The 288358-nt window shown below is 50.1% G+C and overlaps 1 protein-coding gene and 1 long non-coding RNA gene across 2 annotated transcripts; both read left to right on the forward strand.

Moving 5' to 3' along the window:
- Positions 1-185196: 185196 nt before the first annotated feature.
- On the forward strand, positions 185197-186058 carry LOC144133085 (uncharacterized). The gene is made up of 3 exons (XR_013314982.1): positions 185197-185244; positions 185360-185439; positions 185837-186058. It is a non-coding gene; the product is annotated as an uncharacterized LOC144133085 (long non-coding RNA).
- An 84463-nt stretch (positions 186059-270521) lies between these two features.
- Positions 270522-276148, forward strand: LOC144115760 (uncharacterized). Its single transcript, XM_077650261.1, has 4 exons — positions 270522-270730; positions 272200-272408; positions 272952-273152; positions 275676-276148. Exons 1-4 carry the CDS (start codon positions 270522-270524, stop codon positions 276146-276148), a joined length of 1092 nt encoding a protein of 363 aa, XP_077506387.1.
- The last annotated feature ends 12210 nt before the right edge of the window (positions 276149-288358 follow it).

Genomic DNA, 288358 nt, shown 5'->3' on the forward strand with positions numbered 1-288358 from the left:
TCTAAGGCTAGCAGTGTTCGTTTGCGTACGCAATGCCTCTGATGTAGGATTTATTCTGAGTTTTGAACCATTACATCGTGTGTTGATAGATGGTGTCGGAATCCTAGCATTGTGTGGGGAAAGAGCTCTTTTGTTTGCATGTAATTTTGTAGTCTGTTTAGGATTACGTGCTCAAATAGCTTTCCCAAGCATGAGGTGAGGGAGATTGGCCTGAGGTTTAACAGGTCCAGCGGTTTTCCGGGCTTGGGGATGAAAGTTACCCTCGCGTGTGTCCAGTCGGACGGAAGAGTACCTTCCTTCCAGTGCTTGTTGAAAAGTTTTGTTAGGGCTTGGATGGAATTCTAGTCCAAATTTCGTATCGTTTTGTGCTTATGGTCCTATCTGCTCTTGGCACAGACGTTGTGCGAAGTTTGAAGATTGCTGCTCTAACCTCCCACGTTGTTATGTTCGCGTCGAGCTCGGGGTTTTCTAAGCCCACGTAGGAAGGGAGGGCTAATTTGTGAGTTGTTGTGAGGTACCTGTCTTTGAGATTCTGAATCAGGATATCATCATGCATGCCTATTCTGTGAATGAGGTGCGTTATATTACGCTGTTGCGCGCTGCTCGTGTTGTGGGGTTGTAAGTGGCAGCGCAGAAATTTACATGTGTCCCTTAGGCCCCGGTTTCCCACCATGCGGTTGGAAAGCTCACCCCATTGGTGACGGGTTAGTTGTGCCGCGTCCTCCTCTATTTCCTTGATAAAGGCTGATATCCTTAACTTGAGTTATCTGTTGTGTTTGTTACGAAGCCATCGTTTCTGCAAGCCGGAGTGAGACTCCCACATGTGAAGGAGTCTGCTGTCGACCGCGTCTGATTCACTGTGTGTTCATATTGCCACGACAGAGGGAAAGGGAATCCCCTGGTTAGGGAAAGTTAATCTGACATTGACATCGAGTAGAGTGGGCCAACGAAAAAAATGAGGTGCGGTTTAAATACCGCTGAGTAGTTTGTGTACATTACTTCTCCCCCTATCCTCTCTTTCCTGTTCCCTCCCCTCTTTCATTTCATTTCTCCATTCTGACTACTATCCTTTATTTCCGATGCCCGAGCTCAGGTGCTTCAGTATCTAAGGCAGATGCCGGGGCTAGCAAAAATCTTTTCCTCCCTTTTTATTATTATTTTAATAAAAAACACTTACTACTCATCCTAGTTAGAGTGCGAAAGTTGTGGTGTATCGGGCGTATAAAGGAGGGTGGTGTATAAAGGAAGGAGTGAAAGAAGAAAGGAAGAAAGAGGTGCCGTAGTGGAGAGCTACAGAATAATTTTGACCATCTGGGGATCTATACCGTGCACTGACATCGCACAGCACACGAGCGCCTTTGCGTTTCGCCTCCTTTCTGATTGAGCTTCTATACGGACGCTGCTGAGGAGGCATTCGTGTTTCAGATTTGTCTCGGTGACAAAACAAAGCTGTAGTTTTGCATTTTGACACTGATACATACTTTCATAGAATTCTGGACGACACGCGTGTTTTATGATGCGTTTCACTTATTGCAAATTTCTTTGAATCTGACTCAGGGAACGCAGGTTAACTGTGCCGCTCTACACCGGTCCGAATTAATCATTTTACAACGATAGCTGTCTTTAGCGCCAGGGTCTTGTAATACTTTGTTGCTGATCGTAAAAGTTATGCGCAACGCCATATGATAGAGCTCTGCACTCCACCTACAGTGACCAAGCCGCAGTGCCATCTAATACGGAGGGCCCAGACGATTAAAGTGGAGACCGGCAAACTCAATACCCACCCTGCGTGATCACCGCCTTCTTGTTGTCCTTTAAATGCTGTACGAAGGCACTTTGAATGCGTAGACATTCTGCATAAATTACGCTTGTTCTGATTGACAAAAATAAATGAGCAAGCTGTGTTTCGGTACTGTACACTACTCTGTGATTAATTTTTATTCTGCTTACTTCGTGACACCCCTGACAAAGCGCTTTGAGGGCTCCGGAATAATTTTGACCACCTGGGGATCTTTAACGTGCACTGACATCGCACAGCACACGGGCGCCTTATGGAGGAAAAACGCTAAGGCGCCCGTGTGTTGTGCGATGTCAGTGCACGTTAAAGATCCACAGGTGGTCAAAATTATTCCGGAGCCCTCCACTACGGCACCTCTTCTTCCTTTCTTCTTTCACTCCCTCCTTTATTCCTTCCCTTACGCCGCGGTTCAGGTGTCCAAGGATATATGAAACAGATACTGCACCATTTCCTTTCCCCCAAAAAACAATTAATTTTATTCCATTTCGCGAATTCTTTCAAGGCTGCCGATCCCCAGTCGACTCTGACGCGCTGCGGCGGCTGAGCCCAAGGGCGCGCGAGTGGATCGCGGCCGCGGTGGTCGTCCATGTGCTGCGCGATGTCCAGAGCACGTTAAAGAACCCGCAGGGAATACAAATTAATCCGGAGCCCTCCTCCACAACGGCGTCCGTCATAGCTTAAATGCAGCTTCGTGACTCTAAAACCTCACGACTACCAAACTGACGCCCCTGGCGCTGGCTGATTCTGTGCCTGAATGAAACTTAATAATAATAATTGGTTTTGGAGGGAAAGGAAATGGCGCAGTATCTGTCTCATATATCGTAGGACACCTGAACCGCGCCGTAAGGGAAGGGTAAAGGAGGGAGTGAAAGAAGAAAGGAAACTTCGATTTAAGTTTCATGACTAACAAAAAATTCGCCTTTAAGGCTGCTTACGTGTGAGAATGCGAAAGCATTGCTGTCCCTGGATGAACTGACACCAACCCACCCACCCACCCACCCAGCCACCCAAACGCGCGCGCGCGTGCGCGTATGGCTGTCACAAAAATCGGCGCATGTTCGAAAAAAACCGACGCTGCGGCTAAGCAATCGCGCCCGCGCGGTAAAGAAAAAAAAAACAGCGGGGAAGAACCCTGGAGCGCACGGTGGTTTTCACTCAGCTCGCCGTCGGGACGCCGAAGTAAACATAGACACGCGCGGCGTCAATTCTTCTCGAATATTGGAGAAGTTTTTGCTTGTTGTCGACGGAAAGGGGTAACCTGGTGCACGCCGAAGTGATACCCTCCCCCCTTCGCTCCTGCGCCGATGACTGGGCGTGCCGCGAATGACTTAGATTGTTCTAGAAAGTGGTTTCCGCGCTCGACAAATGGGGTCGCGCGCCCGGCGCAAGAAGGAGAAGGAGTTTGTGCAGATAATGCTGCGTGTATGTGCGCGCCTGCCCTGGCGCGAAGAACAAACACACGCGGACTGCGCCTATAAATGAGGGGCTGCAACCGCTGTCTGTTAGCCCGAGCCGCCGTTCAAGCTTCCGAGAAGCGCGCCCGCTTGACTCCCGGGAGAACACCACTCGACCAGCCAAGGACGGACCAGCGAGGCAACGTGCGCCAGTCTGCGGATCGGCCCCGTCGTGCTCCTCAGGTCGTCGGACTGTCGCAGTGCCCGGTGAACAAATTGTGTTTTGTTTGTCTCTCTCTGTATTTGTGCACTTTAGGTGCAAAGATTTTGTTGAATTGTTATCTCTCTCAAGGCTTACTTTGCACGCGTTGCATTCTATTTGTGAATCTCTCTGTGTGTGTTCGTACGAGTGATCGTAAATTCCTTTGTATCGTCTCTTAGCTGTATAAACTGTTTTGTTTTGTGAACCTTGGGCTCCGACCCATTCTCTGGCTTGCTACCGGCGAAAGCTGGGCACCAAACGACCAACCAACCCCCTCGTCACTCCGTAGCTGGTCTCCGGCTGAGCCTGCCACGCTGAGTCGAGGGCATCTCCTCTGTGACTGAGACCGCTACCCCCACACGCTCTAAGGGTGTCTGGAAACGCACGCAGAAGTTCGCGAAGTGGTGACAATGGCACCATTTGGAACGCCGTACTACGAACGGGGCCAGCAGCCGAGCTCCATAACCACTCAGCCACCGCGGCGGCTTGGCTAGAGATAAGTCGCGAATAAGAGCTCGTCGAGTTGACCAAACCGATGAAGAACGGACAGGGTAAAGCCGGCCAAATCGTTAGCTGGCGTGCGTGACTGACGAGTTTTCCCTGTTCCTGGAGCTTATGGCGCTTATGACACAGCCGTTGCTGCCTCATAGAGTCACTGGATATGTTTTAAAACTTACCCAGTGACTCTACTTCCTCCTTGGCATAGTGCGAACGCAGCGCCACTCGGCGCCAATTGCCGTGGAGGCGCCATGGACGCAGACCCGCGCCAGTCTGGCAACCGAAGCAAGTTTCAATGATGTTGATATGAAGACAGCAAAGCTAATGCGGGGGCCAGTTGGTTGATCATTAAGCAAACATACGCGCTATAAGCGACACAAGAAGAAAACACACACACGACGCAAGCGCAAACAACTGCATGTTAGTTTTCCCTCGTGCCGTATGTGTCTTGTCTTTTTGTGTCGCTTATAGCGCGTACGTTCGCACATTGAGACAGATGACAAAAAATTTAAAACGACATGTCGCATTGCGACCTGTTGGGCTCATTACTGGATGCTACTACAAGTACTGGATGCTACACGTGAGTGATTAAAGACTCTAACGCCCTCGGTGTGAGTAAATATTTTCACGTCATTGCGGACATGGATGAGGGCGCGCAAGGAGACGTTAGTTGCTGCGTGGCTCTGAGATTGCTGTCGAAAGGGCAGCGTACAAATAGCAAAATGCCATCGCTACGTCGCCAATGCATTCGTCTCCGAGGTGCTCCAGCACTTCGTTGCGTATTCTGTCCTCGGCGACACCCGCTCCGGATGAGGCTGGGCCAGCTTCACCGAAATGCGGCCGGTATTCTACCCCGCGACCAGCTTCTCAGGAACGGAATACCATGACACGAGAAGTACTTCTATGCAATATGAACCAACTAGCCCAGCAGTTTGCACTCCTGTACTTAAGAAGTACTTTGGTTTGGGCTAGTTGGTGCATAGTTTTTGAAGATGTCAGGACACGGCCGGACTTGGCAATCGTAAAACATGCAAATGCAGAGTAGTGGCGGCAACTCCCGCCTTTTCCCTCTGCCCGCAGAGGGACCGATGGCAGTGCCTCCAGGCTTGTTCAAGAGGAACAGTCTGTGAGCGGGACCTGCAGATGGGTTGGTGGTACAACACAGCTGGGGGTTTAACAGGCGGCAGGTGGAGGAGAAAAAGGAAGCACTTTATTCAGCATGCGTCGCTCAGCGCATACGAGCACCCAGACTTGGGAAGGCAAGCAGCGTTTCGTCGGACCGGCACCTCATCCTTCGGCATCACCGAAGGCTGACCACCGACGGCAGGAACGAAGCCACGCGTCTGCTGCGTTGCTGTTGCTGTGGCCGGTGTTTATTGTCGTTCCTGCAGCGATAGATGCCATTCTTATTGTCATCGACATTAAACATCTGAAGCGTTTGCAGGCAGCGAAGCGAAGTTTTGAGAAAAGTGGAAGGCAGTGCACACCAGACAATAAACAGCAGACGAATGCAGGAAGCTGTGCATTATAAGCCACTCGATTTAGCTCGCTGGACGGCAGATCGTTCTTGCTGGCAAGTTCGTTCATTTCGAGGGAAGTTAAGACTGCACGATTAGGATGAGGACAAGAGGCAAATAAGCAAATGCCCGTGGTGTCGTACTCTCGTCCTAATCGCGTGATCTCAACTTCCACATCTAGTTCGCGCTCGGGACCTGTTTTCATCCCCTAAGCATCCTTAGGGAGCGCTGGGTTGGCGTAAACAACAGAACACGGCACGTGTCCCGTCTGCTTCTCTTGTATTCTCGTCGTGTGTGCTTTACCTTTAGCCATGCATGTTTGCATAAGTGGGCACGTTGTCACGCAGCCCGCACTCCCTTTGATGTAGCGCACAGCTCTGCCTATAGCTGAGTGGCGTAATCGAAGAGCCGTGCTGCACTGAACCACGCGGCTTCTGTTGCCCAGTTATGGCAGGCAGCCTAGCTCCGCTCGTCGCCGACTGTCTGCCGTCGTTAAATAGCACTGTTACCGGTTTTTTCGGCACACACACTATCAGCGGCAGATACACTGTCGCGTTTGGCTGACCGCCGCAAAATCTCGCCACTGAGTCGATTGGCGCGACTTCGTGACAGCATGCAGCGCACGCACCGCAGGCAGGGCGCAAAGGAATAGGCGTCCGTCTAACGCGAGACTGAAGCCAGAATTCCAGCTTTCGAGCCGACGATGAAGGCGTTAGAGTTTAGGAGCCTTTTTTGCTTCGTGGCGCACTCTGCGACAACGCTTAGACTCCTCTAAGCTTACCGGAGTTGATAAATGCGATCCGAGGCATCCGCTACTTAATGCCAAATAGCGCAAAATTGTTTCTTCCTCTTTTTTTCTTTTTTTCTTGACTCATTAGCATCTACTTTAAGCGATTTTTTGGGATTTATGCTTTGGCCATTTATAAAGACTTATTCTAGCGCACTATCTTTGCGTGCAATCTCACCTCACCATCTTACCATGGAACTTGCCTATCTTATGCCCTTGACGCACATCAGTAGAGGTTTTCAGCCACAAAATTATGGGCGCATGCTGCGTGCAATTCGTACTGGCAGAAAGAATACAGTAGTGCTGAAAATGCAATACGTTTGTCAGGCAGTTGCGTTACAGACGAACTGAAATTTAGTTTCTTTAGACAGTTGTTATGCATGCCTGCTAATGCAGTGATTATTCTATAAGCCATAGCAAATATTGGACAAAAGCAGTTGAGCTGACAAGCACATAACCTACAGTGGAACATGTGCACCTTTGCTAAAATTGTGAAGCATCTTTAAGTGCAGATTTTTGGGGCGAGCTCAACTTCCCGCATGTGCCAATTTTAGTGGAACTAAAACGCGGCCTACCTTGCTTGCAGGCAACGCAGCTCCGGTGCTACCGCGTGGCACGAGACCCTTGCAGCTCCGATGCAGTGTACATGAAAATTTGCAGACTACAAAATGACAAACTATTGCAAATTGTATGGTGCCACGTCTAGAAGCGATACATGGGCAATGAGGGACGCCGTAGTGAAGGGCTCCGGATTAGTTTAGAAGGGTTCTATGGAATGGCACTCGGGCGCCTTTCGCGCTTCAACGCCATCGAAACGCGGCCGCTGCGCCCCGGATTGAACCCGGGTCCTCCGACTCGGTAGCCGAGTGGCCTAACCACTAGGCCACCGCGGCTGGTGTAGAAAAGGGCCTCAACTCCTGCGAGGATTTGCATGATGCAAGCTCTTCGTCGTCGCAGCCACTCTGCAAGAAAGTGCGCAGCAGGGCGCTTGTATACGTAATGCTAGGCTACGGCTGCTGATAGTCCATATATTCTGCGCCTGGTAGCGCGAAACTTCTCGGAAATGTGTACCCTAACACACATTAGAGATCAATGTAGCAGCGAGTGAATTAAGCCTCCTAAACTTCTGCGCGAACAGACGACGCATTCCGAAACGTTTGTGCTTGCAACGCTCTTTCACCATTAATTCAAATACGGAATGTTGAGCGCGGACATAATAGTGGATGTAAAGTTTGCTCACCTTTTTTACGAGTTTATTCGCGCGTATTAACACGTGAAGAGCCGAATGCAATCAAAGCACTGTACACGCATCTCGCCGAACGATCTGCAAGTCGGAGTACCCAGCATGTCTTGCGGCTGGTTCACATTGGACACCACCGCCGCTTGACGTCAGGGTTGCTATGACAACGAGTGAGACAAACGCGTGCCCGTTAATCCCGACCGTCTACGGCTCGAGACACCGTGCTGGCTACCTTGATTGTTTGTGTGTGTGTGTGTGTGTGTGTGTGTGTGTGTGTGTGTGTGTGTGTGTGTGTGTGTGTGTGTGTGTGTGTGTGTGTGTGTGTGTGTGTGTGTGTGTGTGTGTGTGTGTGTGTGTGTGTGTGTGTGTGTGTGTGTGTGTGTGTGTGTGTGTGTGTGTGTGTGTGTGTGTGTGTGTAGAGATTCGGCAGCGAGAAAACATTTTCTCGACACTTTACCGGGCATTTCTAGTACACTTCGCCGTGCTTGCAGGCTCTTGCATTAAAGAAACGTGATGTTTGATGGGATCAGTGACGACATGCATTAGATGAAAAATTTTGGACGAATTATCTTACGAAACATTCAGTAAAGCCTCTGAATATCTTGTTTACTTTGGCAGACTTCTCTGCTACACTTCGCAGGCAATGCGATAAATTGCGGGTTCATTGGGCCGTAGCTTGAGGTTTCTGTGTATGTATTGAGGATTCCATACTGTTGTTAAGCTATGCGTACAAGGGAAAGTCTACCGCGTTGGCAGACGTAATAGCCTTTAAACGCTGATGCTCTGCTTAATCCCCAGTGCCACCACGCATTCGGTTGGCGTCGGGGTAATATTTCTAATTAGAGCTTTTCTGCGATACCATGCAGTAACGATAACAAATGACGGGTTTGGCCGCGTTTTAGCCGTAAACTGTGTTTTAAACTTTTATGTTGCGCGTCTCGTGTGTTCATGCGCCGGCTAACGCAAGCCACTGTAATGATTTTTATGAAGACTTAGATGCGTTTTTTATCGATGGGCGCCACCTAATAGCAGTTGGAGACTTAATGCGTCCTTGACGCCTGTGCTGATGCGCGAGGCCCTGGGTGGAGCCGGTCGAGCTGGAACGCTTGGGAGCTTCGGCGCCTTGTACAGCAGTTTTCGCTGGTGGATGCGGACGAGCCACTGAACGGCCGCCAATATTGTTACACATGGCGCCGCAGTGTATCTGCCAGCGGGCTGGACTGCGCTGACGTGCCTGAAGCGCTGTGTGCATACCTGTCGCAGACGAACGTTGTCGCTTTGGTGTCGACGCCTGTGTACATTTCAGATCATCGACCAGTACTGCTTGTGCTGTCTCTCCCTGGAGCTGGGACCAGTCGGCCGCGACGTCTAGATGAATGGATGGACGGACGTAAACAACATATATGAGGCGAAAAAAAAATTAATGTGGATTAGCCCAGCTAATCCAGGATATAGAAAGCGAAAGCGAGATCGAGGTCTCCACCGACCCACGGAGCCGGTTGTGTGCCTTTCCTTTCGTGAAAATGAACGGTTTTGCAAAGTTGTCAACGCCAATGAACTCAATGAATGCCGTCGGCTCACCTGATATTTTTGGCTTTTGATTGTTTTTTGAGGAAAGGAAAGGACACATTAACCGTCTCACAAATCTCGGTGGAAACCCGACCCGCGCCGTAAAGGAAGGAATAAAGGCGGGAGGGAAAAAGATGAAAGAGAACTGAAAATTGAAAGTTGGATTTTGTGCAAAGGCGCGGCGCTGCGCAGCGGTGGAACATCTGTGGCTCGGTGCGACTAGTGGCGCATGCGTAGTGTCGACTAGAAAGCGAGAAAAAGGAATGCTCCGTGTGTGGTCACTGCTCCTCGCGCATGCGCAGCACGGCTCTCCTGGGATCACGCGAAACTGCTCAACCGGCGGCCAGTAAAGCTTTCGCTTTAAAAAAATCTTCCAGGGTTGTCCCGTACTGGTTCAGGAGTCCACAGGCTTGTGCTTGAGATAAAGTCCGATCCACCAGCCTTTTCTCGCCGGCTGGCTGAGCGGTCCGTAACACAGCTTCCCAGGAAGAATGAGCGGGATTGCGTATGGGGGGTACTGCTCAAAGGTAGTAGAAAAGTGTTGATCTGAGAGCGCCACAGGTGTTACAATGAGCAAGAAATGTGGTGTGGAAGCTTGAGAGACGGTAGGGTTTACTAAAGCAGCCCGTCTGTTATTGTCACCATGTGGCGCTGGGTAAGGGCGACAAAGTAGATTTTAAGCGGGTAGAAGTAACCAAGCGGAGGTTATCTGATTGGTGGCTAAATTCAAGAGAAGAGTAAAATTTCATAAGTCATGGCTAGGTGGCTTGAGCCACCGCCCGATTTAAAGGGTTCAGCCGCATCCATCCATCCATCCATCCATCCATCCATCCATCCATCCATCCATCCATCCATCCATCCATCCATCCATCCATCCATCCATCCATCCATCCATCCATCCATCCATCCATCCATCCATCCATCCATCCATCCATCCATCCATCCATCCATCCATCCATCCATCCATCCATCCATCCATCCATCCATCCATCCATCCATCCATCCATCCATCCATCCATCCATCCATCCATCCATCCATCCATCCATCCATCCATCCATCCATCCATCCATCCATCCATCCATCCATCCATCCATCCATCCATCCATCCATCCATCCATCCATCCATCCATCCATCCATCCATCCATCCATCCATCCATCCATCCATCCATCCATCCATCCATCCATCCATCCATCCATCCATCCATCCATCCATCCATCCATCCATCCATCCATCCATCCATCCATCCATCCATCCATCCATCCATCCATCCATCCATCCATCCATCCATCCATCCATCCATCCATCCATCCATCCATCCATCCATCCATCCATCCATCCATCCATCCATCCATCCATCCATCCATCCATCCATCCATCCATCCATCCATCCATCCAAGGTACTGTTGGGTGGTGGTGATGTCATACGGCTGAGTTTGTAGAATGCGGTGATTTGATGATATGTATAAAGGACCGATGGGGCCTCTTGCGCAGGGTTGGGTGCCTGAACGTCCGGGGTCTGTGAGGTGAGTTCTCGGGCCAGAGCATGAACGCGCTCATTACCGGGGATCGAGGCATGCCCAGGGATCCAGGAAAAAATTACCGTTCGGTCGAGAGAGGTAGCTGTGGCAAGAATACGGTGTGTGCCGGCGTTGGCACGCCCGTTGGGTAGCGCCGGCATGCGGCCTGGGAATTTGGAAATTTCGGTTATGTTTTTGTCAATGGTGGAGTGGGCAAGCGCAAGTGCGATGGCGGCTCCTTCCGCCTCTGCAGGTGATTTAGTTCAGACCGCTGATGCCCACTAGGATGCTGGATGCCGCATCGGGCGCATCGAAAGTGAAGCCACCGGAAGTTGAGCGGCATGTTCCGCAAGTCAGCCTTTGGCAGTGCACGAAATCGGATCTCAGCACGGTTTTTCAGTTTTAGTTTTCGTTTTCCACTTAGCATTTTGTCTTTTCGATGTTCTCGTCTTTTTTCATGACAATGCCTACCTGTTGCGCAGTCAACGGCATGAGGAGAGCAGCAAAGTCTTCAGGAAAGACGTTTCAAAAATAAGGGTCCATTGCGTCGCTATGGGACGACACTAGAAGACGACAGAACGTCGCTACACACACTACGTACGGAGCCTCGTCTGCTCAGCTCTGTGTCGTCCCGCTGCGCTAGCGTCGCAAGCTCTGCTCTTTGTTGTGATACACGTTGCCGCGCTCTAATTCCAAGTTATACCATCAGCGGGGGATAAATTTAAGAAAGAATAGGTGGAAACCTCCACCACGCAGCCGAGTTTTCAGTCACCATTTTAGCGAATTATGTTTAGACCGAATAACTGGAGCGAGGACGAGGCCACTATCTTCTGAGGTGCCGATGATGTTCTGCTCTTTCACATTAGGGCGTCCAAAATGTATATAGTACTGCTTTTTTGACGGTGTGTATCAAGTACTGTTTCGTACTGTAGCAAGGTATGCCGTAATTGGCTTTTATTCGTTATGCTTGGTGCAGTTGACTTGTCACATGCTTGTCACATGCGCTTGTCACATGCGTTGCTGCATTCGCGTTTCTCGACAGTCATTTCTCTCGCGCTGTGTAGATGAAACATGGCTGTGCTACGTAGTTAGCTTAAAAGCACGCCTGGACGGGAAATGACTCCCTGAAGCGATAAACATCAACCGCCATCGACGAGAAGAGACATCGTCCGCCACCAACCCGAAACTGAAACTACAGCAGCTGTATAACGAATGGCTCTTCGAGTGTCAGGTCTTCCGCGCCATTTTCCGACGGGCAGAAAATGGCGAAATCTGGACTCACGGATGTAAAGCGGGTATCCACGGATTCCGCTTGATCAGTAGAAAGCGATGGAGTACTCCATTTTCTACTGCGTTGATGTTTGCTGGGTGTAAGGAGGCGTCGAGGCAGGAGCACTTGCGAAGGGCGTTCTCTTCGTCTGGCCCCCTAGCGCGGCAATGAATGCTGTCAGCCAAACGCGGATATCTAATCACGCAGTGTGTGTTCTCGCGTTTGCGGTGGCCCAAGCGGCTGACAAAAGCAGTTTTGAGTCTCCGAATGAAACAATTGCAGTGCCACCTTGGCAGCGCAGGTTCTCCATATGCGGAATAAGTCGTTTTCAATCTCTCGCCACCAATCATTAATTGAACTGCCAACTACCACGGTGGCTAGTTGCGATAACGTCGCAAGGTCAAGTGATATAAGTGGTCCACCTGCCTCCTAGATTCCTCCTGAGGATTTTTCGTGGGTTGTTCGCTCACGGACGACGATGACCCCGGTTTTCTGCAACAAAGGAACCGTAACGCCGTCACGTTAAAAGAATTATAATGAAATAGAATTCGCATAACATCATTACATCACCTCTACCCTTCTTTACGCAAACAAAAATATAATATCAAAATACCTAATAACCCTGCCATTGCAGAAACAGTCGCGCACAAGACTGTTCGCGCTGGAAATTAACCCCATAGCCGCGTATGTTCAGTTTAGTTTAGTTTATGGGGTTTAACGTCCCAAAGGGACTCAGGCTATGAGAGACGCCGTAGTGAAGGGCTCCCGAGATTTCGACCACCTGGGGTTCTTTGACGTGCACTGACATCGCACAGTACACGGGCCTCTAGAATTTCACCTCCATCGAAATTCGACCGTCGCGGCAAGTATCGAACCCGCGTCTTTCGGGACGGCAGCCGAGCGCCCTAACCGCTCAGCCTCCGCGGCAGCTCCGCGTATGTTCAGGAATGGTTGTCGGCCAATAATGCCTCGTATTAAGTAGATAAATACATTAAGTAAAATTATCGTTCTGAAACCAGTTTCCAGCGGCCGCGGCGGCTTGAGTGGCCAGACCGACGAGGTTCCAAGTTGGAAATTTTTTGCCGCACCTACTTACGTTTAGCCGTGTTAAACATTGGCTTAATTTTTTTCTCTCGATCGGGAGACCACCTTGTCCGGGCGCAGCTTAGCAAAGGCAGCTAAAGGTTAAAAACAGTACTATACACTGCATTAAGGTGGGATAGTTGGTTCGGAAACATCATTAAATACACAACTTGATCCTAGACACACAGTTTAAAGAAAAGGAATGAAACATGACACATGGCACAGAGCAACAAGTTCTATTTCAGTGGCAGCATGTGTAACAGTTTATATGAGAAAAAACAAGAACACAACAAAGCATACTCTTCGAAGTGTACGCTAGATTTGGTTTTCTTTCCTTCTGTAAATTGGCAGAAGGTGTGTATATACATATACAGTTTGTCTGAACAAAAACTTTGCCCCTTCACTTCATCTAGTGAGGTTAACATTCTAGCCCTGCGATTAACACGAGACTACGATGAACCCGATGTAAGTGTAACAGCATATTTTTGCCGAGTGTGGCCTGCAAGCATCCCAGGGGCGCATACATCCGCCGTCGCACAACGAAGCAGACAAAAGCGACTAAAGACACTACGTACAATGGTGGGCTACCACAACGAATGAAAGTTCCTTCCCGCGCTCAAAGCTGGTGCGATAAGCCCCTTCGCCGAATGCTACTTGATTATAACGAAGGCCGGACCCGGGAACTCCGAACACGACCGCGGCGGCTGCATTTCGATGAGTGCGAAACGCTAAGGCGCCCGTGCGCTGTGCGTTGTCAGAGCACGTTGAAGATCCCCAGGTGGTCGCAATTAATCCGGAGCCGTCCACTACGGCACCTCTTTTTTTTTTCCTCTCTTCCCTTCTTTATATCTTCGCTTACGGCCCGATTCAGGTGTCCGCCGATATGTGGCACAGATACTGCGCCATTTCCTTTGCTCAAAATTTCAATTTTCAGTTGGACACCAACGCCACGCACATGAAAGCGAGAATGAGGTCTCCACTGACCCACGGAGCCGGTTGTGCGCCTTTCATTTCGTGAAAATGAATGGCCTTTGCAAAGTTGTCAATGCCAAAAAACTCCATGAACGACGTCGGCTCACTTGTTCAATTTGGTATTAGAGGAAAGGAAATGGCACAGTAACAGTCTCACATATCTCGGTGAACACCCCAACCGCGCCGTAAAGGAAGGGATAAAGGAGGGAGGGAAAGAAGAAAGAGAAAACTTAAAATTGAAAGTTCGATTTTGAGGAAAGGTGCAGCGAGGGAACACCTGTCGCTCGGTGCTACTAGTGGCGCATGCGCAGTAGTCACTAGGGAGCGATAGAGTGAGAAATATCTGCGGCGAGGCGAGTTGTGACGTCATGTGTCTCCTCGGAGCACCGCCGCGGCGAAATCGCAAGTTCGCGGCCAGTAAAGCTTTCGCTTTAAAAATAGCAACTGCAAAAGCCTGCTTTGATTGCGTTCCGCACTCTGGCGCGCCCTCCCTGCGACCCTGGGAGGTGTCATGCAGTTATTACTTGATCGCGAGAGATTGATCACCAAATGAACGCTGCGGCCTAGCTATTGCTGCAGTGCCGCATGTCAGCCACAACGCTGTCAGCGCTAATGCATTCAGGCCTTATCTCTCTCTCACCACCGCCACATGTATCAAAGCACGAATGAGGCGTCAGCATATCCAGGGAGCCAGTCATACGCCCTTTGCTCGAAGCCGTTACCGCCTAGAACATTGCCAACGCCGACGCCAATGAACACAGTGAACGCCCACATCTTTCGCTTTGTATATCCTGTATTAGCTGAGCAAATCCACATTAACTTTTTTAACCTACACTTCGTGCAAGCTCGTGCAGGCCAGTGGAGGTGGGGCTACAGCGATGACGTGAGTCGCTGCACTCGTCTGCACGAGCGTCAGCCAATAGCGTGAGACGGAGCACCGTTTTCCTCGGGAACAGACGACAACCTCTGAATTTTTGTGTCGTCATAGTTTATTATGAGATGAAATGAAGAAATATATACTGCAATACGTTTTCACTTTGTGTTCATTACGGTACAGAAATAATAATAATAATAATAATAATAATAATAATAATAATAATAATAATAATAATAATAATAATAATAATAATAATAATAATAATAATAATAATAATAATAGGTTTTTGAGGAAAGGAAATGGCGCAGTATCTGTCTCATATATCGTTGGACACCTGAACTGCGCGGTAAGGGAAGAGGGAGTGAAAGAAGAAAGGAAGAGAGAGGTGCCGTAGTGGGGTGCTGAGGAATAATTTCCACCACCTGGGGATCTTTAGCGTGCACTAACATCGCACAGCACATGGGCGCCTTAGCGTTTTTCCTCCATAAAAACGCAGCCGCCGCGGTCGGGTTCGAACCCGGGAACTCTGGACCAGTAGTCGAGCGCCTTAACGCCGCGGCGAGTCGGTAGAGAAATGCAAAGGTCATTTTTGTTTCTCCTCAAATGGACCGCAACACACAAACTTGTATCGTCTGCTCTGCAGCTGTCGTTACTTGCACAGTAAGTTCATCGTCGGATGAAGGGCCGACGACGAGTTCTTCGCGCGCAATACAAAGCATCCATGCATATTTCGTGACTAGGGAAACAGCGTTCTTCGCCGCGTTGAAACCGGCGTTCCGCCACATATGGGGTGCGACTTTCGATGGCTGTCCCTCCGCTCTCAGATAGCGGCCTGACCGACCACTTAAGGCGCCGACGTATTAATACACAGGCGTGAAAAACGGTATTGTAAGCTTAGGGTCCTTCGCACTAACATACATGGATACGTATACACGACCATGTACGCAAAATATATTTTTCACGTGGGTCGCTGAGCGCCGATACCAACCGACCGAACGCGTCTTACCTAAGCGCGAAGTAGCGTTCAGCGCACTTAAATTCGCACTTTCAGTCCTGTAAGCAGTTTTTATCTTCGTAGAAGGTGAGGTTGCTACTGTCTTCGTATCGTGGGTGCACCGCCATAAAGCTGCCGTCGTCCAGGCGGACGATCATCCCAGACTTGCGAGGCTGCGCAGCAACCGCTTGCGGCATTTAGTCAGAAAATGGCGTTGCATATTAAAGATCCCCACGTGATCGAAATTATTCCGGAGCCATTCACTACGGCACCTATTGCTTCCTTTCTTCTCTCACTCCCTCCTTTAACCCCACTCTTACTGCGCGGTTCAGGTGTCCGTTGATATGTGAGACACATATTGCGCCATTTCATTTTACCAAAAACCAATTTTCCAATTTTTCGTTCCCCGCCGCGGTGGCTCAGTGGTTAGGGCGCTCGACTACTGATCCGGAGTTCCCGGGTTCGAACCCAACCGCGGCGGCTGCGTTTTTATGGAGGAAAAACGCTAAGGCGCCCGTGTGCTGTGCGATGTCAGTGCACGTTAAAGATCCCCAGGTGGTCGAATTTATTCCGGAGCCCTCCACTACGGCACCTATTCTTCCTTTCTTTCACTCCCTCCTTTATCCCTTCCCTTACGGCGCGGTTCAGGTGTCCAAAGATATATGAGACAGATACTGCGCCATTTCCTTTCCCCAAAAACCAATTATTATTATTAATTTTTCGTTTGAAACGCGCTCCTTCTTTTTTCGTCTGCTAGCCTACACCTCCAAAAAAAAACGGTGTAGAAAGTGTAGTCCTCGTGCTACACTACGCATAAAACAAATGCGTCCATGGAGATGGGCGGAGCTACCCTTTTTCTACACTGGCAAAAAAAAAGTGAAACAATGCTACACTAGCTACACTAGTGTAGCCAGTGTAGGTAAAGAAAATTGCCCTATTATCTCACACGACACCGCGGCGTGCAGTGTTACTCTTGGTTGCCTCGCCGTCGGCAGAAGACTCCCAGTAGTCCTTGCGAAAACGCGTGACAAACTTTTTGGCGTGCAGCTCGGATAGCGAGGGCCTCTCCTGAGCTTTCCTTCCTGCATGCATGACGGCTTCTGCTCTAAATTTTCCTGATTGATTGATTGATTGATTGATTGATTGATTGAAACAACCTTTATTTCCATAAAAAAACGGCGCTTTCCTCCCCGCCCCCGGCTCTATGGTTTGACGTCACCATGCGGTTTCTTCGACTCTTTTCGTTGCATACGAACCACCACATCCGCTTCCGACGTTTTGACCAATCAGGTGTAGCCACCGCACGTGTCACGCGGCGTACCTGCCATCGAATCACGCTCAGCGCTAGTCACGCGTCGAACATCTTGCGTTTAACGCAGTCCGTTTTCGAGCCCCAAGAGCCACGTCACTGCTGCTGCACTGCAAGAAGACACCGGCGAACGTAGGCCTCGCTGTCCTCATCTCGGTGCAACTCGACGATGTTCCAGCGCTCTGCTGAACTATTACTGGAGCCACCGGCTACGCTAGGAGACAACGCCGGCCCTTGCTACAGCCGCGGAGTCGTTCTTGAAACGTGGTGCGAAGCACGACCCACGGTGGTACCCGAGCGCGGAGCGCCAGCGTTCTTCTGGGAGCTGCTACTGCCTGCCCTTCCCCGATGAAGCCGCATCGCGCCTACAGCTTCGAGTTGCAACAGCCACAGTGGAACCACTCCTTCATGCTTCAAGCCTGGCAGCCAAGGAGTGAGCGGCCAGATGTTAAGGTACGTTCTACGTGCACTCTTCGCGAGGTTGTGGCTTGCGTTCATCTCATCGACATAATCGAATACGTTGTGCTCTCCGCCCAGTCGTCTAAACGCCGTTTCTGTCTTGCGCAGACCAACCTTCTCGCCATTCTCCATCGGTGCGAGGTGACTGCACCTGAGAATGGCCGCGCTGGTCAACGCGGCAAGCGGGTCGGTCATAGCCCCAGTCGCCGCCTGGCACGCCGTAGTCGTCGCCTGCGTCCGCGCCGTCCGCACAGCCAACGCGGCGAAGGTAGCCGCCTCGTGCTTCTGGCTGCCGTACACGCTGCTGATCGAGCCCGCCGTCTTGCAAGGGACCCCGCTGTCGATGAATTTGGTGCCCGTGGCGTTCCAGGTCTCCGAAGAAGCGGAACACCTCGTCGACCTCCGCCTGGTTCTCTTCCATGCTGGCTCTCGAGGACCCCACCTCGCCACAGATCTTGCTGCTTTTAGGTCTGCGGCGCTGGTACCTCCTGTGCTGGGTTTCGTCGTGCCGCGTGTCCTGTGGTATATGGCCGGCGTATTCGACGGCTAGCATGGCGTCGGAGGCGCTTGCGGGTTGGCTGCAGGAAGCCGCACAGGCGAAGGAGCTCGAACGCCAGTGATGGGCCGCACTTCATCGTCTTCAGAAGATGAGGCAAGCGCTGGCGTTCGAGCTCAAGGCGGCTTCTGCGCCCAGCCGACCCACTGGTGGTATTATGTACTTGAAGCTGAAGATGACCGGCCACCTGCTGCTCAATGACATATATGCGGATGCGTGAAGACCAGCACCCATGGTGGGCCTCGTGGACGTGGCGTCGTGCGCAATCATTGGACGTTGCATGTGCTTCCGGATGATAGACTATTTCATATTTACTGTCTAGTCATGTAAGCGTTATCAGAATTTCTCCAATTTTCGCTTGATTTCGTTACGTAATTTTACTGATGCGGATTTTTTCTTCGATTTGTTGCTGATAATTACTGGAGCACTGTTTTTCGAAGAAATACAGGATTTGTCCAGAAACAAGTGTCTCTGAATGTCATGGGCAAGCCGCCGCCGTTGCACAGTGGTTTATTCCGCTCGGCTGCAGACCCGAAAGAGGCGGGTTCGATACCGCCCGTGGCGGTCGAATTCTAGAGGCCCGTGTACTGTCCGATGTGAGTGCACGTTAAAGAACCCGAGGTGGTCGAAATTTCCTGAAGCCTTTAATATGGCATCCCTCATAGCCTGAGTCGCTTCGGGACGTTAAAGCCCCATAAATTTAACTCATAAGCTAAACAGAATATCAAGGGGATGTCTTTAATGCGCTCGTGTGCTGTCGTGTCCCAGCTTTTGCGCTATGGAACCTCATGTGAATCACCCACTACCCTTAAGAATCTCCTTTCTAATGCAGGAAGTCTGCAACTATTAACAAAGGTTGCTTGGCGGGATTGCTGGGGTTGCATGAGATCGATAAGGCACAAGAAGGCATTGAACACACATAAGAATACACATGAGAGAATACACATGCGAACTACGAAACGCCTTGTATGCGTGCGCTGCTAGGCTCTAATGTTTCCGACGTCCTTCTGCGCTTCGTGCTCTGCACTACCAACAATCGTGCTCCCTAAACCGGAAGACGCTAACGCTAAGCGTTTTAAATAATCGAGGGTTGTTAGCGCTATGGTGGCGATAATTTTGCGCGGCAACAATTAAAGAATACAAACAAAAAGGAGAATTGCCATCTAGACTTCTAACATGACCTGGGGCCGAATTACGGAGCGCTCTCAATTACGGAGCGCTCTCAATAAACTAAGTTTTGAGAGCTTGACGTCAAAAATTTGGAGGACACTTAAAGCTTCGTCTTTAAGAGTGAGACGCGACAGCGTGTTGCAGCGTTCCCAAGGAGTGCACAGATAGCCTTAGGCCGTTCGGCGCGACGCGTTGCCCGTTGGGCAATTTAAGGAAACGACGCCTGTCTCACATATTTCGGTGGACGCCCGAACGGGGCCGTAAGGGAAGGAAAATGAAATGAAAAGTGGTTTTAAGGAAAGGAAATGACGCCTGTCTCACAATTCTCGCTGGCACCTGTACCGCGCGGTTCAGGTGTCCACTGAGGTGAGTCATTTTTCGCTCACGGCCAACGCCGCCGACGACACCTGCTTTTCTGCGACACGAGCTCCTTGACACTGTCGCGGTAAAAGGACAACACGAGATTCTGACAGTGGAATCAGCCAATTAGCATTAGCAGCAACTCCGCGGTGGCTGCGCGCCGGTAGCATTTATTTGCACGACAAGGGACCTTAGGCTAACGTTTTGCAGTAAAGACGCAGTGAATAAAATGAGTGACGCTATAATTTGCTTAGAAGCTGTATTTAAAACTCAACAACACCAAGAAAAACAAGCAGTACCCTCGGTTTTGCATTTAAGTTTGCTGTTCAGTCGCTGCTGCTCCTGTGTGGGTATGCGCTGACAGCGGAAAAGCGTCGGCTAGGTGGCGTGAGCTGCTGCCCAACTTGAAGGATTCAGCCTTATCAATTCATCCTCAAAGTCATTCATCGTGAACATCACATCAGAAAAAGAAAAACAGCTGGGGCCATATTCGGAGTACACGGGTTCGAAGGCGACCGCGGCGGCCGCGTTTCAATGAAGGCGAAACGCAAATCCGCCCGTGTGCTATGCGCTGTCAGTGCATGTCAATGATCCCCAGGAGGTCGAAATTATTCCTGAGCCCTCCACTACGGCACCGCTTTCTTCCTTCCTTCTCTTAGTACCTCCTTTATCTCATCCCTTACGGCGCGGTTCAGGCGTCCGCCGATGTATGAGACATATACTGCGCCATTTCCTTTCCCCCAAAACCAATTTCCAGTTTTCTGGGGCCATATTACGTACCGCAAGTTTGTAAGCGTGACGTCAAAATCACTAAAAAGTGTTTGACAGCCCTTCTAACGGATCAGGTAATCAGTCAGACACCAGCAAGGCTCCACCACGGAAGCATTTATTTGTACAAGGGGCCATATGCTAACGTTTTGTTGTGAAGCTGTCGCGAATAAAATTAGCAATCTTTTATTTTGTCAAAAACTGTTTCGAACTCAAAAATAATAATGAAAACAATAAGCGTTCTCAGTTATGAAATTAAATTCGCTCTAGCCAGAAATTATGTTGCGGCGAAGGTGCGCTGACAACGGCGTGAACAAAAAAAGAAAAAACAGCAGCGCAATGAATTAAAACAATAACGTTCTATTTTGCTAAAAAAAAGCGCGTTGCAAACTTAAAAACAGGAAGGAAAATGAGAGGCGCTCTCAGTTTTTCAATTGAATTTGCTGTAGGGTACATTTTCTTGCCATGAGGGCGCGCTGGTAGTGGTAAAGCAAGAGTATGGCGACAATCAAGTAAACAGCTGATTCCACGACAAGTTTCTCCTTTTTTAGGGAAGGCCGCTAGGGGGCCAGACGAAGAGAACGCCCTTCGCAAGTGCTCCTGCCTCGACGCCTCCTTACACCCGGCAAACATCAACGCAGTAGAAAATGGAGTACTCCATCGCTTTCTACTGATCAAGCGGAATCCGTGGATACCCGCTTTACATCCGTGAGTCCAGATTTCGCCATTTTCTGCCCGTCGGAAAATCCAAGGCAGAGAACGCCGCGCTAAGCCTAGGCGGCGTCGGGCCGTCGGCCCGAAGGAACGCTGCTACAGCTCACGCCGCACCCGTGAGGATGGCGGACGCTGATGCGGCGGCGTCGGCTGGAGCCACGACACCGCTCGAAGAGAATCTTCACAGCGACGACAACGCTACCAACAACGCTACCGACAACGCTACCGACCACGCTACCGACAACGCTACGGACCTCTCGCAGAAGAGAACAATCGACAACGGGGGATGGTTCACTGCCAAATACCAGAACTCGAGACTGATTGCCGTTCCAGAGGCCGGGACAGACGCGGCCGACAATTCAGCGCTGAGCCAACCCAAACTCAAGTGGAATCCCGTTCGGCGAGAGAAGCTACCTCCTTTGCCAAAAAACGACTTCAAAGTCATCCTTAGACCGAAGAATGGACTCAACATCAGCGAACTGAGCACGCATCAGATGGCCCGGGCTATAACCAAAGCATGCGGAAAACCAGACATCTGCAACGAAGCCAGCTTCCTTATACGGCTGCACAACGGATCCAACATCGCTATACTCAGCACGCCAAGCATGGAGACTGCCAGTGCTGTGCAGTGTGATTCAAGTCTACGCTTTGCTGCAAAGAACTATGCAGTGACAGCTTACGTGGCCGCGCCGGACAATTCGTGCAAAGGTGTCATTCATGGAGTGGACGCCGGGACCACGCCAACTGAACTACTATCGCATCTCCGGGTACGTAACCAAGGAGTCAAAATACTTTATGCAAGAATGCTTGGCAAATCCCAAAGCGCGGTCATTACCTTCGAGGGAAAGATCGTTCCGCGCTACGTCTATTACTACGGCGGCGAGATACGTTGCTACCTCTATCGATCATCGCGGCAAGTGTGTTATACATGCTTAAAGGCCGGACATAGGGCGCACGTATGCCCGACACCTGACGTTGTCGTCTGCTCTAAATACACCGAGCCAGTGATCGAGGACGGACACTCCTGCGAGCCCAGGTGTGTGCTATGCACGGAAGCGCATCCTACGGGGGCAAAGGAGTGCAAGGAACGCCTCAGGAAACCGAGACCACGGACGAGAAAAAAAGAGGAACCAGGCGGCGGAGACAACGGCGGACGCGGCCGGGCCCGGAAACGCTGGTTCAGCGAGGACTCCAGTTCGAGATCCAAGTCCAGATCGGCATCGAGATCAGGATCAAAGTCGAGATCGGCGTCCAGGACCCGGGAGGATCCAGAAACCAAAAAGAAGCAGGAGCAGAAGAAGACCGCACCAAAAAAGGAGGAAGCAACCAGGGTGAGCTGGAAAGAGCATCTTTTCCCCACCTCTCCCACTGCTCCAAAAAACACAAACACACAGAAAACAGTGATAGGTAACAACGCTAATGGGGAAGCTAACGAGGACGTTCAAGAGCTAAGACAAATAATTCAGACGCTCAGGGCAGAAAACGCCGAGCTGAGACAGAAACTAAACGATCTGATAGACGAACTAAAGGCCCAAAGAACAAGGCAGAACAGCACTAACCCGCAAACAGACGAAGCTCAGGCGACAACTATAGGGCGCCAGGAATTTACAACTGCCAAGGTTGCTGTTAACAATGCACTGGCAAATCTTAGCAACCTCATCTCCAACATCCAAGACGAGACGCGCAAGGATAGAGAGCGTCTAGTACAATTCACTGCCATGAAATCCAGAGGAAAACCCTATAACAGGCCATCCCAGTATGGCGAGCAACCGTAAACGCTCGGTCAAGTTGGAAACCCTTGAAATATGGCAGTGGAACTGCCGTGGGATCCGCCGAAAGCAGGGTCTTCTTAAACAACACATCACAAATTGCACCTCTCCGCCAGACATAATCGCCCTACAGGAAGCCGGCTGCTCACTCACTCTTGCGGGGTACTCCGTCTACGAGGGGCAGGGGCAAAGCAAGGTCGCCACGCTGGTTGCAAAAGCAGTCACCGCAATCAGACACGACATCGACGGAACGGACATTGACCACGTCCTTATAGAAATCATTACCCAAAAGAGAAGCCAAGAAAGCACCTTCCTACTTAACGTGTACAGCCCGCCAAGCCAGAGGAAAGCCAATTTCAGCTACTTGCTAGGCAAAGCAGAAGAAGCAGCAGGCAAGAACGGTATCGTTATTCTGGGGGACTTTAATGCCTGGCATAAAAGTTGGGGCTACGTTCGGGAAACCCCGAAAGGCAGGGATCTAGCCAGGGAAGCTGATCGTAGAAGGCTCACCCTCATCACTGACCACACCCAACCCACGCGAGTGGGGAACAGCATCAACCGAGATTCGTGCCCAGACTTATCACTTGTCAAAGGGGTAAGGCACGCAAGATGGGAAAACGACGGCGAAACTCTAGGCAGTGACCACTGTATCCTGCGCATCCATATAGAAACCCTCCCGATCAGGCGACAACATGGCCAGGCTAGACTGACAAACTGGGAAGCCTATAGGAAATCCAGGGCACAGCATGAAGACGCTGAGATCACCGACATAGAAGGCTGGGTCGCAAGAATCAAGACAGACTGGCGAAAACTAACCCGAAAGGTCGCCCTCACTACCAACACACCCGAGGTGGACAAACATCTCTTACACCTTTGGGACGCCAGACGGGGCCTACTAAAAAGGTGGAAAAGGCAAAAGCATAATAGGCGGCTCAAGCGTAAGATCGCTGAGGTCACCAGACAAGCTGAAGAATATGCGACGGAGCTCTCGAGGCGCGACTGGAACCAAAAGTGCAACGAACTTCAGGGGACTCTAGGTTGGGCCAAGACATGGGCCTTGCTAAGGGCTCTCATAGACTCAACCACCACAAAATCCGAAACCCGTAAGACGACCCAAAGGATCGCGCACCAGTTCCAAGGCACTGACGAGGAAATGCTACAGAACATCAAGCAGCGTTACATCGGCAATGCAACATACGCCGACAGCAGCTTGGCATACACGGGCGAAACGAATCCAGCTCTGGACGAACCCCTTACCATAGAAGAAGTCAGACACGCTGTGATGTCCGCCACAAAGAAGACAAAACCAGGGAGGGATGGCATCACCAATGCCATGATAAGGAATCTGGATGACAATTCAGTCAAAAGATTCACGGAGTTCATCAATAAACACTGGGAACAGGGGACCCTCCCGGACGACTGGAGACATGCGGAAATAGTAATGATTCCGAAGTCCGGAGAGACTCCAAACCTGGACAATCTTAGACCCATTTCCTTAACATCATGCTTGGGAAAAGTGTACGAGAGAGTTGTGCATCACAGGTTGCAGACCCACCTTGAGGACAACGAACTCATGACGCACACTATGTTTGGATTTCGAAAATACCTATCGACACAGGACGTTCTCCTGCAGATCAAGGAGGAGGTGATTACTTCCGTTCCAAAATATGGAGAAAACATCTTGCTCGCTCTCGATCTTCAAGCGGCCTTCGACAACGTCAGTCACAGGGCTGTGCTGGAGGGGCTCAGCAAACTGGGTTGTGGGCAGAGAATATTCAACTATGTGAAAGCCTTTCTGACTAACCGAACCGCTACCATTGGAATAGGAGGCATCAGGACTGACACCTTCAACACCCCAGAAAAAGGAACACCACAAGACTCTGTGCTATCACCTATGCTTTTTAATATTGCAATGATTGGTTTAGCAAGGGCGCTCGAAGAAATTGAAGGAATCAGGCATGCCATCTACGCAGATGATATCACAATCTGGGTGACAAGGGGATCCTTAGGCGAAAAACAAGAGCTTCTTCAGCGAGCGGCAGACACGGTCAACGCATACGCCCGACACTGGGGACTTGCATGCTCCCCTGAAAAATCCGAGGTGCTCAGAGTCTACAGACAAGGGTATGATCTGCAAAACTCCATAGATATCTACATAGGGGAAACGAAGGTTCCAGAAGTATCGAAAGTTAGGATCCTCGGCATGTGGGTCCAAAGCAACCGTCGTATTGATCACACGATCAGACAGCTAGCAAATACCACAGCACAGATCACCAGGATGATTGCAAGAATTTCCAACAGAAGAAGAGGTATGAAGGAGGAAGACACATGTAGGCTAGTACAGGCCCTCGTGGTCAGTAGGATCTTATACGGCGTCCCCTACCAAACACCGCTCGAGCAAGAAAAGGAGCAGTTGGAGGCAATTCTTAGAAAAGCATACAAATGCGCTCTCGGACTGCCGGTCAGCACTTCGACGGAGAAATTCCTTAAACTGGGCATAAACAACACAGTACAAGAACATATCGAGGCCCACCTTATCGCGCAGAAAACAAGACTGATGCTGCCCGCAACAGGCAGAAACACGCTGCGGTTGCTGGGCATGAGGGACGCTTTGAAAGAAATCAATAGCACAGCGAGCGTTCCAAATGAAATCAGGAGTATCATTGAGATCAGTCCGATTCCAAAAAACATGCATCCAGATATACATAAGGCGAGAAGAAAGGCAAGATCTGAATTCCATGAAAGAAGCTTCGCCGGGGCAAAAGACGTTTTATATGTTGACGCAACAACATACAGACACCGATATGGCTCGGTAGCCAGCGTGGCGGATCACCAGCTCAGGGAAATCAACTGCGCTTCGATAAAAACCAACAACAACATACTCGAGGCTGAGGAAGCAGCAATTGCACTCGCCATCACCCAGCAGAGTGACGAGCCCCATGCACACATCATTACAGACTCGCAAGAGGCGTGCAGAAGATACAGCAGTGGACGCATATCCACTGCTGCCATTCACATACTCAAGGCGAGGACAATCACTTTTACGAGATGCTTCATCACGTGGACACCAGGCCATGAGGCTGTCAAAGGGAACCAATGTGCGGACGCCAATGCCCGAGCATACGCCAACCGGGAGGCGCGCACCGAAGGGGAACTGGACGCAGTCACTAGACGGTATGGAGCCATCTTAGAACACAAACGAGCCCTCCGGAGGACCTACCCGCCTCCCCACAAAGAGCTTAGTAAACAGCAGTCGGTTGCCTGGCGACAACTACAGACTAATACATACCCCAATCTGAGTTTACTCAGCAAAATCTATCCATCCACTTATGAAAACAAATGCCCGCTATGCGGTGAACACGCAACGCTTTACCACGTTACATAGGCCTGTCAGAAAATGCAGGCAGCGCCGATAAACAACACACCTACACCGGAGCAGTGGGAGGCTGCGCTTTCCAGCTCGGAAGCCTGAAGAGCAGCTCAAGCTGATCGACAGGGCTCGCAAGACTGCAAAGGCCGCTGGGGCCCTGGACTGAGGGCTCCACCTACGATGCGAGAAATAACCCTTATACAATAAAGTTTTTCATTCATTCATTCATTCATTCCGCGCCATCGTTCGCCTGTTCTTTGCTACGCGAAAATTTGTTTTTAAGATGACCTAGGCTCATCGTCATTCCACTACTTGTCCCAATTACGCTCGAAAGACAAAAAACAGATAAGGACACGGCGTTTAATACATATACCCCTTTGCCACGGCAGCGTGAGACCTGCATGCCTGTTTTCTTCGGTTTCTCTAAAATTACAGGATTCCCAAAACAATGCTCACTCTTTTCGCGTTGAGCTTTTTTATTCCTTTGATATTACAGTAGACTTTACACGAAAACAACGCGAAAGACTGAGGACGGAAGGTCGGAAAACGCGACTTTTTGCATTGAAATACACAGCAGACACCGAACTTCTGGCACATGCCACTGAACTTCCGTTAGCTTCACTTGCGCGCACTTCGGAAAGCGGGAAGGCGGCATCCAGCCACCTTGTGGAGATCAGTGGTTCATATTGTGGCGGCGGCCCCCACCGTGCCGTCTTCATAGGCTGCGACTGCCGTGAAAAAATCATACTTTAGAATTCTCTGCCGCGTCGACATAAAGGATATCGGAGCGGTTGCTGTATGTTTTGGCGTAATAGCTCGCTCGAGCCTGCCGCCTACCCTGATGGAGGCTGGCGCTCATGTTGCGCGGTAGGGGCTTCTGATATATGTGATCCTGCGTGCGCAGAGAAATGTAAGTTGCAAGGTGTTGGGGTGGGAATGGGTGGATTTAGACTGAGCTGTCGCAGTAGGCGTTGTCCTGTTTCCGTGCGTTTCAGGCGGACTAATTGGTTGGTGCCTTGAGCCTCTATTATTTCGATCACGGTGTTGTGGATAGCAGTGGCCAGGAGACGTTTCGTGCTAACCTGCGTGGAAGACGTAGGTCAGAGGTGACAGCCGTGCGTATTAGGATGTCTGCCTGTTGTGTTTGGCGGTGAGTGAGCATGTGGTATGTGAGGTGGTTTGTAATGCGGCTAATGATTAATGCATTTGTCATATTGAGGGTCTCGTGTATCAAGACAGCCCACGATTGCGTGCTGCGACGCACCTGATTAGTGCAGCGACCTGCTTTGTCTGTCTTTGCAAGAGCTGAAGGGTGGAGGTTGCATCGAGTGTGTTATTATGTAAAACACCGAGAATCTTGACCTGGATTCCCGTTTATGTGCAGTTCAATGGGGGGGGGGGGGGAGGTCAAAGGGGGTGGGGGGGGAGTTCAACTTCAAGAGTTCTGATTTATTTGGATAGCAACGGGGGCCTGTGTTGTCTAAATGAGTGGTGCTGATGTCTATGGCAGATTGCAGGATACTCGGGACTGTTCCAAGGGATCCTCCCGTATTCCAGAGAGTTATATCATCTGCGTATACGGCTGTGTGAAGCGCTGGGATAGCAGCAAGGGCCTTTGCCAGTGGCGGTAGGGCAGTGTTAAAAAGCAAAGCTGATAGGACCGACCTTTGCGCGGTTCCTCGGTTAGGTAAGGAGAAAGGCTGGGTGGCGACTTTCCCTAGTTTGATCGCTCCCGTGCGTCCCTGAAGTAAGGCCCGAACATATTGCCATATGCGCGTGCCGCAGCCCGTGGTGGATAATGTCGTCAGGACATGGTCATGGCTTATTGTGTCGAAAGCCTTATGAATATCCAGGGCCAGCATGGCTCGCGTAGCGGCTGTACTGCGCTTAGTGTAACAGAGAGACTTTTTAAGGGCGAGAAGTAGGTCTTGCGCCGAGATGTTTGGACGGAAGCCAAATTGAACGTTGGAGAGATAGCCTGTTGTTTCTAGGAACGGTTACAGGGGATTGAGAATGACGTGCTCGAAGAGCTTGCCGACACAGCTTGTTAAAGGGCCACCGAAAGGGATGTTTGAGCTCGGCTTTAAAATGCTTGCACTACGTAGGTTGCAGGCCACCGGGCGTCCATGCCGCGTACGAGAGCTGAGAAGTGAGCAGGAAATTTACAATACATTTTTAAATTCTCCCGCTTTCGCACCTCGTGGCGACGCGCGGCGCGGGGCTTTCGCACGAAAACCTGGCAGACGACGTCACGTCTTGCAAATGACGTCAGCAGCGGGGGTTATCATTGGTTCACAGCGCCAAATTCAGTCAGACGTCACGCGCTGCCGCGGCAGCGGCCACTCCGCGCGCGCCCAAACCGGCGGAGGTAGGGAAGGGGCCGAGTTAGTGGGGCCTAGTGTTCCTGTATATGCTCCCGCAGGGAGATCATATAACTCCCGCGGAAGTTCATATAACTCAGCTTCCACAAAACGCATTAAAATAATTCGTGCTGGAGAATAATTATGAACCGTCTTCTTTTAACATGCATCACATATAGCACCTTTATTGGAACCCCCTTTCTGGGTCCCTTTAAGGAGATGGGGCGCAAATTTTGAAGGGTGAGGGATGTGGCCGGTTCTGGTATAAATGCCATACTGGCATGGGTCCAGGCTGATGGGAGCGTCCCAGCGTGCCAGTGGTTATTAATGAGCTCCGTGACTTCATGGAGGGAGACTTCGTCCAGATTGAGTAAAGCCTTGTACGTTATGCCACCCGGTTCCGGCGCCGTAGAGCGGTGAATACTAAAGAGTGCTATGCGGACGTCGCTTAAGGTGATGTCGGCATCAAGTTCCGGGTTAGGTGGGGGTAGATTGGGTGGATCTGCTGACTGAAGGAATGTGGGGCATAGTTGGCCAATTTCGTCTGTGCCTTTTTGGAGCTCTAGTTGTATCAGACGTTGTGTGTTTACTTGTGTCTGAGATTTAGTGCCTTTTGGATCTAAGGGAGCGCGTAGGAGGGACCACGTGCTTTGGCGTCTAGATGTGCGCGTGCTGCAAGAGTCGCGTTCACATGCGCGTCTGGGCGTGCTTTAAGTGCTTCGCTTTTCGACAGTGGCCGCAACACGTGGGACACACTGAAGACGCTATGGCGCTTGTATTGCTCCGTGGAGGGTCACGCGTTGCGCCGCCGCGTGTCAGATGACCTGGTGGACACAGCATCGAAACTTAAGTGTCGTCCGGAGTGCTGGCCACCAGACGCCTCTTTGCGCGCATGGCATGATGAGCTGCAGTAGACGTGTCAACGCCGTGTTGCTGCTTCGTCCCTCTATGCAGCAGCTTGGCGGTGTAGGCGTGGTCCTTGTGCACATCCTTAAGTGTTGCGCTTTGCAATATCCAGTTATATATATGTACACAGCTCAAGACGAGGTGGTCAGTCGCCCATTGTGTTGTCGCAAGTTTGGGTGTACTCCGAGATATGTGAGGCAGGGGCCATTTCCTTTCCTTAAAACCAATTTTCATTTTGTTTTCTTTCCCTTACCGCGCGGTTAGGCTGTCCACCGAGATATGTGCTAAAATTGTCCAATGGGCAAGGAATCGTACCGAACGGGCGATGGCATTCCGTGGACCACTTGGGAACGCTGCAACACGCTTTCGCGTCCCGCTCTTTAAGAAGAAGCTTAAACGTTGTGAGTCTTAAACCTTTTTTTTTTCATTTTTTGTGCACTCAGTTTTTATTTTTTATTTTTTATGTGTATTTTAATGTTTTCTTTTTCTTACTATTTTTTTTTACTTTTCACCTCCGGATGCTATATCGACACAAGTGGCTATAGCACCGTAGAAGTGTAATTAATTAATTGCAATACGTCAACCAAATATTTCCCACATCATCTCATCACGCACTATCTAACACAACCAAACTTTTTACATTTATCTTCACGGAACGACGTGATCGTGCGGAGAAAGTTTTCTGACACAATACACTGGACCTAAACACTGGCTATTGTGATGTCAAAGTGTAATTTTCCCGTTTAAATTATAAGAAAAATAAAATTATTCAGTCAAATTTTTTTCAGAGCAAGATCAGACCACGCACTATGTAACAACATGGTCTTTTGTACATATATCTTTATAAAACGACACAATCGTGGGGAGAAGCTATGTCGACGTCTGTGGGAATTGTGAAATTAAAATTGGTTTCTGGGGGAAGGAAGTCGTGTAGTATCTGTCTCGCATATCAGCGGACACGTGAACCGCGCCGTAAGGGAAGGGGTAAAGGAAGGAGTGAAAGAAGAAAGGAAGAAAGAGGTGCCGTAGTGGAGGACTCCGGAATAATTTCAACCACCTGGGGATCTTTAACGTGCCCTGACATCGCACAGCATACGGGCGCCTTAGCGTTTCACCTCCATCAGAACGCAGCCGCAGCGGTCGGGTTCGAACCCGGGAACTCCAGATCAGTAGCCGAGCGTCCTAACCACTGAGCCACCGCGGCAGGTGCAGCACACGGGCGCCTTTTGCATTTCGCCTCCATCGAACCGCTGCCGCCGTGGTCGGGTGTGAACCCGGTTACTCCAGCTCAGTGTTGAAATTTTTTGCACTCGCGAAACGACCAAGCTGGGCGAGTTTGCACGCCTGGCAAGCAATGCAGTGAGACTAAAAATATCATTGGGCTGCAAATGAAAAAAAGAAAAATGTACGCAGGATTGCGTAGCCAGCGCTTTCCCAATGCCTGCTTTTCCTCTGCACGTAAGCACAATGGCTGTAAAGATGGCAGAAAAACACCTCCGCCGGTTTAGTCAATGCTCATATTGACATGCGCTCACGTGTTTTCGGTGAAACCCAGATAGTGTGCCAAAGCTGGTCGTGTTAAGGCGAAAGAGCGTTTGTGAAGTCTGGCCGCCCGGGAAATAATCCGCGTTCGCGCCGGCTAGGTGATTGAATCTGCGCGTTAAGCTATAGGCGGGCGCTAAGCGTTTTGCAACCTGAGGCCAGATTACGTAACTGTCAATCAGGAAAATTAAATAAAACTTGTCACAAAAGTGTCAATAGGTCCGTTCGATTCGCCTGCACTATACGTGAACTTGTTCTCGCGGTGCTGCACTTCGCCATTCGTTTCAGCGGTGCAAGATGGCGCCGTCTGCACGACGCCATTCGTTTCAAAAAAGTGCAGACGTTGTGCAGGTCTAGTTCAGGAAAGTGCAGGAAAACTCTGCACCTCCTCAATGGTCGGTGCCGAAATGGTGCAGCTGCAGCCGCCATGGAAGCAGACGACCGCTTGCGCGACGATGGCTTGCGCTTTGCGATAAACGGCGGATACACTCAAATTATTCAACTCGTCGATGATAACAGTGCCTCACACGGGCCCGCTGACTCTCATGGAACGTGAGTGGCAACCCGAGAAGGCGGCGACGGAAGTGGGAACGGCGGCCCTCGCCGGCACCTTGCGTCTCTCGACCATCGTGCTCTCGACGGACCCGTAACCGGCGTCTTTCCTTTCTACTAATAAAGTTATGTTAGTACTCGAAGCCGGTTATGTTAACTAAAAAGTAAACACGTGCATACAGCGCATGATGCACGTTGTTGCAACAACCGCTTAACGTGCAAGTCGGCGCGCGCGCACCTTGATCAGTCGTGTTCAGTAAAAGTACACACGTGCGTTTCGCTTAGCTGCCGCGAGGTTGCATCGAGGCTGATTCATGGCAACACTTCGCTGCGATGTGCTGTTTGAAAATTCTTCACGCGGTTCGGGATGTTGGAGGCCGTTGATTTGGGCGCCACGCTGCTGCCTGCAATTTGTTGGCGACGCCAAGGCTAGCAGACGACCAGGCCTGCACTCGACCATTCGTTTTGGAAGTAGGCAGCACTTGAACTGCTGGAACTGGCGCTGCACGGTCGCGGCACCGCCACGGCACCGCTGCGGAACTTTACAGAACTGGTGCAGAGAGTGCAGGCGAATCGAACGGACCTTATAAGCCTCGCTCCTATTGGTCGGTGGAGGCCGGCGGCCATATTGCTTTTTTGCGTCATGGGTGGCTGCAAATGACGTCACGGATGTGGCAGAAGTGATGACGTTGCACACCTAGTTACGCAGCCGCTATTTGACAGTTTTTTGTCACAGTTTTGAAGCGGTCAATTTGACCGTTGCCTTTGTGACAGAAAATGGCGGCGGTGTAGGCGGCGATACGAGTGTGGCGGCTGCGCCGGCGCGAGCAACGGCGAAGGAGAGCGCACGAAGACACGTTTGATTATGTTTGACTTGCCGGACGAGCTGTTTCGAAGCCTTTTTCGACTGGAGAAGCAGACGGTGGAGTGGCTTGATGACGAAGTCGCCGACGAACTGGGAGGCTTGCGTGCAAGTGCGCTGTCGGTGCGGCGGCAGGTGGTGTGTGCACTGCGGTTCTTTGCCACGGGCGGCTTTCAGGCTGCCGTTGGTAGCGAGGCGCACGTCGGCATCGCACAACCGGCAGTGAGCAAATGCGTACAGCGGGTGTTTGAGGCAATTTTAAAGATAGTGCGCAGAAGGGGTGGGTTCCGTCGTCACCTCTGTCACACACAGCTACATATAAATAGAGACGCTTATGCTGGCAAAGTACTTTATTTTTCCCAGCAAATGGCACTTCGTGGTCGTCTTCTGTTTCCCAAGATGTGTTCCGAAGGGGAAAGAAACAAACAACCACTCGTCACATACTGCAACACCTCACCTTTCGGCATTTTGTCATCGATCGAAAGAGCCGAACAACACATACTTCAACATGTTGTGTTCGTAGATTTCGTTCCATGCGCTCCTTGCAAGTTCACTTGGCAGGCACGCAGCCTTCACTGCATTCGCTGAAATTTTTCTGCGCACTTAGGTCAACCGCACAGTAGCTCGATTCCAGACGCCGCGCAAAAAAAAAAAAAAACACGGCGTGAAACAGTTGCTTTCGTGCAAAGCGGCCTTTTTACTGCCGTCAGCACACCTGCGCGGCACCGAAAGTTACCCACCAGCCAATTTAATAGCACAACTTCGAACGCTTTTTGTTGTGCTTAATATTTTCAAAACTTCAAACGCAATGTTTTGGCGAAATAAAATATTAGTTATTTTCATTGTTGCTCATGTCTCATTTCTTTTTACAAAAAATTAAGCAGACGCTCCCTCGAAAGCTCTCGGGGCGCCGCCCTGCAGTAATTGGCTGATTCCTCGTTGCGTCACGTGGTGACGTCTCATCGTGTCGTCATTTTGACGTCACTGTCAATAACTTGTGACAGAATTTGTCACGGTTGCGCAATCTGGCCCCTGGAATCGCTGTGCAGAACGCCGATAGAGGCATGGGCGAAGGAAGGCGAGGAGGTTGCACCGGTCAGAGCTAGAGCTGATTATAATTACAACAGTTCTGCGTGCAATTAATGAGTCTCTCTCTCTCTCTCTCTGACACACATTGGTTAGAATAAGCGCACACAACCTCGCTTCTAAGCACGTTCTTTCTTTCTTTCTTTCTCTCTCTCTTTCTTTCTTTTTTTGCCCTCTTCTCTTTCCCAAAACGTTCTGCCTTCCGCGCTTGCCCGCAGGTCAGAAGCCACGCACACGGCCGCCTCACTGGAGGAAGTGTCGAAAGGCGCGGAGGCTGCGCAGGGAATGCCGATCACGCAGCGACGCATTGTGCGCCTTTTCTCGCGTAGCTGCCCGCAATCGACTACGGGCGCCTTCGCGGCTTTTCGGCCGGGCAAACATGTGAACAGCGTCCCGCTTCCCTCCCCGACGGCCGGATCTCCGTAAAAGCGCAGCGCACGAAGCAGTCCGCCGGGAAAGGTGGAGAAAGCTCCGCCCGCTGCACGCTGTATTGCACGCAGCTCGACGACGGAGCTTTCGCCGAGCGGCGCGCACAAAATTGCAGTACACACCCGATAGCGGGCGCGCGTCCAGGCGCAGGTTTTGGGCGGAGGATGTGGGAAAAGTTTTCTCTTCGAATTCGACGATGGCCACGCGTGCACTGCCGGCAGCCTGGGGAAGGTCGACGTCCTTGCTCTCGGGAAAGCGGCCGAGGCACCCAGCACGGTATGTACATTCCCCTTTAATTTGCCGCCTCCACCGCGGAAGTGTCGCGCAGCAGAATTGCACTCGTGATTCATCAGTGAACGACACGTGGCTGATAAAACGCGTCCTGCCCGCACCGACTCACTCAACAGCGCAGCGAATATTTTCGCCAGCAACTTTTTCCGAACGATAGCCAAGCAGCCGGCGTACATATACAGGCACTTGATCAAAATACATGAAGATGTAAATAAAGCGGGAACTGGGCTATACCACTGCGTGGACAACAAAGTGTCCGGAAATCAGTAAACGCTTTCAGTGTGAACAAATGCGGCGGCCATTGGCATGCGTCGGATATGCAATGAGCGGCAGTCCTAGATGAGTGCGTGCTGAACAGACTTTTTTTCCTCCATTATCCACAAGCGTACGATGAATGACAGAATAAGGAACTCAGTCGTGTCACTAGCTTTTACTTGCATGCTATGGCCTCCGGCGTGCTTCGATGCACCACGTATGGTTAAAAGCTAGTTCGTACTGTTCGCTTTGTCTTCGTAATAACCCGACTACTTGCACATAGTGTCACGGCAATTCAACGGCCGCATGGGATATTAACATCAGCCTTTGGGAGTTCTGTCTACAACGTTGGAAAAGCCGCGAAAAGCTTCGAAATGGTTCTCGCACACTGAGCCGGCAAACATGCGGCGGTTTGGTTTCTAGTTTTTGAGGAAAGGAAAAGGTGCACTATTTGTCTCACATCTCGGTGGACATCTGAACCGCACCCTAAGGGAAGGGATGAATGAGGGAGTGAAACAAGAAATGAACAAAGGTGCCATAGTGGAGGGCTCCGGAATAACTTCGGCCAGGTAGGCGGGTGAAAACTTTATTGATGAGCCTTATGGATGAGTCACTGATTAAGATTGGTCTAGCTCTTGATCCCGGGTGATGGCCAACAGTCCATGACGTGCTGCGACCTCTCCAGAACTCTCTGCGAGCCGCCTTTTTGAGGCCGGTTCGGAGCTGGAGACCGCGGTCTCCCAACTCTCTTTGTCCGTGGTGTTCTCGCGAGATGGTGGTTGGAATTCTCGGTAGATATATAAAATGGGGTCAAAGTTGGCTCTCAGATCCCCACAAAGTGAGATTGTTTAGGTATACACAGAGTACCAGTATTGTTTTCGGAACTATTTCGATGTAACTTCTGTCATGACGCCTATTGTGAGATTAATTTGCCTTGTTTCGATGTGGTTACGATACAGTTCGTTGTACTGTTATTCTGCGTTGTTGTATTTTTGGTTGTATTTCCATAGTTAATTCCAGTGCCTTTGCTTTACCCTTACTATTAGTTGTTTATTTTACGATCTTCACCAAAATGATGTATTTTTGAACTGTTATTACTAACCCTATTTTGCCCTCCTGCAACAATCCCAAATGGGATTAGCAGTTTGTGTAAATAAATAAATAAATAAATAAATAAATAAATAAATAAATAAATAAATAAATAAATTCGGGGCTGTATTGGCCTGGGTGGATAAGGGCTAACAAAGCCGGAGAAGGGAATGTGCGAGCCTGGAGCTGTCTTTAGGTAGTTTGTTGTTCTTTCGAGAGGGAGATGTGTGGCGGGGGATAGACGAGTCTGCTCCCTGTAATGAAGGGTTATTTCATGATAGGTGACGAGCCGGTCCCTAGCGCTACCCCCGTCTACGGTGTGCCCTGTTCGGTTGACGTACGCTCGAGCAAGAGAGTGGGCCACTTCGTTGCCGGGGTTGCCTGCGTGGGCTGGCACCCAAACAATTTGAACTGGTCCGGGTTCTGTGCAGCGAGAATTGAGAATTTTTCGGGTGGTAGAATGAATCTGTCCCCATGAAAAATTCGTGATTGCTATTTTAGGGTCACTCAGAATGAGTGTGGCAGCGAAGGAGGAAATGGCAAACGCTGTGGCTGCTTCTTCGGCTTCAAGAGAGGTTGTTGCCTTAATCGAGCAAAAGGCTGTTTGAGGTCATGCGATGCTACAGTGATGGCGTAGGCCGAATTGTGGGTGTTCTCTGCTGCGTCCACGTAGACAGCGTCTTTGTTGTTTGCACGAGCTTTGTGGAAAGCCTTGGCACGAGCTTCGCGTCGGGCCTGGTTGAGAACTGGGTGTACGTTTTTGGGCAGAAGGTGAGCTATGAGTCTGTCCCTAATGTGTGTTGGGGTGGCGTGGGTGTTGTGGAGGGGGGGGGGGGTAAACCTGTTGGCTGAATCTTTAGATAGGGGAGAATGTGCCTACCTGTATTTATGGAGGAGAGTCTGTCAATATGAGCCATGCGATGAGCTTCAGTTAGCTCTTGTAGTGTATTGTGCACTCCCATACATAGGGGATGGGTGGTGGGAGCACGTTGTGGGATATTTAGGACTGACTTGTATGCCTGTCTTATTAGTGCATATACCCTCTACTATTCCGCCTTTGTGAGGTAGAGGAGGGAAGGGAGTAAGCCATCCGACTAATCACGAATGCCTGCACCAGCCGCCTCAGGTGCTTGTTGGCTTTTCTTCTAATCAGTCGGATCGTTTGATATGTCGTGATTGTTAGTTTGGAGATAGTCTCCGTGTTGCGTCCATTGTTTTGTAAGAACATGCCTAGGATACGTATCATTTCAACCTCAGGCACTGGTAGACATTGACCTCGACGTATATGGAGGGGTTTTCTTTCCTGTTGCGGATCGGGGTCGGGTGGAGTAGCAAGAGTTCAGACTGCAGAGGAGCATGCGAGGCCTATAGAGTCTGCGCACTGCACTACCGTCTCCGCACCTGCTTGAAGGATTTCTTCCATGGTCCCAACATTGCTCATGGTGGTCCATAAGGCAATGTCATCTGCATAGAAGGAGTGGGAGAGGTTTGGGATGCGCTCTAGCTTGCGAGCCATGGGAATGAGAGTGATGTTGAAAAATAGGGAAGATAAGACTGACCCCGGGGGTGTCCCCCTTCTGCCCAGAGAAAAGGAGGGACACTCTATAGAAATTAGTTGGATTTCCGCTGTGCGGTCTCGTAGGAAAGCTGCTATGTAGGTATGTGTTCGAGTCCCGACTCCTAGATTGGATAAGGCGTCCAGTATGGCTGTGTGTTGGACATTATGAAACACCTTAACGAGGTCTAAGGCTAGCAGTGTTCGTGTGGGTATGCAATGTCTCTGATGTAGGATTTATTCTGAGATTTGAACCATTACATCGTGTGTTGATAGATGGTTTCGGAATCCTAGCATTGTGTGGGGAAAGAGCTCTTTTGTTTGCATGTAATTTTGTAGTCTGTTTAGGATTACTTGCTCAAATAGCTTTCCCAAGCATGAGGTGAGGGAGATTGGCCAGCGGTTTAACAGGTCCAGCGGCTTTCCGGGCTTGGGGATGAAAGTTACCCTCGCGTGTGTCAAGTCGGACGGAAGAGTACCTTCCTTCCAGTGCTTGTTGAGAAGATTTGTTAGGGCTTGGATGGAATTCTCGTCCAAATTTCGTATCGTTTTGCTTATGGTCCTGTCTGCTCTTGGCACAGACGTTGTGCGAAGTTTGAAGATTGCTGCTCTAACCTCCCACGTTGTTATGTTCGCGTCAAGCTCGGGGTTATCTAAGCCCACGTAGGAAGGGAGGGCTAATTTGTGAGTTGTTGTGAGGTACCTGTCTTTGAGATTCTGGATCAGGACATCATCATGCATGCCTATTCTCTGAATGAGGTGCGTTACATTACGCTGTTGCGCGCTGCTCGTGTTGTGAGGTTGCAAGTGGCAGCGCAGAAATTTACATGTGTCCCTTAGGCCCCGGTTGCCACCATGCGGTTGCAGAGCTCACCCCATTGGTGACGGGTTAGTTGTGCCGCGTGCTCCTCTATTTCCTTGAGTTATCTGTTGTGTTTGTTACGAAGCCATCGTTTCTGCAAGCCGGAGTGAGACTCCCACATGTGAAGGAGTCTGCTGTCGACCGCGTCTGATTCGCGATTGCTCGGGATCTCAGATGTCGCTGTAGCGACGTCCTTTCAGGATTCTGCCACTCACCTCACAAGGTGTTTGATTTGGGTGGGGTCGTCGTTCCGGAGGTAACGAAACTTGTCCCAGTATGTGATCTGCAGCTTCGTTTTCATGTAGGGAGTGAGTTTAGCGAGAGTGAGGCTTCAATTATGTAGTGTTCGCTGCCTAGGGATGTCTGCGTGTGCGACCACTAACATTTTGTGATATTCTGTGTTAGTGTGAGATCGGGAGTGGTGTTGTGTTGCACGCTGTTACCTATGCGCGTATGTTGCGCATTATTGACCAGGGTGAGTCCCTCGTTCTGAATTAGTGTCCAGAGCTGTGCTCCTTTCCTGCAGTTGAATTTGTACCCCCAGCTGACGTGTCTTGCATTAAAGCCACCAAGCCCTATAAGCAGGTGTTTAGCGCTGATATGGAGCGCTTTTCGTATGGCTGCGAGGAGAGGGGCTGCTTTGCCTTTCGGGCTGCTGTAGGTGTTGAGGATGTTATCGACTAGTGCTATTTCTAGTTTTGGGAAGGAGCTCTATTAGGTGACAATCTGTCTTCAACCTCTATGGAGTGATCTGCAGCGGAGTATGCTCTGTGAACTAGGGTTTCTACCCTTTGAATGAGTTTGTTCATTGGCGGGTGTGAAGTGTAGTTGACTAATATGACAGAAGCTGGAGTTTCCTGTTGTGCGATGACTGTGGGGACTTCTGTATCAGACAGAGATTGAATGTGGAGTTGCAGATTGCTTCGCTTGGAACGATATCCTCTGCAATTCCACTGCCGCATTCCTTGTGGTTCCTTGTGGTTTGCTGCCATCATACACTGGTATGAAAGCAAATGGGTTCAATTTGATTTATGTGGAGGGAAACAGTTGGTCTGTTTTGCTCTGCACCGGAGCAGTTATGACGTCATGGACACTAGATCTCTGCTCGAACGTCGTCATTCTGTTGTTGAGATTGCTCGTCCTTGTGTGTCTTTGTTCAAGGCTTCGAATTTCTTTGCCATTTTGTGTTCTAGAATAGTGGTCGCGTTGATCTGGGTTCCTAATGTTGTGATGTCCTCAGTGGTACTGCTTTCTTTTGCTCTGCGCTTGGCAGGTGTGCTTTCAGTGGGTGAGTTCGGTAGGCTAGCTACCGGGGTGAGAGAGGGGTTATCTTGAGGGTTCTTCATTTTCTCTGTTGGCGGGATTCTTTGTAGTAGCAATTGAAGTTGCTTGCTATGAGTATCGATTTTTGGACTCTGATGTTGGATTTGCTTCCTCTGCTGTTCGACCTGTGCTTTAAGTTGATTATTCTCACGTACAAGGGAAGGAGACGCGAACCCCAGCTCACCTGTTTGTCAGATACTGACTGGACGGTCCTTCCTTGTTTCTCAGACGTGGGATGTTTGGTCAGGGGTGGGAAGGACTTGGACTGGGACCGCAACCTGTGACAGGAATTGGCACGGCTTCTCGATCTTGATCGCTGCCTGCGACGGGATTTCCGGAGAGTTGAGTTCTTTGTCGTATCATCCTTGGGTGTCGGCCTTTTGTTGCCCGGTCGGTTGAAACGCTGCTTACAATCCTTGGAGCCCGTGAAGTGGGATCCATTGCAGATGATGCATTTGGCTACGCACGTGGGTGGCTCGACTGCGGAATGATGCTCTCCAGAGCTCTGGCAGAGATTTTGCTTGGATTGTATACAGACGTCGCTTCTTTGACCGGCTTTCAGGCAGTTGAAGCATGCCTCGGCTTTCGCCAGGAAGACATAGCAGTTATATACGGCTTCATAAAAACGTAGTTGCTTAGGAACCGACTTTGTGTTGACGAAAGTGACTAGTATGGAATTAGTCTTGCCCAAACGTCTGGCGTCCATAATGTCATACCAACTGTTTTTTTTTGAAAGTCTGATGTTCCTGAACTATCTCTTCAGACGTCTGGTCGTAGATAGCGTTGTAGAGAATGCCCCTGATGGCGTTGTCTGGTTGGACGATGTAGGCCTTTAATGGGTAGGTCATGTTGGAGATTTGAAGAGACTGTAGTCTAACGTAGCATTCCGCTCTGTTCTCGGATGGGGTACTGATGGAGGAGTTGTTTCTAGGATTTATGCGTATGACGTCTTGTTGACGTGCTGCCTCTACGGGGAGTTGCAGGGTGGAGCATACGAGGGATATGATGTAGCCCCCATTCTGTTTGAGGAGATCTAGGCCCCCACTCGGGCGGTAGATGATTTTCAGGTCTGAGGCGTATAGCTTGGGCAGCGGAGCCTGACGCTTTAGAGTTGGTGGAGGAGACGCCTTGCTCGGGCTAGGCCGGTGTGGTGGGTTCGTCCGGTGGCTTGAGAGGAGAGCTCGAGGTGGCGGGCTCGTGGAGCGATGCCGAGTGCGTCAGTTTACGGGCTGTGAGGGCCCTGGTCCATCTAGCATCTGTTGCGAATTCTTCAGGCGAGATTGCTTCTCCGCCGAATTGGCTTACCGTGCTGCTGCAGGCAGGCTCGGCGTTGGTGAAGCCATGCGCGCACTGTGACGCTAGGTCTAGCCTAGCCCAGGCGCGGCAGGTTCGAGCTAGGCCTACTGCGAGGCCCGGCGAAGCGTCTGCCGCTCCTTGTCAAGCACAGATTTCGGACTCGGAAGTCCCTAAAAGTGGATGAAAATGGTGCACAACACCTTCATGAACCGTTTTCTGCACTTTCAGTCCATGAACAGTCGAAAAACCGCACAAAACAGTAGAAAACTGCGAAGCTGACGTTAGACGCGTTCTTGTGCTCCGGCAGCCACCTGGCGGTCCCCAGTATGTCAACTTCGACCACCTGGGAATCTTTAAAGTGCACTGAAATCGCATAGCTTACGGGCGTCTTTAGCAGTTCGCTTGCATCGAAACGCTGCCGTCGTGGCTGGTATCGATCCCCCGTCTTCGTGTTCAGCAACCGAAAGCCGTCACCACAGAGCCACCGCAGCGGGTTTCGCAACGCTGAGCGCCCAAGTGTTGTCTTGCGGCCGAGTGCTACGGTGTCTTTCTGTCCCGTGAACGCCGCACGACGTGCCTTTCCTCTCAGAGGGCCACGTATTCTTTTCCACTCCAAGTTAAGCCGCTCAACTGGCTGGGCGTGTAAAAAAATCAATGGCCAAATAAATGTCGCGAAAACTTGGTCGCCGGAGATGTTACCGAAATTAGTTTACTGATAAGTGGACGTTGTTTCCGAGGCATGTTAAATGCGATCCAGCCTAAGTTTTTTCCCCCTGTTTAGTTTTCTACAGTAGGCAGTGTACTTCAGCGGCTTGCTTTCATTTCAGCTGAGGGATATTCAGACCAGAAGACGTCAAGTGCGTTTATGAGCCTAAATCAACCTTTAGCTTCCTCCGGAAAGGGGTAACCTGGTGCGCGCCGAAGTGATTCCCTCCCCCCTTCGCTCCGGCGCCGATGACTGAGCGTGCCGCGAATGACTTAGATTGTTCTAGAAGGTGGTTTCCGCGCTCGACCAATGGGGTCGCGCGCCCGGCGCAAGAAGGAGAAGGAATTTGTGCAGATGAAGCTGCGTGTATGTGCGCGGCTGCCCTGGCGCGAAGAACAAACAGACGCGGATCGCGCCTATAAATGAGGAGCTGCAACCGCTGTCTGTTAGCCCGAGCCGCCTTTCAAGCTTCCGAGAAGCGCGCCCGCTCGACTCCCGGGAGAACACCACACGACCAGCCAAGGACGGACCAGCGAGGCAACGTGCGCCAGTCTGCGGATCGGCCCCGTCGTGCTCCTCAGGTCGTCGGACTGTCGCAGTGCCCGGTGAACAAATTGTGTTTTGTTTGTTTGTTTCTCTCTGTATTTGTGCACTTTAGGTGCAAAGATTTTGTTGAATTGTTATCTCTCTGAAGGGTTACTTTGCACGCGTAGCATTGTATTTGTGAAAATCTCTGTGTGTGTTCATACGAGTGGTCGTAAATTCCTTTGTATCGTCTCTTAGCTGTATAAACTGTTTTGTTTCGTGAACCTTTGGCTCCGACCCATTTTCTGCTTGCGACCGGTGAAAGCTGGGCACCAAACGACCAACCAACCCCCTTGTCACTTGGTAGCTGGTCTCCGGCTGAGCCTGCCACGCTGAGTCGAGGGCATCTCTGTGACCGAGATCGCTACCCCCACACGCTCTAAGGGTGTCTGGGAACGCACGCAGAAGTGCGCGAAGTGGTGACAATGGCACCATTTGGAACGGCGTACTACGAACGGGGCATCACCTTTTTTAGTAAAATTGATTTTGGAGCAAAGCTTCACTTCCCGCATGCAAAGCTGAAAGTCATATGACGCTTGGATTTGACCTCTAACTGGAGGCTCGCCGCAGGTGTGGCTGTGACGTCATACCACTTGACTTGCCGCATCTGTTACCGCTCGTTCCGCCGCTGCGTCGCGCTTGCCACTTGTGTCACGTGACTAACCACGTGATTCGCACTTGCTGAACAAATGCCAGCGCTCGCCGCCTAGACGCCACAGAGACAAATAGCCAGAAGCGTTCACCGGGGCGACTTCTTCGAGTGAGCATTGGAGGCGCCGGGTAGCTTCTAGCGATCCCTACGACAGAGTGTCTGGAAGCTGCGTTGGCTAGAGATAAATGGTTTATACTTTATGAGGTTTAACGTCTCAAAACGACTCAGGCTATGAGAGACGCCGTAGTGAAGGGCTCCAGAAATTTCGACCACCTGGGGTTCTTTAACGTGCACTGACATCGCACAGTACACAGGCCTCTAGAATGTCGCCTCCATCGAAATTCCACCGCCGCGGCCGGGATCGAGCCCGCGTCTTTCGGGCAGCAAGCGAGCGCCATAACCACTCAGACACCGTGGCGGCTTGGCTAGAGATAAGTCGCGAATAAAAGCTCGTCGAGTTGACCAAACCGGTGAAGAACGGACAGGGGAAAGCCGACCAAATATTTAGCTGGCGTGCGTGACAGACGAGTTTTCCCTGTTCCTGGAACTTATGGCGCTTATGACACAGCCGTTGCTGCCTCATAGAGTCACTGGATATGTTTTAAAACTTATCCAGTGACTCTACTGCCTCCTTGGCATAGTGCGACCGCAGCGCCACTCGGCGCCAATCCGCCTTTTTCATGTTCCTGTGCTGCCACCTAGCGTACAACACTGAAAGCTCATTGGAAGGGTACTGTCAACGATGGCGTGTCCTGGGCAGCAGCTGGTACCTGGAGGATTTCTAAGATTGACTGATGGCTGTGTGCGAAGTCTGAGGCAGGCTGCTGAGTCCACTGAAGAGCAAATTCTTCAGTAACTCTGATCGTGCGGCATGCGATGCAATCGCCAGCTGAGCAAGGGCCGCCGATTCAGAGATGAAGGCTACATTCGGAACATAATGTTCAATGAAATATCCCCGATCAGTGAGGTTGGCGTTTTGCGCTGTATATGTGTGCCATCCATGAAAGGTGGATTCTACATCGTGCACGTCGTAGCACAGAAAACGACTGGGGACAACAGTTTTCTCAATCCCGCCGCGGTGGCTCAGTATATAGTTACGGCGCTCGGCTGCTGGCCCGAAAGACGCGGGTTCGATCCCGGCCGTGGCGGCAGAATTTCGATGCAGGCGAAATTCTATAGGCCCGTGTACTGTGCGATGTCAGTGCACGTCCAAGAACCCCAGGTGGTCGAAACATCCGGAGCCCTTCACTACGGTGTTCCTCATAGCCTGAGTCGCTTTGGGACGTTAAACCCCGCTAAACCAAACCAAACCAAGTTTTCACAAGCAATCGTTGTGCTCAAGCGCTTCCGAATAGCTACACGAGCTATAAAAGCACAAGCGTACTCGCAAAATGGCAGCTCTGCTAGCATTTCACTTTATTTTCCCACAGCACACCACTCCGACGATACCAGCCATTCCGACGATACCACGCAGAGCTTTTCTTCATGGATATGATGCGAACACACGCTTAACGCATCTTCTGCTTCTTCTGCCTCTTAATACATGGCACATACCCACATGGGGGTATTAGCCAGGGTGTAGTGGCATAAACAATGAAATTTCCATAGGAGATTACGGCAAAATTTTCGCACCGTGCGTGAATGCTCCCCCGTAGGTTCTTTTTCGTTGTCCGCTCATCGCGCGTTGAAAGCGACTCACAGCACTTGCCCATTTGGCCTTCTTGCTTGAGGAAGCAAAAAGCGTCGGAACGAAGTCTGGGTGCCGCGGTGAATTCCCAGGCCTTCCTGCCCATGAATAAAACATTTCGTGGTAGACTGCACACGCATTTAACCACAGTACCTCGTCCGTACCTGTCACAAAGTGATTCCCGCACACTCTGGACAGTGCCCAATGGCTGCCACGATCGCCGAGCCGGCGAACGGCTTTTATCCACGCTTAGCATCGAAGGCGGTCCCGGGAAGCGTTCGGAAAGCGAAAAAATCCGAGTTTGCTTCCCTTTACATATTGGGCAGTGCAGCCGTATGCAACACACGCCAAATGCGTCGCACTGAACGCCCGACGGCTGCAGCAACGCACCCCGCGTAGGAAACCGGTTTGTTTACACTTCCACGGCCGGTCTATAGTGGCGCGCGACACTTCCAATTTGTTTCGCGACACCGCCGCCAGGGGATGAGCGCATGCGTAGCCGCGTCGTGAAAAAGGCGGATTGCCGTGGAGGCGCCATGGACGCAGACCCGCGCTAGTCTGGCAACCGAAGCAAGTTTCAATGATGTTGATATTAAGACAGCAAAGCTAATGCCGGGGCCAGTTGGTTGATCATTATGCGAACGTACGCGCTATAAGCGACACAAGAAGAAAACACACACAAGACGCAAGCGCAAACAACTGCATGTTAGTTTGCCCTTGTGCCGTATGTGTGTTGTCTTCTTGTGTCGCTTATAGCGCGTACGTTCGCATATTGAGACAGTTGACAAAAAATTAAAAACGACATGTCGCATTGCGACCTGTTGGGCTCATTACTGGATGCTACTACAAGTACTGGATGCTACACGTGAGTGAATAAAGGCTCCAACGCCCTCGGTGTGATTAAATATTTTCACGTCATTGCGGACATGGATGAGGGCGCGCAAGGAGAGGTTAGTTGCTGCGTGTCTTGGAGATTGCTGTCGATTGGGCAGCGTGCGAATTGCAAAATGCCATCCCTACGTCGTTAATGCATTCGTCTCCGAGGTGTTCCAACACTTCGTTACGTGTTCTGTCGGAGGCGACACCCGCTCCGGATGAGGCTGGGCCAGCTTCTCCGAAATGCGGCCGTCATTCCACCCCGCGACCTCCTGCTCAGGAACGGAATGCCATGACACGGCCGTACTTGGCCATCCCAAAACATGCAAATGCAGAGTAGTGGCGGCAACTCCCGCCTTTTCACTCTGCCCGCAGAGGGACCGATGGCAGTGCCTCCAGGCTTTTTCCAGAGGAACAGTCTGTGACCTGGACCTGCAGATGGGTTTGCGGTACAACACGAGTGCGGGGGTTTAACAGGCGGGAGGTGGAGAAGAAACAGGAGGCCCTTTATTCAGCATGCGTCGCTCAGCGCATACGAGCACCCAGACTTCGGAAGGCAAGCAGCGTTTCGTCGGACCGGAACCTCATCCTTCGGCATTACCGAAGGCTGACCACCGACGGCAGGAACGAAGCCACGCGTCTGCTGCGTTGCTGTGCTGTGGCCGGTGTTTATTGTTGTTCCTGCAGCGATAGATGCCATTCTTATTGTCATCGGCGTTAAACATCTGAAGCGTTTGCAGGCAGCGAAGCGAAGTTCTGACAAAAGTGGAAAGCAGTGCACACCAGACAATAAACAGCAGACTAATGCAGGAAAGCGTGCATTATAAGCCACTCGATTTAGCTATCTGGACGGCAGATCGTTCTTGCTGACAGGTTCGTTCATTTCGAGGGAAGTTAAGACTGCACGATTAGGATGACGACAAGAGGCAAATAAGCACATGCCCGTGGTGTCGTACTCTCGTCCTAATCGCGCGGTCTCAACTTCCACATCAGGTTCGCGCTCGGGACCTGTTTTCATCCCCTCCGCATCCTGAGGGAGCGCTGGGTTGGCGTAAACGACAGAACACGGCACGTGTCCCGTCTGCTTCTCTTGTCTTTTCGTCGTTTGTGCTTTACCTTTAGCCATGCATGTTCGCATAAGTGGGCACGTTGTCACGCAGCCCGCACTCCCTTTAATGAGACGCACAGCTCTACCTATAGCTGAGTGACACACACTATCAGCGGCAGATACACTGTCGCGTTTGCCTGACCGCCGCAAAATCTCGCCAGTGAGTCGATCGGCGCGGCTTCGTCACAGCATGCAGCGCACGCACCGCAGGCAGGGCGCAAAGGAATAGGCGTCCGTCTAACGCGAGACTGAAGTCAGAATTCCAGCTTTAGGGCCGACGATGAAGCCGTTAGAGTTTAGGAGGCTTTTTTGCTTCGTGGCACACTATGCGACAACGCTCAGACTCCTCTAAGCTTACCGGAGTTGATAAATGCGATAGGAGGCATCCGCTATACTTAATGCCAAATCACGCAAAAATGTTTCTTCCTCTTTTTGTTTTTTTCTTGACACATTAGCATCTACTTTCAGCGATTTTTTGGGATTTATGCTTTGGTCACTTATAAAATCTTATTCTAGCGCACTATCGTTGCGTGCCGTCTGATCTCACCATTTCACCACTGGAATAGCTGTATATCACTTGCCAATCTCATGCCCTTGACGCACAGCAGTAGAGGATTTCAGCCACAAAGTATGGGCGCATGCTCGGTGCAATTCGTACTGGCAGAAACAGTACAGTTGTGCTGAAAATGACACACATTTGTCATGCAGTTGCGTCACCGACGATACAGTTTCTTTAGACAGTTGTTATGCATGCCAACTAATGCAGTGATTATTCCATAAGCCATAGCAAGTATTGGACAAAAGCAGTTGAGCTGACAAGGAAATAACCGACAGCGAAACATGTGCGCCTTTGCTAGGATTGTCAAGCATCTTTAAGTGCAGATTTTTGGGGCGAGCTCAACGTGCCGCATGTGCCAATTTAAGTGCAACTAAAACGCGGTCTACCTTGCTTGTAGGCAACGCAGCTCCGGTGCTGCCGCGTGACAAGAGACCCTTGCAGCTCCGATGCAGTGTACATGAAAGCTTTGCAGACCACAAAATGACAAACTATTGCAAATTGTATGGTGCCTCATCTAGAAGCGATACATGGGCAATGAGGGACGCCGTAGGGAAGGGCTCCGGATTAGTTTAGAAGGGTTCTATGGCATAGCACTCGGTCGCCTTTCGCGCTCCAACGCCATCGAAACACGGCCGCCGCGTCCTGCTTGAACCCGGGTCCTCCGACTCGGTAGCCGAGTGCCCTAACCACTAGGCCACCGCGGCTGTTTAGAAAAAGTACCTCAAGTCCTCCGAGGACTTGCATGATGCAAGCTCTTCGCCGTCGCAGCCACTCTGCTAGAATGTGCGCAGCAGTGCGCTCGTACACGTAATGCTAGGCTACGGCTGCTGGTAGTCCATATATTCAGCGCCTGGTAGCGCGAATGCTCTCGGAAATATGTACCCTAACATATGTTAGAGATCAATGTAGCAGCCGAGCAACAAGATAACATTTTAGCGCGTAAATTACGCGTCCTAAACTTCTGCGCGAACAGACGACGCTCTCCGCAACGTTCGCACAAGATACGCTCTTTCGTCAATAATTCAAATACGGAACGTCGAGCGCGGGCATAATAACGGACGTACAGCATGCTCACTTTTTTTACGACTTTATTCCCGCGTATTAACATGTGAAGAGCGGAATTCAAGCAAAGCACTGTACACGCATCTCGCCGAACGATCCGGAAGTCGGAGTACCCAACATGCCTTGCGGCTCGTTCACACTGGAGAGAGAGAAAGAGAAAGAATAAACTTTATTTTCCTCTAGTTTTGTTCGTCTGCGGTGTCAGATGACTTGGGTCATCTTCTCTTGCACAGGATCGTCTGCCCCTATTCCAGGGTTCCGCTGGATGCCGCCGCCAGATTGGCCCGCCGGATTAGACCAATTTGGTCGCACCGGCGGTCGCTGGAGAGCAATCCCTCCCACTGCCCCGCACTCGGGTTTGGTATTGCTGGGACCACGGGTATTCTCGGGCATTCCCACGAAATATGATATAGCGTGGGCGTTTCGTTACACCATGGACATGTATCTTTATATTGCGTGGGGTGAATTTTGCTTTGTATATGCAGGTTACGGTAGGTACCCGTTTGCAGCTGTCTCCAAGCTACAGCCTCTTCCCTGCTAAGTGATTTGTGTGGTGGGGTGTAGCGTCTTCTGAACCCCTTAAAATAATCTAAAATCGCCGTATGTCCCTGAGGGATAGGTACGAAAACCTCGGGGCCGCCTACGCGGGAAGCTCGGCTTTTCGTATGCTCTCGAGCTACCATTTCGGCCTCTTGGTTGCCTACCACTCCTTCGTGACCTGGCGTCCATACTATCGTATGCAAAAGTGGTCTTCCTTGCTTATCCTTTTGGAGTGCGCCGCAAGAGCGGAGTATGCGGACACCACCTCCGCTTGACGTCAGAGTTGCTATGGCAGCGAGTGATACAAACGCGTTCCCGTTAAGTCTGACCGTCTACGGCTCGAGACACCGTGCTGGCTACCTTGATTGTTTGTGTGTGTGTGTGTGGAGATTCGGCAGCGAGAAAACATTTTCTCGGCACTTTACCGGGGATTTCTTGTACACTTCGCAGGGCTTGCGGGCTCTTGCATTAAAGGAACGTGATGTTTGATGGGATCAGTGACGACATGCATTAGATGAAAAATTTCGGACGAATTATGTTACGAAACATTCAGTAAAGCCTCTGAAGATCTTGTTTACTTTGGCAGACTTCTCTGTTACACTTCGCAGGCAATGCGATAAATTGCGGGTTCATTGGGCCGTAACTTGAGGTTTCTGTGTATGTATTAAGGATTCCATACTGTTAAGCGATGCGTACAAGGGAAAATCTACCGCGTTGGCAGATGTAATAGCCTTTGAACGCTGTTGCTCTGCTTCTTCCCCAGTGCCACCACGCATTCAGTTGGCTTTGGAGTAATAGTTTTAATTAGAGCTTTTCTGCGAGACCATCACGTAACGATAACATATGACGGGTTTGACAGCGTTTTAAACTTTTAGGTTGCGCGTGTTGTGTGTTTACGCGCACGCTAACGGAAGTCACAGTAATGAATTTTCTGAAATTTAGATGTGTTCATTATCCATTGGCTCTACGTAATCGCAGTGGGAGACTTAATGAGTCCTTGACACCTGTACTGATAAGCGAGGCCCTGGGTGGAGCCGGTCGAGCTGGAACGCTCGTGAGCTTCGGCACCTTGTATAGCAGTTTTAGCTGTTGGATGCGGAAGAGGCTGAACGGTCCCCAATTTTATTAGACATGGCGCCCCGGTATATCTGCCAGCGGGCTGGACCGCGCTTATGTGCCTGAAGGAGCTCTGTGCATACGTGTCGCAGACGAGCGTTGTCTCTTTGCTGTCGACGCCAGTGTACATTTCAGATCATCGACCAGTACTGCTTGTGCTGTCTCTCCCAGCCGCGGTGGCTCAGTGGTTAGGGCGCTCGACTACTGATCCGGAGTTCCCGGGTCTGAACCCGACCGCGGCGGCTGCGTTTTTATGGAGGAAAAACGCTAAGGCGCCCGTTGTGCTGTGCGATGTCAGTGCACGTTAAAGATCCCCAGGTGGTCGAAATTATTCCGGAGCCCTCCTCAACGGCACCTCTTCTTCCTTTCTTCTTTCACTCCCTCCTTTATCCCTTCCCTTACGGCGCGGTTCAGGTGTCAAACGATATATGAGACAGATACTGCGCCATTTCCTTTCCCCAAAAAACCAAATATTATTATTATTGGGCTGTCTCTCCCTGGAGCTGGGACCAGTCGGCCGCGACGTCTAGATGGATGGATGGACGGACGGAAACAACTTTTATAAGGCGAAAAAAATTAATGTGGATCGGCCCAGCTATTTAAGGATATACAAAGCGAAAGCGAGATCGAGGTCTCCACTGACCAACGGAGCCGGTTGTGCGCCTTTCGTTTCGTGAAAATTAACGGTCTTGGCAGTGTTGTCAACGCGAACGAACTCCGAGAACGCCGTCAGTTCACCTGTTTTGTTTGGTTTATGATTGGTTTTTGAGAAAAGGAAATGGCACAGTAACTTTCTCACATATCTCGGTGGACACTCGACCCGCACCGTAAAGGAAGGGATAAAGGCGGGAGGGAAAAGTTGAAAGAGAAAACTGAAAATTGAAAATTAGATTTTGTGGAAAGGCTCAGTGGTTAGAGCGCTCGACTACTGATCCGGAGTTCCCGGGTTCGAACCCGACCGCGGTGGCTGCGTTTTTATCCCCGGCAATGAGCGCATTCTTGCGATGGCCCGATAACTCTCCTCCCAAACCCCGGATGATCAGGCACCCAACCCTTGCGCAAGAGGTCCCATCGGTCCTTTATACATATCATCAAATCACTGCATTCTACAAACTCAGCCGCATGACATTACCACCACTGCAGAGTACCTTGTCGCCCTTATCCAGCGCCACATTGTGACAGTTACAGACGGGCTTCTTTAGTAAACCCTACCGTCTCTCATGCTTCCACCGCACATTTCCTCCTCATTGTAACACCGGTGGCGTTCCCAGATCAACACTTTTCTATTACCTTTGGGAATGTCCTTCCCCACAGGCAGTACCCCCCTCCCCATCCCCAATCCCGCTCATTCTTCCTAGGATGCTGTTTTACGGACCGCTCAGCCAGCCGGCCAGAAAAGGCTTGTGGATCGGACTTCATGTCAAGCACAAGCCTGTGGACTCCTGGATTACTACGGGACAACCCTGGAAGATTTTTTTAAAGCGAAAGCTTTACTGGCCGTAGGTTGAGCAGTTTCGTGCGATTCCTGGAAAGCCGTGCTGCGCATGCGCGAGGAGCACTGATGACACACGGAGTATTCCTATCTCTCGCACTGTAGTCCCAACTGCGCATGCGCCCCTAGCAGCACCGAGCCAGGGGTGTTCCGAACCTTCGCAGCGCCGCGCCTTAATTAATAATAAATAATTGATTTTGGGGGAAAGGAAATGGGGCAGTATCTGTCTCGAATATCGTTGGACACCTGAACCGCGCCGTAAGGGAAGGGATAAAGGAGGGAGTGAAAGAAGAAAGGAAGAAAGGGGTGCCGTAGTGGAGGGCTCCGGAATTATTTCGACCACCTGGGGATCTTTAACGTGCACTGACATCGCACAGCACACGGGCGTCTTAGCGTTTTTCCTTCATAAAAACGCAGCCGCCGCGGTCGGGTTCGAACCCGGGAACTCCGGATCAGTAGTCGAGCGCCCTAACCACTGAGCCTTTCCACAAAATCTAATTTTCAATTTTCAGTTTTCTCTTTCAACTTTTTCCCTCCCGCCTTTATGCCTTCCTTTACGGTGTGGGTCAGGTGTCCACCGAGATATGTGAGAAAGTTATTGTGACATTTCCTTTCCTCAAAAACCAATCAAAAACCAAACAAAACAGGTGAGCCGGCGGCATTCTCGGAGTTCATTCGCGTTGAGAACACTGCAAAGACCGTTAATTTTCACCAAACGAAAGGCGGACAACCGGCTCCGTTGGTCAGTGGAGACCTCGATCTCGCTTTCGCTTTGTATATCCTGGATTAGCTGGGCAGATCCACATTAATTTTTTTCGCCTTATAAAAGTTGTTTCCGTCCGTCCATCCATCCATCTAGACGTCGCGGCCGACTGGTCCCAGCTCCAGGGAGAGACAGCACAAGCAGTACTGGTCGATGATCTGAAATGTACACTGGCGTCGACAGCAAAGAGACAACGCTCGTCTGCGACACGTATGCACAGAGCTCCTTCAGGCACATAAACGCGGTCCAGCCCGCTGGCAGATATACCGGGGCGCCATGTCTAATAAAATTGGGGACCCTTCAGCGCCTCGTCCGCATCCCCCAGCGAAAACTGCTATACAAGGCGCCGAAGCTCACGAGCGTGCCAGCTCGACCGGCTCCACCCAGGGCCTCGCATATCAGTACAGGTGTCAAGGACTCATTAAGTCTCCCACTGCGATTACGTAGCGCCAATGGATAATGAACACATCTAAATTTTCAGAAAATTCATTACTGTGACTTCCGTTAGCGTGCGCGTAAACACACAACACGCGCAACCTAAAAGTTTAAAACGCGGCCAAACCCGTCATATGTTATCGTTATGTGATGGTCTCGCAGAAAAGCTCTAATTAGAACTATTACTTCAACGCCAACTGAATTCGTGGTGGCACTGGGGAAGAAGCAGAGACACAGCGTAGACTTTCCCTTGTACGCATCACTTAACAGTATGGAATCCTCTACACATACACAGAAACCTCAAGTTACGGCCCAATGAACCCGCAATTTATCGCATTGCCTGCGAAGTGTAGCAGAGAAGTCTGCCAAAGTAAACAAGATATTCAGAGGCTTTACTGAATGTTTCGTAACATAATTCGTCCGAAATTTTTCATCTAATGCCAGCAAGCCCGGCGAAGTGTACAAGAAATGCCCGGTAAAGTGCCGATAAAATGTTTTCTCGCTGCCGAATCTCTCCACACACACACACACACACACACACACACACACACACACACACACACACACACACACACACACACACACACACACACACACACACACACACACACACACACACACACACACACACACACACACACACACACACACACACACACACACACACACACACACACACACACACACACACACACACACACACACACACACACACACACACACACACACACACACACACACACACACACACACACACACACACACACACACACACACACACACACACACACACACACACACACACACACACACACACACACACACACACACACACACACACACACACACACACACACACACACACACACACACACACACACACACACACACACACACACACACACACACACACACACACACACACACACACACACACACACACACACACACACACACACACACACACACACACACACACACACACACGCACGCACGCACGCACGCACGCACGCACGCACGCACGCACGCACGCACGCTCGCACGCAAACAATCAAGGTAGCCAGCACGGTGTCTCGAGCCGTAGACGGTCGGACTTAACGGGAACGCGTTTGTATCACTCGTTGCCATAGCAACTCTGACGTCAAGCGGAGGTGGTGTCCGCATACTCCGCTCTTGCGGCGCACCCCAAAAGGATAAGCAAGGAAGACCACTTTTGCATACGATAGTATGGACGCCAGGTCACGAAGGAGTGGTAGGCAACCAAGAGACCGACAGGGTAGCTCGAGAGCATACGAAAAGCCGAGCTTCCCGCGTAGGCGGCCCCGAGGTTTTTGTACCTATCCCTCAGGGATATACGGCTATTTTAGATTATTTTAAGGGGTTCAGAAGACGCTACCCCTAACCACACAAATCACTTAGCAGGGAAGAGGCTGTAGCTTGGAGACAGCTGCAAACGGGTACCTACCGTAACCTGCATCGAACCCGACCGCGGCGGCTGCGTTTATATGGAGGAAAAACGCTAAGGCGACCGTGTGCTGTGCGATGTCACTGCACGTTAAAGATCCCCAGGTGGTCGAAATTATTCCGGAGCCCTCCTCTACGGCATCTCATCCTTCCTTTCTTCTTTCACTCCCTCCCTTATCCCTTGCCTTATGGCGCCGCGGTTCAGGTGTCCAACGATATATGAGACAGATACTGCGCCATTTCCTTTCCCAAAAAACCAATTATTATTATTATTATTTAACCTGCATATACTAAGCAAAATTCACCCCACGCAATATAAAGATACATGGCCATGGTGTAACGAAACGCCCACGCTATATCATATTTCGTGGGAATGCCCGAGAATACCCGTGGTCCCAGCAATACCAAACCCGAGTGCGGAGCAGTGGGAGGGATTGCTCTCCAGCGACCGCCGGTGCGACCAAATCGTCTAATCCGGCGGGCCAAGCTGGCGGCGGCATCCAGCGGAGCCCTGGAATAGGGGCAGACGATCCTGTGCAAGAGAAGATGACCCAAGTCATCTGACACCGCAGACGAACAAAACTAGAGCAAAATAAAGTTTATTCTTTCTCTTTCTCTCTCTCCAGTGTGAACGAGCCGCAAGGCATGCTGGGTACTCCGACTTCCGGATCGTTCGGCGAGATGCGTGTACAGTGCTTTGCTTGAATTCCGCTCTTCACGTCTTTATACACGCGAATAAACTCGTAAAAATAGTGAGCATGCTATACGTCCACTATTATGTCCGCGCTCAACGTTCCGTATTTGAATTAATGACGAAAGAGCGTTGCAAGTGCGAACGTTGCGGAGAGCGTCGTCTGTTCGCGCAGAAGTTTAGGACGCTTAATTTACGCGCTAAAAAGTTATCTTGTTGCTCGGCTGCTACATTGATCTCTAACATATGTTAGGGTACATATTTCCGAGAGCTTTCGCGCTACCAGGCACTGAATAAATGGAATACCAGCAGCCGTAGCCTAGCATTACGTGTACGAGCGCACTGCTGCGCACATTCTCGCAGAGTGGCTGCGACGGCGAAGAGCTTGCATCATGCAAGTCCTCGGAGGGCTTGAGGTACTTTTTCTAAAAAGCCGCGGTGGCCTAGTGGTTAGGGCACTCGGCTACCGAGTCGGAGGACCCGGGTTCAATGCAGGACGCGGCGGCCGTGTTTCGATGGCGTTGGAGCGCGAAAGGCGCCCGAGTGCTATGCCATAGAACCCTTCTAAACTAATCCGGAGCCCTTCACTACGGCGTCCCTCATTGCCCATGTATCGCTTCTAGATGTGGCACCATACAATTTGCAATAGTTTGTCATTTTGTAGTCTGCAAAGCTTTCATGTACATTGCATCGGAGCTGCAAGGGTCTTTTGCCACGCGGCAGCACCGGAGCTGCGTTGCCTGCAAGCAAGGTAGACCGCGTTTTAGTTGCACTAAAATTGGCACATGCGGCATGTTGAGCTCGCCCCAAAAATCTGCACTTAAAGATGCTTCACAATCTTAGCAAAGGTGCACATGTTTCACTGTCGGTTATTTCCTTGTCAGCTCAACTGCTTTTGTCCAATATTTGCTATGGCTTATGGAATAATCACTGCAATAGTTGGCATGCATAACAACTGTCTAAAGAAACTGTATCGTCGTTGACGCAACTGCGTGACAAATGTGTGTCATTTTCAGCACAACTGTACTGTTTCTGCCAGTACGAATTGCACCGAGAATGCGCCCATACTTTGTGGCTGAAAACCTCTACTGATGTGAGTCAAGGGCATGAGATAGTCAAGTGATATAGCAGCTATTCCAGTGGTGAAATGGTGAGGTCAGACGGCACGCAACAATAGTGCGCTAGAATAAGCCTTTATGAAAGACCAAAGCATAAATCCCAAAAAATCGCTGAAAGTAGATGCTAATGAGTCAAGAAAAAAAAAGAGGAAGAAACATTTTTGCGTGATTTGGCATTAAGTATAGCCGACGCCTCGGATCGCATTTATCACCTCCGGTAAGCTTAGAGGAGTCTGAGCGTTGTCGCAGAGTGCGCCACGAGGCAAAAAAGGCTCCTAAATTCTAACGGCTTCATCGTCGGCCCGAAAGCTGGAATTCTGGCTTCAGTCTCGCTTTAGACGGACGCCTATTCCTTTGCGCCCTGCCTGCGGTGCGCGCGCTGCATGCTGTGACGAAGTCGCGCCGATCGACTCAGTGGCGAGATTTTGCGGCGGTCGGGAAAACGCGACAGTGTATCTGCCGCTGATAGTGTGTGTGCCGAAAAAAAACCGGCTGAGAGTCTACAGTGCTATTTAACGACGGCAGGCAGTCGGCGACGAACGGAGCTAGGCTGCCTGCCATAACTGGGCAGCAAAAGCCCCGTGTTTCAGTGCAGCACGGCTCTGCGAGTACGTCACTCAGCTATAGGCAGAGCTGTGCGCCACATTAAAGGGAGTGCGGGCTGCGTGACAACGTGCCCACTTATGCAAACATGCATGGCTAAAGGTAAAGCACAAACGACGAGAAGACAAGAGAAGCAGACGGGACACGTGCCGTGTTCTGTCGTTTACGCCAACCCAGCGCTCCCTAAGGATGCTTAGGAGATGAAAACAGGTCCCGAGCGCGAACCATATGTGGAAGTTGAGACCGCGCGATTAGGACGAGAGTACGACACCACGGGCATTTGCTTATTTGCCTCTTGTCGTCATCCTAATCGTGCAGTGTTAACTTCCTTCGAGATGAACGAACCTGTCAGCAAGAACGATCTGCCGTCCAGATAGCTAAATCGAGTGGCTTATAATGCACAGTTTCCTGCATTCGTCTGCTGTTTATTGTCTGGTGTGCACTGCTTTCCACTTTTGTCAGAACTTCGCTTCGCTGCCTGCAAACGCTTCAGATGTTTAACGCCGATGACAATAAGAATGGCATCTATCGCTGCAGCAACAACAATAAACACCGGCCACAGCAACAGCAACGCAGCAGACGCGTGGCTTCGTTGCTGCCGTCGGTGGTCAGCCTTCGGTAATGCCGAAGGATGAAGTGCCGGTCCGACGGAACGCTGCTTGCCTTCCGAAGTCTGGGTGCTCGTATGCGCTGAGCGACGCATGCTGAATAAATTGCCTCCTGTTTCTCCTTCACCTCCCGCCTGTTAAACCACCGCACTCGTGTTGTACCACCAACCCATCTGCAGGTCCAGGTCACAGACTGTTCCTCTGGAAAAAGCCTGGAGGCACTGCCATCGGTCCCTCTGCGGGCAGAGTGAAAAGGCGGGAGTTGCCGCCATTACTCAGCATTTGCACATTTTAGGATGGCCAAGTACGGCCGTGTCATGGCATTCAGCTCCTGAGCAGGAGGTCGCGGGTGTGGAATAACGGCCGCATTTCGGAGAAGCTGGCCCAGCATCATCTGGAGCGGCTGTCGCCGCCGACAGAACACGTAACGAAGTGTTGGAACACCTCGGAGACGAATGCATTAACGACGTAGGGATGGCATTTTGCAATTCGCACGCTGCCCAATCGACAGCAATCTCCAAGCCACGCAGCAACTAACGTCTCTTTGCGCGCCCTCATCCATGTCCGCAATGACGTGAAAATATTTACTCACACCGAGGGCGTTGGAGCCTTTATTCACTCACGTGTAGCATCCAGTACTTGTAGTAGCATCCAGTAATGAGCCCAACAGGTCGCAATGCGACATGTCGTTTTTAATTTTTTGTCAACTGTCTCATTGTGCGAACGTACGCGCTATAAGCGACACAAGAATACAACACACATGCGGCACAAGGGCAAACTAACATGCAGTTGTTTGCGCTTGCGTCTTGTGTGTGTTTTCTTCTTGTGTCGCTTATAGCGCGTACGTTCGCATAATGATCAGCCAACTGGCCCCGGCATTAGCTTTGCTGTCTTAATATTAACATCATTGAAACTTGCTTCGGTTGATAGACTGGCGCGGGTCTGCGTCCATGGCGCCTCCACGGCAATCCGCGTTTTTCACGACGCGACTGCGCATGCGCCCATCCCGTGGCGACGGTGTCGCGAAACAAATTGGAAGTGTCGCGCGCCACTCTAGACCGGCCGTGGAAGTGTAAACGAACCGGTTTCCTACGCGGGGTGCGTTGCTTAAGCCGTCGGGCGTTCAGTGCGACGCATTTGGCGTGTGTTGCATACGGCTGCACTGCCCAATATGTAAAGGGAAGCAAACTCAGATTTTTTCGCTTTCCGAACGCTTCCCGGGACCGCCTTCGACGCGAAGCGTGGATAAAAGCCGTTCCCCGGCTCGGCGATCGTGGCAGCCATTGGGCACCGTGAAGAGTGTGCGGGAATCACTTTGTGACAGGTACGGACGAGGTACTGTGGTTAAATGCGGGTGCAGTCAACCACGAAATGTTTTATTCATAGGCAGGAAGGCCTGGGATGTCACCGCGGCACCCAGACTTCGTTCCGACGCTTTTTGCTTCCTCAAGCAAGAAGGCCAAATGGGCAAGTGCTGTGAGCCGCTTTCAACGCGCGATGAGCGGACAACGAAAAAGAACCTACGGGGGAGCATTCACGCATGGTGCGAAAATTTTGCCGTAATCTCCTATGGAAATTTCATTGTTTATGCCACTACACCCTGGCTAATACCCCCATGTGGGTATGTGCCATGTATTAAGAGGCAGAAGAAGCAGAAGGTGCGTTAAGCGTGTGTTCGCATCATATCCATGATGAAAAGCTCTGCGTGGTATCGTCGGAATGGCTCAATGTGCACTTCTCGCGCACGTCTTTATGGACACGCATGCTTGTTTAACCTATGCAGTGGTGTGCTGTGGGAAAATAAAGTGAAATGCTAGCAGAGCTGCCATGTTGCGAGTACGCTTGTGCTTTTATAGCTCGTGTAGCTATTCGGAAGCGCTTGAGCACAACGATTGCTTGTGAAAACTTGGTTTGGTTTGGTTTAGGGGGGTTTAACGTCCCAAAGCGACTCAGGCTATGAGGAACGCCGTAGTGAAGGGCTCCGGATGTTTCGACCACCTGGGGTTCTTGGACGTGCACTGACATCGCACAGTACACGGGCCTATAGAATTTCGCCTCCAATGAAATTCTGCCGCCACGGCCGGGATCGAACCCGCGTCTTTCGGGCCAGCAGCCGAGCGCCGTAACTATATACTGAGCCACCGCGGCGGGATTGTGAAAACTGTTGTCCCCAGTCGTTTTCTGTGCTACGACGTGCACGATGTAGTATCCACCTTTCATGGATGGCAGACATATACACCGCAAAACGCCAATCTCACTGATCGGGGATATTTCATTGAACATTATGTTCCGAATGTAGCCTTCATCTCTGAATCGGCGGCCCTTGCTCAGCTGGCGATTGCATCGCATGCCGCACGATCGGAGTTACTGAAGAATTTGCTCTTCAGTGGACTCAGCAGCCTGCCTCGGACTTCGCACACAGCCATCAGTCAATCTTAGAAATCCTCCAGGTACCAGCTGCTGCCCAGGACACGCCATCGTTGACAGATTCCAACAAAACGTGCTCCGCAGCGGCACTCATTGCGGCCGGGTTGGGCGCACAGTACCCTTCCAATGAGCTTTCAGCGTTGTACGCCAGGTGGCAGCACATGAACATGAAAAAGGCGGATTAACGCCGAGGGGCGCTGCGGTCGCACTATGCCAAGGAGGCAGTACAGTCACTGGATAAGTTTTAAAACATATCCAGTGACTCTATGAGGCAGCAACGGCTGTGTCATAAGCGCCATAAGCTGCAGGAACAGGGAAAACTCGTCAGCCACGCACGCCAGCTAAATATTTGGTCGGTTTTACCCTGTCCGTTCTTCATCGGTTTGGTCAACTCGAAGAGCTTTTATTCGCGACTTATCTCTAGCCAAGCCGCCACGGTGGCTGAGTGGTTATGGCGCTCTCTTGCGGCCCGAAAGACGCTGGTTCGATCCCGGCCGCGGCGGTTGAATTTCGATGCAGGCGACATTCTAGAGGCCTGTGTACTGTGCGACGTCAGTGCACGTTAAAGAACCCCAGGTGGTCGAAATTTCCGGAGCCCTTTACTACGGCGTCTCTCATAGCCTGAGTCGCTTTGAGACGTTAAACCCCATAAAGTAAAAACCATTTATCTCTAGCCAACGCAGCTTCCTGACACTCTCTGTCGTAGAGATCGCTAGAAGCTACCCGGCGCCTCCAATGCTCACTCGAAGAAGTCGCCCCGGTGACGGTTCTGGCTATTTGTCTCTGTGGCGTCTAGGCGGCGAGCGCTGGCCTTTGTTCAGCAAGTGCGAATCACGTGGTTAGACAACTGACACAAGTGGCAAGTGCGGCGCAGCGGCGGAACGAGCGGTAACAGATGCGGCAAGACAAGTGGTATGACGTCACAGCCACACCTGCGGCGAGCCTCCAGTTAGAGGTCAAATCCAAGCGTCATATGACTTTCAGCTTTGCATGCGGGAAGTGAAGCTTTGCTCCAAAATCAATTTTACTAAAAAATGTGATGCCCCGTTCGTAGTACGGCGTTCCAAATGGTGCCATTGTCACCACTTCGCGCACTTCTGCGTGCGTTCCCAGATACCCTTAGAGCGTGTGGGGGTAGCGGTCTCGGTCACAGAGATGCCCTCGACTCAGCGTGGCAGGCTCAGCCGGAGACCAGCTACCAAGTGACAAGGGGGTTGGTTGGTCGTTTGGTGCCCAGCTTTCGCCGGTCGCAAGCCAGAAAATGGGTCGGAGACAAAGGTTCACAAAAGAAAACAGTTTATACAGCTAAGAGACGATACAAAGGAATTTACGATCACTCGTATGAACACACAGAGAGATTCACAAATACAATGCAACGCGTGCAAAGTAACCCTTGAGAGAGATAACAAGTCAACAAAATCTTTGCACCTAAAGTGCACAAATACAGAGAGAGACAAACAAACAAAACACAATTTGTTCACCGGGAACTGCGACAGTCCAACGACCTGAGGAGCACGACGGGGCCGATCCGCAGACTGGCGCACGTTGCCTCGCTGGTCCGGGCTGGCAGAGTGGTGTTTTCCGGGGAGTCGAGCGGGCGCGCTTCTCGGAAGCTTGAAAGGCGGCTCGGGCTCACAGACAGCGGTTGCAGCCCCTCATTTATAGGCGCGGTCCGCGTCTGTTTGTTCTTCGCGCCAGGGCAGACGCGCACATACACGCAGCTTCATCTGCACAAACTCCTTCTCCTTCTTGCGCCCGGCGCGCGACCCCATTGGTCGAGCGCGGAAACCACCTTCTAGAACAATCTAAGTCATTCGCGGCACGCTCAGTCATCGGCGTCGGAGCGAAGGGGGGAGGGCATCACTTCGGCGCGCACCAGGTATCCCCTTTCCGTCGACAACAAGCAAAAACTTCTCCAACACTCGAGAAGAATTGACGCCGCGCGTGTCTATGTTTACTTTGGCGCCCCGACGGCGAGCTGAGTGAAAACTACCGTGCGCTCCGGGTTTCTTACCCGCTGTTTTTTTTTCTTTACCGCGCGGGCGCGATTGCTTAGGCGCAGCGTCGGTTTTTTTCGAACATGCGCCGAATTTTGTGACAGCCATACGCGCACGCGCGCGCGCGTTTGGGTGGGTGGGTTGGTGTCAGTTCATCCAGGGACAGCAATGCTTTCGCATTCTCACACGTAAGCACCCTTAATGCCGAATTTTTTGTTAGTCATGAAACTTATACCGAAGTTTCATTAAGGCACAGAATCAGGCAGCGCCAGGGGCGTCAGTTTGGTAGTGGTGACGTTTTAGAGTCCCGAAGCTGCACGTTAGCTATGACGAACGCCGTTGTCGAGGAGGGCTCCGGATTAATTTGTATTCTTTGCGGGTTCTTTAACGTGCTCTGGACATCGCGCAGCACATGGACGACCACCGCGGCCGCGATCCACTCGCGCGGCCTTGGACTCAGCCGCCCCAGCGCGTCAGAGTCGACTGGGGATCGGCAGCCTTGAAAGAATTCGCGCACATGGAAGCAAAGTGCATAGTTAGGTGTGTCACGAAGTAAGCAGAATAAACATTAATCACAGAGTAGTGTACAGTACCGAAACACAGCTTACTCATTTATTTTTGTCAATCAGAACAAGCGTAATTTATGCAGAATGTCTACGCATTCAAAGTGCCTTCGTACATCATTTAAAGGACATCAAGAAGGCGGTGATCTCGCAGGCTGGGTATTGAGTTTGCCGGTCTCCCTTTTAATCGTCTGGGCCCTCCGTATTAGATGGCACTGCGGCCTGGTCACTCTAGGTGGAGTGCAGAGCTCTCTCATACGGCGTTGCGCATAACTTTTACGATCAGCAACAAAGTATTACAAGACCCTGGCGCTAAAGACAGCTATCGTTGTAAAATGATTAATTCGGACCGGTGTAGAGCGGCACAGTTAACCTGCGTTCCCTGAGTCAGATTCAAAGAAATTTGCAATAAGTGGAACGCATCATAACACGCGCGTGTCGTCCAGTATTCTATGAAAATATGTATCAGTGTCTAAATGCAAAACTACAGCTTTGTTTTCTCACCGAGAGAAATCTGAAACACGACTGCCTCCTCAGCAGCGTCCGTATAGAAGCTCAATCAGAAAGGAGGCGAAACGCAAAGGCGCTCGTGTGCTGTGCGATGTGAGGGCACGGTAAAGATCCCCAGATGGTCGAAATTATTCTGTAGCCCTCCACTACGGCACCTCTTTCTTCCTTTCTTCTTTCACTCCTTCCTTTATACACCACCCTCCTTTATACGCCCGATACACCACAGCTTTCGCTCTCTAACTAGGATGAGTAGTAAGTGTTTTTTTTATTAAAATAATAATAAAAAGAGAGGAAAAGATTTTTGCTAGCCCCGGCATCTACATCGATGCTGAAGCACCTGAGCTGGGGCAGCGTAAATACAGGATAGCAGGCAGAATGGAGAAATGAAATGAAAGAGGTGAGGGAAGAGGAAGAGAGGATAGGGGGTGAAGTAATATACACAATCTTCTCAGCAGTATTTAAACCGCTCCTCATTTTTTTCGTTGGCCCACCCTACTCGATGTCAATGTCAGATTAACTTTCCCTAACCAGGGGATTCCCTTTCCCTCTGTCGTGGCAATATGAACACACAGTCCTGCGCGCTGGAAGCACTCGCTGAAGGAAAGCTGCTTCTCACGACCTGTGTTCTTGCTAGTCAATTCACTTCCGGATGCTGCCCCCGAACGACGGCGGCGAGTGTTTCACTGTTCATACGCTCGTGACCTTAGCTTTCGGGATACTCTTCGGCTGTGGGAAAGGCCTCGTCTTCTCAGACGTAGATTTCGGCTTTCTGCGTTCCGCGGCCTCGGTGCCCTGCTCCGTCATAACATGTACGCTGCCTCTCCTCCCCCCGCATTAACGGCACGCCGTTAGTATGTACGCGCTTGGGCGCTGGAGGAAGCTAAAGGTTGATTTAGGCTCATAAACGCACTTGACGTCTTCTGGTCTGAATATCCCTCAGCTGAAATGAAAGCAAGCCGCTGAAGTACACTGCCTACTGTAGAAAACTAAACAGGGGAAAAAAACTTAGGCTGGATCGCATTTAACATGTATCGGAAACAACGTCCACTTATCAGTAAACTAATTTTGGGAACATCTCCGGCGACCATGTTTTCGCGACATTTATTTGGCCATTGATTTTTTTACTGGCCCAGCCAGTTGAGCGGCTTCACTTGGAGTGGAAAAGAATACGTGGCCCTCTGAGAGGAAAGGCACGTCGTGCGGCGTTCACGGGACAGAAAGACACCGTAGCACTCGGCCGCAAGACAACACTTGGGCGCTCAGCGTTGCGAAACCCGCTGCGGTGGCTCTGTGATGACGGCGTTCGGTTGCTGAACACGAAGACGGGAGTTCGATACCAGCCACGCCGGCAGCGTTTCGATGCAAGCGAACTGCTAAAGACGCCCGTAAGCTATGCGATTTCAGTGCACTTTAAAGATCCCCAGGTGGTCGAAGTTGAGATACTGGGGACCGCCAGGTGGCTGCCGGAGCAAAAGAACGCGTCTCACGTCAGCTTCGCTGTTTTCTACTGTTTTGTGCGGTTTTTCGACTGTTCATGGACTGAAAGTGCAGAAAACGGTTCATGAAGGTGTTGTGCACCATTTTCATCCACTTTTAGGGACTTCCGAGTCCGAAATTTGAGCTTGACACGGAGCGGCAGACGCTTCGCTGGGCCTCGCAGTAGGCCTAGTTCGAACCTGCCGCGCCTGGGCTAGGCTAGGCCTAGCGTCACAGTGCGCACATGGCTTCACCAAAGCCGAGCCTGCCTGCAACAGCATGGCAAACCAATTCGGCGGAGAAGCAATCTCGCCTGAAGAATTCGCCACGGATCCTAGATGGACCAGGGCAGTAACAGCTCGTAAACTGGCGCACTCTGCATCGCTCCACGAGCCCGCCACCTCGAGCTCTCCTCTCAAGCCACCGGACGAACCCACTACACCGGCCTAGCCCGAGCAAGGCGTCTCCTCCACCAACTATAAAGCGTCAGGCTCCGCTGCCCAAGCTACCCGCCTCAGACCTGAAAATCATCTACCGCCCGAGTGGGGGCCTAGATCTCCTCAAACAGAATGGGGGCTACATCCTATCTTTCGTATGCACCACCCTGCAACTCCCCATAGAGGCAGTACGTCAACAAGACGTCATACGCATAAATCCTCGAAACAACTCCTTCACCATCAGTACCCCATCAGAGAACAGAGCGGAATGCTACCTTAGACTACAGTCTCTTCAAATCTCCAACATGACCTACCCATTAAAGGCCTACATCGCCCAACCAGACAACGCCATCAGAGGCATTCTCTACAACGCTATCTACGACCAGACGTCTGAAGAGATAGTTCAGGAATTCCAGACTTTCAAAAAAAAACAGTTGGTATGACATTATGGACGCTAGACGTTTGGGCAAGACTAAGTCCATACTAGTCACTTTCGTCAACGCAAAGTCGGTTCCTAAGCAACTACGTTTTTACGAAGCCGTATATAACTGCTATCTCTTCCTGGCGAAAGCCGAGGCATGCTTCAACTGTCGAAAAGCCGGTCAAAGAAGCGAAATCTCTATACAACCGAAGAAAAATCTCTGCTAGAGCTCTGGAGAGCCTCATTCCGCAGTCGAGCCACCCACATGCGTAGCCAAATGCATAATCTGCAATGGATCCCACTTCACGGGCTCCAAGGATTGCAAGCAGCGTTTCGGCCGACCGGGCTACAAAAGGCCGACACCCAAGGATGATACGACAAAGAACGCAACTCTCCGGGAATCCCGCCGCAGGCAGCGGTCAAGATCGAGAAGCCGTGCCAATTCCTGTCACAGGTTGCGGTCCCAGTCCAAGTCCTTCCCACCCCTGACCAAACATCCCACGTCAGAGAAACAAGGAAGGACCGGCCAGTCAGTATCTGACAAACAGGTGAGCTGGGGTTCGCGTCTCCTTCCCTTGTACGTGAGAATAATCAACTTAAAGCACAGGTCGAACAGCAGAGGAAGCAAATCCAACATCAGAGTCCAAAAATCGATACTCATAGCAAGCAACTTTAATTGCTACTACAAAGAATCCCGCCAACAGAGAAGATCAAGAACCCTCAAGATATCCCCTCTCTCACCCCAGTAGCTAGCCTACCGAACTCACCCACTGAAAGCACACCCGCCAAGCGCTGAGCAAAAGAAAACAGTACCACTGAGGACATCACAACATTAGAAACCCAGATCAACGCGACCACTATTCTTGAACAGAAAATGGAAAAGAAATTCGAAGCCATGACCAAAGACTCACATGGACGAGCAATCTCAATAACAGAATGACGACGCTCGAGCAGAGATCTAGTGTCCATGACTTCATCACTGCTCTGGTGTAGAGCAAAACAGATCAACTGTTTCCCTCCACATAAATCAAATTGAACCCATTCGCTTTCATGCCAGTGTTTGATGGCAGGAAACCACAAGGAACCACAAGGAGTGCGGCAGTGGAATTGCAGAGGATATCGTTCCAAGTGAATCAATCTGCAACTCCACATTCAATCTCTGTCTGATACAGAAGTCCCCACAGTCATCGCACAACAGGAAACTCCAGCTCCTGTCATATTAGTCAACTACACTTCACACCCGCCAATGAACAAACTCATTCAAAGGGTAGAAACCCTAGTTCACAGAGCATACTCCGCTGCAGATCACTCCATAGAGGTTGAAGACATAGATTGTCACCTAATAGAGCTCCTGCCCAAAAGTAGAAATAGCACTAGCCGATAACATCCTCAACACATACAGCAGCCCGAAAGGCAAAGCAGCCCTGCTCCTCGCAGCCATACGCAAAGCATACATATCAGCGCTAAACACCCGCTTATAGTGCTTGGTGGCTTTAATGCCAGACGCGTCAGCTGGGGGTACAAATTCAACTGCAGGAAAGGAGCACAGCTCTGGACACTAATTCAGAACGAGGGACTCACCCTGGTCAATAATGCGCAACATACGCGCATAGGTAACAGCGTGCAACACAACACCACTCCCGATCTCACACTAACACAGAATATCACAAAATGTTAGTGGTCGCACACGCAGACATCCCTAGGCAGCGAACACTACATACCTGAAGCGTCATTCTCGCTAAACGTACTCCCTACATAAAAAAGAAGCTGCAGATCACATACTGGGACAAGTTTCGGAACCTCCGGAACGACGACCCCACCCAAATCAAACACCTTGCGAGGTGGGTGGCAGAATCCAGAAAGGACGTCGCTACAGCGACATCTGAGATCCCGAGCAATCGCGAATCAGACGCGGTCGACAGCAGACTCCTTCACATGTGGGAGTCTCACTCCGGCTTGCAGAAACGATGGCTTCGTAACAAACACAACAGATAACTCAAGTTAAGGATATCAGCCTTTATCAAGGAAATAGAGGAGGACGCGGCACAACTAACCCGTCACCAATGGGGTGAGCTTTGCAACCGCATGGTGGGAAACCGGGGCCTAAGGGACACATGTAAATTTCTGCGCTGCCACTTACAACCCCACAACACGACCAGCGCGCAACAGCGTAATATAACGCACCTCATTCACAGAATAGGCATGCATGATGATATCCTGATTCAGAATCTCAAAGACAGGTACCTCACAACAACTCCCAAATTACCCCTCCCTTCCTACTTGGGCGTAGAAAACCACGAGCTCGACGCGGACATAACAGCGTGGGAGGTTAGAGCAGCAATCTTCAAACTTCGCACAACGTCTGTGCCAAGAGCAGACAGGATCATAAGTAAAACGATACGAAATTTGGACGAGAAATCCATCCAAGCCCTAACAAAACTTTTCAACAAGCACTGGAAGGGAGGTACTCTTCCGTCCGACTGGAAACACGCGATTGTAACTTTCATCCCCAAGCCCGGAAAACCGCTGGACCTGTTAAACCTCAGGCCAACCTCCCACACCTCATGCTTGAGAAAGCTATTTGAGCACGTAATCCTAAACAGACTACAAAATTACATGCAAACAAAAGAGCTCTTTCCCCACACAATGCTAGGATTCCGAAGCCATCTATCAACACACGATGTAATGGTTCAAAACTCAGAATAAATCCTACATCAGAGGCATTGCATACGCACACGAACACTGCTAGTCTTAGACCTCGTTAAGGGGTTTTACAATGTCCAACACACAGCCATACTGGACGCCTTATCCAATCTAGGAGTCGGGACTCGAACACATACCTACATAGCAGCTTTCCTACGAGACCACACAGCGGAAATCAAACTAATTTCTATTGAGTGTCCCTCATTTTCTCTGGGCAGCAGGGGGACACCCCAGGGGTCAGTCTTATCTTCCCTATTTTTCAACATCACTCTCATTTCCATGGCTCGCAAGCTAGAGCGCATCCCAAACCTCTCCCACTCCTTCTATGCAGACGACATTGCCTTATGGACCACCATGAGTGATGTTGGGACCATGAAAGAAACCCTTCAAGCAGGTGCGGAGACGGTAGTGGAGTGCGCAGACTCTATAGGCCTCGCATGCTCCTCTGCAGTCTGAACGCTTGCTACTCCACCCGACCCCGAACCGCAACAGGAAGGAAAACCCCTCCATACACGTCGACGTCAATGTCTCTACCTCACAAAGGCGGAAGAGGAGAGGGTATATGCACTAATAAGACAGGCATACAAGTCAGCCTTAAATCTCCCACAACGTGCTCCCACCACCCATCTCCTGCGTATGGGAGTGCACAATACACTACAAGAGCTAACTGAAGCTCATCGCATGGCTCAGATTGACAGACTCTCCTCCATAAATACAGGTAGGCACATTCTCGCCCCTCTAAAGATTCAGCCAACAGGTTCTCCCCCCCCCCCCAACTACACCCACGCTACCCCAACACACATCAGGGACAGACTCATAGTTCACCCTCTGCCCAAAAACGTACACCCAGTTCTCGAGGGGGGAACCGGCTCGGACGTGGCGTGTATTGGACGCTCGCGCGAACGCTCCTCGCTTCACCCATGCCCACCGCTGAATTCAGCGACGGTCAACACCGGTCTTGCCTGGATTTCGTCTTCGAAGCTCGGATAACGCCGTCGGACGCATCGGCAAGTCCCTTTTTGCCTGTTTCTGTGGACGTTTCTGCTTTTCGGCTCTCGCCGGTACGCACGGCCCGCTAGGCCCACGCCAGGCCTAGGGACCCTGCTCTGACGGGGCTGTGCCGCATTATCTGAGTGGGATCTTCCTCCAACATTGGACATGGAAGTCACCGTGGAGGGGACTGACATTAGCCCCGAAGAAGTTTCGCACCAATATGGTTGGTTCACCGTCGGTGAATCGAAACGCTCCGGTCACGAACGCCAAAGGAATGACCCCGCGGCACACAATGGAACCGATCGCGCCCAGGGACAGGGCAGCATGCGGCACTCTGCGACTCCTCTGCGAAAAAGCTTGGCCGACGACTTGCTTGACAATAGGTGGCGTCGAACCTACCTCGCCTACCCAAGGGCCTAACCAAGGTGATATTCCGGCCATCGGGCGGCCTCCGTATATTCGAGAGCTGTGGCCAACTCGGCATCTTTCAACTCATCTGGGACGCCGCGGGCCTCACCTTGGCCGAATCATCTGAAGACTGCATGCTACTCAACTTCAAGCAACACACCATACTGGTGGCCACCCATTCCGCGGTACGAGTGGAACGCTACTTAAACATCAAGGAGCTCATCTACGGCGAGAACAAGATCGCCATCACCTCGTATGTCGCCACGCCGGGTGGCAGTGGTAAAGGAGTGATCCAAGGCGTTCCGAAACATCTATCGGACGCTGACATCCTTGCGAACCTTCAGCATCCAAGGAATCCTCCAATATGTGAAGTCCAGCGCATGGGTGCGCAGTCGCAGACGGTCCTCATTCTCTTCAACGGTGAGCGAGTTCCCCGTTGGATCAGCTTCGGTGGTGGCATGATTCGCTGCTGCCTCTACAAAAAAAAATACGAAGTGTGTTCTTTGTGCGGACAACTCGGACATCGCAGAGACGTTTGCCCGGACCCGAAAAACGCTCGCTGCCGCGGATGCGGCGTGGGCAATCCTCCTGAGACACATAGCTGCGAGCCTGAGTGTGCCTTGTGCGGTAAGGGCCATGAACTGGGCAGCAACAAATGCCGCGAAATCTACCGCATTCCATACATTGTCAGCAAACGCCGCTGGGAACAGGAACGCCAACATCTGACCCAGCATAGCCAAGAGTCGCCGCAGTCTAAAGAGCGACGCAGCCGCTCCAAAAGCAGGGGACGAACAAATTATAGACATTGATCCAGCTCCTTTCCATGACTGGAACCGAGTGGCCGGTCCGCCTCCAAATCCAGGACTCCTTCACACCAGCCACGGAATCCCGGTTTGAACCAGGACGCCGTCGGCACGCAAAAGGTAGGCTGGGCAGATAAAGCCTCCCAGAAATCTAACTCCAACCCCTCTGAACTAGCAGACCTGAAAGTGCTGGTAGGGAAATTACTTCGTGAGGTCGAGGACCTTAAGAAAGAAAATGCCGCTCTAAAACAGCAACAAATGCAGGCTGGGTCACCGCCTACGACCGATGGCGCCAATAACCCTACCCCCTCTATATCCGCCGGAGCGGACATGCATGCTGAATCAACGCGGGCACACCCGCCTAAGCGAAAAGCAGGCGATTCCCTGTCCGAAGGCCAAACACTAGCCGACACCATTCACAAAATTGAAGAAGCGCAAACGCAGACTAACAGCACCCTCATTCAAGTGCAGCTTACAATGACTTCCATCATGGAAGAATTATGCAGACACCGGCAGGAATTAATTAACTTAGGCAGCTGGCAGCAGGAAGCAGAGAGCAGGCTCCTTCCTCACAAAATTCGCAAACCCGCTTCTTCTGAAGCGGTATCCGACTAGCAACAACATGGCGCCACAACCCAATTACACCATCTGGCAGTGGAACTGCCGAGGATTTAGCCGCAAACGAGCTGTACTCCAACAATTCCTCAACAATAGGGACGGTCCGGACTTAATCGCACTACAAGAGACACAAACTAATAGCAAGCTAGCTGGGTATCAATCCTTTTCATCGGGGGGTGGAACGCTTGGAGTCACGACTCTTGTCAAACGAAATATTACGGTAGTACAGCACGATACCCCAGTCACAAATGTCACACACGTGCTAGTCGAATTAATTCCGCCTAGGAAACCCGACCACAGTCTGTTTGTGCTGAATGTCTATAGCAGCCCAAAGTTACGGAAAGCAAGCTTCAGCCCGCTTTTTCAGGCGACCCTGAAGCTCGCAGGCAATCACCCCGTCATTTTCAAGGGAGACTTTAATGCCCAACACCCGGCTTGGGGTTACGCACAGGAGGACATTAAAGGTAGAAAACTGTGGCTCACCGCACAACAGTGTGGGTTGAGTCTTCTTACAGATCCACTAGTCCCCACCCGCTGCGGTAACAGTGTTTCCAGGGATACGTCTCCCGATCTGACTTTTGCTAAAAATTCGGGCACTCCAACATGGATAAACACTCAACAAAATTTCGGCAGCGATCACTACATATTGGAAATAGTGACCTCAACTGGCCCCAAACGTCGTAGCGCTCGAGCCCCCACCGTTGTCGATTGGGACACGTTCCGCGCTAAAAGAGCCGCCCGAGAAGCTGATACCCCCGAAATACTAGACATAGATATCTGGGCACAGGATCTTTGTCAAGATGCCAAAGCAGTCACCCATACGTTAGACCAGGCTGACCACCTGGAGATTGCGGACAGCCGGCTTCTTCACCTATGGGAGGCAAAGAGAGGACTCGAGAACCGACTCAAACGACAGAGGTGGAACCGCAATCAGCGCAGAAGAATAGCTAGGCTAAACAGGGAGATCGAGGATCATGCAGCTAAACTTACTCAACAAAACTGGGATGACATATGCAACCAAATGGATCGCAATATGGGAGTCTCTAAGACTTGGCACTTGCTCCGTCATCTACTTGACCCTACAGGTAGCAGAACCACCCAGAGGCAGAACCTGCAGAAGCTTGTGCATGAGTATGCAGGCCCACCAGAGGACCTTTTCCTTGAACTTAAAGATAGATATATTGGCAATGCTCCTATCCAAGCCTTCCCAGATTATGCTGGACCGGAAAACACGCAGCTCGACTCCCCCATTACTGTGGATGAGGTTAGGACAGAGATTGCCAGGCTAAACTGCAAATCCGCCACTGGCCCAGATGCAGTATCCAACAAAATCCTCCGCAACCTGGATGAAGTGTCGCTACAATCACTAACTGAGTATATGCAGAAATGCTGGTCGGAGGGCTCCATCCCACAAATATGGAAAACGGCAGAGATCATTCTCATCCCAAAGCCAGGGAAGGCACTCAGCCTTGAGAGCCTCAGGCCGATTTCGCTCACGTCTTGTGTAGGTAAGCTCATGGAGCACGTAGTTCATACCCGCCTCAACCGGTTTATGGAGGAGAACGAGCTTTACCCTCCAACCATGATTGGATTTCGACCAAAACTTTCTACGCAGGATGTAATGCTTCAGCTCAAACATCAGATTATTGAGGCAAAAACGCGGGACACCAGAATAATTCTTGGACTAGACCTGGAAAAGGCCTTTGACAATGTCAGACATGATGCGATCTTGGAGAACCTTCATGAACTCGGGGTGGGGGCCCGCACCTTCAACTATATCCGCGACTTTCTCTCAGGTAGAAAGGCGCATTTTCAAGTAGGAGGTCTCCACTCGCATGACTTCCCCCTCGGCAACAAGGGCACCCCGCAGGGATCGGTCCTATCACCATTTCTCTTCAACGTTGCAATGTTGAAACTTCCGCACCAAATAGCGCAGGTTCCGCAACTCCACCACAGCCTCTATGCTGACGATATCACCTTGTGGACCGCCGAGGGCAATGATGCCGAAATCGAGGAGAGACTACAGCATGCAATAGATATCGTGGGGAACTATGTAGACCCTAGGGGGCTGCGGTGCTCTCCAGCCAAATCTGAATTTCTCATATTCCGCAACATCAGATCCCTTGCGCAAACCCCACCGGCCATCGAACTCAGTATTCGCGGAGTCCCCATTCCTCGAGTGCCCAAAATTAAAATCTTGGGCCTAATTCTACAAGAACACGGCTTCAATGGTGACGTAATTCGGAAGCTTCAGGGAACCTCGCAGCAAATTATGCGACTCATTCGCCGCATTAGTAACCGCCACTCGGGCTTGAAGGAAAGCAATACTCTCCGTTTAGTACAAGCCTTTGTGATAAGCCGCATAGCTTACGTATGCCCTTACCTACATCTCAAGTCAGCTGAAAAAGAAAAAGTGGAGGCCATAATCAGAAAATGCCTCAAACAGGCAGTTGGGCTACCCATGCACACAGCGACTGAGAAAGTGTTAGGTCTCGGTCTTCATAACACCCTAAGCGAGATTATTGAAGCGGTAACCGTCTCGCAGTACGAACGACTATCGGCCACACCAACTGGCAGACACATTCTGTCCACACTAGGCATAACATACGAACGACAAGGCGGACCCACAACTGACCTTCCCAAACATATACGCCAGCTTCTGGTCATTCCTCCACTACCCCGGAACATGCACCCAGATTTCCACGCTGAACGTCGTACAGAGAGAGCCAAATCATTAGACAAACGCTTTCTTAATGATACCTCTGTGGTATATGTAGATGCGGCAGATTCTTCGGCTGACAAGATGGTAGCTGTGGTCACCACGGAACGTGGTACACTCATAACTGGGGGCACTATACGCACTCAGCACACACATGTTGGAGAAGAAACAGCCATTGCTCTAGCCATTGTGGGATCCTCGGCAGAAACCATTGTCAGCGACTCAAAATTGGCTATACGTAACTACACGTTTGGAAGAATCTCCCCACAAGCAGCACGGATTCTGCTAAATTATCAGCCCACGCGGCGCATTCGCCTAATCCGGACGCCTGCTCATGCTTCCCTTGCTGGTAATGAGGCGGCTCATAACCTAGCTCGAGAACTGTCCCGCCGAGCTGGGTCGTGCAGCCCACCCGCCCTATACTCTGGCAAGGACAGGTTGTTTTCTTACAGAGAAATCCTGCAGCACTACAGGCTTGCAAGTCTCAGACTCCCCCCAGCAGATAAAACGCTCTCCAAGCAACAGGCCAAAGCCTGGCGTAAACTTCAAACTAACACCTATCCAAATCCCCAATTGTGTAGCTTCTATTCGGAAGGACTCTACTCAAACAAATGCAAAAATTGTGATGCGAAAGCCGATCTAAATCATATGATCTGGAACTGCCCGCAGTCCCTACCCGCGAGTCACTTCATTACCGACTCTGCTCATTGGGAGGCTCTACTGCTCAGCCCCGACCCGGGGATACAGATCAAGCTCCTCCAGCTGGCTGAAGACGTCGCCGCTGCCCAAGGGATAGCGGCCGCCGTTTAAGCGGGGGGCGACTTCGTGTCGCTCCTCTATATCCGCTGGAAATAAAGTTTCACAACCAACCCAGTTCTCAACCAGGCAAGACGCGAAGCTCGTGCCAAGGCTTTACTCAAAGCTCGTGCAAATGACAAAGACGCTGTCTACGTGGACGCGGCAGAGAACACCCACAATTCGGCCTACGCCATCACTATAGCATCGCATGACCTCAAACAGCCTCGCGCTCGATTAAGGCAGCAACCTCACTTGAAGCTGAAGAAGCAGCCACAGCATTTGCCATTTCCTCCTCCGCTGCCACACTCATTCTGAGTGACCCTAAAACAGCAATCACAAATTTTTCATGGGGACAGATTCATTCTACCACCCGAGAAATTCTCAATTCTTGCTGCACAGAACCCCAACCAGTTCAAATTGTTTGGGTGCCAGCCCACGCAGGCAACCCCGGCAACGAAGTGGCCCACTCTCTTGCTCGAGCGTACGTCAACCGAGCAGGGCACACCGTAGACGGGGTAGCGCTAGGGACCGGCTCGCCATCTATCATGAAATAACCCTTCATTACAGGGAGCAGACTCGTCTATCCCCCGCCACACATCTCCCTCTCGAAAGAACAACAAACTACCTAAAGACAGCTCCAGGCTCGCACATTCCCTTCACCGGCTTTGTTAGCCCTTATCCACCCAGGCCAATACAGACCCGAATTTATTTATTTATTTATTTACACAAACTGCTGATCCCATTTGGGATTGTTGCAGGAGGGCAAAATAGGGTTAGTAATAACAGTTCAAAAATACATCATTTTGTTGAAGATCGCAAAATAAACAACTAATAGTAAGGGTAAAGCAAAGACACTAGAATTAACTATGGAAATACATCCAAAAATAGAACAACGCAGAATAACAGTACAAAGAACTGTATCATAACCATATCGAAACAAGGCAAATTAATCTCACAATAGGCGTCATGACAGAAGTTACATCGAAATAGGTCCGAAAACAATACTGGTAGTCTGTGTATACCTAAACAATCTGACTTTGTGGGGCTCTGAGAGCCAAATTTGACCCCATTTTATATCTCTACCGAGAATTGCAACCACCATCTCGCTAGAACACCACGGACAAAGAGGGTTGGGAGATCACGGTCTCGAGCTCCGAACCGGCCTCACAAAGGCGGCTCGCAGAGAGTGCTGGAGAGGTCGCCGCACGTAATGGACTGTTGGCCATCACCCGGGATCAAGAGCCAGACCAATCTTAATCAGTGACTCATCCATAAGGCTCATCAATAAAGTTTTCATCCACCTACCTGGCCGAAGTTATTCCGGAGCCCTCCACTACGGCACCTTTGTTCCTGTCTTCTTTCACTCCCTCATTCATCCCTTCACTTAGGATGCGGTTCAGATGTCCACCGAGATGTGAGACAAATAGTGCGCCATTTCCTTTCCTCAAAAACTAATAACCAAACCGCCGCATGTTTTTCGGCTCAGTGTGCGAGAACCATTTCGAAGCTTTTCGCGGCTTTTCCAACGTTGTAGACAGAACTCCCAAAAGCTGATGTTAATATCCCATGCGGCCGTTGAATTGCCGAGACACTATGTGCAAGTAGTCAAGTTATTACGAAGGCAAAGCGAACAGTACGAACTAGCTTTTAACCATACGTGGTGCATCGACGCACGCCGGAGGCCATAGCATGCTAGTAAAAGCTAGTGACACGACTGAATTCCTTATTCTGTCAACCATCGTACGTAATATGGATAATGGAGGGAAAAAAGTCTGTTTAGCACGCACTCATTTAGGACTGCCGCTGATTGCATTACCGATGCATGCCAATGGCCGCCGCATTTGTTCACACTGAAAGCGTTTACTGATTTCCGGACACTTTGTTGTCCACGCAGTGGTATAGCCCAGTTCCCGTTTTATTTAGGTTTTCATGTATTTCGATCAATGCCTCACTCTGTTATCAGTTGCGGGCATTCTGCTTTATGAGTGGTGACGCAACCACGTTGGTAAGATTCAGAGCACCAGGAAGCGAGCCGGAGAGTATATGGACGCCGGCTGCTTGGCTATCGTTGGGAAAAAGTTGCCGGCGAAAATATTCGACCCGCCGCGGTGGCTCTGTGGTTAGAGCGCTCGACTACTGAGCCGGAGTTCCCGGGTTCGAACCCGACCGCGGCGGCTGCTTTTTAATGGAGGAAAAACGGTAAGGCGCCCGTGTGCTGTGCGATGTCAGTGCACGTTAAAGATTCCCAGGTGGTCGAAATTATTCCGGAGCCCTCCACTACGGCACCTATTTCTTCCTTTCTTCTTTCACTCCGTCTCTTATCCCTTCCCATACGGCGCGGTTCAGGTGTCCAACAATATATGAGATAGATACTGCGCCATTTCCTTTCCCCAAAAGGCAATTATTATTATTATTATTATTATTAAATATTCGCTGCGCTGTTGAGTGCGTCCGTGCGGGCAGGACGCGTTTTATCAGCCACGTGTCGTTCACTGATGAATCACGGGTGCAATGCTGCTGCGCGACACTTCCGCGGTGGAGGCGGCAAATTAAAGGGGACAGTATATACCGTGCTGGGTACCTCGGCCGCTTTCCCGAGAGCAAGGACGTCGACCTTCCCCAGGCTGCCGGCAGTGCACGCGTGGCCATCGTCGAATTGGAAGAGAAAACTTTTCCTACATCCTCCTCCCAAAACCAGCGCCTGGACGGGCGCCCGCTATCGGGTGTGTACTGCAATTTTGTGCGCGCCGCTCGGCGAAAGCTCCGTCGTCGAGCTGCGTGCAATACAACGTGCAGCGGTCGGAGCTTTCTCCACCTTTCCCGGCGGACTGCTTCGTGCGCTGTGCTTTTACGGAGATCCGGCCGTCGGGGAGGGAAGCGGGACGCTGTTCACATGTTTGCCCGGCCGAAAAGCCGCGAAGGCGCCCCGTAGTCGACGGCGGGCAGCTACGCGAGAAAAGGCGCACAATGCGTCGCTGCGTGATCGGCATGCCCTGCGCAGCCTCCGCGCCTTTCGACACTTCCTCCAGTCAGGCGGCCGTGTGCGTGGCTTTTGACCTTAGGGTGCCTCGATGCGCGCGCCCCCGCACAGGGTGAGGACATCTGCGTCGTCTGCTACGGCGGCCGCCATTCTCGTTCCCGCGGCATGCAGGTTTCGTTATCGTGGGGGAGGGCTGCTCGCTTCTCACTTGCCGTGGGCGCTCAAAATAGGAAAAATAAGGAGTCTTGTTGTGCACTTTGGTTTTACATGAGAATAGAATACTAAATTTTGTTGGAGAGCCTTCTGGTTTTGAAAACGGGACAAGCAGCCAACAACATTGTGTCGACGGTAACAAGAAAAGTGGGTATGGAAGATATGCACCAATTATGTCAGTGAAGCTTCTCTAGAATCTATCGCTATAGTTCAAAACCTATCTCTTACGCACTGCGCCCGTTGGTGTGTCGAAACAGCACTCAACCCCAACATAAATTTGCGTCGTCAGCTAGCTTACTCGCGTCAAGCGAACATCCTCCCAGATAAGCAGTGGGAAAAAAATCCTGAAAACATTTGTTTACCGAGTTTTGCGATAGATTACGATGAAGGTAACCATTACTAAGCAGAGGAGCATGCAATAAAAAGTTTTGAGCCGCTTTTAAGATGAGTTAAATCTCGATGACGGTTATGTCAAGGCATATTCTGCATGCCACCGCGGGTACTGGAAGACCCATTGGTGGTGTCCTTCCTACGCATGTTTAATCTCCGGGCGAACAAAACTCTTGAAAAATTCCGCAAACCACTGCGTGGAGGGGGAGTTTGAAAATTTATTATATAGCACACCTCCCTCAATTGAAAGTATTTAATTCTGCTCACTTCTTTGTAGTTAATTTCAAACTACCAAGTTTAATAGAATAGCTGAAACGCAACGGGTGATTTCTATCCAAGCTTGTTTGGCGTTCTTTTTAAGTTTTTAGCTATAGATGTCCCAATACAAGTGAGTGCAGTGGATGTTAAGAAAACTGAGCAGACGCGGTCAATGACACAGCGTCTTGGTTTAGCACGTTTTGGAGAAACAAAGATTATCAGCAACGGTAATAAAATATAAGCACTCACCTGTTCGTCTGGGTGTACCTGTATTAACACATAAACTGTTACCCAAGCAAACATGAAATCATTTAATGAGTGGCCATGAAAACACAATAAAGTTACAAACATTTCTGTTAATGGATACGTGAACATTATTGGCTTTTTTCAAAGAAGACATCCGTGTAAAATAGATTACTGTAATTCACAAAACATTTGTGATTGCGTATATACATAATAATAATACTTTATTGCTCCAAATGTTTAAAAAAAAGTAAAAAAATCCGGCCTGCCAAAGCCTCATAGGGCTTGGGTGGCAGAGCCCGACAGGCAGCGGAACCGCGCAAACATACACACAGGCATAAACGCACATTAAAAATTACAGAATATCAAGTTAGTACAGAGGCAAAATAAAAAAAGACAGGAAAACCAAAATGGTGTGAAAATACCTCAGATCTGTGCAAAAAATACAGCAACAACCAATGAAATCAAGATTTACTTGACAGGTGGTAAATAAAGCATGTGTACAACGTCGTAAACCCACTAATTAGTGTATCGCAGCATCTTTTTTAGTTTATATTTAGTTTTTGCCCGGCGAACACTTGGAGGTAACCTGTTAAGGCCTAAGTCACAGTCAATATTTTTTAACAAAGATCGTTGGAGAGAGTTGATCCTATACTTCCAGCAAACTGCACTGTGGCCATAAATTGTTATGCCATAACGCAGTACGCTATAACCAACAGCGTTTACAATAACTTTGCGCATTGTAAGCGGCATGTAGTACCTAATGTTGTAAAGCACACAGGAGACAGTTCTGAGCTTTTTACAAACGTGGGATAAGTGATCATTCTATGAAAGAGCACAGTCGAAGTATACTCCTAGGTACTTTACTGTAGTTTACTGACGTTGAGAACAATCAGATCCATGCAAGAACAGCTGATGGTTAAAATCTACCTTCTTCATTGGGCTGTGAAAGCATATAAGTTGAGTCTTAGAGCTGTTAACTCTGATTAGGTTGAGAGATGCAGAATTCTGGCTTCGAAGCTAAACTTTCGCAGAAATTCATATTCCGGCTTGGTTACGCAAGGCTGACTCCAGCACAAGTTTTGCTTCCGTGGCCACTAGAATGAGGGATCAGAATTTGGCGAAGATGAATTCGGAGCCTCACTCTGGCATACGGAGAAGTCAGCATTTTTTTTGTTCGCTCTTTGTGAGCCATGCAAGTCTTCACAGAGGGCTTGTCTATCTCTTCAAGATATGCTATCAAAGAACGAAGTGGCGACTTCATGGTGAAAATTGTGTCGGTACACCATGAATTGACGGCGGTAAAGTGCTCTTCATAGTTTTTCAGTGTTTTCATTGCATCTCTGCTGGGATATATGAGGTTTTGTCCATCCCTGACGTGTTCCTTGAGTGCAGTGAGGTAAGCATACTCATCGTCAGGGTTGCCAAGGAGAGCAGCCTTGCACTGCGCACAGGTTATGAAATTTAGGATTCCTTTCAAAATAAAACCGCCAAGGTAAAACAGGATACGGCACTCGGTTGACGTGAGCCCTTCAATGAACAGGATTTCCGAATCATTGATTTCGTCGACTTCGTTTTCTGTACCTTCCTTCTTGGCGTGTGCAAGCAGATCGACAAGGTAGTCACGGTCGTCAAGTTCGTAATTTGTCGACCTGGGAGTGTGAAGAAAGTGGCTGACGCTGATGAGTCGAAGTGCACACTTCAAGTCGTACGCAGTGGGCACTGGCTTCATGAGCCGCACCACAGAAAAAAGGTTTTCTAGGCAGTCTTGCAACAGTCTGCTCGTCAGAACGAATTCATACCTTTCAGTGCCAACAAGCACTTCTTGTAGGCGAAAGACCGCCGTTGTTGCAATTAGGACCCCTGCTAGCGATGGCTTCCACTGAGATCCAGTGCCCATTTTCAGTTCTCTGATCGTGTCTATTGCCATACGCAGTGTGTCCAAGGCGGCATGATATTTAGTCATGTTCCTGCGGCTTAGCGCCATGGTGGAATGACGCGATGACATAAGGGCGTACCACCTAGAAACGAGGTCCATAAACCACGCTGTTGTTTCGGCCTCTGGCTCAATCACTCCTTCTTTTATTAGGAACCTAATAGCTGACGGGGCTTCGCGGAAAAGCTGGACAGCGACTCCAACTTTCATCCTTGTGAAGCGTCCACCACTAATGTGGATTTCTGATAAATTTGGTGCTACCTTAAGTTCACTGGCAGCGTCATAGTCCAAGACGGCCTGTACATGCTCTAGTTTCATCTTCGAGGAAGTCAGTCCGTTCTTGCTTACTGTATCATCACTGAGTGTGAAAACTTTAGAGTTTAAAAGCTGTACTTTCAGGTTCTTAAGGACATGTGCAGGGTCAGAGATGAAAAAAAGTTCCTTCCCGTCCAAGGTTGGGTGGGGTATTGAGCACGAAGTTGTCGAATGGCGGTGACTCGAAAAGCCAAATTCTCTCCACATAGCGCGATTTGCTGCACCCATGTCACAGGTGACTACCCGTACTCTTAGAGAAATCTGGCTGCATATCTGGACTATTTCCAGGACATACGTCTTGAGTACAGAGCCGTCCACGTGCCTACCAGTAAATTCATAGGCTATGACTTGCTTCCATCTTTGGTTTACCCCACCTAGCATAAACATCAGAGCATGGTTGGCTGCCTCTTCAGGCTTCGAGGGCAAGCTCGTTCCTCCCAAAATCACGCCTTCTCCATGGTCGAGCTCAAATCCGGGTGCTATCTCCATTTCATCTAGAAAGATAACACAGTCTTTTTCCACGTCCTCCATTCCCTCTGCTTTCGACCTCATTACGTCGATCACTTCATGCAGGATACCTGGCAGAAACTTCAGGCTCTGATTTCTTCTTGCTAACGTTCTGCTTGATGGATGAGGGTAGCCAATCTTTCTGAGCGTTTCATACCCAGTGGTTCCACAAGCAAATTTAATTTTTAGGCCTTGCTTTACTGTTTGCGCTGACCATGAATTGCCACGATTGTTGTTCCGAGAAAGGGCACGAATTTGGTCTTCATTTAAAAACTTCGTATTTCGTGAGAAATTAGTTGCCTCTTTCTGCAGCTTGCGATTCTGCTTCTGTAGTTTTTTTAGTGTTCTTAGACTCTTTATGGTGTTGTTTCAGCTTATTATTGGCTGCTGTGAGATCTGCTATCTTCTTCCTAAGCTCTGCTACCTCAGAATCAAAGGGTTGGGTCGCACGAACCACTGCAGTTTCTTGAGGCCGTACATCTGTGGTGGCCGAAGTAAGTTGCTGACTAGCATTGCTGTTTTCTGTACCCACCAATGTCTCATTTATCACTTTGTCTAACGATGAATCTGCTGGAGGATACTCTTGCGTGTTTAAGGGGAGGACGTTTCTCACTTCTGGTGAAGAACCTTGTGCGGCAGCGTCTTCATTGAATAATGCAGGCACATGTACACTTCGGTCCCTTGGTGGCCTTCGCTCTTTAGGAAGTTCTGGGAGCAGATAAATAAGCGAAAAGAGAACATTACATATTTAAAATAGTGATCCTTAGGAAAAACTGCGAAAGTAAGCTTTTCTGCATTCCAAAGGACCCTTCACCATGACGGCCCATCCTAAACGTCACGTGCAACTGTTTTTCACCCACCTTCAACAAAAGTAGTGGCTAGGCAAAGCTGGTGCTAATCCTTTATCACGACAGCGTGTCGTGTAAAAGAAAGGAACGCGGCATTGGGCTATATATGTCTGCAGCATTGCACTTTTTTTTTACCCCAAAGCTGGTTTGGCAGTCAGGGTGGGCCGCGGTGGCTCAGTGGTTAGGGCGCTCGACTACTGATCCGGAGTTCCCGGGTTCGAACCCGACCGCGGCGGCTGCGTTTTTATGGAGGAAAAACGCTAAGGCGCCCGTGTGCTGTGCGATGTCAGTGCACGTTAAAGATCCCCAGGTGGTCGAAATTATTCCGGAGCCCTCCACTACGGCACCTCCTTCTTCCTTTCTTCTTTCACTCCCTCCTTTATCCCTTCCCTTACGGCGCGGTTCAGTTGTCCAACGATATATGAGACAGATACTGCGCCATTTCCTTTCCCCCAAAAACGAATTAAAAAAAAAAGTCAGGGTGAAGGAATTTTGCTGTGCCAAAGAGCTGACCTCCAAAGTTTTGAAAAGGGTCCAAGAAGGAGCGCCAGAAAATTTAACATGCACGCACACCAACCACTTCCTCACTCAACGCTTTCAGATGTAGACGACGAGACAATAAGCAACATGGCAACAAACACCAAGGTTAGCAGGTATCTGACCTTTGAATGGGAACACCGTTGGGACAGTATTAGGCTTGAGCTTCTTCCATCCGTCCGCGCGGTTTTGTTCGAAGCTGTTGTCTTCGAAATGAGCCTGCAGATTAATTTTTTATTCGAATTAGCCCCACATTTCCTGCTTGAGAATGAAAACAATGAACATAGCGCACAAGAAAACAAAGTAGTCCAAATATATAAGTAGTAGTCCAAATGAGCGCCTCAATCTGCACATAACAACATTCTGTTAACCTCATTTACAAACCTAATGCGGCGTCGTTGGACGAAGCATCGATCTAACAGTCAGCGCACGCTACCCAACGCAGCATACGCGCCAAAAACTCGAAAATTGTAAGTAAATTAGTCCGTACTGGTTCCTAGACGACCCAAATGCGCAGTAATTGCAACAGCCTATGTGCCCTCGCTTGTTCTCGTGCTCTGTGCCTTGATTCGTGTCGGCCGCGGTTCGCTGACAAGCGCCTCGTAAAGGCAATTATTCTATAATGAACAGAAGCGGCGAAAGCACGTTTGGTACGCATTCACGGGCGAAAACATTGCGTCATGCAATTTCGGATGCAAACAGGCAAGCGGAAGGCAATGGCCGGTTCGGCGCTGAAGCGTGCCTTTTTTTTTTTACGCCGAGCAAAACGAATAGTGCGGAAATGACATCTGACCAATGCAAATGTTGTACTACACTCAGCTGGCTAAACGCAACAGTGGTGAATAGCAACAAAAACAACACTGAACCAACATGCGGCACTTACACTACAGACACATGAGGAGTTCGTCGGTTGCCACTTGTCACGCTTGATCCGGACCAGCCACAGAAGCCTCCTTTTCGAGTCTCTTGGAAAATGGAACATCCTCCAACCATTTCTCGAATGGTTGGAGCACTGAGGAACACAACATCAAGTCATTGCACAGCGATGAAAGGCACGCGAACGCAGGCACGCAGCAGTGACACCCGCACGACAGCAGAGCGGCGAGGTCGACGCGGGAAACGCAATGGCGGAGGGAACGCACGAAAACCGGTTTTGGCGGCGTCGAGTGGTTCAAAGGGTGACTTCACCCGGAGCGGGGGCGCGCACATCGAGGCACGATATTGGCCCGGAAGGCAAGCCCGGAAGGCAGAACGTTTTGGGAAAGAGAAGAGGGCAAAAAGGAAAGAAAGGAAAAAAAAAGAACGAAAGAAAGAAATAACGTGCTTAGAAGCGAGGTTGTGTGCGCTTATTCTAACCAATGTGTCAGAGAGAGAGACTCATTAATTACACGCAAACCTGTTGTAATTATAATCAGCTCTAACTCTGTACGGGGCAACCTCCTCGCCTTCCTTCGCCCACGCCTCTATCGGTGTTCTGCACAGCGATTCCAGGGGCCAGATTACGCAACTGTGACAAATTCTGTCACAAGTTGTTGACAGTGACGTCAAAATGACGACACAATGAGACGTCACCACGTGACGCAACGAGGAATCAGCCAATTACTGCAGGGCGGCGCCCCGACAGCTTTCGTGGGAGCGTCTGCTTAATGTTTTGTAAAAAGAAATAAGACATGAGTAACAATGAAAATAACTAATATTTTATTTCGCCAAAACGTTTGAAGTTTTGAAAATATTAAGGAAAACAAAAAGCGTTCGAAGTTGTGCTATTAAATTGGCTGGTGGGTCACTTTCGGTGCCGCGGAGGTGTGCTGACGGCAGTAAAAAGGCCGTTTTGCACGAAAGCAGCTGTTTCACGCCGTGTTTTTTTTTTTTTTTTGGGCGGCGTCTGGAATCGAGCTACTGTGCGGTTGACATAAGTGCGCAGAAAAATTTCAGCGAATGCAGTGAAGGCTACGTGCCTGCCAAGTGAACTTGCAAGGAGCGCATGGAACGAAATCTACGAAGACAACATGTTGAAGTATGTGTTGTTCAGCTCTTTCGATCGATGACAAAATGCCAAAAGGTGAGGTGTTGCAGTATGTGACGAGTGGTTGTTTGTTTCTTTCCCCTTGGGAACACCCCTTGGGAAACAGAAGACGACCACGAAGTGCCATTTGCTGGGAAAAATAAAGTACTTTGCCAGCATTAGCGTGTCTATTTATATGTAGCTGTGTGTCAAAGAGGTGATGACGGAACCCACCCCTTCTGCGCACTAACTTTACAAATTGCCTCAAACACCCGCTGTACGCATTTGCTCACCACCGGTTGTGCGATGCCGACGTGCGCCTCGCTACCAACGGCAGCCTGAAAGCCGCCCGTGGCAAAGAACCGCAGTGCACACAGCCCCTGTCGCCGCACCGACAGCGCACTTGCACGCAAGCCTCCCAGTTCATCGGCGACTTCGTCGTCAAGCCACTCCACCGTCTGCTTCTCCAGTCGAAAAAGGCGTCGAAACAGCTCGTCCGGCAAGTCAAACATAATCAAACGTGTCTTCGTGCGCTCTCCTTCGCAGTTGCTCGCGCCGGCGCAGCCGCCTCACTCGTATCGCCGCCTACACCGCCGCCATTTTCTGTCACAAAGGCAACGGTCAAATTGACCGCTTCAAAACTGTGACAAAAAAATGTCAAATAGCGGCTGCGCAACTAGGTGTGCAACGTCATCACTTCTGCCACATCCGTGACGTCATCTGCAGCCACCCATGACGCAAAAAAGCAATATGGCCGCCGGCCACAACCGACCAATAGGAGCGAGGCTTATTAGGTCCTTTCGATTCGCCTGCACTCCCTGCATGAGTTCTGTAATGTTCCGCAGCGGTGCCGTGGCGGTGCCGCGAGCGTGCAGCGCCAGTTCCAGCAGTTCAAGTGCTGCCTACTTCCAAAACGAATGGTCGAGTGCAGGCCTGGTCGTCTGCTAGCCTTGGCGTCGCTAACAAATTGCAGCCAGCAGCGTGGCGCCCAAATCAACGGCCTCCAACATCCCGAACCGCGTGAAGAATTTTCAAACAGCACATCGCAGCGAAGTGTTGCCATGAATCAGCCTCGATGCAACCTCGCGGCAGCTAAGCGAAACGCACGTGTGTACTTTTACTGAACACGACTGATCAAAGTGCGCGCGCGTTGCAACAACGTGCATCATGCGCTGTGTGCACGTGTTTACTTTTTAGTTAACATAACCGGCTTCGAGTACTAATATAACTTTATTAGTAAAAAGGAAAGACGCCGGGTACGGGTCCGTCGAGAGCACGATGGTCGAGAGACGCAAGGTGCCGGCGAGGGCCGCCGTCCCCACTTCCGTCGCCGCCTTCTCGTGTGGCCACGCACGTTCCATGAGAGTCGGCGGGCCCGTGTGAGGCACTGTTACTATCGACGAGTGGAATAATTTGAGTATATCCGCCGTTTATCGCAAAGCACACGCCATCGTCGCGCAAGCGGTCGTCTGCTTCCATGGCGGCTGCAGCTGCACCATTTCGGCACCGACCATTGAGGAGGTGCAGAGTTTCCCTGCACTTTCCTGAACTAGACCTGCACAACGTCTGCACTTTTTTGAAACGACTGGCGTAGTGCAGACGGCGCCATCTTGCACCGCTGAAACGAATGGCGAAGTGCAGCACCGCGAGAACAAGTTCACGTATAGTGCAGGCGAGTCGAACGGATCTATTGACACCTTTGTGACAAGTTTTTTTTTTTCAATTTTCCTAATTGACAGTTACGTAATCTGGCATCAGGTTGCGAAACGCTTAGCGCCCGCCTATAGCTTAACGCGCCGATTCAATCACCTAGCCGGCGCGAACGCGGATTATTTCCCGGGCGGCCAGACTTCGCAAACGCTCTTTCGCCTTAACACGACCAGCTTTGGCACATTATCTGAGTTTCACCGTAAACACGTGAGCGCATGTCAATATGAGCATTGGCTAAACCTGCGGAGGTGTTTTTCTGCCACCTTTACAGCCATTGAGCTTACGTGCAGAGAAAAAGCAGGCATTGGGAAAGCGCTGGCTACGCAATCCTGCGTACATTTTTTTTTTCATTTGCAGCCCAATGACATTTTTAGTCTGATTGCATTGCTTGCCAGGCGTGCAAACTCGCGCAGCTTTGTCGTTTCGCGAGTGCAAAAAATTTCAACACTGAGCTGGAGTAACCGGGTTCAAACCCGACCGCGGCGGCAGCGGTTCGATGGAGGCGAAATGCAAAAGGCGCCCGTGTGCTGTACCTGCCGCGGTGGCTCAGTGGTTAGGACGCTCGGCTACTGATCTGGAGTTCCCGGGTTCGAACCCGACCGCTGCGGCTGCGTTCCGATGGAGGCGAAACGCTAAGGCGCCCGTTTGCTGTGCGAAGTCAGGGCACGTTAAAGATCCCCAGGTGGTTGAAATTATTCCGGAGTCCTCCACTACGGCACCTCTTTCTTCCTTTCTTCTTTCACTCCTTCCTTTACCCCTTCCCTCACGGCGCGGTTCAGGTGTCCGCTGATATGCGAGACAGATACTACACGACTTCCTTTCCCCAGAAACCAACTTTCATTTCACAATTCCCACAGACGTCGACATAGCTTCTCCCCACGATTGTGTCGTTTTATAAAGATATATGTACAAAGACCATGTTGTTACATAGTGTGTGATCTGATCTTGCTCTGAAAACATTTGGCTGAATAATTTTATTTTTCTTATTATTAAACGGGAAAATTACACTTTGACATCACAATAGCCAGTGTTTAGGTCCAGTGTTTTGTGTCAGAAACCTTTCTCCGCACGATCGCGTCGTTCCGTGAAGATAAATGTAAAAAGTTTGGTTTTGTTAGATATTGCGTGATGAGATGATGTAGGAAATATTTGGTTGATGTATTGCAATTAATTAATTACACTTCTACGATGCTATAACCATTCTTGTCGATATAGCATCCGGAGGTGAAAAATAATAAAAAAACCTAGTAAGAAACAAGAAATCTAAAAAATACACATAAAAAATAAAAAAATAAAAAATGAATGCACAAAAAATGAAAAAAAGGTTTAAGACTCACAACGTTTAAGCTTCTTCTTTAAGAGCGGGACGCGAAAGCGTGTTGCAGCGTTCCCAAGTGGTCCACGGAATGCCATCGCCCGTTCGGTACGATTCCTTGCCCATTGGACAATTTTAGCACATATCTCGGTGGACAGCCTAACCGCGCGGTAAGGGAAAGAAAACAAAATGAAAATTGGTTTTAAGGAAAGGAAATGGCCCCTGCCTCACATATCTCGGAGGACACCCAAACTTGCGACAACACATTGGGCGACTGACCACCTCGTCTTGAGCTGTGTACATATATATAACTGGATATTGCAAAGCGCAACACTTAAGGATGTGCACAAGGACCACGCCTACACCGCCAAGCTGCTGCATAGAGGGACGAAGCAGCAACACGGCGTTGACACGTCTACTGCAGCTCATCATGCCATGCGCGCAAACAGGCGTCTGGTGGCCAGCCCTCCGGACGACACTTAAGTTTCGATGCTGTGTCCACCAGGTCATCTGACACGCGGCGGCGACACGCGTGACCCTCCACGGAGCAATACAAGCGCCATAGCGTCTTCAGTGTGTCCCACGTGTTGCGGCCACTGTCGACCAGCGAAGCACTTAAAGCACGCCACAGACTCGCATGTGAACCCGACTCTTGCAGCACGCGCACATCTAGACGCCAAAGCACGTGGTCCCTCCTACGCGCTCCCTTAGATCCAAAAGGCACTAAATCTCAGACACGAGTAAACACACAACGTCTGATACAACTAGAGTTCGAAAGGGGCACAGACGAAATTGGCCAACTATGCCCCACATTCCTTCAGTCAGCAGATCCACCCAATCTACCCCCACCTAACCCGGAACTTGATGCCGACATCACCTTAAGCGAAGTACGCATAGCACTCTTTAGTATTCACCGCTCTACGGCGCCGGAACCGGGTGGCATAACGTACAAGGCTGTACTCAATCTCTACGAAGTCTCCCTCCAGGAAGTCACGGAGCTCATTAGTAACCACTGGCACGCTGGGACGCTCCCATCAACCTGGACCCATGCCAGTATGGCATTTATACCAAAACCGGCCACATCCCTCACCCTTCAAAATTTGCGCCCGATGTCCTAAAGGGACCCAGAAAGGGGGTTGCAATTAAGGTGCTATATGTGATGGATTTTAAAAGACGACGGTTCATAATTATCCTCCAGCACGAATTATTTTAATGTGTTTTGTGGAAGCTGAGTTATATGCAGACAAATCTTGAACTTCCGCGTCTTCGCGCCTTTCCCTCTCCTCTCGCACGCCAAAACGGCGGCGCTCCTCCGCCGGCCCCACTAGTGTTCCTGTATATCTCCCTGCGGGAGCATATACAGGAACACTAGGCCCCACTAACTCGGCCCCTTCCCTACCTCCGCCGGTTTGGGCGCGCGCGGAGTGGCCGCGGCCGCGGCAGCGCGTGACGTCTGACTGAATTTGTCGCTGTGAACAAATGATAACCCCCGCTGCAGACGTCATTTGGAAGACGTGATGTCGTCTGCCAGGTTTTCGTGCGAAAGCCCGGCCCCGCGCGTCGACACGAGGTGCGAAAGCGGAAGTATTTAAAAATGTGTTGTAAATTTCCTGCTCACTTCTCAGCTCTCGTACGCGGCATGGACGCCCGGTGGCCTGCAATCTACGTAGTGCAAGCATTTTAAAGCCAAGCTCAAACATCCCTTTCTGTAGCCCTTTAACGAGCTGTGTCGGCAAGCTCTTCGAGCACGTCATTCTCAATCCCCTGCAACCGTTCCTAGAAACAACAGGCTATCTCTCCAACGTTCAATTTGGCTTCCGTCCAAACATCTCGGCGCAAGACGTACTTCTCGCCTTTAAAAAGTCTCTGTTACACTAAGCGCCGTACAAAGGCTACGCGAGCCATACAGGCCTTGGATATTAATCAGGCTTTTGACACATTAAGCCATGACCATATCCTGACGACATTAGCCACCACGGACTGCGGCACGCGCACATGGCAATATGTTCGGGCCTTCCTTCAAGGACACACGGGAGCGATCCAACCAGAGAATGTCGCCACCCAGCCTTTCCCCTTGCCTAACCGAGGAACCGCGCAAAGGTCGGTCCTATCAGCTTTGCTTTTTAACACTGCCCTACCGCCACTGGCAAAGGCCCTTGCTGCTATCCCAGCGCTTCTCACAGCCACATACGCAGATGATATAACTCTCTGGAATACGGGAGGATCCCTTGGAACAGCCCAGAGTATCCTTCAATCTGCCATAGACATCACCACCACTCATTTAGACAACACAGGCCCCCGTTGCTCTCGAAATAAATCAGAACTCTTGAAGTTGAACCCCCCCCAGTGACCTCCCCCCCCCCCCATTGAACTGCACATAAACGGAAATCCAGGTCAAGATTCTCGGTCTTTTCATCAATAACACACTCGATGCAACCTCCACCCTTCAGCTCTTGCAAAGACAGACCAAACAGGTCGCTGCACTAATCAGGTGCGTCGCAGCACGCAATCGTGGGCTGTCTGATACGCGAGTCCCTCAATATGCCAAATGCATTAATCATTAGCCGCATTACAAACCACCTCCCATACCACATGCTCACTCACCGCCAAACACAACAGGCAGACATCCTAATACGCACGGCTGTCACCTCCGACCTACGTCTTCCACGCAGGTTAGCACGAAACGTCTCCTGGCCACTGGTATCCACAACACCGTGATCGAAATAGTAGAGGCTCAAGGCACCAACCAATTAGTCCGCCTGAAACGCACGGAAAGAGGATAATGCCTACTGCGACAGCTCCGTCTAAATCCACCAATTCCCACCCCAACACCTTACAACTTACATTTCTCTGCGCATGCAGGATCACATATATCTGAAGCCCCTACCGCGCAACATGAGCGCCAGCCTCCATCAGGCTAGGCGGCAGGCTCGAGCGAGCTATTACGCCAAAACATACAGCAACCACTCCGATATCCTTTATGTCGACGCGGCAGAGAATTCTAAAGTATGATTTTTTCACGGCAGTCGCAGCCTATGAAGACGTCACGGTGGGGGCCGCCGCCACAATATGAACCACTGATCTCCACTAGGTGGCTGGATGCCGCCTTCCCGCTTTCCGAAGTGCGCGCAAGAGAAGCCAACGGAAGTTCAGTGGCACGTGCCAGAAGTTCGGTGTCTGCTGTGTATTTCAATGCAAAAAGTCGCGTTTTACGACCTTCCGTCCTCAGTCTTTCGCGTTGTTTTCGTGTAAAGTCTACTGTAATATCAAAGGAATAAACGAGCTCAACGCGAAAAGTGTGAGCATTGTTTTGGGAATCCTGTAATTTCAGAGAAACTGAAGAAAACAGGCATGCAGGTCTCACGCTGCCGTGGCAAAGGGGTATGTGTATTAAACACCGTGTCCTTATCTGGTTTTTGTCTTCCGAGCGTAATTAGGACAAGTAGTGGAATGACGATGAGCCTAGGTCATCTTAAAAACAAATTTTCGCGTAGCAAAGAACAGGCGAACGATGGCGCGTAAGACCTGACACTCGAAGAGCCATTCGTTATACAGCTGCTGTAGTTTCAGTTCCGGGTTGGTGGCGGACGATGTCTCTTCTCGTCGATGGTGGTTGTTGTTTATCGTTTAGGGAGTCATTTCCCTTCCAGACGTGGTTTTAAGCTAACTCCATAGCACAGCCATGTTTCATCTACACAGCGCGAGATAAATGGCTGTGAAACACGAATGCAGCAGCGCATGTGACAAGCGCTGTTAGAAGTCAACTGCACCAAGCATCACGAATAAAAGCGAATTCCGGCATAATTTGCTACAGTACGAAACAGTACTTGATACACACCGTCAAAAAAGCAGTACTATATACATTTTGGACGCGCTAATGTGCAATAGACCCCTATTTGTGAAACGTCTTTTCCTAAGACTTTGCTGCTCTCCTCATGCAGTTGATAGCGCAACAGGTAGGCATTGTCATGAAAAAAGACCAGAACATCGAAAAGACAAAATGCTAAGTGGAAAACGAAAACGAAAACTGAAAGACCGTGCTGAAGTCTGATTTCATGCATTGCCAAAGGCGGACTTCCGGGACATGCCGCCCAACTTCCGGTGGCTTCACTTTCGATGCGCCCGATGCGGCATCCAGCATCATAGTGGAGATCAGTGGTCTGATCTAAATCACCTGCAGAGGCGGAAGGAGCCGCCATCGCACTTGCGCTTGCCCACTCCACCATTGACAAAAACATAACCGAAATTTGCAGATTCCCAGGCCGCATACCGCCGTTACTTAACGGGTTGGCAGACGCCGGCACACACCGTATTCTTGCCACAGCCACCTCTCTCGACCGAACGGTTACTTTGTCGTGGATCCCTGGGCACTCCTCGATCCCTGGTAATGAGCGCGTTCATGCGATGGCCCGAGAACTCTCCCCCAAACCTTGGGTGATCAGGCACCCAACCCTGCGCAAGAGGCCCCATCGGTCCTTTATACATATCATCAAATCACTGCATTCTACACACTCAGCCTCATGACATTACCACCACTGCTGAGTACCTTATCGCCCTTATCCAGCGCCACATTGTGACAATTACAGACGGGCTTCTTTAGTAAACCTACCGTATCTCATGCTTCCACCGCACATTTCCTCCTCATTGTAACACCGGTGGCGTTCCCAGATCAACACTTTTCTATTACCTTTGGGAATGTCCTTCCCCACAGGCAGTACCCCCTCCCCATCCCCAATCCCGCTCATTCTTCCTAGGATGCTGTTTTACGGACCGCTCAACCAGCCGGCCAGAAAAGGCCTGTCGATCGGACTTCATGTCAAGCACAAGCCTGTGGACTCCTGGATTACTACGGGACAACCCTGGAAGATTTTTTTAAAGCGAAAGCTTTACTGGCCGTAGGTTGAGCAGTTTCGCGTGATTCCTGGAGAGTCGTGCTGCGCATGCGCGAGGAGCACTGACGACACACGGAGCATTCCTCTCTCTGGCTCCCTAGTCACAACTGCGCATGCGCCCCTAGTAGCACTGAACCACGGGTGTTCCACACCTTCGCAGCGCCGCGTATTAATTAATAATAAATAATTGATTTTGGGGGAAAGGAAATGGCGCAGTATCTGTCTCGTATATCGTTGGCGATCTGAACCGCGCCGTAAGGGAAGGGATAAAGGAGGAAGTGAAAGAAGAAAGGAAGGAAGGGGTGCCGTAGTGGAGGGCTCCGGAATAATTTCGACCACCAGGGGATCTTTAACGTGCACTGACATCGCACAGCACACGGGCGTCTTAGCGTTTTTCCTTCATAAAAACGGTGCCGCCGCGGTCGGGTTCGAACCCGGGAACTCCAGATCAGTAGTCGAGCGCCCTAACCACTGAGCCTTTCCACAAAATCTAATTTTCAATTTTCAGTTTTCTCTTTCAACTTTTTTCCTCCAGCCTTTATCCCTTCCTTTACGGCGCGGGTCCGGTGTCCGCCGAGATATTTGAGAAAGTTACTGAGCCATTTCCTTTCGTCAAAAACCAATCAAGAACCAAACAAAACAGGTGAGCCGACGGCGTTCTCGGAGTTCATTCGCGTTGACAACACTGAAAAGACAGTTAATTTTCACGAAAGGAAAGGCGCACAACCGGCTCCGTTGGTCAGTGGAGAACTCGATCTCGCTTTCGTTTTGTATATCCTGGATTAGCTGGGCTGATCCACATTAATATTTTTCGCCTTATAAAAGTTGTTTCCGTCCGTCCATCCATCCATCTAGACGTCGCGGCCGACTGGTCCCAGCTCCAGGGAGAGACAGCACAAGCAGTACTGGTCGATGATCTGAAATGTACACTGGCGTCGACAGCAAAGAGACAACGCTCGTCTGCGACACGTATGCACAGAGCTCCTTCAGGCACATAAGCGCGGTCCAGCCCGCTGGCAGATATACCGCAGCGCCATGTCTAACAAAATTGGGGGCCGTTCAGCGCCTCGTCTCTAACATATGTTAGGGTACATATTTCCGAGAGCATTCGCGCTACCAGGCGCTGAATATATGTACTACCAGCTGCCGTAGCCTAGCATTACGTATACGAGCGCACTGCTGCGCACATTATTGCAGAGTGGCTGCGACGGCGAAGAGCTTGCATCATGAAAATCCTCGCAGGACTTTAGGTACTTTTCCTACACCAGCCGCGGTGGCCTAGTGGGTACGGCACTCGGCTAAAGAATCGGAGGACCCGGGTTCAATCCGGGGCGCAGCGGCCGCGTTTCGATGCCGTTGAAGCGCTAAAGGCTCCCGAGTGCTGTACGTGCGATAGAACCCTTATAAACTAATCCGGAGCCCTTGACTACGGCATCCCTCATTGCCCATGTATCGCTTCAAGACGTGGACACATACAATTTGCAATATTTTGTCATTTTCTAGTCTGCAAAGCTTTCATGTACACTGCATCGGAGCTGCAAGGGTCTCTTGCCACGCGGTAGCACCGGAGCTGCGTTGCCTGCAAGCAAGGTAGGCCGCGTTTTAGTTGCACTAAATTTGGCACATGCGGCATGTCGAGCTCCTCCCATAAATCTGTACTTAAAGATGCTTGACAATCTTAGCAAAGGTGCACATGTGTCACTGTCGGTTATGTCCTTGTCAGCTCAACTGCTTTTGTCCAATATTTGCTATGGCTTATGGAATAATCACTGCATTGGCTGGCATGCATAACAACTGTCTAAAGAAACTGTATCGTCTGTGACGCAACTGCATGACAAATGTGTGTCATTTTCAGCACGACTGTATTGTTTCTGACAGTACGAATTGCACCGAGCATGCGCCCATACTTTGTGGCTGAAAACCTCTACTGATGTGCGTCAAGGGCATAAGATAGGCAAGTGATATAGCAGCTATTACAGTCGCGAAATGGTGAGGTCAGACGGCACGCAACGATAGTGCGCTAGAAAAGCCTTTATAAATGACCAAAGCATAAATCCCAAAAAATCGCTGAAAGTAGATGCTAATGAGTCAAGAAAAAAAAGAGGAAGAAACATTTTTGCGTGATTTGGCATTAAGTATAGCGGATGCCGCGGATCCCATTTATCAACTCCGGTAAGCTTAGAGGAGTCTGAGCGTTGTTGCAGAGTGCGCCACGAAGCAAAAAAGGCTCCTAAACTCTAACGGCTTCATCGTCGGCCCGAAAGCTGGAATTCTGGCTTCAGTCTCGCGTTAGACGGACGCCTATTCCTTTGCGCCCTGCCTGCGGTGCGTCCGCTGCATGCTGTGACGAAATCGCGCCGATCGACTCAGTGGCGAGATTTTTCGGCGGTCAGGCAAACGCGACAGTGTATCTGCCGCTGATAGTGTGTGTGCCGAAAAAACCGGCTGAGAGTCAACAGTGCCATTTAACGACGATAGACAGTCGGCGAGAAACGGAGCTAGGCTGCCTGCCATAACTGGGCAACAGAAGCCGCGTGGTTCAGTGCAGCACAGCTCTTCGAGTACGCCACTCAGCTATAGGCAGAGCTGTGCGCCCCATTAAAGCGAGTGCGGGCTTCGTGACAACGTGACCACTTACGCGAACATGCATGGCTAAAGGTAAGGCACAGACGATGTAAAGACAAGAGAAGCAGACGGGACACGTGCCGCGTTTTGTCGTTTACGCCAACCCAGCGCTCCCTCAGGACGGATGCGGAGGGGATGAAAACAGGTCCCGAGTACGAACTAGATGTGGAAGTTGAGACCACGCGATTAGGACGAGAGTACGACACCACGGGCATTTGCTTATTTGCCTCTTGTCGTCATCTTAATCGTGCAGTCTTAACTTCCCTCGAAATGAAAGAACCTGTCAGCAAGAACGATCTGCCGTCCAGATAGCTAAATCGAGTGGCTTATAATGCACAGTTTCCTGCATTCGTCTGATGTTTATTGTCTGGTGTGCACTGCTTTCCACTTTTGTCAGAAGTTCGCTTCGCTGCCTGCAAACGCTTCAGATGTTTAACGCCGATGACAAAAAGGATGCATCTATCGCTGCAGGAACAACAATAAACACCGGCCACAGCAACCACAACGCAGCATACGCGTGGCTTCGTTCCTGCCGTCGGTGGTCAGCCTTCGGTGATGCCGAAGGATGAGGTGCCGGTCCGACGAAACGCTGCTTGCCTTCCGAAGTCTGGGTGCTCGTATGCGCTGAGCGACGCATGCTGAATAAAGTGCCTCCTGTTTCTCCTCCACCTCCCGCCTGTTAAACCCCCGCACTCGTGTTGTACCACCAACCCATCTGCAGGTCCCGGTCACATACTGTTCCTCTGGAAAAAGCCTGGAAGCACTGCCATCGGTCCCTCTGCGGGCAGAGTGAAAAGGCGGGAGTTGCCGCAACTACTCCGCATTTCCATGTTTTACGATGGCCAAGTCCGGCCGTGTCATGGCATTCCGTTCCTGAGCAGGAGGTCGCGGGGTGGATTACCGGCCGCATTTCGGAGAAGCTGGCCCAGCCTCATCTGGAGCGGGTGTCGCCGCCGACAGAATGCATAACGAAGTGTTGAAACACCTCGGAGACGAATGCATTAACGACGTAGGGATGGGATTTTGCAATTTGTACGCTGCCCAATCGACAGCAATCTCAGAGCCACGCAGCAACTAGCGTCTCCTTGCGCGCCCTCATGCATGTCCGCAATGACGTGAAAATATTTACTGACACCGAGGGCGTTAGAGCCTGTATTCACTCACGGGTAGCATCCAGTACTTGTAGTGGCATCCAGTAATGAGCCCAACAGGTCGCAATGCGACATGTCGTTTTTAATTTTTTGTCAACTGTCTCAATGTGCGAACGTACGCGCTATAAGCGACACAAGAAGACAACACACATACGGTACAAGGGCAAACTAACATGCAGTTGTTTGCGCTTGCGTCGTGTGTGTTTTCTTCTTGTGTCGCTTATAGCGCGTACGTTCGCATAATGATCAACCAACTGGCCCCGGCATTAGCTTTGGTGTCTTAATATCAACATCATTAAAACTTGCTTCGGTTGCCTGACTGGCGCGGGTCTGCGTCCATGGCGCCTCCACGGCAATTGGCGCCGAGTGGCGCTGCGGTCGCACAATGCCAAGGAGGCAGTAGAGTCACTGGATAAGTTTTAAAACATATCCAGTGACTCTATGAGGCAGCAACGGCTGTGTCATAAGCGCAATAAGCTGCACGAACAGGGAAAACTCGTCAGTCACGCACGCCAGCTAAAGATTTGGTCGGCTTTACCCTGTCCGTTCTTCATCGGTTTGGTCAACTCGACGAGCTTTTATTCACGACTTATCTCTAGCCAAGCCGCCGCGGTGGCTGAGTGGTTATGGCGCTCGGCTGCTGGCCCGAAAGACGCGGGCTCGATCCCGGCCGCGGCGGTCGAATTTCGATGGAGGCGACATTCTAGAGGCCCGTGTACTGCGCGATGCCAGTGCACGTTAAAGAACCCCAGGTGGTCCAAATTTTCGGAGCCCTTCACTGCGGCGTCTCTCATAGTCTGAGTCGCTTTGGGACGTTAAACCCCCATAAACTATAAACTATTTATCCCTAGCCAACGCAGCTTCCTGACGCTCTTTGTCGTAGGGATCGCTAGAAGCTACCCGGCGCCTCCAATGCTCAGTCGAAGAAGTCGCCCCGGTGAACGGTTCTGGCTATTTGTCTCTGTGGCGTCTAGGCGGCGAGCGCTGGCCTTTGTTCAGAAAGTGCGAATCACGTGGTTAGTCACGTGACACCAAGTGGCAAGTGCGGCGCAGCGGCGGAACGAGCGGTAACAGATGCGGCAAGTCAAGTGGTATGACGTCACAGCCACACCTGCGGCGAGCCTCCAGTTAGAGGTCAAATCCAAGCGTCATATGACTTTCAGTTTTGCATGCAGGAAGTGAAGCTTTGCTCCAAAATCAATTTTTCTAAAAACTGATGCCCCGTTCGTAGTACGGCGTTCCAAATGGTGCCATTGTCACCACTTCGCGCACTTCTGCGTGCGTACCCAGACACCCTTAGAGCGCGTGGGGGTAGCGGTCTCGGTCACAGAGGAGATGCCCTCGACTCAGCGTGGCAGGCTCAGCCGGAGACCAGCTTCCAAGTGACAAGGGGGTTGATTGGTCGTTTGGTGCCCAGCTTTCGCCGGTCGCAAGCCAGAGAATGGGTCGGAGCCAAAGGTTCACAAAAGAAAACAGTTTATACAGCTAAGAGACGATACAAAGGAATTTACGATCACTCGTACGAACACACACAGAGATTCACAAATACGATGCAACGCGTACAGAGATAGAGATAACAATTCAACAAAATCTTTGCACCTAAAGTGCACAAATACATAGACAAACAAACAAAACACAATTTGTTCACCGGGCACTGCGACAGTCCGACGACATGAGGAGCACGACGGGGCCGATCCGCAGACTGGCGCACGTTGCCTCGCTGGTCCGCCCTTGGCTGGTCGAGTGGTGTTCTTGAACGGCGGCTCGGGCTAACAGACAGCGGTTGCAGCCCCTCATTTATAGGCGCGGTCCGCGTCTGTTTTTTCTTCGCGCCAGGGCAGGCGCGCTCATACACGCCGCTTCATCTGCACAAACTCCTTCTCCTTCTTGCGCCGGGCGCGCGACCCCATTGGTCGAGCGCGGAAACCACTTTCTAGAACAATCTAAGTCATTCGCGGCACGCTCAGTCATCGGCGCCAGAGCGAAGGGGGGAGGGTATCACTTCGGCGTGCACCAGGTTACCCCTTTCCGTCGACAACAAGCAAAAACTTCTCCAACATTCGAGAAGAATTGACGCCGCGCGTGTCTATGTTTACTTTGGCGCCCGGACGTCGAGCTGAGTGAAAACGACCGTGCGCTCCGGGTTTCTTACCCGCTGTTTTTTTTTTTACTTTACCGCGCGCGGGCGCGATTGCTTAGGCGCAGCGTGGGCTTGTTTCGAACATGCGCCGAATTTTGTGACAGCCATACGCGCACGCGCGCGCGCGCGCGTTTGGGTGGGTGGGTGGGTTGGTATCAGTTCATCCAGGGACAGCAATGCTTTCGCATTCTCACACGTAAGCACCCTTAATGCCGAATTTTTTGTTAGTCATGAAACTTATACCGAAGTTTCATTCAGGCACAGAATCAGCCAGCGCCAGGGGCGTCAGTTTGGTAGTGGTGAGGTTTTAGAGTCACGAAGCTGCACGTAAGCTATGACGAACGCCGTTGTGGAGGAGGGCTCCGGAATAATTTGTATTCCCTGCGGATTCTTTAACGTGCTCTGGACATCGCGCAGCACATGGACGACCACCGCGGCCGCGATCCACTCGCGCGGCCTTGGACTCAGCCGCCCCAGCGCGTCAGAGTCGACTGGGGATCGGCAGCCTTGAAAGAATTCGCGCACATGGAAGCAAAGCGCTTTGTCAGGGGTGTCACGAAGTAAGCAGAATAAAAATTAATCACAGAGTAGTGTACAGTACCGAAACACAGCTTACTCATTTATTTTTGTCAATCAGAACAAGCGTAATTTACGAAGAATGTCTACGCATTCAAAGTGCCTTCGTACATCATTTAAAGGACAACAAGAAGGCGGTGATCTCGCAGGCTGGGTATTGAGTTTGCCGGTCTCCCTTTTAATCGTCTGGGCCCTCCGTATTAGATGGCACTGCGGCTTGGTCACTCTAGGTGGAGTGCAGAGCTCTCTCATATGGCGTTGCGCATAACTTTTACGATCAGCAACAAAGTATTACAAGACCCTGGCGCTAAAGACAGCTATGGTTGTAAAATGATTAATTCGGACCGGTGTAGAGCGGCACAGTTAACCTGCGTTCCCTGAGTCAGATTCAAAGAAATTTGCAATAAGTGCAACGCATCATAACACGCGTGTGTCGTCCAGAATTCTATGAAAGTATGTATCAGTGTCTAAATGCAAAACTACAGCTTTGTTTTGTCACCGAGAGAAATCTGAAACACGACTGCCTCCTCAGCATTGTCCGTATAGAAGCTCAATCAGAAAGGAGGCGAAACGCAAAGGCGCTCGTGTGCTGTGCGATGTCAGTGCACGGTAAATATCCCCAGATGGTCGAAATTATTCTGTAGCCTCCACTACGGCACCTCTTTCTTCCTTTCTTCTTTCACACCCACCTTTATACACCACCCTCCTTTCTACGCCCGATACACCACAGCTTTCGCTCTCTATCTAGGATGAGTAGTAAGTGTTTTTTATTAAAATAATAATAAAAAGGGAGGAAAAGATTTTTGCTAGCCCCGGCATCTGCCATAGATACTGAAGCACCTGAGCTGGGGCAGCGGAAATAAGGGATAGCAGGCAGAATGGAGAAATGAAATGAAAGAGGTGAGGGAACAGGAAGAGATGATAGGGGGAGAAGTAATAAACACAAACTACTCAGCAGTATTTAAACTGCACCTCATTTGTTTCGTTCGCCCACCCTACTCAATGTAAATGTCAGATTAACTTTCCCTAACCAGGGGATTCCCTTTCCCTCTGTCGTGGCAATATGAACACACAGTCCTGCGCGCTGGAAGCATTCGCTGAAGGAAAGCTGCTTCTCACGACCTGTGTTCTTCCTAGTCATTTCACTTCCGGATGCTGCCCCCGAACGACGGCGGAGAGTGTTTCACTGTTCATACGCTCGTGACCTTAGCTTTCGGGATACTTTTCGGCTGTGGGATTGATTGATTGATTACAAACGTCTTTATTTCTTCAATGTTCTCCGAACATGTGGGTGGACCGCCTAGTCCGGTAGTCCACTGGCTGCTGCTGCTGCGCTGGCCCTCCCCACCAGCCAGTGCTGACGGTCAGGATCATCGCTGAGCAGAATAGCCTCCCACTGCTCCTCCGAGGGGTTGGGAATGGGGTCAACTAAGGGATTATATTGGCATGCCCACACCATATGGTAGAGGTTAGCTACCGCTCCACAATGTGGACACTGTGGAGAGTATAGTGTAGGGTACCACTGGTGTAATTTAGCTGGTGTTGGGTAGGTGTTGGTTTGTAGTCTCCTAAGGGTGTTCTCTTCTAACTTGTTGAGGGATTTGTGTGGTGTTGGGTACTCCTTTCTGGCTGTTCTGTATGGCGCAAGATTGTCAGCATACACTGCTAAGCCTATTAGGTCGCGGCACCCTTCATGGTCATCAGGGGGAGACGTCCGGTATAGAAGAGCTCGGGCATGCCTGTGGGCGGCTTCGTTTCCTCCTGGTAGTTCCAGGTGACCGGGGAACCAGATTACTGAGACCTGGTTGGGTGGATGCTTAGTCAGCAATGACAACCCTGACTTGTGAATTAATCCGTTATTGAAGTTTCGACAGGCGTTCTGGGAATCAGTGAGCACAACGGCGTTGGGGTTAGATGCTACAGCTAATGCAATAGCTGCCTCCTCTGCGTGAGTGGGGTTAGATGTTTTCATCGAGGCGCAGTTCACCATCGACCCTGAAGGCGTTGAGACCACAATAGTCATGACTCCATTATTTGGTCCTGCTGCGTCCACGTAAAGGGTGTTAATTTGCTTGTCCCATTTCTTCTGCAGGGATTCACCTCTTGCTTTCCTCCTCTCGGTGTTATATGCGGGATGCATATTCCGCGGAATGGGGTGCACGTTTATGCGTCTTCTCACATCGCGTGGGACCTCTTCCCTTTGGTCAATTGTATAGGGCAGATTAACATGGATTTTATCGAGCAGTTCTCTGCCGGGTTTTGTGAGTTCGAGCCGAGTCAGTTGTGAGAACCATTGTGCTTCCCACATCTCTTTGAGGGTATTATGTACTCCTAGAGCCATGAGCTTTGCTGTTGGCGTGGAGTTTGGTAGCCCCAGTGCCGTCTTGTAGGCTTTCCTGATGAGTACCTCCAACTTTTCAATTTCCGACCTGGAGAGGTTAAGGAATGCCGTCCCGTACATTATCCGCTGCAAGCGCTGCAAGCGTTCGTCACGAGCGGACGTGCGATTCATGGGCTCCGTTGACAATCTTCGATTGTGGCGGATTAGAATATTGGATCACCATATATTTATCATCCACGAGTTGCCTTCAACGCCTGACACGGCCTGGTACCACCAGTGAGCCTGTGAGTGCCACATTTTCGGCGCTACAGCCTGTCTACTTCTCGTCACCCCGTGAGGAGCGCTAACCCTAACGGCCAAGGGGTTGGGGTGCCTTATCGCCGCGGAGACGCCGGTGCGCCCGCGGATGCGCGGCATAGCGTTCGCGCAACGCGGGTCTAACGACGCTCGCCAGTGAGTGCTCCCGCTTCATCCAGGACTGCCACGACCACGATGAATTCTCTAAGAGGCTACGACCCGACGGAGATGGACTTCAGTCATGTACCAACATCCCAGCAGCAGCTGATGCCCCCGCAGGATCTCCCGAAGGACGACAACAGCCATGGCTGGAACATATGGTCCCGGCGCAACAACGACAGAGCGGCGCAAGCTAAATCCACACCTCCCAAGGAAGAGCAGGAGAAGAAAGAACGCCGAGAGCCTCCTGCACCGAGACATCCGCGTCTACCGAGTCTCAAGAATTTTCCATACAAAGTCATCATCCGACCTAAAACCACGGTGGATCTGCAATCTGTGGCTCCACGCTCCTACGATCTCGAATTAGGGATCCAAGCAGCCCTCAACACCCCTCTACAAGAAAAGCCAACGCTGCGCGTTGTTAGCCAGCAGAACATTATAATGGTGTGTACTCACTGTGAGGAAGACGCGTTCCGTCTCGCCAAGCTTAATTGTCTGTACCTCGACGGCAAGAGTATAACGATCACCGCCTACGTTGCCTTGCCAGAGGATGTTTGCAGGGGTGTAATACATAATATCAAGCCTGAAGTGAGTAATGACTCTATCTTTCAAGACGTCTCCTCACCCAGCCATACAATCCTGGGAGCGCGCCGACTGGGCAAGACTACGTCGGCAGTCATCGTCTTCGCCGGGCAGAAGGTTCCCTTCACGGTCAACTACGGGTGGTCAGAGCGCCGCTGCTACATCTACCGTAAAACGAGGGCTGCTTGTATCAACTGTGGAACGCCAGGTCACCGAGCAGACGTCTGCCCGAAACCCAAGGGGGCTGCTTGCCAAACCTGTGGAACGCCGAGTCCAGATGAGACGCACGAGTGTACACCCGTTTGCGCGCTGTGCAAGGGTCCACACAAGACTTACGCAAAAGACTGCAAGGAGAAATTCCAGAGACCGCTGAACAAGAACACTAGTACCGCGTCATCAAACGCGTCATCAACAACAAAACTTGAAGATCAAGAAGGCAGGAGCAGGACGAGGCAGAAGAGGCAGCCTACATCGCGACGGCGAGGAGTGTCGTCATCAGTCTCCCACTCTCGTTCCGCCTCTCGCGGCCGTTCGAGCTCAAGACGCCGGGCAACAGGCTCCAACCAGAACGCCAGTCAAGTGGAGGCGGGTAAAGAACAAGGGCAGGAGAACCTCAACAAGCCCATCGGGGCGCTGAAGAAGACGTCCTCGGGCCAGCTTTCAGATTCGAAGGTGAGCTTTGCAGAATGGCCTCCCCTTCCCTCCTCCTCCCCTCAGAATAACACGGAGTTAGCAGCACTCAAAAACGAGATAGAAAGTCTGAAAAAACAAGTGACCGCTTTAACAATCCAAAACCAAGAGCTTAAGCGAGCAACTACTAACGCAATAACGCCGGTAGCTCAGCCGACTCCTGAAAACCAAAAATAGCAGGCAGTACCTAGCTCCCAGCCGGCCTTAGGCGAGGTCTACCAACAAATCATCCAAGAACTGAGGTCCTTCAAGGAGGAGTTTCAAGCTTTTCCAATTTATGTGAACGCTCAATTCCAAGACATTCGAAATCAGATTGCAAACAACCGACGATACACGGAGACGGCAATTTCTGGACTTCGGAAGGAACCTGCGTATAAAAGGCATAAGTCGAAATTCGCTCGTACAATGCACGTGGACGAACCATCCGATACGGATTCAACATGCCAGCCAAACCTAGAGTAAAGATCTGGCAGTGGAACTGCCGGGGATACAGGAGAAAGCAGGCTGCTCTTAATCTCCTTCTATCTCAGGAATCTGGCCCACCGGCAGCTATCCTAATTCAAGAACCCCACCTAATGCCTATGAAGCTCCAAGACTATGTGACTTATCAGCACGACCAGTTAACTGCCACGTTAGTGCACAAATTATACACTGCCATATTGCACGACACTTTCGAGCCGGATGTTGCGCACTGCTATATAACTATTCTTCCTCTCCAGAGAGGAGCGGCAAGCACGCACGTATTGAATGTATACAGCCCTCCAAAAGACAGGAACGCAAAATTGGGTTCCCTCATAAAGAAATTTCTGACCTTAGCGGGCCATGCCCCCTGCGTGATTGGAGGCGACTTCAACGCACCACACCCTTCATGGGGCTACCCGGCGGCGACACCGAAAGGCAGAAAACTAGAAGAAGTAGTGGCGCAAGAGGGGTTATCGATCCTCACCGATCCCACTTACCCTACGAGGCTGGGAAACAGTGTCAGTAGAGATACATGTCCTGACCTGACGTTCACCAAGAACATACAAAACGCCATTTGGAAGAATACCGAACAGCACCTGGGAAGCGATCACTTCATACTCTCTCTGGAGATAATCACAAACGCGTGCAAGCGCAAAATAGGTATCGCAAGAGTTACGAACTGGGACAGGTGGAGAAAGGCCCAGGCATCTACTGCAAATACTATTACCGACCTAGAGGAATGGGTTAAAGATGAGGTGCACTCTTTGAAAGCCTTTACAAAAGAGGTCTGCACGACAGAAGATTGCCCAGCGGTCGATCCGCACCTTCTACATTTATGGGAAGCGAGGCACTCATTGACAAAGAGATGGCGCAGACAACGGCTTAACCGCAAACTCAAGAGAAAAATAGAGGAGATAAACAAAAAGGCAGAATCCTATGCCATATCCTTAACCAGACAGAACTGGCATTCGCTCTGCGATGGTATTCAGGGGAAGCTAGGTGTGTCAAAGACTTGGAAGCCCCTACGTGTCCTAATTGACCCCAGCAGCAGCAAGTCGGCCACTAAAGACAGGCTCACGAAGATCGTACACACCACCCCGGGTACGGACACAGAGTTGATCGAAAAGCTCAAGACCAGGTATCTGTGCACGGACCAAGTCGTGGAACAGCCGGAGTATCCTGGACTGCCAAATCCCAAGCTGGACCTCCCACTCACGAAAGAAGAAATCAAAGCAGAAATCGCGGCCATGAGAAAAAATGCAGCTCCAGGTCCAGATCAAATAACAGCGAAGCTCTTATTTAACCTCAGCGATGACACCATCACCGCGCTGGTGGAATGCTTCAACGAGCAGCATTGGGCTACAGGAACGTTACCAATATCCTGGAAGACAGCCGAGGTTCGGTTCATTCCTAAGGCGAACAAACCCCTTAAACTGGATAATCTACGACCGATATCGCTGACCTCGTGTTTGGGGAAGCTCATAGAGAGGGTCATCAACACGAGACTGAGTAGATACTTAGAAGAAAACAACCTCCTACCTAATACTCAATTCGGCTTTCGCCCTCACCTATCGACACAGGACGCCCTCTTGTACCTGTACAAAGACCTCCTTGAGACACCTCCCAAGTCACAGACAAGGGCCATCCTGGCACTTGATTTGAAAGGAGCGTTCGATAACGTTCTACATAAAAACATCCTGCAAAGCCTCGCCGATACCAACTGTGGCGCAAGAACCTACAACTATATCAAAAACTTCTTATCAGTCAGGCTAGCCACTATAAACTTCGGTGGAATAAAATCAGATCCCATCACTCTAGGCCCGAGGGGAACTCCGCAAGGGGCGGTACTGTCACCCCTCTTGTTCAATTTGGCTATGAAAGATCTACCAGGCCTTCTTTCCGAAATCCCCGGCGTCAAACACACATTATATGCGGATGATATCACTGTCTGGTGCAACTCGGGGAGTGACGCCGAGATCGAGGAGCGTCTTCAAGCAGCAGCCGACACGGTGGACCGGTACGCCAGGGAGAGAGGTCTCCAGTGTGCGCCGGAAAAGTCCGAGTTGCTCATCCTGAAGAACCCGAGGACACCCCTAGCGCAGAACATCTCGGTGTATATAGAGAACCACCCAGTACAGAAACCCACGGAGATCAAGATACTAGGGCAGTATATCCCGCAGGGGCGACGGAACACCACCACTATGAAGAAGCTTACAACATCCACCGAGCAAATCCTCCGCATGATACATCGTATCCGAAATAAACACCATGGCATGAAGGAAAGGGACACCATCCGCTTAGTGCAAGCTTTCGTGATCTCTCGGCTGTGGGAAAGACCTCGTCTTCTGAAACGGCGATTTCCGCTGTCTGCGTTCCGCGGCCTCGGTGCCCTACTCCGTCATAACATGTTGTACGCTGCCTCTCTTCCACCCCGCATTAACGGCTCGCCGTTAGTATGTACGCGCTTGGGCGCTGGAGGAAGCTAAAGGTTGATTTAGGCTCATAAACGCACTTGACGTCTTCTGGTCTGAATATCGCTCGGCTGAAATGAAAGCAAGCCGCTGAAGTACACTGCCTACTGTAGAAAACTAGACAGGTGAAAAAACTTAGGCTGGATCGCATTTAACGTGCCTCGGAAACAATGTCCACTTATCAGTAAACTAATTTTGGTAACATTTCCGGCGACCATGTTTTCGCGACATTTATTTGGCCATTGATTTTTTTACTGGCCCAGCCAGTTGAGCGGCTTCACTTAGAGTGGAAAAGAATACGTGGCCCTCTGAGAGGAAACGCACGTCGTGCGGCGTTCACGGGACAGAAAGACACCGTAGCACTCGGCCGCAAGACAACACTTGGGCGCTCAGCGTTGCGAAACCCGCTGCGGTGGCTCTGTGGTGACGGCGTTCGGTTGCTGAACACGAAGACGGGAGTTCGATACCAGCCACGCCGGCAGCGTTTCGATGCAAGCGAACTGCTAAAGACGCCAGTAAGCTATGCGATTTCAGTGCACTTTAAAGATCCCCAGGTGGTCGAAGTTGAGATACTGGGGACCGCCAGGTGGCTGCCGGAGCACAAGAACGCGTCTCAAGTCAGCTTCCCAGTTTTCTACCTGTTTTGTGCGGTTTTTTGACTGTTCATGGACTGAAAGTGCAGAAAACAGTTCATGAAGGTGTTGTGCACCATTTTCATCCACTTTTAGGGACTTCCGAGTCCGAAATTTGTGCTTGACACGGAGCGGCAGACGCTTCGCTGGGCCTCGCAGCAGGCCTAGCTCGAACCTGCCGCGCCTGGGCTAGGCTAGGCCTAGCGTCACAGTGCGCACATGGCTTAACCAACGCCGAACCTGCCTGCAGCAGCAGGGTAAACCAATTCGGCGGAGAAGCAATCTCGCCTGAAGAATTCGGCACGGATCCTAGATGGATCAGGGCCCTCACAGCCTGTAAACTGGCGCACTCGGCATTGCTCCACGAGCCCGCCACCTCGAGCTCGCCTCTCAAGCCACCGGACGAACCCACCACACCAGCCTAGCCCGAGAAAGACGTCTCCTCCACCAACTATAAAGCATCAGGCTCCGCTGCCAAAGCTACCCGCCTCAGACCTGAAAATCTTCTACAGCCCGAGTGGGGGCCTAGATCTCCTCAAACAGAATGGGGGCTACATCCTATCCCTCGTATGCACCACCCTGCAACTCCCCATAGAGGCAAATCGTCAACAAGACGTCATACGCATAAATCCTCGGAACAACTCCTTCACCATCAGTACCCGATCAAAGAACAGAGCGGAATGCTACGTTAGGCTACAGTCTCTTCAAATCTCCAACATCACCTACCCATTAAAGGTCTACATCGCCCAACCAGACAACGCCATTTGAGGCATTCTCTACAACGCTATCTACGACCAGACGTCTGAACAGATAGTTCAGGAACTTCAGACTTTCAAAAAAAAAGCAGTTGGCATGAGATTATGGACGCCAGACGTTTGGGCAAGACTAAGTCCATACTAGTCACTTTCGTCAACACATAGTCGGTTCATAAGCAACTACGTTTTTACAAAGCCGTATATAACTGCTATCTCTCCCTGGCGAAAGCCGAAGCATGCTTCAACTGCCTGAAAGCCGGTCAAAGAAGCGACGTCTGTATACAACCCAAGCAAAATCTCTGCCAGAGCTCTGGAGAGCCTCATTCCCCAGTCGAGCCACCCAAGTGCGTAGCCAAATGCATCATCTGCAATGAATCCCATTTCACGGGCTCCAAGGATTGCAAGCAGCTTTTCAACCGACAGGGCAACAAAAGGCCGACAACCAAGGATGATACGACAAAGAACGCAACTCTCCGAGAATCCCGCCGCAGGCAGCGATCAAGATCGAGAAGCCGTGCCAATTCCTGCCACAGGTTGCGGTCCCAGTCCAAGTCCTTCCCACCTCTGACCAAACATCCCACCTCTGAGAAACAAGGAAGGACCGGCCAGTCAGTATCTGACAAACAGGTGAGCTGGGGTTCGCGTCTCCTTCCCTTGTACGTGAGAATAATCAACTTAAAGCACAGGTCGAACCGCAAAGGAAGCAAATCCAACATCAGTGTCAAAAAATCGATAGTCATTGCAAGCAACTTCAATTGCTACTACAAAGAATCCCGCCAACAGAGAAAATGAAGAACCCTCAAGATATCCCCTCTTTCACCACGATAGCTAGCATACCGAACTCACCCACTGAAAGTACACCTGCCAAGCGCAGAGCAAAACAAAAGAGTTCCACTGAGGACATCATAACATTAGGAACCCAGATCATCGCGACCACTTTTCTTGAACAGAAAATGGAAAAGAAATTCGAAGCCATGAACAAAGACACACATGGATGACCAATTTCAACAACAGAATGACGACGCTCGAGCAGAGATCTAGTGTCCATGACGCCATCACTGCTCAGGTGCAGAACAAAACAGACCCACTGTTTCCCTCCACATAAATCAAATTGAACCCATTCGCTTTCATACCAGTGTATGATGGCAGCAAACCACAAGGAACCACAAGGAATGCGGCAGTGGAATTGCAGAGGATATCGTTCCAAGCGAAGCAACATGCAACTCCACGTTCAATCTCTGTCCGATACAGAAGTCCCCACAGTCATCGCACAACAGGAAACTCCAGCTCCTGATATAGTAGTCAACTACACTTCACACCCGCCAATGAACAAACCCATTCAAATGGTAGAAACCCTTGTTCACAGAGCATACTGCGCTGCAGATCACTCCATAGGGGTTGAAGACATAGATTGTCACCTAATAGAGCTCCTTCCCAAAACTAGAAATAGCACTAGCCGATAACATCCTCAACACATACAGCAGCTCGAAAGGCAAAGCAGCCCCTCTCCTCGCAGCCATACGAAAAGCGCTCCATATCAGCGCTAAACACCCGCTTATAGTGCTTGGTGGCTTTAATGCCAGACACGTCAGCTGGGGGTACAAATTCAACTGCAGGAAAGGAGCACAGTTCTGGACACTAATTCAGAACGATGGACTCACCCTGGTCAATAATGCGCAACATACGCCCATAGGTAACAGCGTGCAACACAACACCATTCCCGATCTCACACTAACTGAGAATATCACAAAATGTCAGTGGTCGCACACGCAGACATCCCTAGGCAGCGAACACTACATAATTGAAGCCTCACTCTCGCTAAACTCACTCACTCCCTACATAAAAAAGAAGCTGCAGATCCCATACTGGGACAAGTTTCGGAACCTCCGGAACCACGATCCCACCCAAATCAAACACCTTGCGAGGTGGGTGGCAGAACCCAGAAAGGACGTCGCTACAGCGACATCTGAGATCCCGAGCAATCGCGAATTAGACGCGGTCGACAGCAGACTCCTTCATATGTGGGAATCTCACTCCGGCTTGCAGAAACGATGGCTTCGTGACAAGCACAACAGATCACTACAGTTAAGGATATCAGCCTGTATCAAGAAAATAGAGGCACACCCTGTAAACTAACCCCTCACCAATGGGGTGAGCTCTGCAACCGCGTGGTGGGCAACCTGGGCTTAGGAGACACATGTAAATTTCTGCGCTGCCACTTAGAACCCCACAAGACGAGCAGCGCGAAACAGCGTAATGTAACGCACCTCATTCACAGAATAGGCATGCATGATGAGATGATGTCCTGATTAAGAATCTCAAAGACAGGTACCTCACAACAACTCCCAAATTACCCCTCCCTTCTTACTTGGGCGTAGAAAACCCCGAGCTCGACGCGGACATAACAGCTTGGAAGGTTAGAGCAGCAATGTTCAAACTTCGCACAACGTCTGTGCCAAGAGCAGACAGGATCACAAGGAAAACGATACGAAATTTGGACGAGAACTCCGTCCAAGCCCTAACAGAACTTCTCAACAAGCACTGGAAGGAAGGTACTCTTTCCTCCGAGTGGACCCACGCGAGGGTTACTTTCATCCCCAAACCCGGAAAACCGCTGGACCTGTTAATCCTCAGGCCAATCTCCCTCACCTCATGCTTGGGAAAGCTATTTTAGCACGTAATCCTAAAGAGACTGCAAAATTACATGCAAACAAAAGAGCCCTTTCCCCACACAATGCTAGGATTCCGAAGCCATCTATCAACACACGATGTAATGGTTCAAATCTCAGAATAAATCCTACATCAGAGACATTGCATACGCACACGAGCACTGCTAGCCTTAGACCTCGTTAAGGGGTTTCACAATGTCCAACACACAGCCATACTGGACGCCTTATCCAATCTAGGAGTCGGGGCTCGAACACATACCTACATAGCAGCTTTCCTACGAGACCGCAAAGCGGAAATCAAACTAATTTCTATAGAGTGTCCCTCCTTTTCTCTGGGCAGCAGGGGGACACCCCAGGGGTCAGTCTTATCTTCCCTATTTTTCAACATCACTCTCATTCCCATGGCTCGCAAGCTAGAGCGCATCCCAAACCTCTCCCACTCCTTCTATGCAGACGACATTGCCTTGTGGACCACCATGAGCAATGTTGGGACCGTGGAAGAAACTCTTCAAGCAGGTGCGGAGACGGTAGTGGAGTGCGCAGACTCTATACGCCTCGGATGCTCCTCTGCAGTCTGAACTCTTGCTACTCCACCCGACCCCGAACCGCAACAGGAAGTAAAACCCCTTCATACACGTCGAGGTCAATGTCTACCAGTGCCAGAGGTTGAAATGATACGTATCCTAGGCATGTTCTTACAAAACAATGGACGCAACACGGAGACTATCTCCAAACTAACGATCACGACATATCAAACCATCCGACTGATTAGAAGAAAAGCCAACAAGCACCGAGGCATGGCTCATATGACCTGAGGTGGCTGGTGCAGGCATTCGTGATTAGTCGGACGGCTTACTCCCTTCCCTCCTCTACCTCACAAAAGCGGAAGAGGTGAGGGTATATGACTAATAAGACAGGCATACAAGTCAGCCTTAAATCTCCCACAACGTGTTCCCACCACCCGTCTCTTACGTATGGGAGTGCACAATACACTACAAGAGCTAACTGAAGTTCATCGCATGGCTCAGATTGACAGACTCTCCTCGATAAATTCAGGTAGGCACATTCTCGCCTCTCTAAAGATTCAGCCAACAGGTGCACCCCCCAACAACACCCACGCCACCCCAACACACATCAGGGACAGACTCATAGTTCACCCTTTGCCCACAAACCCACACCCAGTTCACAACCAAGCCAGAGGCGAAGCTCGTGCCAAGCAAGACTTTACACAAAGCTCATGGAAACGACAAAGACGCTGTCTACGTGGACGCGGCAGAGACCACCCACAATTCGGCCTACGCCATCCCTCTAGCATCGCATGACCTCAAACAGCCTTGTTCTCGATTAAGGCAACAACCTCACTTGAAGCTGAAGAAGCAGCTACAGCGTTTGCCATTTCCTCCTCCGCTGCCACACTCATTCTGAGTGACCCTAAAACAGCAATCACGAATTTTTCATGGGGACAGATTTATTCTACCACCCGAAAAATTCTCAATTCTTGCTGCACAGAACCCCGACCAGTTCAAATTGTTTGGATGACATCCCACGCAGGCAACCCCGGCAATGAAGTGACCCACTCTCTTGCTCGAGCGTACGTCAACCGAGCACGGCACACCGTACACCGGGTAGCGCTAGGGACCGGCTCGTCAGCTATCATTAAATAGCCCTCCATTAAAGGGAACAAAGACTCGTCTTTCCCCCACCACACATCTCCCTCTCGAAAGAACAACAAACTACCTAAAGACAGCTCCAGGCTCGCACATTCCCTTCACCGGCTTTGTTAGCCCTTATCCACCCAGGCCAATACAGACCCGAATTTATTTATTTATTTATTTATTTATACAAACTGCTAATCCCATTTGTAATTGTTGCAGGAGGGCAAAATAGGGTTAGTAATAACAGTTCAAAAATACATCATTTTGGTGAAGATCGCAAAATAAAACACTAATAGTAAGGGTAAAGCAAAGGCACTGGAATTAACTATGGAAATACAACCAAAAATACAACAACGCAGAATAACAGTACAACCAACTGCATCATAACCATATCGAAACTAGGCAAATTAATCTCACAATAGGCGTCATGACAGAAGTTACATCGAAATAGTTCCGAAAACAATACTGGTAGTCTGTGTATACCTAAACAATCTCACTTTGTGGGGCTCTGAGAGCCCACTTTGACCCCATTTTATATATCTATCGAGAATTCCAACCACCATCTCGCTAGAACACCACGGTCAAAGAGGGTTGGGAGATCGCGGTCTCCAGCTCCGAACCGGCCTCAAAAAGGCGGCTCGCAGAGAGTGCTGGAGAGGTCGCCGCACGTCATGGACTCTTGGCCATCACCCGGGATCAAGAGCCAGACCAATCTTAATCAGTGACTCATCCATATGGCTCATCAATAAAGTTTTCACCCACCTACCTGGCCGAAGTTATTCCGGATCCCTCCACTATGGCACCTTTGTTCCTTTCTTCTTTCACTGCCTCATTCATCCCTTCCCTTAGGGAGCGGTTCAGATGTCCACCGAGATGTGAGACAAATAGTGTGCCATTTCCTTTCCTCAAAAACTAATAACCAAACCGCCTCATGTTTGCCGGCTCAGTGTGCGAGAACCATTTCGAAGCTTCTCGCGGCTTTTCCAATGTTGTAGACAGAACTCCCAAAAGCTGATGTTATTATCCCATGCGGCCGTTGAATTGCTGTGACACTATGTGCAAATAGTCAGGTTATTACGAAGGCAAAGCGAACAGTACGAACTAGCTTTTAACCATACGTGGTGCATCACCGCACGTCGGAGGCCATAGCTTGCTAGTAAAAGCTAGCGACACGACTGAATTTCTTATACTGTTATCCGACGTTTCGTTCGCGTTGTGGAGAATGAAGGAATTAAAAAGTCTATTTAGAATGCACTCAGTTAGGACTGCCGCTCATTGCATATCCCGATGCAAGCCAATGGCCGCCGCATTTGTTCACACTAAAAGCGTTTACTGATTTGCGGACACTTTGTTGTCCACGCAGTGGTATGGCCCAGTTCCCGTTTTATTTACGTTTTCATGTATTTCGATGAAGTGCCTGACTCTGTTATCAGTTGCGGGCGTTCTGCTTTATGAGTGGTGACGAAACCACGTTGGTTAGATTCAGAGCAGCAGGAAGGGAGCCGGAGAGCATATGGACGCCGGCTGCTTGGCTATCGTTCGGAAAAAGTTGCCGGCGAAAATATTCGACCCGCCCCGGTGGCTCAGTGGTTAGGGCGCTCGACTACTGAGCCGGAGGAAAAACGCTAAGGCGCCTGTGTGCTGTGCGATGTCAGTGCATGTTAAAGATCCCCAGGTGGTCGAAATTATTCCGGAGCCCTCCACTACGGCACCTATTTCTTCCTTTCTTCTTTCACTCCCTCCCTTATCCCTTCCCATACGCCGCGGTTCAGGTGTCCAACGATATATGAGACAGATAGTGCGCCATTTCCTTTCCCCAAAAGCCAATTATTATTATTATTATTATTATTATTATTATTATTATTATTATTATTATTATTATTATTATTATTATAAATATTCGCTGCGCTGTTGAGTGAGTCGGTGCGGGCAGGACGCGTTTTATCAGCCACGTGTCGTTCACTGATGAATCACGAGTGCAATGCTGCTGCGCGACACTTCCGCGGTGGAGGCGGCAAATTAAAGGGGACAGTATATACTGTGCTGGGTACCTCGGCCGCTTTCCCGAGCGCAAGGACGTCGACCTTCCCCAGGTTGCCGGCAGTGCACGCGTGGCCATCGTCGAGTTGGAAGAGAAAACTTTTCCCACATCCTCCGCCCAAAACCTGCGCCTGGACGCGCGCCCGCTATCGGGTGTGTACTGCAATTTTGTGCGCGCCGCTCGGCGAAAGCTCCGTCGTGGAGCTGCGTGCAATACAGCGTGCAGCGGGCGGAGCTTTCTCCACCTTTCCCGGCGGACTGCTTCGTGCGCTGCGCTTTTACGGACATCCGGCCGTCGAGGAGGGAAGCGGGACGCTGTTCACATGTTTGCCCTGCCGAAAAGCCGCGAAGGCGCCCCGTAGTCGATTGCGGGCAGCTACGCGAGAAATGGCGCACAATGCGTCGCTGCGTGATCGGCATGCCCCGCGCAGCCGCCGCGCCTTTCGACACTTCCTGCAGTGAGGCGGCCGTGTGCGTGGCTTTTGACCTGCGGGCAAGCGCGGAAGGCAGAACGTTTTGGGAAAGAGAAGAGGGCAAAAAAAAGAAAGAGAGAGAGAAAGAAAGAAAGAAGGTGTTACGTTTCGCCTACGACGCGCGGTATAGCCGGCGCGGATGCAACGGACGCCGGGGCTTCGTTCAAAGTGGCGGTCATTTTGGGCCCGTTCAGTGCTGCCGTAACGCCTCCCGCCAAGCGCGTCCAGGCAGGTTTCAATGCCACGTGTCGTCGTGTGCGCGTGTGTGTGTGTGTGTGTGCATGTTGGTGCCCACGCTTGTCAAAGCGCGGCAGCCTTGGAGAGGAGCTCCCCAACTGGGAGGCGAGGAGGTCTGACCGGCGCCGGCCCGGTGGACGCGTCACTTCACGTCTCAACATGTCCGTGCGTCGCCGTCAAGTGCGACTCATCCCAAGCCGTTCCTTCTTGCTATCGACTCCGTGGGTATAAAAGCAGCTGCCCCGGACGCCCAAGGGAGACTTCATTTCTTCCTTCGAGTAACGTGGTCGCCCTGACCGGCTGCTCTTTTGCGATGCCAGAATAAACAAGTTGTTCTGTTGCCAGTCGACTCATCCTTTGCCGGGACCTTCGGATGTTACCAGCTTTGCCCCAGGCCGCCAGGCCAACGCTACCCTTGGGGCTTGCAACCCATTTGCAACAACTGGTTGCCAGCGGTGAGATCCCGACAACGGAGGCCAGCAGCGAAGATATGCGGTCAACTGTATGCTGAGCAGCTCAACGACCATCCGGGAGCAGTGCAACGAGCCCTGTGTGATGACTGGCTGCCTGCAGCGGAACGACTGCGCTGAATTCTTGGCTGCGAGGTTTGGTGAGTGCGGGACTTTCTTCTTCTGAGTTTTGCCAGGCTTTTGTTAGTGTCAGAAACAGAGCTGGTAATTGTGTTGTCGTTGCTGCCGGGTTAGTTTGCGGCAAGACAATAGTAGGCAGTAGAGAAAGCAGCATTCGGAGCAGCCATGGATTTGAAGTCTTTGCGCAAACCGAAATGGCTGGAGCTTGCAAGAGAGTTGGGTCTGGATGTCTCAGACAAACTCAGAAAACCAGAACTGCTAAGGGCTATTCTTGAGTTGGAGGCTGAGGATGACGAGCTGTCGGAATGCCTTGAGACCATTGAGGAGAGGGAGAAAAAGATAAAGACGAGCGCGAACGTAAAGAGCAAAAAGAGAAAGACGAGCGCGAACGTAAAGAGCAAAAAGAGAAAGACGAGCGCGAACGTAAAGAACAAAAAGATAAAGAGAAAGAACAGCGCGACCGTCAACACGCTTTGGAAATGAAGCGTCTCGAGGTAGAGATGGAACGCGCTCGTAATGGAAGTCAGGCACACGGTGCAGGAGAACGGGTATCGTTCAAAATGACTGACCTGATGCGGCCGTTTAAGCTTGGAGAGGACATTGGTTTGTTCCTGGTTAACTTTGAGCGAACGTGCGAGAAGCAGGGGTTCTCTCGGGAAACGTGGCCACAGCGCTTGCTCACTTTGTTGCCCGGCGAGGCGGCCGACGTAGTCGCTCGCTTGAAGAGAGAGGAGGCAGAGGATTTCGACCAAGTGAAATCGAGTCTGCTAAAAAAGTACAGGCTGTCAGCGGAGGCGTTCCGTCGGAAGTTTCGGGAAAATGAAAAAGGCAGAAGTGAGTCATATACAGAGTTTGCCTACAGGCTTATGTCAAACATGCAGGAGTGGCTCAAAGAAGAGAAAGCGTTTGGTGACCACGAGAAAATTCTGCAGTGTTTCGGGCTAGAACAGTTTTATAGTCGGTTACCTGAGAACGTGCGGTACTGGGTCTTGGATAGGCCAGACGTTAGTACAGTGGCTAAAGCCGCCGAGCTAGCCGAGGAGTTTGTGACGCGTCGGGCTCGCGGAGCTAAGGACGGTCAAAAGGGTGAATTTGGCTCCAAGTCTGAGAGGCCGAAGTTCACACCCATGAGAGCAAGGGGGGACACACGTAGTGCGGATGCGAGTGAAAGCAGTCCGACCGAACGTAAGGAGACGGCGGCAGCCGAAGCCGAACGCAGAAAGCGGTTCGACAGGAGGCAAGCGCGCGTGTGTTATACGTGCCAGAAGCCGGGTCACTTTTCGGCGCAGTGTCCAGAACCAAAATGAAAAGGCGTGTGTTTGTCATTATGTAGCACTGACGAGAACATGAAGCTTCTCGAGCCTTACATGCGAGACTTCCTCGTGAACGGGAAAGAGTGCCGAGTGCTTCGTGATTCTGCAGCTACAATAGATGTAGTTCACCCCTCTTACGTAGAACCCGATATGTTCACGGGCGAGTGCGCATGGATCAAGCAAGCCGTGGAAGCTCATAGCGTGTGTCTGCCCGTAGCAAAAGTGCTTATTGAAGGACCTTTCGGAGCACTTGAGACGGAGGCCGTAGTGTCATCTATGCTGCCCCCCCCCCCCCGTACCCGTACCTATTTTCGAACAGGTCCGATCACCTCCTGCGCGAGAAGGGGCTTTTGTTTGGTGAGGCTAGCGTTCAGGCCTTAACCAGATCGAGAGTTCGGGAGCTCGCTGCAAAGGCGGTAGTTGCAGGGCCGACGTTGCCGAACAATGAGAAAGGGTCGGAGGCGCAGCAAGCTGATACTCAGAGCACGTCCGAACTGAATAAAATTGAGCCTGTAGCATTGAAGGCACCAGGTACTGGAGAGGAAATTCCCGACACGGGAAAGTTAGAAGAGCTTCCGGTCGAGCTTCCGGGACTAAGCTCAGTGACGAACAGGAAAGACACTGATCAGGTCATTAGTGACTTACTCAGTAAAGCACCGCTGTCGCCTGAGCAGAAAACCGAACTACACCAACTCTTAGAAGAGTTTCAAGGTCAGTTCTCTGAGAGGCGTGATAGGACTTCTGTCTTTACTCATGATATAGAACTTACCTCCCCAGAGCCAGTACGATCCAAGGCGTACCGGGTGTCACCCCGCCAGCGCGATATTATGGAGGCTGAGGTAAAGAAAATGCTACAGCTCGGTGTTATTGAGGCGGGTGAGAGTGATTATACCTCCCCTTTGATTTTAGTTGAGGTACCGGGCAAGGAACCTCGTCCTTGCGTCGACTACCGCAAGCTTAATTCCATCACTAAGGATCAAATTTATCCGATCCCTAACATCGAGGAGCGCCTTGAGAAAGTTAGTAGCGCTCAGTTTATTTCCACCCTAGATCTTGTCAGGGGTTATTGGCAGGTTCCACTTACAGAAGAGGCTAGTAGGTATGCGGCGTTCATTTCACCAATGGGAACATTCCGTCCTAAAGTTTTGAGTTTTGGTTTGAAGAACGCGCCATACTGCTTTTCAAGCCTCATGGACAAAGTGTTGCGGGGACAGGAAGAATTCGCTTTACCGTATTTAGACGACGTAGCGATATTCTCCGCATCCTGGTCTGAGCATATGGCACACTTGCGGGCAGTGCTAACCCGCCTGCGCGAAGCGGGCTTGACAGTCAAGGCTCCCAAGTGCCAATTAGCACAGGCCGAGGTTGTCTACCTCGGTCATGTGATTGGACAGGGTCGTCGCCGCCCCTCTGAAATAAAGGTGGCCGCTGTGCGAGACTTCCCGCAACCGCGCGCGAAGACCGATATTCGGTCGTTCTTAGGTGTCGCCGGCTACTATCAGAGGTACATCCCCAGGTACTCCGATATCGCGGCTCCCCTGACGGATGCTCTAAGAAAAACAGAGCCCCAAACAGTCGTCTGGGGCGAGACAAAGGAAAGAGCTTTCAGCACCCTAAATAGCGCCCTAACAAGCCAGCCTGTGCTACGATCGCCAGACTACACAAAAGGGTTCGTTGTTCAGTGCGATGCTAGTGAGCGAGGCATGGGCGTTGTACTGTGCCAAAGGGACAATGGAGAAGTGGAACACCCCGTCCTGTATGCTAGTCGTAAGCTGACCTGTCGTGAGCAGGCGTACAGCGCCACCGAGAAAGAGTGTGCGTGTCTCGTGTGGGCCGTTCAGAAATTGTCATGCTACCTAGCCGGCTCGAGGTTTATCATTGAGACGGATCACTGCCCTCTCCAATGGCTGCAGACCATCTCTCCCAAAAATGGCCGCCTCCTGCGCTGGAGCCTCGCTTTGCAACAATATTCCTTTGAGGTGCGTTACAAAAAGGGGAGTCTCAACGGTAACGCCGATGGCTTAAGTCGAGGCCCCTAACGTGGGAATCCGCCTCAAAGTTGTTGGTTACTGATGTTTTCTTCCTGAGGCAGGATTTTTAACATATTGCTTTTGTTTAGTGTTTCAAAGTGATTATGTGCTCTCTAGTGCAATTTTCCAATTTGTGGACGCGTTCTGAGTGCTGCTTGACTACTGTAAGGAACTAGGCAGTAGTATAAAAGGGGAAAGAGCCTGGCAGAGCTTAGTGAGGGTTGTCTCGTGCTTGCTGACTGAGCGGTTGCGTTTCGGCGTAGTTCTAACGCTTGCTGGGAACGAGCACAAAAATGGCAACTCTCCCGAAGTGACTTTGCAGTGCCCTGTGTGAACCTGAACCTGAGAACGAGGCCTTCTCTGTGCGCTGCGCTCAAGCAACGTCGAGGGACGACCGGTTTCGATTACGAGCATCATCGAGCGACATCCCTCCGGACAGCGGATGCAGTCCCCTGACCATCGGGATCTCCTTCTCCCGGCGGGGCGGTCTGTTACGTTTCGCCTACGACGCGCGGTATAGCCGGCGCGGATGCAACGGACGCCGGGGCTTCGTTCAAAGTGGCGGTCATTTTGGGCCCGTTCAGTGCTGCCGTAACGCCTCCCGCCAAGCGCGTCCAGGCAGGTTTCAATGCCACGTGTCGTCGTGTGTGCGTGTGTGTGTGCGTGTGCATGTTGGTGCCCACGCTTGTCAAAGCGCGGCAGCCGGGGAGAGGAGCTCCCCAACTGGGAGGCGAGGAGGTCTGACCGGCGCCGGCCCGGCGGACGCGTCACTTCACGTCTCAACATGTCCGTGCGTCGCCGTCTAGTGCGACTCATCCCAAGCCGTTCCTTCTTGCCCTCGACTCCGTGGGTATAAAAGCAGCTGCCCCGGACGCCCAAGGGAGACTTCGATTTCTTCCTTCGAGTAACGTGGTCGCCCTGACCGGCTGCTCTTTTGCGATGCCAGAATAAACAAGTTGTTCTGTTTCCAGTCTACTCATTCTTTGCCGGGACCTTCGGATGTTACCAGCTTTGCGCCAGGCCGCCAGGCCAACGCTACCCTTGGGGCTTGCAACCCATTTGCAACAAAGGAAAGAAAGAAAGAAAGAACGTGCTTAGAAGCGAGGTTGTGTGCGCTTATTCTAACCAATGTGTGTCAGAGAGAGAGAGACTCATTAATTACACGCAGACCTGTTGTAATTATAATCAGCTCTAGCTCTGACCGGTGCAACCTCCTCGCCTTCCTTCGCCCATGCCTCTATCGGTGTTCTGCACAGCGATTCCAGGGGCCAGATTGCGCAACTGTTACAAATTCTGTCACAGGTTATTGACAGTGACGTCAAAATGACGACACGATGAGACGTCACCACGTGACGCAACGAGGAATCAGCCAATTACTGCAGGGCGGCGCCCCGAGAGCTTTCGAGGGAGCGTCTGCTTAATTTTTTGTAAAAAGAAATGAGACATGAGCAACAATGAAAATAACTAATATTTTACTGCGCCAAAACATTGCGTTTGAAGTTTTGAAAATATTAAGCAAAACAAAAAGCGTTCGAAGTTGTGCTATTAAATTGGCTGGTGGGTAACTTTCGGTGCCGCGGAGGTGTGCTGACGGCAGTAAAAAGGCCGCTTTGCACGAAAGCAGCTGTTTCACGCCGTGTTTTTTTTTTTTTTGCTCGGCGCCTGGAATCGAGCTACTGTGCGGTTGACCTAAGTGCGCAGAAAAATTTCAGCGAATGCAGTGAAGGCTACGTGCCTGCCAAGTGAACTTGCAAGGAGCGCATAGAACGAAATCTACGAAGACAACATGTTGAAGTGTGTGTTGTTCTGCTCTTTCGATCGATGACAAAATGCCAAAAAGGTGAGGTGTTGCAGTATGTGACGAGTGGTTGTTTGTTTCTTTCCCCTTGGGAACACCCCTTGGGAAACAGAAGACGACCACGAAGTGCCATTTGCTGGGAAAAATAAAGTACTCTGCCAGCATAAGCGTGTCTATTTATATGTAGCTGTGTGTCACAGAGGTGACGACGGAACCCACCCTTTCTGCGCACTAACTTTAAAATTGCCTCAAACACCCGCTGTACGCATTTGCTCACCGCCGGTTGTGCGATGCTGACGTGCGCCTCGCTACCAACGGCAGCCTGAAAGCCTCCCGTGGCAAAGAACCGCAGTGCACACAGCACCTGCCGCCGCACCGACAGCGCACGTGCACGCAAGCCTCCCAGTTCATCGGCGACTTCGTCGTCAAGCCACTCCACCGTCTCCTTCTCCAGTCGAAAAAGGCGTCGAAACAGCTCGTCCGGGAAGTCAAACATAATAAAACGTGTCTTCGTGCGCTCTCCTTCGCCGTTGCTCGCGCCGGCGCAGCCGCCTCACTCGTATCGCCGCCTACACCGCCGCCATTTTCTGTCACAAAGGCAACGGTCAAATTGACCGCTTCAAAACTGTGACAAAAAACTGTCAAATAGCGGTTGCGTAACTAGGTGTGACACGCCATCACTTCTGCCACATCTGTGACGTCATCTGCAGCCACCCATGACGCAGAAAAAGCAATATGGCCGCCGGCCACAACCGACCAATAGGAGCGAGGCTTATTAGGTCCGTTCGATTCGCCTGCACTGCCTGCACCAGTTCTGTAAAGTTCCGCAGCGGTGCCGTGGCGGTGCCGCGAGCGCGCAGCGCCAGTTCCAGAAGTTCAAGTGCTGCCTACTTCGAAAACGAATGGTCGAGTGCAGGCCTGGTCGTCTGCTAGCCTTGGCGTCGCCAAGAAATTGCAGCCAGCAGCGTGGCGCCCAAATCAACGGCCTCCAACATCCCGAACCGCGTGAAGAATTTTCAAACAGCACATCGCAGCGAAGTGTTGCCATGAATCAGCCTCGATGCAACCTCGCGGCAGCTAAGCGAAACGCACGTGTGTAGTTTTACTGAACACGATTGATCAAGGTGCGCGCGCGCCGACTTGCATGTTAAGCGGTTGTTGCAACAACGTGCATCATGCGCTGTATGCACGTGTTTACTTTTTAGTTAACATAACCGGCTTCGAGTACTAATATAACTTTATTAGTAGAAAGGAAAGACACCGGTTAGGGGTACGTAGAGAGCACGATGGTCGAGAGACGCAAGGTGCCGGCGAGGGCCGCAGTTCCCACTTCCGTCGCCGCCTTCTCGCGTTGCCACTCACGTTCCATGAGAGTCGACGTGTCCCTGTGAGGCACTGTTATCATCGACGAGTGGAATAATTTGAGTATATCCTCCGTTTATCGCAAAGCGCAAGCCATCGTCGCGCAAGCGGTCGTCTGCTTCCATGGCGGCTGCAGCTGCACCATTTCGGCACCGACCATTGAGGAGGTGCAGAGTTTTCCTGCACTTTCCTGAACTAGACCTGCACAACGTCTGCACTTTTTTGAAACGAATGGCGTCGTGCAGACGGCGCCATCTTGCACCGCTGAAAAGAATGGCGAAGTGCAGCGCCGCGAGAACCAATTCACGTATAGTGCAGGCGAATCGAACGGACCTATTGACACCTTTGTGACAAGTTTTTTTTTCAATTTTCCTAATTGACAGTTACGTAATCTGGCCTCAAGTTTTGCGAAACGCTTAGCGCCCGCCTATAGCTTAACGCGCCGATTCAATCACCTAGCCGGCGCGAACGCGGATTATTTCCCGGGCGGCCAGACTTCGCAAACGCTCTTTCGCCTTAACACGACCAGCTTTGGCACATTATCTGGGTTTCACCGTAAACACGTGAGCGCATGTCAATATGAGCATTGACTAAACCTGCGGAGGTGTTTTTCTGCCACCTTTACAGCCATTGTGCTTACGTGCAGAGAAAAAGCAGGCATTGGGAAAGCGCTGGCTACGCAATCCTGCGTACATTTCTTTTTCATTTGCAGCCCAATGACATTTTTAGTCTCATTGCATTGCTTGCCAGGCGTGAAAACTCGCGCAGTGCGCGCAGCTTTATCGTTTCGCGAGTGCAAAAAATTTCAACACTGAGCTGGAGTAACCGGGTTCAAACCCGACCGCGGCGGCAGCGTTTCGATGGAGGCGAAATGCAAAAGGCGCCCGTGTGCTTTACCAGCCTCAGTGGCTCAGTGGTTAGGACTCTCGGCTACAGATCTGGAGTTCCCGGGTTCGAACCCGACCGCTGCGGCTGCGTTCCGATGGAGGCGAAACGCTAAGGCGCCCGTATGCTGCGCGATGTCAGTGCACGTTAAAGATCCCCAGGTGGTTGAAATTATTCCGGAGTCCTCCACTAGGGCACCTCTTTCTTCCTTTCTTCTTTCGCTCCTTCCTTTATCTCTTCCCTTACGGCGCGGTTCAGGTGTCCGCTGATATGCGAGACAGATACTACGCGACTTCCTTTAACCAGAAACCAAATTTCATTCCACAATTCCCACAGACGTCGACATAGCTTCTCCGCACGATTGTGTCGTTTTATAAAGATATATGGAGAAAAGACGATGTTGTTACATAGTGCGTGATCTGATCTTGCTCTGAAAAAAATGTGGCTGAATAATTTTATTTTTCTTATTAAACGGGAAAATTATACTTTGACATCACAATAGCCAGTGTTTAGGTCCAGTGTTTTGTGTCAGAAAACTTTCTCCGCACGATCACGTCGTTCCGTGAAGATAAATGTAAAAAGTTTGGTTGTGTTAGATAGTGCGTGATGAGATGATGTGGGAAATATTTGGTTGATGTATTGCAATTAATTAATTACACTTCTACGGTGCTATAGCCACTTGTGTCGATATAGCATCCGGAGGTGAAAAGTAAAAAAAAAACCTAGTAAGAAAAAGAAAACATAAAAATACACATCAAAAATAAAAAATGAATGCGCAACAACTGAAAAATGATTTACGACTCACAACGTTTAGTCTTCTTCTTTAAGAGCGGGACGCGAAAGCGTGTTGCAGCGTTCCCGGGTGGTCCACGGAATGCCATCGCCCGTTCGGTACAATTCCTTGCCCATTGCACAATTTTAGCACATATCTCGGTGGACAGCCTAACCGTGCGGTAAGGGAAAGAAAACAAAATGAAAATTGGTTTTAAGGACAGGAAATGGCCCCTGCCTCACATATCTCGGAGGTCACCCAAACTTGCGACAACACATTGGGCGACTGACCACCTCGTCTTGAGCTGTGTACATATATATAACTGGATAATTGCAAAGCGCAACACTTAAGGATGTGCACAATGACCACGCCTACACCGCCAAGCTGCTGCATAGAGGTACGAAGCAGCAACACGGCGTTGACACGTCTACTGCAGCTCATCATGCCATGCGCGCAAAGAGGCGTCTGGTGGCCAGCCCTCCGGACGACACTTAAGTTTCGATGCTGTGTCCACCAGGTCATCTGACACGCGGCGGCGCAACGCGTGACCCTCCACGAAGCAATACAAGCGCCATAGCGTATTCAGTACGTCCCACGTGTTGCGGCCACTGTCGAAAAGCCAAGCACTTAAAGCACGCCCAGACGCGCATGTGAACGCGACTCTTGCTGCACGCGCACATCTAGACGCCAAAGCACGTGCTCCCTCCTACGCGCTCCCTTAGATCCAAAAGGCACTAAATCTCAGATACAAGTAAACAAGCAACGTCTGATACAACTAGAGCTCCAAAAGGGCACAGACGAAATTGGCCAAACATGCACCACATTCATTCAGTCAGCAGATCCACCCAATCTACCCCCTCCTAACCCGGAACTTGATGCCGACATCACCTTAAGCGAAGTCCGCATAGCACTCTTTAGTATTCACCGCTCTACGGCGCCGGAACCGCATGGCATAACGTACAAGGCCTTACTCAATCTGGACGAAGTCTCCCTCCAGGAAGTCATGGAGCTCATTAATAACCACTGGCACGCTGGGACGTCCCATCAGCCTGGACCCATGCCAGTGTGGCATTTATACCAAAACCAGGCACATCCCTCACCCTTCAAAATTTGCGCCCCATCTCCTTAAAGGGACCCAGAAAGGGGGTTCCAATAAAGGTGCCATATGTGATGGATGTTAAAAGACGACGGTTCATAATTATCCTCCAGCACGAATTATTTTAATGCGTTTTGTGGAAGCTGAGTTATATGCAGACAAAACTTGATCTTCCGCGTCTTCGCGCCTTTCCCTCTCCTCTCGCACGCCAAAACGGCGGCGCTCCTCCGCCGGCCCCACTAGTGTTCCTGTATATCTCCTTGCGGGAGCATATACAGGAACACTAGGCCCCACTAACTCGGCCCCTTCCCTACCTCCGCCGGTTTGGGCACGCGCGGAGTGGCCGCGGCCGCGGCAGCGCGTGACGTCTGACTGAATTTGGCGCTGTGAACCAATGATAACCCCCGCTGCTGACGTCATTTGCAAGACGTGACGTCGTCTGCCAGGTTTTCGTGCGAAAGCCCGGCACCGCGCGTCGCCACGAGGTGCGAAAGCGGGAGTATTTAAAAATGTATTGTAAATTTCCTGCTCACTTCTCAGCTCTCGTACGCGGCATGGACCAATACCACCTAGACTAGCTCAAGGCCTCCGCACGCGTCCGTGACGTCACACACAGCAGATGGGCCTGTAAGTCAGCTTCACCCCACGCGGTTTTTCCGGTTGCCCGTCGGGCACCCATTTCTCAAAATACTGCGTGTTTTGTGCCAGCGTAATATTAGTATTTAACGGTTTCTGATTAGAATATGTATTCTTCAGGAACAGGCGGGAACGCGAAATAATCGACGCCTTCGCTATGCATGTTGCTCCAGATAAGCAATGCGTCAGCTCCGCTTCGGTGCTGTTAGGGAGTACTGAATTAAACTACCTCAAGATAAGTAATCTTCGGCTGTTGTAAAGGCACGTGTTCGTTTCTATTCTATTTTATATCTTTCTTCATATCGCTCTTGTCAGTGCGGTGCGGTCTTCCCTCTTCTGCGCATGATTTGACGTTAACATGTGTATATATATTCATGTTTCTTCATAGAATAAACAGTTGCTAGAAAGCGCTTTGTCCTGTTTGTTCGTCCCTTCTCGTATTTTGACAGCGCTTATCATCCCCTTCAATAATGCATTTCCAAGTAGCCCCAGTTGTAGCTCCTTTGACTTTTTTTTAATTCTTCCTAGTCCGTTGTCTTGCATCCATAAAATGATTACACTATTCACTTCCCACTCATAACCACTTCAGTAAAAATCGAACATTCCCCTATGCTTTCCTTGGTTGCATTGACTGTCAGCTTCCTTCATATGTTATGCTATACTACTTCACGTTGCACGGATGTTTCACAACAAACCAGCAAGATTTCTAAAAAAAAGTTGCAACGAATACAGTGAATAAAGAGTTTATTTAAGCACTTCACACTCACACACACATACACAAAGAATATAGCTGTCACCAAGTTGTGTGATTTGGTGAGATGCGCACACAAGAATCCAGTACAATTTGTTCAGTGCCATACTGTATGAAACAGGAACAAACATACCCATTTGCATTTACAAGTCCATCATACAGAAGGGAAAAAAATTTGGTACACAAGTTACCACTCACTACAGTTCTATCAAATGTTCTATAGCTGCAGTTGCTAAGTATGAAAAGAACATGTACAGATTATAAAATGCCTTAATACAAAGCTATCTTTATAATGTAATCAGGCGTGCAAGAAAGGTCCGCTATCTCAGAAACACTTGCCATTAAACGATACAGTCATCAATCCTCAACTCTTTAGAGTTTGCATTTTTCGCTGCCCCTTCGACACTGTTGTGTTGTTTTTCGTTTTCCACAGATTATTTAACAGCGTGTTGGCAGCAGCACTCAAAAAATGGTGCATGACTTTTTCTGGCGAATGATCAGAATCACACGTATCAAGGTCTCCAGAATCGTCGAGAATGGTTGACACAAGAGAAACAAGGGCCTCCTTCTGATTTGGAAGAGCCAGAAATTTGGATGCATACTGCTCACTCCTCAATTTGTCAAGGACTATTTCTGTATAAAGTACAGCGTTCACTACGACATCTCGTGGAAACTTTAATCCTCCTCTTGTCATGCCTGAAAGGAGCAGTGTGTCATCATGGTCCAAACTGGTGTTATCCAGGACGAGATTGTCCTTGCACGACATACACATGAGCTTTTTCAGTGTTGCATGGGCACAGTATCCCGCAACATACGTAACAGCGGGAATCATCGACGATTTTTTTGCTACATCAGCATTGGTCACTGCTATACTGAACTGTGCACAAAGTGATTCAACACTTATGACGGAGATCGGTTCTGCAATAATGTCAAGATCAGGCATGTCCAGTACTTTTTGAAGCCTTAGCTTGTTCTCAGATTCATAAATCTGCCTGATCGAGACATGGTATTGGGCTCCGGATAGCTGGCGATACTTCCCGAATCTATCCTCAAGGCAATCTGTTTGAAATTTTCCAAGGAGCACATACCGAAATCGCAGCTCTTACAGGCAGTGTAAAGCGATCCCATGCAGAGCGTGGCTCGTGTGGCCAAAAGCCATGTGAGTTTCTTTCGTCAGGTGGCCAGCATCGTGTCTGAGGCTAGCCCAGTAGTCTAGCCACTCTGGTATTTTCCTCAAAAATTCAAGCTGTGGACATGTTGTTGACGCAATCGGAGACTGCATTTCATCACGCAGGCGTTCACCTTTTCTTGGCGTCTTTACATTCACTATTCGCCACCATGTCAAAATGGTGTTTATGAAATCTGCTGTTCCTTTAGCATGTTGTACAGCGGAACATTGCAGTGCAGCTGCTGTCCATTCATTAAAAATCCTGAGAGCAAGCTTAACGTTCTGGCGCTCCATAGTTGATGGGTTCAGTGCTTTCAGTGAGAGTGTTGGTGCCAGCTTTAAAAGGTTATTTTGCTCAGCCTCATGCAGATCACACAAAGATTTAAATGATGCCGTAAGAATAGGTGGCTTTGGGTCATTGCTGCTTGGATCAGGGTAATATATACACTTTCCACTGTTTCTCTGGTTTAGCCAATTGTTCCTAATTGACTTCAAAAGGTGCACAGGGTCCAAAATGAAAAACAGTGGACGAGAGGAAACAGCTGGGTGTGTGTAAACTATACTGGCTTTGGGGGGGCTAGCAAAAAATGTCATGGCTTTCCGATTGATAGCATTGTTGTCTGAAACAACAGCTAGTACCTTAAATCCAAGTGACTCAAGGTCAGTAATGAGCTTGTGCAAAAATAGATGCAGTGCTTTTGCATCTATCTGTGCGACTGGCAAAATGTGAACAACATCCTTGTTGCTTGACAAAAGGCTTTGTAACATGAACACATATGCTGTTTTAGCCGGATCGGAACTATTGGCTGCGGCACCTGTAACGAAGCCTGCTTTGTACTCAAAATAGGTTTGAAGATGGATCTCATCCATCATTAATGTCACAGTGTGCTCATGCTCGGCCATTGCTTGCAATACAGTTTTAGCATAGTTCAAGAAACAAGGATCTTGCTGTTCAAGTGCTGGATTCATGTGATATGACGAACACAGTCGTCGAATAGTGTCTGGGTGCGGCAGCTTAATTTTAAGCGAGCTTCTGATGAACCTGTATGCATGTGGAGAAATGGTATACAGCAGACCTGAAAACACGAGTACATCTGGTGGATATCGAGGCACATTTTTCAAAACAAGCTCGACTTGGCTTCGCACAAATTTCAGTACCTGTAAGTTCCATCCATGATGTTCTTGGAGCTAAGTTGCGAGAAGCTGGTGTTCCTTTTCGCTGCCACTAGCACAACTCTGCAGCTTTTCAACAGACTGCAGCACTTTATCAAGCTCCCTTAAATCCTTCATTTGTGACGGCACACATTCGTCTCCAAGATTGTGGAGACGGGACCCTCCGAGAAACACCTGAACAGACAGGTCGTCTAAAACCACCACTGGTGAACGCACTGCGGGAGCTTGGTCGAGGGAGAGCTCCAGGAACAAAACCTTTGCCTGCGTAGTGACCACAGTCCAGAAGTCAGAAGTCTTAAGCTTCGGAAGGGCAGAACACAGCTCCCCAAAACTGCAAATTTTGTTCCTGCGATCTTCTTCCTCTTGAGCAGCAACAGAAAGCTCTATCGCTTTTCGCAGTGACGCTGCCTCGAGTCGGGCCTTCTTTTCTGCAGGAGCTTCTCGCGAAGATGGTGGCTGAGAGAGATATTTCGGGCAGCCGGGAAACACACTCGAGACAGCAGCTGGCTTCAGGCGGAACGCTGCAGCGGAACTTCGATAACGTTTCCAGTGTTCTCGTCCGTGTACGTTGCAAACCTGACGAAGTCACCAGTTTGAAAGTGTTTTTCACACACCTAAAAACAAAGTAAAACCACAAGTCCATTAGGTTTGGGCGACAGGCTTACAAAATTCGGCAAGCGAAATAACTGCGAAATAAAACTCCGCAAGCGAAGTAATAAGAAAGTGAAGAAAAAGTCCCCTCTCCGAAGCAAGCCATAAAAAAAAATGTGTGAAGCACAAAACCAAGGAAAAGGAGCAGCGCAAAAGCATGCAACCACAAGAGAAGAAAGGACAAGACACGGAACAAAACGCGAAAACAGCCCTCGTGTCTTGTCCTTTCTTGCGTGGTTGCATGCTTTTGCGCTGCTCCTTTTCCTTGGTTCAAAATGCACTAACTAGGCTAAAAAGAAGTTTTACTGAAGCAAAACGTTTAAGGCAAGCATCCTGAAAAACAGCACCAAAAGCGACGCTTACCACAGCGTGCTTGGTTGGCACAAAATCTTCGCGAGAAATAGCCTTTGTCCATGCTGCCCTTTGCGTCTCGTCGGCAGGAAACTTGTAGACGCGGACACTCGGACCACCTTCATAGATCTGCAGCCTGGGGCGCAGCAGCAGCCAGGCATTTCAGAACTGAGGCTACGCGGGTTCAAACACGCAAACGAAGCCTCTGCAGATGAAAAAGCTTGCACAGTTCTTGAGCTCTTCCGTGAAAACGCGACACATTCACGTCAGCTAGCACCATGACCATGTGCGTACTGGTTGTCTCAGTGTTCCCAACCAACTTAGGATGCGGACTGGCATTAGCTTTCAAGCGCAAGTAGAGTTTGATATTAAACATTGTTAAAGCCGCAGTTGACAGCAAGGATGCAAGGCTTAACACCACATTTATTTTTGCAATATTTCAAACTATAAACTCGTTAATATAAGCTTGGCAAAAATAAGAAAAGAGCTTTCTTGAGTTTTATTTGAAGCGACAAGAAAATAGCCAAGTTCGAGCCAAGCCAGGATAATTCCAAATCCGATCGAGGGTACAGAATTTTTCCGCTTAGTCAGTTTTCTCCCAGATGGCGCCACGTAAACCTGCTGCGCGCTGCATCTCTTAGCAGTGACGTAGACGCTTGGCGAGGAGGTCATGCGGGGGCCTTGTAAAGTTGTCTAGGTGGTATTGCATGGACGCCCGGTGGCCTGCAATCTACGTAGTGCAAGCATTTTAAAGCCGAGCTGAAACATCCCTTTCTGTGGCCCTTTAACGAGCTGTGTTGGCAAGCTCTTCGAGCACGTCTTTCTCAATCGCCTAGAACCGTTCCTAGAAACAACGGGCTATCTCTCCAACGTTCAATTTTGCTTCCGTCCAAACATAGCTGCGTGAGACGTACTTCTCGCCCTTAAAAAGTCTCTCTTTTACAGTAAGCGCCGTACAGCCGCTACGCGAGCCATACTGGCGCTGGATATTCATAAGTCTTTCGACACAATAAGCCATGACCATGTCCTGACGACATTAGCCACCACAGACTGCGGCACGCGCATATGGCAATATGTTTGGGCCTTCCTTCAGAGGCGCACGGCAGAGCTCCAGCTTGGGGACGTCGCCTCCCAGCCTTTTCCCCTGCCTAACCAAGGAATCGCGCAAAGGTCGGTCCTGTCACCTTTGCATTTTAACATTGCCCCCATTGAACTGCACATAAACGGGAATCCAGGTCAAGATTCTCGGTCTTTTCATTAATAACACACTCGATTCAACCTCTCCCCTTCGGCTCTTGCAAAGATAGACCAAACAGGTCGCTGCACTAATCAGGTGCGTCGCAGCACGCAATCGTGGGCTGTCTGATACGCGAGACCCTCAATATGACAAATGCATTAATCATTAGCCGCATTACAAACCACCTCCCATACCACATACTCACTCAGCGCCAAACACAACAGGCAGACATCCTAATACGCACGGCTGTCACCTCCGCCCTACGTCTTCCAGGCAGGTTAACACGAAACGTCTCCTGGCAACTGGTATCCACAACACCGTGATCGAAATAATTGAGGCTGAACGCACCAACCAATTAGTCCGCCTGAAACGCACGGAAACAGGACAATGCCTATACTGCGACAGCTCCGTCTAAATCCACCTATTCCCACCCCAACACCTTACAACTTACATTTATCTGCGCACGCAGGATCACATATATCAGAAGCCCCTACCGCGCAACATGAGCGCCAGCCTCCATCAGGGTAGGCGGCAGGCTCGAGCGAGCTATTACGCCAAAACATACAGCAACCGCTCAGATATCCTTTATGTCGACGCGGCAGAGAATTCTGAAGTATGATTTTTTCACGGCAGTCGCAGCCTATGAAGACGTCACGGTGGGGGCCGCCGCCACAATATGAACCACTGATCTCCACTAGGTGGCTGGATGCCGCCTTCCCGCTTTCCGAAGTGCGCGCAAGAGAAGCCAACGGAAGTTCAGTGGCACGTGCCAGAAGTTCGGTGTCTGCTGTGTATTTCAATGCAAAAAGTCGCGTTTTACGACCTTCCGTCCTCAGTCTTTCGCGTTGTTTTCGTGTAAAGTCTACTGTAATATCAAAGGAATAAACGAGCTCAACGCGAAAAGTGTGAGCATTGTTTTGGGAATCCTGTAATTTCAGAGAAACTGAAGAAAACAGGCATGCAGGTCTCACGCTGCCGTGGCAAAGGGGTATGTGTATTAAACACCGTGTCCTTATCTGGTTTTTGTCTTCCGAGCGTAATTAGGACAAGTAGTGGAATGACGATGAGCCTAGGTCATCTTAAAAACAAATTTTCGCGTAGCAAAGAACAGGCGAACGATGGCGCGGAAGACCTGACACTCGAAGAGCCATTCGTTATAGGGCTGCTGTAGTTTCAGTTTCGGGTTGATGGCGGACGATGTCTCTTCTCGTCGATGGCGGTTGATGTTTATCGCTTCAGGGAGTCATTTCCCTTCCAGATGTGCTTTTAAGCTAACTCCATAGAACAGCCATGTTTCATCTACACAGCGCGAGAGAAATGACTGTCTAGAAACACGAATGCAGCAACGCATGTGACAAGCGCATGTGACAAGCATGTGACAAGTCGACTGCACCAAGCATCACGAATAAGAGCCTATTACGGCATACTTTGCTACACTACGAAAGAATAATTGATACAGACCATCAAAAAAGCAGTACTATATACATTTCGGGTGCGATGATGTGAACCAGTAGAATACCATCACCACCTCAGCAGATAGTGGCCTCACCCTCGCTCCAGTTATTCGGTCTAAACAGAATTCGGTAAAATGGTGACTGCGAAGTCTACTGAGTGGTGAAGTATTCTACCTATTCTTACTTAAATTTATCCCCCGCTGATGGTATAACTTGGAATTAGAGCGCGACAACGTGCATCACAACAAAGAGCAGAGCTGGCGACGCTAGCGCAACGGGACGACACAGAGCTGAGCAGACGAGGCTCCGTACGTAGTGTGTGTAGCGACGTTCTGTCGTCTGCTAGTGTCGTCCCATAGCGACGCAATGGTCCCTTATTTTTGAAACGTCTTTCCTGTAGACTTTGCTGCTCTCCTCATGCCGTTGACTGCGCAACAGGTATGCATTGTCATTAAAAAAGACGAGAACATCGAAAAGACAAAATGCTAAGAGAGAAACGAAAACTAAAACTGAAAAACCGTGCTGAAATCCGATTTCGTGCACTGGGGAACGACGGGTGCGTCACGGAATCGCGACGAGTGATGTGTGTGACGGATGCGGTGCAGTGGAAACACTAGAACATCTGCTCCTTCGCTGCTCCGCGTTCGCCGATGCTCGTCGCGATATGCTCGCGGCCTATAGGGCGCAGGGCATACTACCAGACTCCATCAAGACGCTCTTGTGGCCGCAGGGCAGTGCGCGCACTCGTGAGCGAACTTTGGTGAGCCTCTGTGCATTCCTCGAACACACGGGCTTGACGTCCCGTCTGTTCTCCGTCAGGTAGCTACACGCAGTGACCGAACGCTCCGCGAGTTCTACCTTGAACGATTAATAACTGGACGCCCCACTCCAGTTGTAACCTACACAGTGCTGTGCGCGTGTGTGATTTAATTCCTCTAAAATGAACTAATCACGCGCACAACCTGGACACATTACTTATTGTGTAAATAGTTTGTACATATTACTTCTCCCCCTGTCCTCTATTCCTGTCCCCTCACCTCTTTCATTTCATTTCTCCATTCTGCCTGCTGTCCTTTATTTCCGCTGCCCCAGCTCAGGTGCTTCAGTATCGATGGCAGATGCCGGGGCTAGCAAAAATCTTTTCCTTCCTTTTTACTATTATTTTTAATAAAACCACTACCACCACCACCACTGCCAAAGGCTGACTTCGGGGACCTGCCGCTCAACTTCCGGTGGCTTCACTTTCGATGCGCCCAATGCGGCATCCTGCATCCTAGTTTAGATCAGTGGTCTGAACTAAATCACCTGCAGAGGCGGAAGGAGCCGCCATCGCACTTGCGCTTGCCCACTCCACCATTGACAAAAACGTAAGCGAAATTTGCAGATTCCCAGGCCGCATACCGCCGCTACCTAACGGGTTTGCCGACGCCGGCACACACCGTATTCTTGCCACAGCCACCTGTCTCGACCGAACGGTTACTCTGCCGTGGAACTCTGGACATTCCTCGATCCCCGGTAATGAGCGCGTTCATGCGATGGCCCGAGAACTCTCCCGCAAACCCCGGATGATCAGGCGCCCAACCCTGCGCAAGAGGCCCCATCGGTCCTTTATACATATCATCAAATCACCACATTCTACAAACTCAGCCGCATGACATTACCACCACCGCACAGTACCTTGTCGCCCTTATCCAGCGCCACATGGTGAGAATAACAGACGGGCTGCTTTAGTAAACCCTACCGTCTCTCAAGCTTCCACACCACATTTCTTGCTCATTGTAACACCTGTGGCTTTCCCAGATCAACACTTTTCTACTACCTTTGAGCAGTACCCCCCATCCGCAATCCCGCTCATTCTTCCTGGGAGGCTGTTTTACGGACCGCTCAGCCAGCCGGCGAGAAAAGGCTGGTGGATCGGACTTTATCTCAAGCACAAGCCTGTGGACTCCTGAACCAGTACGGGACAACCCTGGAAGATTTTTTTAAAGCGAAAGCTTTACTGGCCGCCGGTTGAGCAGTTTTGCGTGATCCCAGGAGAGCCGTGCTGCGAATGCGCGAGGAGCAGTGACCACACACGGAGAATTCCTCTTTCTCGCTTTCTATTCACAACTGCGCATGCGCCCCTAGTAGTACCGAGCCATGGGTGTTCCACCCCTTCGCAGCGCCGCGCCTTAATTAATAATAAATAATTGATTTTGGGGGAAAGGAAATGGCGCAGTATCTGTCTCGAATATCGTTGCACACCTGAACCGCGCCGTAAGGGAAGGGATAAAGGAGGGAGTGAAACAAGAAAAAAAGAAAGGGGTGCCGTAGTGGATGGCTCCGGAATAATTTCGACCCCATGGGGATCTTTAACGTGCACTGATATCGCACAGCACACGGGCGTCTTAGCTTTTTTCCTTCATAAAAACGCAACCGCCGCGGTCGGGTTCGAACCCGGGAACTCCGGCGGAGTCCTCCACTACGGCACTTCTTTCTTCCTTTCTTCTTTCACTCCCTCCTTTATCCCTTCCCTTACGGCGCAGTTCAGGTGTCCAACGATATATGAGACAGATACTGCGCCATTTCCTTTCCCCAAAAAACCAATTATTATTATTATTAACTTTTTCCCTCCCGCCTTTATCCCTTCCTTTACGGTGCGGGGCGGGTGTCCACCGAGATATGTGAGAAAGTTTCTGTGCCATTTCCTTTCCTCAAAAACCAATCAAAAACCAAACAAAACAGGTGAGCCGACGGCGTTCTCGGAGTTCCTTCGTGTTGACAACACTGCAAAGACCGTTAATTTTCACGAAAGGAAAGGCGCACAACCGGCTCCGTTGGTCAGTGGAGATCTCGATCTCGCTTTCGCTTTGTATATCCTGGATTAGCTGGGCTGATCCACATTAATTTTTTTCGCCTTATAAAAGTTGTTTCCGTCCGTCCATCCATCCATCTAGACGTCGCGGCCGACTGGTCCCAGCTCCAGGGAGAGACAGCACAAGCAGTACTGGTCGATGATCTGAAATGTACACTGGCGTCGACAGCAAAGAGACAACGCTCGTCTGCGACACGTATGCACAGAGCTCCTTCAGGCACATAAGCGCGGTCCAGCCCGCTGGCAGATATACCGGGGCGCCATGTCTAATAAAATTGGGGACCGTTCAGCGCCTCGTCCGCATCCACCAGCGAAAACTGCTATACAAGGCGCCGAAGCTCACGAGCGTTCCAGCTCGACAGACTCCACCCAGGGCCTCGCATATCAGTACAGGTTTCAAGGACTCATTAGGTCTCCCACTGCGATTACGTAGCGCCAATGGATAATGAACACATCTAAATTTTCAGAAAGTTTATTACTGTGACTTACGTTAGCCTGCAAGTAAACACACAACACGCGCAACCTAAAAGTTTAAAACGCAGTCCACGGAAAAAACGCGGCCAAACCCGTCATATGTTATCGTTATGTGATGGTCTCGCAGAAAAGCCCTCATTAGTACTATTACCCCAACGCCTGCCGTATACGTGGTGGCACCGGGGAAGAAGCAGTGCAATTTGAAACAGCGCTTAAAGGCTATTACGTCTGACAACCCGGTAGACTTTCCCTTGTACGCATCGCTTAACAACAGTATGGAATCCTCAATACATACACAGAAACCTCAAGTTACGGCGCAATGAACCCGCAATTTATCGCATTGCCTGCGAAGTGTAGCAGAGAAGTCTGCCAAAGTAAACAAGATATTCAGAGGCTTTACTGAAAGTTTCGTAACACAATTCGTCCGAAATTTTTCATCTAATGCATGTCGTCACTGATCCCACTAAACGTCACGTTTCTTTAATGCAAGAGCCGGCAAGCACGGCGAAATGTACTAGAAATGCCCGGTAAAGTGCCGATCAATTTTTTCTCGCTGCCGAATCTCCGCACACACAAACAAACAAGGTAGCCAGCACGGTGTCTCGAGCCGTAGACGGTCTGACTAAACGGGCACGCGTTTGTCTCACTCGTTGTCATAGCAACCCTGACGTCAAGCGGCGGTGGTGTTCATTGTGAACCAGCCGCAAGGCATGCTGGGTACTCCGACTTCCAGATCGTTCGGCGAGATGCGTGTACAGTGCTTTGCTTGAATTCGGCTCTTCACGTGTTAATAGACGCGAATAAACTCGTAAAAATAGTGAGCATGCTTTACGTCCACTATTATGTCCGCGCTCAACGTTCCGTATTTGAATTAATGGCGAAAGAGCGTTGCAAGTACAAACGTTTCGGAATGCGTCGTCTGTTCGCGCAGAAGTTTAGGAGGCCTAATTCATTCGCTAAAAAGTTCGCTTGTGTTTGCTCGGCTGCTACATTGATCTCTAACATATGTTAGGGTACATATTTCCGAGAAGTTTCGCGCTACCAGTCGCTGAATATATGGACTACCAGCAGCCGTAGCCTAGCATTACGTATACGAGCGCCCTGCTGCGCACATTCTAGCAGAGTGGCTGCGACGGCGAAGAGCTTGCATCATGCAAATCCTCGCAGGAATTGAGGCCCTTTTTCTACACCAGCCGCGGTGGCCTTGTGGTTAGACCACTCGGCTACCGAGTCGGAGGACCCGGGTTCAATCCGGGGCGCAGCGGCCGCGTTTCGATGGCGTTGAAGCGCGAAAGGCGCCCGAGTTCTCTGCCATAGAACCCTTCTAAACTAATCTAGAGCCCTTCACTACGGCGTCCCTCATTGCCCATGTATCGCTTCTAGACGTGGCACCACACAATTTGCAATATTTTGTCATTTTCTAGTCTACAAAGCTTTCATTTACACTGCATCGGAGCTGTAAGGGTCTCTTGCCACGCGGTAGCACCGGAGCTGCGTTGCCTGCAAGCAAGGTAGGCCGCGTTTTAGTTGCCCTACTATTGGCACAGGCGGCACGTTGAGCTCGTCCCAAAAATCTGCACTTATATATGCTTCACAATCTCAGCAAAGGTGCACATGTTTCACAGTCGGATATGTCCTTGTCAGCTCAACTGCTTTTGTCGAATATTTGCTATGGCTTATGGAATAATCACTGCAATAGCTGGCATGCATAACAACTGTCTAAAGAAACTGTATCGTCTGTGACGCAACTGCATGACAAATGTGTGTCATTTTCAGCACTACTGTATTCTTTCTCGCTGTACGAATTGCACGGAGCATGCGCCCATACTTTGTGGCTGAAGACCTCTCCTGATGTGCGTCAAGGGCATGAGATAGGCAAGTGATATAGCAGCTATTCCAATGCTAAAATGGTGAGGTGAGATTGCACGCAACGACAGTGCGCTAGAATAAGCCTTTATAAATGGCCAAAGCATAAATCCCAAAAAATCGCTGAAAGTAGCTGCTAATGAGTCAAGAAAAAAAAAGAGGAAGAAACAATTTTGCGCGATTTGGCATTAAGTGCCGGATGCCTCTGATCGCATTTATCAACTCCGGTAAGCTTAGAGGAGTCTAAGCGTTGTCGCAGAGTGCGCCACGAAGCAAAAAAGGCTCCTAAACTCTAACGGCTTCATCGTTGGCCCGAAAGCTGGAATTCTGGCTTCAGTCTCGCGTTAGACGGACGCCTATTCCTTTGCGCCCTGCCTGCGGTGCGTCCGCTGCATGCTGTGACGAAGTCGCGCCGATCGACTGAGTGGCGAGATTTTGCGGCGGTCAGGCAAACGCGACAATGTATCTGCCGCCGATAGTGCGTGTGTCGAAAAAACCGGCTGATCGTCTACAGTGCTATTTAACGACGACAGACAGTCGGCGAGGAACGGAGCTAGGCTGCCTGCCATAACTGGGCAACAGAAGCCGCGTGGTTCAGTGCAGCACAGCTCTTCGAGTACGCCACTCAGCTATAGGCAGAGCTGTGCGCCCCATTAAAGCGAGTGCGGGCTTCGTGACAACGTGACCACTTACGCGAACATGCATGGCTAAAGGTAAGGCACAGAAGACGAAAAGACAAGAGAAGCAGACGGGACACGTGCCGCGTCCTGTCGTTTACGCCAACCCAGCGCTCCCTCAGGACGGATGCGGAGGGGATGAAAACAGGTCCCGAGTGCGAACTAGATGTGGAAGTTGAGACCACGCGATTAGGACGAGAGTACGACACCACGGGCATTTGTTTATTTGCCTCTTGTCGTCATGCTAATCGTGCAGTCTTAACTTCCCTCGAAATGAACGAACCTGTCAGCAAGAACGATCTACCGTCCAGATAGCTAAATCGAGCAGCTTATAATGCACAGTTTCCTGCATTAGTCTGCTGTTTATTGTCTGGTGTGCACTGCTTTCCACTTTTGTCAGAACTTCGCTTCGCTGCCTGCAAACGCTTCAGATGTTTAACGCCGATGACAATAAGAATGCCATCTATCGCTGCAGGAACGACAATAAACTACGGCCACAGCAACAGCAACGCAGCAGACGCGTGGCTTCGTTCCTGCCGTCGGTGGTCAGCCTTCGGTGATGCCGAAGGATGAGGTTCCGGTCCGACGAAACGCTGCTTGCCTTCCGAAGTCTGGGTGCTCGTATGCGCTGAGCGACGCATGCTGAATAAAGTGCTTCCTGTTTCTCCTCCACCTCCCGCCTGTTAAACCGCCACACTCGTGTTGTACCACCAACCCATCTGCAGGTCCCGGTCGCAGACTGTTCCTCTGGAAAAAGCCTGGAGGCACTGCCATCGGTCCCTCTGCGGGCAGAGTGAAAAGGCGGGAGTTGCCGCCACTACTCTGCATTTGCATGTTTTACGATGGCCAAGTACGGCCGTGTCATGGCATTCCGTTCCTGAGCAGGAGGTCGCGGAGTGGAATACTGGCCGCATTTCGGAGAAGCTGGCCCAGCCTCATCCGGAGCGGGTGTCGCCGCCGACAGAATACATAACGAAGTGTTTGAACACCTCGGAGACGAATGCATTAACGACGTAGGGGTGGCATTTTGCAATTCGCACGCTACCCAATCGACAGCAATCTCAGAGCCACGCAGCAACTAACGTCTCCTTGCGCGCCCTCATCCATGTCCGCAGAGACGTGAAAAAATTTACTCACACCGAGGGCGTTAGAGCCTTTATTCACTCACATGTAGCATCCAGTACTTGTAGTAGCATCCAGTAATGAGACCAACAGGTCGCAATGCGACATGTCGTTTTTATTTTTTGTCAACTGTCTCAATGTGCGAAAGTACGCGCTATAAGCGACACAAGAAGACAACACACATACGACACAAGGGCAAACTAACATGCAGTTGTTTGCGCTTGCGTCGTGTGTGTGTTTTCTTCTTGTGTCGCTTATAGCGCGTCATTCACATAATGATCAACCAACTGGCCCCGGCGTTAGCTTTGCTGTTTTAATATAAACATCATTGAAACTTGCTTCGGTTGCCAGACAGGCGCGGGTCTGCGTCCATGGCGCCTCCACGGCAATTGGCGCCGAGTGGCGCTGCGGTCGCACTATGCCAAGGAGGCAGTAGTCACTGGATAAGTTTTAAAACATATCCAGTGACTCTATGAGGCAGCAACGGCTGTTGTCATAAGCGCCATAAGCTGCAGGAAAAGGGAAAACTCGTCAGTCACGCACGCCAGCTAAAGATTTGGTCGGCTTTACCCTGTCCGTTCTTCATCGGTTGGGTCAACTCGACGAGCTTTTATTCGCGACTTATCTCTAGCTTATCCGCCGCGGTGGCTGAGTGGTTATCGCGCTCGGCTGCTGGCCCGAAAGACGCGGGTTCGATCCCGGCCGCGGCGGTCGAATTTCGATGAAGGCGACTTTCTAGAGGCCCGTGTACTGTGCGATGTCAGTGCACGTTAAAGAACCCCAGGTGGTCGAAATTTCCGGAGCCCTTCACTACGGCGTCTCTCATAGCCTGAGTCGCATTGGGACGTTTAACCCCCCTAAACTATAAACCATTTATCTCTAGCCAACGCAGCTTCCTGACGCTCTCTGTCGTAGGGATCGCTAGAAGCTACCCGGCGCCTCCAATGCTCAGTCGAAGAAGTCGCCACGGTGAACGGTTCTGGCTATTTGTCTCTGTGGCGTCTAGGCGGCGAGCGCTGGCATTTGTTCAGCAAGTGCGAATCACGTGGTTAGTCACGTGACACAAGTGGCAAGTGCGGCGCAGCGGTGGAACGAGCGGTAACAGATGCGGCAAGTCAAGTGTTATGACGTCACAGCCACACATGCGGCGACCCTCCAGTTAGAGGTCAAATCCAAGCGTCATATGACTTTCAACTTTGCATGCGGGAAGTGAAGCTTTGCTCCAAAAATCAATTTTTCTAAAAAATGTGATGCCCCGTTCGTAGTACGGCGTTCCAAATGGTGCCATTGTCACCACTTCGCGCACTTCTGCGTGCGTTCCCAGACACCCTTAGAGCGTATGGGGGTAGCGGTCTCGGTCACAGAGGATATGCCCTCGACTCAGCGTGGCAGGCTAAGCCGAAGACCAGCTACCAAGTGACAAGGGGGTTGGTTGGTCGTTTGATGCCCAGCTTTCGCCGGTCGCAAGCCAGAAAATGGCTCGGAGCCAAAGGTTCACAAAAGAAAACAGTTTATACAGCTAAGAGACGATACAAAGGAATTTACGAGGGGACATCGTGCTAGAAAAACTAGCCACCCTGTATACGCAATGCCTTATGACCTCGACTGTACCAGAAGCTTGGAAGAATGCAAACATTATCTTAATTCATAAGAAGGGAGACGCCAAGGACTTGAAAAATTACAGGCCGATCAGCTTACTATCCGTTGCCTACAAAGTATTTACTAAGGTAATCGCTAATAGAGTGAGGGCCACGTTAGACTTTAATCAACCAAATGATCAGGCAGGCTTTTGTAAAGGATATTCCACAATAGATCATATTCACACTATCAATCAGGTGATAGAGAAATGCGCAGAATGTAATCAACGTCTATATATAGCTTTCATTGATTACGAGAGAGCATTCGACTCAGTGGAAACCTCAGCAGTCATACAGGCATTGCGTAATCAGGGGGTAGAAGAGCCTTATGTCAAAATACTGGAAGATATATATAGCAACTGCACAGCTACTATAGTCCTCCATAAAGTCAGCAATAAAATTCCAATAAGGAAGGGCGTCAGGCAAGGAGACACGATCTCGCCAATGCTGTTCACCGCATGTTTAGAGGAATTATTTCGAGGCCTGAATTGGGAACAGTTGGGAATAAGAATAAATGGAGAATACCTAAATAATCTGCGATTTGCTGATGACAATGCCTTGCTGAGTCACTCAGGAGGTGAACTGCAAATAATGATCAATGAGTTAGACAGGCAGAGGAGATCGATGGGTCTAAAAATTAATATGAAGAAAACCAAGGTAATGTTCAACAGCCTAGCAAGGGAACAACAGTTCACAATCGGCAGCGAGAGCCTAGAAATTGTGACGGAATACGTCTACTTGGGGCAGGTAGTGACAGCTGATCCGGATCATGAGAGGGAGATAACTAGAAGGATAAGAATGGGGTGGAGCGCATATGGAAAATTCTCGCAGATCATGAGTGGCAGTTTAACAATTTCCCTCAAGAGGAAAGTGTACAACCGCATAATCTTACCGGTACTCACCTACGGGGCAGAAACGTGGAGGCTAACGAAAAGAGTTCAGCTTAAGTTAAGGACAACGCAGCGGGGCCGATCCGCAGACTGGCGCACGTTGCCTCGTTGGTCCGTCCTTGGCTGGTCGAGTGGTGTTCTCCCGGGAGTCAAGCGGGCGCGCTTCTCGGAAGCTTGAACGGCGGTTCGGGCTAACACAGCGGTTGCAGCCCCTCATTTATAGGCGCAGTCCGCGTGTGATTGTTCAGCGCGCCAAGGCAGGCGCGCACATACACGCAGCTTCATCTGCACAAACTCCTTCTCCTTGTTGCGACGGGCGCGCGACCCCATTGGTCGAGCGCGGAAACCACCTTCTAGAACAATCTAAGTCATTCGCGGCACGCCCAGTCATCGGCGCAGGAGCGAAGGGGGGAGGGCATCACTTCGGGCTGCGCCAGGTTACCCCTTTCCGTCGACAACAAGCAAAAACTTCTCCAACATTCGAGAAGAATTGACGCCGCGCGTGTCTATGTTTACTTTGGCGCCCCGACGGCGAGCTGAGTGAAAACCACCGTCCGCTCCAGGGTTCTTCCCCGCTGTTTTTTTTTTTTACTTTACCGTGCGCGGGCGCGATTGCTTAGGCGCAGCGTCGGTTTGTTTCGAACATGCGCCGAATTTTGTGACAGCCATACGCGCACGCGCGCGCGCGTTTGGGTGGGGGGGTGGGTGGGTTGGTGTCAGTTCATCCAGGGACAGCAATGCTTTCGCATTCTCACACGTAAGCAGCCTTAATGGCGAATTTTTTGTTAGTCATGAAACTTATACCGAAGTTTCATTCAGGCACATAATCAGCCAGCGCCAGGGGCGTCAGTTTGGTAGTGGTGACGTTTTAGAGTCCCGAAGATGCACGTTAGCTATGACGAACGCCGTTGTCGAGGAGGGCTTCGGATTAATTTGTATTCCCTGCGGGTTCTTTAACGTGCTCTGGACATCGCGCAGCACATGGACGACCACCGCGGCCGCGATCCACTCGCGCGGCCTTGGGCTCAGCCGCAGCAGCGCGTCAGAGTCGACTGGGGATCGGCAGCCTTGAAAGAATTCGGTCACATGGACGCAAAGCGCTTTGTCAGGGGTGTCACGAAGTAAGCAGAATAAAAATTAATCACAGAGTAGTGTACAGTACCGAAACACAGCTTACTCATTTATTTTTGTCAATCAGAACAAGCGTAATTTATGCAGAATGTCTACGCATTCAAAGTGCCTTCGTACATCATTTAAAGGACGACAAGAAGGCGGTGATCTCGCAGGCTGGGTATTGAGTTTGCCGGTCTCCCTTTTAATCGTCTGGGCCCTCCGTATTAGATGGCACTGCGGCTTGGTCACTCTAGGTGGAGTGCAGAGCTCTCTCATACGGCGTTGCGCATAACTTTTACGATCCGTAACAAAGTATTACAAGACCCTGGCGCTAAAGACAGCTATCGTTGTAAAATGAATAATTCGGACCGGTGTAGAGCGGCACACTTAACCTGCGTTCCCTGAGTCAGATTCAAAGAAATTTGCAATAAGTGCAACGCATCATAACACACGCTTTTCGTCCAGAATTCTATGAAAGTATGTATCAGTGTCTAAATGCAAAACAACAGCTTTGTTTTGTCACCGAGCGCAAATCTGAAACACGACTGCCTCCTCAGCAGCGTCCATATAGAAGCTCAATCAGAAAGGAGGCGAAACGCAAAGGCGCTCGTGTGCTGTGCGATGTCAGTGCACGGTAAAGATCCCCAGATGGTCAAAATTATTCTGTAGCTCTCCACTACGGCACCTCTTTTTTCCTTTCTTCTTTCACTCCCTCCTTTATACACCACCCTCCTTTATACGCCCGATACACCACAGCTTTCGCTCTCTAACTAGGATGAGTAGTAAGTGTTTTTTATTAAAATAATAATAAAAAGGGAGGAAAAGATTTTTGCTAGCCCCGGCATCTGCCTTCGATACTGAAGCACCTGAGCTCGGGCATCGGAAATAAAGGATAGCAGGCAGAATGGAGAAATGATATGAAAGAGGTGAGGGAACAGGAAGAGAGGATAGGGGGAGAAGTAATATACACAATCTTCTCAGCAGTATTTAAACTGCACCTCATTTTTTCGTTGGCCAACCCTACTCGATGTCAATGTCAGATTAACTTTCCCTAACCACGGGATTCCCTTTCTTTCTGTCGTGGCAATATGAACACACAGTCCTGCGCGCTGGAAGCATTCGCTGAAGGAAAGCTGCTTCTCACGACCCGTGTTTTTGCTAGTCAATTCACTTCCGGATGCTGCCCCCGAACGACGGCGGCGAGTGTTTCACTGTTCATACGCTCGTGACCTTAGCTTTCGGGATACTCTTCGGCTGTGGGAAAGGCCTCGTCTTCTCAGACGGCGATTTCGGCTTTCTGCGTTCCGCAGCCTCGGTGCCCTGCTCCGTCATAACATGTACGCTGCCTCTCCTCCCCCCGCATTAACGGCAAGCCGTTAGTATGTACGCGCTTGGGCGCTGGAGGAAGCTAAAGGTTGATTTAGGCTCATAAACGCACTTGACGTCTTCTGCTCTGAATATCCCTCAGCTGAAATGAAAGCAAGCCGCTGAAGTACACTGCCTACTGTAGAAAACTAAACAGGGGAAAAAAACTTAGGCTGGATCGCATTTAACATGCCTCGGAAAAAACGTCCACTTATCAGTAAACTAATTTTGGAAACATTTCCGGCGACTATGTTTTCGCGACATTTATTTGCTTATTGATTTTTTTACTGGCCCAGCCAGTTGAGCGGCTTCACTTGGAGTGGAAAAGAATACGTGGCCCTCTGAGAGGAAAGGCACGCCGTGCGGCGTTCACGGGACAGAAAGACACCGTAGCACTCGGCCGCAAGACAACACGTGTTCGCTCAGCGTTGCGAAACCCGCTGCGGTGGCTCTGTTGTGACGGCGTTCGGTTGCTGAACACGAAGACGGGGGTTCGATACCAGCCACGCCGGCAGCGTTTCGATGCAAGCGAACTGCTAAAGACGCCCGTAAGCTATGCGATTTCAGTGCACTTTAAAGATCCCCAGGTGGTCGAAGTTGAGATACTGGGGAAGGCCAGGTGGCTGCCGGAGCACATGAACGCGCCTCACGTCAGCTTCGCAGTTTTATACCGTTTTGTGCGGTTTTTCGACTGTTCATGGACTCAAAGTGCAGAAAACGGTTCATGAAGGTGTTGTGCACCATTTTCATCCACTTTTAGGGACTTCCGAGTCCGAAATTTGTGCTTGACACGGAGCGGTAGACGCTTCGATGGGCCTCGCAGTAGGCCTAGCTCGAACCTGCCGCGCCTGGGCTAGGCTTGGACTAGCGTCACAGTGCGCACATGGCTTCACCAACGCCGAGCCTGCCTGCAGCAGCAGGGTAAACCAATTCGGCGGAGAAGCAATCTCGCCTGAAGAATTCGCCACGGATCCTAGGTGGACCAGGGCCCTCACAGCCCGTAAACTGGCGCAATCGGCATCGCTCCACGATCCCGCCACCTCGAGCTCTCCTCTCAAGCCACCGGACGAACCCACCACACCGGCCTAGCCCGAGCAAGGCGTCTCCTCCACCAACTATAAAGCGTCAGGCTCCGCTGCCCAAGCTACCCGCCTCAGACCTGAAAATCATCTACCACCCGAGTGGGGGCCTAGATCTCCTTAAACAGAATGGGGGCTACATCCTATCTTTCGTATGCACCACCCTGCAACTCCCCATAGAGGCAGTACTTCAACAAGACGTCATACGCATAAATCCTCGAAACAACTCCTTCACCATCAGTGCCCCATCAGAGAACAGAGCGGAATGCTACGTTAGACTACAGTCTCTTCAAATCTCCAACATGACCTACCCATTAAAGGCCTACATCGCCCAACCAGACAACGCCATCAGAGGCATTCTCTACAACGCTATCTACGACCAGACGTCTGAAGAGATAGTTCAGGAACTTCAGACTTTCAAAAAAAAAAAACAGTTGGTATGACATTATGGACGCCAGACGTTTGGGCAAGACTAAGTCCATACTAGTCACTTTCGTCAACACAAAGTCGGTTCCTAAGCAACTACGTTTTTACGAAGCCGTATATAACTGCTATCTCTTCCTGGCGAAAGCCGAGGCATGCTTCAACTGCCGGAAAGCTGGTCAAAGAAGCGACGTCTGTATAAACCCAAGTAGAATCTTTGGGAGAGCTCTGGAGAGCCTCTTTCCGCAGTCGAGGCACCCACGTGCGTAGCCAAATGCTTCATCTGCAATGGATGCCACTTCACGGGCTCCGAGGATTGCAAGCAGCGTTTCAACCGACCGGGCAACAAAAGGCCGGCCCCCAAGGATGATACGACAAAGAACGCAACTCTCCGGGAATCCCGCCGCAGGCAGCGATCAAGATCGAGAAGCCGTGCCAATTCCTGTCACAGGTTGCGGTCCCAGTCCAAGTCCTTCCCACCCCTGACCAAACATCCCACGTCTAAGAAACAAGGAAGGACCGGCCAGTCAGTATCTGAAAAACAGGTGAGCTCGGGTTCGCGTCTCCTTCCCTTGTACGTGAGAATAATCAACTTAAAGCACAGATCGAACAGCAGAGAAAGCAAATCCAACATCAGAGTCCAAAAATCGATAGTCATAGCAAGCAACTTCAATTGCTACTACAAATAATCCCGCCAACAGAGAAAGTGAAGAGCCCTCAAGATAACCCCTCTCTCACCCCGGTAGCTAGCCTACCGAACTCACCCACTGAAAGCACACCTACCAAGCGCAGAGCAAAAGAAAACAGTACCACTGAGGACATCAAAACATTAGGAACCCCAGATCAACGTGACCACTATTCTTGAACAGAAAATGGAAAAGAAATTCGAAGCCATGAACAAAGACACACATGGACGAGCAATCTCCACAACAGAATGACGACGCTCGAGCAGAGATCTAGTGTCCATGACGCCATCACTGCTCCGGTGCAGAGCAAAACAGACCAACTGTTTCCCATCACATAAATCAAATTGAACCCATTCGCTTTCATACCAGTGTATGATGTCAGCAAACCACGAGGAGTGCGGCAGTGGAATTGCAGAGGATATCGTTCCAAGCGAAGCAATCTGCAACTCCACATTCAATCTCTGTCTGATACAGAAGTCCACACAGTCATCGCACAACAGGAAACTCCAGCTCCTTTCATATTGGTCAACTACACTTCACACCCACCATTGAACAAACCCATTCAAAGGGTAGAAACCCTAGTTCACAGAGCATACTCCGCTGCAGATCACTCCATTGAGGTTGAAGACATAGATTGTCACCTAATAAAGCTTCTTCAAAAAACTAGAAATAGCACTAGCCGATAACATCCTCAACACATACAGCAGCCCGAAAGGCAAAGCAGCCCTGCTCCTCGCAGCCATACGAAAAGCGCTCCATATCAGCGCTAAACACCCGCTTATAGTGCTTGGTGGCTTTAATGCCAGACACGTCAGCTGGGGGTACAAATTCAACTGCAGGAAAGGACCACAGCTCTGGACACTAATTCAGAACGAGGGACTGACCCTGGTCAATAATGCGCAATATACGATCATAGGTAACAGCGTACCACAAAATACCACTCCCGATCTCACACTAACACACAATATCACAAAATGTTAGTGGTCGCACACGCAGACATTCCTAGGCAGGGAACACTACATAATTGAAGCCTCACTCTCGCTAAACTCACTCACTCCCTACATGAAAAAGAAGCTGCAGATCACATACTGAGACAAGTTTCAGAACCTCCGGAACGACGACCCCACCCAAATCAAACACCTTGCGAGGTGGGTGGCAGAATCCAGAAAGGACGTCGCTACAGCGACATCTGAATCTGAGATCCCAAGCAATCGCGAATCAGACCCGGTCGACAGCAGACTCGTTCACATGTGGGAGTCTCACTCCGGCTTGCAGAAACGATGGCTTCGTAACAAACACAACAGATCATTCAAGTTAAGGATATCAGCCTTTATCAAGGAAATAGAGGCGCACGCGGCACAACTAACCCGTCACCAATGGGGTGAGCTTTGCAACTGCATGGTGGGCAATCTGGGCCTAAGAGACACATTTAAAATTCTGCGCTGCCACTTAGAACCCCACAAGACGAGCAGCGCGAAACAGCGTAATGTAACGCACCTCATTCACAGAATAGGCATGCATGATGAGATGATGTCCTGATTAAGAATCTCAAAGACAGGTACCTCACAACAACTCACAAATTAGCCCTCCCTTCCTACGTGGGCTTAGAAAACCCCGAGCTCGACGCGGATATAACAATGTGGGAGGTTAGAGCAGCAATCTTCAAACTTCGCACGTCTGTGCCACGAGCAGACAGGATCATAAGCAAAACGATACGAAATTTGGACGAGAATTCCATCCAAGCCCTAACAAAACTTTTCAACAAGCACTGGAAGGAAGGCACTCTTCCATCCGACTGGGCACACGCGAGGGTAACTTTCATCCCGAAGCCCGGAAAACCGCTTGACCTGTTAAACCTCAGGCCAATCTCCCTCACCTCATGCTTGGGAAAGCTATTTGAGCAAGTAATCCTAAACAGACTACAAAATTACATGCAAACAAACGAGCTCTTTCCCCACACAATGCTAGAATTCCGAAACTATCTATCAACACACGATGTAATGGTTCAAATCTCAGAATAAATCACACATCAGAGACATTGCTTACGCACACTAGCACTGCTAGCCTTAGACCTCGTTAAGGGGTTTCACAATGTCCAACACACAGCCATACTGGACGCCTTATCCAATCTAGGAGTCGGGGCTCGAACACATACCTACATAGCAGCTTTCCTACGAGACCGCACAGCGGAAATCAAACTAATTTCTATAGAGTGTCCCTCCTTTTCTCTGGGCAGCAGGGGGACACCCCAGGGGTCAGACTTATCTTCCCTATTTCTCAACATCACTCTCATTCCCATGGCTCGCAAGCTAGAGCGCATCCCAAACCTCTCCCACTCCTTCTATGCAGATGACATTGCCTTATGGACCACCATGAGAAATGTTGGGACCATGGAAGAAACCCTTTAATCAGGTGCGGAGACGGTAGTGCAGTGCGCAGACTCTTTAGGCCTCGCATGCTCCTCTGCAGTCTGAACTCTTGCTACTCCACCCGACCCCGAACCGCAACAGGAAGGAAAACCCCTCCATACACGTCGAGGGCAATGTCTACCAGTGCCAGAGGTTGAAATGATACGTATCCTAGGCATGTTCTTAGAAAACACGGGACGCAACACGGAGGCCATCTCCAAACTAACAATCACGACATATCAAACGATCTGACTGATTAGAAGAAAAGCCAACAAGCACCGAGGCATGTGCTCATATGACCTGAGGCGGCTGGTGCAGGCATTCGTGATTAGTCGGATGGCTTACTCCCTTCCCTCCTCTACCTCACAAAGGCGGAATAGTAGAGGGTATATGCACTAATAAGACAGGCATACAAGTCAGCCTTAAATATCCCACAACGTGCTCCCACCACCCATCCCCTACGTATGGGAGTGCGCAATACACTACAAGAGCTAACTGAAGCTCATCGCATGGCTCAGATTGACAGACTCTCCTCCATAAATACAGGTAGGCACATTCTCGCCTCTCTAAAGATTCAGCCAACAGGTCCACCCCCCAACAACACCCATGCCACCCCAACGCACATCAGGGACAGACTCCTAGCTCACCCTCTGCCCAAAAACGTACACCCAGTTCTCAACCAGGCCCGACGCGAAGCTCGTGCCAAGGCTTTACACAAAGCTCGTGCAAACGACAAAGACGCTGTCTACGTGGACGCGGCAGAGAACACCCACAATTCGGCCTACGCCATCACTGTAGCATCGCATGACCTCAAACAGCCTAGGCGCGATTAAGGCAACAACCTCTCTTGAAGCCGAAGAAGCTGCCACAGCATTTGCCATTTCCTCCTTCGCTGCCACAATCATTCTGAGTGACCCTAAAATAGCAATCACGAATTTTTCATGGGGACAGATTCATTCTACCACCCGAAAAATTCTCAATTCTCGCTGCACAGAACCCCGACCAGTTCAAATTGTTTGGGTGCCAGCCCACGCAGGCAACCCCGGCAACGACGTGGCCCACTCTCTTGCTCGAGTGTACGTCAACCGAACAGGGCGCACCGTAGACGGGGGTAGCACTAGGGACCGGCTCGTCACCTATCATGAAATAACCCTTCATTACAGGGAGCAGACTCGTCTATCCCCCGCCACACATCTCCCTCTCGAAAGAACAACAAACTACCTAAAGACAGCTCCAGGCTCGCACGTTCCCTTCACCGGCTTTGTTAGCCCTTATCCACCCAGGCCAATACAGACCCGAATTTATTTATTTATTTATTTTATTAGTGAGGCTTCAATTATGTAGTGATCCCTGCCTAGGGATGTCTGCGTGTGCGACCAATAACATTTTGTGATATTCTGTGTTAGTGTGAGATCGGGAGTGGTGTTGTGTTGTACGCTGTTACCTATGCGCGTATGTTGCGCATTATTGACCAGGGTGAGTCCCTCGTTCTGAATTAGTGTCCAGAGCTGTGCTCCTTTCCTGCAGTTGAGTTTGTACCCCCAGCGGACGTGTCTGGCAATAAAGCCTCCAAGCACTATAAGCGGGTGTTTAGCGCTGATATGGAGCGCTTTTCGTATGAGGATGTTATCGGCTAGTGCAATTTCTAGTTTTGTGAAGGAGCTCTATTAGGTGACAATCTATGTCTTCAACCTCTATGGAGTGATCTGCAGCGGAGTATGCTCTGTGAACTAGGGTTTCTACCCTTTGAATGGGTTTGTTCATTGGTGGGTGGGAAGTGTAGTTGACCAATATGACAGGATCTGGAGTTTCCTGTTGTGCGATGACTGTGGGGACTTCTGTATCAGACAGAGATTGAATGTGGAGTTGCAGATTGCTTCGCTTGGAACGATATCCTCTGCAATTCCACTGCCGCACTCCTCGTGGTTTGCTGCCATCATACACTGGTATGAAAGCGAATGGGTTCAATTTGATTTATGTGGAGGGAAACAGTTGGTCTGTATTGCTCTGCACCGGAGCAGTGATGGCGTCATGGACACTAGATCTCTGCTCGAGCGTCGTCATTCTGTTATTGAGATTGCTCGTCCATGTGTGTCTTCGTTCATGGCTTCGAATTTCTTTTCCATTTTCTGTTCAAGAATAGTGGTTGCGTTGATCTGGGTTCCTAATATTGTGATGTCCACAGTGGTACTGTTTTCTTTTGGTCTGCGCTTGGCAGGTGCGCTTTCAGTGGGTGAGTTTGGTAGGCTAGCTACCGAGGTGAGAGAGGGGTTATCATGAGGGCTCTTCATTTTCTCGGTTGGCGGGATTCTTTGTAGTAGCAATTGAAGTTGCTTGCTATGACTATCGATTTTTGGACTCTGATGTTGGATTTGCTTTCTCTGCTGTTCGACCTGTGTTTTAAGTTGATTATTCTCACGTACAAGGGAAGGAGACGCGAACCCGAGCTCACCTGTTTGTCAGATACTGACTGGCCGGTCCTTCTTTGTTTCTCAGACGTGGGATGTTTGGTCAGGGGTGGGAAGGACTTGGACTGGGACCGCAACCTGTGACAGGAATTGGCACGGCTTCTCGACCTTGATCGCTGCCAGCGGCGGGATTCCCGGAGAGTTACGTTCTTTGTCGTATCATCCTTGGGTGTCGGCTTTTTGTTGCCCGGTCGGTTGAAACGCTGCTTGCAATCCTTGGAGTCCGTGAAGTGGGATCCATTGCAGATGATACATTTGGCTACGCACGTGGGTGGCTCGACTGCGGAATGAGGCTCTCCAGAGTTCTGGCAGAGATTTTGCTTGGGTTGTATACAGACGTCGCTTCTTTGACCGGCTTTCCGGCAGTTGAAGCATGCCTCGGCTTTCGCCAGGAAGAGATAGCAGTTAGATGCGGCTTCGTAAAAACGTAGTTGCTTAGGAACTGACTTTGTGTTGACGAAAGTGACTAGTATGTACTTAGTCTTGCCCAAACGTCTGGCGTCCATAATGTCATACCAGCTGTTTTTTTTTGAAAGTCTGAAGTTCCTGAACTATCTCTTCAGACGTCTGGTCGTAGATAGCGTTGTAGAGAATGCCTCTGATGGCGTTGTCTGCTTGGGCGATGTAGGCCTTTAATGCGTAGGTCATGTTGGAGATTTGAAGAGACTGGAGTCTAACGTAGCATTCCGCTCTGTTCTATTATGGGTACTGATGGTGAAGGAGTTGTTTCGAGGATTTATGCGTATGACGTACTGCCTCTATGGGGAGTCAGGGTGGTGCATACGAAAGATAGGATGTAGCCCCATTCTGTTTGAGGAGATCTAGGCCCCCACTCGGGCGGTAGATGATTTTCAGGTCTGAGGCGGGTAGCTTGGGCAGCGGAGCCTGACGCTTTATAGTTGGTGGAGGAGACGCCTTGCTCGGGCTAGGCCGGTGTGGTGCGTTCGTCCGGTGGCTTGAGAGGAGAGCTCGAGGTGGCGGGCTCGTGGAGCGATGCCGAGTGCGCCAGTTTACGGGCTGTGAGGGCCCTGATCCATCTAGGATCCGTGGCGAATTCTTCAGGCGAGATTACTTCTCCGCCGAATTGGTTTACCCTGCTGCTGCAGGGAGGCTCGGCGGTGGTGAAGTCATGTGCGCACTGTGACGCTAGGCCTGGCCTTGCCCAGGCGCGGCAGGTTCGAGCTAGGCCTACCGCGAGGCCCAGCGAAGCGTCTGCCGGTCCTTGTCAAGCACAAATTTCGGACTCGGAAGTCCCTAAAAGTGGATGAAAATGGTGCACAACACCTTCATGAACCGTTTTCTGCACTTTCAATCCATGAACAGTCGAAAAACCGCACAAAACAGAAGAAAACTGCGAAGCTGACGTTAGACGCGTTCTTGTGCTCCGGCAGCCACCTGGCGGTCCCCAGTATGTCAACTTCGACCACCTGGGAATCTTTAAAGTGCACTGAAATCGCATAGCTTACGGGCGTCTTTAGCAGTTCGCTTGCATCGAAACGCTGCCGTCGTGGCTGGTATCGAACCCCCGTCTTCGTGTTCAGCAACCGAAAGCCGTCACCACAGAGCCACCGCAGCGGGTTTCGCAACGCTGAGCGCCCAAGTGTTGTCTTGCGGCCGAGTGCTACGGTGTCTTTCTGTCCCGTGAACGCCGCACGACGTGCCTTTCCTCTCAGAGGGCCACGTATTCTTTTCCACTCCAAGTTAAGCCGCTCAACTGGCTGGGCGTGTAAACAAATCAATGACCAAATAAATGTCGCGAAAACTTGGTCGCCGGAGATGTTACCGAAATTAGTTTACTGATAAGTGGACGTTGTTTCCGAGGCATGTTAAATGCGATCCAGCGTAAGTTTTTTTCCCCTGTTTAGTTTTCTACAGTAGGCAGTGTACTTCAGCGGCTTGCTTTCATTTCAGCTGAGGGATATTCAGAGCAGAAGACGTCAAGTGCGTTTATGAGCCTAAATCAACCTTTAGCTTCCTCCAGCGTCCAGTCGCGTACATACTAAAGGCGTGCCGTTAATGCGGGGGGAGGAGAGGCAGCTTACAACATGTTATGACGGAGCAGGGCACCGAGGCCGCGGAACGCAGAAAGCGGAAATCGCCGTCTGAGAAGACAAGGCCTTTCCCACAGCCGAAGAGTATCCCGAAAGCTAAGGTCACGAGCGTATGAACAGTGAAACACTCGCCGCCGTCGTTCGGGGGCAGCATCCGGAAGTGAATTGACTAGCAAAAACACGGGTCGTGAGAAGCAGCTTTCCTTCAGCGAATGCTTCCAGCGCGCATGACTGTGTGTTCATATTGCCACGACAGAGGGAAAGGGAATCCCCTGGTTAGGGAAAGTTAATCTTACATTGACATCGAGTAGGGTGGGCCATCGAAAAAAATGAGGTGTGGTTTAAATACTGCTGAGTAGGTTGTGTATATTACTTCTCCCCTATCCTCTCTTTCCTGTTCCCTCACCTCTTTCATTTCATTTCTCCATTCTGCCTGCTATCCCTTATTTCCGCTGCCCCAGCTCAGGTGCTTCAGTATCTATGGCAGATGCCGGGGCTAGCAAAAATCTTTTCCTCCCTTTTTATTATTATTTTAATAAAAAACACTTACTACTCATCCTAGTTAGAGAGCGAAAGCTGTGGTGTATCGGGCGTATAAAGGAGGGTGGTGTATAAAGGACGGAGTGAAAGAAGAAAGGAAGAAAGAGGTGCCGTAGTGGAGAGCCACAGAATAATTTTGACCATCTGGGGATCTTTACCGTGCACTGACATCGCACAACACACGAGCGCCTTTGCGTTTCGCCTCCTTTCTGATTGAGATTCTATACGGACGCTGCTGAGGAGGCAGTCTTGTTTCAGATTTGCGCTCGGTGAGAAAACAAAGCTGTAGTTTTGCATTTAGACACTGATACATACTTTCATAGAATTCTGGACGACACACGCGTGTTATGATGCGTTGCACTTATTGCAAATCTCTTTGAATCTGACTTAGGGAGCGCAGGTTAACTGTGCCGCTCTACACCGGTCCGAATTAATCATTTTACAACGATAGCTGTCTTTAGCGCCAGGGTCTTGTAATACTTTGTTGCTGTTCGTAAAAGTTATGCGCAACGCCGTATGAGAGAGCTCTGCACTCCACCTTGAGTGACCAAGCCGCAGTGCCATCTAATACGGAGGGCCCAGACGATTAAAAGGGAGACCGGCAAACTTAATACCCAGCCTGCGAGATCACCGCCTTCTTGTTGTCCTTTAAATGATGTAGGAAGGCACTTTGAATGCGTAGACATTCTGCATAAATTACGCTTGTTCTGATTGACAAAAATAAATGAGTATGATGTGTTCGGTACTGTACACTACTCTGTGATTAATTTTTATTCTGCTTACTTCGTAACACACCTGACAAAGCGCTTTGCTTCAATGTGCGCGAATTCTTTCAAGGCTGCCGATCCCCAGTCGACTCTGACGCGCTGCGGCGGCTGAGCCCAAGGCCGCGCGAGTGGATCGCGGCCGCGGTGGTCGTCCATGTGCTGCGCGATGTCCAGAGCACGTTAAAGAACCCGCAGGGAATACAAATTAATCCGGAGCCCTCCTCCACAACGGCGTTCGTCATAGCTTACGTGCAGCTTCGGGACTCTAAAACCTCACCACTAGCAAACTGACGCCCCTGGCGCTGGCTGAATCTGTGCCTGAATGAAACTTCGGTATAAGTTTCATGACTAACAAAAAATTCGCCTTTAAAGCTGCTTACGTGTGAGAATGCGAAAGCATTGCTGTCCCTGGATGAACTGACACCAACCCACCCACCCATCCACCCACCACCCACCCACCCAAACGCGTGCGCGTGCGCGTATGGCTGTCACAAAATTCGGCGCATGTTCGAAACAAACCGACGCTGCGCCTAAGCAATCGCGCCCGCGCGCGGTAAAGTAAAAAAAAACAGCGGGGAAGAACCCTGGAGCGCACGACACGGTGGTTTTCACTCAGCTCGCCGTCGGGGCGCCAAAGTAAACATAGACACGCGCGGCGTCAATTTTTCTCGAATGTTGGAGAAGTTTTTGCTTGTTGTCGACGGAAAGCTGTAACCTGGTGCACGCCGAAGTGATACCCTCCCCCCTTCGCTCCGGCGCCGATGACTGAGCGTGCCGCGAATATACTTAGATTGTTCTAGAAGGTGGTTTCCGCGCTCGACCAATGGGGTCGCGCGCCCGGCGCAAGAAGGAGAAGGAGTTTCTGCAGATGAAGCTGCGTGTATGTGCGCGCCTGTCTTGGCGCGAAGAACAAACACACGCTGACTGCGCCTATAAATGAGGGGCTGCAACCGCTGTCTGTTAGCCCGAGCCGCCGTTCAAGCTTCCGAGAAGCGCGCCCGCTCGACTCCCGTGAGAACACCACTCGACCAGCCAAGGACGGACCAGCGAGGCAACGTGCGCCAGTCTGCGGATCGGCCCCGTCGTGCTCCTCAGGTCGTCGGACTGTCGCAGTGCCCGGTGAACAAATCGTGTTTTGTTTGTTTGTCTCTCTCTGTATTTGTGCACTTTAGGTGCAAAGATTTTGTTGAATTGTTATCTCTCTCAAGGGTTACTTTGCATGCGTTGCATTGTATTTGTGAATCTCTGTGTGTGTGTTCGTACGAGTATCGTAAATTCCTTTGTATCGTCTCTTAGCTGTATAAACTGTTTTCTTTTGTGAACCTTTGGCTCCGACCCATTTTCTGGCTTGCGACCGGCGAAAGCTGGGCACCAAACGACCAACCAACCCCCTTGTCACTTGGTAGCTGGTCTCCGGCTTAGCCTGCCACGCTGAGTCGAGGGCATCTCCTCTGTGACCGAGATCGCTACCCCCACACGCTCTAAGGGTGTCTGAGAACGCACGCAGAAGTGAGCGAAGTGGTGACAATGGCACCATTTGGAACGCCGTACTACGAACGGGGCATCACATTTTTTAGAAAAATGGATTTTTGGAGCAAAGCTTCACTTCCCGCATGCAAAGCTGAAAGTCATATGACGCTTGGATTTGACCTCTAACTGGAGGCTCGCCGCAGGTGTGGCTGTGACGTCATACCACTTGACTTGCCGCATCTGTTACCGCTCGTTCCGCCGCTGCGCCGCACTTGCCACTTGTGTCACGTGACTAACCACGTGATTCGCACTTGCTGAGCAAAGGCCAGCGCTCGCCGCCTAGACGCCACAGAGACAAATAGCCAGAACCGTTCACCACGGCGACTTCTTCGACTGAGCATTGGAGGCGCCGGGTAGCTTCTAGCGATCCCTACGACAGAGAGCGTCAGGAAGCTGCGTTGGCTAGAGATAAATGGTTTATAGTTTAGGGTGGCTTAACGTCCCAATGCGACTCAGGCAATGAGAGACGCCGTAGTGAAGGGCTCCGGAAATTTCGACCACCTCGGGTTGTTTAACGTGCACTGACATCGCACAGTACACGGGCCTCTGGAATGTCGCCTTCATCGAAATTCGACCGCCGCGGCCGGGATCGATCCCGCGTATTTCGAGCCAGCAGCCGAGCGCCATAACCACTCAGCCAGCGCGGCGGCTTGGCTAGAGATAAGTCGCGAATAAAAGCTCGTCGAGTTGACCCAACCGATGAAGAACGGACAGGGTAAAGCCAACCAAATCTTTAGCTGGCGTGCGTGACTGACGAGTTTTCCCTGTTCCTGCAGCTTATGGCGCTTATGACACAGCCATTGCTGCCTCATAGAGTCACTGGATATGTTTTAAAACTTATCCAGTGACTCTACTACCTCCTTGGCATAGTGCGACCGCAGCGCCACTCGACGCCAATTGCCGTGGAGGCGCCATGGACGCAAACCCGCGCCAGTCTGGCAACCGAAGCAAGTTTTATTGATGTTGATATTAAGACAGCAAAGCTAACGCCGGGGCCAGTTAGTTGATCATTATGCGAACGTACGCGCTATAAGCGACACAAGAGGAAAACACACACACGACACAAGCGCAAACAACTGCATATTAGTTTGCCCTTGTGTCCTATGTGTGTTGTCTTCTTGAATCGCTTATAGCGCGTACGTTCGCACATTGAGACAGTTGACAAAAAATTAAAAACGACAGGTCGCATTGCGACCTTTTGGGCTCATTACTGGATGCTACTACAAGTACTGGATGCTAGACGTGAGTGAATAAAGGCTCTAACGCCCTCGGTGTGAGTAAATATTCTCACGTCATTGCGGACATGGATGAGGGCGCGCAAGGAGACGTTAGTTGCTGCGTGGCTCTGAGATGGGTGTCGATTGGGCAGCGTGCGAATTGCAAAATGCCATCCCTACGTCGTTAATGCATTCGTCTCCGAGGTGTTCCAACACTTCGTTACGTATTCTGTCGGCGGCGACACCCGCTCCAGATGAGGCTGGGCCAGCTTCTCCGAAATGCGGCCGGTATTCCAACCCGCGACCTCCTGCTCAGGAACGGAATGCCATGACACGGCCGGACTTGGCCATCGTAAAACATGCAAATGCAGAGTAGTGGCGGCAACTCCCGCCTTTTCACTCTGCCCGCAGAGGGACCGATGGCAGTGCCTCCACGCTTTTTCCAGAGGAACAGTCTGTGACCGGGACCTGCAGATGGGTTGGTGGTACAACATGAGTGCGGGGGTTTAACAGGCGGGAGGTGGAGGAGAAACAGGAGGCACTTTATTCAGCATGCGTCGCTCAGCGCATACGAGCACCCAAACTTCGGAAGGCAAGCAGCGTTTCGTCGGACCGGAACCTCATCCTTCGGCATTACCGAAGGCTGACCACTGACGGCAGGAACGAAGCCACGCGTCCGCTGCGTTGCTGTTGCTGTGGCCGGTGTTTATTGTCGTTCCTGCAGCGATAGATGGCATTCTTATTGTCATCGGCGTTAAACATCTGAAGCGTTTGCAGGCAGCGAAGCGAACTTCTTACAAAAGTGGAAAGCAGTGCACACCAGACAATAAACAGCAGACGAATGCAGGAAACTGTGCATTATAAGCCACTAGATTTAGCTATCTCGAGGGCAGATCGTTCTTGCTGACAGGTTCGTTCATTTCGAGGGAAGTTAAGACTGCACGATTAGGATGACGACAAGAGGCAAATAAGCAAATGCCCGTGGTGTCGTACTCTCGTCCTAATCGCGCGGTCTCAACTTCCACATCTGGTTCGCGCTCGGGACCTGTTCTCATCCCCTCCGCATCCGTCCTGAGGGAGCGCTGGGTTGGCGTAAACGACAGAACACGGCACGTGTCCCGTCTGCTTCTCTTGTCTTTTCGTCGTTTGTGCTTTACCTTTAGCCATGCATGTTCGCATAAGTGGGCACGTTGTCACGCAGCCCGCACTCCCTTTTATGAGGCGCACAGCTCTGCCTATAGCTGAGTGACGTACTCGCAGAGGCGTGCTGCAATGAAACACGCGGCTTTTACTGCCCAGTTATGGCAGGCAGCCTAGCTCCGTTCCTCGCCGACTGTCTGCCGTCGTTAAATAGCATTGTAGACTCTGAGCCGGTTTTTTTCGGCACACACACTATCAGCGGCAGATACACTGTCGCGTTTTCCTGACCGCCGCAAAATCTCGCCACTGAGTCGATCGGCGCGGCTTCGTCAGAGCATGCAGCGCACGCACCGCAGGCAGGGCGCAAAGGAATAGGCGTCCGTCTAACGCGAGACTGAAGCCAGAATTCCAGCTTTAGGGCCGACGATGAAGCCATTAGAGTTTAGGAGCCTTTTTTGCTTCGTGGCGCACTCTGCTACAACGCTCAGACTCCTCTAAGCTTACCTGAGTTGATAAATGCGATCCGAGGCATCCGCTATACTTAATGCCAAATCACGCAAAAATGTTTCTTCCTCTCCTACTTTCAGCGATTTTTTGGGATTTATGATTTGGTCATTTATAAAGGCTTATTCTAGCGCACTATCGTTGCGTGCCGTCTGACCTCACCATTTCACCACTGGAATAGCTGCTATATCACTTGCCTATCTCATGCCCTTGACGCACATCAGTAGAGGTTTTCAGCCACAAAGTATGGGCGCTTGCTCGGTGCAATTCGTACTGGCAGAAACAATACAGTTGTGCTGAAAATGTCACACATTTGTCATGCAGTTGCGTCACAGACGATACAGTTTCTTTAGACAGTTGTTATGCATGCCAGCTAATGCAGTGATTATTCCATAAGCCATAGCAAATATTGGACAAAAGCAGTTGAGCTGACAAGGACATAACCGACAGTGAAACATGTGCACCTTTGCTGAGATTCTCAAGCATCTTTAAGTGCAGATTTTTGGGAGGAGCTCAACGTGCCGCATGTGCCAATTTTAGTGCAACTAAAACGCGGCCTACCTTGCTTGCAGGCAACGCAGCTCCGGTGCTACCGCGTGGCAAGAGACCCTTGCAGCTCCGATGTAGTGCACATGAAAGCTTTGTAGACTAGAAAATGACAAAATATTGCAAATTGTATGGTGCCACGTCTAGAAGCGATACATGGGCAATGAGGGATGCCGTAGTCAAGGGCTCCGGATTAGATTATAAGGGTTCTGTCGCACGTACAGCACTTGTGCGCCTTTAGCGCTTCAACGCCATCGAAATGCGGCCGCTGCGCCCCGGATTGAACCCGGGTCCTCCGACTCGGCAGCCGAGTGCCCTAACCACTAGGCCACCGCGGCTGGTGTAGGAAAAGTACCTCAAGTCCTGCGAGGATTTGCATGATGCAAGATCTTCGCCGTCGCAGCCACTCTGCAATAATGTGCGCAGCATTGCGCTCGTATACTTAATGCTAGGCTACGGCTGCTGGTAGTCCATATATTCAGCGCCTGGTAGCGCGAAACTTCTCGGAAATATGCATCCTAACACACATTAGAGATCAATGTAGCAGCCGAGCAAACACAAGCGAACTTTTTAGCGAGTGAATTAGGCCTCCTAAACTTCTGCGCGAACAGACGACGCATTCCGAAACGTTTGTACTTGCAACGCTCTTTCGTCATTAATTCAAATACGGAACGTTGAGCGCGGACATAATAGTGGACGTAAAGCACTGTACACGCATCTCGCCGAACGATCTGGAAGTCGGAGTACCCAGCATGCCTTGCGGCTGGTTCACATTGGACACCACCGCCGCTTCACGTCAGGGTTGCCCGTTAAGTCCGACCGTCTACGGCTGGAGACACCGTGCTGGCTACCTTGATTGTTTGTGTGTGTGGAGATTCGGCAGCGAGAAAACATTTTCTCGGCACTTTACCGGGCATTTCTAGTACACTTTGCCGTGCTTGCGGGCTATTGCATTAAAGAAACGTGATGTTTGCTGGGATCAGTGACGGCATGTATTAGATGAGAAATTTTGGACGAATTAGCTTAGGAAACATTCAGTAAAGCCTCTGAATATCTTGTGTGCAATGGCAGACTTGTCTGCTACACTTCGCAGGCAATGCGTTAAATTGCGGGTTCACTGGGCCGTAGCTTGAGGTTTCTGTGTATGTATTGGGGATTCCATACTGTTGTTAAGCGATGCGTACAAGGTTAAGTCTACCGGGTTATCAGACGTAATAGCCTTTAAGCGCTGTTTCAAATTGCACTGCTTCTTCCCAGTTGCCACCACGTATTCGGTTGGCGTTGGGGTAACAGTACTAATGAGGGCTTTTCTGCGAGACCATCACATAACGATAACATATGACGGGTTTGGCCGCGTTTTTTCCGTGGACTGCGTTTTAAACATTTAGGTTGCGCGTCTTGTGTGTTTGTGCACCGGCTAACGCAAGCCACAGTAATTAATTTTATGAAGATTTAGATGTGTTTGTTATCGATGGGCGCCACGTAATCACAGTGGGAGACTTAATGCGTCATTGATGCCTGTGCTGATGCGCGAGGCTTTGGGTGGAGTCGGTCGAGCTAGAATGCTCAGTGAGCTTCGGCGCCTTGTACAGCAGTTTTCGCTGGTGGATGCGGACGAGCCACTGAACGGCCCCCAATTTTGTTAGACATAGCGCCGCGGGGTATCTGCCAGCGGGCTGGACCACGCTCATGTGCCTGAAGGAGCTCTGTGCATACGTGTCGCAGACGAGCGTTGTCTCTTTGCTGTCGACGCCAGTGTACATTTCAGATCATCGACCAGTACTGCTTGTGCCGTCTCTCCCTGGAGCTGGGACCAGTCGGCCGCGACGTCTAGATGGATGGATGGACGGACGGAAACAACTTTTATAAGGCGAAAAAATGTAATGTGGATCTGCCCATCTAATCCAGGATATGCAAAGCGAAAGCGAGATCGAGTTCTCCACTGCTTGAGTATGAGCAATTGACCCAAGGCCCACCCCCCTACGGCTCCTGCGCGCCCTGGCCTGCTGGCCTGCGCGCCCTGGCAGCTGGCCAGAGCCGTCATACACGAGGAAGTCCAGGGCCATGTCCTCGTGTACACCGACGGCTCAGTGCCCCGCGACAGCTGCTCCCTTTCTGCGGCGGCCACCATCCCCGCCCTGCGACTGCACAGAGAGCAACACGCAGCCTTCCTGGGCTCCTCCACCACGGCGGAGTTGATGGGGATCCGGCTCGGACTGGACCTGCTGCTCACCCTCAGCCCTCCGTCGCCCAGGAGTGCTCTGCTGTGCGACTCCCGCGCCGCCCTCAGCCGCCTGCAATCTGACGGCTGCGGTACCCTACTAGTGCGGGAAATTCGCTCGCGCATCGAGCGCCTCGCGCAGAGAGGTTGTGCCGTGCGTGCACAGTGGGTTCCCGGTCACTGCGGCATCGCCGGCAATGAAGAAGCTGACGACCTCGCGACCGCTGCACACCAACTACCTGCCAGCGATCTGCCCCTTGCGCTGGAGGACGTGCGTGCGGTCATTCACGACCATCTCCGAAAGCAGCACCCCGACCCACGCATCGCGGGAGGTGAGCGCATCGACAGTGTCACCGGCTTTCGCGCACATACACGGTCAAAACGTGCAATGATCCTCCGCGCGCGCATTGGCTGCGTGTGGCCCGGGGAACGACGGGTGCGTCACGGAATAGCGACGAGTGATGTGTGTGACGGATGCGGTGCAGTGGAAACACTATAACACCTGCTCCTTCGCTGTTCCGCGTTCGCCGATGCTCGTCGCGATATGCTCGCGGCCTATAGGGCGCAGGGCATACTACCAGACTCCATCAAGACGCTATTGTGGCCGCAGGGCAGTGCGCAGACCCGTGAGCGAACTTTGGTGAGCCTCTGTGCATTCCTCGAACACACGGGCTTGACGTCCCGTCTGTTCTCCGTCAGGTAGCTACACGCAGTGACCAAACGCTCCACGAGTTCTACCTTGAACGATTAATAACTGGACGCCCCACTCCAGTTGTAACCAACACAGTGCTGTGCGCGTGTGTGATTTAATTCCTCTAAAATGAACTAATCACGCGCACAACCTGGATACATTTCTTATTGTGTAACTAGTTTGTACATATTACTTCTCCCCCTGTCCTCTATTCCTGTCCCCTCACCTCTTTCATTTCATTTCTCCATTCTGCCTGCTGTCCTTTATTTCCTCTGCCCCAGCTCAGGTGCTTCAGTATCGATGGCAGATGCCGGGGCTAGCAAAAATCTTTTCCTTCCTTTTTTCCTATCATTTTTTAAATAAAGCCACTACCACCACCACCACTGACCAACGGAGCCGGTTGTGCGCCTTTACTTTCGTGAAAATTAACGGTCTTTGCAGTGTTGTCAACGCGAATAACTCCGAGAACGCCGTCGGCTCACCTGTTTTGTTTGGTTTTTGATTGGTTTTTGAGGAAAGGAAATGGCACAGAAACTTTCTCACATATCTCGGTGGACACCCGACCCGCACCGTAAAGGAAGGGATAAAGGCGGGAGGGAAAAAGTTGAAAGAGAAAACTGAAAATTGAAAATTCGATTTTGTGGAAAGGCTCAGTGGTTAGGGCGCTCGACTACTGATCCGGAGTTCCCGGGTTCGAACCCGGCCGCGGCGGTTGCGTTTTTATGAGGGAAAAAGCTAAGACGCCCGTGTGCTGTGCGATATCAGTGCACGTTAAAGATCCCCAGGGGGTCGAAATTATTCCGGAGCCCTCCACTATGGCACCACTTTCTTTTTTCTTCTTTCACTCCCTCCTTTATTCCTTCCCTTACGGCGCGGTTCAGGTGTCCAACGATATTCGGGACAGATACTGCTCCATTTCCTTTCCCCCGAAATCAATTATTTATTATTAATTAAGGCGCGGCGCTGCGAAGGGGTGGAACACCCGTGGCTCGGTGCTACTAGGGGCGCATGCGCAGTTGTGAATAGAAAGCGAGAAAGAGGAATTCTCTGTATGTGGTCACTGCTCCTCGCGCATGTGCAACACGGCTCTCCTGGGATCACGCAAAACTGCTCAACCGGCGGCCAGTAAAGCTTTCGCTTTATAAAAAATCTTCCAGGGTTGTCCCGTACTGGTTCAGGAGTCCACAGGCTTGTGCTTGAGATAAAGTCCGATCCACCAGCCTTTTCTCGCCGGCTGGCTGAGCGGTCCGTAAAACAGCCTCCCAGGAAGAATGAGCGGGATTGCGGATGGGGGGTACTGCTCAAAGGTAGTAGAAAAGTGTTGATCTGGGAACGCCACAGGTGTTGCAATGAGCAAGAAATGTGGTGTGGAAGCTTGAGAGACGGTAGGGTTTACTAAAGCAGCCCGTGTTTAATTGTCACAATGTGGCGCGGGATAAGGGCGACAAGGTACTGTGCGGTGGTGGTAATGTCATGCGGCTGAGTTTGTAGAATGGGGTGACTTGATGATATGTATAAAAGACCGATGGGGCCTCTTGCGCAGGGTTGGGCGCCTGATAATCCGGGGTTTGGGGGAGAGTTCTCGGGCCATCGCATGAATGCGCTCATTACCGGGGATCGAGGAATGTCCAGGGATCCACGACAGAGTAACCGTTCGGTCGAGAGAGGTGGCTGTGGCAAGAATACGGTGTGTGCCGGCGTCGGCACACCCGTTAGGTAGCGGCGGCATGCGGCCTGGGAATCTGCAAATTTCGGTTATGTTTTTGTCAATGGTGGAGTGGGCAAGCGCAAGTGCGATGGCGGCTCCTTCCGCCTCTGCAGGTGATTTAGATCAGACCACTGATCTCCACTATGATGCTGGATGCCGCATCGGGCGCATCGAAAGTGAAGCCACCGGAAGTTGAGCGGCATGTCCCGGAAGTCAGCCTTTGGCAGTGCACGAAATCGGATCTCAGCACGGTTTTTCAGTTTTAGTTTTCGTTTTTCTCTTAGCATTTTGTCTTTTCGATGTTCTCGTCTTTTTTCATGACAATGCATACCTGTTGCGCAGTCAACGGCATGAGGAGAGCAGCAAAGGCTTCAGGAAAGACGTTTAAAAAAAAGGGTCCATTGCGTCTCTATGGGACGAGACTAGCAGACGACAGAACGTCGCTACACACACTATGGACCTCCTTCACCCCGCGACGTCACGAAGATGCGGTGGCGCTGATGTTAGCAGCGACTTTCGCATGGTAGGCAAAACAGGTTCCGCTTGCCCGTGCCTACCGCAGCTGCCGCAGCTACCGGCGGCTGCTACAAGCCTGTGCATTGCAGAAGCAGCATGTATTGACCAGCTGCGTCTCTGCTGGATCCGCGTAGTAGCATAAAAAAAATATTAAATTAGCCTCGATAGGTTTCTCGCGCATAAATGCCGCATTCGGAAACTGGCTAACAGGCATTGGGCCACGATAATTCGCATGAAAATCAAATGATTCCATTTGTCGCAAACTATTCCTGAGACGTTGAGGAGCGTAATAAATCTCTCGACTTTTTTCCCTACACGTGCAGTATTGTGTTAGTTATTTTTTCTGGGAGTCGATAGTCACTGCCACTCAATGCACTTAATAGCATGCAAGTTACTGCGTTCATTCACCTGAACTTCAGGATAGTAGGCTGATAATTGCTCAAGGAAAAAAAGACATATGTAGCTGCACACGTACTTATCACCTTGAGCCGGAGTGCACGGGGCGCCGACAGTTCACTCGCCCCCAAGGAATGCGTTTTTTTTTTGTTAATAGCACACCATGGTTAAATGGCGCGTTTTGTGACATTTAATAGTTACTTGAAACTGTTTCTTGATATGACGACGTAATTATTTCATTCGAGTAGAAAGAAGTCTGGTAAGTTGTGTCAATCTTGCGCGGTCGCGTTGGTGTGCTTAGAATAGCGTACCTTAAGTGTGCTAAACGCCATATGCTTTTTCATTGCATCATGCATGTGTCATGTTTCATGAAGTAATACATGATCAGAAGCTTGTTTGGAAAGAAACAGCCGCAGGCGTGCTACTAACAGACACGTGGCGAGATTGAGAGGGAACGCGGCATGAAGAGTGTTTTCGTTATTCATGAATGCGATATGTAACTAAACTTGGTGCAAATATGGAATTCCTACGCCAATTTCAGTCATTCCTTTTATTGATAGCTATACCTGGTGCAGTTCTGGGTAATTATAATTAACACCGTCGTCAAGTCCCCCCAAGCCAGGTCTCAAATAATTGAGTAGACAGTGCGCAGTTTTTTTATGCCAGCATGTGCATAAAACCCTGTTCTGTATGATGACGCGATTAGTTCTTTTTCTATATGATTAGTACTTATGCATGCATAGTTACATGAAAACGTTTCTTACAAAAATTAACTAACACAATACTGCACGTGTAGGGAAAAAAATCGAGAGATTTATTACGCTCCTCAACGTCTCAGGAATAGTTTGCGACAAATGGAATCATTTGATTTTCATGCGAATTACGAAGGTGCACTGTGATCCAGTCGCAGAAAATGTGAGAGCTCAGAAGAGAGAGAGAGAATGAAAAGGAAACGCAGGGAGGTTAAAAGAAAACGAACCTTAAAGTATATTCCCTCGTTTATGGCATCTTCGCTTTCGCTTTGGTCAAAATGCGGCGCTGAAATCAAAGAAATTACCTCACAATTTTTGACGACCACACTTCTAAAAAGAGTAATTTATAAATTTGTACTCAATATTTTGCTATAATTTTTCGTCACGAAACTGGACTTCAGGGCTAGGAAAGAAAATAATTATAGAAATCAAAATTTTCACCAAATCGACCAGCTTGACAAGAGGACAATTCAGCCTGTCTGGTGCGTGGTCATGCGGCTAAAAACAGCGCTAAGCGAGACAGGAGATCGGGGACACGACGCTGTCCCCACTTTTCGCGCAGCGCGACACGTACGTATGCCAGCAGACGATGAGCGCATGTCTGCTCCGAAGAAACAACGCCAGCACTTCCCCTCACTACTGTCCCGAAATAAAATCATTCCGGCTAGTGCAGAGTGTCAAAACTTGTTTTATTCAATGCCTAGCGCATAAATAAACGGCAGGAACGCTTTCTACATGCTTACTACTAACCATATATACAATACACAGTGGCAAACTATTTCTCTTTATAATCCGCACGTGGACAACGCGAGCTCGTGTACTTCGACAAATTACTAAGTTGGAGGCATCGACCATTGCTATGATTCGCAGAAACTGGAAACGCGCCTACAAGCCTTGAAAAACATCCGCGACGCCACTCCCCGAACTTTTGCCTACCACGAGCTCGTTAGCGACTGCAGCGCCACCTCGTTTGTTTACAAACATGCTGGAGGTCCATATACGGAGCCTCGTCTGCTCAGCTCTGTGTCGTCCCGTTGCGCTAGCGTCGTCAGCTCTCCTCTTTGTTGTGATACACGTTGTCGCGCTCTAATTCCAAGTTATACCATCAGCGGGGGATAAATCTAAGAAAGAATAGGTGGAAACCTCCACCACACAGCCGAGTTTTCAGTCACCATTTTAACGAATTATGTTTAGACCGAATAACTGGAGCGAGGACGAGGCCATTATCTTCTGAGGTGCCGATGATGTTCTGCTCTTTCACATTAGGGCGTCCAAAATGTATATAGTACTGCTTTTTTGACGGTGTGTATCAAGTACTGTTTCGTACTGTAGCAAATTATGCCGTAATTGTGCTTTTATTCGTGATGCTTGGTGCAGTTGACTTGTCACATGCTTGTCACATGCGCTTGTCACATGCGTTGCTGCATTCGTGTTTCTCGACAGTCATTTCTCTTGCGCTGTGTAGATGAAACATGGTTGTGCTATGGAGTTAGCTTAAAAGCACATCTGGAAGGGAAATGACTCCCTGAAGCGATAAACATCAACCGCCATCGACGAGAAGAGACATCGTCCGCCACCAACCCGAAACTGAAAACTACAGCAGCTGTATTACGAATGGCTCTTCGAGTGTCAGGTCTTCCGCGCCATCGTTCGCCTGTACTTTGCTACGCGAAAATTTGTTTTTAAGATGATCTAGGCTCATCGTCATTCCACTACTTGTCCTAATTACGCTCCGAAGACAAAAACCAGATATGGACACGGTGTTTAATACACATACCCCTTTGCCACGGCAGCGTGAGACCTGCATGCTTGTTTTCTTCAGTTTCTCTGAAATTACAGGATTCCCAAAACAATGCTCACACTTTTCGCGTTGAGCTTGTTTATTCCCTTGATATTACAGTAGACTTTACACGAAAACAACGCGAAAGACTGAGGACGGAAAGTCGGAAAACGCGACTTTTTGCATTGAAATACACAGCAGACACCGAACTTCTGGCACATGCCACTGAACTTCCGTTGGCTTCTCTTGCGCGCACTTCGGAAAGCGGGAAGGCGGCATCCAGTCACCTTGTGGAGATCAGTGGTTCATAATGTGGCGGCGGCCCCCACCGTGCCGTCTTCATAGGCTGCGACTGCCGTGAAAAAATCATACTTTAGAATTCTCTCCCGCGTCGACATAAAGGATATCGGAGCGGTTGCTGTATGTTTTGGCGTAATAGCTCGCTAGAGCCTGCCGCCTACCCTGATGGAGGCTGGCGCTCATATTGCGCGGTAGGGGCTTCTGTTATATGTGATCCTGCGTGCGCAGATAAATGTAAGTTGTAAGGTGTTGGGGTGGGAATGGGTGGATTTAGACGGAGCGGTCGCAGTAGGCATTGTCCTGTTTCCGTGCGTTTCAGGCAGACTAATTGGTTGGTGCCTTGAGCCAATATTATTTCGATCACAGTGTTGTGGATAGCAGTGGCCAGGAGACGTTTCGTGCTAACCTCCGTTGAAGAGATAGGGCGGAGGTGACAGCCGTGCGTATTAGGATGTCTGCCTGTTGTGTTTGGCGCTGAGTGAGTATGTGGTATGGGATGTGGTTTGTAATGCGGCTAATGATTAATGCATTTGTCATATTGAGGGTCTCGCGTATCAGAAAGCCCCCGATTGCGTGCTGCGACGGACTTGATTAGTGCAGAGACCTGTTTGGTCTGTCTTTGCAAGAGATGAAGGGTGGAGGTTGCATCGAGTGTGTTATTAATGAAAAGACAGAGAATCTTGACCTGGATTTCCTTTTATGTGCAGTTCAATGAGGGGGGGGGGGGGTCAACTTCAAGAGTTCTGATTTATTTGGAGAACAACGGGGGCCTGTGTTGTCTAAATGAGTGGTGGTGACGTCTATGGCAGATTGCAGGAAACCCTGGGCTGTTCCAAGGGATCCTCCCGTTGTCCAGAGAGTTATATCATCTTCGTATATGGCTGTGTGGAGCCCTGTGATAGCAGCAAGGGCCTTTGCCAGTGGTGCTAGGGCAATGTTAAAATGCAAAGGTGATAGGACCGACCTTTGCGCGATTCCTTGGTTAGGCAGGGGAAAAGGCTGGGAGGCGACGTCCCCAAGCTGGAGCTCTGCCGTGCGCCCCTGAAGGAAGGCCCGAACATATTGCCATATTGCATAGAAAAGGAACCAGCGAAAATAGACGCAAGACAAGAACAAAGGAGGCACACACCACAACGCTGGACTTACAACTGATTTATTGCGATGAAGAATCGCTCATTTTAAAGGAATTTCCTGCCTGCGCACCCACCTTATTGTGTCGAAAGCCTTATGAATATCCAGCGCCAGTATGGCTCGCGTAGCGGCTGTACGGCGCTTACTGTAAAGGAGACACTTTTTAAGGGCGAGAAGTACGTCTCACGCCGAGATGTTTGGACGGAAGCAAAATTGAACGTTGGAGAGATAGCCTGTTGTTTCTAGGAACGGTTCCAGGCGATTGAGAATGACGTGCTCGAAGAGCTTGCCAACACAGCTCGTTAAAGGGCCACAGAAAGGGATGTTTGAGCTCGGCTTTAAAATGCTTGCACTACGTAGATTGCAGGCCACCGGGCATCCATGCCGCGTACGAGAGCTGAGAAGTGAGCAGGAAATTTACAATACATTTTTAAATACTCCCGCTTTCGCACCTCGTGGCGACGCGCGGTGCCGGGCTTTCGCACGAAAACCTGGCAGACGACGTCACGTCTTGCAAATGACGTCTGCAGCGGGGGTTATCATTTGTTCACAGCGACAAATTCAGTCAGACGTCACGCGCTGCCGCGGCCGCGGCCACTCCGCGCGCGCCCAAACCGGCGGAGGTAGGGAAGGGGCCGAGTTAGTGGGGCCTAGTGTTCCTGTATATGCTCCCGCAGGGAGATATACAGGAACACTAGTGGGGCCGGCGGAGGAGCGCCGCCGTTTTGGCGTGCGAGAGGAGAGGGAAAGGCGCGAAGACGCGGAAGTTCAAGTTTTGTCTGCATATAACTCAGCTTCCACAAAACGCATTAAAATAATTCGTGCTGGAGGATAATTATGAACCGTCGTTTTTAACATCCATCACATATAGCACCTTTATTGGAGCCCCTTTCTGGGTCCCTTTAAGGAGATGGGGCGCAAATTTTGAAGGTTGAGGGATGTGCCCGGTTTCGGTATAAATGCCATACTGGCATGGGTCCAGGCTGATGAGAGCGTCCCAGCGTGCCAGTGGTTACTAATGAGCTCCGTGACTTCCTGGAGGGAGACTTCGTCCAGATTGAGTAAAGCCTTGTACGTTATGCCATCCGGTTCCGGCGCCGTAGAGCGGTGAATACTAAAGAGTGCTATGCGGACTTCGCTTAAGGTGATGTCGGCATCAAGTTCCGGGTTAGGTGGGGGTAGATTGGGTGGATCTGCTGACTGAAGGAATGTGGGGCATAGTTGGCCAATTTCGTCTGTGCCCTGTATCAGACGTTGTGTGTTTACTTGTGTCTGCGATTTAGTGCCTTTTGGATCTAAGAGAACGCGTCTAGATGTGCGCGTGCTGCAAGAGTCGCGTTCACATGCGAGTCTGTGGCGTGCTTTAAGTGCTTCTCTTTTCGACAGTAGCCGCAACACGTGGGACGTACTGAATACGCTATGGCTCTTATATTGCTCCGTGGAGGGTCACGCGTTGCGCCGCCGCCTGTCAGATGACCTGGTGGACATGGCATCGAAACTTAAGTGTCGTTCGGAGGGCTGGCCACCAGACTCCTCTTTGCGCGCATGGCATGATGAGCTGCAGTAGACGTGCCAACGCCGTGTTGCTGCTTCGTCCCTCTATGCAGCAGCTTGGCGGTGTAGGCGTGGTCCTTGTACAGATCCTTAAGTGTTGCGCTTTGCAAATATCCAGTTATATATATATGTACACAGCTCAAGACGAGGTGGTCAGTCGCCCAATGTGTTGTCACAAGTTTGGGTGTCCTCCGAGATATGTGAGGCAGGGGCCATTTCCTTTCCTTAAAACCAATTTTCATTTTGCTTTATTTCCCTTACCGCGCGGTTAGGCTGTCCACCGAGATATGTGCTAAAATTGTCCAATGGGCAAGGAATCGTACCGAACGGGCGATGGCATTCCGTGGACCACCCGGGAACGCTGCAACACGCTTTCGCGTCCCGCACGTAAAGAAGCTTAAACGTTGTGAGTCGTAAATCATTTTTCATTTTTTGCGCATTCATTTTTTATTTTCTTGTTTCTTACTAGGTTTTTTTTTTACTTTTCACCTCCGGATGCTATATCGACACAAGTGGCTGTAGCACCGTAGAAGTGTAATTAATTAATTGCAATACGTCAACCAAATATTTCCCACATCATCTCATCACGCACTATCTAACACAACCAAACTTTTTACATTTATCTTCACGGAACGACGTGATCGAGCGGAGAAAGTTTTCTGACACAAAACGCTGGACCTAAACACTGGCTATTGTGATGTCAAAGTATAATTTTCCAGTTTAATAAGAAAAATAAAATTCATCAGCCAAATTTTCTTCAGAGCAAGATCAGATCACACACTATGTAACAACATCGTCTTCTGTACATATATCTTTATAAAACGACACAATCGTGCGGAAAAGCTATGTCGACGTCTGTGGAAATTGTGAAATGAAAATTGGTTTCTGCGCAAAGGAGGTCGCGTAGTATCTGTCTCGCATATCAGCGGACACCTGAACCGCACCGTAAGGGAAGGGATAAAGGAAGGAGCGAAAGAAGAAAGGAAGAAAGTGGTGATGTAGTGGAGGACTCCGGAATAATTTCGACCACCTGGGGCTCTTTAACGTGCACTGACATCGCGCAGCATACGGGCGCCTTAGCGTTTCGCCTCCATCGGAACGCACCCGCAGCGGTCGGGTTCGAACCCGGGAACTCCAGATCAGTAGCCGAGCGTCCTAACCACTGAGCCACCGCGGCAGGTACAGCACACGGGCGCCTTTTGCATTTCGCCTCCATCGAAACGCTGCCGCCGCGGTCGGGTTTGAACCCGGTTACTCCAGCTCAGTGTTGAAATTTTTTGCACTCGCGAAACGACAAAGCTGCGCGCACTGCGCGAGTTTGCAAGCCTGGCAAGCAATGCAATGAGACTAAAAATGTCAGTGGGCTGCAAATGAAAAAAAAAATGTACGCAGGATTGCGTAGCCAGCACTTTCCCAATGCCTGCTTTTTCTCTGCACGTAAGCACAATAGCTGCAAAGTTGGCAGAAAAACACCTCCGCCGGTATAGTCAATGCTCATATTGACATGCGCTCACGTGTTTACGGTGAAACCCAGATAATGTGCCAAAGCTGGTCGTGTTAAGGCGAAAGAGCGTTGGCGAAGTCTGGCCGCCCGGGAAATAATCCGCGTTCACGCCGGCTAGGTGATTGAATCTGCGCGTTAAGCTACAGGCGGGCGCTAAGCGTTTCGCAACCTGAGGCCAGATTACGTAACAGTCAATTAAGGAAATAAAAAAAAACTTGTCACAAAGGTGTTATAGCTCCGTTCGATTCGCCTGCACTATACGTGAACTGGTTCTCGCGGTGCTGCACTTCGCCATTCGTTTCAGCGGTGCAAGATGGCGCCGTCTGCACGACGCCATTCGTTTCAAAAAAGTGCAGACGTTGTGCAGGTCTAGTTCAGGAAAGTGCAGGAAAACTCTGCACCTCCTCAATGGTCGGTGCCGAAATGGTGCAGCTGCAGCCGCCATGGAAGCAGACGACCGATTGAGCGACGATGGCTTGCGCTTTGCAATAAACGGCGGATATACTCAAATTATTCCACTCGTCGATGATAACCGTGCCTCACACGGGCCCGCTGACTCTCATGGAACGTGAGTGGCAACCCGACAAGGTGGCGACGGAAGTGGGAACGGCGGCCCTCGCCGGCACCTTGCGTCTCTCGACCATCGTGCTCTCTACGGACCCGTAACCGTAACTTGTGTCTTTCCTTTCTACTAATAGTTATATTAGTACTCGAAGCCGGTTATGTTAACTAAAAAGTAAACATGTGCATACAGCGCATGGTGCACGTTGTTGCAACAACCGCTTAACATGCAAGTCGGCGCGCGCGCACCTTGATCAGTCGTGTTCAGTAAAAGTACACACGTGCGTTTCGCTTAGCTGCCGCGAGGTTGCATCGAGGCTGATTCATGGCAACACTTCGCTGCGATGTGCTGTTTGAAAATTCTTCACGCGATTCGGGATGTGGGAGGCCGTTGATTTGGGCGCCACGCTGCTGGCAGCAATTTGTTGGCGACGCCAAGGCTAGCAGACGACCAGGCCTGCACTCGACCATTCGTTTTAGAAGTAGGCAGCACTTGAACTGCTGGAACTGGCGCTGCACGCTCGCGGCACCGCCACAGCACCGCTGGGGAACATTACAGAACTGGTGCAGGGAGTGCATGCGAATCGAACGGACCTAATGAGCCTCGCTCCTATTGGTCGGTTGTGGCCGGCGGCCATATTGCTTTTTTGCGTCATGGGTGGCTGCAGATGACGTCACGGATGTGGCAGAAGTGATGACTTTGCACACCTAGTTACGCAGCCGCCATTTGACAGTTTTTTGTCACAGTTTTGAAGCGGTCAATTTGACCGTTGCTTTTGTGACAGAAAATGGCGGCGGTGTAGGCGGCGATACGAGTGAGGCGGCTGCGCCGGCGCGAGCAACGGCGAAGGAGAGCGCACGAAGACACGTTTGATTATGTTTGACTTGCCGGACGAGCTGTCTCGACGCCTTTTTCGACTGGAGAAGCAGACGGTGGAGTGGCTTGACGACGAAGTCGCCGATGAACTGGGAGGCTTGCGTGCAAGTGCGCTGTCGGTGCGGCGGCAGGTGGTGTGTGCACTGCGGTTCTTTGCCACGGGCGGCTTTCAGGCTGCCGTTGGTAGCGAGGCGCACGTCGACATCGCACAACCGGCGGTGAGCAAATGCGTACAGCGGGTGTTTGAGGCAATTTTAAAGTTAGTGCGCAGAAGGGGTGGGTTCCGTCGTCACCTCTGTGACACACAGCTACATATAAATAGACACGCTTATGCTGGCAAAGTACTTTATTTTTCCCAGCAAATGGCACTTCGTGGTCGTCTTCTGTTTCCCAAGGGGTGTTCCCAAGGGGAAAGAAACAAACAACCACTCGTCACATACTGCAACACCTCGCCTTTTGGCATTTTGTCACCGATCGAAAGAGCCGAACAACACATACTTCAACATGTTGTCTTCGTAGATTTCGTTCCATGCGCTCCTTGCAAGTTCACTTGGCAGGCACGTAGCCTTCACTGCATTCGCTGAAATTTTTCTGCGCACTTAGGTCAACCGCACAGTAGCTCGATTCCAGACGCCGCGCAAAAAAAAAACACTTCGTGAAACAGCTGCTTTCGTGCAAAGCGGCCTTTTTACTGCCGTCAGCACACCTCCGCGGCACCGAAAGTTACCCACCAGCCAATTTAATAGCACAACTTCGAACGCTTTTTGTTGTGCTTAATATTTTCAAAACTTCAAACGCAATGTTTTGGCGAAATAAAATATTAGGTATTTTCATTGTTGCTCATGTCTTATTTCTTTTTACAAAAAATTAAGCAGACGCTCCCTCGAAAGCTCTCGGGACGCCGCCCTGCAGTAATTGGCTGATTCCTCGTTGCGTCACGTGGTGACGTCACATCGTGTCGTCATTTTGACGTCACTGTCAATAACTTGTGACAGAATTTGTCACGGTTGCGCATTCTGGCCCCTGGAATCGCTGTGCAGAACACCGATAGAGGCATGGGCGAAGGAAGGCGAGGAGGTTGCACCGGTCAGAGCTACAGTTGATTATAATTACAACAGTTTGCGTGTAATTAATGAGTCTCTCTCTCTCTCTCTGACACACATTGGTTAGAATCAGCGCACACAACCTCACTTCTAAGCACGTTCTTTCTTTCTTTCTTACTTTCTCTCTTTCTTTTTTTTGCCCTCTTCTCTTTCCCAAAACGTTCTGCCTTCCGCGCTTGCCCGCAGGTCAAAAGCCACGCACACGGCCGCCTCACTGGAGGAAGTGTCGAAAGGCGCGGAGGCTGCGCAGGGCATGCCGATCACGCAGCGACGCATTGTGCGCCTTTTCTCGCGTAGCTGCCCGCAATCGACTACGGGCGCCTTCGCGGCTTTTCGGCCGGGCAAACATATGAACAGCGTCCCGCTTCCCTCCCCGACGGCCGGATCTCCGTAAAAGCACAGCGCACGAAGCAGTCCGCCGGGAAAGGTGGAGAAAGCTCCGCCCGCTGCACGCTGTATTGCACGCAGGCGCGCACAAAATTGCAGTACACACCCGATAGCGGGCGCGCGTCCAGGCGCAGGTTTTGGGCGGAGGATGTGGAAAAAGTTTTCTCTTCCAATTCGACGATGGCAACGCGTGCACTGCCGGCAGCCTGGGGAAGATCGACGTCCTTGCTCTCGGTAAAGCGGCCGAGGCACCCATCACGGTATATACTGTCCCCTTTAATTTGCCGCCTCCACCGCGGAAGTGTCGCGCAACAGCATTGCACTCGTGATTCATCAGTGAACGACACGTGGCTGATAAAACGCGTCCTGCCCGCACCGACTCACTCAACAGCGCAGAGAATATTTTCGCCGGCAACTTTTTCCGAACGATAGCCAAGAAGCCGGCGTCCTGCTGCTCTGAATCTTACCAACGTGGTTGCGTCACCACTCATAAAGCAGAATGCCCGCAACTGATAACAGAGTCAGGCACTTGATCGAAATACATGAAAACGTAAATAAAACGGGAACTGGGCTATCCCACTGCGTGGACAACAAAGTGTCCGGAAATCAGTAAACGCTTTCAGTGTGAACAAATGCGGCGGCCATTGGCATGCATCGGGATATGCAATGAGCGGCAGTCCTAAATTAGTGCGTGCTAAACAGACTTTCTTTCCTCCATTATCCACAAGCGTACGATGAATGACAGTATAAGGAATTCAGTCGTGTCACTAGCTTTTACTAGCATGCTATGGCCTCCAGCGTGCGTCGATGCACCACGTATGGTTAAAAGCTAGTTCGTACTGTTCGCTTTGCCTTCGTAATCACCTGACTACTTGCACATAGTGTCACGGGAATTCAACGGCCGCATGGGATATTAACATCAGACTTTGGGAGCTGTGTCTACAACGTTGGAAAAGCCGCGAAAAGCTTCGAAATGGTTCTCGCACACTGAGCCGGCAAACATGCGGCGGTTTGGTTATTAGTTTTTGAGGAAAGGAAAAGGTGCACTATTTGTCTCACATCTCGGTGGACATCTGAACCGCACCCTAAGGGAAGGGATGAATGAGTGAGTGAAAGATGACAGGAACAAAGGTGCCGTAGTGGAGGGCTCCGGAATAACTTCGGCCAGGTAGGTGGGTGAAAACTTTATTGATGAGCCTTATGGATGAGTCACTGATTAAGATTGGTCTGGCTCTTGATCCCGGGTGATGGCCAACACTCTATGACGTGCGGCGACCTCTCCAGCACTCTCTGCGACCCGCCTTTTTGAGGCCGGTTCGGAGCTGGAGACCGCGATCTCCCAACCCTCTTTGTCCATGGTGTTCTAAGGAGATGGTGGTTGGAATTCTCGGTAGATATATAAAATGGGGTCAAAGTTGGCTCTCGGAGCCCCACAAAGTGAGATTGTTTAGGTATACACAGAGTGCCACTATTGTTTTCGGAACTATTTCGATGTAACTTCTGTCATGACGCCTGTTGTGATATTAATTTGCCTTGTTTCGATATGGTTATGGTACAGTTCGTTGTACTGTTATTCTGCGTTGTTGTATTTTTGGTTGTATTTCCATAGTTAATTCCAGTGCCTTTGCTTTATCCTTACTATTAGTTGTTTATTTTACCATCTTCACCAAAATGATGTATTTTTGAACTGTTATTACTAACCCAATTTGCCCTCCTGCAACAATCCCAAATGGGATTTGCAGTTTGTGTAAATAAATAAATAAATAAATAAATAAATAAATAAATAAATAAATTCGTGTGTGTATTGGCCTGGGTGGATAAGGGCTAACAAAGCCGGCGAAGGGAATGTGCGAGCCTGGAGCTGTCTCCAAGCAGGTTGCAGGCGCGATATCGCATCTCATCCGCACAGTTTCGGGCCATCATAGAGGCATGAAGGAGCGCGACCTCTGTCGCCTCATTCATGCCTTTGTCCTCAGTCGTGTGCTCTACACTACCCCATACCTAGAACTATCCAAACACGACATAAATACTTTGGATGCCTTGATACGCAAGGCAATCAAAGTCGCACTTCATCTTCCCCTCAACACCCCCACAGACAGATTACTAGGCCTGGGCCTCCACAACACGATCGGGGAACTCGTGGAGACCCATCGACAGGCCCAATACATAAGGCTTACACAAACCTCCACAGGCCGGTATATCCTGGACTCCATCGGAATCAGAATACCGGCCAAAGACCCAACCTTCCTCCCCATTCCTCGATCCCTTCACTGAGAGCTGGTCATCAAGCCACTGCCAAAAAATATGCACCCCTGACACCCTGAGCAGCGCCGCAGAGCCCGTGCGAAGGCACTCCACCGAGTGTACGGCTCCGAGCCGGACGCCGTATGGGTGGACGCCGCCTGCACGGGTGACGAAGCAACCGCAGCCGTGGTGGACTGCTCTTCATCCGCCCTCCTCTCACTACCTCTCCCCATGACACAACCCCAGAGGCTGCAGAGGAAGCCGCCATCGCAATTGCCATCACCCGCACGGAAGCTCAGTACATTTTAACAGACTCTAAAACTGCAATTCTAAACTTTGCGCGAGGCCGAGTCCACGTCCCTGCTTTTGGCATACTGGGCTCGCCCGATGCACCCCCACCCCGCCATGTAGAGCTTATATGGGTGCCTGCGCAATCCGGGAATCCCGGAAACGAGGCCGCCAACCTTTTAGCCCGAGGTTCTTTAAACCGGGTTCAGGTGGCCTCGGATCGGGGATTCGCGAGGGAACGAATGCACTCGTTCAGCGAGATGACGCAGGCCTACAGAGCCTCGCGCCAGCTCTACTCCCCGCCCCACCCCTCCCTAGATAACAAACACGCAACACTCTGGCGCAAACTACAGACACACACACTCCCCTCACCCCTGACCCTAGCCCACTATCACCCCTCCTTCCCCACTCCTGCCTGCACCTTGTGCCCAGAACCATTCGCCTCTTCCCTCCACATCCTCTCCCTCTGCCCGGCGGACCCTCCCCCCCGCGGCCTAAAGGACCTCAAGACCTGGGAGGACTGGGAGACCCTGCTGCGCTCGGAGGACCTATGTATTATGGACCTAAGGGACATAAACACTTGAGTGCAGTGGGTTCGTGCGTAGACCCAGGGGCGTACCCCGACTTCCTCTCCAACAATAAAGTTTTTCTCTCTCTCTCTCTCTCTCTCTCTTTAGGTAGTTTGTTGTTCTTTCGAGAGGGAGATGTGTGGCGGGGGATAGACGAGTCTGCTCCCTGTAATGAAGGGTAATTTCATGATAGGTGACGAGCCGGTCCCTAGCGCTACCCCCGTCTACGGTGTGCCCTGCTCGGTTGACGTACGCTCGAGCAAGAGAGTGGGCCACTTCGTTGCCGGGGTTGCCTGCGTGGGCTGGCACCCAAACAATTTGAACTGGTCGGGGTTCTGTGCAGCAAGAATTGAGAATTATTCGGGTGGTAGAATGAATCTGTCCCCATGAAAAATTCGTGATTGCTGTTTTAGGGTCACTCAGAATGAGTGTGGCAGTGAAGGAGGAAATGGCAAACGCTGTATCTGCTTCTTCAGCTTCAAGAGAGGTTGTTGCTTTAATCGAGCACAAGGCTGTTTGAGGTCATGCGATGCTACAGTGATGGCATAGGCCGAATTGTGGGTCTTCTCTGCCGCGTCCACGTAGACAGCATCTTTGTCGTTTGCACGAGCTTTGTGTAAAGCCTTGGCACGAGCTTCTCATCTGGCCTGGTTGAGAACTGGGTGTACGTTTTTGGGCAGAGGTTGAGCTATGAGTCTGTCTCTGATGTGTGTTGGGGTGGCGTGGGTGTTGTGGGGGGGTGGACCTGTTTGCTGAATCTTTAGAGAGGCGAGAATGTGCCTACCTGTATTTATGGAGGAGAGTCTGTCAATCTGAGCCATGCGATGAGCTAATGTTAGCTCTTGTTGTGTATTGTGCACTCCCATGCGTAGGGGATGGGTGGTGGGAGCACGTTATGGGATATTTAAGATTGACTTGTATGCCTGTCTTATTAGTGCATATACCCTCTACTATTCCGCCTTTGTGAGGTAGTGGAGGAAAGGGAGTAAGCCATCCGACTAATCACGAATGGCTGCACCAGCCGCCTCAGGTCATATGAGCACATGCCTCGGTGCTTGTTGGCTTTTCTTCTAATCAGTCGGATCGTTTGATAGGTCGTGATTGTTAGTTTGAAGATAGTCTCCGTGTTGCGTCCATTGTTTTGAAAGAACATGCCTAGGATACGTATCATTTCAACCACTGGCACTGGTAGACATTGACCTCGACGTGTATGGAGGGGTTTTCCTTCCTGTAGCGGTTCGGGGTCGGGTGGAGTAGCAAGAGTTCAGACTGCAGAGGAGCATGCGAGGCCTATAGAGTCTGCGCACTCCACTGCCGTCTCCGCACATGCTTGAAGGGTTTCTTCCATGGTCCCAACATTGCTCATGGTGGTCCATAAGGCAATGTCGTCTGCATAGAAAGAGTGGGAGAGGTTTGGGATGCGCTCTAGCTTGCGAGCCATGGGAATGAGAGTGATGTTGAAAAATAGGGAAGATAAGACTGACCCCTGGGGTGTCCCCCTGCTGCCCAGAGAAAAGGAGGGACACTCTATAGAAGTTAGTTTGATTTCCGCTGTGCGGTCTCGTAGGAAAGCTGCTATGTAGGTATGTGTTCGAGTCCCGACTCCTAGATTGGATAAGGCGTCCAGTATGGCTGTGTGTTGGACATTGTGAAACCCCTTAACGAGGTCTAAGGCTAGGAGTGCTCGTGTGCGTATGCAATTTCTCTGATGTAGGATTTATTCTGAGATTTGAACCATTACATCGTGTGTTGATAGATGGCTTCGGAATCCTAGCATTGTGTGGGGAAAGAGCTCTTTTGTTTGCACGTAATTTTGTAGTCTGTTTAGGATTACGTGCTCAAATAGCTTTCCCAAGCATGAGGTGAGGGAGATTGGCCTGAGGTTTAACAGGTCCAGCGGTTTTCCGGGATTGGGGATGAAAGTTACCCTCGCGTGTGTCCAGTCGGACGGAAGAGTACCTTCCTTCCAGTGCTTGTTCAAAAGATTTGTTAGGGCTTGGATGGAATTCTCGTCCAAATTTCGTATCGTTTTGCTTATGATCCTGTCTGCTCTTGGCACAGACGTTGTGCGAAGTTTGAAGATTGCTGCTCTAACCTCCCACGTTGTTATGTCCGCGTCGAGCTCTGGGTTCCCTAAGCCCACGTAGGAAGGGAGGGCTAATTTGTGAGTTGTTGTGAGGTACCTCTCTTTGAGATTCTGAATCAGGACATCATCACGCATGCACATTCTGTGAATGAGGTGCGTTACATTACGCTGTTTCGCGCTGCTCGTCTTGTGGGGTTCTAAGTGGCAGCGCAGAAATTTACATGTGTCTCTTAGGCCCAGGTTGCCCGCCATGCGGTTGCAGAGCTCACCCCATTGGTGACGAGTTAGTTGTGCCGCGTGCGCCTCTATTTCCTTGATAAAGGCTGATATCATTATTTTGAGTGAACTGTTGTGTTTATTACGAAGCCATCGTTTCTGCAAGCCGGAGTGAGACTCCCACATGTGAAGGAGTCTGCTGTCGACCGCGTCTGATTCGCGATTGCTCGGGATCTCAGATGTCGCTGTAGCGACGTCCTTTCTGGATTCTGCCACCCACCTCGCAAGGTGTTTGATTTGGGTGGGGTCGTCGTTCCAGAGGTTCCGAAACTTGTCCCAGTATGTGATCTGCAGCTTCTTTTTCATGTAGGGAGTGAGTGAGTTTAGCGAGAGTGAGGCTTCAATCATGTAGTGTTCGCTGCCTAGGGATGTCTGCGTGTGCGACCACTAACATTTTGTGATATTCTGTGTTAGTGTGAGATCGGGAGTGGTGTTGTGTTGTACGCTGTTACCTATGCGCGTATGTTGCGCATTATTGACCAGGGTGAGTCCCTCGTTCTGAATTAGTGTCCAGAGCAGTGCTCCTTTCCTGCCGTTGAATTTGTACCCCCAGCTGATGTGTCTGGCAATAAAGTCACCAAGCACTATAACCGGGTGTTTAGCGCTGATATGGAGCGCTTTGCGTATGGCTGCGAGGAGCAGGGCTGCTTTGCCTTTCGGGCTGCTGTATGTGTTGAGGATGTTATCGGCTTGTGCTATTTCTAGTTTTAGGAAGGAGCTCTATTAGGTGACAATCTATGTCTTCAACCTCTATGGAGTGATCTGCAGCGGAGTATGCTCTGTGAACTAGGTTTTCTACCTGTTCAATGGGTTTGTTCATTGGCGGGTGTGAAATGTAGTTGACTAATATGACAGGAGCTGGAGTTTCCTGTTGCGCGATGACTGTGGGGACTTCTGTATCAGACAGAGTTTGAATGTGGAGTTGCAGATTGCTTCGCTTGGAACGATATCCTCTGCAATTACACTGCCGCACTCCTTGTGGTTTGCTGCCATCATACACTGGTATGAAAGCGAATATGTTCAATTTGATTTATGTGGAGGGAAATAGTTGGTCTGTTTTGCTCTGCACCGGAGCAGTGATGGCGTCATGGACACTAGATCTCTGCTCGAGCGTCGTTATTCTGTTGTTGAGATTGCTCGTCCATGTGTGTCTTTGGTCAGGGCTTCGAATTTCTTTTCCATTTTCTGTTCAAGAAAAGTGGTCGCGTTGATCGGGGTTCCTAATGTTATGATGTCCTCAGTGGTACTGTTTTGTTTTGCTCTGCGCTCGGTATGCTAGCTATCGGGGTGAGAGAGGGGATATCTTGAGGGTTCTTCATTTTCGCTGTTGGCGGGATTCTTTGTAGTAGCAATTGAAGTTTCTTGCAATGACTATCGATTTTTGGACACTGATGTTGGATTTGCTTCCTTTGCTGTTCGACGTGTGCTTTGAGTTGATTATTCTCACGTACAAGGGAAGGAGACGCGAACCCCAGCTCACCTGGGATGTGGGATGTTTGGTCAGGGGTGGGAAGGACTTGGACTGGGACCGCAACCTGTGACAGGAATTGGCACGGCTTCTCGATCTTGGTCGCTGCCTGCGGCAGGATTCCCGGAGAGTTGCGTTCTTTGTCGTATCATCCTTGGGTGTCGGCCTTTTGTTGCCCGGTCGGTTGAAACGCAGCTTGCAATCCTTGGAGCCCGTGAAGTGGGATCCATTGCAGATGATGCGTTTGGCTACGCACGTGAGTGGCTCGACTGCGGAATGAGGCTCTACAGAGCTCTAGCAGAGATTTTGCTTGGGTTGTACACAGACGTCGCTTCTTTGACCGGCTTTCCGGCAGTTGAAGCATGCCTAGGCTTTCGGCAGGATGAGATAGCAGTTATATAGGGCTTCGTAAAAACGTAGTTGCTTAGGAACCGACATTGAGTTGACGAAAGTGACTAGTATGGAGTTAGTCTTGCCCAAACGTCTGGCGTCCATAATGTCATACCAACTGTTTTTTTTTGAAAGTCTGAAGTTCCTGAACTATCTCATTAGACGTCTTGTCGTAGATAGCGGTGTAGAAAATGCCTCTGATGGCGTTGTCTGGTTGGGCGATGTAGGCCTTTAATGGGTAGGTCATGTTGGAGATTTGAAGAGACTGTAGTCTAACGTAGCATCCCGCTGTGTTCTCTGATGGGGTACTGATGGTGAAGGAGTTGTTTCGAGGATTTTTGCGTATGACGTCTTGTTGAAGTACTGCCTCTATGGGGAGTTGCAGTGTGGTGCATACGAAAGATAGGATGTAGCCCCCATTCTGTTTGAGGAGATCTAGGCCCCCACTCGGGCGGTAGATGATTTTCAGGTCTGAGGCGGGTAGCTTGGGCAGCGGAGCCTGACGCTTTATAGTTGGTGGAGGAGACGCCTTGCTCGGGCTAGGCCGGTGTGGTGCGTTCGTCCGGTGGCTTGAGAGGAGAGCTCGAGGTGGCGGGCTCGTGGAGCGATGCCGAGTGCGTCAGTTTGCGGGCTTTGAGGGCCCTGGTCCATTTAGGATCCGTGGCGAATTCTTCAGGCGAGATTGCTTCTCCGCCGAATTAGTTTATCCTGCTGCTGCAGGCAGGCTCGGCGTTGGTGAAGCCATGTGCGCACTGTGACGCTAGGCCTAGCCTATCCCAGGCGCGGCAGGTTCGAGCTAGGCCTACTGCGAGGCCCAGCGAAGCGTGTGCCGCTCCTTGTCAAGCACAAACTTCGGACTCGGAAGTCCCTAAAAGTGGATGAAAATGGTGCACAACACCTTCATGAACCGTTTTCTGCACTTTCAGTCCATGAACAGTCGAAAAACCGCACAAAACAGTAGAAAACTGCGAAGCTGACGTGAGACGCGTACTTGTGCTCCGGCAGCCACCTGGCGGTCCCCAGTATCTCAACTTCGACCACCTGGGGATCTTTAAAGTGCACTGAAATCGCATAGCTTACGGGCGACTTTAGCAGTTCGCTTGCATCGAAACGCTGCCGGCGTGGCTGGTATCCAACCCCCGTCTTCGTGTTCAGCAACCGAACGCCGTCACCACAGAGCCACCGCAGTGGGTTTCGCAACGCTGAGCGCCCAAGTGTTGTGTTGCGCCCGAGTGCTACGGTGTCTTTCTGTCCCGTGAACGCCGCACGACGTGCCTTTCCTCTCAGAGGGCCACGTATTCTTTTCCACTCCATGTGAAGCCGCTCAACTGGCTGGGCCAGTAAAAAAATCAATGGCCAAATAAATGTCGCGAAAACTTGGTCGCCGGAGATGTTTCCAAAATTAGTTTACTGATAAGTGGACGTTGTTTCCGAGGCATGTTAAATGCGACCGAGCCTAAGTTTTTTTCCCCTGTTTAGTTTTCTACAGTAGGCAGTGTACTTCAGCGGCTTGCTTTCATTTCAGCTGAGGGATATTCAGAGCAGAAGACGTCAGGTGCGTTTATGAGCCTAAATCAACCTTTAGCTTCCTCCAGCGCACATTCGCGTACATACTAACGGCGTGCCGTTAATGCGGGGGGAGGAGAGGCAGCGTACAACATGTTATGACGGAGCAGGGCACCGAGGCCGCGGAACGCAGAAAGCCGAAATCGCCGTCTGAGAAGACAAGGCCTTTTCCACAGCCGAAGAGTATCCCGAAAGCTAAGGTCACGAGCGTATGAACAGTGAAACACTCGCCGCCGTCGTTCGGGGGCATCATCCGGAAGTGAATTGACTAGCAAAAACACGGGTCGTGAGAAGCAGCTTTCCTTCAGCGAGTGCTTCCAGCGCGCAGGACTGTGTGTTCATATTGCCACGACAGAGGGAAAGGGAATATCCTGGATAGGGAAAGTTAATCTGACATTGACATCGAGTAGGGTGGGCCAACGAAAAAAATGAGGTGCGGTTTAAATACTGCTGAGTAGTTTGTGTATATTACTTCTCCCCCTATCCTCTCTTCCTGTCCCCTCACCTCTTTCATTTCATTTCTCCATTCTGCCTGCTATCCTGTATTTACGCTGCCCCAGCTCAGGTGCTTCAGCATCGATGTAGATGCCGGGGCTAGCAAAAATCTTTTCCTCTCTTTTTATTATTATTTTAATAAAAAAAAACACTTACTACTCATCCTAGTTAGAGAGCGAAAGCTGTGGTGTATCGGGCGTATAAAGGAGGTTGGTGTATAAAGGAGGGAGTGAAAGAAGAAAGGAAGAAAGAGGTGCCGTAGTGGAGGGCTACAGAATAATTTCGACCATCTGGGGATCTCTACCGTGCACTGACATCGCACAGCACAAGAGCGCCTTTGCGTTCCGCCTCCTTTCTGATTCAGCTTCTATATCGACGCTGCTGAGGAGGCAGTCGTGTTTCAGGTTTGCGTTCGGTGACAAAACAAAGCTGTAATTTTGCATTTAGACACTGATACATACTTTCATGGAATTCTGGACGACACGCGCGTGTTATGATGCGTTACACTTATTGCAAATTTCTTTGAATCTGACTCAGGGAACGCAGGTTGACTGTGCCGGTCTACACCGGTCCGAATTAATCATTTTACAACGATAGCTGTCTTTAGCGCCAGGGTCTTTTAATACTTTGTTGCTGATCGTAAACGTTATGCGCAACGCCAAATGAGAGAGCTCTGCATTCCACCTAGAGTGACCAAGCCGCAGTGCCATCTAATACGGAGGGCCCAGACGATTAAAAGGGAGACCGGCAAACTCAATACCCAGCCTGCGAGATCACCGCCTTCTTGTTGTCGTTTAAATGATGTACGAAGGCAATTTGAATGCGTAAACATTCTGCATAAATTACGCTTGTTCTGATTGACAAGAATAAATGAGTAAGCTGTGTTTCGGTACTGTACACTGCTCTGTGATTAATTTTTATTCCGCTTACTTCGTGACACCCCTGACAAAGCGCTTTGCGTCCATGTGCCCGAATTCTTTCAAGGCTGCCGATCCCCAGTCGACTCTGACGCGCTGAGGCGGCTGAGCCCAAGGCCGCGCGAGTGGATCGCGGCCGCGGTGGTCGTCCATGTGCTGTGTGATGTCCAGAGCACGGTAAAGAACCCGCAGGGAATACAAATTAATCCGGAGCCCTCCTCCACAACGGCGTTCGTCATAGCTTACGTGCAGCTTCGGGACTGTAAACCTCACCACTACCAAACTGACGCCCCTGGCGCTGGCTGATTCTGTGCCTGAATGAAACTTCGGTATAAGTTTCATGACTAACAAAAAATTCGGCATTAAGGCTGCTTACGTGTGAGAATGCGAAAGCATTGCTGTCCGTGGATGAACTGACACCAACCCACCCACCCACCCACCCACCCACCCAAACGCGCGCGCGCGTGCGCGTATGGCTGTCACAAAATTCGGCGCATGTTCGAAACAAACCGACGCTGCGCCTAAGCAATCTCGACCGCGCGCGGTAAAGTGAACAAAAAAAAACGGCGGGGAAGAACCCTGGAGCGCACGGTGGCTTTCACTCAGCTCGCCGTCGAGGCGCCAAAGTAAACATAGACACGCGCGGCGTCAATTCTTCTCGAACGTTGGAGAAGTTTTTGCTTGTTGTCGACGGAAAGGGGGTAACCTAGTGCGCGCCGAAGTGATACCCTCCCCCCTTCGCTCCGGCGCCGATCACTGAGCGTGCCGCGAATGACCTAGATTGTTCTAGAAGGAGGTTTTCCCGCTCATCCAATGGGGTCGCGCGCCCGGCGCAAGAAGGAGAAGGAGTTTGTGCAGATGAAGCTGCGTGTATGTGCGCGCCTGCCTTGGCGCGAAGAACAAACAGACGCGGACCGCGCCTATAAATGAGGGGCTGCAACCGAGCAGTGACTGCTCCAACCAGGTCGAAATAACGCAAGCGTTATTTCAACCCATGACGTCGCATCCGGTTTGAAGCAAAGACGTCACGTCTGGAAAAATTTTTGCTGTTTGAGCCATGTTTGAGCCGAGCCGAGCATTGCTTTCAGTAGCATTATGGCCGGTCGACGGAAAGAGCGCGCGATCGTGTTGCACGTGAGTAATTTGTTCTTGCTATCTTTTGGTATGCACATACTGAGTGATTGCCTGTTATCTGACACTCAGCATTCCGTTGTCAACTTCCTTGCGCCCGAATATTTTGTGTTAGCAGATAACCCAGGACTAGCGCTGAGCCCGCTTGCCCGGCAGTGGACGCAAAGGCTCGGAGGGAAAGACTCGTTTGTTTTTTTCGTAAGTTCTGCTCTAAAGCTCTGTGCAGTTCAACCGAAAAGAGCTTGCGCTGAGCGTGTTTTATACCTTTTGTCAATCCAGCCCAATGGAACTCATGGTCATGTAAAACACGCATAATTACCAGCTTTTGCGTGCTCCCTAAAAAAGGCGGGAAACCTTTGAACACAGTCCAGTTGAACTAACCGTTTGTGCGATGAGTTTTGTACGCGGTTCGATTTTTTGTCGCCCCGCGGCTGGGAACGTCTGTAGAGTGTTGAATTAATGCTGCCCTTTACAGTTGTGTTCTGCTGTTACAATTCGCTTTCTAAAACAGGTGCATAAATTGCGGCGAGATAAGCGATTACGCTTTGGTGCCTGCAGCGCGAAACATGTTCTTTTAAATTCATATTTATTTCAGAAAACAGGACTTTAAAAACTGACTGGCAGTTTTGTGGTATGCACGGACCTTCCCGATTCCTGCTTCGAGTCCGGCGTTGGCTTGCTGGCGCAGAGGCTGAACAAATGGGACGTTAAAATGCTGAGGCAGCAAAGGCTCTAAGGCGCCACAAGGTGAGCCCTCAACCTTCTGTGAGAATTTTAAAATGAGTGCTGTGCCACCTGCGCCGAGCATCGGTTTTACGTGGGAAAGGTGCTTGGACCCACGTAGCCAACTAGAATGGAGGGCATGAGGCAGCTGGAGAAGCAAGCTTAATTTTAAAGCCTTTAAGCTTAAGATCTTTTTACAGCTGATGGTGTAAAGAGCCCTTAAAGAGATGAACATTGTGGGCAACGTGCTTGATGTCCTTTGACTGTTTGGAAGCTTGTGAGGTGCATAAAGCTCACAAGGCACTGTTGCAATGTGTGACAGGTCATTGTGGTGATATTAGAAGAAGACATAGTGCAGCGCAATGGGACAGAGAAAAGGAGCACACAGGATAAGCGCTTGTCCTGTGTGCTTTTCTCTGTCCCATTGTGCTGCGCTATGTCTTCTAATATGCTATACGAACAAGCCCAAACTACAACTTTGTTAAGATTGGTCATGATAGGTTTCTTTGATTTGGCTGCACTCTCTGCACTAGTTCTGTGAAGTTCCGCGGTGGTGGCGGCAGCGTGCAACAACATCTCAGGCGGTTCAAATGCAGCTTGGCACTGGCCGCTTCCAAAACGAATGGTCGAGTGCAGGCCCGATTGTCCAATAGCTTTACTGTCGTCACGAAATTGCAACCAACTGCATGCCGCCGACACCAACAACCACCAAAATCCTGAAACACTTGGAAGAATTTTCAAGCAGCAAATTGCAATGAAGTTTTACCATGAACCTGCTCTAGAAATGGTCGTTTCACAGAAATAAAAAAAAATCGTTGCATGTATACACACAGGCGACTTACGAATTAGCGCTGAAATGCTGCCCATGCGACTCGACTTGACCGCTCAGGTTTTCATTATGACTCCTCAAACAGTCACTCACCTCCTCTATGTGTAGGTCGAAGAAGCAGAGAACGTATGGTACAAGCTATTTAATGAAATGGTGACAGTTATTTGCTGAAAGGTTATGGCTTATGAGGGTTTAACGTCCCAAACGAACTCAGGCTATGAGGGACGCCGTATTGAAGGGCTCCGGAAATTTTGACCACCTGGTGTTCTTTAAGGGAGCATAGACACCTAACTTTTGGGTGCGTGGTTTCTTCTTTCTAATATAATGATGCCACCGCGGTGGCTCAGTGGTTATGGGGTTTGGCTGCTGACTCGAAAGGCGTGGGTTCGATCCCGGCCGCGGCGGTTGAATTTTAATGGAGGCGAAATTCTAGAGGCCCATGTACTGTGTGATGTCAGTGCACGTTAAAGAACCCCAAGTGGTCGAAATTTCCAGAGCCCTTCACTACAGTGTACCTCATAGCCTGAGTCGCTTTGGGACATTAAACCCCCATAAACCAAGACAATCTTTTTTGTAATGAGGTGTAAGGCATTATTATACACGAATTACCACGTGGTATGCTCCTATGGCTGCTAAATAATTTATAACTGAATTTCTTTCTTGTGCTGTTCAAGTTTCACTAGCTGAAAGACGACTGTGACCTTAAAGAGAGGTTGTAGGTCATGTTAGGCGTGAAAAACTGCAATATAATTGGTGCTTCTACATTTGTTGTCATTCCTGCTCTTGAGGAAGGCTGGCCTCAGTACTGCAGTAAATGAAAACGATTAAGCAGCAATTATATCGCAGTTTTTCTCTGCCTCATATGTACTAAAACCTCTCTTAGACGTCACAGGTCTCATTCGGCTGTTGAAACCGAAACAGCATGACAGAAATATTCGATTATAAATTATTTAGCGGTATTTAGCGCGCACCCGCCGTAAACAGGGGTGCAGGTGTCGTAATTACACTTTTTGCAATGTTTTGCAAGGTTCCCGGTGTTTTGCAAGGTTCCCGGTGATAGCTACAACGTCAGCCATAGCCTGAAAAAAGTTGGCAAACGAGCAGGCGCGGACGTGGTGTTTTCGGCACCCCATAAGCTCTCCTCACTCTGCAAGAGAGTTAACAGTAGTAGAGTTCCTCGTGGCTGTGGGCAGACGCATGACAATGCCCACGTTTCATGCGCCACAGGTGTTGTATATTCAGTTCCCCTGTCCTGCGGAAAGAAATACATAGGCCAAACGGGGAGATGTATAAACACCAGGCTACAAGAGCAACACAATAATATGAGCATGGTAGCTATCACCGGGAACCTTGCAAAACATTGCAAAAAGTGTAATTACGACACCTGCACCCCTGTTTACGACGGGTGCGCGATCATTGGCAAAGGACGGGATCGCTTATCTAGAGAAATAATCGAAGCCATCGAAATCCGGCGTGCCAAGGACTGCTGTGTGAGCACTCCGTCCATCTGCCTTTCTGAGAAAGAATTGATGTTCTTAAAGGCAGCTGGGCATACCTTTTGAGAGGTGACTTAACTCAGGGTATTCGTGTTCTAGCAGATATTTTTCCCCTCTCTCTTGTTCTTTGGGGTTCATGGTGCTTTGGTTCTTGGCGTTTTTTTTTGACTGCCTTCAAAAAACTTTTTCGACTTTTTAATTTTTGGCCCCTGTTAAACTTGAGAAATGTTGAACGCCCTCTTGACATGTTTTTAGCCGCACACAGCAATTTTTATTGTTTTTAATGGTTTTATTCTTTCACTATCGTTCCACGAGTTTTAAACTTTTATAAACCCATTTTTTCGCCATACTTTCGCAACCTGTTTAATCCTTCATCTATTTTTTTCTTAGTTCGCGTGACGGCCCTCTACACCGTGCAGTTTTTTGTCGGTTTTTTCTGTTATATCGCCTCTTCCCTTCCGTCCCTCTCAGCCTCAGATGTCTAAATTCATTATTTGACGTGACTGCTCACTGTTTCCATGTGACCGCGCATACCTGATTGTACCCCCTTGCTGCCACCTTATATATGTTTGTGCTCTGAAATAAAGATTCAGTTGATAGTCAGCGCCCGTCCATGTGCTTCCATGTTTGATTTCTGTCCTGTTCTTAGCGCTGTTCCTACACCATGCAATACCAACTAGCCCGTCAACTCACTCTTCTATTCACTATTGGGACAATCGCTCGGCAGCCCCGGGTAGTCTCACTAAAACGACGAAGCTGGCAGTGGCGCGGGAACAAAAAGGTCGCGCTATAGGCGAGTGGCCATTAGAATGATCTTACTGCCATCGTTCATCGCCGCGTATTATTCGGATGGTCGCCACTTAACAATATGCCCAAACTGAATGCAGCCTGAGTATATCCGTTGACCTGGTAAAAGATGATACCTGAGGCATTTCAAAGAATGCACAGGTGAAACCTTTTAATCACATAGCTACGAGTGCAGCCCTCGAAGGTACGTAAGCCAGGTCCCGTGTCCCAGCTGCTCTATTAGGCCGTATTTGAATGAACAAGCAAGTGTCTAGCACGCATGCAGTTTTTTCCAACAGTACAAGTTTATCCGTCTTCAGCTTCCATGTAGGCGTTACTTTCATTGGATGGCGTTTTGCCAATGATGGAAGCAACAGTGTCAATACCAAACTGTGCTGAAGAAGTCTTGGACTGCAGTGTCTAATACATCACCAATCGTGCAAAAAAATTGACTCTCCGCAATGCGTCCTCTGCAACAAAATACCTCCTGTAAACAGGAGGTATTCAGGAATACCTTCTCTATTCCGAGGCCTGGATTCAGAACAGTTGGGGATAAGAGTTAATGGAGAATATTTTAGTAATCTGCAATTGTCAGGTGATATCTCTAAGTCGTTCATCAGATGAACTGCAAAGCAAGATCAGTAAGCAGAATGGTGGGTCTAAAGAATTAAAGGAGTATAGACACCTAACTTTTGGGTGCGTGTTTTTTGTTTGTAATGAAGCGTAAGGCGTTGTTATACATGAATTACCACCTGGTATTCTCCTATAACCACTAAATAGTTTATAATAGCATTTCTTTCTCGTACTGTTTCGGTCTCAGTTTCAACAGCCGAATGAGGACTTTGATGCCAACGTGTGCCTGCAGGTCTGGTGTGGCATAAAAATGCAATATAATCGCTGCTTCCACATTAGTTGTCATTCCAGCCCTTGAGCAAGGCTGGCTTCAGCCCTGCAGTAAATTATAACGATGAAGCAGCGATTATATCGGCGTTTTTTTTTTGCCTAACGTGACACAAAAGTACTCTTTGACGTCACAGCCATTGTTCGGCTGTTGAAACCGAAACAGCATGACAGAAAAAATTATAAATTATTTAGCGGCCGTGGGCAAATATCACATGGTGATTCATGCGTAGTAGTATTTTATGCATTATTGTAGAGAAGAAAACATGCCACCAAAGCTACGTGTACATATTCCTTTAACACGCAGAAAACCAAATGGAAAATGCTCTTGGCCATTCCCTCCAATGCAAATGCTGTGTGGTGTATAATATTGTTACGTGGTGGCCGTCCAAAGAGTGAGGCGCGATGAACGATGGCAGAGTTATAATTTATTGGCCGTTGGCCTAGCGCGACTGCTCTGTAACGCACCACAGCCAGCTTCGCCGTCTTTGTCACAATATTCCTTTTTCTCATGGACATTGTCACATGTAGGGAACTGGGTGGTGTGTCATTGTTTGCGTAAGTACAAAAGGACACTGAGAAGTTCCCTAGGCAGCCGCTGACCACACACCATACGTGGCAAAATTACTTTTGAAAAGTAATTAAATTCTATTACTACTTCATTTCCTAGAAATCACAGAAGTAATTAAATTCCATTACAAATTACTGGTTTCAAAAAGTAACGACATTACATTACAATTACCTGCCTTATGTAATGAAAATTACTTAGTTTCGATGCTAAAATGTTGCGCATTGGTCATGGTTTGTGGAAAATTTCGAGTTTTTTGTTTGCATGCCACTGAGCTTGAAAATGGGTGTTGGAAATTTTGCCCCTCTTTAGTCAATTTGAACAGCCACTTTGCTGATGTAGATGGTCTTTCTCATATCACTCTTCAATCAGAAGTACATCATTCAATGTGTAATATCGTCCCACCATCCTGATTTTGAAGAATTTGTCATCCGCATAAACAGCCGGAGTACATTGACTGCTTATTCACGCATCATCCCAGAAGTGCACAGGGGTGCAGAGAAGCTGCCAGTTCTGCTGATGTTCAATTGATTTGTTCTGCAGGCAAGTTGGTGGAAATAAATTGCATGTCACTGGGACGCTGTTGCCTTTGTTGCCCTTGAGTTAGAAATAGGGCCTCAAATGAGGCCATAAAAAACCGACAACTCACGACCAACTTTCTTAGACGTGTCAGTTGAGATTTCATGTCAGTGCGGCGATGTCAAAGTACTTGCTCAAGCACTCGCAGTGCATCCGTGCGAAGGTGCCATATGGCATGCCTTGGTCATGGCGCTCTTCTGGTGGCCATGCAATGCGTTTGTGTGTGAGACCGTATGCAGTGCAGGAAGATGCGTAGCAGTCCTGTGACTGATATGCAGACTTTTCACAAAAGCAGTGCTGGCACCTGCGCGCACATCACCTCTCGTCTGCGTACGCCGCTTCCCTGGGGTGCTGGCTATTACTGGTTCCGCACTTTTAAGGCAAGAGCCTTAAGTGGCACTTTAATGCGATACCCGGCTATGTTGTCGATGTCCACGAAAAGTGGTTCACAACCCCCAGTGACATCATCAGCAAAGAGAAAAATTTCTTCCGAGGGTGCAGAGAATTGAACCAAGGGCCTTCAGACTGTGAGGTGATCGCGCAACCCATTGGCCACAAAACCGCGTTGCTTCGTGGCTAGTAATGATTCATTTAATGTGTTGCCCTATGACTGTATGCTAATGAGTCGATGTGTCACTAGAAAGAAAGGAAACAATATAAATTATAAAATGAATGTTTTTCGCTTTCAAAGCATGGAAGTAGTCTCTAGTGCCCTCCGTAATTTATTCTATCTTTGGGGGTCGCTGCTGCGGCTCATTGGTTATATGGTGCTCGGCTGCTGACCCGAAAGACTGATGTGATCCCGGCCTCTGCAGTCTCATTTCGGTGGAGGTGTAATGCTATAGGCCCCTGTACTGTGCGATGTCAGTGCACTTTAAACAACCCGAGGTGGTCAAAATTCCCGGAGCCCTTCACTATGGCATCCTTTAGAGCCTGAGTTGCTTTGGGACGTTAAACCTCATAAACCAAACTAAACCAAAGCAAATCTTTGTACCATTTTTTAGGACATGGTCAGAAAATTTGGGACATTAAACCCCCATATACCCTACCTTTGCTTTGTATATGCTCATCTCCACAAACGTGAGGCCAAAGCATGGCAGATGCGAGGAGAAGCATGGACTCGGTATGCAGCAAAAGTAATATTGCTAGTAATTAATTACTTTTCCATTAAATTACTGCTTGACAGTAGTTCATTACATTACTAAATTTCCAGGCCACAAAATTATTGAATTACATTTAAAATTACCGAGAAAAGTAATTTAATTACTGTAATTATATTACAGTGATTTAATTGCTGGCTAGTCTGCCACGCACACTGCTTTTCAATGAATGCGAAATCCTGACATGATAGCTTCTGCAAATGGTACGAAACAAGGCCTTTTGCATTTTTAAGGCAAAGGTTTGTGCCACCTTCCCTTTTATTTTTTTGTCTCGCCCCCCCCCCCCCCCCCTCCTTTTCTCCCTTCATATTTTTTTGGATGTTATGAATGCAATGTTTTAGCAACAAGCTTGAATTAGCCCCTATGAAAAAATGTTTTGCTGGTCTGCACGTGACAGTCTCTATGTCCAGGTGTTGCGCCATTTCCTAGTCCCTGGCATTTATTGGCACTTTCACTTCATTAAAACCTTCGTGAATGTGCTGGTACAAATTTTGAAAAGTTCCTTTGCTAGCGCTTGCAAGTTGTTTCCATATTTTTGTTTTCCATGGGGGTGAAGTTTCTTGGCATGTCCAGTCCGTCAAATATTTCTTACCGTTCTCAGATACTTTGTCCCGTTACACTTGTGCATTGTGGAAGAGCCGCAGCTGCTCTTAAGATGCTTTGCCTTTGTCTTTGCCTTTGTGCAGGGCAGCAGCGGCGTCTTCTTCGCAATGCTCAGTTGCATGTGGGCAAAGCATCCAAAAATGATGACTAGCTTGGCTGGCATTTTCTCTTGGTATCTGAATGCATCATATGGTCAGAATTTGACAAAATTATGGACATATATGCCAGGCAATCGTTTCAAAAAGTTATCCAGGATTTGTATTCTGAATAAAAATAGCACAACACGCATAATTTTTGGTTTTGTGATACTGCAGATTACACGAATCAAGAACAGAACAGCAAGGCTCTACTGCATTTCTTGGAAGGGCTGTGACAGTTTTAAAAGGTGTCTAGCAACCTAGAATTGTCAAGAGGAATTTCGTTTACCTGGAAAAATCGGGGAGTTGTGAGGGATACCATCAAAAAAGTGGTCAAGTCTAGGAAAACGACGGACTGAAATTAACGCAGAGGTCTGCTGCGAGTTTTAACGATACTGTGAGTGTCCAGCACACGGTCCGTTGTTATTGACATGACATATTTTTGCTTCTAATGAGTATTAGGCATGGCAGCCTGTCTGTTTTAGCTGTCTTTTTCTTGTCTTCAAGTAAGTGAGCATTGTATATACTGGTTGGTTCTGTACAGGTTGCCACACTCCTCAATAAATTTGGTCTCGTGCATATCAATAGACACAGCTACGTTCAAAAGTATTTTTTGTGGAATAAGCCATAGTCATAGTAATATGCAGAATTCATGCACTTTCAGTATGCTGATGCGAGATGCCACGTCACCCCAGTGTGGCATCAAAATCGATCTGTAAATCTTGCTCTCAGGCCTCGTCAATCTTGTAGGCTATTGCAGAAACAAACAAATAGAGGCTAGTTTCTCTGCGGTTCGAGCTGTGATGACGAGGTCGTATACAGCTGTTACTTTTTGTGGAAATCGCTTGATGCTTGTCCTGTGCCATTGCTGCTATCGAAAGGGATGCCAGAGTGTGCCTTCATTGGAAAGGCAGTAAAAGGCAGTGCTTCTCAGTGATAAGCAAACCAACCTTTGTCAGCCCTCTTGTTCAAGGGTTCCTTCTTGAAAGCCTGAAGTATTCTTTTGCAGTACAATGAGCAGTGTATGGAGCCTCTGAAAGCATGCAGAGTGTTCCGTTTAGAAATTTTCCAGAATTTTCACGAAGTAGAGTTGTTTGTTTCTTTTGTGAAAGCACATGTAATGTCAGCACATATGGCCATCACTCTTATGAACCATTAAAAGAAAGCAAAAACTTGTGAGCATAATTTTAACAAACTTCCAAATCTAAGACTCCGGATCACCCAGGCACTTTTCATCTAGTTAGAAGATAAACAGCTGCTGAAATTCCTGCACAGATTCCTAGTTGAAATGTGCCAGCATCTGTGGGTCCGTTACGGCCAGGGATTTTAGTGTGGTGAAACCCATACACAAGAGTTAAGCGGCCCATGTCCCGTCAAGAATGCTGCATCTGGGGTAGCATTCCACGGCTGGAAGTGTCACAAGGGAGTGTGGAAGAGGTCGTCTTGTTAATGCTCTCACTTTTGTTGTATCTTAAGCTGCTGTTCACAGATTTTTTGTGCCATTAATGTTTCTCAACAATGCCACATCACGTCATGCGCCTTTTCAGTATCTGAACTGTGACATGAGCATCTCCACCGCAGCTGTGGCCTCGTGCTTAAGTGCTCGCCTCGGCTACGGGAGGTCGTGGGTACGATTCCCGCGGCCTCCGGTCCACCAGCCAATTAATCCAATAGGAACAGGCGGTCCCCCGGCCTAGTGCTCGGCTCTCCAGGGGTGCACTGCGTGGGAAGGATAGCCTGCGCCTCAAAATTCCCGTCAAATGCGGGCACAAAAACGTCTCCACGTGGTTAAAACCCGCATTCCAAAACTCTCGCCTTGTGCCAGTTGCAAAACTTATGTTCACTTCTCTAGCCTCAAGAGAGATGTGCCATAGCTCTCTCCGCTCACAAACCGCCTTCGAGCAAAGTGCAGCGGTATTTGCTTGCTACTGTTGTGGCTGGCTCACACGCATCGGCAGGTGTGCATGACGGGTTAAAAAAAAAGATGGACTTCTACCGCACGAGGTGGATTTAGGGTTGCTTGACGGCGGAACTTATCTGATCCGTCAAGGCAACGGTTTGGTCGAAGACCCTTCTCCCAAGCATCTCACCCTGGATGAGCCGAGCACCATGGCGGGGAAATCTTAAAACCGGTGGGCACCCGGCGGCACTGGGAATTGAACACAGCACCTCCCGAATGTGAGGCGGATGCTCTATCACAAGGCCACGCTTCGGTGCTATGATCTTCGCCAAAAGGCTGAGAAATGAAAAGCCGAATGATTGTCGTTCGGCAGCTTAAAAAGTCAAGCTGTCATGTTTTTTTCATGAACACAGTTATGGCTCAGACTAATTGTACCATTCTACATGATTTTACCTCATTCATTGAGATGCTGAATAAGCTTTAGGATGCGATGAATTATGAAGAGGAATGAAATGTTTCTTTTCATCACTGCATTTTGTGGAAACATGTTTGTATTGTAATTTCAAATATCTGTTTTATAATTTGAACTACTCGAAAATAAAGCATATCGCAGTACTGGCCGGCATTTCGAAAGGCCCTGATATGCACAGCATGTGTACGAGAGCAGACGATGCAGCGGTCCCTGTGTCACTACTTTTGTAGCCCACATGACCAGGGTTGCTGCTCTTCCTCGGGAGTGACGTCATAATGCACCCCAACACTCAGAAATCGAAATCGCTCAGTATAAATAATGCGATAATATTTAATGTGCATATTTGAATTGCGGAGCACGTATCACGCACCGGGTGGGAGTATGCAATGTTTGAAACTAAGAACACTCCTACCAAAAATTTGATGTCTCCGCCCCTTTAAGGTTTTGGGTTTAGCATATGGAGCTTGTGACCACCTGTGTGCCAGCGTCAGAAGCCTTTCAGAAACCCTTTCGTTGTTTGTCTTGACTATTTTTATTCATTCTTGGTCTCTGCCTTGTACACACTTCTTTGTCTGTGTGGTTTCTCTAGAACATCTTGAACAATGTTCCTTTTATCCTTTTTTTAAGGATCTTTCTAATGCCCATACGCAAAGCCACTACAGGAGTGCGTGGGCTGCTGCTGTAGCCTGTTGGGATGAAGGGTTTGGCCGCGATTTAAACTTTTAGGTTGCGCGTGTTGTGTGTATACGCGCAGGCTAACGGAAGTCACAGTAATGAATTTTCTGAAAATTTAGATGTGTTCATTATTCATTGGCGCTACGTAATCGCAGTGGGAGACTTAATGAGTCCTTGACACCTGTACTGATATGCGAGGCCCTGGGTGGAGCCGGTCGAGCTGGAACGCTCGTGAGCTTCGGCGCCTTGTATAGCAGTTTTCGCTGGTGGATGCGGACGAGGCGCTGAACGGTCCCCAATTTTATTAGACATGGCGCCCCGGTATATCTGCCAGCGGGCTGGACCGCGCTTATGTGCCTGAAGGACCTCTGTGCATACGTGTCACAGACGAGCGTTGTCTCTTTGCTGTCGACGCCAGTGTACATTTCAGATCATCGACCAGTACTGCTTGTGCTGCCTCTCCCTGGAGCTGGGAACAGTCGGCCGCGACGTCTAGATGGATGGATGGACGGTCGGAAACAACTTTTATAAGGCGAAAAAAATTAATGTGGATCAGCCCAGCTAATCGAGGATATACAAAGCGAAAGCGAGATCGAGTTCTCCACTGACCAACGGAGCCGGTTGTGCGCCTTTCCTTTCGTGAAAATTAACGGTCTTTGCAGTGTTGTCAACACGAATGAACTCCGAGAACGCCGTCGGCTCACCTGTTTTGTTTGGTTTTTGATTGGTTTTTGAGGAAAGGAAATGGCACAGAAACGTTCTCACATATCTCGGTGGACACCCGACCCGCACCGTAAAGAAAGGGATAAAGGCAGGAGGGAAAAAGTTGAAAGAGAAAACCGAAAATTGAAAATTAGATTTTGTGGAAAGGCTCAGTGGTTAGGGCGCTCGACTACTGATCCGGAGTTCCCGGGTTCGAAAACGACCGCGGGGGCTGCGTTTTTATGAAGGAAAAACGTTAAGACGCCCGTGTGCTGTGAGATGTCAGTGCACGTTAAAGATCCCCAGGTGGTCGAAATAATTCCGGAGCCCTCCGCTACGGCACTCCTTTCTTCCTTTCTTCTTTCACTCCCTTCTTTATCCCTTCGCTTACGGCGCGGTTCAGGTGTCCAACGATATTCGAGACAGATACTGCGCCATTTCCTTTCCCCCAAAATTAATTATTTATTATTAATTAAGGCGCGGCGCTGCAAGGGGTTGGAACACCCATGGCTCGGTGCTACTAGGGGCGCATGCGCTCTGTGTGTGGAATGCTCCGTGTGTGGTCACTGCTTCTCGCGCATGCGCAGCACGGCTCTCCTGGGATCACGCCAAACTGCTCAACCTACGGCTAGTAAAGCTTTCGCTTTAAAACAATCTTCCAAGGTTGTCCCGTAGTAATCCAGGAGTCCACAGGCTTGTGCTTGAGATGAAGTCCGATCCACCAGCCTTTTCTCGCCGGCTGGCTGAGCGGTCCGTAAAACAGCTTCCCAGGAAGAATGAGCGGGATTGCGGATGGGGGGTACTGCTCAAAGGTAGTAGAAAAGTGTTGATCTGGGAACGCCACAGGTGTTACAATGAGCAAGAAATGTGGTGTGGAAGCTTGAGAGACGGTAGGGTTTACTAAAGCAGCCCGTCTGTTATTCTCACCATGTGGCGCTGAAAAAGTGCGAGAAGGTACTGTGCGGTGGTGTTAATGTCATGCGGCTGAGTTTGTAGAATGCGGTGATTTGATGATATGTGTAAAGGACCGATGGGACCTCTTGCGCAGGGTTGGGTGCCTGATCATCCAAGGTTTGGGGGAGAGTTCTCGGGCCATCGCATGAACGCGCTCATTACCAGGGATCGAGGAATGCCCAGGGATCCACGACAGAGTAATCATTCGGTCGAGAGAGGTGGCTGTGGCAAGAATACGGTGTGTGCCGGCGTCGGCACACCCGTTAGTAGCGGCGGTATGCGGCCTGGGAATCTGCAAATTTCGGTTATGGTTTTGTCAATGGTGGAGTGGGCAAGCGCAAGTGCGTTGGCGACTCCTTCCGCCTCTGCAGGTGATTTAGTTCAGACCACTGATCTCCACTAGGATGCTGGATGCCGCATCGGGCGCATCGAAAGTGAAGCCACCGGAAGTTGAGCGGCATGTCCCGGAAGTCAGCCTTTGGCAGTGCACGAAATCGGATCTCAGCACGGTTTTCCAGTTTTAGTTTTCGTTTTTCTCTTAGTCTTTTTTCTTTTCGATGTTCTCGTCTTTTTTCATGACAATGCCTACCTGTTGCGCAGTCAACGGCATGAGGAGAGCAGCAAAGTCTTCAGGAAAGACGTTTCAAAAATAAGGGTCCATTGCGTCGCTATAGGACGACACTAGCAGACGACAGAACGTCGCTACACACACTACGTACGGAGCCTCGTCTGCTCAGCTCTGTGTCGTCCCGTTGCGCTAGCGTCGTCAGCTCTCCTCTTTGTTGTGATACACGTTGTCGCGCTCTAATTTCAAGTTATACCATCAGAGGGGGATAAATTTAAGAAAGAATAGGTGGAAACCTCCAACACGCAGCCGAGTTTTCAGTCACCATTTTAACGAATTATGTTTAGACCGAATAACTGGAGCGAGGACTACGCCACTATCTTCTGAGGTGCCGATGATGTTCTGCTCTTTCACATTAGGGCGTTCAAAATGTATATAGTACTGCTTTTTTGACGGTGTGTATCAAGTACTGTTTCGTACTGTAGCAAATTATGCCGTAATTGGCTTTTATTCGTGATGCTTGGTGCAGTTGACTTCGGACACCGCTTGTCACATGCGCTGCTGCATTCGTGTTTCTCGACAGTCATTTCTCTCGCGCTGTGTAGATGAAACATGGCTGTGCTATGGAGTTAGCTTAAAAGCACGCCTGGACGGGAAATGACTCCCTGAAGCGATAAACATCAACCGCCATCGACGAGAAGAGACATCGTCCGCCACCAACCGGAAACTGAAACTACAGCAGCTGTATAACGAATGGCTCTTTAAATGTCAGGTCTTCCGCGCCATCGTTTGCCTGTTCTTTGCTACGCGAAAATTGGTTTTTAAGACGACCTAGGCTCATCGTCATTCCACTACTTCTCCTAATTACGCTCGGATGACAAAATCCAGATAAGGACACGGTGTTTAATACACATACCCCTTTGCCACGGCAGCGTGAGACCTGCATGCCTGTTTTCTTCGATTTCTCTGAAATTACAGGATTCCCAAGACAATGCTCACACTTTTCGCGTTGAGCTTGTTTATTCCTTTGATATTACAGTAGACTTTACACGAAAACAACGCGAAAGGCTGAGGCCGGAAGGTCGGAAAACGCGACTTTTTGCATTGAAATACACAGCAGACACCGAACTTCTGGCACATGCCACTGAACTTCCGTTAGCTTCACTTGCGCGCACTTCGGAAAGCGGGAAGGCGGCATCCAGCCACCTAGTGGAGATCAGTGGTTCATATTGTGGCGGCGGCCCCCACCATGCCGTCTTCATAGGCTGCGACTGCCGTGAAAAAAAATCATACTTTAGAATTCTCTGCCGCGTCGACATAAAGGATATCTGAGCGGTTGCTGTATGTTTGGGCGTAATAGCTCGCTCGAGCCTGCCGCCTACCCTGATGGAGGCTGGCGCTCATGTTGCGCGGTAGGGGCTTCTGATATATGTGATCCTGCGTGCGCAGAGAAATGTAAGTTGCAAGGTGTTGGGGTGGGAATGGGTGGATTTAGACGGAGCTGTCCCAGTAGGCATTGTCCTGTTTCCGTGCGTTTCAGGCGGACTAATTGGTTGGTGCGTTGAGCCTCTATTATTTCGATCACGGTGTTGTGGATAGCAGTGGCCAGGAGACGTTTCGTGCTAACCTCCGTTGAAGAGATAGGGCGGAGGTGACAGCCGTGCGTATTAGGATGTCTGCCTGTTGTGTTTGGCGCTGAGTGAGTATGTGGTATGGGAGGTGGTTTGTGATGCGGCTAAGGATTAATGCATTTGTCATATTGAGGGTCTCGTGTATCAGACAGCCCACGATTGCGTGCTGCGACGCACCTGATTAGTGCAGCTACCTGTTTGATCTGTCTTTGCAAGAGCTGAAGGGTGGAGGTTGCATCAAGTGTGTTATTAATGAAAAGACAGAGAATCTTGACCTGGATTCCCGTTTATGTGCAGTTCAATGGGGGGGGGGGGGTCAACTTCAAGAGTTCTGATTTATTTGGAGAACAACGGGGGCCTGTGTTGTCTAAATGAATGGTGGTGACGTATATGGCAGATTGCAGGAAACCCTGGGCTGTTCCAAGGGATCCTCCCGTTGTCCAGAGAGTTATATCATCTTCGTATATGGCTGTGTGGAGCCCTGTGATAGCAGCAAGGGCCTTTGCCAGTGGTGCTAGGGCATTGTTAAAATGCAAAGGTGATAGGACCGACCTTTGCGCGATTCCTTGGTTAGGCAGGGGAAAAGGCTGGGAGGCGACGTCCCCAAGCTGGAGCTCTGCCGTGCGCCCCTGAAGGAAGGCCCGAACATATTGCCATATGGGCGTGCCGCAGTCCGTGGTGGCTAATGTCGTCAGGACATGGTCATGGCTTATTGTGTCGAAAGCCTTACGAATATCCAGCGCCAGTATGGCTCGCGTAGCGGCTGTACGGCGCTTACTGTAAAGGAGAGACTTTTTAAGGGTGAGAATTACGTCTCACGCCGCTATGCTTGGACGGAAGCAAAATTGAACGTTGGAGAGATAGCCTGTTGTTTCTAGGAACGGTTCCAGGCGATTGAGAATGACGTGCTCGATGAGCTTGCCGACACAGCTCTTTAAAGGGCCACAGAAAGGGATGTTTGAGCTCGGCATTAAAATGCTTGCACTACGTAGATTGCAGGCCACCGGGCGTCCATGCCGTGTACGAGAGCTGAGAAGTGAGCAGGAAATTTACAATACATTTTTAAATACCCCGCTTTCGCACCTCGTGGCGACGCGCGGTGCCGGGCTTTCACACGAAAACCTGGCAGACGACGTCACGTCTTGCAAATGACGTCAGCAGCGGGGGTTATCATTGGTTCACAGCGCCAAATTTAGTCAGACGTCACGCGCTGCCGCGGCCTCAGCCATTCCGCGCGCGCCCAAACCGGCGGAGGTAGGGAAGGGGCCGAGTTAGTGGGGCCTAGTGTTCCTGTATATGCTCCCGCAGGGAGGTATACAGGAACACTAGTGGGGCCGGCGGAGGAGCGCCGCCGTTTTGGCGTGCGAGAGGAGAGGGAAAGGCGCGAAGACGCGGAAGTTCAAGTTTTGTCTGCATATAACTCAGCTTCCACAAAACGCATTAAAATATTAAGTGCTGGAGGATAATTATGAACCGTCGTCTTTTAACATCCATCATATATGGCACCTTTTTTGGAACGCCTTTCTGGGTCCCTCTAAGGAGATGGGGCGCAAATTTTGAAGTGTGAGGGATGTCTCCGGTTTTGGTATAAATGCCATACTGGCATGGGTCCAGGCTGATGGGAGCGTCCCAGCGTGCCAGTGGATATTAATGACCTCCGCGACTTCCTGGAGGGAGACTTCGTCCAGATTGAGTAAAGCCTTGTACGTTATGCCACCCGGTTCCGGCGCCGTAGAGCGGTGAATACTAAAGAGTGCTATGCGGACTTCGCTTAAGGTGATGTCGGCATCAAGTTCCTGGTTAGGTGGGGGTAGATTGGGTGGATCTGCTGACTGAAGGAATGTGGTGCATAGTTGGCCAATTTCGTCTGTGCCCTGTATCAGACGTTGTTGTTTTACTTGTGTCTGAGATTTAGTGCCTTTTGGATCTAAGGGAGCGCGTAGGAGGGACCACGTGCTTTGGCGTCTAGATGTGCGCGTGCAGCAAGAGTCGCGTTCACATGCGAGTCTGTGGCGTGCTTTAAGTGCTTCGCTGGTCGACAGTGGCCGCAACACGTGGGACGTACTGAATACGCTATGGCGTTTGTATTGCTCCGTGGAGGGTCACGCGTTACGCCGCCGCGTGTCAGATGACCAGGTGGACATGGCATCGAAACTTAAGTGTCGTCCGGAGGGCTGGCCACCAGACGCCTCTTTGAGCGCAAGGCATGATGAGCTGCAGTAGACGTGTCAACGCCGTGTTGCTGCTTCGTCCCTCTATGCAGCAGCTTGGCGGTGTAGGCGTGGTCCTTGTGCACATCCTTAAGTGTTGCGCTTTGCAAATATCCAGTTATATATATGTACACAGCTCAAGACGAGGTGGTCAGTCGCCCAATGTGTTATCGCAAGTTTGGGTGTACTCCGAGATATGTGAGGCAGGGGCCATTTCCTTTCCCTAAAACCAATTTTCATTTTGTTTTCTTTCCCTTACCGCGCAGTCAGGCTGTCCACCGAGATATGTGCTAAAATTGTCCAATGGGCATAATGGGGTTTTGGGGAAAAGAAATGGCGCAGTATCTGTCTCATATATCTTTGGACACCCGAACCGCGCCGTAAGGGAAGGGATAAAGGAGGGAGTGAAAGAAGAAAGGAAGAATAGGTGCCGTAGTGGAGGGCTCCGGAATAATTTCGACCACCTGGGGATCTTTAACGTGCACTGACATCGCACAGCACACGGGCGCCTTGGCGTTTTTCCTCCATAAAAACACAACCGCCGCGGTCGGGTTCGAACCCGGGAAATCCGGATCAGTAGTCGAGCGCAAGGAATCGTACCGAACGGGCGATGACATTCCGTGGACTACTTGGGAACGCTGCAACACGCTTTCGCGGCCCGCTCTTAAAGAAGAAGCTTAAACGTTGTGAGTCTTAAATCTTTTTTTCATTTTTCGTGCATTCATTTTTTATTTTGATGTGTATTTTTATATTTTCTTGTTTCTTACTAGGTTTTTTTTTACTTTTCACCTCCGGATGCTATATCGACATGAGTGGCTATAGCACCGTATATGTGTAATAAATTAATTGCAATACATCAACCAAATATTTCCCACATCATCTCATCACGCACTATCTAACACAACCAAACCTTTGACATTTATCTTCACGGAACGACGTGATCGTGCGGAGAAAGTTTACTGACACAAAACACTGGACCTAAACACTGGCTATTGTGATGTCAAAGTGTAATTTTCACGTTGAATTAATAAGAAAAATAAAATTAAGCAGCCAATTTTTTTTCAGAGCAAGATCAGATCACACATTATGTAACAACATCGTCTTTTGTACATATATCTTTATAAAACGACACAATCGTGGGGAGAAGCTATGTCGACGTCTGTGGGAATTGTGAAATGAAAATTGGTTTCTGGGGAAAGGAAGTCGCGTAGTATCTGTCTCGCATATCAGCGGACACCTGAACCGCGCCGTAAGGGAAGGGATAAAGGAAGGAGCGAAAGAAGAAAGGAAGAAAGAGGTGCCGTAGTGGAGGACTCCGGAATAATTTCAACCACCTGGGGACCTTTAACGTGCACTGACATCGCGCAGCATACGGGCGCCTTAGCATTTCTCCTCCATCGGAACGCAGCTGCAGCGGTCGGGTTCGAACCCGGGAACTCCAGATCAGTAGCAGAGCGTCCTAACCACTGAGCCACCGCGGCAGGTACAGCACACGGGCGCCTTTTGCATTTCGCCTCCATCGAAACGCTGCCGCCGCGGTCGGGTTTGAACCCGGTTACTCCAGCTCAGTGTTGAAATTTTTTGCACTCCGCTTTTCCGCCTTTGTGAGGTAGTGGAGGAAAGGGAGTAAGCCATCCGACTAATCACGAATGGCTGCACCAGCCGCCTCAGGTCATATGAGCACATGCCTCGGTGCTTGTTGGCTTTTCTTCTAATCAGTCGGATCGTTTGATATGTCGTGATTGTTAGTTTGAAGATAGTCTCCGTGTTGCATCCATTGTTTTGAAAGAACATGCCTAGGATATGTATCATTTCAACCTCTGGCACTGGTAGACATTGACCTTGACGTGTATGGAGGGGTTTTCCTTCCTGTTGCGGTTCGGGTTCGGGTTGAGTAGCAAGAGTTCAGACTGCAGATGAGCATGCGAGGCCTATAGAGTCTGCGCACTCCACTACCTTCTCCGCACCTGCTTGAAGGGTTTCTTCCATGGTCCCAACATTGCTCATGGTGGTCCATAAGGCAATGTCGTCTGCATAGAAGGAGTGGGAGAGGTTTGGGATGCGCTCTAGCTTGCGAGCCGTGGAAATGAGAGTGATGTTGAAAAATAGGGAAGATAAGACTGACCCCTGGGGTGTCCCCCTGCTGCCCAGAGAAAAGGAGGGACACTCGATAGAAATTAGTTTGCTTTCCGCTGTGCGGTCTCGTAGGAAAGCTGCTATGTAGGTATGTGTTCGAGTCCCGACTCCTAGATTGGATAAGGCGTCCAGTATGGCTGTGTGTTGGACATTGTGAAACCCCTTAACGAGGTCTAAGGCTAGCAGTGCTCGTGTGCGTATGCAATGTCTCTGATGTAGGATTTATTCTGAGATTTGAACCATTACATCGTGTGTTGATAGATGGCTTCGGAATCCTAGCATTGTGTGGGGAAAGAGCTCTTTTGTTTGCATGTAATTTTGTAGTCTGTTTAGGATTACGTGCTCAAATAGCTTTCCCATGCATGAGGTGAGGGAGATTGGCCTGAGGTTTAACAGGTCCAGCGGTTTTCCGGGCTTGGGGATGAAAGTTACCCTCGCGTCTGTCCAGTCGGATGGAAGAGTACCTTCCTTCCAGTGCTTGTTGAAAAGTTTTGTTAGGGCTCAGATGGAATTCTCGTCCAAATTTCGTATCGTTTTGCTTATGATCCTGTCTGCTCTTGGCACAGACGTTGTGCGAAGTTTGAAGATTGCTGCTGAAACCTCCCACGTTGTTATGTCCGCGTCGAACTCGGGGTTTTCTAAGCCCACGTAGGAAGGGAGGGCTAATTTGTGACTTTGTTGTGAGGTACCTGTCTTTGAGATTCTGAATCAGGGAATCATCTCATCATGCATGCCTATTCTGCGAATGAGGTGCGTTACATTACGCTGTTGCGCGCTGTTCGTGTTGTGGGGTTCTAAGTGGCAGTGCAGAAATTTACATGTGTCTTTTAGGCCCAGGTTGCCCACGATGCGGTCGCAAAGCTCACCCCATTGCTGACGGGTTAGTTGTGCCGCGTGCGCCTCTATTTCCTTGATAAAGCCTGATATCCTTAACTTCAGTGATCTGTTGTGTTTTTTACGAAGCCATCGTTTCTGCAAGCCGGAGTGAGACTCCCACATGTGAAGGAGTCTGCTGTCGACCGCGTCTGATTCGCGATTGCTCGGGATCTCAGATGTCGCTGTAGCGACGTCCTTTCTGGACTCTGCCACCCACCTCGCAAGGTGTTTGATTTGGTTTGGGTCGTCGTTCCGGAGGTTGCGAAACTTGTCGCAGTATGTGATCTGCAGCTTCTTTTTCATGTAGGGAGTGAGTGAGTTTAGCGAGAGTGAGGCTTCAATTATGTAGTGTCCCCTGTCTAGGGATGTCTGCGTGTGCGACCACTAACATTTTGTGATATTCTGTGTTAGTGTGAAATCGGGAGTGGTGTTGTGTTGTACGCTGCTACCTATGCGCGTATGTTGCGCATTATTGACCAGGGTGAGTCCCTCGTTCTGAATTAGTGTCCAAAGCGGTGCTCTTTTCCTGCAGTTGAATTTGTGCCCCTAGCTGACGTGTCTGGCATTAAAGCCACCAAGCACTATAAGCGGGTGTTTAGCGCTGATATGGAGCGCTTTTCGTATGGCTGCGAGCATGGGGGCTGCTTTGCCTTTCGGGCTGCTGTTGAGGATGTTATCGGATAGTGCTATTTCTAGTTTTGGGAAGGAGCTCTATAAGGTGACTATCTATGTCTTCAACCTCTATGGAGTGATCTGCAGCGGAGTATCCTCTGTGAACTAGGGTTTCTTCCCTTTGAATGGGTTTGTTCATTGGCGGGTGTGAAGTGTAGTTGACTAATATGACAGGAGCTGGAGTTTCCTGTTGTGCGATGACTGTGGGGACTTCTGTATCAGACAGAGATTGAATGTGGAGTTGCAGATTGCTTCGCTTGGAACGATATCCTCTGCAATTCCACTGCCGCACTCCTTGTGGTTTGCTGCCATCATACACTGGTATGAAAGCGAATGGGTTCAATTTGATTTATGTGGAGGGAAACAGTTGGTCTGTTTTGCTCTGCACCGGAGCAGTGATGGCGTCATGGACACTAGATCTCTGCTCGAACGTCGTCATTCTGTTGTTGAGATTGCTCGTCCATGTGTGTCTTTGTTCATGGCTTCGATTTTCTTTTCCATTTTTTGTTCAAGAATAGTGGTCGCGTTGATCTGGGTTCCTAGAGTTGTGATGTCCTCAGTGGTACTGTTCTCTTTTGCTCTGCGCTTGGCAGGTGTGCTTTCAGTGGGTGAGTTCGGTAGTCTAGCTACCGGGGTGAGAGAGGGGTTATCTTGAGGGTTCTTCATTTTCTCTGTTGGCGGGATTCTTTGTAGTAGCAATTGAAGTTGCTTGCTATGACTATCGATTTTTGGACTCTGATGTTGGATTTGCTTTCTCTGCTGTTCGACTTGTGCTTTAAGTTGATTATTCTCACGTACAAGGGAAGGAGACGCGAACCCCAGCTCACCTGTTTTTTCAGATACTGACTGGCCGGTCCTTCCTTGTTTCTCAGACGTGGGATGTTTGGTCAGGGGTGGGAAGGACTTGGACTGGGACCGCAACCTGTGACAGGAATTGGCACGGCTTCTCGATCTTGATCGCTGCCTGCGGCGGGATTCCCGGAGAGTTGCGTTCTTTGTCGTATCATCCTTGGGTGTCGGCCTTTTGTTGCCCGGTCGGTTAAAACGCTGCTTGCAATCCTTGGAGCCCGTGAAGTGGGATCCATTGCAGATGATGCATTTGGCTACGCACGTGGGTGGCTCGACTGCGGAATGAGGCTCTCCAGGGCTCTGGCAGAGATTTTAATTGGGTTGTATACACACGTCGCTTCTTTGACCGGCTTTCCGGCAGTTGAAGCATGCCTCGGCTTTCGCCAGGAAGAGATAGCAGTTATATACGGCTTCTTGAAAACGTAGTTGCTTAGGAACCGACTTTGTGTTGACGAAAGTGACTAGTATGGACTTAGTCTTGCCCAAACGTCTGGCGTCCATAATGTCATACCAACTGTTTTTTTTTAGTCTGATGTTCCTGAACTATCTCTTCAGACGTCTGGTCGTAGATAGCGTTGTAGAGAATGCCTCTGATGGCGTTGTCTGGTTGGGCGATGTAGGCCTTTAATGGGTAGGTCATGGAGATTTGAAGAGACTGTAGTCTAACGTAGCATTCCGCTGTGTTCTCTGATGGGGTACTGATGGTGAAGGAGTTGTTTCGAAGATTTATGCGTATGACGTCTTGTTGAAGTACTGCCTCTATGGGGAGTTGCAGGGTGGTGCATACGAAAGATAGGATGTAGCCCCCATTCTGTTTGAGGAGATCTAGGCCCCCACTCGGGCGGTAGATGATTTTCAGGTCTGAGGCGGGTAGCTTGGGCAGCGGAGCCTGACGCTTTATAGTTGGTGGAGGAGACGCGTTGCTCGGGCTAGGCCGGTGTGGTGGGTTCGTCCGGTGGCTTGAGAGGAGAGCTCAAGGTGGGGGGCTCGTGGAGCGATGCCGAGTGCGCCAGTTTACGGGCTGTGAGGGCCCTGGTCCATCTAGGATCCGTGGCGAATTCTTCAGGCGAGATTGCTTCGCCGCCGAATTGGTTTACCCTGCTGCTGCAGGCAGGCTCGGCGTTGGTGCAGCCATGTGCGCACTGTGACGCTAGGCATAGCCTAGCCCAGGCGCGGCAGGTTCGAGCTAGGCCTACTGCGAGGCCCATCGAAGCGTCTGGGCTCAGTGTCAAGCAGAAATTTCGGACTCGGAAGTCCCTAAATGTGGATGAAAATGGTGCACAACACCTTCATGAACCGTTTTCTGCACATTCAGTTTATGAACAGTCGAAAAATCGCACAAAACAGTAGAAAACTGCGAAGCTGACGTGAGACGCGTTCTTGTGCTCCGGCAGCCACCTGGCCTTCCCCAGTATCTCAATTTCGACCACCTGGGGATCTTTAAAGTGCACTGAAATCGCATAGCTTACGGGCGTCTTTAGCAGTTCGCTTGCATCGAAACGCTGCCGGCGTGGCTGGTATCAAACCCCCGTCTTCGTGTTCAGCAACCGAACGCCGTCATCACAGAGCCACCGCAGCGGGTTTCGCAACGCTGAGCGCCCAAGTGTTGTCTTGCGGCCGAGTGCTACGGTGTCTTTCTGTCCCGTGAACGCCGCACGACGTGCCTTTCCTCTCAGAGGGCCACGTATTCTTTTCCACTCCAAGTCAAGCCGCTCAACTGGCTGGGCCAGTAAAAAAATCAATGGCCAAATAAATGTCGCGAAAACTTGGTCGCCGGAGATGTTTCCAAAATTAGTTTACTGATAAGTGGACGTTTTTTCCGAGGCATGTTAAATGCGATCCAGCCTAAGTTTTTTTCCCCTGTTTATTTTTCTACAGTAGGCAGTGTACTTCAGCGGCTTGCTTTCATTTCAGCTGAGGGATATTCAGAGCAGAAGACGTCAAGTGCGTTTATGAGCCTAAATCAACCTTTAGCTTCCTCCAGCGCCCAAGTGCGTACATACTAACGGCTTGCCGTTAATGCGGGGGGAGGAGAGGCAGCGTACATGTAATGACGGAGCAGGGCACCGAGGCCGCGGAACCCAGAAAGCCGAAATCGCCGTCTGAGAAGACGAGGCCTTTCCCACAGCCGAAGAGTATCCCGAAAGCTAAGGTCACGAGAGTATGAACAGTGAAACACTCGCCGCCGTCGTTCGGGGGCAGCATCCGGAAGTGAATTGACTAGCAAGAACACAGGTCGTGAGAAGCAGCTTTCTTTCAGCGAATGCTTCCAGCGCGCAGGACTGTGTGTTCATATTGCCACGACAGAGGGAAAGGGAATCCCCTGGTTAGGGAAAGTTAATCTGACATTGACATCGAGTAGAGTGGGCCAACGAAAAAAATGAGGTGCGGTTTAAATACTGCTGAGTAGATTGTGTATTTTACTTCTCCTCCATCCTCTCTTCCTGTTCCCTCACCTCTTTCATTTCATTTCTCCATTCTTCCTGCTATCCTTTATTTCCGATGCCCGAGCTCAGGTGCTTCAGTATCTAAGGCAGATGCCGGGGCTAGCAAAAATCTTTTCCTCCCTTTTTATTATTATTTTAATAAAAAACACTTACTACTCATACAAATTAGAGAGCGAAAGCTGTGGTGTATCGGGCGTATAAAGGAGGCTGGTGTATAAAGGAGGGAGTGAAAGAAGAAAGGAAAAAAGAGGTGCCGTAGTGGAGAGCTACAGAATAATTTTGACCATCTGGGGATCTTTACCGTGCACTGACATCGCACAGCCCACGAGCGCCTTTGCGTTTCGCCTTCTTTCTGTTTGAGCTTCTATACGGACGCTGCTGAGGAGGCAGTCGTGTTTCAGATTTGCGCTCGGTGACAAACCAAAGCTGTTGTTTTGCATTTAGACACTGATACATACTTTCATAGAATTCTGGACGACAAGCGTGTGTTATGATGCGTTGCACTTATTGCCAATTTCTTTGAATCTGACTCAGGGAACGCAGGTTAACTGTGCCGCTCTACACCGGTCCGAATTAATCATTTTACAACGATAGCTGTCTTTAGCGCCAGGGTCTTGTAATACTTTGTTACGGATCGTAAAAGTTATGCGCAACGCCGTATGAGAGAGCTCTGCACTCCACCTAGAGTGACCAAGCCGCAGTGCCATCTAATACGGATGGCCCAGACGATGAAAAGGGAGACCGGCAAACTCAATACCCAGCCTGCGAGATCACCGCCTTCTTGTTGTCCTTTAATGATGTACGAAGGCACTTTGAATGCGTAGACATTCTTCATAAATTACGCTTGTTCTGATTGACAAAAATAAATGAGTAAGCTGTGTTTCGGTACTGTACACTACTCTGTGATTAATTTTTATTCTGCTTACTTCGTGACACCCCTGACAAAGCGCCTTGCTTCCATGTGCGCGAATTCTTTCAAGGCTGCCCATCCCCAGTCGACTCTGACGCGCTGCCGCGGCTGAGCCCAAGGCCGCGCGAGTGGATCGCGGCCGCGGTGGTCGTCCATGTGCTGCGCGATGTCTAGAGCACGTTAAAGAACCCGCAGGGAATACAAATAAATCCGAAGCCCTCCTCGACAACGGCGTTCGTCATAGCTAACGTGCATCTTCGGGACTCTAAAACGTCACCACTACCAAACTGACGCCCCTGGCGCTGGCTGATTCTGTGCCTGAATGAAACTTCGGTATAAGTTTCATGACTAACAAAAAATTCGCCATTAAGGCTGCCCACGTGTGAGAATGCGAAAGCATTGCTGTCCCTGGATGAACTGACACCAACCCACCCACCCCCCCACCCAAACGCGCGCGCGCGTGCGCGTATGGCTGTCACAAAATTCGGCGCATGTTCGAAACAAACCGACGCTGCGCCTAAGCAATCGCGCCCGCGCGCGGTAAAGTAAAAAAAAAAAAAACAGCGGGGAAGAACCCTGGAGCGGACGGTGGTTTTCACTCAGCTCGACGTCGGGGCGCCAAAGTAAACATAGACACGCGCGGCGTCAATTCTTCTCGAATGTTGGAGAAGTTTTTGCTTGTTGTCGACGGAAAGGGGTAACCTGGTGCACGCCGAAGTGATACCCACCCCCCTTCGCTCCTGCGCCGATCACTGGGCGTGCCGCGAATGACTTAGATTGTTCTAGAAGGTGGTTTCCGCGCTCGACCAATGGGGTCGCGCGCCCGTCGCAAGAAGGAGAAGGAGTTTGTGCAGATGAAGCTGCGTGTATGTGCGCGCCTGCCTTGGCGCGATGAACAAACACACGCGGACTGCGCCTATAAATGAGGGGCTGCAACCGCTGTCTGTTCTGTTAGCCCGAACCGCCGTTCAAGCTTCCGAGAAGCGCACCCGCTCGACTCCCGGGAGAACACCACTCGACCAGCCAAGGACGGACCAGCGAGGCAACGTGCGCCAGTCTGCGGATCGGCCCCGTCGTGCTCCTCAGGTCGTCGGACTGTCGCAGTGCCCGGTGAACAAATTGTGTTTTGTTTGTTTGTCTCTCTCTGTATTTGTGCACTTTAGGTGCAGAGATTTTGTTGAATTGTTATCTCTCTCAAGGGTCACTTTGCACGCGTTGCATTGTATTTGTGAATCTCTCTGTGTGTGTTCGTACCATCATCATCATCATCATCATCATCATCAGCCTTACTACACCCACTGCAGGGCAAAGGCCTCTCCCATGTCTCGCCAATTAACCCTATCCTTTGCCAGCTGCATCCACCCTTTGCCTGCAAACTTCTTAATCTCATCCGTCCACCTAACCTTCTGCCGCCCCCTGCTCCGCTTACTTTCTCTTGGAATCCACTCCGTTACCTTTAAGGACCAGCGGTTATCTTGCCTTCGCATTACATGCCCTGCCCAAGCCCATTTCTTTCTCTTGATTTCGCCTAGGATGTCATTAACCCGTGTTTGTTCCCTCACCCACTCTGCCCGCTTCCGATCTCTTAACGTTACACCTATCATTTTTCTTTCCATGGCTCGCGGCGTTGTCCTTAACTTAAGCTGAACTCTTTTCGTTAGCCTCCACGTTTCTGCCCCGTAGGTGAGTACCGGTATGATTATGCTGTTGTACACTTTCCTCTTGAGGGAAATTGGTAAACTGGCACTCATGATCTGCGACAATTTTCCATATGCGCTCCACCCCATTCTTATCCTTCTAGTTATCTCCCTCTCATGATCCGGATCAGCGGTCACTACCTGCCCTAAGTAGACGTATTCCGTCACAATTCCTAGGCTCTCGCTGCCGATTGTGAACTGTTGTTCCCTTGCTAGGCTGTTGAACATTACCTTGGTTTTCTGCATGTTAATTTTTAGACCCATCAATCTGCTCTGCCTGTCTAACTCATTGATCATGATTTGCAGTTCACCTCCTGAGTGACTCAGCAAGGCAATGTCATCAGCAAATCGCAGATTATTTAGGTATTCTCCATTTATTCTTATTCCCAACTGTTCCCAATTCAGGCCTCGAAATACCTCCTCTAAACATGCGGTGAACAGCATTGGCGAGATCGTGTCTCCTTGCCTGACGCCCTTCCTTATTGGAATTTTATTGCTTACTTTATGGAGGACTATAGTAGCTGTGCAGTTCCTATATATATCTTCCAGTATTTTGACATAAGGCTCTTCTACCCCCTGATTACGCAATGCCTGTATGACTGCTGAGGTTTCCACTGAGTCGAATATTTTCTCGTAATCAATGAAAGCTATATATAGAGGTTGATTATATTCTGCGCATTTCTCTATCACCTGATTGATAGTGTGAATATGATCTATTGTGGAATATCCTTTACGAAAGCCTGCCTGATCATTTGGTTGATTAAAGTCTAACGTGGCCCTCACTCTACTAGCGATTACCTTAGTAAATACTTTGTAGGCAATGGATAGTAAGCTGATCGGCCTGTAATTTTTCATGTCCTTGGCGTCTCCCTTCTTATGAATTAAGATAATGTTTGCATTCTTCCAAGCTTCTGGTACAGTCTGCAATATAGCATCACGCAGGAATGACACAACAAGAAAAAACGATTTATTCAGGCAGCCCCTTTTATAGCCCGCCGGTGAGGTGACGTTGTGATCACGTGGTCAAGCCAAGGTTTGCCGACGACGCATCATCTCTCCCCCCTTAAAGAGGAAAGCGTACAGGTGGCCGTCGCTGTCTGGTTGATCTTCGCAAACCAGGCGGGCCAGTTTCCGTCCCGGATGCTTCTGGGCTATCTTGCGACGTGGTCGGAGCGTCGTCCGCAGGTTCCCGCTTGCCAACTTCTCCAGGGGCTCTGTCTTCTGATTCAGTCCGACGTCTCAGTTGGTCCAAGTGCCGCCGCTGAAGACCTTGCTCCGAGTCAACGGAGACCATCCTGGAGCCCTGTTGACCATGCACTACTCCTGGAATCCACCTGCGACCTGCTCCGAAACTGCGCATCCAGACCGGTTCTCCCACATCCAATTTAGTCGCACCTACTCTTCGCTGGCTTTCTGCCGACTTCTCACCGGGCGTGATGCAATCCATCTTTGTTCTTATCTGGTAGCCGAATAAATGTTTGCGGGCGACTTGCCATGCTTAACAGGCGTTCGGCGATATCGGAACAAAAACCGAGCTATACGCATTTCCAGGTCTTTTCCAGGGTTTTTCTTTAGCCCTTCCTTGAGCGTGCGCACAGCTCTTTCGGCTAAACCATTCGATTGTGGGTGATAAGGGGCTGTTGTGAGTTGCTTTACGTTGTTTCGTGCCAGAAACTCGCGAAAAACGGCGCCCACAAATTGTGGACCGTTATCTGAAACGAAGGTTTTTGGAAGGCCGAAGCGTGCAAATATTGACCGTAGTGCGTCCACCGTTGTTTGCGATGTGGCAATTTTCATTGGAATTGCTTCTATCCATTTTGTTTCGGAGTCTACGACGACCAATACCATATGTCCGTCCATTGGGCCTGCGAAATCTGCGTGTAGTCTGCTCCATCTTTCCCCGGTTGCTGGCCACGCCAAAGGTATCTGTGCCGGTGGCATCGCAGCGGCCTGTGCACAAATAGAGCATGATTTCACCAGTCGCTCTATGTCAGAATCCAGACCCGGGTACCAAAACAGCGTTCTCGCCGTGCTTTTCATGGACGTCATACCAGGGTGCGTCTCATGGAGCAGCCCCAACAAACGCTTTGCCGCCGCCATAGGTAGAACAATGCGATGTCCCCAGTACACCAAATTGTGGCTCACGGTTAGCTCTGTTCTTCTGTTGAAGTACGCCCGGAGATGCTCAAGATCCTGCGGTAGATACGGAGGCCATCCGTCGGCAATCCACCTTTTGACCTGTTGAAGAGTGGCGTCTCGGTTTGTCATTTGTTCAACCTCCCGGGCGCCGACCGCCGTTTCCTCAAGACACTGGGCATACAAAACGTACTCGTCGGGAGCGACATCCCGCGGCTCCGTAACCGGCAATGGCAAGCGACTGAGGGCGTCTGCATTGGAATTCTCGCTGCCCTTGCGGTACTGCAATGTGTAGCTGTAGTTGCCAAGGAACAAGGCCCAGCGCTGGATTCTCGCAGCCGCCATCGGTGGTATTGGTTTGCCTGGATTGAATAAACCAGTAAGAGGCTTGTGGTCGGTTACTAACACGAACCGATGTCCATACAAGTAGTCCTTGAACCGTGCGACGCCGAACACCAGTGCTAGTGCTTCTTTTTCTAACTGAGAGTAGTTACGCTCTGCCTTTGTGAGTGTCCTGGACCGGAATCCGATGGGGTAGTCAACACCGTTCACACGGTGGGACAAAACGGCCCCAATGCCTACTGATGACGCATCGCACTCAAGCCGCAGTGGCTTATCCGGGTCGTAATGAGCAAGGAACTTGGAAGCCACAATTGCCTGCTTAACTTTCTGAACAGCTTTTTCTTGTTCCTTGTTCCACTCCCACTTGGCCCCTTTAGCTAGGAGGGCGTACAGCGGAGCCAGCACAGTGGCCAGATTGGGCAAGAACTTGCCGTAATAATTTACAAGTGCGAGAAAAGCTTTCAGCTCACTCACTGAAGTAGGTTCTGGGGCTTCGATAACAGCCTTGATGTTATCGTCCTTTGGTCGCAGACCCTTAGCGTCGATCCGATGGCCGAGAAAAGTGACTTCGTCTTGCCGGAATTTGCACTTATCCTTGTGCAGTCGGAGACAGTACTCCCGCAGGCGTTGCAGCACCCTCTTCAGCCTTGATACATCGTCCTTTTTTTCAGCGATGATAATATCATCCAGGTACACCTGAACTCCTGGAATATCGCCCAGCAGCGCGTCCATCCGCCTCTGGAATATAGCCGGAGCAGAACTTATGCCAAAAGGTAATCGGTTGAAACAGAAGAGGCCTTTCTGAGTGTTCAGCACTGCTATCTTTTTGGCATCCGCGTCTAAAGGTAGCTGGTTGTAGGCTTGGCGTAAGTCCAACGTCGTAAATACTTCTCCGCCATTCAGCTTAGCAAAAATGTCGTCCACTCGAGGCAACGGGTACTGTTCCACCACTGTGGCTGCATTCACTGTCATACGAAAGTCTCCGCACACTCGGAGAGACCCATCGCCCTTTAAAACGGGTACCACTGGTGTTGCCCATTCGGCGGTTTTCACAGGCGCCAGGACATCTTGCGCAACCAGTTGGTCCAGCGCTTCAGACATCTTGTCCCTCAAAGCGTAGGGAACCGTACGGGCCTTAAAAAACTTTGGACACGCATTCTCTTTCAGCTGCAATGTGACCGGTGGTCCCTTGCATAGGCCGAGTCCTGGAGCAAACACGTCAGCATATTCGTTGAGCAGCTCTTGCAGTTCCGTGCTGTCAGCTTTTATCTCGACTGGTTGCACACTCGCGACCACACGCGACAGCATTGCCACCCCAGCCTCGTTGAATGCCTTGATTGTGTCTCTGCCGCACAAAGATGGTCCGACGCTGTCGACCACTACGACCGTACCCGGAATGCCTTTCCCGTCGCATGTAGCCGTCATACTGAGCTGTCCGACAACTGGAAGTTCGCCCAAGAGGCAGGATAGCTTAAGCTGTGATTTGCGCAACGGCGGCCACAGCGCCTCGTACTTCCGGAACGTCGCTACGGAGATGACACTCACGGGTGATCCTGTGTCCACCAGCATAGTAAGAGGGACGTTATTCCAATTAATGTCCTTGTAAATTGGCCGAACCTTGCGGATGCTGGCTTCTTGGTGGAGAACCGCTGCAATAGTGTACAGGGCTTCGCTGTCGTCCGAGCTCGTGTCCCCTGCTGCTGCCATTGCGTAGGAGCCCTGGCGTCGTTGGCCTCCCGGGTGCGATGCGTGCCGAAGGAAACTTGTGCTGGACTGGCACATTCGGCGCAGATGTCCTCGTTTGCCGCACCGGTAGCACACCGCGTGAAGGTGTTTGCATTCCGCCTCGGTGTGCGACTCGCCACCACATCTGCCACATGTATCGCACTTCTCCAGCCTTGGGCGCGGCTTCGATGAACGACTCTTTTGACGGGCAAAATGTACCTCTCCTGGCTCTGAAGAGTGCATGCTTTTGGCGTTCTGGGAGGCTTTCTGTGCCGAGACAACAAAGTCTTCCGCCTCTTCTAGTGTAAGCTTCCGTTGAGTCAGTAAGTGTCGCCGGACGTCTTCATCTTGCACACCGCACACAATTCTGTCCCGTAACATGCACTCCAGTGACGTTCCGAAGTTGCACTTCTCCGCTAGCCGCCTAATTTCCGCAATGAAGTCCTGGGCAGACTCCCCGTCTTTTTGCGAGCGCCTGAAGAAAGCATAACTTGCAGCGATCTCGTTAACTTGCGGAGCATAGTGGTCTTCCAAATGCTGGACGACTTCTTGGTAACTCAGCTCATTCACTTGTTTTGGATGACACCGCCCCTGCACCACTCGCACCGCACTGTCTGTGAGCGAAGCTATGAGCAGCGCTCGCTTCTTCGTTGGTTCCGCGATGCTATGGGCTTCGAAGTAAGCCTCCAGCCGAACACGATACGTAGGCCACGTACCTTCTGCATCCGTGAATTCCGGTGGCCGCCCGGCACTCATTCTTGCGCACGTAAGTTCGCCTAGCGCCGGCGCGCTATCTCGTCGCCACTGCAATATAGCATCACGCAGGAATGACACAACAAGAAAAAAAGATTTATTCAGGCAGCCCCTTTTATAGCCCGCGGGTGAGGTGACGTTGTGATCACGTGGTCAAGCCAAGGTTTGCCGACAACGCATCACAGTCCAGGTCATAAGGCATTGCGTATACAGGGTGGCTAGTTTTTCTAGCACGATGTCCCCTCGTAAATTCCTTTGTATCGTCTCTTAGCTGTATAAACTGTTTTCTTTTGTGAACCTTTGGCTCCGAGCCATTTTCTGGCTTGCGACCGGCGAAAGCTGGGCACCAAACGACCAACCAACCCCCTTGTCACTTGGTAGCTGGTCTTCGGCTTAGCCTGCCACGCTGAGTCGAGGGCATATCCTCTGTGACCGAGACCGCTACCCCCACACGCTCTAAGGGTGTCTGGGAACGCACGCAGAAGTGCGCGAAGTGGTGACAATGGCACCATTTGGAACGCCGTACTACGAACGGGGCATCACATTTTTTAGAAAAATTGATTTTTTGAGCAAAGCTTCACTTCCCACATGCAAAGCTGAAAGTCATATGACGCTTGGATTTGACCTTTAACTGGAGGCTCGCCGCAGGTGTGGCTGTGACGTCGTACCACTTGACTTGCCGCATCTGTTACCGCTCGTTCCACCGCTGCGCCGCACTTGCCACTTGTGTCACGTGACTAACCACGTGATTCGCACTTGCTGAACAAATGCCAGCGCTCGCCGCCTAGACGCCACAGAGACAAATAGCGAGAACCGTTCACCGGGGCGACTTCTTCGACTGAGCTTTGGAGGCGCCGGGTAGCTTCTAGCGATCCCTACGACAGAGAGCGTCAGGAAGCTGCGTTGGCTAGAGATAAATGGTTTATTGTTTAGGGGGGTTAAACGTCCCAATGCGACTCAGGCTATGAGAGACGCCGTAGTGAAGGGCTCCGGAAATTTCGACCACCTGGGGTTCTTTAACGTGCACTGACATCGCACAGTACACGGGCCTCTAGAATGTCGCCTTCATCGAAATTCGACCGCCGCGGCCGGGATCGAACACGCGTCTTTGGGGCCAGCAGCCGAGCGCCATAACCACTCAGCCACCGCGGCGGCTTGGCTAGAGATAAATCGCGAATAAAAGCTCGTCGAGTTGACCAAACCGATGAAGAACGGACAGGGTAAAGCCAACCAAATCTTTAGCTGGCGTGCGTGACTGACGAGTTTTCCCTGTTCCTGCAGCTTATGGCGCTTATGACACAGCCGTTGCTGCCTTATAGAGTCACTGGATATGTTTTAAAACTTCTCCAGTGACTCTACTGCCTCCTTTTCATAGTGCGACCGCAGCGCCGCTCGGCGCCAATTGCCGTGGAGGCGCCATGGACGCAGACCCGCGCCAGTCTGGCAACCGAACCAAGTTTCAATGATGTTGATATTAAGACAGCAAAGCTAACGCCGGGGCCGGTTAGTTGATCATTATGCGAACGTACGCGCTATAAGCGACACAAGAAGAAAACACACACACGACGCAAGCGCAAACAACTGCATGTTAGTTTGCCCTTGTGTCGTATGTGTGTTGTCTTCTTGTGTCGCTTATAGTGTGTAGGGCGCACATTGAGACAGTTGACAAAAAATTAAAAACGACATGTCGCATTGCGACCTGTTGGGCTCATTACTGGATGCTACTACAAGTACTGGATGCTACACGTGAGTGAATAAAGGCTCTAACGCGCTCGGTGTGAGTAAATATTTTCAAGTCATTGCGGACATGGATGAGGGCGCGCAAGGAGACGTTAGTTGCTGCGTGGCTCTGAGATTGCTGTCGATTGGGCAGCGTGCGAATTGCAAATTGCCATCCCTACGTCGTTAATGCATTCGTCTCCGAGGTGTTCCAACACTTCGTTACGTATTCTGTCGGCGGCGACACCCGCTCCGGATGAGGCTGGGCCAGCTTCTCCGAAATGCGGCCGGTATTCCACTCCGCGACCTCCTGCTCAGGAACGGAATGCCATGACACGGCCGGACTTGCCCATCGTAAAACATGCAAATGCAGAGTAGTGGCGGCAACTCCCGCCTTATCACTCTGCCCGCAGAGGGACCGATGGCAGTGCCTCCAGGCTTTTTCCAGAGGAACAGTCTGTGACCGGGACCTGCAGATGGGTTGGTGGTACAACACGAGTGTGGCGGTTTAACAGGCGGGAGGTGGAGGAGAAACAGGAAGCACTTTATTCAGCATGCGTCGCTCAGCGCATGCGAGCACCCAGACTTGGGAAGGCAAGCAGCGTTTCGTCGGACCGGAACCTCATCCTTCGGCATCACCGAAGGCTGACCACCGACGGCAGGAACGAAGCCACGCGTCTGCTGCGTAGCTGTTGCTGTGGCCGGTGTTTATTGTCGTTCCTGCAGCGATAGATGGCATTCTTATTGTCATCGGCGTTAAACATCTGAAGCGTTTGCAGGCAGCGAAGCGAACTTCTTACAAAAGTGGAAAGCAGTGCACAACAGCAGACGAATGCAGGAAACTGTGCGTTATAAGCCACTCGATTTAGCTCTCTGGACGGCAGATCGTTCTTGCTGACAGGTTCGTTCATCTCCAAGGAAGTTAAGACTGCACGATTAGGATGACGACAAGAGGCAAATAAGCAAATGCCCGTGGTGTCGTACTCCCGTCCTAATCGCGCGGTCTCAACTTCCACATCTGGTTCGCGCTCGGGACCTGTTTTCATCCCCTCCGCATCCTGAGGGAGCGCTGGGAGCGCTGGGCACGTGTCCCGTCTGCTTCTCTTGTCTTTTCGTCGTTTGTGCTTTACCTTTAGCCATGCATGTTTGCATAAGTGGGCACGTTGTCACGCAGCCCGCACTCTCTTTAATGAGGCGCACAGCTCTGCCTATAGCTGAGTGACGTACTCGCAGAGCCGTGCTGCACTGAAACACGCGGGTTTTGCTGCCCAGTTATGGCAGGCAACCTAGCTCCGTTCCTCGCCGACTGTCTGCCGTCGTTAAATAGCACTGTAGACTCTCAGCCGGTTTTTTTCGGCACACACACTATCAGCGGCAGACACACTGTCGCGTTTGCCTGACCGCCGCAAAATCTCGCCACTGAGTCGATCGGCGCGACTTCGTCACAGCATGCAGCGCACGCACCGCAGGCAGGGCGCAAAGGAATAGGCGTCCGTCTAACGCGAGACTGAAGCCAGAATTCCTGCTTTCGGGCCGACGATGAAGCCGTTAGAGTTTAGGAGCCTTTTTTGCTTCGTGGCGCACTCTGCGACAACGCTCAGACTCCTCTAAGCTTACCGGAGTTGATAAATGCGATATGAGGCATCCGCTATACGTAATGCCAAATCACCCAAAAATGTTTCTTCCTCTTTTTGTTTTTTTTCTTGACTCATTAGCATCTACTTTCAGCGATTTTTTGGGATTTATGCTTTGGTTTTATAAAGGCTTATTCTAGCGCACTATCGTTGCGTGCCCTCTGACCTCACCATTTCACCACTGGAATAGCTGCTATATCACTTGCCTATCTCATGCCCTTGACGCACATCAGTAGAGGTTTTCAGCCACAAAGTATGGGCGCATGCTCGGTGCAATTCGTACTGGCAGAAACAGTACAGTTGTGCTGAAAATGACACACATTTGTCATGCAGTTGCGTCACCGACGATAAAGATTCTTTAGACAGTTGTTATGCATGCCAACTAATGCAGTGATTATTCCATAAGCCATAGCAAATATTGGACAAAAGCAGTTGAGCTGACAAGGAAATAACCGACAGTGAAACATGTGCACCTTTGCTAACATTGTCAAGCATCTTTAAGTGCAGATTTTTGGGGCGAGCTCAACGTGCCGCATGTGCCAATTTTAGTGCAACTAAAACGCGGTCTACCTTGCTTGCAGGCAACGCAGCTCCGGTGCTGCCGCGTGACAAGAGACCCTTGCAGCTCCGATTCAGTGTACATGAAAGCTTTGCAGACTACAAAATGACAAACTATTGCAAATTGTATGGTGCCACGTCTAGAAGCGATACATGGGCAATGAGGGACGCCGTAGTGAAGGGCTCCGGATTAGTTTAGAAGGGTTCTATGGCATAGCACTCGGGCGCCTTTCGCGCTCCAACGCCATCGAAACAAGGCCGCCGCGTCCTGCATTGAACCCGGGTCCTTCGACTCGGTAGCCGAGTGCCCTACCCACTAGGCCACCGCGGCTGTTTAGAAAAAGTACCTCAAGTCCTCCGAAGACTTGCATGATGCAAGCTCTTCGCCGTCGCAGCCACTCTGCTAGAATGTGCGCAGCAGTGCGCTCGTACACGTAATGCTAGGCTACGGCTGCTGGTAGTCCATATATTCAGCGCCTGGTAGCGCGAAAGCTCTCGGAAATATGTACCCTAATACCCTCTTTACACGGGCAGCCTTAACCATGGTTAAGCTTAACTGTGGTTATAGGACTTAACTATGGTTAGCGCAAACCGTAGTTGGCCGCGCTTACACGCGGTTTAGGCATGTCGGTTAGTGTGACGGAAACCACCATGTGATCACCTCCATTGCGAATTTGTGACGGCACTTATACCAGTGTATTATTAAATACGGTTACTTTAAAAAGGATAAATGAAAGAAAAAAAAGTTTGTTTATCGCACTACCCCCTGCGGGGCAGAGCTTTGGTTATGCATGTAGCGGACATTAACGAAAAGCAAAAAGAAGTCTACAAACGATGGTTTTAGCTGACTTTTTAGCCGGCATAATAGCCACTTGTAGCCACTACTGTGCTGGGAACCGTCGTGGGAGCATTGTGCCTCTTTTGATTGCAAGCGCACCTCGTGTACGTGATCAGTGCAGTCACGTGCGGCGTCTAATTGCCTGCTTACGTTCTGTGTGTGCAATATCGTGTATTGTGAGTGTGTCGACATTCAGCATTCAGGCTGCGATGGCTTCACGCGGGCCTGTGGCGGACGGTGGGGACGACGCCGACGTTGAGTTTTGGGCTGTGTTTGCGGCGCATCAGGCAGCACTTCAACGTCTCCGCATGCAGCGGCTTGCTCTGAGCGCCGAAATCGACATGCTGGAAGCGAAAAGTAGGCGTCATCGCAGGCGATCGAAACGCCTTTTGTTGGCGGCGGTTCTTCAATGCACGCGGCAGCGAGCGTTATGGATGTATCCACGCCCAAATTCGTGGTACGAGACGACGCTGCCCCATCTTCCGGACAGCGGCTTCCGCGATAATTTCAGAATGAACCGCCCCACATTTCACTATATTGTGGGCGTTTGCGAGAACATGCGTCGGCAAGACACCAGCATGCGAAAGGCAATCGCTCTGGAAAAACGCGTGGCGATTGGCCTTTACCGCCTCGCAACGTCAGCTGAAGAGCGGACTGTAGCGAACCTTTTTGGCGTGAGCCCTGCCTCTGTGAACATGATATTTCGCGAGTTCTTCGCCGTAATTGTGAACAACTTGGAAGCTCAACTTGTGTGTTTCCCGAAGTTGCATGAATTGCAGGAGCACATGCGCCAGTTCGCTGCAGTTTGTGGCTTTCCTCAAGGTGTTGGTGCCCTGGATGGCTGCCACATCGAGGTGTGCCCTCCAAAGGAAGAGGCGGCAGATTATTTTAACTATAAAGGGTGGTACAGCATCATCCTCCTCGCTGTGGTTGACCACAAGTACAAGTTTTTGTACACCAACGGGAGTCCTGGCAAAAATAATGACTCTGCAGTGTTTCAAACCTCACGACTTCCGCGTATTTTAGACAGTGACCTGTTTCAATTAGAAACAAGGACAATTCAAGGGGTGCAAGTTGGCCTAGTGCTTCTTGCTGACCAAGCGTTCGCCCTGCAAAGGAATTTAATGAAGCCCTACTCCTTTTCTGGAACTGCTGGGTCGCCCGCACAGACCTTCAACTACCATCTGTCAAGTGCCAGACGTGTCGTATAAAATGCGTTTGGACGTGTTAAGGCACGCTTCAGAATGCTGCTGAAAGGCCTCGAGTGCAGTATTCACAATGTGAACACTGTGGTCCGAGCTGCTTGTGTGCTACACAATGTCTGCGAGCAATTCAGTGATGGGTGTGATGCAGGATGGCTGAGTGCGGTGCAAAGTGCAAACGAAAGGCGTCCCCAACCAGTATACACGAGTAGCCGATTAGAGCCGTCAGGAGTAGCAATAAGGAATGCCCTGGCGAACCACCTTGCAGGCAACTGAAGCATTTTGCATAAATCTGGCAAATCTGGCATAAGGTGGCACAATGTTTAGCTTTTCGTGAGAGCTACAAAAACAGACGCTTAGTTTTTTTGCTGATCGGCAGAGATTTGGTTGTTTCATTACCAGTTTATAAAAGAAGAGCGTCCACTTCTGAACAGGCCATAGCAAAGTTAAGAGAAAAGTGACAACAGAGATGAATGGTAATGTATGCATATTCAAATAACCTAAAATGAGTGATATCAGAAGATATTGTTGTAAGACTGGACACGGGCTTTAGAATGTTCAGACGCTGGCGCTCAACGAAGAAGACGACGAGAAGCGCCGAACACTCAGAAGCTCGTGCGTTCTCTGGACTGAACGCGGTCTCTGATCTGTGCCTGGATGGTTCCGCTGGTTGTTCGTGACGCTGTGCTTATTACTGTGCTGTGCTCTTATTACTGTGCTGTGGTGTGGTGTGCTGTGTGTGCTGTATTAGTAGTGTGCTGTGTTCTTATTACAAGTGGTGGAGGTGCCAACGATCCCTCGCCCTGGAGCTTCGCACCCGCGCATTGCCTACCACCTGCGGTCGCGGCCCTCACCTGCTGCCCGTCTACAGGCCACCTACCCGGCAGTTAGAACCCCAGCGACCTGCAACCCCACCTTACCATCCGGTTGCCCACCCCCGATCACAGCTGCAGCCACTCAACCCCTGGTGCACACAAGACAACCGCACTATTTGCTACGCCTGTGGCATCGCTGGTCATGTGGCTCGTTTGTGTCGCAGTCGTTACCACCGTCCCTACGATTATAGGCGTGAGCCAACGTACGACCTTCCGCCGTCGTCCTCGCCTGCGTCACACTTGCCGCCTCCGGATTCCTCTCCTAGTTACCATCCCCGCTCCCACCGCTCGCCGTCTCCTGGCCGTCGTTCCCGTTCTCCAATGCTCCGTCGCCAACCCGCCGTCCACGCGGAAAACTAACCACCGCAGTTCCGGAGGCAAGAACTGCGTCATCAGCGGCTCACTCAAGACCTGTTTCTGCACCTGCAAATATTACTGTTTTCGTTGAAGGAGTCGCCGTCGAAGCACTTGTTGACACTGGCGCAGCCGTTTCGGTTCTCAGTCACACCCTCTGCCGCAGACTCAAAAAAGTGACGACGCCCCTTCCTCCCGTTTCTTTCCGCACGGCCAGCGCTCAGGACATTCAACCGTTAGCCGCCTGCACCGCCCGCCTGCTCATCGGGAACGTTCCCTACGCAATCGAGTTCATCGTCCTCGCCCGCTCCTCTCATGACGTTTTCCTTGGTTGGGACTTCCTCTCCTCACATCACCCTGTTATTGACTGCGCCCGTGCTCAGCTTGACTTGTCGCCCTACAGTGACGCCCCCTTGGACGTAACCGGTGCTGCTGCCACTACTGTGGTCGTCTCAGAGGACACAGACGTTCCACCTTCCTCTTCAGTGCTGTGCCTCTTTCTTGTGCTGTGCTCTCAGATGCAACTGTGACTTATACCCCCTCTTTACGATGCACTGACCAGAAGTCTGTTTTGCTGCCTCATGCTGTGCTGACAATTGTTCGTGGCTCCAGCGCTATTTATGTGGCCAACCCGTTCTCCTGTCCTACCACTTTACTCCGTGGCCAATCGCTTGGTAACGTTGCTGTTCTCGATCCCGCCTCTGCATACCCCCTCGTCGTTAGCACGGCCGGCCTTCACGTCAGCACCATTACGCCTGTTCCCATCACGAATCAGTCGTCTGTCGATATTTTTCACCATTCCGTCGACGCCGCCCTGACGTCTACTCAACGAGACCAGCTTGTAGCCGTTCTGCAGCGTTTTCAAGCTTCGTTTGACTACCGGCAACCTTCCTTGGGCCACACCACCACCGTTACCCACTGTATTGACACTGGAACGCATGCCCCTTTGCGCCAACGTCCGTACCGCGTGTCAGCCTCTGAGCGCAGCATCATTGACGCCCAGGTGACCGACATGCTCCAGCGTCACGTGATACAACCGTCTCACAGCTCGTGGGCATCGCCAGTGGTTCTGGTCAAGAAAAAAGACGGAGGCCGATCGCCCAAAAACTGCATTCGTCACACCCGAGGGGCTCTATGAATTTAATGTCATGCCCTTCGGACTCTGCAATGCACCCGCCACATTCGAGCGCATGATGGACAACATACTCCAAGGGCTCAAATGGCACACATGCCTTTGTTATCTAGACGACGTTGTAATCTTTTCCTCGGACTTTCCGTCTCGCCTCCAGCGCCTCGAGGCTGTTCTTCGCTGCCTGGCCGACGCTGGCCTCCAACTTAATTTGGAAAAGTGCCGCTTCGGAGCTCGGCAGCTCACCATTCTCTGTCACGTCGTGTCGAAAGATGGCGGTCTCCCGGACCCGGCCAAGTTGCGAGCTGTGGCTGAATTTCCAAAGCCCACTTCTGTAAAAGACCTCCGCAGCTTCGTCGGCCTCTGCCCCTACTTCCGCCGCTTTGTCCGCAATTTTGCCTCTATCGTCGACCCCCTGAACAAGCTCCTTTCCAGCCACGACCTTTCGGCCTGGTCGCCAGCCTGTGATGAAGCGTTTACGACACTCCGTCGCCTCCTCACCACTCCACCAATTTTGCGTCACTTCGACCCTCGTTCTCCGACGGAACTCCACACCGATGCCAGCAGCGTCGGCCTCGGTGCAGTACTCGCTCAACGCAAGCAAGGCTTTGACGAATACGTTGTCGCTTACGCTAACTGGACACTCACAAAAGCTGTAGCCAACTATTCTGTCACCGAGAAGGAGTGTTTAGCCATCCTTTAGGCGATTGTCAAATTTCGCCCCTATCTGTACGGGCGCCCTTTTGACGTTGTCACCGATCACCATGCCCTCTGCTGGCTGTCCTCTTTGAAAGATCCCTCTGGTCGACTGGCGCGATGGGTTCTGCGACTCCAAGAGCACGACATTCGTGTTATCTATTGTTCCGGCCGCAAACATGCCGATGCTGATGCCCTCTTACGTTCCCCTGTACCATCTGAGGCAGCGCCTTGTATATCCGCCCTGCCTTCTTTGATGTTTGAGTTCGCTGGTATGGCTTCCGAGCAATGCAAAGACCCGTGGATCATTTGCCTTTTTGATCTCCTATCTGGCCAATCGTCTCGACCTCCTTCCCGTGCTCTCCGTCGTGAGTCCCACCATTTCGCCATCCGAGACGAGCTCCTTTACCGCCGCAACTATCTCCCGGATGGTCGCAAGTGGCTTCTCGTCATTCCGACACATCTGCGCTCCTTCATTTGCTCTTCCTACTACGATGATCCACAGTGCGCCCATGCCGGATTCTTGAAGACTTTCATCCATCTACGACAGCGGTACTACTGGCGTGGGATGGCCCATTACGGCTGCCAGTACGTTCAGTCCTGCACTGCATGCCAGCGACGGAAACATCCACGTCGCCGACCCACCGCTCCTATGCAGCCGCTGCCTTGCCCAGTACAGCCCTTCGATCGTGTTGGCATCGACCTCTATGGCCCTCTTCCCAGCACATCAGCCGGGAACCGCTGGATCATCGTTGCCATCGACCACCTTACACGTTACGCTGAAACATCGCCTTTACCATCTGCTACAGCCCACGACATTGCATCCTTCATTCTCCATCGCATCATTATTCGCCATGGTGCGCCCAAAGAGCTGCTCAGTCATAGAGGTCCGGCCTTCCTCTCAGAAGTTGTAGAAGCTCTCCTTCAGGAATGCAACGTTGTTCACCGCACCAGCTCCGCCTACCATCCCCAGACAAATGGCATGGTTGAGCGTTTTAATCGCACCCTCGGCGACATGCTGGCCATGTATGTTGCTTCCGACCATTGTAACTGGGACCGCGTTCTCCCTTTTGTCGCATACGCTTATAACTCCGCTGCTCAAGCCACCACCGGATTCTCTCCGTACTTTCTCCTGTACGGCCGTGAGCCTTCTTGCACAATGGACACCATTCTACCTTACCGCCCTGATGCTTCCGAATTTACAACTCTTTCTGAAGCCGCAACTTATGCCGAAGAATGCCGACAGCTTGCCCGGTCCTTCACTTCTCACGCCCAGCAGCAGCAGAAAAGCACCAGTGATCACCCTGCACTTTCTCCCGCTTACCTTCCTGACTCTTTGGTCTGGCTCTGTGTACCCTCCTCAGGTCCCGGCCATTGTCCAAACTTGTTAGCAAGTACCAGGGACCCTACCGTATTCTTCAGCAGACATCCCCCGTCAATTACCTCATCGAAACCCTTACGCCATCCTCTGATCATCGCCGCCGAGGCCGCGAAATTGTCCACACGACCCGCCTCAAACCTTACTACAACTCCGCCGTCGTCACATCGCCCTAGGCCGCCAGGATGACGCCCTTTCGCCCGGGGGAATTGTAAGACTGGACACGGGCTTTAGAATCTTTAGACGCTGGCGCTCAACGAAGAAGACGACGAGAACCGCCGAACACTGTGGCGCTCGAGCGCCGAACACTCGGTCGCTCGTGCGTGCTCTGGACTAAACGCGGTCTCTGATTTGTGCCTGGACGGTTCCGCTGGTTGTTCGTGACGCTGTGCTTATTACTGTGGTGTGCTGTGTGTGCTGTATTAGTAGTGTGCTATGTTCTTATTACGTTGTTTACATATAAATTACACAAAACTGGCAACAAAACTGAACTCCGATGTTGACCAGATTGCAAAACACTTGAGCTAAAGTAGTAACCTGTTTGAATGACCTGAGCATAGCTACAAAGGTAGTTGCAAAAAAATAATATATACATTTTTTCTCAAATCTTTCATATCCTGTGTTTTGCACTGTGCTTTCTATTCTTAAATACTCTGAAAGCAAAATTGATGTTACTGGTTACCTGCACCCACTCCTTATTCACATACTACTCTTGTAGTGCATATGCATGCTTACTGCTTTGAAGTTATGCCTGTAAAATATCGGTATTATGGCTGCAGGGCAGTGCGCACACCCGTGAGCGAACCTTGGTGAGCCTCTGTGCACTTCTCGAACAGAGGGGCTTGACATCCCGTCTGTTTAGCATCAAGTAGTGCCGTGCAGTGACCGAACGCTCCGCGTGTGCAACCTCGGACGATTAACAGCTGGGCACCCTGCTGCAGCTGTTGTGTGCGAACTGTTGTGCGCGTGTTTTTCCGTTCTTTTATTAACTCTGCACGCGCGCGACTTGTACAAATGTATTATGTAAATAGTGTATTTATCACCTCATCCTCTATCCTTTCTTACTGTCCGCTCACCTCTTTCATTTCATTTCTTCAAACTGCCTGCTGTCCTGTATTTCCGCTGCCCCAGCTCAGGTGCTTCAGTATCGATGACAGATGCCGGGGCTGGCAAAAATCTTTTCCTTCCTTTTTGTTAATTTTAAAATAAACACTTACTGCTACTACTAATCACATGCTGTTGTATCATGAATGCAAACCAACAAATATTGAGCATTCATAATGAATGTTCAGTTTATTTATTTTATTTATTTAAAATATCCCCAAAGGCCCTCATTCGAGGTTATTACATGGGGGGGGGGGGGGGAGTGGGTACAAGGCATTGTTTCAAGGTTATAATAATGCACTAAACCAAACCGGTGAAATCACAAACATCTTTTTTTTATGGTGCAAAGGCATCTACGGCCAAAGAGCGCCATGACACAAGGTAATTTTCTTTTTCTCAAGGTGGGGTCAAAGACCTATTTCCCAAGCATTTCACCCTAAATAAACCGAGCACCAGGGCAGGGGAAAGCTTGTACCCATTGTATCATCGGTGGGTACCCGGCGGCACTGGGGATCGAACCCCGCACCTCTCGCATGCGAGACAGATGCTCAACAACTTGGCCACCGCTGTGGTTTCACAAATATCAATGAAAAATATACATCCACAAGAAGAGTCTGAACAATGCACATAGCAGCAGAATTTTAGGAACAGATAACAGCACCGCAAGGAAAAGACAACGCCGGAAAAAGTGCGCTGAAGTACATATGAAAAATAAAAGAAGACAAGGCAGAAGACACTACGCTGAAAAAAACCTTTTTAGTTGTTGAAACATGCGTGATTAAGGTGTTGGAACTTATTTAGGTCGCATATGGCAATGTGTGATGGTAAAGTTCAGTTATTGTGCAGGGTAAAAAAGAATATGCATAATGGGATGACTGGTAGTTAATGTGTTTAACTTTGTGAGGATGATCACGACGTGGAGAGGCAATAGGCAGTGGCTGAAAGAATTCACCATGAAGGAAAGGATGGTGATAAAGGTTACGGAAAGTGATAGGCAGGAAATTTTCTTACTCGGCTGTAAACTTCAATGAGGTGACACTGGTGTAACATGAATAATCAGAAAAGATGAATCACACAGCACGGTTTTGCAAGGCTTTGATGTTACTTATGATATAAGTAACTTATGATGTTACTTATGATATGAAGAAGCTAGCGAAGAAGAAGACCATTAACGAGTTAGCCGTAAGAGGGAAAGCACAGGAGTTTAGGATAGCGCTGCAAAACAGATACTCGGCTTTAACTGAGGAAGATGATCTTGATGTTCATTCAATGCACGATAACCTGACATCAATAATTACGGAGTGCGCAGTAGAAGTAGGCGGTAGGACAGTTCGAAAAGATACCGGGAAGCTATCTCAGGTGACGAAAGATCTGATTAAGAAGCGCCAAAACATGAAGGCATCTAACACTACCGATAGAATAGAACTAACGGAGCTATCAAAGTTAATAAATAAGCGCAAGGTAGCCGACATAAGGAAGTTTAATATGGAGAGAATCGAGCATGCTATAAAGAACGGAGGTAGCCTAAAAACAGTGAAGAGGAAACTAGGCATAGGTAAAAACCAGATGTATGCATTAAGAGACAAGCAGGGCAATGTCATTAGCAATATGGATAAGATAGTTAACGTAGCCGAAGAGTTCTACACAGACCTGTACAGTAGCCAATGTAATCAGAGCGCTAATGAGAAAGACAGCAGTGCACAGCAATACGTCATCCCGCCAGTTACGAAAGATGGAGTAAAGAAAGCCTTAGAAGCAATGAAAAGGGGAAAAGCAGCTGGGGAGGATCAGGTAACAGCAGATCTGTTGAAGGATGGAGGGGACATCGTGCTAGAGAAACTAGCCATCCTGTATACGCAATGCCTTATGACCTCGACTGTACCAGAAGCTTGGAAGAATGCAAACATTATCTTAATTCATAAGAAGGGAGACGCCAAGGACTTGAAAAATTACAGGCCGATCAGCTTACTATCCGTTGCCTACAAAGTATTTACTAAGGTGATCGCTAATAGAGTCAGGGCAACGTTAGACTTTAATCAACCAAATGATCAGGCAGGCTTTCGTAAAGGATATTCTACAATAGATCATATTCACACTATCAATCAGGTGATAGAGAAATGCGCAGAATATAACCAACCTCTATATATAGCTTTCATTGATTACGAGAAAGCATTCGACTCAGTGGAAACCTCAGCAGTCATACAGGCATTGCGTAATCAGGGGGTAGAAGAGCCTTATGTCAAAATACTGGAAGATATATATAGCAACTGCACAGCTACTATAGTCCTCCATAAAGTCAGCAATAAAATTCCAATAAGGAAGGGCGTCAGGCAAGGAGACACGATCTCGCCAATGCTGTTCTCCGCATGTTTGCAGGAGGTATTTCGAGGCCTGAATTGGGAAGAGTTGGGAATAAGAATAAATGGAGAATACCTAAATAATCTGAGATTTGCTGATGACATTGCCTTGCTGAGTCACTCAGGAGGTGAACTGCAAATCATGATCAACGAGTTAGACAGGCAGAGCAGATCGATGGGTCTAAAAATTAACATGCAGAAAACCAAGGTAATGTGCAACAGCCTAGTGTTGCATTTGGGTTGCAAGCCCCAAGGGTAGCGTTGGCCTGGCGGCCTGGGGCAAAGCTGGAAACATTCGAAGGTCCCGGCAAAGGATGAGTCGACTGGCAACAGAACAACTTGTTTATTCTGGCATCGCAAAAGAGCAGCCGGTCAGGGCGACCACGTTACTCGAAGGAAGGAATCGAAGGCTCTCGTTGGCGTCCGGGGCAGCTCGCTTTATACCCACGGAGTCGAGGGCAAGAGGGAACGGCTTGGGAAGAGTCATCCGATACGGCGACGCTTGAACATGTTCAGGCGTGACGGGCGCGTCCGCCAGGCCGGCGCCGGTCAGACCTCCTCGCCTCCCAGTTGAGGAGCTCCTCTCCCCGGCTGCCGCGCTTTGACAAGCGTGGGCAAAACATGCACACACACACACACGCACGCACGACGACACGTGGCACTGAAACATGCCTGGACGCGCTTGGCGGGAGGCGTTGCGGCCGCGATGAACGAAGCCGCGGCGTCCGTTGCATCCGCGCCGGCTATACCGCGCGTCGTAGGTAGGCGAGACGTAACAGACCGCCCCGCCGGGAGAAGGAGATCCCGATGGTCAGGGGACTGCATCCGCTGTCCAGAGGGATGTCGCTCGATGATGCTCGTAATCGAAACCGATCGTCCCTCGACGTTGCTTGAGCGCAGCGCACAGAGAAGGCCTCGTTCTCGGGTTCAGGATCACATAGGACACTGTAAAGTCACTTCGGGAGAGTTGCCATTTTTGTGCTCGTTCCCAGCAAGCGTTAGAACTACGCCGAAACGCAACCGCTCAGTCAGCAAGCACGAGACAACCCTCACTAAGCTCTGCCAGGCTCTTTCCCCTTTTATACTACTGCCTAGTTCCTTACAGTAGTCAAGCAGCACTCAGAACGCGTCCACAAATTGGAAAATTGCACTAGAAAGCACATAATCACTTTGAAACACTAAACAAAAGCAATATGTTAAAAATCCTGCCTCAGGAAGAAAACATCAGTAACCAACAACTTTGAGGCGGATTCCTACGTTAGGGGCTTCGACTTAAGCCATCGGTGTTACCGTTGAGACTCCCCTTTTTGTAACGCACCTCAAAGGAATATTGTTGCAAAGCGAGGCTCCAGCGCAGGAGGCGGCCATTTTTGGGAGAGATGTTCTGCAGCCATTGGAGAGGGCAGTGATCCGTCTCAATGATAAACCTCGAGCCGGCTAGGTAGCATGACAATTTCTGAACGGCCCACACGAGACACGCACACTCTTTCTCGGTGGCGCTGTACGCCTGCTCACGACAGGTCAGCTTACGACTAGCATACAGGACGGGGTGTTCCACTTCTCCATTGTCCCTTTGGCACAGTACAACGCCCATGCCTCGCTCACTAGCATCGCACTGAACAACGAACCCTTTCGTGTAGTCTGGCGATCGTAGCACAGGCTGGCTTGTTAGGGCGCTCTTTAGGGCGCTAAAAGCTCTTTCCTTTGTCTCGCTCCAGACGACTGTTTGGGGCTCTGTTTTTCTTAGAGCATCCGTCAGGGGAGCCGCGATATCGGAGTACCTGGGGATGTACCTCTGATAGTAGCCGGCGACACCCAAGAACGACCGAATATCGGTCTTCGTGCGCGGTTGCGGGAAGTCTCGCACAGCGGCCACCTTTATTTCAGAGGGGCGGCGACGACCCTGTCCAATCACGTGACCGAGGTAGACAACCTCGGCCTGTGCTAATTGGCACTTGGGAGCCTTGACTGTCAAGCCCGCTTCGCGCAGGCGGGTTAGCACTGCCCGCAAGTGTGCCATATGCTCAGACCAGGATGCGGAGAATATCGCTACGTCGTCTAAATACGGTAAAGCGAATTCTTCCTGTCCCCGCAACACTTTGTCCATGAGGCTTGAAAAGCAGTATGGCGCGTTCTTCAAACCAAAACTCAAAACTTTAGGACGGAATGTTCCCATTGGTGAAATGAACGCCGCATACCTACTAGCCTCCTCTGTAAGTGGAACCTGCCAATAACCCCTGACAAGATCTAGGGTGGAAATAAACTGAGCGCTACTAACTTTCTCAAGGCGCTCCTCGATGTTAGGGATCGGATAAATTTGATCCTTAGTGATAGAATTAAGCCTGCGGTAGTCGACGCAAGGACGAGGTTCCTTGCCCGGTACCTCAACTAAAATCAAAGGGGAGGTATAATCACTCTCACCCGCCTCAATAACACCGAGCTGTAGCATTTTCTTTACCTCAGCCTCCATAATATCGCGCTGGCGGGGTGACACCCGGTACGCCTTGGATCGTACTGGCTCTGGCGAGGTAAGTTCTATATCATGAGTAAGGACAGAAGTCCTACCAGGCCTCTCAGAGAACTGACCTTGAAACTCTTGTAAGAGTTGGTGTAGTTCGGTTTTCTGCTCAGGCGACAGCGGTGCTTTACTGAGTAAGTCACTAATGACCTGATCAGTGTCTTCCCTGTTCGTCACTGAGCCTAGTCCCGGAAGCTCGACCGGAAGCTCTTCTAACTTTCCCGTGTCGTGCATTTCATCTCCAGTACCTGGTGCCTTAAGCGCTACAGGCTCAATTTTATTCAGTTCGGACGTGCTCTGAATATCAGCTTGCTGCGCCTCCGACCCTTTCTCATTGTTCGACAACGTCGGCCCCGCAACTACCGCCTTTGCAGCGAGCTCCCGAACTCTCGATCTGGTTAAGGCCTGAACGCTAGCCTCACCAAACAAAAGACCCTTCTCGCGCAGGAGGTGATCGGACCGGTTCGAAAATAGGTACGGGTACTGGGGGGGCAGCATAGATGACACTGCTGCCTCCATCTCAATTGCTCCGAAAGGTCCTTCAATGAGCACTTTTGCTACGGGCAGACACACGCTGTGAGCTTCCACGGCTTGCTTGATCCATGCGCACTCGCCCGTGAACATATCGGGTTCTACGTAAGAGGGGTGAACTACATCCATTGTAGCTGCGGAATCACGAAGCACTCGGCACTCTTTCCCGTTCACGAGGAAGTCTCGCATGTAAGGCTCGAGAAGCTTCATGTTCTCGTCAGTGCTGCATAATGACAAAAAAACGACTTTTGTTTTTGTTTCTGGACACTGCGCCGAAAAGTGACCCGGCTTCTGGCACGTATAACACACGCGCGCTTGCCTCGCCTCGAACCGCTTTCTGCGTTCGGCTTCGGCTGCCGCCGTCTCCTTACGTTCGGTCGGACTGCTTTCACTCGCATCCGCACTACGTGTGTCCCCCCTTGCTCTCATGGGTGTGAACTTCGGCCTCTCAGACTTGGAGCCAAATTCACCCTTTTGACCGTCCTTAGCTCCGCGAGCCCGACGCGTCACAAACTCCTCGGCTAGCTCGGCGGCTTTAGCCACTGTACTAACGTCTGGCCTATCCAAGACCCAGTACCGCACGTTCTCAGGTAACCGACTATAAAACTGTTCTAGCCCGAAACACTGCAGAATTTTCTCGTGGTCACCAAACGCTTTCTCTTCTTTGAGCCACTCCTGCATGTTTGACATAAGCCTGTAGGCAAACTCTGTATATGACTCATTTCTGCCTTTTTCATTTTCCCGAAACTTCCGACGGAACGCCTCCGCTGACAGCCTGTACTTTTTTAGCAGACTCGATTTCACTTGGTCGAAATCCTCTGCCTCCTCTCTCTTCAAGCGAGCGACTACGTCGGCCGCCTCGCCGGGTAACAAAGTGAGCAAGCGCTGTGGCCACGTTTCCCGAGAGAACCCCTGCTTCTCGCACGTTCGCTCAAAGTTAACCAGGAACAAACCAATGTCCTCTCCAAGCTTAAACGGCCGCATCAGGTCAGTCATTTTGAACGATACTCGTTCTCCTGCACCGTGTGCCTGACTTCCATTACGAGCGCGTTCCATCTCTACCTCGAGACGCTTCATTTCCAAAGCGCGCTCTTCTTTCTCTTTTTGCTCTTTACGTTCGCGCTCCTCTTTCTCTTTTTGTTCTTTACGTTCGCGCTCGTCTTTTTCTTTTTGTTCCCTCTCCTCAATGGTCTCAAGGCATTCCGACAGCTCGTCATCCTCAGCCTCCAACTCAAGAATAGCCCTTAGCAGTTCTGGTTTTCTGAGTTTGTCTGAGACATCCAGACCCAGCTCTCTTGCAAGCTCCAGCAATTTCGGCTTGCGCAACGACTTCAAATCCATGGCTGCTCCGAATGCTGCTTTCTCTACTGCCTACTATTGTCTTGCCGTAAACTAACCCGGCAGCAACGACAACCACAATTACCAGCTCTGTTTCTGACCCTAACAAAAGCCTGGCAAAACTCAGAAGAAGAAAGTCCCGCACTCACCAAACCTCGCAGCCAAGAATTCAGCGCAGTCGTTCCGCTGCAGGCAACCAGTCATCACACAGGGCTCGTTGCACTGCTCCCGGATGGTCGTTGTGCTGCTCAGCATACAGTTGACCGCATATCTTCGCTGCTGGCCTCCGTTGTCGGGATCTCACCGCTGGCAACCAGTTGTTGCATTTGGGTTGCAAGCCCCAAGGGTAGCGTTGGCCTGGCGGCCTGGGGCAAAGCTGGAAACATTCGAAGGTCCCGGCAAAGGATGAGTCGACTGGCAACAGAACAACTTGTTTATTCTGGCATCGCAAAAGAGCAGCCGGTCAGGGCGACCACGTTACTCGAAGGAAGGAATCGAAGGCTCTCGTTGGCGTCCGGGGCAGCTCGCTTTATACCCACGGAGTCGAGGGCAAGAGGGAACGGCTTGGGAAGAGTCATCCGATACGGCGACGCTTGAACATGTTCAGGCGTGACGGGCGCGTCCGCCAGGCCGGCGCCGGTCAGACCTCCTCGCCTCCCAGTTGAGGAGCTCCTCTCCCCGGCTGCCGCGCTTTGACAAGCGTGGGCAAAACATGCACACACACACACACGCACGCACGACGACACGTGGCACTGAAACATGCCTGGACGCGCTTGGCGGGAGGCGTTGCGGCCGCGATGAACGAAGCCGCGGCGTCCGTTGCATCCGCGCCGGCTATACCGCGCGTCGTAGGTAGGCGAGACGTAACACTAGCAAGGGAACAACAGTTCACAATTGGCAGCGAGAGCCTTGAAATGGTGCCGGAATACGTCTACTTAGGGCAGGTAGTGACAGCTGATCCGGATCATGAGAGGGAGATAACTAGAAGGATAAGAATGGGGTGGAGCGCATATGGCAAATTCTCGCAGATCATGAGTGGCAGTTTACCAATTTCCCTCAAGATGAAAGTGTACAACAGCATAATCTTACCGGTACTCACCTACGGGGCAGAAACGTGGAGGCTAACGAAAAGAGTTCAGCTTAAGTTAAGGACAACGCAGCGAGCCATGGAAAGAAAAATGATAGGTGTAACGTTAAGAGATCGGAAGCGGGCAGAGTGGGTGAGGGAACAAACACGGGTTAATGACATCCTAGTCGAAATCAAGAGAAAGAAATGGGCTTGGGCAGGGCATGTAATGCGAAGGCAAGATAACCGCTGGTCTTTAAGGGTAACGGAGTGGGTTCCAAGAGAAAGTAAGCGTAGCAGGGGGCGGCAGAAGGTTAGATGGGCGGATGAGATTAAGAAGTTTGCAGGCAAAGGGTGGATGCAGCTGGCAAAGGATAGGGTTAATTGGAGAGACATGGGAGAGGCCTTTGCCCTGCAGTGGGTGTAGTAGGGCTGATGATGATGATGATGATGATGATATAAGTCTGATGAGGATCCCAAATGGCAGACGTGTATGTAGAGTTTCGGACTGAATAATGTGGTATGCGCAAGATTTCTTTACATTTGTTGCGGCCTCTCAAATTATGTTTGAGAAGTCTGAAAGTACGATTAGCGGAGGCAAGAGTGAGATTAATGTGATGATTCCATGATAAGTTGGACTGAAGGTTCACGCCAAGATACTTGTAACTTGTGGCGAGTTCTACACTATAGCTATGAAGAGAGTAGGTGGTAGGAACATGTGGCTTGTTGGTGAATTACATGACCTTAGATTTGGAAAGATTTAATGGCATTAACCAATTAGAACACTGTGCTTATCGCTTCTTGATCAGACTGCAGTAATTGGTTGTCAGCGTTGCAGGTTATACATCGATAAAGCACACAATCATAAGCAAATAGCCTGATTATAGACGTCACGAAACTGGGTAAATCATTAATATAGATGAGAAAAAGTAAACAGCCTTCCAGACGTAACATTAGCAAAACGTGAGTTTGAGTTGTTAACTGCTGTGAACTGGATTTTAGATGAGTGGAAATCTGCTATCCATGCAATAATATAAGGGTGAATGTTCAGTTGTGAAAGTTTAACAACCTTTGGTGAGGAATGCAATCAAATGCTTAAGAAAAATCGAAAAATATTGCTTCAACTTGAAAACCAGCGTCAGTCAGTGCATGTATGTCGTAAATAAAACCGGCAAGTTGGGTGTCGCATGAGTAGCCCTTGCGAAAACAGCACTGATGATCGAAGATAATGCTATGATCGTCAGGGTAGTTGATGATAGGAGTATGTATGATATTTACTGCATTTACTGGTCATTTTACTTGAGGGGATGCTTGTAGCGTGACAAAAAATAGACAAGGGACAGAAGACGAATGGGACAAGTGCTACTCTCAACTAGTTTTATTGAAAGATCGATGGCACACATTTATACAATTTCTTTTTTCCTTCAAGAACACAATCACCAGAACACTCATGCGAATGACACACAAATTTCACACGCATCAGATCATGCTATCTAAAAGCTTATACTCGTAAGAGTACATCTTCACCGAAGGGCTGCTGACGCAGTCCGACCCTTTCTTTTTAGCACCAGATGTAGAATAATACATAACCTGTAGTAATCAAAATTTATATATACGATCAACTCGTATCATGTTACATTCATTAAAGTATGCATAGTTGTGTGCATTGGCTGTATATTCGCTACATGAAGGATTGCTTTTTCTGAAGAAGTAGAACTTTGTTTTAGTTGTACTCCAGACTAACATGCAATAATTTATATACGAAGAAACAAGGCATGATATATTTGGAGTTTAGCAGTTTGAGGAAGGATCATTCGGCCACGTGACAATATTCCAGTAACAGCCGAAAGCTTTCGCAGGTAGTCTGCATGACTGTCCCACTGTAGATGAGAGGAGAAATAAACACCAAGGATTTTATGTTTCAGTTTCAGTTTATTTATTTCTTGCTACAGAGCAGTGGGCCCCGGGAAGAAATGCCGTAGCTTGGCAAGCTCCCAAGGCCCACAACATCCAGCAACAGTGGCACCATTGGTCACATGCAAACAAGAAAGGCATACATAAACTTAAGGCATAATTCACAATCCATGAATGAATAGCGGAAACACAAACTAAGCGCCCAATATAACATAAAGAACAAGTTATATACAAAATTCAAAGCATGCACTGGAAGCATGATTTAAACATTCTATATCCCCTTCAGCGGCGGTGTGTACAATTGTACACATCAAATTTGGCGCCACTTTGCGCTCCCGCCCTTGCTTCAAACGGGCCGACACCCCACGTGAGCATTGATGAATGCCTTATAAGTGAACAACTAGTGAAACCTAGTTTCACCTAGTTCAGACGGCATGGCTCATGACTTTGAGCTCTATCAAGGGAAAGGCACTGGCGTAAGTAACGACCATTCACATTTGGGCCTTGGTGGTTCGGTTGTGATGCGGCTTATGGAAGCGCTCCCGCATGGTCTCAACATGAGATGCTACATGGACAATATTTTTCTTCTGTGCCGCTCTTCCGAGAGCTGAAATTGCTTGAAATTTTAGCGTCTGGCACGATTAGGGCCAACAGAATTCTAGGCTGTGAGCTGAAAAGCGAAAAAGAGCTGAAGAAGGGAGGGCGCGGAAGCTACGACTTCAAGATTGTTGAAGAGGAACACATGGTCATTGTTCGCTGGCACGACAATGGTCCAGTCAACATGATCTCTACAGTTGTAGGACTAGGCAGTATCACTAAGGTGAAGAGATGGAGTAAAGCAGCAAATGAGCATGTCGACATCAACTGGCCGCAGGTAATCGCCGAGTACAATCGATTTATTGGTGGCGTTGACAAGTTGGATTTTTTGATGTCGCTATATCCCCTTCATACAAAGACGAAGAAATGGCCAGTAAGGGTAATCTACCACTTCATTTCCTTTGCAGTTTAAGACAGCTGGCTTGAGTACATTCGCGATGCTAATGCAGAGGAACTGCCAAAAAAGGATGTGAAGGACGTTATGGCCTTTCAGTCCGACATTGCAAGGAGCTTGATTGCAAGCAACAGGACTGCACCAAACAAGAGGGGAAGACCGAGCACCAGCTCTGCAAAGCCTGCCCGAAACTCACATATCGGCATGCCCATGCCGACAAACTCTACAAGGTTTGACGGAAACAATCACTGGCCCATTCACATGAATGCCAACTTCCTGCAAAGGTGCCGAAACACAGGCTGTGTATCGAAGTCTTGAGTTTGCTGTCGCAAATGCGCAGTTTTCCTATGCCTAAGTGCCGCAAGGGATTGTTACCATGAATTTCATGCCAAAAAGTAGAAGCAATCGAAGTGGGCAAGCTGAGAGGCATTGAAAATTCATTCTGAAGTACTTGTGAAGAGTCACAGCACCTGTAAATAGTTCTGCCTATGTGAGTGGTTGTCGACATACTTTACGGCCTAGAGGCGCCATGTGTACAAATGTCCACATCACAAAAAATTTCTGTTGACTTAATAAACATTTTTTTCTTCATACCACTCAGTTTGGGTAGCTGTTTATAGGCAATATTTGAAGGAATCACAATTTTTCTTCTTGTCTTAATTCGCGCCTGAAGGGGATATACAGATTATAGCACTTAATTTCACAGCAGTGAACACATTGACAACGTATAAAAAAGAACAATTTTCAACATACATGAATGAAGACAACATGATATTGGCGTGCTGTCGGGTTATGCTAAGCTTTCAGCGAACCTGCATATTTCGACCATATACGTAACAGCCACAAACCATAAAAAAAGAGAATTATTTAGTGAAAGAACGCCCGGAGGTCAGCATTGCTGCATTTATTAATGTCAATGCCTGCATCAAAGATGCGGTTGAGTAGTGCGGGTAGATAATATCTAAGCATCTGTATCCCGTAGTTAGTTCGTGGCGTGTTAAGGTTGTAGTGCCGCAGACGGCGTAGCGGGTATGTAGGTACAAGGAGCTCAAGCTTAGCGATTTGAGATATTGTTGAAATTTTGTCCCAAGTTTCCTGTTTGTAGTGCAAGAACAGACGTATATCAGAGAGACTAAATATTCTCGGCACGTTACTATTGTGAAAAAGAGCTGCGGAAGGATAATCATAAGGTTGGTTAAAAATAATTCTTAAGGCCTTCTTCTGAAGGAGGTCAATATTTTGAAGAGTGGTCTTTGGAGCAGCTCCCCAAACTAGGTTTCTCTTCAATGCACTTAAGAACAGAGGTAAACAGTTCTTTGTGGGGAATAGAATTGTAGAGATCTTCAACGTCTATGGCGGCAGCCAACTCTACCGGCACCAGCCCTTTCCTTATGCAATACGCCAAGCGTCTTGCCTTGCATGTCGTCCAAGTGATGTGGGTGATTAACACAGACTCTTGCGATGGAGAGGAAAACACGAAAGAAGGGCCCACTGTACTAGAAATGAAGTTCAATAAAACTTTTTGTTGGGCAAGTTGGTTCATTTTACTTGAGGCGATGCTTGTAGCGCGACAAAAAGCAGACAAGGCACAGAGATGAACGGGACAAGCGCTACTCTCAACTAGTTTAATTGAAAGATCTATCGAACATATTTACATAGTTTCCTTTTTCCTTCAAGAACACAATCACCAGAACGCTCATGCGAATGGCACACAAATTTCACACGCCTGCATCAGATCAGGCTATCTAAAAACATACTCGTCAGAGTACATCTTCACCGAAGGGCTGCTGATGCAGTCTGGCCCTTTCTTTTTGATATGGAACGCGTATATCAGTTCCCGCTTTAGCGCGCATTTGCTTTGACCAATGACCTCTTCTCTTTTTTAGGAATGACGAGCATTTGCAAGACTTGCAGTGAACTGCCGGATTCGTTCCACTCGCATTCTGGACGCATTTTTCATGCTCGCACTAACACGGGAACTGATAGAGGCGTTCCATATCAAAAAGAAAGGGTTGGAGTGCGCCACCAGCCCTTCGGTAAAGATGTACTCTAACGAGCATAAGCTTTTAGATAGCATGATCTGATGCGTGTGAAATTTGTGTGTCATTCGCATGAGTGTTCTGGTGATTGTGTTCTTGAAGGAAAAGGGAAATTGTATAAATGAGTGCGATTGATCTTTCAATAAAACTAGTTGAGAGTGGCACTTGTCCCGTTCGACATCTGTCCCTTGTTTGTTTTTTGTCGCGCTACAAGCATCCCTTCAAGTAAAATGAACCAAGTTGCCCAGCAAAAAGTTTTATTAAATTACCTGTCATTATTTTCTATATCCTCTTTTGATTTCATGTACTTGTCTAACAGCGGAACCAAGTTGGCGTTAATATCATTGCCCTCTTGTGTCATTCTAAGCATTTTCTTTCTAAATTTGTGGGCCCTTTTCTCCGCTTTCACCGCCTGTGCGGCTTCGTCTTTATGAAGCGCAAGAAGCTGGTGCACAACGGAACTGCTGTCCCGCTTGCGTCGGCTTCTGCCGCCTCCACTTGTTCCTCCTCGGTTGCTGCAGCCCATATTTCCACTCGTACTGGGCAGCACAGCCAGGGGAGACGTGCTCAGCAGTTGGGGGTCCGCTCTGTCTCCGAGGGGCTCGTCTTCCCCTGACGCCAGTACCTCGGCAGTGCCTGGCACCTCATTGACGACTGGCAGCTGCACACGACCAAACATAGTATATTGCATTTTTCATCTTCCCAGGTGAATGGTCAAAGCTGCCGTAATAGTATGCAAGCATCAGCTGCCCCAACCTATGCCAGCTAGAACAAAGGGACAGTTCAAATCTTTTATCTGCATATAACTGCATAGATATATTATTGAAGAACTTAACACAGTCTAGTAGCTGCATAGATATATTATTGAAGAACTTAATTATAGAGTCTAGCAAAAACTAATCACTGAACAGCAATAATGAATAGCATGTTTAAAATGAATGAGACATCGATAGTGTCATTGGTAATATATAACCAGTCTTGTACACGTTGCATAAAATAAGTTACCAACTACAATTACAATAACTCCATCTGAAATGTAACTGATTACAGTGGTCAATTACCGCCCCAGTATGGCTAAACGGCTCTGTTCCTGAGACCTGGAAATTGGCCACTGTGATCCCAATTACAAAAGCAGGGAAGCCACCGACGGATCTTGGCAACTTCCGGCCAATTTCCCTAAAATCAACGCTGTGCAAGCTCACAGAGGTATTTTAGCCGCACGACTGAGCGGCTAACATTATTATATATGTTATAATAATAACGCGGCTCAATTATTATATATGTTGATGTCAGTACCCAGGGCTGTGTAACAACAACTGCAGTTTACTGTCCCTGCAAGCCTGCACTTGACAAGACGGTCAGGTTTCGATTCGCGGAACCTTCTTCCTTCTGTGCTGAGCTGGTTGCTATACAAGACTCGCTTCCCTCTGTAGCCGCAGTTACCTTGCTTCCCTACAGCCCACATTATCATCCGCACTGACGCCCTTCAAGCAATACGTCTACTCCGACGCGTCAGCCGCAGCACAGAAAACTGCCAGAATATACATCGCCTGGTGGCTCGCATCCCGCAAGCCATTCTAATTGAGTGGGTCCCACGTGACCTAATCAATTCACAAAGCTCTGCAGATTCTGCAACCTGCTTGCCGACCCTACCCACATCAATGCCTCAATTCCTCAGTATAGATGATGCTACCCTCCTCACAAGGAACACCTCCGGCGCCACACACGTGCTCTCCTCCCTCAGATTGCGATAACCCTCCGCCTCACGGTCTTACCCGTGCAGAGGAGATTGTGCTCCGGAGGATCAGGGTAGGGGTTGCCCTCACTCCTGCCGTAACTGGGACGTGGCCTCAATTTCGCCACTTATATCCTTCCTCTTTTCTTCCCAACTCTCCTTATGCCCAGAGGCAATAAACAATGCTATAAAAATAAACGATAACTGTATAACCCGTAATGTTAGTCTGAAAAAGTAATTGATTACAAAATTACATAAAATGTATTCAATTACAAGTAACAGATTACAAGTAATCAACTACGTACAACTTGGTATATAACCTTGGCAAGAGGCCAAACCAATGAACCAAAGTAGATAGAGATGAGGTGGTAACTGCAGTATGACACTTTGGATTGAACTGCTGTGGGTTAAGAACCTTTTGTTCGCGCTTGCCTGACAACCATGGTTGTACAAGTGTCGTTTTTTTCTGTGCAACCTCTTCCCTCCCTTTTCTACTCAGTTCTCTAGTATCCGCAGCCGGCGTGCCTTGTGCAGTATTCTGTACATTTAAAAAATTCATAGTGATGGAATTCCACAGTGACTGAGCGGTCTAATAATGGGTAATGTTTGAAATTGTAGATTACCTCCAAACTTTCCTCGACCCGCCCATCATCTTTGATGGGTAGGCTGCCGAGGAAACTGTGCAGCTGCCAGTAGAACTGCCACGGGACACCAGGAGAGCCAGTGGCAGTTCCAGTTCGTCTCAGCTGCCTGGAAAGATAGAAATGATTTCAATAATAAATGTGCTCTTGGTGATCTCTTTAGGCCATCAAACTTCCTGTGAACACTGGTACTTAAGACAAATGTTACATCAATATGCAGGTACCAACTGGCAGGCACTGGTGAAAATGTCACTTAACTGCACCAGTTGGAGCTTTTCAAGTGATTGGTTCAGCTGATAACATTCTAGCAATATCTGCATAGTAGGCCAGTGAGGCCTAAAGTTATATATTTCAGAAAATCGAGAAATTTGCTGAACTGTTACCTTAGCTGGTAGCCAGAAGTACCCGAGCACTCTATAAAGACACCTTAACTCAGAAAAAAAAAGAGTGAAATATTGAAGCACGTGTATTCGGTTCTGCTCGCAATGCTTACACTTGAGCGGAAGTTGATTGAGAATTTTGCCTGCCAATCAATCAGTGCAAGTTAAATAGGAGATAAGTAATGATCACAACGCTGACCATGCGTGCTGCCATGCGTGCTGGCGGCTGTATGGCAAGGTCACTATGTACAGCGCTCTGTCAGTTTGAAACAAAAGCTTTGAACGACAACAGCTGCCGCGAAAATGAGAAAGACAAAGTTTGCATGCAGAGCGGTGCATGCACGCGTACACAAACGAAGACGAAAAGGTGCTTTTCTTTTTTATTAACTCAGTACAGGTGAATAGCCACCCGATTCTTGGCCGATCCCCCAGTGTGGGTAAGTGTCATCTTTTGTTAGGCCAACAACTACGCAGTTTACGAAGAAAAAAAAAACGGACTGGCGCTGTGTAACATACGCTGCTCCCGTCACACGGCACTCGTTGTTCAGTTCTTATATGAGTACATACATAATTGAAACATCTTGGGCGCTCGCGAGGTAAACAATACGCGACGACGGCGAAAAGTTTGCACGTTGCTGAACCAACACACTGCTGCCGCACACGTGGGGCTGACGTCGCGCCATAAAAACAGCGCTAGGTGAGCAATGCAATGAGAGTAAAGATAGCACTTACCGGTATCTTTTGTTCAGATTATCCATTTTTTGCTTGACCTGCTTTGCGGTGTAGGGGCCTTCGCCCGGCGCTAGCCCGGCGTTCAGCTCCGTCGCCATGGCAGCGTATATACGCGCATTGCGCGTATTTCCCCGCAGAGCGGGTAGCTGGTCCTCCCAGATGCGAATCAAAGCCGCTGTTGTTACATCAGGCCAGTTGACACGCCTCTGGGAGGACGATTGCTGCGACACTGCTGCTGCTGCCTCCATGCCTTCCACGGACGCCGCCATTTTGTCGGTTAAGCGCAAACGGAGGTTAGCCAGCTCGGCTTACGGTAACTACGGTTAGTGGCGTAACTACAGTTTGGCTTTCAGTGTGAGCGCGGCTAACTATAGTTAAGGGTAACCGCAGTTTACTTAACCATGGTTAAGGGTGCCCGTGTAAATGCGGTATAACATATGTTAGAGATCAATGTAGCAGCCGAGCAACAAGACAACTTTTTAGCGCGTAAATTAAGCGTCCTAAACTTCTGCGCGAACAGACGACGCTCTCCGCAACGTTCGCACTTGCAACGCTCTTTCGTCAATAATTCAAATACGGAACGTCGAGCGCGGACATAATAATGGACGTACAGCATGCTCACCTTTTTTACGACTTTATTCCCGCGTATTAACACGTGAAGAGCGGAATTCAAGCAAAGCACTGTACACGCATCTCGCCGAACGATCCGGAAGTCGGAGTACCCAGCATGCCTTGCGGCTCGTTCACACTGGAGAGAGAGAAAGAGAGAGAATAAACTTTATTTTGCTCTAGTTTTGTACGTCTGCGGTGTCAGATGACTTGGGTCATCTTCTCTTGCACAGGCTCGTCTGCCCCTATTCCAGGGCTCCGCTGGATGCCGCCGCCTGCTTGGCCCGCCGGATTAGACCAATTTGGTCGCACCGGCGGTCGCTGGAGAGCAATCCCTCCCACTGCTCCGCACTCGGGTTTGGTATTGCTGGGACCACGGGTATTCTCGGGCATTCCCACGAAATATGATATAGCGTGGGCGTTTCGTTACACCATGAACATGTATCTTTATATTGCGTGGGGTGAATTTTGCTTAGTATATGCAGGTTACGGTAGGTACCCGTTTGCAGCTGTCTCCAAGCTACAGCCTCTTCCCTGCTAAGTGATTTGTGGGGTGGGGGGTAGCGTCTTCTGAACCCCTTAAAATAATCTAAAATCGCCGTATATCCCTAAGGGATAGGTAAGAAAACCTCGGGGCCGCCTACGCAAGAAGCTCGGCTTTTCGTATGCTCTTGAGCTACCCTGTCGGTCTCTTGGTTGCCTACCACTCCTTCGTGACCTGGCGTCCATACTATCGTATGCAAAAGTGGTCTTCCTTGCTTATCCTTTTGGGGTGCGCCGCAAGAGCGGAGTATGCGGACACCACCTCCGCTTGACGTCAGAGTTGCTATGGCAACGAGTGATACAAACGCGTTCCCGTTAAGTCCGACCGTCTACGGATCGAGACACCGTGCTGGCTACCTTAATTGTTTGTGTGTGTGTGTGTGTGTGTGTGTGTGTGGAGATTCGGCAGCGAGAAAACATTTTCTCGGCACTTTACCGGGCATTTCTTGTACACTTCGCCGGGCTTGCGGGCTCTTGCATTAAAGAAACGTGATGTTTGATGGGATCAGTGACGACATGCATTAGATGAAAAATTTCGGACGAATTATGTTACGAAACATTCAGTAAAGCCTCTGAATATCTTGTTTATTTTGGCAGACTTCTCTGCTACACTTCGCAGGCAATTCGATAAATTGCGGGTTCATTGGGCCGTAACTTGAGGTTTCTGTGTATGTATTGAGGATTCCATACTGTTAAGCGATGCGTACAAGGGAAAGTCTACCGCGTTGGCAGATGTAATAGCCTTTGAACGCTGTTGCTCTGCTTCTTTCCCAGTGCCACCACGCATTCGGTTGGCGTTGGAGTAATAGTTCTAATTAGAGCTTTTCTGCGAGACAATCACATAACGATAACATATGACGGGTTTGGCCGCGTTTTAAACTTTCAGGTTGCGCGTGTTGCGTGTTTACGCGCAGGCTAACGGAAGTCACAGTAATGAATTTCCTGAAAATTTAGATGTGTTCATTATCCATTGGCGCTACGTAATCGCAGTGGGAGACTTAATGAGTCCTTGACACCTGTACTGATATGCGAGGCCCTGGGTGGAGCCGGTCGAACTGGAACGCTCGTGAGCTTCGGCGCCTTGTACAGCAGTTTTCGCTGGTGGATGCGGACGAGGCGCTGAACGGCCCCCAATTTTGTTAGACATGGCGCCGCGGTATATCTGCCAGCGGGCTGGACCGCGCTTATGTGCCTGAAGGAGCTCTGTGCATACGTGTCGCAGACGAGCGTTGTCTCTTTGCTGTCGACGCCAGTGTACATTTCAGATCATCGACCAGTACTGCTTGTGCTGTCTCTCCCTGGAGCTGGGACCAGTCGGCCGCGACGTCTAGATGGATGGATGGACGGACGGAAACAACTTTTATAAGGCGAAAAAAATTAATGTGGATCAGCCCAGCTAATTCAGAATATACAAAGCGAAAGCGAGATCGAGGTCTCCACTGACCAACGGAGCCGGTTGTGCGCCCTTCCTTTCGTGAAAATTAACGGTCTTTGCAGTGTTGTCAACGCGAATGAACTCCGAGAACGCCGTCGGCTCACCTGTTTTGTTTGGTTTTTGATTGGTTTTTAAGGAAAGGAAATGGCACAGTAACTTTCTCACATATCTCGGCGGACACCCAACCCGCACCGTAAAGGAAGGGATAAAGGCGGGAGGGAAAAAGTTGAAAGAGAAAACTAAAATTGAAAATTAGATTTTGTGGAAAGGCTCAGTGGTTAGGGCGCTCGACTACTGATCCGGAGTTCCCGGGTTCGAACCCGACCGCGGCGGCTGCGTTTTTATGAAGGAAAAACGCTAAGACGCCCGTGTGCTGTGCGATGTCAGTGCACGTTAAAGATCCCCAGGTGGTCGAAATAATTCCGGAGCCCTCCACTACGGCACCCCTTTCTTCCTTTCTTCTTTCACTCCCTCCTTTATCCCTTCCCTTACGGCGCGGTTCAGGTGTCGAACGATATTCGAGACATATACTGCCCCATTTCCTTTCCCCCAAAATCAATTATTTATTATTAATTAAGGCGCGGCGCTGCGAAGGGTTGGAACACCCGTGGCTCGGTGCTGCTAGGGGCGCATGCGCAGTTGTGACTAGGGAGCGAGAGAGAGGAATGTCCGTGTGTCGTCAGTGCTCCTCGCGCATGCGCAGCACGGCTTTCCAGGAATCACGCGAAACTGCTCAACCTACGGTCAGTAAAGCTTTGGCTTTAAAAAAATCTTCCAGGGTTGTCCCGTAGTAATCCAGGAGTCCACAGGCTTGTGCTTGACATGAAGTCCGATCCACAAGCCTTTTCTGGCCGGCTGGCTAAGTGGTCCGTAGAACAGCATCCTAGGAAGAATGAGCGGGATTGGGGATGGGGAGGGGGCACTGCCTGTGGGGAAGGACATTCCCAAAGGTAATAGAAATGTATTGATCTGGGAACGCCACCGGTGTTACAATGAGGAGGAAATGTGCGGCGGAAGCATGAGAGACGGCAGGGTTTACTAAAGAAGCCCGTCTGTAATTGTCACAATGTGGCGCTGGGTAAGGGCGACAAGGTACTCTGCAGTGGTGGTAATGTCATGCGGCTGAGTTTGTAGAATGCAGTGATTTGATGATATGTATAAAGGACCGATGGGGCCTCTTGCGCAGGGTTGGGTGCCTGATCATCCGCTGTTTGTGAGGAGAGTTCTCGGGTAATCGCAAGAACGCGCTCATTGCCGGGGATCGAGGCATGCCCAGGGATCCACGACAGAGTAACCGTTCGGTCGAGAGAGGTGGCTGTGGAAAGAATACGGTGTGTGCCGGCGTCGGCACACCGCTTAGGTAACGGCGGTATGCGGCCTGGGAATTTGGAAATTTCGGTTATGTTTTTGTCAATGGTGGAGTGGGCAAGCGCAAGTGCGCAAGTGCGCAAGTGCCTCTGCAGGTGATTTAGTTCAGACGACTGATCTCCACTAGGGGGCTGGATGTCGCATCAGGCGCCCGAAAGTGAAGCCACCGGAAGTTGGGCGGCATGTCCCGGAAGTCTGCCTTTGGCAGTGCATGAAATCAGACCTCAGCACGGTTTTTCAGTTTTCGTTTTCGTTTTCCACTTAGCATTTTGTCTTTTCGATGTTCTCGTCTTTTTTCATGACAATGCCTACCTGTTGCGCTATCAACTGCATGAGGAGAGCAGCAAAGTCTTAGGGAAAGACGTTTCACAAATAGGGGTCCATTGCATGGCTATGGGACGACACTAGCAGACGAAAGAACGTCGCTACACACAGTACTTACGGAGCCTCGTCTGCTCAGCTCTGTGTCGTCCCGTTGCGCTAGAGTCGCCAGCTCTGCTCTTTGTTGCGATGCACGTTGTCGCGCTCTAAGCCAAGCTGTACCATCAATGGGGGAGAAATTTAAGAAAGAATAGCTGGAAACCTTCACCACGCAGCCGACTTCGCAGCCATCATTTTACCGAATTATGTTTAGACCGAATAACTGGAGCGAGGGCGAGGCCACTATCTGCTGAGGTGCCAATGGTGTTCTGGGGTTTCAAATTAGCGCGTCCAAAATGTATATAGTACTGCTTTTTTGACGGTGTGTATCAAGTACTGTTTCGTACTGTAGCAAATTATGCCGGAATTCGCTTTTATTCGTGATGCTTGGTGCAGTTGACTTGTCACATGCTTGTCACATGCGCTTGTCACATGCGTTGCTGCATTCGTGTTTCTCGACAGTCATTTCTCTCGCGCTGTGTAGATGAAACATGGCTGTGCTATGGAGTTAGCTTAAAAGCACGTCTGGAAGGGAAATGACTCCCTAAAGCGATAAACATCAACCGCCATCGACGAGAAGAGACATCGTCCGCCACCAACCCGAAACTGAAACTACAGCAGCTGTATAACGAATGGCTCTTCGAGTGTCAGGTCTTCCGCGCCATCGTTCGCCTGTTCTTTGCTACGCGAAAATTTGTTTTTAAGATGACCTAGGCTCATCGTCATTCCACTACTTCTCCTAATTACACTCGGAAGACAAAATCCAGATAAGGACACGGTGTTTAATACACATACCCCTTTGCCACGGCAGCGTGAGACCTGCATGCCTGTTTTCTTCGGTTTCTCTGAAATTACAGGATTCCCAAGACAATGCTCACACTTTTCGCGTTGATCTTGTTTATTCCTTTGATATTACAGTAGACTTTACACGAAAACAACGCGAAAGACTGAGGACGGAAGGTCGGAAAACGCGACTTTTTGCGTTAAAATACACAGCAGACACCGAACTTCTGGTACGTGCCACTGAACTTCCGTTGGCTTCACTTGCGCGCACTTCGGAAAGCGGGAAGGCGGCATCCAGCCACCTAGTGGAGATCAGTGGTTCATATTGTGGCGGCGGCCCCCACCATGCCGTCTTCATAGGCTGCGACTGCCGTGAAAAAAAATCATACTTTAGAATTCTCTGCCGCGTCGACATAAAGGATATCTGAGCGGTTGCTGTATGTTTTGGCGTAATAGCTCGCTCGAGCCTGCCGCCTACCCTGATGGAGGCTGGCGCTCATGTTGCGCGGTAGGGGCTTCTGATATATGTGATCCTGCGTGCGCAGAGAAATGTAAGTTGTAAGGTGTTGGGGTGGGAATGGGTGGATTTAGACGGAGCTGTCGCAGTAGGCATTATCCTCTTTCCGTGCGTTTCAGGCGGACTAATTGGTTGGTGCCTTGAGCCTCTATTATTTCGATCACGGTGTTGTGGATACCAGTGGCCTGGAGACGTTTCGTGCTAACCTCCGTTGAAGACGTAGGGCGGAGGTGACAGCCGTGCGTATTAGGATGTCTGCCTGTTGTGTTTGGCGCTGAGTGAGTATGTGGTATGGGAGGTGGTTTGTAATGCGGCTAATGATTAATGCATTTGTCATATTGAGGGTCTCGTGTATCAGACAGCCCACGATTGCGTGCTCAGACGCACCTGATTAGTGCAGGGACCTGTTTGGTCTGTCTTTGCAAGAGCTGAGGGGTGGAGGTTGCATCGAGTGTGTTATTAATGAAAAGACCGAGAATCTTGACCTGGATTCCGGTTTATGTGCAGTTCAATGGGGGGAGGGGGGGGGGGGGAGGGGGAGGTCTCTGGGAGGGGGGGGGGGGGTTCAACTTCAAGAGTTTTGATTTATTTGGAGAGCAACGGGGGCCTGTGTTGTCTAAATGAGTGGTGGTGATGTCTATGGCAGATTGCAGGATACTCTGGGCTGTTCCAAGGGATCCTCCCGTATTCCAGAGAGTTATATCATCTGCGTATATGGCTGTGTGGAGCCCTGTGATAGCAGCAAGGGCCTTTGCCAGTGGTGCTAGGGCAATGTTCAAATGCAAAGGTGATAGGTCCGACCTTTGCGCGGTTCCTCGGTTAGGCAAGGTTAAAGGCTGGGTGGCGACATTCTCTGGTTGGATCGCTCCCGTGTGTCCTTGAAGGAAGGCCCGAACATATTGCCATATGCGGGTACCGCAGTCCGTGGCGGCTAATGTCGTCAGGATATGGTCATGGCTTAATGTGTCGAAAGCCTTATTAATATCCAAGGCCTGTATGGCTCGCGTAGCGGTTGTACGGCGCTTAGTGTAACAGAGTGACTTTTTAAAGGCGAGAAGTACGTCTTGCGCCGAGATGTTTGGACGGAAGCCAAATTGAACGTTGGAGAGATATCCTGTTGTTTCTAGGAACGGTTCCAGGCGATTGAGAATGACGTGCTCGAAGAGCTTGCCGACACAGCTCGTTAAAGGGCCACAGAAAGGGATGTTTGAGCTCGGCTTTAAAATGCTTGCACTACGTAGGTTGCAGGCCACCGGGCGTCCATGCCGCTTACGAGAGCTGAGAAGTGAGCAGGAAATTTACAATACATTTTTAAATACTCCCGCTTTCGCACCTCGTGGCGACGCGCGGTGCCGGGCTTTCGCACGAAAACCTGGCAGACGACGTCACGTCTTGCAAATTATGTCAGCAGCGGGGGTTATCATTGGTTCACAGCGACAAATTCAGTCAGACGTCACGCGCTGCCGCGGCCGCGGCCACTCCGCGCGCACCCAAACCGGCGGAGGTAGGGAAGGGGCCGAGATAGTGGGGCCTAGTGTTCCTGTATTTTGTCCCGCAGGGAAATATACAGGAACACTAGTGGGGCCGGCAGAGGAGCGCCGCCGTTTTGGCGTGCGAGAGGAGAGGGAAAGGCGCGAAGACGCGGAAGTTCAAGTTTTGTCTGCATATAACTCAGCTTCCACAAAACGCATTAAAATAATTCGTGCTGAAGGATAATTATGAACCGTCGTCTTTTAACATCCATCACATATGACACCTTTATTGGAACCCCCTTTCTGGGTCCCGTTAAGGAGATGGGGCGCAAATTTTGAAGGGTGAGGGATGTGGCCGGTTCTGGTATAAATGCCATACTGGCATGGGTCCAGGGTGATGGGAGCGTCCCAGCGTGCCAGTGGTTATTAATGAGCTCCGTGACTTCCTGGAGGGAGACTTCGTCCAGATTGAGTAAAGCCTTGTACGTTATGCCACCCGGTTCCGGCACCGTAGAGCGGTGAATATTAAAGAGTGCTATGCGGACTTCGCTTAAGGTGATGTCGGCATCAAGTTTCGGGTTAGGTGGGGGTAGATTGGGTGGATCTGCTGACTGAAGGAATGTGGGGCATGTTTGGCCAATTTCGTCTGTGCACCTTTTGGAGCTCTAGTTGTATCAGACGTTGCTTGTTTACTTGTGTCTGAGATTTAGTGCCTTTTGGATCTAAGGGAGCGCGTAGGAGGGAGCACGTGCTTTGGCGTCTAGATGTGCGCGTGCAGCAAGAGTCGTGTTCACATGCGCGTCTGGGCGTGCTTTAAGTGCTTGGCTTTTCGACAGTGGCCGTAACACGTGGGACACACTGAAGACTCTATGGCGCTTGTATTGCTCCGTGGAGGGTCACGCGTTGCGCCCCCGCGTGTCAGATGACCTGGTGGACACAGCATCGAAACTTAAGTGTCGTCCGGAGGGCTGGCCACCAGACGCCTCTTTGCGCGCATGGTATGATGAGCTGCAGTAGACGTGTCAACGCCGTGTTGCTGCTTCGTCCCTCTATGCAGCAGCTTGGCGGTGTAGGCGTGGTCCTTGTGCAGATCCTTAAGTGTTTTCCTTTGCAAATATCCAGTTATATATATGTACACAGCTCAAGACGAGGTGGTCAGTCGCCCACTGTGTTGTCGCAAGTTTGGGTGTCCTCCGAGATATGTGAGGCAGGGGCCATTTCCTTTCCTTAAAACCAATTTTCATTTTGTTTTCTTTCCCTTACCGCGCGGTTAGGCTGTCCACCTAGATATGTGCTAACATTGTCCAATGGGCAAGGTATCGTACCGAACGGGCGATGGCATTCCGTGGACCGCTTGGGAACGCGCAACACGCTTTCGCGTCCCGCTCTTAAAGAAGAAGCTTAAACGTTGTGAGTGTTAAACCTTTTTTTCACTTTTTTGTGCATTCATTTTTTATTTTTTATTTTTATGTGTATTTTTATGTTTTCTTGTTTCTTACTAGGTTTTTTTTACTTTTCACCTCCGGATGCTTTATCGACATGAGTGGCTATAGCATCGTAGAAGAGTAATTAATTAATTGCAATACGTCAACCAAATATTTCCCACATCATCTCATCACGCACTATCTAACACAACCAAACTTCTTACATTTATCTTCACGGAACGACGTGATCGAGCGGAGAAAGTTTTCTGACACAAAACACGACCAGAACACTGGCTAATGTGATGTCAAAGTGTAATTTTCCCGTTTAATAATAAGAAAAATAAAATTATTCAGCCAAATGTTTTCAGAGCAAGATCAGATCACACACTATGTAACAACATGGTCTTTGTACATATATCTTTATAAAACGACACAATCGTGGGGAGAAGCTATGTCGACGTCTGTGGGAATTGTGAAATGAAAGTTGGTTTCTGGGGAAAGGAAGTCGCGTAGTATCTGTCTCGCATATCAGCGGACACCTGAACCGCGCCGTAAGAGAAGGGATAAAGGAAGGAGTGAAAGAAGAAAGGAAGAAAGTGGTGCCGTAGTGGAGGACTCCGGAATAACTTCAACCACCTGGGGATCTTTAACGTGCACTGACATCGCACAGCATACGGGCGCCTTAGCGTTTCGCCTCCATCGGAACGCAGCCGCAGCGGTCGGGTTCGAACCCGGGAACTCCAAATCAGTAGCCGAGCGTCCTAACAGCTGAGCCACCGCGGCAGGTACAGCACACGGGCGCCTTTTGCATTTCGCCTCCATCGAACCGCTGCCGCCGCGGTCGGGTTTGAACCCGGTTACTCCAGCTCAGTGTTGAAATTTTTTGCACTCGCGAAACGACACAGCTGCGCGAGTTTGCAAGCCTGGCAAGCAATGCAATGAGACTAAAAATGTCATTGGGCTGCAAATGAAAAAAAAAATGTACGCAGGATTGCGTAGCCAGCGCTTTCCCAATGCCTGCTTTTTCTCTGCACGTAAGCACAATAGCTGTAAAGGTGGCAGAAAAACACCTCCGCAGGTTTAGTCAATGCTCATATTGACATGCGATTACGTTGTTTACGGTGAAACCCAGATAATGTGCCAAAGCTGGTCGTGTTAAGGCGAAAGAGCGTTTGCGAAGTCAGGCCGCCCGGGAAATAATCCGCGTTCGCGCCGGCTAGGTGATTGAATCTGCGCGTTAAGCTACAGGCGGGCGCTAAGCGTTTCGCAACCTGATGCCAGATTACGTAACTGTCAATTAGGAAAACTGAAAAAAAAAGCTTGTCACAAAGGTGTCAATAGGTCCGTTCGATTCGCCTGCACTATACGTGAACTGGTTCTCGCGGTGCTGCACTTCGCCATTCGTTTCAGCGGTGCAAGATGGCGCCGTCTGCACGACGCCATTCGTTTCAAAAAAGTGCCGACGTTGTGCAGGTCTAGTTCAGGAAAGTGCAGGAAAACTCTGCACCTCCTCAATGGTCGGTGCCGAAATGGTGCAGCTGCAGCCGCCATGGAAGCAGACGACCGCTTGCGCGACGATGGCTTGCGCTTTGCGATAAACGGCGGATACACTCAAATTATTCCACTCGTTGATGATAACAGTGCCTCACACGGGCCCGCTGACTCTCATGGAACGTGAGTGGCAACACGAGCAGGTGGGGACGGAAGTGGGAACGGTGGTCCTCGTCGGCACCTTGCGTCTCTCGACCATCGTGCTCTCTACGGACCCGTAACCGTAACCGGCGTCTTTCCTTTCTACTAATAAAGTTATATTAGTACTCGAAGCCGGTTATGTTAACTAAAAAGTAAACACGTGCATACAGCGCATGATACACGTTGTTGCAACAACCGCTTAACATGCAATTCGGCGCGCGCGCACCTTGATCAGTCGTGTTCAGTAAAAGTACACACGTGCGTTTCGCTTAGCTGCCGCGAGGTTGCATCGAGGCTGATTCATGGCAACACTTCGCTGCGATGTGCTGTTTGAAAATTCTTCACGCGGTTCGGGATGTTGGAGGCCGTTGATTTGGGCGCCGCGCTGCTGGCTGCAATGTGTTGGCGACGCCAAGGCTAGCAGACGACCAGGCCTGCACTCGACCATTCGTTTTGGAAGTAGGCAGCACTTGAACTGCTGGAACTGGCGCTGCACGCTCGCGGCACCGCCACGGCACCACTGCGGAACTTTACAGAACTGGTGCAGGGAGTGCAGGCGAATCGAACGGACCTAATAAGCCTCGCTCCTATTGGTCGGTTGTGGCCGGCGGCCATATTGCTTTTTTGCGTCATGGGTGGCTGCAGATGACGTCACGGATGTGGCAGAAGTGATGACGCTGCACACCTAGTTAAGCAGCCGCTATTTGACATTTTTTTGTCACAGTTTTGAAGCCGTCAATTTGACCGTTGCCTTTGTGACAGAAAATGGCGGCGGTGTAGGCGGCGATACGAGTGAGGCGGCTGCGCCGGCGCGAGCAACGGCGAAGGAGAGCGCACGAAGACACGTTTGATTATGTTTGACTTGCCTTCCTTCCTTTCTTTCTTCCTTCCTTTCTTTCTTTTTCTCTTTCTCTCTCTCTTCCTTCCTTTCTTCCTTTCTTTCGTTCTTCTTCTCTTTCTTTCTTTTTCTCTTTCTTTCTTTTTCTCTTTATCTCTCTCTTTCTTCCTTTCTTTCCTTTTCTCTTTCTTTCTCTCTTTTCTTCTTTCTTTCTTCCTTCCTTTCGTTCTTTCTTTTTCTCTTTCTTTCACTCTTTCTTCCTTTCTTTCTTTCTTTCGTTCTTTCTTTTCTCTTTCCTTCTTTCTTCCTTCCTTTCTTTCTTTCCTTCTTTTTCTCTTTCTTTTTCTCTTTCTTTCTCTCTTCCTTTCTTTCTTTCTTTTGTTTTCACTTTCTTTCTCTCTTTCTTTCTCTCTTTCTTCCTTCCTTTCTTTCTTTTTCTCTTTCTCTCTCTCTTTCTTTCTTTCTTTCTTCCTTTCTTTCTTTCCTTCTTTCTTTCTTTCTCTCTTTTTCTCTTTCTTACTCTCTTTCTTTCTTTTTCTTTCTCTCTTTCTTTCCTTCTTTCTTTCTTCCTCTCTTTCTTTCTCTCTTTCCTTCTTTCTTTCCTTCTTTCTTTGTTTCTTTTTTCCTTTCTCTCTCTCTTTCTTTTTTTGCCCTCTTCTCTTTCCCAAAACGTTCTGCCTTCCGCGCTTGCCCGCAGGTCAAAAGCCACGCACACGGCCGCCTCACTGGAGGAAGTGTCGAAAGGCGCGGCGGCTGCGCAGAGCATGCCGATCACGCAGCGACGCATTGTGCGCCTTTTCTCGCGTAGCTGCCCGCAATCGACTACGGGCGCCTTTGCGGCTTTTCGGCCGGGCAAACATGTGAACAGCGTCCCGCTTCCCTCCCCGACGGCCGGATCTCCGTAAAAGCACAGCGCACGAAGCAGTCCGCCGGGAAAGGTGGAGAAAGCTCCGCCCGCTCCACGCTGTATTGCACGCAGCTCGACGACGGAGCTTTCGCCGAGCGGCGCGCACAAAATTGCAGTACACACCCGATAGCGGGCGCGCGTCCAGGCGCAGGTTTTGGGCGGAGGATGTGGGAAAAGTTTTCTCTTCCAATTCGACGATGGCCACGCGTGCACTGCCGGCAGCCTGGGGAAGGTCGACGTCCTTGCTCTCGGGAAAGCGGCCGAGGTACCCAGCACGGTATATACTGTCCCCTTTAATTTGCCGCCTCCACCGCGGAAGTGTCGCGCAGCAGCATTGCACTCGTGATTCATCAGTGAACGACACGTGGCTGATAAAACGCGTCCTGCCCGCACCGACTCACTCAACAGCGCAGCGAATATTTTCGCCGGCAACTTTTTCCGAACGATAGCCAAGCAGCCGGCGTCCATACACAGGCACTTGATCGAAATACATGAAAACGTAAATAAAGCGGGAACTGGACTATACCACTGAGCACACTGAGCCGGCAAACATGCGGCGGTTTGGTTATTACTTTTTGAGGAAAGGAAATGGCGCACTATTTGTCTCACATCTCGGTGGACATCTGAACGCCTAAGGGAAGGGAAGAATGAGGGAGTGAAAGAAGACAGGAACAAAGGTGCCGTAGTGGAGGGCTCCGGAATAACTGCGGCCAGGTAGGTGGGTGAAAACTTTATTGATGAGCCTTATGGATGAGTTACTGATTAAGATTGGTCGGGCTCTTGATCCCGGGTGATGGCCAACAGTCCATGACGTGCGGCGACCTCTCCAGCACTCTCTGCGAGCCGCCTTTTTGAGGCCGGTTCGGAACTGGAGACCGCGGTCTCCCAACTCTCTTTGTCCGTGGTGTTCTAGCGAGATGGTGGTTGGAATTCTCCGTAGATATATAAAATGGGGTCAAAGTTGGCTCTCAGAGCCCCACAAAGTGAGATTGTTTAGGTATACACAGACTACCAGTATTGTTTTCGGAACTATTTCGATGTAACTTCTGTCATGACGCCTATATTGTGAGATTAATTTGCCTTGTTTCGATATGGTTACGATACAGTTCGTTGTGCTGTTATTCTGCGTTGTTGTATTTTTGGTTGTGTTTCCATAGTTAATTCCAGTGCCTTTGTTTTACCCTTACTATTAGTTGTTTATTTTACGATCTTCACCAAAATGATGTATTTTTGAACTGTTATTACTAAAACTATTTTGCCCTCCTGCAAAAATCCCAAATGGGATTAGCAGTTTGTGTAACTAAATAAATAAACAAACAAACAAATAAATAAATAAATCCAGGCCTGTATTGGCCTGGGTGGATAAGGGCTAACAAAGCCGGTGAAGGGAATGTGCGAGCCTGGAGCTGTCTTTAGGTAGTTTGTTGTTCTTTCGAGAGGGAGACCGCAGTGGTGTCCAAGTGGTTGAGCATCCGCCTCGCATGCGGGAGGTGCGGGGTTTGATCCCCAGTGCCGCCGGGCACCCACCAGTGATACAATGGGTACAAGCTTTCCCCTGGTCTGGTGCTCGGCTTATTTAGGGGGAAATGCTTGGGAAATGGGTCTTCGACCCCACATTGAGAATTTGAAAAATACCTTGTGCCATGGCGCTCTTTGGCCATAGATGCCCTTGCGCCATAAAAATCCATCATCATCATCATCATCGAGAGGGAGATGTGTGGCGGGGGATAGACGAGTCTGCTACCTGTAATGAAGGGTTATTTCATGATAGGTGACGAGCCGGTCCCTAGCGCTACCCCCGTCTACGGTGTGCCCTGTTCGGTTGACGTACGCTCGAGCAAGAGAGTGGGCCACTTCGTTGGCGGGGTTGCCTGCGTGGGCTGGTACCCAAACAATTTGAACTGGTCGGGGTTCTGTGCAGGAAGAATGGAGAATTTTTCGGGTGGTAGAATGAATCTGTGCCCATGAAAAATTCGTGATTGCTATTTTAGGGTCATTCAGAATGAGTGTGGCAGCGGAGGAGGAAATGGCAAACGCTGTGGCTGCTTCTTCGGCTTCAAGAGAGGTTGTTGCCTTAATCGAGCACAAGGCTGTTTGAGGTCATGCGATGCTTCAGTGATGGCGTAGGCCGAATTGTGGTTGTTCTCTGCCGCGTCCACGTAGACGGCGTCTTTGTCGTTTGCACGAGCTTTGTGTAAAGCCTTGGCACGGGCTTCGCGTCGGGCCTGGTTGAGAACTGGGTGTACGTTTTTGGGCAGAGGGTGAGCTATGAGTCTGTCCCTGATGTGTGTTGGGGTGGCGTGGGTGTTGTTGGGGGGTGGACCTGTTGGTTGAATCTTTAGAGAGGAGAGAATGTGCCTACCTGTATTTATGGAGGAGAGTCTGTCAATTTGAGCCATGCGATGAGCTTCAGTTAGCTCTTGTAGTGTATTGTGCACTCCCATACGTAGGAGACGGGTGGTGGGAACACGTTGTGGGATATTTAAGACTGACTTGTATGCCTGTCTTATTAGTGCATATACCCTCTCCTCTTCCGGAGAGAACGCTGGAGATAGGATTGAGCGGACGCAGCTTGTCTGCGCTCCGTGGATTTCTCGTCCTGTGCGCGCAAGATCCATTCGCAGTTCCACATTTTTGTACGGATCAGACGTATAACGTCGAGGACTACTCGTGGATATGCTTTGATCCCAAGAAGTGACTTTCTTGGCATTATGCGGGACTTTAAAGCCCAAGCGAAAACGTGGGATCGCTAAGCCTCGCAAGCACTTCGGCACCGGGCCCGGCGTCCGTTGCCGCGTTCGGCCTCACCAGCGAGCAGCTACTCCGCTACGGCTTCGACGATGGATGTGGACCACACCCATGGCTACGACCCCGAGTCTGGAGGATTCGGAAGTGTTCCGAGCAGCAGCAAACAAGGCGAGGGGAACTTTGATAATTCACAGCCAGAACCTGGATGGAAGACGATATACCTCAGGGCAGGACAGCGTGCACAAGGGCACTGGGCTCCGAAGACATACGATGACGACCCGAAGTCACCAGCAGCGGATCCCACGAGCCGCAAAAGGTCCCCGAGACTGCCTGACCTCGACAAGTATGAATTTAAAGTGATTATCAAGCCGAAAGACCGTTTGGACCTAAAAATGTGGGGTGGGAGTGTACACCCACTTAACGTCGCATTCGAAAACGTGTTACGTGGCAAGACGCTACGCGCCAAACCTTACATCAGAGTTATCGAAGAGCAAAACATCATCATCGCGGCAACTTCCCATGTCGAAGACGTCACAGTACTTGCGAAGATCGATCACATCAACCTAGACGGGAAAAAGTACCACCTCAATGCCTACGTGAGAACACCGCAAGACTCATGCAAAGGGGTGGTGCACGGGATTGACCCCAACGCATCAGACAGAGACCTAGAGAAAGACTTTTCCTCAGAAACCCACGAAATATTAGGCGTCCGAAGGCTCGGCAGATCCAACTCAGCGGTGATACTGTTCAGTGGATACAAAGTCCCTTTCTTTGTTACGTACGGGTGGATCGAGCGAAAATGTTTTCTTTATAGGAAAACTAGACCGTTTTGCGTACTGTGCGGCAGGGAAGGACATAGACCGGACGTCTGCCCCAGCCCAGCTGAATCGAAATGTGACTCGTGCGGCAAGCTGAATCCCGGGGAAGCTCACGATTGCACCCCAACTTGTGCGGCTTGCCAGGAGAATCACCACACCTACTCAAGGGAATGCAAAGCAAAGTTTCTGGATCCCATCAATAAGCCTAGGAAACATCAACATTTCGATAATCAGGTAGAGAAACCGACAACCAGTGGCACCAGCAAGAGCTACGCGGCAGCTGTGCGCACCAGCCGAAAAGAGCAGTTCAACAAGAAGGAATCCAGAAGAGCGGCCTCCAATTCTACGTCCAGGTCCAGGTCAAGATCTAAGTCTAGTCAACGTCGCAACTCGTCAGGCCGATCCGGAACGGAAGAGTCAAGACATCATAAAGAGCAGGGGACCACCAGGTCGGTCTCCTTTGTACCTAAGGCGGATCCACCGGCACAGGAGACGCCACGCACCCGAGAACGCGGACCGTCTTCTGAGAAGCAAGATGACTCAAGACGCATCGTAAAGGTGGGCTATGCTGGGTTGCCTCCATCCCTCCCCGGAAACGCGATATCTAAGGAGTTTAACGACCTGAAAGCAGAAATTATTCAGCTAAAAAAACAGAACGAGGCGTTGCGAGCTGAACTTACATTGGTCAGGCTGCAGTCACAAACAACTCACGACAAAACACCCGAAGCCCTGCCAAACTCACAGTCAGTTTATGAGCGCGTCATTGCAGAGCTGAGGGCTGACAGAGAGGAGCAGAATAAAAAGTTCCTACAAGTTATTCAGATGGTCAAAAACGAGCTCGCAAACGAGTCCGCCAACACTAGGAAATACATAAACTCTGCCATTGCCACAGTCCGAGACGAATTCAAATCGAAACTCAACGAGTGCAACTTCAGAAATAGGAAATCCAAATATGCCGACAGGCACCCCCTTCCAGAAGAGGACGAATAAGGACCATGGCACATAGGGGACAGGAAACAATTATTTGGCAATGGAATTGTCGGGGCTTTAAAAAGAAAAAAGCAAGCCTTCAATTTTTCATCGACACGTCGGAGGCGCCACCTGCTGTAATAGTACTTCAAGAAGCAAATACGGTCATCAGCATGAAGGGGTACAAAACTTTCCAAGACGAGCATAGCCTAGGAATACTTGTTCACAAGGAGTTTACCGCAACGCTGCAAGAACCGCTAACCGAAAATATCGAACATGCTTACATTGAAATTCTTCCCAAACACAGGGGAAAACGCAGCTTGCACATACTGAACGTGTACAGTCGCCCCAGGGACTCAAGTCGTCAGATAGCCACGCTATTTAATAATTTTATCAAGAGGGCAGGTAAGGACCCCCTCGTCATAGCCAGTGATTTCAATGCGCCCCACCAAGCATGGGGATATCACTTTAACAGCCCGAAAGGCAGGAGGATCCTTGAGATCGCTAACAGAGAAGGGCTCACAATCTTAACGGATCCCCTGCATCCCACCAGAGCGGGTAATAGCGTCAGCAGAGATACCTGTCCTGATTTCACGCTTGTGAAAAACTGCCTGCAGTCCACCTGGTCTAACACTGGCGAGTCCCTGGGCAGTGATCACTTCATCATATCCTGCACTGTTCAGGGAGTTAAATGTCGGAAACCATTTGGCAAGGCTAAGATTGTGAACTGGGACAAGTGGAGAGAGGAACTGGCACGTCTCCCGGACGAAGATATCACAGATATTGAGGCATGGACAGCGCTGCAGATGAAAACCGTCGCCAGGCATTCTGCGACAGTGAACACCACGGAGGAAACTCCGGCAGTTGACCCGCACCTGTTACACCTGTGGGAAGCCAGGAGATCTCTGACAAGGAGGTGGAAAAGGCAAAAGTTAAATCGCAAGCTGAAGACCAAGATTGCAGAACTCACCAAAGAAGAGGATGACTACGCACATAACCTCGCTAACCAAAACTGGCTCATGCTGTGTGATGAGCTCAACGGTAAAATGGGCACGGCTAAAGCATGGGGACTCCTCAGATCCCTTATCGAGCCGAACTCAAACCGGAAAGAGCAAACAGACACGCTCTGTAACGCCTTGCACAGCTATAAAGGGAACAACGAAGCCCTCATTGCAGAACTTGCACGGAAATTCCTCGATCTGGGATCCTCGTGCCCTCTCCCTGCGTACACCGGTGCACCCAATGAAGAGATGGACCAAGACGTAACGGTTGAGGAACTGAGGGCGGAGCTTGACGTCATGCGCAAGAACACCGCTCCTGGACCGGACCAGATAAACACCAAGATGCTCTTTAATATTGCCACGCTGCTGACTTTCTGCCGGCGCCACCTGGAGGTCGAACTGTGTTCCCGAGCGCGTGGCCGAACGTCTTTGTCCAGAACGAGCGCGGCGGTGTTGGCAAACCTCGCCCGAGTGAACAGCTTTGTTCTCTGTATTTTCGCCGGTGACATTTTTGGTGGAGCTGTGCTGGGTATCATCCCATGTACGCTGACCGGGACGATAGCCCTGACGCTTCTCCCCGACGAGCAGATGCCACACCTGTCCACAAAGCGAGCCGTCGCCTGCGAGGCCTGCAACCCGAATTTGAGCCACTCACGATTCCTGCTCGGGCCATGACTTCCGCCACTGGCAGCCAGACAGGTCAGTCCTTCGGCAGTGCCCCGCCGTTCGTCTTTCTTGCACCTCGGTCGCCACCATCCTTCCACGGCGACCGGTTCGAGGATGTAGAAGATTGGTTGGCCGGTTTTGACCGTGTGGCCGCGTTCAACCAATGGGACGACGAGCGAAAGCTGCTGAACGTGTACTTCGCACTGCAAGACTCGGCGAAAACGTGGTTCGAGAACCACGAGGCGTCCTTCTCTAACTGGGCAGCTTTTCGCCGCGAGGTGCTCGCCACGTTCAGTTCGAGCGAGCGAAAGGAGAATGCCGAACTTGCCCTTCGCTCCAGGTAACAGCAGTCCAACGAGAGCGTGGCCATGTTTATTGAGGACATGACCCGCCTCTTCAATCGGGCCGACCCAGCCATGCCCGAAGCTACAAAGGTGAGGCACCTTATGCGTGGGGTAAAGGAGCAGCTGTTCGCTGGCCTCATGCGCGACCCTCCGAGAACTGTCGCCGCCTTTGCCAAAGAAGCGACGACCATAGAACGTTCCTTGCAGGAACGGAGTGCCCAATACGGCCGTCAGGCAAATGTAGCGGCCGCTCAGTACTGCACGTCCTTGCCAGGCCCCGGGGATGAGGCGCTGCGAGCGCTTGTGCGGAGCATTGTCCGCGAAGAACTGCGACACCTCCACTTGAGTGCTCCGTCAGAAAGCGTACCTTCGACAGGCGATGTTCTCCGTGACGAAATCCGGCGAGCGGTGCAGCCACCCCCAGCACCCCTTTCGGAGCCGCACGTAATGTCCTACAGCGATGCCCTGCGCCGACCTGCCTCGGCGCCGCAAGCGTTTCGCCCCGTTGCCGAACAACCACCACCCCATCGTTACGTGCGTCCCATCGAGCAGCAGCAGGACCCGTGCTCTCCATTCCGCAAAGCGTACGTGTGGCGAACGTCCAACGATCGTCCGCTCTGCTACCACTGCGGGGAGCCCGGCCATGTTCTGCGGAATTGCCCGTACCGGCGGATGGGTCTGAGAGGATTCCCACCGGACGCGCCTCGACCGCGCTATGGTGAAAGACCGCGGGACATAGAGGAGTACCAGAACTCTCAAGTGCCGCCCCCTACCTCACAGCGGCGACAGTCGCGATCGCCATCCCCGAGGCGCTTTGCTACGCCCAGTCGGCCCTCAACCTCCGGTCAGTTCGGAGGCACGTCCCCTCGGCGGGAAAACTGAAGACGGCGTCCTCCGGGGGTAGGGCCGCCGCCGCTGCACGAAGTCAACAGCCTCCACCCGACGATTGGACGCGACGGCCCGAGCGTCAACGACCCGATCCGACGACCCCACCGACGTGCTGCGAACGATTAGTTTCCGCTGAAATTTTAGTAACCGTCGACAGTTATGAACTGACCGCACTCGTCGATACCGGCGCTGATTTTTCTGTGATGAGCAGGGAGCTAGCCATGACACTCCGTAAGGTTCTGACGCCTTGGTGTGGACCCGTGATCCGCACTGCCGGTGGCCATGTCGTGACACCAATCGGCGTCTGCACTTGCCTAATCCAAATCCGTGGTCTTACTTTCACCGGCTCCTTTGCCGTGTTAGCTGACTGTTCAAAGGACCTCATACTGGGCATGAATTTCCTTCACGAGTATGGTGCGATCATAAACCTTCAGGAACTCATGGTATCTTTTTCCGCCCAGCGAGCCGTTAACACAACCACCGAGCCCTGTAAAGTAATATTGCGCATATGTGACGACCACATAACAATCCCTCCGCGAGCCAGCAAGTTCGTCACAGTCGAGTGTACTGACAGCACCGGCGCTCTTGGCATTGCTGAAGCGAACATGTCCCTGCTACTCGCTCGGCAAGTTTGTGTCGCCCGAGGCCTAGTAGACCTTGCCAATGGTCGTACCGAAATCTTAGTCACGAACTTTACTCGTGAACCGCAACATTTGGCGAAGTCAGAAGTCGTCGCTTATTTTGACGAGCTTGGAGAGTGTACGAGGCAGTGCTCTTTATCCACCACGTCAGACCTCGCCGACGCGACAGCTACAGCCATTCCGACTGACGTGAACCCGCACCTCTCGGCCAGTCAGAAAAACTGCGTGCAAAGCCTAATCTATTCCTTCCGCGACTGTTTTGCGGAAACTTCCAAGGTCCGACAGACGCCGCTTACCAAGCATCGAATTTTCGTTGCTGACGACCAAAGACCAATTTGCCAGCGCCCTTATCGCGTGTCTTCCAAAGAACGCGATGCCATCCGCCGCCAAGTTACACAGATGCTCCAGGACGACGTCATCCAACCTTCCACGAGCCCCTGGGCATCGCCTGTTGTTCTCGTCACGAAGAAAGATGGCACCCTCAGGTTCTGCGTCGATTACAGGCGCCTGAATACCGTCACGAAAAAAGATGTGTACCCTCTGCCCCGCATTGTTGATTCCCTAGACCGCCTGCGCCATGCCACCTTCTTTTCAACCCTTGACCTCCGCAGTGGGTATTGGCAAATAGAGGTCGACGAACGCGACCGAGAGAAGACCGCCTTTATTACGCCTGACGGTTTATACGAGTTTAAGGTACTTCCTTTTGGCTTGTGCTCGGCCCCTGCCACGTTTCAACGAATGATGGACACCGTGCTGTCCGGTCTGAAGTGGCAGACATGCCTCGTATATCTTGACGATGTCGTGATCTTCTCTGACACGTTTGATGAGCACCTGAAACGCTTGCGTGCTGTTTTCGAGGCCATACGTTCTGCTGGTCTCTCTCTCAAGCCAGAGAAATGTCACTTTGCATTTCAAGAGCTGAAGTTTCTTGGTCACATTGTCAGCGCACGAGGTGTTAGTCCAGATCCCGAAAAGACGGCCGCCGTAGCTGCCTTCCCTAAGCCAACAGACAAACGGAGCCTGCGTCGTTTCTTGGGCCTCTGCGCGTACTATCGCCGGTTTGTTCCCAATTTCTCCCGGCTAGCAGAGCCTTTGACCCGCCTGACGAAGGATTCTGAACCCTTCATCTGGGGCCAAGACCAGGACAGCGCCTTCACAGAACTCAAGTCCCGTCTGCAGTGTACGCCTGTGCTTGGCCACTTCGACGAAGAGGCCGACACTGAACTGCACACTGATGCTAGTAACGTTGGCCTCGGCACGGTCCTTGTTCAGCGGCAGGATGGTCTAGAACGCGTGATTGCTTACGCCAGTCGCACTTTGTCCCGTTCAGAAGTCAATTATTCCACAACGGAAAAGGAATGTCTAGCTGTGCTGTGGGCCGTTACGAAATTTCGTCCGTACGTGTATGGCCGCCCGTTTCGGGTCGTGAGCGACCACCATTCACTCTGTTGGTTGGCGAACCTGAAGGATCCCTCGGGGCGGCTTGCTCGATGGAGTCTTCGGTTACAAGAATTTGATGTCACCATCGTGCACAAGTCTGGCCAGAAACACAGCGATGCTGACTGTCTATCCCGCGCCCCAATCCTGTGCCCCACTGACGAGTCCGACGACGATTCCGCTTTTCTTGGTGCTCTCACCACGTCCACCCTTCCCCAACAACAAAGGGCCGATTCTGACCTGCTGCCCCTCATAGAATACCTTGAAGGAATCGCCCCATCTCCACCTCGGCTCTTCAAGCGCGGACTGTCATCGTTTTGCTTGCGCGATGGGGTACTCTACAAAAAGAACTACGGCCCAACGGACACTGTCTATCTGCTTGCAGTGCCAGCTGCGCTTCGTGACGAAGTTCTGCGCGCGTGCCACGACGACCTTTCTTCGGGCCATCTCGGGTTTTCCCGCACGTTAACGCACATACGCACCAAGTACTACTGGCCCAAGCTTGCTGCGGTTGTCCGCCGTTACGTCCGAACCTGCCGAGAATGTCAGCGCCGGAAGACGCCACCGACTAAACCAGCCGGGCTCCTGCAGCCTATCGATCCCCCGCGCCTCCCATTTCAACAGGTCGGCATGGACTTACTCGGTCCGTTTCCGGCGTCTTCCATGGGTAACCGGTACATTGCTGTTGCCACTGACTATCTCAGCCGCTACTGTGAGACCAAGGCTCTTCCCCGTGGTACCGCCGCCGAAGTCGCAAGTTTTTTCATTCATAACATTGTGCTTCGTCACGGAGCTCCAACGGTCGTATTAACTGACAGGGGAACCCCGTTTACGTCGGCACTTACGAACGAGGTACTTCGACTCAGTGGCACCAGCCATCGAAAGACAACAGCTTACCATCCGCAAACCAACGGACTGACTGAGCGGCTTAACAAGACAATTGCCGATATGCTTTCTATGTATGTCGACGATGACCACGCGAACTGGGACCGGATACTTCCTTACATAACGTTCGCGTACAACACTGCGCTTCACGAAACGACGCGCTTCACTCCTTTCCATTTGGTGCACGGTCGCGAAGCCTTGACCATGCTGGACGCCATGCTTCTTCCGCATCCTACTCCCTCTTCTGTCGTGGATGCCGACCAATTTGTCCGTGACGCCGAAGTTGCTCGCCAAGTTGCTCGACAGCGAATCCGGTGCCAACAACAACGCGCCGCCGAGCGTTACAACCTCCGCCGCAGGGAGGTGATTTACACACCCGGTGACCCAGTCTGGGTGTGGAGCCCAATCCGTTTGCGAGGGCGCTCCGAGAAGCTTCTTCGCCGTTACTTTGGTCCGTACCAGGTGTTACGCCGCCTCAGCGCGGTGACCTACGAGGTGCTCCCTCAAGGAACTGTCCGGTCCTCTCGACACCCGACGTCCGAGGTCGTCCACGTGGCGCGAATGAAGCCGTTTTATTCCCGTTAGCCCCGGACCCAACCCCGCCATTACCTTTCGCCTTATTTTTTTTTTCTTCCCCTCGCGTGCGGCATCGAGTCGATGCCTCTTAGATGGGAGGGGCAATGCCACGCTGCTGACTTTCTGCCGGCGCCACCTGGAGGTCGAACTGTGTTCCCGAGCGCGTGGCCGAACGTCTTTGTCCAGAACGAGCGCGGCGGTGTTGGCAAACCTCGCCCGAGTGAACAGCTTTGTTCTCTGTATTTTCGCCGGTGACAATATGGATGACATCTCTTTAAGAAAATTAGTGAAATACTTCAACACGCAGTGCTGGCACAAGGGCCAGATCCCCGACTCCTGGAAATTGCTTTAGTGCGATTTATTCCCAAGCCCAATAAGCCATGCGATATTGATCATTTACGACCGATCTCCCTGACGTCGTGTCTGGGTAAACTGTTCGAGAGGGTCGTGAACGCCCGACTGAAGCGACTCCTGAGGAAGACTGATATCCTCCCTGACACGCTGTACGGGTTTAGAGAAAAGCTGTCTACACAGGATATTCTCCTCCGTATCAGAGAGGATATTCGGACAACCCCGGTAGATGTCAGGTCAAGGCTATCCTTGCGCTCGATTTAAAAGGGGCATTTGACAATGTCAACCACCAGGGAATACTGGATGAGCTTAACAGCGTCAACTGTGGTGACCGCACATATAATTACGTGAGGGACTTTCTCTCCAATAGAAAAGCGTCAATAAGTATTGGTGATCGGACCTCCTCTCCGTTCAATCTAGGTCCAAGGGCACTCCGCAGGGAGCGGTCTTGTCTCCGCTTCTCTTCAACCTGGCCATGCGTGGGCTACCAGAGAAGCTAGACCGCATCCAAGGCATTGAGCACGCTATATACGCCGACGACATTACGATCTGGTGTTGCAGCGGTAATGAAGGGGAAATTCAAGGCCGGCTTCAGGAAGCAGCGAATGTCGTGTGCCAGCATGCGGCGAGGTATGGGTTAACGTGCTCTCCCGAGAAATCAGAGTTACTCCTGATCGACCGTGGCAAGAGGCAGAATACGGGGCTTTTGCCGTCCACTCCCTCTGTCGCCATTACGGTCCAGGGTATGAGCATTCCGATCAAGAGATCAAGATCCTGGGAGCCATCATACCCAGCGGCAACACTAACACCACTACAATCAGACAGCTCCAAGCCTATTCCGAACAAGTCTCTTGAATGCTACGCCGGGTAATCAAGAAAAGAAATGGGCTAAGAGAGAAGGAGGCCATAAGATTAGTTCAGGCTTTCATTCTCTCTAAACTAACATACGCCACCCCGTACTTACGGCTTAGCAAAAAGGAAAAAGACCAACTAGATGTTATTATTCGAAAGGCAGTTAAGACGGCGCTGGGACTCCCTTTATGCACATCCACCAAGCGCTTACTACAGCTGGGGATCCATAACACCATCGACGAACTAATAGAGGCCCACCGTGTAAATCAAATTGTCAGGCTCTCAACATCTAAGCCTGGCAGGAAAATATTACAGAAGCTGAGAATCAGTCCACCCCGGGAAGTCGCTGACAAGATCGACATGCCCATGCAGATGAGATCACACATTACGACTCACCCCATACCAAAACGCATGGATGAGGAATATAACAGAGGACGGAGACTAGCCAGAGCTAGACACCTCTCTAAGCGCTGGGATGGAAACAAGGACACGATCTACGTCGATGCGGCTGGACCCGCTAACGGAGTCGCGGCAATTGCAGCAGTTTCACCCCGGGGAGATATCATTGCAAGCAGCCTTATCCAAGCGGTGGATACCACATCCAGATCTTCTGGACGCCAGGGCACCTCTCAACGACGGGCAATGAGGCGGCCAACACAGCTGCTCGAGCTCTCCTCCTCCGAGCATCTGGCACGCAGCCTCTCTCTAACACAGTTGGCAACCCCTCACCCCTACTAAGCTAAGCAGAAATTACGGAGTACTACAAGACAACAAGAAGGAAATATCCTCTTACTCAAAAAACCCTAAGTAAATATGAAGAGCACATAATCAGGCGACTACAAACTAATACTCTGACCAATCCTTACCTAACGAGTAAAAGGTACCAAGACACCTACGATTCGTCCTGCACCCTATGTGGAGCACTTGGCACACTCTTTCACGCGGTTTGGGAATGTCAAGAAAACCCAGACTTGGACAGCAATCTCGATCCGACTTATGAGCGCTGAGAGGCAACCCTTCATAGCCACAGCCCCCTCGACCAGAAATCGCTGGTTGAAAGGGGCCGGATTATGATGGCGACGAATGGGTTCTCGTACTGAACCCGCCCAGTTTTTATGCTCTGAATAAATTTCTCCTCCTACTCGTCGAAATCCTAGAAGTTATAAAACGACACGCGCAGACAATTGCGAAACGCGGGCCAGTGTGGACAATTAAAAACTGATCATGTTACTAAGAGCAGCCAATGGGCAGCGCGGCGGCGAAGAGAAAGCCAAGAAAACTAGCGGGGTACTGTCGCCGGCCGAGAGGTGGCAAAAGGTCCAACCCCCCTCACCCCCACCGCCCCCCCCCCTTCCTGGCACCAATTTTCCAACAGACTTCATCGAAAAACGTTGCTCGAAGGCAGCCTCATCGGCTGTGGAACGCTGCGCGCGCTGCCGAAGTCTAAGCCAGAGTCTCCCAGAGTCGCCTCCGTTCGTCATATGCGGTCGCCTACGGTTCAAGAGCCGCAGCGGCTGGGCTCAAAAATCGCATTACCGAGGAGCGCGGTCGTTTGCTATTTTTTCTTTTTCGCTCTTGTTGACCGAGGTTCTGATTTAAACAAACCTTTGCCGCGTACTGTGCAGACGCTTAAATATATAACAGGAAAACACTGCAGTAAACGCACAGCACGGACAGACTCAAGCAGGATCCCACGATGTAACTCCCAAATTCCAGCGGACTAACGTACGTCGCGCATCTCAAAAGCATGTTCCATCCGAAAAGTCTTTCAAGAGCACCACGTACTTCGTTCCCGCTGTGTACACATGCGCGAACATGTGAGTGCGTTAGCTGCTTGGGCAAGTGCTGCGTCGTCCTCTTGGACGGACTTTGCGAACGCGCCGTCTTCCCGAACTCCCGCCTCCGCAGGACGCCCTAGCCGCAGCGGGACGGGCATGCGCCGATGGCAGCGACTCCCGCCTCCGCAGGACGCCCTAGCCGCAGCGGGACGGGCATGCGCCGATGGCAGCGACCGGGCCAAGCTGGACGAGTGCATCGCCGCGCTGCCTTCGCACCTCGAGGAAGCCCGCAGGACCCTGGAGTCCCTGGCGCAGCATTATTGCGCCAATGAAGCCTGGAAAATTGACGACGTCAGCATTCTGGCGTAAATATCCAATTCGCGGAATGAAGTATAACAGCAAAATCGCAGCCTCACGGCCGAAAAGAGAGTAGCAGAGGAAGAAGCTCCAAGCCGAAATTTCATGCTGGAAAAATTTTATGGGTTTAGACAAATTTTTATTGAAATAAATAAGGTGGGTGCGAACACGCGTGTTTTGAGAACTGTTGTCCTTGGTCACGTTCCTTTTCCTCCTAAAGGTTTTGCGGCCGTCTGTGACTCTGTTGATGCCAACGAAGAATGGTTCGCCGTTGTCCTGCCTCCCGTGTTTGTTGCTTTTAGTGTTAGCGCACACTCGAATAAATAAACGGGTAACGCATCATTATTTTCTCACTTTCGACGTAGTACCTTCCAAACGGATCTTTGAGGATGGTCTGTTGTCGGTGTCTTCTAGCTACTGCGTGTTGCAGGATCGTTCATTGAGACGCCCCTTAGTGCACAATCACTGCTAGGAATCGCGGCCTCAGTTCATATATGGCGTTTACCTTCAGAGGAGGAGGTTACGAGGAAAGGAATGGCGCGGTGTCAGGTGGGCGCCTGAACCACTTGTGCAAAAGAGATGAAAATGATCAAGCAGGGTCATTCCACGCGAAAGGAGAATGTTCGCTTTCTTGAAATTTTAGATTTGGCTGAAGCAAAGGAAGAAAAAAAGAAGAAAATGAAGAAAATGAGGAAAAATGAAGAAAAAGTTTCACATTGAATAAAGTCCTTTTTGTCGCGCCCATAGTTTTTTTGTGTGTTCATATTTTCTCGGTTATGCCGGCCAAGCTTGTTCTTCGAATTAAAGGTCTTTAAAATGCAAATCATAATTTACAGAAGTCACCCTTTTATTTTCTCAATCGAGTCTAGCCCCCGTATTCACAAACGCTCCTTTCCTTACACGTAAAGGCGGCCTTTCGTAAGGAGTACTTAAGTTAAAGTGTGAGAAAAGGTAAAGGAGCCCTTCAAAAATCCACTTTACGACATTTTAAGGGCACCTTACCAAAGGCGCCCTTATCCGAATAAGTGTGTGACATGGGAGCGAGGCTATACACATTTTTACGCTTGAATCTTCTGTATATGTGCGTATAATTTATTCTTACAGCAAGACGTTAATAAAACTGTGCACCACCACTCCTACAAGCAAGCATCGCCAACGTTAAACAGGCAGTTAGCCCGTTGTTGACTCAACCTTACTTTCAGCTGGCCACCATGCAGCGTAGCCGTCACAATAACATGCTTGCTAAAATTTCACGTCGTGCCTTTTTTTGTGCCCGTTTGCTTTGTGACGTCCGCACGCACGTTTTGTTATTTGGACTGTTATTTGGACTTTTTCTCTTCCCTTTATTTTATTAATTCCTTGCTGTGTTGCGCACATTTATTAATATTAATTGCTATAGAAAAAACGTCGTAATGGAAGGGAAAAAGAGGGTAAATTTTAGTGAAGAGGAGCGAAGCGTGTTGATTGATCTTGTCAGCAAGTACCAAACGATCGTTGAAAACAAACGGACGAACGGAGTCTCCTTGGATAAAAAAAAGAAGACGTGGAAGGAGATCACCGACGAGTACAACTGCCGGCCAAATGTCCGATTTCGAACAGAAGCCCAACTTCGGAAGTGCTGGGACAATTTAAAAGAAAAGTGGAGGAAAGGGAAGGCTGACGACATGAAGGAAGTGTTTACGACAGGTGAGCTCCTGTTCTCTCTGCTCTGTTTTCGCTACTCGCTACTTTCGATTGATTCCTGTTTCAGTAAAGCTACATTTTGCTGATAATGACGAGGCACTTTGATGATATTCTTTTAAGGTTGCGGCTCAGCCGTGTCATTTCTGTCGCCGTGCCGTTATAAGTTGCTTCGGTGAAATATGACATGCGATTGCTCGCACCTTACGGCGAGGCTTTTTTTTTTTCTGATGTAGTGTATGTCGCATTCTCGAGCCCAAGCACGCATTTCTATAGCTATCCAGCGTAGCCGTGGCTTAACGTATGCCACATCACGGCCGGCCTAAGCGCAAGCGCGCGTTTCCTGTAAACACAAGCTCGGATCCAGACTAGCTGTCGCCAAATTTGTTGCTGCCCGTAGACGGCGATGCGTCCTCTGCCATCCACGCAAAATATCGTAAATGTAATGACTAAAGCATGTTGCGCTCTTCATGCATAGCGGGACGGTAGCCGTCTGCACGTAATTCAGGAATGATTGGGGCATAACGCAAATTCGTGCTGTCTTTTCAGGAGGCGGCAGCGCGCCAGCAACTCAACTCACAGACGAGTTGGAGCGAGTTGGCGCTGCCGCGTCGCATATGTCGACGCGGGTGGAAAACCCCTTCGACAGTGACCGTGGGCGCCACGCAGTCACCCCCCTATCAAAGAGCACCCCGAGCGTCGTCTCGTTGCTCCAGCCGATGCAAGTGGAGTCACTTGAACCGTCCAATGGTATGTACCTTGCAAGGGCAGCTTTTTTCTTTTTCGGGGGGGGGGGGGGGGGGCATGTGGTGGATCGTAATGTGCTGGGCAAGCATAGTTGAGCAAAGGAGTTGTACCAACATCTTTCATCCAGAGAGGAAACCCTGTAAACATTAACAGCTTGCAGAAGGTCTCCTCCAGATACAAGAAGATATCACCAAACAACCCAGCAACTCCCAACTTAAAGCAATCTTGGCCATAGATTTGAAGGAAGCCTTTGACAACGTGGCCCACGAGGCCATGTTTGTGGCGCTTTCTTCCACCAACTGTGGCATCAAGATATACAACTACATTTGGGTCTTTTTCCATCACCGTACGTACATCCTCAAATTCGCGATATGACATGTACCCACGCCCGCAAAGGGGCATACCGCAAGGAACAGTGCTCTCACCAACACTGTTCAACTTAGCAATGTGTCGCATACACAGAGCTTTACTCCTCATAGCAGATGTTCATTACACACTGTACGCCGACGACATAACCATACGGATCAACTAAGGCTCTCCGGGGAAAATAGAGGACACCGTGCAACGTGCACTATAGATGAAGCCCAAGCAGCAGCTGCGAGCATCGTCTTGGAGTGCTCCCAGGAAAAGTTGGAGCTGCTTGTGCACACCACGTGCTGGAGACCCCCACCCATCAACCTACAGAACACACGAGAATACATAATATCAAAGTACTGGGCCTACGCATGCAGCGAGATGGAGTGTGTGCGGCCACTGTTCAGCACTTGCTAAAGGTCTTGCTACAGGTCTTGAACATGATGCGGCACATTTCTAATCGCCACTGAGGGCTTCATGAGACAGACATGCTGCGGCTGCGTGTTGCCTTACTCTTGTTTCCCCTTTGCTATCACGCACCAGACATTAACCTCTCAAAGGCACAGCACAAGCTCAACACCCTCATTCGCAAGACACCAAACTTGCAGTGGGAGTGCCAGTCAACACAAGTACAGAGCTGCTAGACAAGGAACCATAACACTCTAGAAAAGCTTATCAGCACAAAGAAACGCACGCAGCAAATTAGACTGAACAGTACTGCACCAGGCAGAAGAATCCTGCAAACGCTGGGTTTCCAAGCCAACGACATTCCACTGCCTGCTACAAGCACGCTCAGCAAAAATGCCCGAGCACTACTCACAATAGCCCTCATAGCATGGCACGTGGACCCCCAACGAAACAAAAAACGCAGAGAACAGCGCATCGTGTACAACAGCAAGTACATTCAACAAGCCAACACATGTACACTAATGCTATTACTGTACATCAGTGTACATACCTGTACACCGATGCTGCCATCAATAGCGCAGCAGCAATAGCCATTACCGATCACCACTGTACAATCACTCACACGCAAACTATCAAAAAGACGGAACCACAGTGGGTGGAGCTTGCCACCATCGTCAAGGCAATTCCCAACGCATAGCTCACACGCTCATCTCTCTGCACGAACCATGAGCACATCGATATGGATCTCGAAGACAACAAACACTTCACTGCTATATCATCAAAGAAAAAAAGTACAAGGTGGCTTCGTGCATATTTTGCCCTAGTTAATGTATGCGAATGTTGATGTTTTGATTTTGTGATAACTTGATTCTCTGCTGCATAGGCTTGAACACTGGCACAACGTCGTCAATCTCGATATTTTTTTTTTGTTGCTCGAGTGCTGTAACCTCTGCCTTTCTGCTCATGCAGGGATCATATCTGCATGGTTATGCTCACGGTGTCACACATGCTTTCATCGCAGTCTGTTTATAGCAGACAAAATAAATTTGCAGGTTTACTGCTTACATTTAGCCGTACAAGTGGCTCACAACACTTGTATGCACACTGTCCAAACATTTGACGTGTTGACAATGATTGCTCACTCCTGGTAGCTTCTGTTTCATTATTGCACTGTGAAAACCACGAGGCGTGCACTTAAAATGCACATAATCCTTCCACTAGTATAGCATATGTGTCACCTGCTCCGCACTGTGCAAGTCGCTGTGGAAAACAAAGCTGTCACTAGACAGCAGCGCTTCATACATCAGGGTACCGAGCTCAAATTGGCAAATGGGTGCACTGTTGTTGGCAGCAGTGCCCTGTGCAATGCAGTATCAATACCACCAGTCAACCTTACCTATCAGGTAACTAGCAAAGGAGCCAGCTTAAGGAAATCCCAGAAATGTACTCCCATTCCTGCTGTATGTTTACGGATTTCAACAGGGGTAGCCAGTGAATTGCTTCAACAGGATTACCATTGTATGAGTAAAAATACAAAAAGAGAAATAGATGGGCTGTAAAGTGAAATATTTATTGCATTTAATAAAGCATATACATATTCACCAATTCCGCATAGTCCTTGATGCTGTGTACTAGACAAGGTAAAGTGTTGCAAGTGCTTGTAGTTGCCCACTGTAGTGCAAGCATAGTTTGTGTTCACGCGTCTTCATGCATATGGTGATCACGAGTTGTGTTCAAAGCTAACAATTGCAAATGTTTTTGCAGATAGCATCTATCAGTGGGATAACCCGGCAAGTCCCAATAATGAAAGCAGCCAGGTGGCGTGCATTCAAGAACTACAAAATGAAACCACCGCAGCTGAGGTCGAGTTATCAGCAGAAAGAGAACCAGCTGACCTGCAACCTGCTGTCCCGCAACTGGCTTCCCCATTACAGGCTGCCCCATTACAGGCTGCCCCGTTGCAGGAAACCGCACAACACCCAGCTCCTGCACAACGCAGAATGCTTACAAAGAGGGCAGCTGTTGAAGCAGAGCTTAGCGCCCGCCTTTGCAGTGTCGATGAAGACAGGAAACGAAAGAGGAGGGAGCACCTGCTAAAGATGAAGCTCATGCGAGCTGAACATGCGCTTCATATGAAGCACTCAAAACAATTGCACGAGCTTGAATGTGCAACCAAAAAGGCTAAGCTCGAGCTACTAATGCTGAAAATAGCTGCCGTGAAAAAAGCCAGCAAGTAAAATGGCACAAATTTTTTATTTTCCATCTGCATGCCGTGTTTGCTCTGCCACATTTTACGAAAAATATTGCTGAATAATGCGTGAACGAGTTCTGAAGCCACTCGCCGAGTCAACGGGCTGTGGTCCTTGAGCTTGGGAAGCTGGGGAGGGCTGCTGAACATTGCATGTGCTGGGAGGCAATTCATCACTTGGACGGCTCCGGCCAAAGTTGTGCAGAGCTGCACATGCCGTAATGACAATGGCAGAAGTCGTTGTTTCAATTTGTAGTTTCATATCAAGACATGGGAATCTTCTTTTCCAGATGCCGAAAGCCCTTTCAACAGTGTTCCTGGTCCGGATTTGGAACTTGTTGTACCTGAATAAAGAAAGAGTTGTTACATATTTTCATGTATTGCTGTATATTATTGTGACCAGCCATACACACCTGTACTCCGGGCTGTCTTTGCCTCCAGGATCTTTTAGCGGCGTCATAAGGTATGGCCGGCAAGCATACCCCATGTCGCCGAGGAGTACGCCAGGTACATCCCCTTCCTCATAACGTACTCTCGCATTACTGTTGTCGAAAATCCTGCTGTCATGTGCGGAACCCGGCCAGCTTGCAACTAAATCGAAAAATCTCAGTTCAGGTCCTGTGATCGCCTGCAAGCATGCCAAAAAAAGAATGAACATGAATTTTTTACGGCTGCTGTTACCTGCAGATTTTTCAAGCTGTTTATATGCAGTGTAGTAGCAATGTGCCTATTATAATAGCAGTCAAGTGCCTCTTAAATCTTGTAATTGAATGTTAGGGGGTGAAAATAATTTTCTGTCGTAGAAAAAAAGAGAAGCAGAGATTGAGCTTAATGCAGCTCGCGACCTGATGCACCCACGAAGTCGCGCACTTTTCTTGTATTCCCTGCTGCGTATTACCATTGCAATGAGAGGCCGATGCTGGTTAAAAAGCAAGACTACGGTAACCACTCTACCGTGCAGCAAATGTAGCCCTGGCAAGCGCGCTGCAGCGGTAGCAACTGTATTGGCGATACGGCTGTCCGACAGGATCTTGTTTCTAGCGTACGTCAGGTTGAGTAAATGGGCGAAAATAGAACAGACAGAGACACGTATTTAGAGCAATTCTGAATGAACAGGAAAAAAAAGTAAATAAAGCACGCCAGAGGCATTCTCGCCTTTGCCTCGTCGTCTTTTCTTTTTTTTTATCAACCAGGGTTACGCTGAAAACAAGACAAGATCATGCCGCAAAAACTCGCCCAACCCGCTATGCTTCTAATAACTAAGCTATTTGAAGGTGTGCATCTTTCTGTTACATAATAGTGCGCTTTCTTTCACGTCTATACGCATTCTGACGGTTATGAACATAATTTCACTTACCTGCACATTGAATGAGAAGTATCCCTTCCTGTTGCGGAATACTTCGGCGTCGTCGCCACCTGGACTTTTGATACGCACGTGGGTGCAATCAATGCAACCAGTCACCCTGGGAAATTTTGCTTTGAGGTAAAACTGGTGCATGACCTCATGCATTTTCCCCACGTCGGGAAACTTCACAAGCGCAGGGAACAGCGTTGCGGCAATCATTTTCGACATCCGCGTGACAACACGGGAAACAATTGGCTGCGAAACGTTAACTAGGTCGCCTGAGACAACCTGAGAAGTTCCCGCGCCGTAGAAACTAAGCGTCACGAGCAGTTGCAACAGCGGTGGCACAGGGCAACCACGTCCGTCCGTGTTCTGATGCAGCGGCAACATGGTCAGTAGTTCGAGCACAGCAGCTTTTGAGAAGCGGTACCTGGCTAAAAACTCCTGGTTATTGTACAGCTCCATGGGATTCTGGCGATCCCTAAGGTTCCGCTGCAATGGCTGCACAAAACTATACGCTTCGTTGTCCATTTCTTTCGCACGGTTGATAAAATCGACGAACTCCCTGAAGCTGTCGTCGTAGCACGCCGCCATGTTGGATTGGATAAGGAGCCGTTAAGCTACCTCAGATGCTGCCTTAAGGAGGCGCCCTTTTCGTGACCTTAAGTTGGGGTAAAGGGAGCCGCTAAGGGTTAGGTTGGTTTGTGAATACGGCGGTAAGTGCAAGGTCTGTTTTTGAAACGCGGTAAGGAGCCGATAAGGTAAGGAACACTAAAGATAAGGGTTAGGTTGGTTTGTGAATACGGCGGTAGACCTCCAATCTTCGTGTGTGCGTGCGCGTTCGTTCGTTCGCGCGAGAGTGCGTGCGCAGCATGCAGACAGACGCCGCTTTCGATGCCTTTGCTGCAGCATGCTCCGCAGGAGAGGCGACAAGGATGAGGCAGCATCGAAGACGCCAGAAACGGCGACAACCATGGCGAGAGGCGTCGCACCTCTTGCGGCTGGGGCGTCTGCTCTGCCGAAAAGCCGGAAGGAAGAGCCGGGCGAGCAGGCACGCGGCACGTGCAAGATGTTTCCTGCCACCGGACAACCCACCTCATCGGCCTCCGCCATTCATTCGCCTGCACTGCACCGATGCAACTCGATTTCCGATTCGCCGCCTCGTGTAATAGTTAAGCTCTCGATTTTGACCCCCATACACAAATGTGTCCGCACGTGAGGATAGCAACACGCGAACAGATTCGCGAAATGGGGCCCTGATCGGCTCTTGTCGGTCCTACCTTCTGAAGTACAGCACGATGTTACAACACTCAACTGCAGTTGAACCGCGAGGAAAAAAAATTCGTCCGGCAAGTTCGATAAATAAAAAATTTAGGTTTTTGGCCTTGCCCGCTTATCCGCTTTCGACAGTTGTCGCTCAAGCCGAGAACAACACAGTGGTAGCCGAACGACCTTGCGTCTCGATTAATGAAGGTTTGCAGCTACTCCGTCTTGCAAATGACTGTGTAATACAGTACATAGTCTTTCTACGCACTATGCCCGCGCATACTAGGGAGGAGGGTTGGCGGGCTATTTCACTTCTCGCTGCGAAAATGGTGCGCACGAACCAGTTCTATTTTTTCCATCACATTATATGGTTGTACCGACATACAAACAGAGGCAAAAGTCCAGTAGCAGTTAATCAGTTCACAGGTACGACTCGTACATGAACTAACTTCGCAACTGCTCAAAAAAGTATCACATTCCACGCAAAAAATTGCGAGTATAGCGTACAATGTCCAGGAGGAGTTGTCGACGCGTTTCGGACGATGACACGTGGGAAATTACAGCTTCCTATAATTTAAAGTTCACTGGACCGTTCTTTTATTCCCTCCTTTACCTCTTCCCTTACGGCGCGGTTGAGGTGACCACCGAGATGCGAAACAGTTACTGCGCCATTTCCTTTCCTCAAAAAACAGTTTTCACCATCCAGATGCGCCCCATCTTGTGCCACCTGGTAACTCCTCGAAAAAAAATAATGTGGATTTGCTCAGACAATCCACGATATACAAAGCGAAAGACGACGGCGTTCACCGTGTTCATTGGTGTTGGCGTTGACAATGTTCTAGACGGCGATGGATTTGAGCAAAAGAAGGGCGCATAACTGGCTCCAGTGATATGCGGACGCCTCATTCGTGCTTTGATATATGTACGGTGGTGAGAGAGATGTGGCCTGAATTCATTAAAGCTGACAGCGTTGTGGCTGACATGCGGCACAGCAGCTGTAGCTAGGCCGCAGCGTTCATTTGGTGATCAATCTCTCGCGATCAACCATTAACTGCATGCCACCTCCCAGGGTGGCAGGGAGGGCGTGCTGCTTACAGAATGTGCGGAACGCAATCAAAGCAGGCTTTCGCAATTTGGACACGAACGCCACGTACATGAAAGCGAAATTGAGGTTTCCACTGACCCGCTGAGCCGATCTTGTGCCTTTCCTTTCGTGAAAATGAACGGCCTTTGCAAAATTGTCAACGCCAATGAACTCTATTCACACCGTCGGCTCACTTTTGGGTTTTGAGGAAAGGAAATGGCACAGTAACCGTCTCACATATCTCGTTGGACGCCTGAACCGCGCCGTAAAGGAAGAGATAAAGGAGGGAGGGAAAGAAGAAAGAAAACTGATAATTGAAAGTAGTATTTTGAGGAAAGGTGCTGCGCAACAGCGGTACACCTGTGGCTCGGTGCTACTAGTGGCGCATGCGCAGCAGTGACTAGAGAGCGAGATATAGAGAAAAGGCGACGGAGTCGGCTGCGACCACCTGCGCCGTGCGTGACGTCACTCGTGCTACGACATACGCCGGCTCGCGGGAAGCGTGGTTTGAAAAGCGTAGTGAAGCTTTTCGCTTCAAAACTGTTATTTCCGCCATCAGCCGGCTGCAATCCCCCGGCCGCGATACCCCACTAGTGCCGGACATTCGCTCGCGCATCGAGCGTCTCGCGAAAAGAGGATGCACCGTGCGTGCACAGTGGGTGCCCGGTCACTGCGGCATCGCCGGAAACGATGAAGCTGACGACCTCGCGACCACCGCCCATGCACTACCCTCCAGTGATCTGCTCCTTGCGCTGGAGGATAGTTTGATAGTTTGATATCTAGTCGGTAAGTTCGGGGAACATCACTGTATGCGAACCAACGTTCCGCAGAGTTTGAACGTTTTGCAAGGCGAAGGAAGCGCTTCTTCTTATTCATAAGTCGTTTCAAGGCGACGGTGAACCACGGTGATCGGGATTGTTTTCTAATTCGGTGCACCGGGACGTACTTATCGACTAGCGACGAGACTGTGTTCTTAAATGATGTCCAATTTTGGTCAACGGTTCTCTCGAAGAAGGTATTCATGCAGTTATCTATGAAGAGTGCTAGTTCGCTGTTAATTGATGTGTAGTCACCTTGGAATGGTCTGTAACTGTCTCTATGCTACTTACTTTTTAGTATTAAGCGCCGTTATTTCGAAGTGATTAAGACAATGATCACCCAATCCGGGCATGTAGGTTACACGATGTAGAAGATCAGGTGCAGTGGTATGAATTAAGTCTAACAGATTAGATTTCATTTCATTTCATTTTATTACCTTAAAGACCCCTCGCGGGGTATTACATAAGGGGTGGGATTAGCACAAAAGGCACAAAACAATGTCATTAGTGATCATGAACAAAAAATGTTGTTTAGATTGCTTGCAAATGATGAAGGACAGGTGATGTCGACGATATGCTGGGGAAGGCCGTTCCAATCTTTAGCTGCACTTGGGAAGAAGGAGGCTGAAAAAGTAACAGTTCGGGCACGTGGGCGAAAAACTTGAAGAGTGTGGCTAGTGCGATGAGAAATGTATGATGCTGGTGTGATGTAAGGGGCACGGTTAAGTGATGAGTAAAAGAACTTGTGGTACAGTGATAGCGTGGCTATGCGACGACGAACGGAAAGAGGCGATAGTGCTGATTTGGTTTTTAAGGCTGAAACACTGACGTCGTAGGAGTAAGAAGAATGAATGAACCTTGTAGCGCAGTTTTGAACGGCTTCTAGATCGTTTACGAGGTTAATATGATGCGGGTCCCATATGGCGGATGCATATTCAAGTTTAGGTCTAATGAGTGACTTGTAGGCGAGCAATTTCACGTGATGTGAGGTGAGGCGAAGGTGACGTTTAAGAAATCCCAGAGTTTTGTTAGCCGATGATATCACATTAGTAACATGTGCATTCCATGTTAGGTCATTAGATAATGTGACGCCTAAGTATTTGAAAGATGATACAGATTCTACGGACTCGTTAGCGATTTTGTATTGGAAGGCATGAGTCTTTTTGCGACGGGTGATGGAAAGAAGCTTGCATTTGCTAGGGTTGAGGGTCATAAGCCAATCTGCGCACCACTGTTCAATTTGGTTAAGGTCCTGCTGGAGGGCTTCATGATCAGTTATGTTTGTTACTTGGCGGTAAATTACGCAGTCGTCAGCGAACATTCCAATTTGGCAGGATACGTATTGAGGGAGATCATTAATATATATTAAAAACAATAGGGGTGCAAGAACAGAGCCTTGTGGGACGCCAGATGTTACAGGGAGAGGGTTGGAAGACTGGTTATTTACAATGACTGACTGAAAGCGATTTCTTAAGAAGGCCTTGATCCAGTTTAGCACGTTAGGATGAATGTTTAGAATAGAAAGTTTTTGTATTAAACGTTGATGTGGAACTTTATCAAATGCTTTAGCGTAATCCAGAAAGATGGCGTCAACTTGAATGTTAGCGTCCAGGTTAGTATGTAAGTCGTTGAGGAACATGGCTAGTTGTGTTTCGCATGAATACCCCTTGCGGACACCGTGCTGGGATGGATGGAAGAAATTGTTAGCGTCTAAGAAGTCCATTACCTGAGAGTATATGACATGTTCCATGATCTTGCAAGGAACGCTAGTTAAAGAAATAGGACGGTAGTTCAGAGGGGAATTTTTGTCACCTGATTTGTAGAGTGGAACGACCTTCCCAACTTTCCAGTTTTCCGGAATGAGACCTGTAGAGAGTGATTGCGAAAACAATAATTCAAGATACACTGCACTGATACATTTTGTGTTTTTTAGTAGTTTAGTGTTTATCTCGTCGATGCCGGCTGACGAGGAAAGTTTCATTTTCTCGATTAAAGACGAGATGCCAGTTGAAGAAAAAGTTATTGCGTCCATCGGTGAGGTGGCATTAGTAGGAGGTATTCTTGGAGGCGGGTTGCGCTCCTGGGTGAAAATTGACGAGAACGCCGTATTGAAGATGTTAGCGCAGAACCAAACCTTGTAGGCTCTGAAGCAATCTGTATAAGGTTAAACTGCATGTATATGTTAAAAAAGCGTTGGCTGACTGCGGAAGTATCTCTGACAGTTGCAAATAGAACGGACCAACCTATCTGGGGAAAATTAAAATCTCTTAACACAAATAAAGGCATTGAAGGGAATTGTGTAACCAAAATATTCAATGCATCGTGTAAGTCCTCACAAAAAGATGGTGCCGCGTTCGGCGGCCTATAACAGGAACAGAATAAGGCACCTTGGTAGCGAATGTTTATGCGGACACGAAGCATTTCGAGTGCAATAGAGACAATGACTATGTCTGATACGATGTAGTTGTAAACGGCAATCAGTACACCACCTCCGTGTTTTGCAGCCCTGGCTTGGCGGCAGATGGTGTAATTTTTTTCACAGTCAAGCAACTCTGCATTTCTTACAGCGTTTGAAAGCCACGTTTCCGTTAACACCACCACATCGGCAGTGCATGCATCAATTACAAATGATAGATCATTGCGTTTGATCACAGTACTCCGGGTGATTGTGAAGAGAAATGATAGATTTCGACGGACGACTTCAGGGGCACGTTTTTGGGTTAGGATGAAGATGTATCTGCGTCGGTGCGGGTAGTGCCAGAAGAAGAGCCTGCTGGACTGCTGTCACTGAAAGGCCCTATTTCGCACACGGTGTCGGTGTCCGCTGAGTAAACATAACTTTTATTGCCGACATGAACTTTGTTATACCGCACTGAAAATTTTTTGCCTCTTTGAGTACTAAAATCGAAAAGCTTTTTTCTAACATCCCTTGTCGCTTGGCAAAAATCTTCACTCACGGTTACCTTGGAAGCTTTTAACTTGTTTCTTGAGGCAATAATAGTTCCCCGAAGTTTAAATGACACAGATTTAACAATAATGGGGCGCATTTGTCGAGGACAAAGCAGCCTAATCTATGGGCTCGAGATATGCGTTCGTCGCTCTTATCCAAACCAAAGTTAAGCGCGGTATTCAGAATGGAGCAGATTTTTCTTCGGATTCCGCCCATGTCTCTTGACAGCTATCCTCGATACTGCGGAATATTAAGTTATCTCGGCGCGAACGATCTTCAAATTCGTTCAGTCTCTGATCAAGTGCTGCGACATGAGCAATACTTTCGATCTGCGGCACCTCAGATGTGCGAACACTGTTTTCCACTGCAGTAAGACGACAATCGATCTGCAATCTGCAGCTCCATTGAATTTTGGGCCGCCTTAACTTCATTAAATGCGGTAATAACTTCATCGTGCCTAGAATTCATTTTATCATGCAAGGATTTTATTAGTGAGAAATTCACTGGTATTGCTGGGAAGACTTCTTCTTAGAGGGTCCAGGTTTCAACTCAACGTCACCGGACAGTATTATCAACTTGGCGACGTGAACGAAATCACAAATAAAAGACAGCAATGATTGTGGGAATGGAAGCGCTAGCAAAAAATATAGTCAGATTTTTTGCAAAACACTTCAGGAGCAGAGCCTACCTGCACCAAGAAACGAACTGGCGTTTGATGAATGTTCGCTGTTGCCGTACGTCCATGCACACTAAGAGGATTCCAGGGGCGCCGATGGCAGTCTCTAAATGTGACCCGGGCCAGCCCCGAAATTTGACCCCGGCCGATTTGGACCAACCATAACTGAGCGTCCAACCTTATTGAGCGTGCAACCATAAGTAAGCGTGCCCGGCACAGTGACGACCTCTAAATCTGGTCCGGGCCATTGCCAAAATGCTTTCTCCCGACCATTTGTATAACCATGATTAAACCCTGCCTAACATTCTTTTTCGCACTGCACAGTCGATGAATTATTCATACTGACTAGCTAAGCTTTTACATACTAACTTTTTGTGCGCAGCAATGTACCGTACGAGTAATTTTTTTCTTCAAGCTCTAAAGGATAGCGCGAGAAATCCAAATACACAACAGTGGTGCGACTTGAGCGCAACAGATGCATATTCACTTATCGTATATCCCGCGCACAGTGCAAACACATAACTAATCGGTGGCTCGTTTACCTGAAACCTCTCGTATATTGCCAAATAAAATAGAACCCTCATCCGCTCTCTGTCCCTTAGCAGCGGGCGCTTCTCTGTGCGTAAGACGAGTGCATTTCCCGACGGGCAAAAAAAAGGGGGGAGGGGCTTCTTTTTTTGTGCGCGCGAACCCACGCACCGGCGCATCGCCGCAGCCGAAGCCACAATACGGACGCTGCCACGCTCGCGAGCGCCATCTATCGCTCGCAGCAATCAAGCGTGGTCACGTGAGTCGACTTAGAACAAGGTTGAGCAGCAATTAAACCATAGACTATTTCTTTCTGCAGCCTCGCCCTCCAACGACTTCTATACAAAAAACAGGCGAAACATTTGTACGTGTTTTTCAACCGCGGATTGGAGCCAAACATTCCTGGCGACTATGCAGTTCTCTTTACTGCACAGAACGCTCATAAGTGCACTAATATTCTAAAGAAAATACAGCACTTTTTGCTCTGCTTCTTGATCGCTTGAGCGTAAGTAGCGACGAATTATCTCTGTATCTCACATGCTTCTTTTACCTTCAAATTAATATTTGCATATAATTGACCTTTATCGGAAAAGAGCCAACATTGAAAGGAGAGCTTACAGCATCCCAATCCTACGTCGTAAGCGCGAGAGCAGCAGTGGATTACTACAGCATAATAATAATAATAATAATAATTGGTTTTTAGGGAAAGGAAATGGCGCAGTATCTGTCTCGTTGGTCACCTGAACCGCGCCGTAAAGGAAGAGATAAAGGATGTGAGTGAAAGAAGGAAGGAAGAGAGAGGTGCCGCAGTGGAGGGCTCCAGAATAATTTAGACCACCTGCGGATCTTTAACGTGCACTGACATCGCACAGCACACGGGCACCTTTAGCGTTTCGCCTCCATCGAAACGTGGCTACCGCGGTCGGGTTAATGCGGTCACCGCGTGTTTCCGTTTGCTAGCCGCTACAGACAAGCCCAATGTTGCCCATAATAATAATAATTAATAATAATAATAATAATAATAATAATAATAATAATAATAATAATAATAATAATAATAATAATAATAATAATAATAATAGGTTTTTTAGGGGAAAGGAAATGGCGCAGTATCTGTCTCATATATCGTTGGACACCTGAACCGTGCCGTAAGGTAAGGGATACAGGAGGGAGTGAAATAAGAAAGGAAGATTGAGGCTCCGGAATAATTTCGACCACCTGGGGATCTTTAACGTGCACTGACATCGCACAGCACACGGGCGCCTTAGTGTTTTTCCACCATAAAAACGCAGCCGCCGCGGTCTGGTTCGAACCCGGGAACTCCGGATCAGTAGTCGAGCGCCCCTAACCACTGAGCCACCGCGGTGGGGCAATGTTGCCCATTCCCGAACTACCAATCTATACGCGAGGTAGTGGGATAGAGAGAGATAGAGATGTGTGCTCGATGCATTAGCGCTGACAAGGTTGTGGCGGTCATGCGGCACACCAGCAATAGGGCGCAGCGTTCATTGCTGGGCCAACCTCTCGCGATCAACCATTAAGTGACACCTGCTGGTGTGGCAGGGTGAGCGCGCTATTCAGTGTGCTGAACGCAAAATTGAAAGTTGGTTTTTGAGGAAAGGCTCGCATATAATTGGTGGACCACCGAACCGCACTACAAGGGAATTATAATTTATAATTGGTTTTGGTGGAAAGGAAATGGTGCAGTATCTGTCTCATATATCGTTGGACACCTGAACCGCGCCGTAAGGGAAGGATAAAGGAGGGAGTGAAAGAAGAGAGGAAACAAATAGGTCCGTAGGTGGAGGGGCTCCGGAATAATTTCGACCACCTGGGGATCTTTAACGTGCACTGACCATCGACACAGCACAACGGGCGCCTTAGCGTTTTTCCTCCATAAAAACGCAGCCGCCGCGGTCGGGTTCGAACCCGGGAACTCCGGATCAGTAGTCGAGCGCCTTAACCCACTGAGCCACCGCGGCGGGGCTAACACTACAAGGGAAGGAAAACGAAATGAATATTGGTTTTAAGGAAAAGGAAATGACGCCTGTCTCACATATCTCGGTGGGCGCCCGAACCGCGCGGTAAGAGCATGGTGACGAATAACTTTAATTGCACCAGTCCAAGGAATCCAGAGGGCGGAGAAGTCTTGAGTCTTGACCGCCGTCATCTTCCTCCCCTTTCAGCAGGCTGTCAGCGGTGTCCAGGCCAGGCAGATGACTTTTTAACGCGACAACGTTAAGGAACTTGTGTAGCGGAAAAGCCGGTGTCGTCTGCAGCGTTGGCCGTGAGCGAAAAATCCTCCTTCTTCGCAATTACTCCACTGCCCAACAGATAGCGCGCAAAAGCAGCGCCTCCCACTCGTGTCGTGCGGGCACGCAGGAATCACGCGTTGAGCGGCGAACAACGTAGCGCACATCCAAAGCGCATTCACCACGAAGCTTGTGGGAGACGCCGCGCTGGCTCAGTGGGCTAGGGCGCTCGACCTACTGATACGGAGTTCCCGGGTTCGAACCCGACCACGGCGGCTGCGTTTTTATGGAGGAAAAAACGCTAAGGCGCCCGTGTGCTGTGCGATGTCAGTGCACGTTAAAGATCCCCAGGTTGTCGAAATTATTCCGGAGCCCTCCACTACGGCACTTCTTCTCCCTTTCTTCTTTCACTCCCTCCTTTATCCCTTCCCTTACGGCTCGGTTCTGGTGTCCAACGATATATGAGACAAATACTGCGCCATTTCCTTTCCGCCAAAACCAATTATTATTATTATTATTATTATTATTATTATTATTATTATTATTATTATTATTATTATTATTATTATTATTATTATTCACGAAGCTTGCGGGTTGCTGCCCGTTCGTTCGGCGCGGAAGCTATGCTGGCGTTCGTGGCATCGGGTATGTCGAGAACGATGTGCCGACGAACTACGACTGCAACTTGAGTCCCGCGCGTTTCGGCAAGCCGCCTGGCAGTGCTTCTACGTGGTTTGCCCCCGCTCCGCGCTTCCGTTTCACCCCTACGTAGCAGAGCGATTTGTCTAACGGGCAAGGCGTCGCGCCGAACGGAGATGCCGTTCCGTGGACTCCCTGGCAGTGCTGCAACACGCTGTCGGGTTCCACTTTTAAAGGCGAAGCATAAGCGTCCCCTAATTTTTGTGTATGTCTGTGTAGAAGTGAGCGAGTCCTTTTATTAATGCGAAAGCATTAAATGGATCACTTTCAAGGTCATATCAGCAAAAAGTGTCCGCAAGAAACCGCACCAGATGACGTCACGAGTCATGGGACGAAGATGATGTCGCGACATAATTAATGATAATATAATTAGATAACGATAAGACTAATAGTATAATCACTGATTATATTATATGAGTGCGACGTCATACCAGGTAACGTGACAGCGATGTATTTGTGCCATTAAACTTAGTTCACGTGACGATGCTGTAATATATCACACCTACTCACGTGACAACGATGTAATTTGTCGTCATCCCTAGTCCCCCATCCACCCCGCTTCCACCCATATTTTAAGATCC

Source organism: Amblyomma americanum, chromosome 1 (assembly GCF_052857255.1).
Source record: "Amblyomma americanum isolate KBUSLIRL-KWMA chromosome 1, ASM5285725v1, whole genome shotgun sequence".
Taxonomy (NCBI): domain Eukaryota; kingdom Metazoa; phylum Arthropoda; class Arachnida; order Ixodida; family Ixodidae; genus Amblyomma; species Amblyomma americanum.

What these genes read in the sequence shown, in the direction of transcription:
- LOC144115760 (XM_077650261.1), top strand. Translation starts at nt 270,522, where the DNA reads ATGCGCCGATGGCAGCGACTCCCGCCTCCGCAGGACGCCCTAGCCGCA. An exon ending in GACGACGTCAGCATTCTGGC is followed by an intron (nt 270,731 to 272,199) that starts GTAAATATCCAA and finishes TGATCTTGTCAG; the next exon opens with CAAGTACCAAACGATCGTTG. An exon ending in GTCACTTGAACCGTCCAATG is followed by an intron (nt 273,153 to 275,675) that starts GTATGTACCTTG and finishes ATGTTTTTGCAG; the next exon opens with ATAGCATCTATCAGTGGGAT.